This window comes from Pongo abelii, chromosome 6 (assembly GCF_028885655.2).
Source record: "Pongo abelii isolate AG06213 chromosome 6, NHGRI_mPonAbe1-v2.0_pri, whole genome shotgun sequence".
In the NCBI taxonomy this organism is placed as follows: domain Eukaryota; kingdom Metazoa; phylum Chordata; class Mammalia; order Primates; family Hominidae; genus Pongo; species Pongo abelii.
The window spans coordinates 114614469-114843399 of NC_071991.2; the positions used below are offsets into that span (position 1 = coordinate 114614469).

The 228931-nt window shown below is 36.6% G+C and overlaps 1 protein-coding gene and 1 long non-coding RNA gene across 2 annotated transcripts; one reads left to right on the forward strand and one right to left on the reverse strand.

Moving 5' to 3' along the window:
- Positions 1 to 3339: 3339 nt before the first annotated feature.
- Positions 3340 to 197800, forward strand: CFTR (CF transmembrane conductance regulator). The gene is given in 27 exon segments (NM_001168545.1): positions 3340 to 3524; positions 29346 to 29456; positions 34138 to 34246; positions 51676 to 51891; positions 55053 to 55142; positions 56027 to 56190; positions 57317 to 57442; positions 60831 to 61077; positions 62735 to 62827; positions 69315 to 69497; positions 79837 to 80028; positions 116752 to 116846; positions 119927 to 120013; positions 121517 to 122240; positions 124518 to 124646; positions 132247 to 132284; positions 132953 to 133203; positions 136097 to 136176; positions 139488 to 139638; positions 140550 to 140777; positions 143563 to 143663; positions 156477 to 156725; positions 171444 to 171599; positions 181915 to 182004; positions 193818 to 193990; positions 194596 to 194701; positions 196044 to 197800. Coding segments are annotated over 27 exon segments (4443 nt in total). The 5' UTR covers positions 3340 to 3471; the 3' UTR covers positions 196245 to 197800.
- On the reverse strand, positions 63240 to 91099 carry LOC112134324 (uncharacterized). The gene is made up of 3 exons (XR_002915765.1): positions 90940 to 91099; positions 81105 to 81164; positions 63240 to 63258 (listed from the first exon to the last, which is right to left on the reverse strand). It is a non-coding gene; the product is annotated as an uncharacterized LOC112134324 (long non-coding RNA).
- Positions 197801 to 228931: the final 31131 nt, after the last annotated feature.

Sequence of the window (228931 nt, forward strand, 5' to 3'; positions counted from 1 at the left end):
TTCAGGTTTTAGTGTACTTGTGATTGCTACCCACTTATCACTATTAAAGTCTACTCAGGAGAGAATCTGAGAAACACTCTCAAATTAAGTTGAACATGATGGATAAGTAAAGTATTGTGAAAGTTCACTCTCATGATTTCTAATGGTGAAACCTGGCAGGGTGACTAATCTTTGATGAGAAGGTTATCACTTACAATCTTTCATATATTGAGATCATCTGTAAGAAGCACCCAGCACATTGCTGAACACAAAGTAGGTATTAAATAAATGTTGGCTTCCTTTTCTCCTACTCCTCCTTGCTCTTCTTTTTAATATACCTTTAAAATGATGCCACAGAAATGGCCATCCAGTCTTCTATGTTTAAGGTCAGTTCTTGCATTAGGAAATTCTATAGGAGAAGTATGTGTAGTCATTAAATCCTTGGGCTCTGGCCACAGATTGTTTAGGTTTAAATCCCAGTTTCCTCTTTTATTATTAATTGTGCAACTTGCTTGGGAAAACATGAAACTTGTTTTTCCTCAGGTTCATTATCTGTAATATATAGTGAATGAAGAAGTTTCCTGTCCCATGGAGGTGTTGTAAAGATTAAAAAAGGCAAATTAGGCTGTGTATTTGTCATTATAATTGGCATATATGGTAAGTGCCCAACAACCATAAGGTATTATAAAATTGTTATAAAATGATATGAGCTATCATTGAGCAGCATGAAAGAAGAGCTTCACTGTTTCACCTACTCTCACCCTGGCCCATTAATCTCTTTCCTGTTCTTGACATTTCAAAGATACGTTTAGGATTTCAATCATGACCTTAAGCCACATTTGAACAGTTTTCTGGTGGATAAGTCCTCATTCCCACATTATGTATGTACCTAGATGCAAATCCTGAATATCATTTCGCAATTAGTGCATTTGGACATGCTTGCTAACTGTGTTAAAGCTCTGAATAATGGTAAAGTTTTATTTCTACCAAAACAAATTTGGGCTGTAATGTTTTATGATAAAAATCTGTGGTCTTCCTATGTACGTGTGTGTACATGCTTAAAATGGAATGTTATAGTTAAATGTAATTCATTAAAAGTATGTAACTCCAGTGGCTACTTAGTTTGGCTACTTGGTTTGTAGATTTCTGCTTCCCTGTTTCATTGTTAAACAGGTCTAGAAGTTATTATTTCATGAAACTAATGTGAGGAAAAAGACTATATTGATGTATAAGTGACATTATATAAATACATGAGGGATGATTTGATTAGAAGCAGTATTACACAGTGATGGAGTAATGGTTTAGAACTAGACTCAGGTTTGAATCTTAGCTCTATCATTATAGGCATTTACTTAACTTTTCTTGTTTGCTTACTCAACTGAAAACTGAAGATAATAACACCTATTTACATGGTTGTTGTAAGGGTTATATGAATAATGTCTGGCAAATAGTAAGAACTCAAGTAACTGTTTCACTCTTTCCAGAAGGAGATTGACTGGTAAATATTTGGAGTCTCCTCCAGCCATATTCCTTGGTCAGCTTCTATGATCCTCTTTGGAGCTTAATTCTTAATCCCTTTATTTTCACTTGCTTGTTGATAACAAAGAAGAAATAATTATTAATTTATTTCAAAATGCATGTATTATATTTGATGTACCACACTAATAGTTATAAACCAAACAACAGATTGGGAATGGGGAAGTGGATGGAGTGAGTTCAATCACATGTCTGGGAAAAGTCAATAGTGAAGACAGAGTCCCACTATTTTTTGTCATAATGGAGAGATGAAAACACAGGTAGAGGATTTCAAACAACAGAGTGGATGGTGAGTTAAAAATGCTGAAGTTCTTTCCTGGTGTCTAACTTAATGCAATGTGGTCTATCTCTTTGCTCTTTTCTCTACTATTCAAATTTAGGATAATAAAGATTAAATGTTTCTAAATCTTACTTTACAATAACAAGAAAAAACAGGTATGCTTTTGCCCACTGAAGGGCAAAGCAGAGCTATGAAAACCTGCTGAACACATTCTTTATTTTCAACACAGGTTCTTGTCTTTCCATCATGAAATGCACGTTTTATTTGTACTGTATTTGGGTGACCACAAGTCAACAACAAGATAATTCACGAGACCCTTGCCTTAGATGTTTTGGCAATAAAGTAATCAGGCCAAAATTTTTACTTTCCTTTGAATTTTTCAATTCAAATACAATGTGTGCTTGCTTTTACACAGTAGGGTTCAGGGATTAGAGGGTTGGCTCTTTAAAAACCATCAGAGACACAGGCAATCAATCCTACACCAAATTCTCAGAAGGAAAGCGCCTACACCTGGGAATGTCCAGATGCCCTCAGAGAGTTGAAGATGGCGTTTCTCTGAGTCAGGTCAAAGTTAACACATTACCTTCGCTTCAAAGACTGCTTGGATTCCTTTCGGTGGATTAGTCAAGATGTTTTGCTGACTGAGACTAGGAAATCTATAGGAGGGCGGGTTAGTTTACATTGCTCGTTGTCATTATCGCTAAAACACTCCAAAGCCTTCCTTAAAAATGCACACTGGACTAAAAAGGACAGACAAGGAACAAATCCTGGGCCGGTAATTAGGCAAAGCATTATCTCCTCTTACCTCCTTGCAGATTTTTTTTTCCCTTTAAGTACGTGTCCTAAGATTTCTGTGCCACCCTTGGAGTTCACTCACCTAAACCTGAAACTAATAAAGCTTGGTTCTTTTCTCCAACACGCAAAGGAAGCGCTAAGGTAAACGCATCAGACCCACACTGCCGCGGAACTTTTCGGCTCTCTAAGGCTGTATTTTGATTCACGAAAGGCACATTTTCCTTTCCTTTTCAAAATGCACCTTGCAAACGTAACAGGAACCCAGCTAGGATCATCAGGAAGAGGAGGAAGGCAGGGTCCGGGGAAGCTGGTGGCAGCGGGTCCTGGGTCTGGCGGACCCTGACGCGAAGGAGGGTCCAGGAGGCTGTCCGGGGAGCCGGTTCTCCTGCCGGTGGCTTCTTCTGTCCTCCAGCGTTGCCAACTGGACCTAAAGAGCGGCCGCGACTGTTGCCCACCTGCGGGATGGGCCTGGTGCTGGGCGGTAAGGACACGGACCTGGAAGGAGCGCGTGCGAGGGAGGGAGGCTGGGAGTCAGAATCGGGAAAGGGAGGTGCGGGGCGGCGAGGGAGCGAAGGAGGAGAGGAGGAAGGAGCGGGCGGGGTGCTGGCGGGGGTGCGTAGTGGGTGGAGAAAGCCGCTAGAGCAAATTTTGGGCCGGACCAGGCAGCACTCGGCTTTTAACCTGGGCAGTGAAGGCGGGGGAAAGAGCAAAAGGAAGGGGTGGTGTGTGGAGCAGGGGTGGGTGGGGGGAATTGGAAGCAAATGACATCACAGCAGGTCAGAGAAAAAGGGTTGAGCGGCAGGCACCCAGAGTAGTAGGTCTTTGGCATTAGGAGCTTGAGCCCAGACGGCCCTAGCAGGGACCCCAGCGCCCGAGAGACCATGCAGAGGTCGCCTCTGGAAAAGGCCAGCGTTGTCTCCAAACTTTTTTTCAGGTGAGAGGGTGGCCAACCGAGCTTTGGAAAGACACGTGCCCACGAAAGAGGAGGGCGTTGTGTATGGGCTGGGTTTGGGGTAAAGGAATAAGCAGTTTTAAAAAAGATGCGCTATCATTCATTGTTTGAAAGAAAATGTGGGTATTGTAGAATAAAACAGAAAGCATTAAGAAGAGATGGAAGAATGAACTGAAGCTGATTGAATAGAGAGCCACATCTACTTGCAACTGAAAAGTTAGAATCTCAAGACTCAAGTACACTACTATGCGGTTGTTTTATTTCATTTTTCTAAGAAACTAAAAAAACTTGTTAATAAATACTTAAGTGTGGTTTATTGGTTTTCCCCCTTCATGCCTTGGACACTCGATTGTCTTCTTGGCACATACAGGTGCCATGACTGCATATAGTAAGTGCTCAGAAAACATTTCTTGACTGAATTCAGCCAAAAAAAATTTGGGGGTAGGTAGAAAATATGTGCTTAAAGTATTTATTGTTATGAGACTGGATACATCTAGTATTTGTCACAAGTAAATGATTCTTTAAAAATTGAAAGCAAATTTGTTGAAATATTTATTTTGAAAAAGTTAACTTTACAAGCTATAAATTTTAAAAGCCATAGGAATAGATACCGAAGTTATATCCAACTGACGTTTAATAAATTGTATTCATAGCCTAATGTGATGAGCCATAGAAACTTGCAAACTTTATCTAATGAGATTTTTTAAAATAGCGTCTAAGTTCGGAATCTTAGGCAAAGTGTTATTAGATGTAGCACTTCATATTTGAAGTGTTCTTTGGATATTGCATCTACTTTGTTCCTGTTATTATACCGGTGTGAATGAATGAATAGGTACTGCTCTCTCTTGGGACATTACTTGACTCATAATTACCCAATGAATAAGCATACTGAGGTATCAAAAAAGTCAAATATGTTATAAATAGCTCATATATGTGTGTAGGGGGGAAGGAATTTAGCTTTCACATCTCTCTTATGTTTAGTTCTCTGCATGTGCAGTTAATCCTGGAACTCCGGTGCTAAGGAGAGACTGTTGGCCCTTGAAGGAGAGCTCCTCCCTGTGGATGAGAGAGAAGGACTTTACTCTTTGGAATTATCTTTTTGTGTTGATGTTATAGCACCTTTTGTTACTCCATTTATAAAATCGGCGTATCTATTGATCTGTTTTCCTACTCCTTATAAAGTCAAAATGTTAATTGGCATAAATTATAGATATTTTTAGCAGAGAACTTTGAGGAACCTAAATGCCAATCAGTCTAAAAATGCAGTTTTCAGAAGAATGAATATTCCATGGATAGTTCTAAATACTAATGAACTTTAAAATAGCTTACTATTGATCTGTCAAAGTGGGTTTTTATATAATTTTCTTTTTACAAATCACCTGACACATTTAATATAGGTTAAAAAGTGCTATCAGGCTGGTTTGCAAAGAAAATGTATTACAAAGGCTGCTAAATGTGTTAAGAGCATACTCATTTCTGTTCTCCAAAATATTTCATAAGTTGCTCTAAGAATAGGTATGTTTTAAAAGTTAAGTTCCTACTATTTATAGGAACTGACAATCACCTAAAATACCAATGATTACAAACTTCCTTCTGGCCTTCTGGACTGCAATTCTGAAAGTGTAAAAAACATATTTTCTGCATTAAGTTAGGCAGTATTGCTTAGTTTTCAAAAGTGGTAGGCTTTGGAGTCAGATTGTTTTGATTCAGATCCTACATCTACTGTGTAGTAGCTCTGTTGCCTGAGGCAGGTCCCTTAACATCTCTGTGTGTGACTTGACCTTTAAAATTTGGAGACTGTCATAGGGGTTAATCCCTTGAGAAAATGAATGTGAAGAGTTAGCCTAATGTTAACTGCTATTATTATGGATTACCATATTTTCACATTCATCACAGTACATGCACCTTGTTAATATAAGATGCTCAATTCATCTTTGAGTATAATTTTGTGACTCTCAATCTGGATATGCAATGAGTGGGCCTGTATGAGAATTTAATTTATGAAAAATTGTGTTTCACATGGCCTTACCAGATATACAGGAAACATGTCACATGTTTCTATTGTATGTTGTTAAATGCCTTAGAATTTAACTTTCTGAATAGGATCCCTGCAGTTTGAGAGTCATAAAAGAGTAAAATTATTATGGTATGAGTTATAGATTGTATTGAATATCTCTTTATATGTCTAGGTTTTGTCATTGGAAAACCAAAAAAGTTTGGAAAAAAATCTAAGTTATTTCTTACTTTCTTAATTTTGTGTGGATTTCACATCAAGTATAAAATTTGAAGAACATCTGAACTATCATAATCCATATATATATATAAAATAAACATAATCTAAGAGAGAATTTCACCATGAAAAATTCAGGTAGTTTATGACTATCACAGCAAACAAGTACATTAAATTGAAACTTTTATGAAAACAACATTTATGAAATAGGAAGCTATTTTTAAACTAGAAGTGATATATTAGCATATAATTTATAATTCATATACAAGTGGGATTGATTTATAAATGGTCACCAACGGAGATTGTGCTATTTAATTTGGGAAAATTTTTTAAATTTACATTTTCTCACAACTTTTAAGGTAGTTATTCAGTTTGTTTCTCTCTGTCTCTTCTCTCATGCCCTGAATTTTTCATATTTCGTTTAGTTGTAAGAGTGTATATCAAACCGTGTGTCACATGACATAACTTGAATTTTTGTCATGATATCTGTGCTATGTCTAGGTCTATACTGAGGAATTGTGGGAACCCCAAAGAATCCAAGTATACAGTGCCATTGATTTCTTACAAGGGATGTGGGGTCTCCTGTAAACTCTGCAGTTAGTCTCAAGTAAGACCAAAGAGTAAAATATTCTTAGGATCTAAGGTGGATATTCAGCAAAGAATCACATAGTCTAAGTCTCAAGTTAACAGTAAGATAATTTGAGGTACTTTTGTAATTATTAAACACAAAGTAATGAGAGATTTTAAAACAAACAAATACACCTGAATTTATATATCAGAATAGGTGTATGGTGGTTCAAAATAGCTACCTAATAAAAACCACACTCGTATTCTAAACATTTGCCTTTGATCAAAATAATTTTGGGTCTCTTATTATGAAATTGCCTTTCTAAATAATACATAAATTTCTTCTTATAATATATAATAATAATATTAGCCACATTATTTTATAGTTATTATTTTATATTCATAGCTTCCTTTAGATTAAAAATTATATTACCCAGACTGGTCTCTTGGACTTGCTTCCAAGTGACTTTTGACTGTATCACAAAATCAAATTCGCTCTGAAAATATAAAGATTTTTCATCATAATTTCCTTTGTTAACAGCCAAGTGCTACCTAATTTTAGGTGTTTTCATTAAAAAAAAAAATGCATTGCAAACTTTAAAGACAATTCTTTTGTTTGTTTGTTTTTAAAAGACAGAGTCTCACTCTGTTGCCCAGGCTAGAGTGCAGTGACACAATCATAACTCACTGCAACCTCCACTTCCTGGGCTCAAGTGAGCCTTCCATCTTGCCTCACGAGTAGCTGGGTCTTCAGGTGTACAGGTGTGTACCACCATGCCTGGTTAATTTTTTTTTTTTTTAAGTTATATAGAGACAGTATCTCACTATGCTGCCCAGGCTGTTCTTGGAGCTCCTGGCCTCAAGTTATCCTCCCACTCAGTCTCCCAAAGTGCTGGGATTACAGGCATAAGCCACCTCACCGTGTCAGCCTAAAGACAGTGCTTAATGAAGAGAAATATAAGTGCTTTGAGCAATGGAAGTATAATTAAAATTATACTATGAAAGATTTATAAAGATGTCCATTTTGAATGGGACCACACTTATTTGGTTATATAAATTATGATACACTATTAAAAATTCATCATGATGATTTTATATTTACATTTTATTTACATGTTTGCAATTTGTAAGGAAAACTAAAATTATGGCTGAGCCATAAATATTTTTGCAGTTTGTTGAGGGTGTTTGTAAAAGTGTTGCCAAGGAAGACCAGTTGGCTACCCAAACAAGGGTTTAGTCTAGTTAGTCTAGGTCTGATCAATACATACGCATTATCTCAGGTTTGTCTATCAGAGAAACCTTAGGTTATCCAAATCAAAATAAAATAGATGCATAAAACAAAGGCCAATATGTGTTGAACAATTATATTGTGATATACAACCGCCAAGAGTTCCCAATTACCATGAGTCCATTTAGTCAGTCCATGGGCAAATGCCATCAATGAGGACATCCCAGGGTTTCCATATTCTCTCTTGGCTTTACATCCTGTAGGAATTGGAGGGTCCCACCTCTGGGATAGGAGCCCTTCTGTCTTGAACAATGTTGTCTGAACACTAACAATGTTGACTTTCTACACCAGTCCCTCAGTAGTCTTTTCTATTTATCTTCCTTTTGCTGACCATGTTTTGTTATTACACAGCTGAGATTTTTCAACTGGGAATCTGTGTTAATTTTGTATTAATTTTGATTAGCTTAACTCTCAGAGTTCTAAAAATACCTCCTGTACATGATATATGACTAAAATTATAATTACATTTATTTATATATAAAATATCTGTGTATATATAATTATATAATTGTTTCTTTTAGTTAATTTTGCAAATTTTAAAAAGTTCTCCTTTGTTTTGAAGTTTATTCCTATAGTTTTTTATAAGCTAAATTATTAATCACTTGATTCAAGTAATATTCTTATATACTCATAAGGAATAGTGTAGTTTTAATATTTAATTCCTTGCTAAAGAGAGAAGTGGAATCTATTTTTCTTAGCTACTTCATCAATATTTTATGTTTGATGTGACAGTCAAAATATCCCTCAGAGCTAACTGTTACACTAGGGAAATCACGGTTTTCCAGTTTTCCATTTATGTTTTATGGGAGGGAGTGGAACTTAGTGTAATAATATTCAATACATAAATGTTAACACTTGTTTAAAGGTTCTTGAGTGAGTACAGCTGTAAAATGCATTATTATTGCTAGTGTCATTTCACAACAGCCTATAATTTCAGTGTGATAGAGCTACAATATAAGTATAGTATTGCAAAACCATCAGGAAGGGTGTTAACTATTTAGCATGCAGTTATGTGTTGGTTGTCAAAACTTTAAAAACATCTCTGACTCAGCAGCAATTTTGGCAATTTTGATCCTGATGTATCTGTGTAGGGCATCTTCCTGGAGAAAAACCTCTGAGATGCAATGAGGTCAAAAGGGGAAAATGGACTATGATAAAGGTCAGGTTGTTTGGAGATCCTGTAGAAAGATTAATTTACAAATATGTCAAGTGCATTATCATGGAGGAAAACATTGCTATTTCCATTGGTTCTCTTCAGAGCTCTAGAATCAATTTACCACATAGTTGTTTCAGTGCGAAATTAGCATTACAAAGTGGCTTTACTGTAGGGCTTTGTGTCAGCAAAGAGCTTAGGCTTCTTTTAGCAAGAAGCTTGTAAAAATTTAATTTACTCTTAGATTGCTTGATGTAGAGAATTACATTCCTACAGAGCTCTGAAAAATCTTTTTTCAGAGTTTTTCACAGCTGTATTCAAGTTGCAAGGCTTGTCAAGTTTGCTATTTTCTGTGCAGCTCTATTATTACTATCTTTTGACATAAATTATGATTTCAAATTGTAAAGCTCTGGATGTCAGGGCCTTTTCTAATTTGTTTAGTATAATATTCAGACCATTTCAAGACTCTTCTATGGAACGATTTAATAAAGATTTTTTTGTGATGTTAATGAGTTCATGGTGATCAACCCTAGAGACCTGTGTCTATTGTAGATCGATGACATTCAACAGTCCTGCAGTGCTGGCATCATTTTGATAAAAAGGGGTCAAAGCAAGTGGGACTGTGGGCAGATTTTTAATACTTAGAACAATTATTCCATCGAAGTTTTCTTGTGTCCCTTCTGCCTTAGCCTTTGTAGGATAGCATGCTTGCTAATTTCTTGCTCATGGGGTAAGGAAATGAAGATTTTTGCTAGGTCCATAGGATTATTAGGACTCTCAGGCCTGAAGCTATGCCTGGATATAGCCAGAAACTCTCCCATAGCTTGCTTCAAGGAGCTGAGATACAGCAGTACTTCCTTTGTAGGTCATGATTCTGGGTAACTTGGAAGATGACCTCATTCATATTCTGTATTCTATGTGAGACATTAAGAAGGTAGAGGTGGACAAGAAGGAAATTGTTGCTGCCTTTATGGAACAAATTATCTGAAACCCAGCTTTCTCGAGGGCTTCATAGAAGCACTCAACTGGGGCACTTAACCCAGTCTAAGGCTGGTCAAGGAAGGCTTGCTGGGGGAAGTGTCTTTTGCATTCACACCTAAAGGAGGTTATTCAATTAGAATTATCCAAAGAGGGTAGGGATGGGCTAGGAAAGATTTCAACAGGTAGTGTGGAGGACTGACAGGATAAGTAAGCATGGCACCTTCAAAGTATCCTGAGAAGTTCCCTATAACGGGAACATAAAATGTGTGACAGAGATTTGTGGGAGATGGGTCTGGAAACTCTAGCAGGGGCCAGATCGTAAGGGGGCTTTGTAGGCTTTGTAGGCTTTGTTTGGGCTTTATCATACTGGAAGTGAAAAGCCATGGCTTTTAAACAGGAGAGGGACATAATCAGTTCATATACTGTTGCAGTTTTGTAAAAGAAAAGATGAGCTGAAAGAGTGGCCATGGTGGAGGCGGGTGGGGTGGAGGGGGAGGGGGCGGGGAGAGAGAGATTTGAAAGACATTTAGGAGGTAAAATCAACTGGCTTGGTAATCAATTAGCAGTGGAAGGTGAAGGAAAGAGAAGAGTTAAGGATAACATCTATATTTGTTGATTTGGATAATAGAGGGGACAGTGGTCCTGCTTACTGAGTGAGAAAATTTAACCGGAGAAGAAGGCATGGAGTAGGAGTGCAGACCTATGTGACTCTACTTCTTTCAAAACCAGAAATGGAAATGATGTATATGGCTCAGGGTCAGGTAATATGGTTATTTGAAAATGTATTAAAGTAATTTAGAGCTTAGTCTTAGGTAAGAGATATAAGATGTCTGAGGTGACAGTTTTATAAATATGTAGAGTGCCCACTTGTTTGGCCTTATTGTGGCATAGTGTGACCTGAGAGTGTTAGGAAGAAGCAGCTGAGTTCTAGGGAGAGTACTGGTTAAATTCTACTTAGAAATTCTACTTAGAACTCTCCTATATAACCCTTCTATATTACCTGCTAACTGATGTCTGAACCTCCTGATAACTTCACTCCTTTAGGCAGTGCTTTTCACATCATGGGACACAACATATGAGAGATCATAGAAATTCAATGAGGTATGAAAATCTGCTTGGGACTTCAGATATTGTCTCCAGTGATTGAATAAAAATAGGAGCTCACCTACTATGATGAGGTTTCTGTGTGTGTTAAAAGAAGGTTTTCATTACTTTTGAAAAGGTTATGTATCCTTGTTTTATGTTAAAACTTTGAGCTTCATTAAATATGCAGAGTTCTCTTTCTTAGCATGGCCTACAGAGGTGCAACTACCTCCTACCTGACTTCACATCTACTCCCAAATGCCTAGTGAAGGCTTAATAATTTCAAAAAGGGACTCTAGAATTTCATTTGGTACCAGTCAGACAAATATGTGAAAATTAAGCATAATAGGCAGAATCCCAGGGGTACTGACAGCTGTGTTAAGAGGTGATTCAAGGGCCAAACCTTAGAGTCCAGCATTGGTTATGGGTGTGACAAGAAAATGAAGCCTATGTTGGCTGGGATTAGCAACCACAGTTCTAGAGGAAGCAAGGTGGAGAAACTATATAGGGGGCTCCCTTTGTACATTTTATTTATTTTAAACATCTCTATAAACTCTAGAAATTAAAACAACAATACCAACACAAAAGCATCGCTTTTTTGACCAAAGTCCATTGCTATACTTTTTTATGTAAAGGGCTAGATAGCAAATATTTTCAACTTTGTGGGCCACATAAGTCTCTGCTATAGACAATATGCAAACATATGAGCATGGATATGTTTCAATTAAACTTTATTATGAACGTTAAAATTTGAATTTCATATAACTTTTATATGTTGCAAAATATTCTTTATTTAAATTATATTGCTATATGCTTTAAAAGATACAGTTTTTAGTCTTTCTTAGTTTAAAATAAAAGCTAGAAAAAATTTTAAGTCTTTTATAACTTTTTTTCGGTAACTGAATAATTTTAAAAGTAAGTGAAACATTTAGACATACAAAATGTACTTTTCAGGAGAAGAAAATGGTAGCTTAACAGTTATTAGATTATTGTCCAGAATAATTGTTGACTTATAAGCCTCTGTTGAACATTTCATTGCCTCTTTTTTTGGAATATGCATCTTTTAATGTGTCCTTCAAGGCAAAGGCTCTATCTTATCTATCTTGTGTCTTGCATTTTCCCAGGGCAATGTTTTTCACAATTTTTTTAAAAAACAATACTGTAATCAATTTTCAAATAAAATTTTCCATGGGACCGCAGTATATACAAATAGCAGTGACAATAAAAGATAATAACTCTCCCATAATACAAAGAAACAGTTAACCTAGTGCTCTAAAGTAAAGGCTACAGTGATTTTGTATAACATTTATATGTAATTTTCTTGATCCTACATGCTTGTGTTTTTCACAGTGTTATGTTTCTGAAGTTGAGATGCCTTTTATAATTGATGTCAAAGGAAACTTGTCAGCCACCAGGCCCAGGAATAAGCTGTAATATGGGAACTTAGCAATACATAAAGGTATATACTCCTGTGACCTCAGCTGAATTATTTGCATTGGTTGCATCCCACAAGGTTGACTCTTAAATAAATTTAGTTTGTTGCTTGAAATTTCTTGGGATAAATTACTTTGTGATCTAGTTTTGAAAAAAAAAACAGGTAATATTTAGTCTGAAGTTTGTCTGACATACTAAGCAATGTAATTAAAGTAGAAGTTGCCTAAGCTCAGCACTTTATTATGCCTTGAAATTATACTGCCTGTCCTACAGGTGAAGGTGTTATGAATGCAGTTTGTCACTGTAACTCTATTCATAGCTCTGAAAGGCTGAGAGTGACTCAGAAGAATATTTTTGCTCTGAATATGAAGAATGCTTAGACTAAAACTTTAATTACAATGCTGAAGAAGAAAGTGGTAGGTGATTGCATGAATAAGTACATAATATTGTTAATTTCTAAAAACTGTGTATAGTTAATGTAGTGCTTCTTTTTGGAAAGGCTATTGTTAAATTGATGGTAAATTCTATAACCAATATCACCTTAAAGCAAGTATGCATGATAAAGTATTATAAAACCATGATAATATCATATGTGGCTTATTATTGTTCCCTGAGTGTTGTACAACTCTGTTATGCTGTGATGAGACCTCATGCAAACAGGTATGTCAAAGATATGATGGGCTGTTAACTAAGCTTGGCCCACATATGGTGTAGTGACATGCTCACTAATGCATTGCAGAGATAACCAATAACAGATCATAACAGGTTTAAATATGTGCAAAGAGATGTCAGCAGAAGCTTTACTACATAGTGGATACTAAACAAGTAAGCCTGACAGCCCAGGATCATGTTTGGATCAATCTAGTGTGCTAAAATTAACATATAGTCCTACATTTGAGAATGTGTGATTTTTTTGGTTCCTATCTATAAAATAATATTTTAAAATACATACATTTCAAATCAGAAGTTGGTGAATTCACTGAAATATTTCTAGAGAACACTAGGTATTGGGGCTCACAGTGTGAAAACCACTGACTTAATTCTTCCCCCATCTTGGTTGTTCCTGATCTTCCCTTGTGTCCCTCGTTTCACCTATTTGTATCCTTAGAAAATGATCTCATATTCTACTTCATCTTTATCTTCATTGTCAACTGTCAGGTAGCAATATATGATGGAAGAAGCATGTACTTTGGAATCAGACAGACCTGGCTGGAATCCTAACTCTGTTACTTATTAACAATGTGATCTTAGGCAATTTCCTTAATCTCTCTGAACCTCAGCTACTCTCATCAGTACAATGAGTTATCCTTATCTTAACATGGCACAGTATTATTATGATATCAAAAATTCATTGAGTATTTACTCTGCATATTAGTCAAGGTTCTCCAGAGAAGTAGAACCAATGATACACACACACACACACACACACACACACACAATTTATTATAAGGAATTGACTTACATGATTATGATGGCTAACAAGTCCAAAATCTGCAGTATGGGTCAGCTGGCAGGAAACCCAGGAGAGTCAATGTTCCAATTTGAGTCGGAAGGCAGTCTGTTGGGGAATTTCATCTTTCTCTGGGAGGCCAGCCTTTTTGTTCTATACAGGCCTTCAACTGACTGGATGAAGTTCACCTTTATTAGGGAGGGCAATCTGCTTTACCCAAAGTTTACTGATTTAAATGTTAATCTCATCCAAAAACACCCTCCCAGCTGACACATAAAATTAACCATCACTCTCTGTAAGCACTTTCTATGCATTAAGTGATAGCAAATAATGCCAGACATAGGGTGTCTTTAATAAATGGTAAGCACTGTTATCAGCAACAACAGGATTATTATAATTAGCACCTTTTCATCTTTCTGTCTGGGCTCTGAGAAAGTACCTCTTTTCTCTAAATTTATCCCTTCTTTCCTATGAATTAGACCCAGTGCTTTCTCTGAATTATGAAGGTCACACTCCTACAAATGCCCCTTCCCAATTCCACATCTGTCGGCTTTCTTTGCCATTGACTTTTATCTCTAGCTTTTAAATTTACAGGCATATGTCAGTTAACAATGGGAATGCGTTCTGGATAATATGTCCTTAGGCAATTTTATCGTTGTGAGAATACTATAGAGTATACCTACACAAGCCTAGATGTCGTATAGCCTACTACACACCTAGGCAATATGACATAGTCTTTTGCTTCTAGGCTACAAACCTGTACGGCTTGTTACTGTACTGAATACTGCAGGCAGTTGTAACACAGTGGTATTTGCATATCGGAACATGTCTAAACACAGAAAAGGTGCACTAAAAATACTATGTAGTGATCTCATGGGACCACCATTGTATATGCAGTCTGCTGTAGACTGAAATGTCATGCAGTGCATGACTGTATCTTAAATACTCAAAGTATCACCTTTGTTCCTTTGTTCCCTTGTGTGCATCGTCCTAACGTGGAATTTCTCTGTTGATTAGGGCCAGCGTATTAGTTTGCTAGGGCTACCATAACAAAATACCACAAATTTGGTGGCTTAAATAACAGGAATTTATTATCTTATGGTTTTGAAGGCTAGAAGTACAAGATCAAGGTGTTGGCAGGTTTTTCCTCTAAGGGTCATGAGGAAGAGTCTATTCCATGCCTTTCCCCTACCGTCTGGTGGTTTGCTAGAAATCCTTGGCATTCTTTGACTTACAGAGGCATCACCCTGATCTCTGTTTTCATCTTCACGTGGCGTTCTCCCTGTGTGCCTGTCTCTGCGTCCAGACTTCTTTACTATTAATACAAGGATACCAGTCATATTGGATTAGGGTCTACTCTAGTGACCTCATTGGAATGTTATTACCTCTGTAAAGATCCTATCTCTAAATAAGGTCACATCCTTAGGTACTGGGGGTTAGGACTCAAACATACCTTTTTTTGGGGAAACACAATTCAACCTATAACAATCAATAATAGTCTTTAGGAGCAGAATGCGATATAGAAGTAATTTGAGACCATAAAGTATATACATGTAGGGAGTTAATCTATGAAACCTTTTGAAAGCCATATGTACCTCATGTATAGTGGCCCATAAATAGCATGGAGACATTGCAGAGGAAGTTAAGTGATATGATACAGGAACTATTCAAGAGGGTCATAAGAAAAAGGACCTTTTGCTCTTGAGAGGACTGAAGAATGACTTTCCATTTATGAAATTTTGGTACATGTCCACTAAAAATAGGATGAAGGCCAAACATTAGGAAGAATATTTTGATAATGGAGAAGGTTGCATATAAAAACGTTTTATTGAGGACAATTAAATAATGTTGGCTGGAAGTTTTAGGATGATCATCTTTAGGACTCAGAAAAAGAGAAGAAACATTATTAAAGAATGGTCCCTGAACAAGTATAGACACCCTCACATTTGCATTGCATTTACTATAGAATTGAAAAATGTTTTGACCTTTTTTTTTGGCTTTTAATATATTTGACCAGGAGTAACAGCTAAGCAACACCTATTTGCAATCAGTGTCCTCATGTAGGCTCTAAACATATCATGTTTGTGTAATTAATTGATTGACGCATTAATTTGTTCAATTTCTGCTCTGTTCCAGGCACTGAACAACATGATGGAGATAAAAGATAAATATTACACCTACATTGTTCTCAAGAAGTTAGTCTTCTGAGGGAAAGAAATTAGCAAACTAATTGTAATGTCAGTTATGTGCCATGTTCCATGCAGGGCACAGGGGATACAGTAGTTTAAAAAAAACACAAGATCTATAAGGTGTTTCTTCTTGTGAACCTTACAGTCTAGGGTGCTTGGAAACATGGGGGATTGGCAGACAAGTAAATACACATTTTGTGGTAAAGGCTCAGGTAGAAGAAGTACAGCATAGAATAGAGCACACCATGGGGAATTAATCTAGACTTCAGAGAGGCTCACACGTACATAATTTATGTGTGACTATTTCAATGCATTTGAGGTTTCTTGGAAATAGAGGTTAGGTTTTATTTTAAGGAAGTTACCATTTTTTTTTTCAGTGTGATGTGGTTGAACCAAAGAATGCCATGCCCAGTGATGGTAATAGGATAATCTTTTTAAAAATTAAGAGCCACCTAAATAAATCAATAGTTTCATTCAGCGGGAGCTCCTGCAGAGTTCAAAAAGAAAAGAATCTGGCACAGCGTTTCCTTTAAAGTTCATTTTCCTAGAGTGTGAATGGAAGCAAGAGATTATAACATTTTGAGGTCAAAAAAAATTCTGAAATGCCTATAAAAATTGTTTTCTCCAAATTATCATGATTTGTGCTTTTAATGACCTGATTGCAAAGATGAACATTTTGAATTCTTAAATTGCTTACCAGGATTGGTTAATGAATCAATTATCTATTACTGTATGTTTTGCTATTGGAAAAAATAGCAACTTAAGTGTTTTGCAGACCTTTACTTAGGTATATGTTGCTTTTATGAAAAAAAAAGACGTAAATATTAAGTAAAAGGGATTTAAAGCAAGGGTTTTGCAGTAGAGTCTTATTAATTCCTTGGTAAACCTTGAGCCAATTGTTGTCTATGTTCTCTGCCTCTGTCTTGCTCCTTCCTTCTGGGATTCACTGTGGGAATGGAGGATTGTTAATCCGGGGATGCTGTCCAATCCTGCCTCTCTCAAGCTTTGCTATTGATCTCCCTCCCAGTGATAATAAAACTTCAAGAAAATGAAAGTAGCATTAGTATTGGTCCTCAAACTCAAGAACAGGATGAAACTTAAATCTTGAGTCATACAATTGTGTCTACGTAGTGCTCCCCAAAAAGAGAAGTAAAGAAGATGCTAACTTTGCATCTTAATTTGCAGTATTTAGCAATTTGTTTTCTTGAGGGTTCAGTAATAACAGTGGAAGAAAAAAGGGTTAAAATGCCACCAAGAACCCAATTCCATGTTTAGTTTGAAAGTGGGAGATCAGCTGCCACTGGGAAGTCTGAATCCAATGCCATGATGTTCTTTGAATCCTTCTGAGAAATAATCATGCGTAGCCATAACATACCTGTATAACAGAGCAGAAAACATAAACAAATGATGGTGAAGGGAAGATTAAGACAGAAGAGAAAAATTCCAGAATTGACTGATCATTTTTATCTGTTTAGATGATTTCAGGCAGAATCCTAGAGACCAACTTTATCACAATTGAATTTTAAAAATCATCAGCTTTGTCATTGTGATGCAGCATCACAATGCAGCATCAGTATTATCCTTGGAGTATTAATTCTTAATCATCTTCATCTTAGAACATTTTTGAGGTCACTTCTAGTCTCTGTTTCACCAGTGAAGAAACAAAAATCCCCAAACTATGTCAGGTGGAATTACACAGTATTTTTTTTCTTTTTTAAATTTTGGGGAAAGTCGATTCAAGGCAGTAACTTGCAAGCTAGTGTTAGAAAGGATTTAATAAATAGTGGTTTTTCTGTACACATAGTGAGAGGTCATTACATCATTTGGCTGTTGAAAGTCATAAGGAAGTCTAGCATGCGCTTTGCCTGTAGTGGTTCATGCCAGACAGATTGCTGACTCTATAACCCAGAGCTTATCAGAGGATTTATGTCCCCAAAGAGAAATGTCACCTCCACCTTTCAATAAACACTTTAGCAAAGAAAAATCAAGTACTTTAATTCCAAATCTTGAGTTAATTCCAGAATAACAACGATGGCTCGGAAAAATATGGATATTTCTCTGTCAAAGGACAGAGAAACCTAGTAGAGAGTGTTTACTTTGGGTCCTAGTGATGGTATCTGAACAAGCTAGGTGAACAAAGAGCCTCAATAAGGGATTTTGAGGTCTAGAAAAAGAGAGGAAATACCAAATAAATGGAATAATTATAAAATAAATACCAGCAAAGTTAAATCAATATATCATGTGGGAGATATCCTTATATCACTCATGTGATTTCTATTTTGTTTCTATGTTAGGCCGAAGAGAGGTGGAACTTGTTTTCCTTTTTCCCTCTCAGCTACGAATGGACATGCTTAAAACTGTTTCTCTGCTTCTGTTCTCTAAAATGTGATTGTCTAACAGTAACCGTGATGACGTTTTGACAGTTGCACAAGTTTCTTTCTTTAAGCTTTTAAAAATGCCAGCCAGTAACCCAGTGGCATTTCTACCATAAAATCTTAAGGCCAATCCATTTCCCCTCTTCCTTATTTTCTTGGTTTCAAATATATTTTTATTGCCAATGGAAACAAAAATCCTAAATTAGAGAGCAATGGCATCCCTTGTCTTGTGAATAAAGAGCTCCTAAATGTGAACTTATACAGGATGCAGCAATTTATAGGGTAGTTAATCCATTCTTCTTTCTAGCCAGTTGTTCCAGCTACAGTTTTGTGGCTCTTGTTAGTGGCTTCATTCCCAGATAGAATAAAAATCAAACCAAAATCCTGGAAAGGCACTCTGAGGATGCTTCTCTAAAGTAGATGGGCATCAACTATAAATCACAATGCTTTGTTTCTTCTGTTATCTTTCAAGATGGGTGGGATTTTTTTGTTTTGTAGCATTGCTTATTATTGCCTCTCAAGTGCTTGAGTCTTTGAAATCCAAGTCATGTGAGTGAATTAGATACAGCTGCTAGAAGTGGCCTTTCAATGCCAACGGTACACATTCCTTAGTTTCTTTATGATACTATTGCTCTTACAACTTTTATCTGAAGTCATAAATTCATAGTTGTCCCAGAAGTTAAGTTCCTTGCTTCTAGAGGACAGAAAATAAACAATTTACACAACTCATGGTGCATGTCACCAGTCCTTAGATCTCATGAAATATGCATGAAATCTTAAATCACTTGCTATAGCCACCCAGCCATTAACATATTTGAAAGACTTTAGTGTATCAAAGTCACTATAATGAAAATTTTGATTTCACCAGTTCTAGGAGTGAAAAATCAAATGTTTAGTAAAACTTTCTAAAATTAACACTGACAGTTGATTTCTGTATGCTGTTGTTCTTAATAATATCCTCATTGAGATGTAATTCGTATTCAAAACAACTTACCCATTTAAAGCATACAATCCAACGATTTTTTAGTATCTTCAAAGAGTTGTCTATCACCATAACCAATTTTAGAACACTTTCATCACTGTAAAAAGAAACTCCATTCCTATTAGCAGTCATTCCTTATTCCAAATCCCCCTGCTCACCCTAGACAACTACAAATGTACTTTCCATCTCTATAGATTTGCCTATTCTGGAAACTGTATGTAAATAGAACAAAGTGTTCTTTTGTGACTGGCTTATTTCACTTAGCATATTTTTTTTAAAGATTCATCCCTGTTGTAGCGTGTATCAGTGCATCATTCTTTTTTATTTTTTTAGAGACAGGGCCTTGCTCTGTTGCCCAGGTTGGAATGTGCAATGGCATGATCATGGGTCACTATAGCTTTGAAGTCATAGGCTAAAGCGGTCGTCCCACCTCAGTCTCCCGAGTAGCTGAGACTACAGGCTTGCACCACATGACTGGCTAATTTATAATTTTCTTTAGAGACAGGGTCTTGTTATGTTGTCTAGGCTGGTCTCAAACTCCAGGGCTCAAGTGGTCCTCCTCCCACAGCATCCTAAAGTGCTGGGATTATAGGTGTGAGCCACAGCACCTGTCTTGCATCATTCTTTTTATTGTTAATAATATTCCACTTGTAAGAATATGTATTTTATTTATCCTTTCCCCAGTTGATAGATATTTTGATTGTTCCTAATTCTTGTCTATTATAAATAATGGTGCTATGAACATTTGTGTACAAGTTTTTGTACAGACATCCATTTTCCTTTCTTTTGGGCATATACCTACGAGTGTAATGGATGGGCTATATAGTAACTTTATGTTTAATATTTTGAGGATTTTTCAAACTGTTTTCCAAAGTGGCTACATCATTTTAAATTCCTTCCACCATTGTGTGAGGGTTTCAATTTCTCCACATATTTGCAACACTTACTATTATGTACTCTTAAAAATTACAGCCATCCTACTGGGCATGAAGTGGTATTTCACTGTGAGTTTTTTTTTCTTTTTCTTTTTTTTTTTTTTTTTTTTTTGCTAATGTTTGTGGATTTTCTTTTCATTTTCTTGTTGGTGTCCTTTGAAGCACAAAAGTATTTAATTTTGATAATTTCCAATTTATTTTTTGTTATTGCTGTTTGTGCTTCTGGTGTTGTATCTAAGTGTATGCTACTTTAAAAAATTAGTTGTAATATGGCAAATTGGATACATGTGTAGGCTTTGGTGTCACAATCCTAATTTTAAAATTCTAACTCTGCCCTTGACAAATTAATTAAGGTTCCTTAGCCTCAGTTTCTCAACTGTAAGATGGAGATATTACCAAGATCTACCTCTTGAATTGTTGTGGGGATCAGATGAAATAATATATGTGAAATATTTAGAATTATGCAGGTCTGTGGTAATGAATACTAATGTTAGCTATCATTATTGTTATAATCCCAATAATAAATTCTGGTGCTTTGAAAATTAAACCAAAGCCAAGCAGTTGGTATGAAGCATGTAATAATGTACAGACATAATGCTTTATAGACAACATTGAATTTGGCTCTCATGAAAATCAGGAATAGTGGTCATGGTAGTTATTATCTCCAGCAGGAATTGTAGCTGAGAGATCTTCAGAGCTTTTTCCAAGGCAATATCGCTGGGAAATAATAGAGACAAGGTTACAAGCTAGGGCTGTGTTTTCTTCTTAAAATCTTTAGTTCAGTTTTTTTAGTAACAGATTTGTAGTAGGCATCAGGTGACTGGGGATTCATATTCTTCAGGTTGAAATATTACCTTGTTGAGAAGGAAACCACGTGTGAGACAACCATGTTGGGAAAGAAAAAGTGATTTTATAGAAAATTAATATTGATAGTGAGCATTATATGAAAATCGTGAAGATAGAACATATTTGGCCAGAAAATTTACATTAATAGTTACCCATAGCAATTAATGCATTATAATTACACGTACCTTTTCTTTAATGAAAAAGAATTATTTGCTTCCAAAGTTATGCATGCTATTGTTAAACTTAGAGAATATAGAGAAGCAAAAAAGAAAATATCTTTTTTGATATTTTCTTAATATACTTCTGTTCCTAATAATGTATATAGTTTAGAAGCATCTCATGAAATGGGTAGATCAATTTTCTATTGAATGTTTGGATTCATTCATTAGGCACGAAGTTAGAAAATTAATTTCCATTAGGGTGCCTGTATGGTTGTAAATCCTGGACCTCTAGAAGATTTTTCAGTATTTTTTTCACAAATCTTTTACAAAAAAGGTTTGTAGTCTTTTGTTTAGCAGCAAATAATTAGTTCTCCAGAGCTTCTGAAATTAATTGACCACTTTAATGGTGTTTACCTACCTAGAGAAAGAAAAAGAACTTCTACAAGTCCCTTGGTAAAATTAAGCCTCATGAACAATTAACTCAAAATTACACATGGCTTATATTTAGCGAGCATATACTCCCTAAAGTTGATTAAGCTGACCAAGTGGTTATTGCTTATAAATTCACCATTTTATGGAGAAGAAGCAAACACTGCTAAATGCCTTGTGGAATCAGAGGAGGGGAAATTAGTAACTTGACCCCAATACTGCGATTTTAAATTGAATTCTTGAAGCCTACAACTTTTACACAGGACTTTTGAGAGCTGGATAGTATCAGTTTGTCAAGTCTTACTTTTACTATGATTCTTTGAGAAAAATACATCTGACGAAATAACTCTGAATCTAAATTGGATAAAATAAATGTGACATTCAAAATGTTGTTTACGATTTTAGAAAAATATCCTTATAGACACTAGATGAGTTTTAGTCTCAAATCAATCCTCCACATCATAGTCACTTATCAAAATAACTAAAGCAAAGTGGTAGAGGTGTGCTCTAGAAGTTTGGGATTTATGATCACAGTCTTTTCCCATGAGTCCCCTCTTTCCTCTGCCTGCCTTCAACATTTGTTTTTTTTTTTTGGTTAGGACTATCCAGATTGTGTGGCCTATTTCAAAATCATGGCAAATACATTGGATGATGGGAAAATTTCTAATGTATTTGAATTTGTCTACACAAACTAGAGTAATCTCTATTAATTCCTCAAGTGTTAATTATTTCATGCAAAAAGGAAAAAGGCTATTAGTCTTTAAGTGTATTAGTATGTCAGTATTTGGGAGAAGTGTCATGCAACTAGTGGTTTGAATTTGCTATTTTATTTTATTACATTTTATTTTATTTGCCTAGTCAAATAAAAAGTAATGTTAAATACATGGAAGCATGATTGTTTTCTACACTAAAAATCATTTTGACTTGAAAAGATCTGATATCCATGACCTTCATCTGAAGTTTTGGCAGATGAAAATGTCAGATGCGTCTGTTGGATTAATAAAAGGCAAATGTGAAATTGAAAAATGAGTATAAGCTTTAATTATATGACTTTAGGAGGATATGTTATGAAAATCAAAGCTTTAATAGTGATTATAATTGGCAAGTTCTTTTTTATAAAGAATTACAAGTCACTCTATACAAAAATTGGAATTTTTGTCCTAAGAAATGAAATTTACTATAGTTTTATCTGTGTGTGTGTGTGTGTGTGTGTGTGTGTGTGTTTAAAAAATCAAGTGATAGGGCTTTTCCTCAATAAAATCTGAAATCTCTTATAGTTAAGTGAACAGAACAGTGTATCTAGGATGCTAGACTTTTTTTTCAAAGTTAGTTTAAAACTTATAAATAGTAAAATCTGTATGCCTTAGGGATCTCTGTTTGCTATCCCATAATGAATGATTAATTAGTTTCTGTTAGAAATAGCCAGAACTATTTCTAACAGATGCCATCCCCATCAAGCTACCAATGACTTTCTTCACAGAATTGGAAAAAACTACTTTAAAGTTCATATGGAACCAAAAAAGAGCCCACATCGCCAAGTCAATCCTAAGCCAAAAGAACAAAGCTGGAGGCATCATGCTACCTGACTTCAAACTATACTACAAGGCTACAGTAACCAAAACAGCATGGTACTGGTACCAAAACAGAGATATAGATCAATGGAACAGAACAGAGCCCTCAGAAATAACGCCGCATATCTACAACTATCTGATCTTTGACAAACCTGAGAAAAACAAGCAATGGGGAAAGGATTCCCTATTTAATAAATGGTGCTGGGAAAACTGGCTAGCCATATGTAGAAAGCTGAAACTGGATCCCTTCATTACACCTTATACAAAAATTAATTCAAGATGGATTAAAGACTTCAATGTTAGACCTAAAACCATAAAAACCCTAGAAGAAAACCTAGGCATTACCATTCAGGACATAGGCATGGGCAAGGACTTCATGTCTAAAACACCAAAAGCAATGGCAACAAAAACCAAAATTGACACATGGGATCTAATTAAACTAAAGAGCTTCTGCACAGCAAAGGAAACTACCATCAGAGTGAACAGGCAACCTACAGAATGGGAGAAAATGTTTGCAACCTACTCATCTGACAAAGGGCTAATATCCAGAATCTACAATGAACTCCAACAAATTTACAAGAAAAAAACAACCCCATCAAAAATTGGGCAAAGGATATGAACAGGCACTTCTCAAAAGAAGACATTTATGCAGCCAAAAGACACATGAAAAAATGCTCATCATCACTGGCCATCAGAGAAATGCAAATCAAAACCACAATGAGATACCATCTCACACCAGTTAGAATGGCGATCATTAAAAAGTCAGGAAACAACAGGTGCTGGAGAGGATGTGGAGAAATAGGAACACTTTTACACTGTTGGTGGGACTGTAAACTAGTTCAACCATTGTGGAAGTCAGTGTGGCGATTCCTCAGGGATCTAGAACTAGAAATACCATTTGACCCAGCCATCCCATTACTGGGTATATACCCAAAGGACTATAAATCATGCTGCTATAAAGACACATGCACATGTATGTTTATTGCGGCACTATTCACAATAGCAAAGACTTGGAACCAACCCAAATGTCCAACAATGATAGACTGGATTAAGAAAATGTGGCACATATACACCATGGACTACTACGCAGTCATAAAAAATGATGAGTTCATGTCCTTTGTAGGGACATGGATGAAATTGGAAATCATCATTCTCAGTAGACTATCACAAGGACAAAAAACCAAACACCGCATGTTCTCACTCATAGGTGGGAATTGAAAAATGAGAACACATGGACACAGGAAGGGGAACATCACACTCTGGGGCCTGTTGTGGGGTGGGGGAAGGGGGGAGGGATAGCATTAGGAGATATACCTAATGCTAAATGATGAGTTAATGGGTGCAGCACACCGGCATGGCACATGTATACCTTTGTAACTAACCTGCACATTATGCACATGTACCCTAAAACTTAAAGTATAATAATAAAAAAAAAACAAAAAACTTCGGGGTCATTTTCCTATGTCACTATTCCTGTAGAAGACCATTTCTGTTAACTGTATAATGTTCCATAGAAAATGTTTATAGTATAACATAATTCTACATGGTTAAAAAAAAAAAATAGCCAGAACTAGGCTGGGTGTGGTGGCTCAAGCCTGTAATTCCAGGACTTTGGGAGGCCAAGGCAGGAGGATCTCTTAAGCCCAGGAATTTGCAACCAGCTTGGGCAGGCTGGTGAGATCCTATCTCTACAAAAACAAACAAACAAAGGACAATAAGAAAGAAAGAAATAGCCAGAACTTTGAACAAAATTTCTAAGTAGACCAATGTAAAATCTGTCATCAATATGTAGTGGCTATGAATGGAGGTTATGAATGAAGGTGAAGGATGAGATGAACTAGAGGTGAGAGGAGAAGACAGCAGCGGCAAGTGAAAGGCAGAGCCGAGTTTACTGCTTTTTGGTTATTCCAGGTGTGTCTGCTTTGTCTCATGAAACACCTGGATGATCATTGATTTCTAGCGGAAGAAAAGCTGAAAAGTCCTTACTGTGCATTTAAACATTCTAGGTTTAATATACTCAGGGTTTTTCAAAAGAGAGGGTGGCTGGAGTTTTGCACTAACTAATATTTCATAAAGTATCTAAGTATAGATGTCTGGTTTTTTTTGTATTTCTAAGACTGGCTTGAGGTAGGCATGGAGAATTCTTTGTTGGGACATAATTTTCTTTCTTTCTTTTTTTTTTTTTTTTTTGAGACGGAGTTTTGCTCTTGTTGCCCAGGCTGGAGTGCAATGGCACAATCTCGGCTCACCGCAACCTCCGCCTCCCAGGTTCAAGCAATTCTCCCGCCTCAGCCTCCTGAGTAGCTGGGATTACAGGCATGTGCCACCATGCCTGGCTAATTTTTTTTGTATTTTTAGTAGAGACGGGGTTTCTCCATGTTGGTCAGGCTGGTCTCAAACTCCTTACCTCAGGTGATCCACCCACCTCGGCCTCCCAAAGTGCTGGGATTACAGGCGTGAGCCACCGCGCCCGGCCTGATGGGACATAATTTTCATTCAATTTTATTGATTTAACCTCACAAAATAAAATATTTCCTTAAGATGACTCTGTGGTCATTATTGGGCAGCGTAAGCTTAATGGATTTTAATTATCATAATTTACCTTAAACCCAATTTCTATTTCAGGATATAAATAGAGGTTTATTGTAGTGAATCTTCCAGGAAATACTAAGTGATACTAATAATTATAGATGTTGAACTTAAGTCTTTATATTACTGAATTTGTTTGGTTTGATGATGCTAGGCTATGGCATTCTTGCTAATCAAAACGATGTGTCATGGTGTAACATAACTTATTAAAATGGGCACAGATAACACAGCAAGCTTTTTATAAAAGCAGCTCACAAACTGTGTTACTTTGAACTGAACTGGCCATTTATGGGAATGGTCACTGGGTTGTAGATATGGACCAAAAGAGTTACGTTTATATTTTTTAAAAGAGATTGAGGAGATTTATTTTTAAATTTCTTGAAAATGCCTTTTTTTGGTATGGTATTGACAGTGAAATTCTGCTCATTTGTAAATATCGTGTCATATTTTAATAATTTCAAACATATTGAAAATGCAGAATTTATTAATAGTGGGAGCACATTTTCCTTTTTACTAAATGTTCTACAGGTTCTTTTCTTTCCATCCACACACAGTGCCATTACCCTCATTCTAAGCCTTTCAAACATCTGGCAGTAAGTGATCTGCTGCACTTAGCTCTTTCCAGCTGAGCTGATTTTTAAATTTTCAGAACATTTGTGAGCTAATTGTTAAACATGGCCATTATTAAAAATTAAATTATTTCAACTTATAATTAAATAAATTATATTAAAACAAAAGTATTAAAAACTCAAAAGTTGGCTGGGCGCACTGGCTCATGTCTGTAATTCCAGCACTTTGGGAGACCAAGGCGGGTGGATCACCTGAAGTCAGGGGTTCGAGACCAACCTGACCAACATGGAGAAACCCTGTCTCTACTAAAAATATAAAAAAATAGCCGGGCTTGGTGGTGCATGCCTGTAATCCCAGCTACTCGGGAGGCTGAGGCAGGAGAATTGCTTGAACCCAGGAGGTGGAGGTTGTGGTGAGCCGAGATTGCGCCATTGCACTCTGGCCTGGGCAACAAGAATGAAACTCTGTCTCAAAAAAAAAAAAAAAAAAAAAAAAACCAAAAAAACAAAAAACAAAAAGGAAACAAACAAAAAAAACCAAAAGTTATCACTTCCTAATTATTTTACATTTTACTATTATCTATGCTATTAAGGTTATTTGCCTTCATTGTATTTGAAAGGTGGACTATATTCTATTGTACTTTCATTGTACTATATTCTAATATACAACTGTGTATTCCTTCCCAACTCTGTGTTCAATGACTTTATATTTGGTTGCTTTAAAATGGTGATGATGAGAATATTTATATCATAGAAATTGGCAAATGCCGTAAGTCAGTTTTTGTTTTTGTTTTTGTTTTCCGGAGAGGGGATTGTTAAATATTTGCCTGCATGCAACACCACTACATGCAGTCTGCTATCTTTTGTTCTTCCTGCTTTCAGGCTCCTCTCCCAGCTGTCTGTCTAGCACAACCCAGCATACCAAATTTTCTTAAATAGGGAAAGCTGAACATGGTAAAGGAATGAATGAAGTCAAAAGAATGTGGAAAAATCTAGGCTTTGCCATTTAGTAAAGTTTAGCATCTCTAAGCTTCCATTTCTTTATCAATAAAATTGGGCAATGATCCCTTTCAGTTCTACCCATTTAAGAAGATTTTCAAATGAAAACCACAACCTGCTCATGTTTATGAAGGCACTTTGGAAAGTGCTAAATACACAGTTTTTTATTAGTAGTAAACACTTCACCTTTTCACTTCTTGTCTTTAGTTTACAAGGGCTCATAATCTAAATTATGTCATAAATTGCTGTCCCAGATTTTTTTACAGCCTAACTGCCACCTGTATGTTCGACTTTCCTTCTGTTCTTTATGTTAGATACTGGGATAGTATGCACCAGGTGGGTGTGCCATCACTTTCTCAGATGATGTCCACTGAAGACCTTGCATGATCATGGCATTCATTTTCCTGCTGTATTGAGACTGGCCTCAACTATTTATTGCTCTCCAGGAAAAATTACAAATGAATCAGACTGGGCAATGAAGGCTAAACCTAATTATCGCTGTTTGTTAAAGACAGCTCTTGTTAAAATGCAGATATTGCAAATTAATGGAAAAAATATGACATAGTAAACCATACTCACTTATTAATATCTTAGTAAGGAATAATTGATGAAGTTACTTAACCTTAGAGCCCTAATTCAGTTAAGTTTTAATGAAGGACAAGTTGTAGAGATATCGAGAACCCAGGGCAGGCGCCTACTGAAGAAGTTCCAGACCAAGGAGGTATAAAGAAGGACCTGGATCCTTAGGGTGGGAGCAGTGAGGTTGGATATGAGGGCCACCTGCAAAGTTTTGCCCCAGAACAGTGTCAAAATGTTTGCATTTGGCATAGCCCTTTCTCTTTTTGTTCTGAATGGCTTTGCTAGAATATCTTTTCTATTATGAATTTATCTTGCTTCTCAGATATTGCTAAAGCACTCCCTTTTGAATTTTGGTGCTTTAACATGTTTTTGATACATTACCGAATAAGGTCTGAATGACACAAATTTTAGAACTCTCCAGAGAAAAGAAAGATGCTGAGGGAAAAAGCATAGGTTTGGGGCTCACTAAATCCCAGTTCAATTCCTTTCTTTAATAAATACATTTAATTTTACCTGAGAAAGCTCTCATGCTCTCGAATTTTATTTAGAAATTTCTCTTTGTACATGATTGATTTCACAATCCTTCTTCTGCCTCCTCTTCTATTTTTTTCTTTCTAGATTTTCCTATCTTTATGAAGATTATTCTGCCTTATCCTCAACAGTTAGAAACAATATTTTTGAAAATCACTAGGGTATCCTGCATAGTGGTTTCCCATGCCAACTTTACTAATTTCCATTATAAATTACTATTTATTGATGCCTAGAGGGCAGATGAGTGTAGCTGCTGTGGAGTGAGGAGACAAAACATAAGAAAGTTATGATCCTACCCTCAGGTAATGATTCAGACATGATAATTAAGTCAACAAATTGATAGAAACTAGTCACTAACTCTCTGGCTATAGTCATTCTTTCAATGAATAGCTCATTACTGAGTATACTGTGCTACAGTAACAAAATTATATAAGGCTGTTCTTTAAGTGTTGATTAAGTGCATGTCTTATTCAGAGTTTTTTTGTATTTGAAATGGAAGAGGCTGGACTTCAGTAATTTGGTATAAACTGCTAGTATATGATTATTCGGGGGCAGTTATTTTTTAAAGAATAATTTAAATACGGAATGTTTAGCAGTTTGTTTTTTCCCTGGGAAAAACCATACTATTATTCCCAATCCCTTTGACAAAGTGACAGTCACATTAGTTCAGAGATATTGATGTTTTATACAGGTGTAGCCTGTAAGAGATGAAGCCTGGTATTTATAGAAATTGACTTATTTTATTCTCATATTTACATGTGCATAATTTTCCATATGCCAGAAAATTTGAATTGTTTCAGATTCCAAATCTGTATTGGAGACCAAATCAAGTGAATATCTGTTCCTCTTCTCTTTATTTTAGCTGGACCAGACCAATTTTGAAGAAAGGATACAGACAGCGCCTGGAATTGTCAGACATATACCAAATCCCTTCTGCTGATTCTGCTGACAATCTATCTGAAAAATTGGAAAGGTATGTTCATGTACATTGTTTAGTTGAAGAGAGAAATTCATATTATTATTTAGAGAAGAGAAAGCAAACATATTGTAAGTTTAATTCTTATATTTAAAAATAGGAGCCAAGTATGGTGGCTAATGCCTGTAATCCCAACTACTTGGGAGGCCAAGATGAGAGGATTGCTTGAGACCAGGAGTTTGATACCAGCCTGGGCAACATAACAAGATCTTATCTCTACACAAAATAAAAAAGTTAGCTGGGAATGGTAGTGCATGCTTGTATTCCTAGCTACTCAGGAGGCTGAAGCAGGAGGATTACTTGAGCCCAGGAGTTTGAGGTTGCAGTGAGCTATGATTGTGCCACTGCACTCCAGCCTGGGTGACAGAGCAAAACCCTGTCTCTCTAAAAAAAAAAAAAAAAAAAAAAAGGGAACATCTCATTTTCACACTGAAATGTTGACTGAAATCATTAAACAATAAAATCATAAAAGAAAAATAATCAGTTTCCTAAGAAATGATTTTTTTTTCCTGAAAAATACACATTTGGTTTCAGAGAATTTGTCTCATTAGAGACCATGAGATGGATTTTGTGAAAACTAAAGTAACACCATTATGAAGTAAATTGTGTATATTTGCTTTCAAAATCTTTATATTTGAATACAAATGTGCTCCCTGGGAAGTCTTAAGGTATTGGCTACTGGCTATCAAACAAATGTAAAAATTGTATATTTTTGAGTACCTATTACATGCCAGGTAGAATATCTCCTCTCAGCCACTCTGAGTGGAAAGCAGCATTATCTCTATTTTACAGAAAAGCAAACTGAGGCTCAGAGAGATGATATACTTTGCCAGTTAATGAATGATGGAACCATGATTCCAGCTGAGGTCTGTATTGCCTTGCTCTCTAGGAATGGTAGTCCCCCCATAAAGAATTTCTCAGTTTCCTTTCCAATCAAAAGGTTAGGACCCTTTTGATTGCCAGTGACAGAAACCCAATTAACTAGCTTAAGTAAATAAAAAGAAGAAATTTATTGGCTCATGAACCCTGAACTGTGTGAAGACCTAGGTGGAGAACTGGCCTTAGGAACTCAATGGGACCAAGGACTCAAATGCCACCTGGTGGCATTTGCCTTATGCTGGTTTTATTTTCTCAGACCGGACCAGCTTTCTACATAAAGTGGGTCCCTGAACTCTTTGCTCCTATCTTTAAGGACCACGAAAGAAGGAGCCCTTTGTCCTTGGCTAAATGTGAAAAATCCCAGAGACTCTTGAGTCACAATGCTTACCCCTTGGGCCACTCATAGTCTAGAATGAACTAGGCTGAGTCTCATGCCAACAGCACAGGCCTGATGCCAGATAAAAGGGAGAGTGAAGGGGGATAAAAGATAAGACATAGCTACTAAATTATTGCACCAAAGTAAAAACATTGAGTTGACTTGCAATTTGTTTCTTTTAATTAAATTCATTTCCTTTTTTTTGGCATTTTGAAGGCAAAGTAATATATTAAACTTTATTTTTATTGATTTTATTCAAAGAATTAAGCTAGTGGGAGTAGCAGATTCACACTTCTAAGATCAAGGGCCAGCTTCTATTATTGAACACTTGGTGTGTGCAAATGCCATGAGGTAGGGATACTTTGTTTTGTTTTTTATTTTTTATTGGGTTCGATCTCTTTTTTTATGATGTATCCCCAAGTGCCTAGAATAGGGCCTGGCATATGGTATATACTCAATAAATATTTGTTGAATGAATCCATGATGGAATGCGAAGTGGCTAGCATTACATAGAAACCTGTAGCATTGCTGGAGAGATAAAATATATAAACATAATCCATTGCAGGTATATTGACAAGTTCAAAATAATATAATGGATATTGAATATCTAAGTGTTTGTTGTTGTTGTTGTTGTTGCTGTTGTTTTTGAGACAGAGTCTTGCTCTGTTGCCCAGGCTGGGGTGTAATGGTGCGATTTTGGCTCATTGCAACCTCCGCCTCCCGGGTTCAAGTGATTCTCCTGCCTCAGCCTCTCAAGTAGCTGGGTTTACAGGCACCTGCCACAACGCCTGCCTAATTTTTGTATTTTAGTAGATGTGGAGTTTCGCCATGTTGGCCAGGCTGGTCTTGAACTCCTGACCTCAAGTGATCCGCCCACCTTGGCCTCCCAAAATGCTGGGATTATAGGTGTGAGCCACTGTGCCCAGCTTTGAATATCTAAGTTTTAATTGGATGCTGAGGGAATGATTAATCAGAGTAGGGCTGGGTTAATTGAAAAATGTGATGCATTTGTATTTATGGCCAGATAGAGAACATGAATCTGAATTTGCAGAATTATCTAGCTTAACATTTTTTTCTTTCCAGTTTTCACTGTATCCCCCACGTTGATTCAATTTAAAAAAATATACCTATTTTACTTCAATTCAACAATGCTATGCCAGTACAAACCCATACATTCTATTATTTTCGTTTTGTTTTGTTTTTGTATCTCTTCACCCTGTTACTTCTTTTCTTATAAAATTGGTATTTGAAATTTATTAAAATATTTTGGAAGAGTGACATACCATTTTTGGTGCGTTGTACCTCTGCACTCTTGGGAAGTGACCCTGGCTTCACATTTCATAACTGCCTTGTGACCATGGCCCTCAAGTGGTTGCCAGATGGTTGAAGAACATTAACCTATCTGGCTCAATTTTGTGACCATGGATTGAATCCTCTACATAACTGCAGTGTGCAAACCACACATCCATTCCAAGACTGTAGTCAGGATATGAACTTTTTAAGAATAAAACTTCTTCCCTTCTGATCTGGGCCTGGTATGTGGTCCTACTAGAACCACATCACCCACTCTTGGTGCTAACAATTTGTGGCACCAAGTTGTTCAAGTTTCACCCATTAAAGACATTCCCCGACCTTGCCTTCTCCTCAGGTAACTACCCCATTCTTTTTTTTCTTTCATAGCTAACATTCTCTGCTCTCCTGGTCTCTCTACTTCACTTTCATTTACATCTCAGCTCCTGAAGTATGGTTTCCACCATGTTCCTAAAACTACATTGCCCAGGGTCACTAGAGACCTCTTATGAAATATAACGACACCTTTCTACATTACTTCGGTGTGGACCACTTTTTCACATTGAACCCATTTTGTTGGTTTATGTACACACCCCTTCCTTGGCTTTCCCATCTGATCCATTTCTCCTTTGATGGAGAAGGTGAGTCTGCTCCATATTTAGCTTCTTACTCTGAGTAACCAAATGTTATGGATGGGAGGTTAGCTCTCTGTGTGAGAGAAAGGTGGAGAAGAGTGTGGGGAGGAAAATAGATGGGAAAAGGTAATTAGGCTTTATAGAAAGGCTCTCATTAGCAAGCTTCTAGGGGATGCCAAGATCCATGCTTAGAGATTGCCAGGCTTGTCTTCAAATCTCAGCTGTATATTACTCCTTTATGTTTTTTGTTTGTCTGTATTGTTTGTTTTTGAGACAGAGTCTCACTGTGTTGCCCAGGCTGGAGTGTAGTGGTGTGATCTCAGCTCACTGCAAACTCTGCCTCCTGGGTTCAAGCGAATCTCAGTCTCCTGAGTAGCTGGGATTACAGGCATGCGCCACCATGCCTGGCTAATTTTTGTAGAGACGGGGTTTTGCTATGCCGGCCAGGCTGGTCTTGAACTCCTGACCTCAAGTGATCTGCCCGCCTTGGCCTCCCAAAGTGTTGGGATGAGTGGTGTGAGCCACTGCCCCGGCCTATTACTCCTTTAGAGTGATTTGGAGCCATGTTTACTTATGGTAACTTGACAGTAATGAGAATAACCACTGATGAAACGTAAAGCCTTTGTCTAATTGTTTACCTAGTTCTTCCTTGTGGTTCATGAAATTTTTCATCTCTGTACAGTTTGAAAATTAAGATGATAATATTTAGAGATTTTTATTCCTTTGTGAAGAGAAAAAAGGCTTTCATTAACAGAAATCAGTGGCAATAACTTAATAAATACAATCAGCTGGTGTTCCTATAGTATTTAAAAGAAAACAGAAAGTTTACTAGATTTCAGCCAGTTTTCAGACTATTTACTGTCTATTCTTACTATAATAGAAAATATATAATTTGATCCTGTTCTCATTTTTCAAAGACCTTTACTCTAATAAATGATTTCAGTCGTTGAAAATGAAGTTTAATGATATTTTATGCCTCTGCTTTTAAAAACAAAGTCTAACAGATTTTTCTCATGTTAAATCACAGAAAAAGCCACCTGACATTTTAACTTGTTTTTGATTTAACAGTGAAATCTTGTAAATCTGCCACAGTTCTAAACCGATAAAGATCAAGGTATAAGGGAAAAATGTAGAATGTTTATGTGTTTATTTTTTCCACCTTGTTCTAAGCACAGCAATGAGTATTCGTAAAAGCCTTACTTTATTTGTCCACCCTTTTCATTGTTCTTTAGAAGCCCAACACTTTTCTTTAACACATACAATGTGGCCTTTTCATGAAATCAATTCCCTGCACAGTGATATATGGCAGAGCATTGAATTCTGCCAAATATCTGGCTGAGTGTTTGGTGTTGGATGGTCTCCATGAGATTTTGTCTCTATAATACTTGGGTTAATCTCCTTGGATATACTTGTGTGAATCAAACTATGTTAAGGGAAACAGGACAACTAAAATATTTGCACATGCAACTTATTGGTCCCACTTTTTATTCTTTTGCAGAGAATGGGATAGAGAGCTGGCTTCAAAGAAAAATCCCAAACTCATTAATGCCCTTCGGCGATGCTTTTTCTGGAGATTTATGTTCTATGGAATCTTCTTATATTTAGGGGTAAGGATCTCATTTGTACATTCATTATGTATCACATAACTATATTCATTTTTGTGATTATTAAAGGACTAGGAAATCTGGTGAATAGGTGTAAAAATATAAAGGATGAATCCAACTCCAAACACTAAGAAACCACCTAAAACTCCAGTAAGGATAGGTAAAAATCCTTTGGAACTAAAATGTCCTGGAACACGGGTGGCAATTTACAATCTCAGTGGGCTCAGCAAAATAAATTGCTTGCTTAAAAAATTATTTTCTGTTATGATTCCAGATCACATTATCTTACTAGTACATGAGATTACTGGTGCCTTCATTTTGCTGTATTCAACAGGAGAATGTCAGGAGACAATGTCAGCAGAATTAGGTCAAATGCAGCTAATTACACATATGAATGTTTGTAATATTTTGAAATCATATCTGCATGCTGAATTGTTTCGAAGAAAAATACTAAAAATTTAAAATATAGCAGCTTTAAATACTAAATAAATAATACTAAAAATTTAAAGTTCTCTTGCAATATATTTTCTTAATCTCCTACATCTCATCAGTGTGAAAAGTTGGACACCTGAAAATCCAGGCTTTGTGGTGTTTAAGTGCCTTGTATGTTCCCCAGCTGCTGTCCAATGTGACTCTGATTTATTATTTTCTACATCATGAAAGCATTATTTGAATCCTTGGTTGTAACCTATAAAAGGAGACAGATTCAAGACTTGTTTAATCTTCTTGTTAAAGCTGTGTACAATATTTGCTTTGGGGCGTTTACTTATCATATGGATTGACTTGTGTTTATATTTGTCTTTATGCCTCAGGGATTTAAACAGTGTCTCCCATAGAAATGCCATTTGTGTTACATTGCTTAAAAAATTTCAGTTCATACACCCCCATGAAAAATACATTTAAAACTTATCTTAACAAAGATGACTACACTTAGGTCCAGAATGTTCTCTAATTCTCTTGATAATTTCCTAGAAGAAATTTTTCTGACTTTTGGAATAATAGATCCATAATACATATTCTTATGGAAATCTGAAACCATTTGGGCATTTGGGGGTAAAAAGCATTTTATTAGTAAATTTAAATGAGGTAGCTGGATAATTAAATGTCTTTTAAGTTACCTTTGAGATGATTTTTTCTCAATCAGAGCACCACCCAGAGCTTTGAGAAACAATTTTATTCACAGCTTCTGATTCTATTTGATGTAATTTTTAGAAAATAAGTTTTGCTGGTTGCTTTGAATCAGGGTATGGAGTACAGTTTACTCTGATCCTATCATATAAATCATGTAAGTATATAACATTTTCAATAAGTAATTGTTGGATTGAAGTGAATGATATTTCAAGTAATTGTTATGTCATGGCCAAGATTTCAGTGAAACTCAAAATTTCTCCTTGTTGTGTTCTCCATTGCATGCTGCTTCTATTGATTGGTCTAATTAGAAGGCCCCTTTCTATGCTCTGCTTGGCTTGTAAAATAATTTATTTCTCTAGATCCCACCAACATAGTAGTTTCATGTATGCAAAAACACCCACCTAAATGTCAAAGTTTGTATGATACATGGACATATCTATAGAATATTTTTTGGTCTGGTGCATGCCAAAAAATAAACATGATATAGAAGAATGTAATATTTATTGAGTGCCTAATCTGTTCCAATTCAATATGAAGGTCTTTATGCAGATTATTTCACTTAATTTTCCTAGTAACTCCATGGAACAAAAATTATCTCTAATTTATATAATAGGAAGTTGAGCGCGAGGCAAATTAAGTAACTTTCCCAAAGTTACACATATGGTAAATTTGAGAGATATCCCAGTCTCTTTAGCTCCAAAGCCTTTGACCCTTTCACCATACCAGATTATGATTGCTATTAATATATAATTATAATTATAATGATTGTATTTAGGTGCTCAACAGAATGGTGACTCTAGTAACCAGCCTTGGTTCTGCTGAGCTTCTCTGCATCTTAGGAGACACAGGCTACAGAGCTTGAAGGCTGAGGATTCTTCCAGGGTCACTTCAGGGGCAAATCTGAAGAAAGTTCACAACTTTCTTCAGGACAGGAATCAATGAGATCTTCTCACTTACTTATACCCGGGGGAGGAACTGTATGAAATCCACCCAAGAACCAGTCATGCTAAGGGCCAAGCCTATAGACAAAAATAAGGGATAGGAGAATGGAATATGTATGGAGAAAGACTAAATTGTTCTTAAACTTCTCAAGCTTAAAAATATCCCAGCAAAAGAGGTCGTAAAAGCCCTTCATGGCGTATTAATTATCCATGCATGGGGGTGAGTGGAGAGGTACTCCTGAGCCCGAGGCTACAGCTTTGGAACTAGCAGCTCCTTTGAAGGGGAAAGCGTGTTTCCACCATCTCAACTCCTACTGATAACCAATGGAATATTGGTGAGTAAAGGATCCTGGGGGAAGAAGCAGCTGAAATGTGTATGGTGAGAAGGCAGAGAGAAGAATATTTATATTGAGAATGGCACAAGTGTGATGAGGCTGCAGGTTTTTCACCCTTGTCATAGAGAAAAAGCCACGCTGACACCATGCAGTTTTAAATAGTGAGAAATTTGCAAATTGTTAGGTCTTAAATAATTTAGATAACCATAGTGGCCATTCAGATTAGTGCAGTTTTTTCAGGATATCTGATCTCTTGATTTCATTCTTTTTGTCTCTTATAAGAGTAAAAGAGGGGGAGAAAATTTAGCCATTATAGTATTTCTCTACATTTTCTCCATCCTTTTACATAACTTACACCAGTGCCTTCCTATTTATAGTATTCTTTATGGATATTTCTTCTTTTCTTTCATTGAGCAAGGATAAATGAGCCAGGGATTCTTGAAACTACTGTTAACACTTCTCTTAGAAATAAATGGTCATACTTTCAGAATCTCTACACATTCTTAGTCCCTCTAAACAATGATAGTTGTGGCATAAAAATATTTGGTGGGTTTCAGGACTGATAGAGAAAAGTACTATAAAATTGCTGTTACCTGTGAAAGGTTAAAAAAAAAGGAAGTTGCATCATGAAGGAGCTAATCTTTCTGAAGTACTGCTGTAGTTTTAAATATTATTAGCTATGACTTCTCACCATTAACTATGCACTTGTTTTTTCTTCATCTGACTCAGCAGCCAGATAGATGCAACATTGTCTTTAACATTTAAGACTCCTAGCAAGCCCGGGCACGGTGGCTCACACCTGTAATCCCAGCACTTTGGGAGGCCGAGGTGGGCAAATCACAAGGTCAGGAGTTTGAGACCAGCCTGGCCAATATGGTGAAACCCTGTCTCTACTAAAAGTACAAAAATCAGCCAGGTGTGGTGGCATGGTGGCAGGCACCTGTGGTCCCAGCTACTTGGGAGGCTGAGGCAGGAGAATAGCTTGAACCTGGGAGGCGGAGGTTGCAGTGAGCCGAGATCGCACCACTATACTCCAGCCTGGGTGACAGAGCGAGACTCCATCCCAAAAAAAAAAAAAAAAAAAAGACTCCTAGCATGGAAGAGAAACTGGCTGTTGAAAACCTGAATGTGAGAGTCAGTCAAGGACAGTTTGAGGGAAGCCAAGTAGAGGGAGCTCTGTAAGCAGATTGGTGAGAGAATATGATTATACAATGCATTTATTATGATAAGAAATTCAGAAGCGTTCATTCAAAAATACTCTTGATTCCTAGGCAGCTCTGGGCATATTTCTACCAACAAATTGAGGCATATGTCAGTGCAGCCTAGGTCAGACTACCTTTTTTCATTAAACCTCACAAAATTAAAGGACATACAGGAGAAGTCCTGGTAGTCATGTTGCAGACTACAGTCTATATGGCAAAGGAGGATCTCTGTCCCTTATGTTTGGATAAAAACATTGGGTAGGCGTTTGAATACAAGTCTACTGCTAATATGGGGCTAAGGTCTTTGGCCCCCTAAAGGTTTGCTGAAAAATTACTGACAAGAGGCAGATTGATAAGAGGAAAGGCACATAAATGTATTAGACATGTATACATGGGAGCCTTCAGGATGAAGACCAACCCTCTCAGTGCAGTATGGAAGCTTGTATACCATCTTGAGGTTACAGAAAGAATGGGGGTTTGGATCTTTGTAAAACAGGTTTCAGTGGCAAGACAGGTTATGAGAGGGAGAAAGGAAGAGACTTGGGTAGCAAAGGGGGTCTTGTTTTGTAGGTAAATCCTTGGCAGCCCACAGAGAAAATAGATGGTGAATGTTTCTTTTCAGACCTTGGCAGGTGTCAGATTCTCAGTTAATCTCTCCTAGATTTGAAAAAAAAAAAAAAAAAAAAAAGGTCTAGAAAGGGAGAGCCTGGCTGCACTAACGCATTTTCTACAGATGCAAATTTCTCCCACAAAATACAGCTTTGCAGGTCCACTTCTATCTGCTGGGCCTGTGGCAACCATTTCAAAATATGTGAATGAAATATATGTGGGGGTAAACTGTTTTTATTTACTTCCCTAAAGAAGGGATGGTGTTCTCTCGGGAATTCTGTGCATAGAGAGACTGTGGCTTAGGCACTTTGATTTATGTATATCTCTTCCTGTGATTGGCTATCTAGGGACTGCTATCTCCAGCAAATCTTCTAAATGTCTGCCATGTAGAATTCCTTTCTCATCTTTCTGTCTCACCCCCTTATCTAGCTGCTTCTCTAACCCTAGAGTGACACTGCACTTCCCACAATCTCCTATGTCCTGAATATTTTACCCCATCCTAAACTCCATCTGTAACACAGCTGCACTTTCTTGTGCTGCCTACTGCATTGTACATCTTCCCCTTAGTTCCCATGATGCAACTCTGCCCTACCCCAGAAAATGTAATTTAATTGGTCTGGGATAAAACCTGGGACACTATCGTTCTTGAAATGTTCCCCAAGCAATTCTAATTATACAGCCAAGGTTGAGAACTACTTGTAGACAGGCATCAGCATGATCACTTAATGATTTGACTTTTGCTAGATCTAAGGTGAGGAAATTGGAGAGTGGTGTCCATAGGAAGAACTGTTTAATTTTTTTTATTTCTTCTTCTAAAAAAAAATCCAACAACAAGATACATGTGCAGAACATGCAGGTTTGTTACATAGGTATAATGTGCCATGGTAGTTTGTTGCACCTATTGACCCATCCTCTAAGTTCCCTCCCCTACTCCTTACTTCCCAACAGGCCCTGGTGTATGTTGTTCCCCTCTCTGGGTCCACCTGTTCTCAATGTTCAACTCCCTTTTATGAGTGAGAACACATGGTGTTTGGTTTTCTGTTCCTGTGTTAATTTGCTGAGGATGATGGTTTCCAGCTTCATCCATGTCCCTGCAAAGGACATGATCTCATTCCTTTTTATGGCTGCATAGTATTCCATGATGTATATATACCACATTTTCTTTATCCAGTCTATCATTGATGGGCATTTGGGTTGGTTCCATGTCTTTGCTATTGTAAGTAGTTCTGCAGTAAACATATATGTGCATGTGTCTTTATAGTAGAATGATTTATATTACTTTGGGTATTTACCCAGTAATGAGATTGCTGGGTCAAATGGCATTTCTGGTTCTAGATACTTGAGGAATCGACACACTGTCTTCCACAATGGTTGAACTAGTTTACACTCCCACTAACAGTGTAAAAGCGTCCCTATTTCTCCACAGCCTCACCAGCATCTATTGTTTCCTAACTTTTTAATAACTGCCATTCTGACTGGCATGAGATGGTATCTCATTGTGGTTTTGATTTGCATTTATCTGATGATCAGTGATGCTGAGATTTTTAAAATATGTTTGTTGGCCATGTAAATGTCTTTTGTGAAGTGTCTGTTCATATATTTTGCCCACCTTAATAGGGTTTTTTTTCTTGTAAATTTGTTTAAGTGCCTTGTAAATTCTGGAAATTAGACCTTTGTCAGATGGATAGATTGCAAAAATTTTCTCCCATTCTGTAGGTTGCCTGTTCACTCTGATGATAGTTTCTTTTGCTGTGCAGAAGCTCTTTAGTTTAATTAGATCCCATTTGTCAATTTTGGATTTTTTTGCAATTGCGTTTGGCATTTTCGTCATGAAGTCTTTGCCCGTGCCTGTGTCCTGAAAGGTATTGCATAGGTTTTCTTCTAGGGTTTTTATAGTTTTGGGTTTTACATTTAAGTCTTTAATACATCTTGAGTTAATTTTTGTATAAGGTATAAGGAAGGGGTCCAGTTTCAGTTTTATGCGTAATGGCTAGGCAGTTTTCCCACCACCATTTACTGAATAGGAGGTCTTTTCCTCATTGCTTGTTTTTGTCAGATTTGTCAAAGATCAGATGGTTGTAGATGTGTGGTGTTATTTCTGAGGTCTCTGTTCTGCACCATTGGTCTATATGTCTGTTATGGTACCAGTCCCATGCTGTTTTGGTTACCGTAGCCTTGTAGTATATTTTGAAATCTGGTAGCATGATGCCTCCAGCTTTGTTCTTTTTGCTTAGGATTGTCTTGGCTATATGGAGTCTTCTTTGATTCCATATGAAATTTAATTTTTTTTATTCTGTGAAGAATGTCAATGGTAGTTTGATGGGAATAGCATAGAAATTATAAATTACTTTGGGCAGTATAGCCATGTTCACGATATTATTCTTTCTGTCCATGAGGATGGCATGTTTTTCCATTTGTTTGTGTCCTCTCTTATTTCCTTGAGCAGTGGTTTGTAGTTCTCCTTAAAGAGTTCCTTCATATCATTTGTTAGCTGTGTTCCTAGGTATTTTGTTCTCTTTGTAGTGATTGTGAATGGGAGTTCATTCATGATTTGCCTCTCTGCTTCCTGTTGTTGGTGTAAACAAAATTCATTTCTTGTTCTTATTTGTGAAATTTTGGAATCAAGTCTATTTTCAAATTAGAAATTGCTTGTGATAATGGTTTTGCAACTTAGACTGGATATGAGACGATGAGATATTAGTTCTTTCATTCCTTTGTAGGAATATGGTGCATCTTGCATTCTTTTAGCTAACTAGTATCCTTTAATTACTAATGAATATGATATGGTGAAACAAAGTAAAATATATATGATGCACTAAGTATGCATTGTTTCCAAAGGTTCAGCATTTTTTTTTTTGTCGACTTTGCTGGGATCTGCTTTATGCACTGATAACATAAACTTATTTTATGATCTTAAGCAAATAAAGAAACTTGTCTGGACCTCAGTTTCCTTAACTGTACAATTGAGGGAAACTGTATAGTATAGCTATAGTACAGTATACCATCTTTACTGTCACTTCCATCTTTTAAATTATGTGTATATAAGATGGGGCCTAGAGAAATGGTATTTATCTTAAATTACAGTGATACTAGCTTATAACTTAATTTGCTAGGTCATGTTGAACTGATAACAATGTGTGAACTGATGAGCAACTGAGAAGTAACCAGGTTGTGTTATAACAGTTTGTTTTTGATTTAGGGTTATCAATAAGGGTGGCGGTGGGGAGGGGACTTTGGAGTCCAACTGTCTAGTTCAAATATTAGTTTTTGTTTATTTTTATTTTTAATTTTTGTGGGTACATAGTAGGTGTATATATTTATGGGGTACATGTGATGTTTTCATATAGGCATGCAATGTGAAATAAGCACATCATGGAGAATGGGGTGTCCATCCCCTCAAACACTTATCTTTTGAGTTACCAACAATCCAATTACACTCTTTAAGTTATCAAATCACAGTTTTGCCAGCTACTAGCCATGTGATTTTGGATAGGTTACTTAAATTCTCTTCATCTCAATTTCATTATTGTAAAGTGGAGATAATGATAGCACTTTTTTTTTCTTTTTCTTTTTTCTTTTATTTTTATTATTATACTTTAAGTTCTGGGATACATGTGCAGAATGTGTAGGTTTGTTACATAGGTATCAACAACTCTATAAAACATGTTCTATCCAGCAAAAGAAACTATCATCAGAGTGAACAGGCAACTTACAGAATGGGAGAAAATGTTTGCAATCTAGATGGCGATTGCAATAGCAGTTTGCTGCACCCATCAACCCGTCATCTACATTAGGTATTTCTCCTAATGCTATCCCTCCCTGTGCTCCCCACCCCCTCACAGGCCCCTGTGTGTGATGTTCCCCTCCCCGTGTCCATGTGTTCTCATTGTTCAACTCCCACTTATGAGTGAGAACATATGGTGTTTGGTTTTCCGTTCTTGTGTTGGTTTGCTGAGAATGATGGCTTCCAGCTTCATCCATGTTCCTGCAAGGACATGAACTCATCCTTTTTTATGGCTGTATAGTATTCCATGGTGTATATATGCCACATTTTCTTTATCCAGTCTATCATTGGCGGACATTTGAGTTGGTTCCAAGTCTTTGCTATTGTGAATGCTGCGGCAATGAACATACATGTGCATATGTCTTTCTAGTCAAATAAGTTATAATCCTTTGGGTATATACCCAGTAATGGGATTGCTGGGTCAAATGGTATTTCTGGTTCTAGATCCTTGAGGAATCACCACACTGTCTTCCACAATGGTTGAATTAATTTATGCTCCCACCAACAGTGTAAAAGCATTCCTATTTCTCCACATCCTCTCCAGCACCTGTTGTTTCCTGACTTTTTAATGATCGCCATTCTAACTGGTGTGAGATGGTATCTCATTGTGGTTTTGATTTGCATTTCTTTAATGACTAGTGATGATGAGCTTCTTTTCATATGTTTGTTGGCTGCATAAATGTCTTCTTTTGAGAAGTGTCTGTTCATATCCTTTGCCCACTTTTTGATGGGGTTGTTTGTTTTTTTCCTGTAAATTTGTTTAAGTTCCTTGTAGATTTTGGATATTAGCCCTTTGTCAGGTGGATAGATTGCAAACATTTTCTCCCATTCTGTAAGTTGCCTGTTCACTCTGATGATAGTTTCTTTTGCTGGATAGAACATGTTTTATAGAGTTGTTGTGAGAATTAAATGCATTAAGCACATAGAATAGGTTCTGGTACATAGCAAGTGCTCTCTCTATGCATATGGAACTCTATATATAGTTAGTGCAAAAGTAATTGTGGTTTTCACCATTGAAAGTAATGGCAAAGACCATAATTACCTTTTCACCAATTTAAATATATGAAAGGAATATATATATAAAACCTATATATATGTCACATATATGTCTCTAACCTATTATTATAATATATAATATAACATATATTCTAATTATAATTGTATATAACATATGTAATATAATAATATAGTAATATTTATTTTAAATAAATATATAATACTATAAATAACATAATAATTTATACATATGATTATAATATAATATATAATAGGCTATATTATATATTATAATATATACATATGTGTATACATATGTCTTTCATAGACTTAAATATATAGCAGCAATAATAGGTTAGAAAATAGCAAACATATATATATAAACATATATACATATAGAAAACATATATATAAAATATATATATATATATATGTTTTCTGCCTTTTATTTTTAGAGACAGGGTCTCATCATGTTGCCCAGGCTGGTCTCAAACTCCTGGGCTCAAGTGATCTTACTGCTTTGGCCTCCCAAAGTGCTGGGATTTCAGATGTGAGACACTGCACCCAGTCCAGTCCCTATATTTTTAAATAGACTCTCTACCTAAGTGCACAAATACTCGTTATTTAAATTTAGTTATTTCTGTATATATGCTATAAGCAAATCTTGTAGCACCAGTTTGATTTTTGTAAGGCACAAGAATATATTTTACTAATGCTTTAAAATGACAGCTAGATTCTAGTATTACTTTAGAAATTAAAATTAATATTTTAACACATCTTTCATTATTGTGTTATCTGAACCAAACCTATTATTGCTGCTATTTCAGCAAATCCAGGGGCTTTTTCTTATAAAATATGAAGAATATAGCTTAGATTTCTAGTGAAGATGTTACCAGTAATAATTAATAAAATCAGTAAGCACTAAAAGGAAAATACCAAAACCAAAACATTTTGAATTAGTCATTGAATCTAAAAGAAAGGTAGATTTTTTTTTTGAGATTCTGTTCTAGGTGTGGTATATGTGTATTTTTGCAAAAACTATAAACAATTGTTGCAAAATGAAGGAAATATTTAAAAATAAACCTCTTAATTCATCAGTGGATTAAGCATGAATATGTTTTTATTTTCTATGATGAATATGGAAAAATTCATTTCCTTAGCAATTTGTATGAAGCCAAAAACTATTGTCAGACTCTGCTGTATCAAAATCGACAAAAAATTGACACTCACTTTTACCCTGCCAAAAGCAAAATCTTAAACTTTTGCTTTAGTATATAAGCCAGCATTCACTGTATCCTATGATAGGTTCTGAGTGTAGGTGTATTTGCTTTCTTCCATTTTTTGTATGCATGTTTTCTTTTTATTTATTATTGTAAGTTATATGAAATTTTTATCCAAATTTTTATTTGTTTTCTGATTAATAATCAGAATAATCAGATAATTACTGGTAAATTTGATGTTAATCCTTCCAGCTTTTTCCCATGGGAATTTATAATTAATAAAGGGGAGAGGTCATCATTACATAATGTGCTATTAATCTGCTTCTCCCTTTAATGTGTTGTGAATGCCTTTCCATGTCATTAGATGTTTTTCTACCTAGTTACTTTCATGAATCATATGGCTGTACCATGATTTATTTAATCAGTTCTTCATCATTGAGTATGTAAATTGCCTCAATTTTTTTACTACTATAAAAGGTTCTTCAGTACACACCCCTTTAAAAGCTGACTCTTAGAAAGTGTTCTTGACTCTCTACCTAAATGTACAAATACAAATAAATTGCTTTCCAGAAAAGGTGCACTACTAATTTACTTTCCTGATACTAAACTATGAAAATTCAGTCCTAACAATAGATATTTAAAAAAAGTTTTAAAAATGCCAAGTGAAAAAGAGCATATTATTATTTTCATTTGCATTACTTTTGGTTCCTAGTGAGTTTAATCTATTTTTGTATATTAATTATGCATTTGTATTTCTTTTTGTGTGTGTGAATTGCCTTTTATGTTCTTTGTGTGTTTTTATTTTGGTGTATTCGTCTCTTTCTTGATACATGAGAGAATATTTTCCCCAGCCTGTCAATTGCCTTGTAATTTTGTTTCTAGTGAGTTTTTTTTTTTTTTTTTTACAATTAAAAGCTTTAATTTTTGAAAAATTTGCTGGCAAATCTATATCTTTTTCTTTGTTTTCTGCTTTGACATTATTCTTTTATAAAGGCCTATGCCACCCAAATATTATGTAAGCATGCATCTATGTTTTTATTACTTCATCTTTTACATTTAAATATCTACTCTATTTAGAATTCATTGTGATGCATGTATGAGGTAGAAATCTAATTTCAAAAAGATGAGTATCTAGTTTGTCCATCAGTTATTGCATGATCTCTTTCTCCACTGAATTAAAATGCTGTATTTTATAATAAAGTATTACATGTGCTTGGACATGTTCCTGGACTTTTGAGATAAATCAGTCTATTTCTTTGTCATGTCACATATTATTATGGCTTTATGATTTAATATCCAGTAATGTAAACCCTCTGACACATTATTCTTATTCCTCAAATGTTTTTGATGAATTTTCTTCCAAATGAAGTTTATAATCATTTTATTCATTGATTCAACAAATATTTGTTGAATGGATATTCTGTGCTTGGTATTGTGCATGGTATTAGGATTGTTGCAAAAACTGAGACTGACAGTCCCTACTCTTATGGTGCTAAAAATTCACTTCCAAAAAATCTTTAAATGTTGATGAAGATTGCACTAATCTTATAAAATAACTTGGAGGGGAATGTAATCTTTGCAACATTAAGTTCTTCATTTTAGAAAGTTTTAAGACTCTCCATTTATTTGAGACTTTTAAAATATGTCCCAATAATGTTTTGTGAGATGTATATTTTAAGATATATATCTTATTGCTATTACAGTGTATCTTTTGTTATATTGTTACTATGAATGGGATACTCATTTAATTAGATGTCATTTTTGGTATATAGAAATCTATTTTCTTAGCATAGTTATTTTTTAAACCTCGATCTATTAAACTCTTGATTCATTTACATTTGTTACGCAATCATATTCTATGCTGATAATGATACTTCTTGCTTCTTCTTTCCAATATTTGTACCTCAATCATTTTTCTTATTGAGTTGTATTAGCTAGAAGTTCTAGAAAACTGTTAAATGGTAGTAATAGCTAGTATTCTGTTTTTTCCTGACTCTAAATGTAATGCATCTAGACTTTTATTAATTATGGCATTGATTGTTATTTTGAGGAAGAAATCCTCTTTCAGGTTAATAATATATCTTTATATTCAAATTTATTAAGAACATTTATTGGAAACATATTGAAATTTTATCAGATTCCTTTTCAGTTGTTACTGAGATAATCATAGGTTCTTCTGTATTCTGTTAACTAATTTCTCAAAATTAAACTGTCCTAGTATTCTTGGGATAAAGACATATAAAGTACTGTATATTTAAAACAAGTTAAAATGATAATGGTGATTTTATTAAGTGACCTCATACAATAGAAAATGGTGTAGCCTTAGAAGTTTTCATTTCATTTCATTTCATCAATGAAACGGTCATTTCATTTCAAGTGACCATTCTACTTAGAAACAACTCTGCTTTGGGATCAGAACTGTAATTTTTAAAGTAAAGTTATCCGGGATTAATTCATTTAATATAATTGCAAGCATGAGTTCAGGTTTCTATTTTTTCACCTGAACTTTCCTTCATGGTTTGAATATCTAGAAAAAGCAGACTTTCCTGTCTCTAGACTAAACATTTGATCCTATCTTAGGTATGCATTACAATTTTTTAACCATAAATGGTTAAAGAATTTAGACTCATCTACAATAACTTTGAAGCTCTGGTCTTGAAGAACATGTGAGAAATGAGATATAACTCCTAGAAGATATAGGCGATATTTTTAGGCTTCCAAATTTTCCCTGGGAGGCTGATCTAAATTGAGTCACAAAATTATTCCCACCAGGAATGCAATCACTTGAGCTGTTTTCTAATCTGAGCCCCTCTACCCAGATGATCTTCTGAACTCATACTGTTCAGACTTTCATCCTTCTGAGTAGAAAACAGCCATAGTCATGGCAGGATGAGGGCTAGGACAATTAACCAAGGAATCCTTGGCCTCTGCCGTGGGACTCTGCAGACTCAGATCATGTAATCAGAGATGTTAGCACTGGAGGGGACATCACAATTAGCTTTCCCCACCTCTTAGTTTATCAGTGAGGAAAACTGTCCAGAGCATGGAAGTGACTAAAGTACCACAGCCAATGTAGGTAATGTGCTGGATAAGAATTTGGAATTCACGATTTTGAATTCAGTGTTTATTTCACCATCACGCTGGCTTACACATTGGTATCAGGCTTTTTCTATTATTGAAGTGAGCCATTAAGTGAATTCCATCTTGATTTGTGTCTGATACAGAGTAATGAACTATTTTATTAAATATCCAAATAATTATACATTCCTCCTTCTTACATGCAAGCCTAAGTTTGCTTGTACTATTTCATGTGGTAGCAAATCAGGACATTTCTTGTGTCTCTGAAAATACTCTGAATAACGGAGTACAGTCAGCTTTCTTGTACCAAGAATACAGGGACTACGTTTCTCCCAGTCACTCTGGGGATAATTTTTGTGAAGGATTGCACTTCATAGATTAAGCTAGGGATCAGTTACCAGTGTTTTTTCCAAATAAAAAAAAATCAGGTGATATCTGTAAATGGTTCCATTGTAAATATTAAAGAACATGATGCTTAAAACAGATTAGGGAAAACTATAGAAGGGGTGGGGTTTCGGAGTGCTAATTTTGTCCTTGAATGGTAACAGCTCCATGTGGTGGTGAGGTTTATGTTGGTTTGCTGTTTGCAGATGATCTTATTATTAGAATTTTTCATACCGAAAATAAACTGCATTTTAGTTTGTAAACATATGCCCTTCCAGAGTAATGCTACCAGTTCTTTGTGAAATAGCTACTGTTGTTCAAAGGATGACTATGTCCTCTTTGGTTGAGGAAAGATGACAACAAACTCAGTAATGATATGTGAAATAGGTATTACAAACCAGGTATGGTGGCATGAGCCTCTAATCCCAGCTACTTGAGAGGCTAAAGCAGGAGGATCTGTTGATCTATGGATTTGAGGCTGTAGTGTGTTGTGATGGCACCTATGAATAGCCCTTGCACTCCAGCCAGAGCAACAAAGCAAGACTGTCTCTGAATTTCCACTCACTGCAAGCTCCGCCTCCGGGGTTCACGCCATTCTCCTGCCTCAGCCTCCAGAGTAGCTAGGACTACAGGCGCTCGCCTCCACGCCCGGCTAATTTTTTTGTATTTTTAGTAGAGACGGGGTTTCACCATGTTAGCCAGGATGGTCTCGATCTCCTGACCTCGTGATCCGCCTGCCTCGGCCTCCCAAAGTGCTGGGATTACAGGCGTGAGCCACCGCGCCCGGCCCCTGTCTCTGAATTTTTAAAAAAAGGCATTCCACTCAGATTAATACACATTTTAATTGTGTTATGTTGTAAATTAGAACTGAATAAAAATTCAACAAATAAGTCTATTGTGGTAGGGAAAAGTCTGTTGTGATCTGGAAAATATAATGGAGAAATCCAGTGGAAGAGATTTTAGTTCACATTACTCAAAAGAAAAAAATATTACAAGTCTTTACACTTCTAACTTGAAAAATTCTGTGCTAAAATTTAGCTTGGTTGTTAAAATATTTCTCTTTTTTTCTCAGAAGCTTCTTTTTAGCATCCTACAGACACAAGTTACTTTTGAAAATATTTACATACTTGCTTTGCAAAGTATTGTTTTATCAGTAGTTCTATATTCTTTGAGATAGTCTATCCAGTCTCTCTGTATTTATCGTATGTCTGTATAGATACATATTAGTAGAGAAATGAGTTCTGAAAGGGGAGAAATGTGTTTATGCTAATCATGATATAAACAATTGACTTTATAAGCAGTGTTCACAGGTCATACCTTTCCCGTTATTGTCTTACAGTGAACAAGAAATGATGCTTTATCTGGTATGCATGGTAAATAATGCCCTTTGCTCTCTGCTTCGTGACCACATGTGATACTTCTAACATAGATAGCACATGTAAATCCAGTGGCCTTGACTGCAACTCAAGAGAGCATTTTGGCCAAGTACAAACCCACTACTCATGAAAAAAAAAAAAAAAAACCAAATCAAAGTAAATTGATGGTATTGACATTTGTCTATGAAAAACAACATAATATAGAACAATTCTGGGATAAAATATGATCTAAAATAATTTTAAGGATTAAATGTTGTCACTGTAAGCATACTATGAGCAATTATGTTTGTAATGCAGATATATTTATAATTTTAAATCCAAGACTTACCTTAATTGTACATTTTCCTAATTTAAAAAAGTTATTTTGAAAAAAAAATACTCGAATCTAGAGAAAGGTTGGCAAATACATATGGAACTTTGTAAAAAACATCCAGGGCAGCACTTTCACTGACTGCAGTAGCTTAGGAGTGAAAAACAACACAACTGCTCCAATGTATGGCAATGGACAAATATCCCGATTTATTCACAGGGTGGCATGTTAGGCAGTGCTTAGAATAACTGAGTTGGTTATACAAGTATCGATAGGGATAAATGTGAAAAACACAGTGTTAAGTTTTTAAAAAGTTGTAAAAAGCACAGTAGGATGTGATTTATATAAAATTTAAAAACCTCAAAAACCATTCTTCTTTGATATATATTCTAAAGATGAACATATATGTAATAGAAGTACAAAACATATGTAAAATAATATACACTATGCAGTCATTTGTGTACTTACTTTTCAAAAATATTTCAGTAGATATAGCAAACAGTTAACATGTAGTATTTGGGTAGGAGGTTGGCAATTTTCTTTTTAGCACCTGCCTGTCTGCTATCATTCAAACTCACATTTAAAATGTGGCTATGTGAGATGAGAGAACTATAATATTCCAGGTTTGTGATTAGTTTGGAAACTTTTTAAAAGTTTGAATGTTTTCTTGCATTCAGAGCCTTGGTTGACATAGTTAATTCAAAATAAAACATTGTATATAAAGCACAGAATGAGCAGCTACACAAAGCTACTCAATCAGTGACAGCTCTATATGCGTTAGGGTTTCTTGTGGGGATGACATTGATGTAGAAAGCATGGTCATCTATTGAGAATGATGGGGCTGGAGGTATTGGATACTTGAGGTTTAGAAAATACATTGTAGAAAATGGACAAAAACCACTCAAATTAAGGGATGAGGCAGAATAATGCTTGGCAATATCAGGGGTAGGGGGCAGTCTTTCTTGGAAATATATATTTTAAATGGAACCAATTATCATAGCATCATTTCCTTTCAGGGTTACCCTCTGATCCCTATTTTACTAAATCATTATAAAACAAAATGACGAATTATGTGTCCTTCCCTTTTGAAGTCAATTTAACAAGATGGGTAAGAATTAGACCTCCTGAGTTCAAAATCCCTGGATTCAGATCTATTCCTCTATATTCAGGAGAAGTGGTAATAAATTCGATGGACAATTTGGTTTAGTAGTCGATTGAGGACCCTGATGAAGTATATTTGGGAAAACATAACTTCCACTCTCTCTCATTGACTCACGGGCCTTTGAGGAGTCCAGGAGTCATTGGAATCTGGCCTGAGGTTGAGGCTTCTGGCAAAACTCCTTCCCCAAAGTCCATTCCTATTGCTGACTGAGAAGGGACTAGCATTGGAAGTGGCTGATTTTAAATACCACTAGTGCTGGTGTGCTCCTCCCTCCCGTTGCCAGCTCTGCTTTATGTAGTTGCCTTGAGAAGCTAAGTTCATTCTGAAAATAATGCCATTGCACAAAACACTTTTGAAAGTTCTAGTTTGAAATTACATCAAGTCACAAAACACTTTTGAAAGTTCTAGTTTGAAATTACATCAAGTCACTTGGTCTGTTTGGCCTCAGTTTCTTCATCTGCCATATGAAAATAATAATGCCTACTCTGTAGCAAAGAAAGTCTCTATAGTAAACAACAAAAAAGTCTATTCTGACACTGAAAGTTGTTATGAAAAATAAAAAAGGGAAATGCTTTAGAAACTGTTAAGTGCTATGTAGATGTTACTAATTAACAAACCATTTCAGAAACTATACTTTTTATTTTATGGCCACTATTCACTGTTTGACTTAAAATACCTCATATGTAAACTTGTCTCCCACTGACTTTTACTATAACAAATCCCAAATCTTATTTCAAAGTACCAAGATATTGAAAATAGTGCTAAGAGTTTCACATATGGTATGACCCTCTATATAAACTCATTTTAAGTCTCCTCTAAAGATGAAAAGTCTTGTGTTGAAATTATCAGGGTATTTTATGAGAAAGAAATGAAATTTAATTTCTCTGTTTTTCCCCTTTTGCAGGAAGTCACCAAAGCAGTACAGCCTCTCTTACTGGGAAGAATCATAGCTTCCTATGACCCGGATAACAAGGAGGAACGCTCTATCGCGATTTATCTAGGCATAGGCTTATGCCTTCTCTTTATCGTGAGGACACTGCTCCTACACCCAGCCATTTTTGGCCTTCATCACATTGGAATGCAGATGAGAATAGCTATGTTTAGTTTGATTTATAAGAAGGTAATACTTCCTTGCACAGGCCCCATGGCACATATATTCTGTATCGTACATGTTTTAATGTCATAAATTAGGTAGTGAGCTGGTACGAGCAAGGGATAAATGCTGAAATTAATTTAATATGCCTATTAAATAAATGGCAGGAATAATTAATGCTCTTAATTATCCTTGATAATTTAATTGACTTCAACTGATAATTATTGAGTATCTTCTGTAAACTGCCTCTGTTGTAGTTTTTTTTTCTCCTAATCATGTTATCATTTTTTTGCAATCCATGGTTTCCTGTTAAGATGACTCACACAGCCTACATAAAAGTAATTGACAAAACATCATCTTATAGTAAAATGCCACGTATCTTTATGTTCAGCAAGAAGAGTATAATATATGATTGTTAATGATAACCCAAACAACAAAAGTTTTCACCTTAACTGGTTGTCATAAGTAGTAGTATCCACTGCCTTATTTTGAGTTGGATTTTTATCATCCTATGAGCCCTACAAATTTAAAGTTTTTGGAACAGCACGTGCATTGAAACCATAAGAACCTACTCTGCTTTTCTGCGTGTATTGTCCAGACAAGAGACCAAGTTGCCAAGGCATCATTTAGGTGAATTCTAATTAACATTTAACTACCTTACAAACACAATTTAAGGTTGTTTCAAAGGCATGTGCTTGCATCATCCTGATTCACTACCATGTGTGACTAACTTGGATCTGCAAAGTCATTATAAAAAGCTGTTTTTGATGGACTCATTTGGATATTGCTTTACCCTTCTTCTCTCTTTTCTTTTATCAATGTAAAAACGTTATATGTTAAATACTTGGCTTTTAAGGGCATAGATCTGAAATCTGCCTCTAGCAAATAACCCATAACACTTCTAAGATATACCTACAAGGTCAATTGTGTTGTAAAACCTTGATAACCATACTTTATTGTTCAAAAAAGCCTTTTATGAAGGCAGAAGTAAAAAAAAAACAAAAAAAACACGGAGTCCACAGTTATCACCTCAGCTACAATCTCATCAGTTCACAAGTACCAGGAAAACATGTGATAAGTCAACAAATGTTTTATTTCAATCTGAACATTTTACATAAGTGAAGACATTGTTAGATATCATTTGGAATGTGGAATCTACACAGTTGGCATATCAGAGAAAGTTGAATTCAGTTTAATAAATGTTTATAGAAAGTGCTTGTTATCATAATGATAATAGCTCAGGATGTGCATGACAAGCTTTTAAGCGATTGGGTACACTATCTCATTTGATCTTCTGCACAACTATTAATGGTAGGTACTATTATCCCTATCTTATGGATAAGGAAACGAAGATTTAAAAAGTACAGAACATGGTGTGAACACTGCTTCAAAATTTCTAAAATGGGTAAATCATGATCGCTGAACTGGAGGGTTGTCCAACCACTAGGGACAATAGAGTACTGATATTTAGTGGGCAGACTGTAATGCGGGAAGAGACAGGCATGGGCTAAATGGGGTGTAGAGATCAAATAAGGGGCACGTTAGTTTGTAAACAAGTCCATATGTAACATTCAGCACAAATACAGGATATAGGTGCTTTCAGACCCAGATGCATTGATAAAAAGTTAGGTGGCATTGTATTTGTCTTCCTTTCTCAATGTTGCATATCTGTGTTCTTGCCCAGTTTGCTTCATCTCTCTAGCCACACTTACTGGCCTACGATGGCATCATCACCAAAGAAGGCAATCCCATCTCCGTGTGGCTTTGGTTTGCTCCCTAAAGTGAATCTTGTGTTTACTTTTCCCAGGTCTCATGCTTTCCCATATCTGACCTGTTTCGTCTTCATGGCCAGGACATGTGGGACCTTTCCTACAATGTTCCAAAGTTTGTAATAGAGCTCTTCTCTGCTTTGTTCTAAATTCTGCAACATTTTACTTTAAATAATGAATTTAAATACAAACAAACTTGAGCTTTGCCTATACTTTTCAAGAATGCAGAGATAACTAAATTAATAAAAATATTCACTGAGTCCTTACTGTGCACACAGCTCTATGTTAAGCCTTGTGCAGAACTCAAAGTCACTCAAGACTAAGCCTGTTACTAAGTTATGTGCAATTTAGCTCAGTGGATTTCCCGCACTTCATATTGCTCTGATAATATTTTGGAATTAACTGCCTTGATTCCTTCTTTTCTCTGCTTATCTATACACTATTTATTATTCTACACCATCTCAAATTCTAACTCCTCAAGAAAATCCTTCCAGATTTTTCTAACCAGGAGTTTTAACTTTCTTTTAACTACCCTATTACTTTCTACTTCCTTAACTCATCTATCATATTATATTTAGTTATTTATATACTAGGTCGCCTTGAAGAAGGGATTGTGTTTTAATAAATCTTAATAATCCCTGAGGCATCAAGTAGAGTGATTTGCATTTACTAAATGCTCAACAAATATGTGAGGGATTCACTTGAAACTAATATTAGATAATTCCCAGTCAAAGTGATCTAATAGCAAATCAATTCTTCAGTTTTATAGGCAAAGTATGACTCTGATCTTCCATAATCATAATTAATTTGTCAACTTTATAATTTTAATTAAGTAAATTTAATTGGTAGATAAATAAGTAGATAAAAATAATTTACCTGCTTAACTATGTTTCATATAGCATTGCATTTTTCTTTGTAAAATTTAAGGATTTTGTATTAATAAACTTTTTCACAAAAGTATTAATTATTCAGTTATTCATCGTATGTTTTATTGACTTTAAAAGTAATTTTATTCAAAAGAGTTAGTATAGGACTACATGAAAAATTCAAGGCCAAGGCTTAATTTCAATTTTCACTGCCTTTGGCTCTATCTTTTAAAACAAAACAAAAAACTCCCACACGATATAAATGGGTATTTAAGTATAATATCATTCTCATTGTGAGGAGAAAAAATAATTATTTCTCTCTAGATGCTGGGAAATAAAACAACTAGAAGCATGCCAGTATAATATTGACTGTTGAAAGAAACATTTATGAACCTGAGAAGATAGTAAGCTAGATGAATAGAATATAATTTTCATTACCTTTACTTAATAATGAATGCATAATAACTGAATTACTCAGTCATATTATAATGTTACTTATAATATATTTGTATTTTGTTTGTTGAAATTATCTAACTTCCCATTTTTCTTTTAGACTTTAAAGCTGTCAAGCCGTGTTCTAGATAAAATAAGTATTGGACAACTTGTTAGTCTCCTTTCCAACAACCTGAACAAATTTGATGAAGTATGTACCTATTGATTTAATCTTTTAGGCACTATTGTTATAAATTATACAACTGGAAAGGTGGAGTTTTCCTGGGTCAGATAATAGTAATTAGTGGTTAAGTCTTGCTCAGCTCTAGCTTCCCTATTCTGGAAACAAAGAAAGGTCAATTGTATAGCAGAGCACCATTCTGGGGTCTGGTAGAACCACCCAACTCAAAGGCACCTTAGCCTGTTGTTAATAAGATTTTTCAAAACTTAATTCTTATCAGCCCTTGCTTCTTTTTAAAACTTTAAATCTGTTATATACTTTGGCCAGATATGATACTCTGAGCAATTCTTGTTCTGTGTTGTCTTATGTGAAAAATAAATTCAAGGTCCTTGGGACAGATAATGTGTTTTATTTATCTTTGCATATCCATTACTTAAAACAGCATTGAACCCACAGCTGGTACAAAATTAATTACTGTTGAATTGAGCAAATATTTATTCTAAATGTCTCTGTCAAATGACAGAGTTGTGGTTGTGTGGATTGAGTCCCTGGAGAGAGTTCTTTGTTCTCTCATGTTCTATGCTGTGGTTCTTGCTTTATGCAAAAAGAAGTAAGTTACTTAAAACCTGGACATGATACTTAAGATGTCCAATCTCAATTCCACTGAATAAAAACATGCTTAAAAATGCACTGACTTGAAATTTGTTCTTTGGGAAAACCTATTCTATGTGTAGAATGTTTAAGCACATTGCTATGTGCTCCATGTAATGATTACCTAGATTTTAGTGTGCTCAGAACCATGAAGTATTTGATCATATAGGCTCGTTTTACTTGCTTTCTTTCATATGTGATTGTTAGTTTCTAGGGGTGGAAGATACAATGACACCTGTTTTTGCTGTGCTTTTATTTTCCAGGGACTTGCACTGGCACATTTCGTGTGGATTGCTCCTTTGCAAGTGGCACTCCTCATGGGGCTAATCTGGGAGTTGTTACAGGCCTCTGCCTTCTGTGGACTTGGTTTCCTGATAGTCCTTGCCCTTTTTCAGGCTGGGCTAGGGAGAATGATGATGAAGTACAGGTAGCAACCTATTTTCATAGCTTGAAAGTTTTAAAAATTATGTTTTCAAAAAGCCCACTTTAGTAAAACCAGGACTGCTCTATGCATAGAACTGTGATCTTCAGTGTCATTAAATTTTTTTTTTTTTTTGAGACGGAGTCTAGATCTGTCACCCAGGCTGGAGTGCAGTGGCACGATCTCGGCTCACTGCACTGCAACTTCTGCCTCCCAGGCTCAAGCAATTCTCCTGCCTCAGCCTCCAGAGTAGCTGGGATTAGAGGTGCATGCCACCACACCCAGCTAATTTTTGTATTTTAGTAGAGACAGGGTTTCACCAGGTTGCCCAGACTGGTCTCGAATGCCTGACCTCAGGTGATCCGCCCACCTCGGCCTCCCAAAGTACTGATATTACAGGCATGAGCTACTGCGCCCGGCGTAAAAAAGACTTTTTAAGATGGTGTAAATATTACTTCCTGTATCAATGGTATATTTTTTGCTTGTCAGTCTCTAGAATTTCTTTATAAATATATTGATTCAGTTCATTTTTGTAGATTATAAAACAGGTAAAAAAGGATAAAACATTTATGTGAATTAAAGGGAATACCTAATTTTTGTGTAGAGTTTATTAACTTTTACTACTCTGGTTTATGGTTCATCACACCAGAGCCTTAGTTACTTTGTGTTACAGAATAACTAATACGAGTGAATGAATGACTTACACAAGTCACTGCTTACGATAAAGGGCTTGAGTTTGTCAGCTAGAGTATGACAGAAAGTATCTAAGTTTTGGAGTCAAATAGCACTTTGTTTGAATCCCAGATTGCATGCTTACTAGTTACCTGACCTTAGTCAAGACACTTCACCTCACTGAGTCTTTGCTTTTTTCATCTCTAAAATAGAGATACCCACCACTCATAGGCTGTCATAAGGGATAGAGATAGCATATGGAATGAGTCTGTACAGCGTCTGGCACATAGGAGGCATTTACCAAACAGTAGTTATTATTTTTGTTACCATCTATTTGATAATAAAATAAATGCCCATCTGTTGAATAAAAGAAATATGACTTAAAACCTTGAGCAGTTCTTAATAGATAATTTGACTTGTTTTTACTATTAGATTGATTGATTGATTGATTGATTTACAGAGATCAGAGAGCTGGGAAGATCAATGAAAGACTTGTGATTACCTCAGAAATGATTGAAAATATCCAGTCTGTTAAGGCATACTGCTGGGAAGAAGCAATGGAAAAAATGATTGAAAACCTAAGACAGTAAGTTGTTCCAATAATTTCAATATTGTTAGTAATTCTGTCCTTAATTTTTTAAAAATATGTTTATCATGGTAGACTTCTACCTCATATTTTATGTTTCTGACAATCAAATGATTGCATTTAAGTTCTGTCAATATTCATGCATTAGTTGCATAAATTCACTTTCATGGGCTGTAGTTTTATGTAGTTGGTCCGGGGTGTTATTTTGTGCTGCAAGTATATTATACTGATACGTTATTAAAGAATTTCCTACATATGTTCACTGCTGCTCAATACATTTATTTCGTTAAAACAATTATCAAGATACTGAAGGCTGATTGGTAACTCACATGGAACTGGTAGAGTATACAATCCTGAACCAAATAAATGATTCTCTATTATTATATCTTAATTTATGTGTTATGGTATATTAAACATGAAAAAAATTGTATTTGGTTAGAATATGTTTGCTCTTCCTTAACTTGGGAATGACATAGGGTGATATTCACAGATTGGGTTCCTATAAATCCTCCACTTGAAGTGAAGTCAGTTCAAGTAATGAAAGCTACCTCCTGAGATAGAATCAGTACTTGGCACCTATCTCTAGTGTTCTTTCACCTCATATAACCTTTCACTGATTAGTAAAGATTATATCCAACAAAGAAAGTACAGCACAGACTGAGATATGATTACTGAGATAAATTTGGGCAAAATATAAACTACAGCATTTCTGTAGCAATGAGACCATTTTTCTTCAGTTGAGCTCCATGTTCTACAAACTCCAATCAAAAAAGGTTCTAGGAGACTCAGTGAAAGTTGATACACTGTTCAGGGAACAAATAATTTCAGCACATGGGAACTTCACAGGGAAAAATATACTAAAAAGAGAAGTACCCTTTTGGATGGTATCAATATGGGTTATGAGGAATTTAGGCTGCTGAGTCCAGTATACAATGGTAACTGAGCTGCAGGTGTGTGATTGGAACAACAAAAGAAATGCTGAAATATGAAGTCCTTTGCCATGTAAATAGAAAGAGTAAAAGAGTATTTATTTCCCAAACATTATTGGTCACCTGTTTTTGTTATGCCTTTCAAGATAAATCCAGGAAAGGAATTGCATATTCTTTCCATAAAACAAGTTCTTGGGAGAATTGTTCAATTGGTAGATGTTGTTTTTCTCATTAACAAGTGAGTGCTCTATCACACTTGGTCTCTGCATTACTCTTCTGCTTGCAAATACATATATAGCAAGGGTGATGACAAGGATATCAGAGGGTCTGGTTTTCTCAAACTCATGATAAACTCATGGCTGGGTCATTCTTGGTGCTGATTTTACTTTGGTTTTTGTTGTTATTGTTCCCTCTTCCTCAAAAGATGAAATCTATCCCCCTTACTTGGAATTTCTGTTTGATATATAGCGAATGTTTGGTTGTAACCTGTATAATCTGGCATGAAACTGTCACTCGAAAAGGCTAGAAGTGTTGACGTAAATATGGGACAGCAAGAGTTGCTCCTACTCAAGAGAGCAAATATAATGTTCTGGAAGAGATTGGCAGAATTCACATCAAAGGAGTGATTACTTCAGCCTGGGCCACTCTTGTACTGGTCAAAAGGCTGTGCAAAGCTCTCTGAAAATCCACTCTTTAATTGCTCTTTAGTAATAAAGTCACTTTCAATTTTAAAAATAACAAACTGATACAATATTTTTGTGACATAAAATGTTAGCAATTATATTATGGAGACTCTACTTTCTGGGTGATTCTTACAAATATTCTTGGATCCATTTTTTTTTCTTATAGTACCTATTCTTCCCATTTTTCTCAACTCTAGTTAATATATTTCAACAACAGTTCAACAAATTTAACATTTTTATAAAAAGTGTTTTCTATCATTTTATAAATACCAGCCTAGTCCATGTTATTCCTTTTCTTGTTGAGGAGAAAGGATACACATTGTAAATTCAAATATAGACCTCTACTGTGCTATTTAATCTTGGCAACAACTCCACAAAGGAGATGATATGTTTTCCTTCTATAGAGGTAGATTCTGTAAAGTTAGAGGGAAGAGTGACTTGCTTAAGATGGCATAGCTGTAACTGGCAGAACCAGGATTCAAAGCCAGGTGAGATGCCAAAATCATAATCTGTCTTCAGTGTCAAGTTACTGAAATCGGTAAACATTAGACCTAAATAGACTGAATTGCAATCCGGGTTGGGCACATTAAACTCCATTTTCTTCATCAATGTGCTCAGATTACATTTTACTTTTCAGACTAAAAATGGAAAAAAGATTCCCTCTTAGTTCTGCACTTGAGAATGAGAATAGCTTTTCTGAATAATACAAGGAAGAAGAACTAATGCCCAAATGCCAGGTACCTATATGCACTATGCCATGGCACAGCTGTTGCCCCCTTTCACCAGAGCCCTCTCTCTGTATCCTGATTGACCTTTTCTTGGGCAAGAGCTGGGTGGGGAGGATCACAAGTGACTCCAATTTATATGGCTTCTGGAAGACTGGGACCGAGTTGAAGGCAGTGTTGTCCTCTGCACTCCCTGTTTTCTGTCTGCTGGAGCACTGAAGCCTTACATATGTATTAAAAAAATAATTTCCATTTGCATTTCGACTAGAAGATTGAACGTATAGTGTAATGTGATTGCAAATAATTATATTGAAATGAGACAGAAGATGTAGTATCTACTCTCATAATTTTTCAAAACCCACCTGCAACTTGAATTAAAAGAACCATTGGGGTTTTTTTTTTTTTTTTCAAATGCAAATCCTGGAAACCTACTGAGACTCATTCAATCAGTATCTCTAAGAGGCAGGCTTGAGACTGTATTTTTAAAAAGGATCTCAGGTGATTTTTACACATGCTAAGGCTTAAGAACCACTTCTCTGTAGCTTATATGTTATTTTCAATGTTCCTCAAAGCCAAGTTAGAATTTCCAAAGTGTTAAGAATCCATTAGACAATCACAGAATTGTCTTTTTCCTTTATAAATCTTGAAACATTGTTCTCATTTCCATACTTAATTACTTAAAACACCAACCAACCAACAAGCAAAAAATGATTAGTCTAACTAATCTTACGAGTTAATAATGAAGTAAAGATTTAAAAATAATGTCATAATAATGTTAATAACAAATTATTAATTATAATTTAAAAATAATATTTACAAGTATTATGTGCAAAACACTGGTACTTTCATTGTTATCCTTTCATATAAGGTAACTGAGGCCCAGAGAGATTAAATAACATGCCCGAGGTTGCACAGGTCATACGATGTGGAGCCAGGTTAAAAATATAGGCAGAAAGACTCTTGAGACCATGCTCAGATCTTACATTCCAAGATCCCTGATATTTGAAAAATAAAATAACATCCTGAATTTTATTATTATTATTTTTTATAGAACAGAACTGAAACTGACTCGGAAGGCAGCCTATGTGAGATACTTCAATAGCTCAGCCTTCTTCTTCTCAGGGTTCTTTGTGGTGTTTTTATCTGTGCTTCCCTATGCACTAATCAAAGGAATCGTCCTCCGGAAAATATTCACCACCATCTCATTCTGCATTGTTCTGCGCATGGCGGTCACTCGGCAATTTCCCTGGGCTGTACAAACATGGTATGACTCTCTTGGAGCAATAAACAAAATACAGGTAATGTACCATAATGCTGCATTATATACTATGATTTAAATAATCAGTCAATAGATCAGTTCTAATGAACTTTGCAAATGTGCAAAAAGATAGAAAAAGAAATTTCCTTCACTAGGAAGTTAAAAAGGTGCCAGCTAATACTAGGAATGTTCACCTTAAACTTTTCCTAGCATTTCTCTGGACAGTATGATGGATGAGAGTAGCATTTTATGCCAAATTACCTTAAAATCCAATAATACTGATGTAGCTAGCAGCTTTGAGAAATTCTAAAGTTTTCAGGTGATAAGACTCAATTTATACAAAGCTAATTGGATAAACTTGTGTATGATTAAGAAGCAAATAAATACTTATTATGCTTTTTTGCTGTTTATTTAAATATTTAACCCAGAAAATAAGTCACTGTGACAGGAATAAAAATGAGAGAGAAGGGTGAGCCACTTTTAGGTAGTTCTGGCATTATTTAATCTAGGCCAGAGGTTGCAAATGGTGGCCCACAGAACTAATTTTGGCTCCTAGACCTGTTTTATTTAACCTTTCATTTAAAAAATTTGTATTGGTTGCCAGCAATTAAAAATTGGGAGATGTCTCTCAAACACACACATAAACACACACACTCATGTGTGCAGCCTCTTTTGAAGAACTGGAATAACTAGTCAACTGCGTCCTCCTTTTCCACAAGCTGTGACAGCTCCCTGCTCACAGAGCACCTGCCCTCTCCAGTTCATCATGCTCTCTTCTCAGTCCCATTCCTTAATTATATCGCCTATTTGGTCCTGAGACTAAGTGAGTTTGAGATCTGTGATTTAGACAAAGTGGTGAATCTAGCTCTGAATCATAGTTCAGTAGCTCTGGGAATCATCTTGTCTTCTGTTAACCCATTGAGAGAGAAATGGAGAGAGAGAGAGAAAGAAAGAAGAAGAAACAGATCTGGGGAGAGTCACTGAATGGGAGCACAGAGACAGAGAAACAGATCTAGAAAACCAAACTGGGAGAAAATGAGAGAAACCAAAAGAGAGGTAGAGAGGAGCAGAGAAGAAAATGAAGAAGCGAGGCAAGGACCAGGCTTTTTCATTATTTCTTATGGCCAAGACTTCAGGATGCACGGACTTAATTCTTCCTTATGCTCCTACCTTCCCTAGGGAAACTGATTTGGAGTCTCTAATAGAGCCCTTCTTTTAGAATCACAGTTTGATGCCTTAAAACTAGTTATATACCTTCACATGCTTCCTCAACCCGCAGAAGTGATGCTAATGAGGCCCTTAATAAGGAGAGTGCTATTAAGATGAAGACATTCATTTTTTTTCTCCGTCCAATGTTGGATTAAGGCACATTAGTGGGTAATTCAGGGTTGCTTTATAAATTCATCACTAAGGTTAGCATGTAATAGTACAAGGAAGAATCAGTTGTATGTTAAATCTAATGTATAAAAAGCTTTATAAAGTATCATATGTTTAGAGAGTATATTTCAAATGTGATGAATCCTAGTGCTTGGCAAATTAACTTTAGAACACTGTAATAAAATTATTAAGAAATAATTACTATTTCATTATTAAAATTCATATATAAGATGTAGCACAATGAGAGTATAAAGTAGATGTAATAATGCATTAATGCTATTCTGATTCTATAATATGTTTTTGCTCTCTTTTATAAATAGGATTTCTTACAAAAGCAAGAATATAAGACATTGGAATATAACTTAACGACTACAGAAGTAGTGATGGAGAATGTAACAGCCTTCTGGGAGGAGGTCAGAATTTTTAAAAAATTGTTTGCTCTAAACACCTAACTGTTTTCTTCTTTGTGAATATGGATTTCATCCTAATGGCGAATAAAATTAGAATGATGATATAACTGGTAGAACTGGAAGGAGGATCACTCACTTATTATCTAGATTAAGAAGTAGAGGAATGGCCAGACACTCATGCTTGTAATCCCAGCACTTTGGGAGACCAAGGCGGGTGGATCCCCTGAGGTCAGGAGTTCCAGACCAGCCTGGCCAACATGGTAAAACCCGGTCTCTACTAAAAATGCAAAAAATTAGCTGGGCATGGTGGCAGATGCTCTATTCCCAGCTGCTCGGGAGGCTGAGGCAGGAGAACCACTTGGACCTGGGAGGCGGAGGTTGCAGCGAGCCGAGATCACGCCACTGCACTCCAGCCTGGGCAACAAGGCGAGACTCTGTCTAAAAAAGAAAAAAAAAAAAAAAAGAAGTGGAGGAATATTAAATGCAATATAAAAGCTTTTTTTATTTTTAAGTCATACAATTTGTTTCACATAACAGATCAGGAAATAATACAGAGATCATAAGTTTTGGAGCTGGGTTTGAATCCTGGCTCTGCCATTTACTTTCTGTGTAATCTAAGTCAAGTTACTTAACTTTGTGGGCTCTCTGGCTCTCCATGTGTGAAATGGAGAATATTAATATTTACCTTGCAAGTTTGTTGTGAAGACTGAAGGAGAAAATTCAGGTAAAACATTCATCAGAGTACCATGCACACAGTGGTTCCTCAATAAACATTAGCTTCTCTGATTGCAAGTTCCAGTCTAAAGTGCTTTATATATACCAGCCAATAAAAGGATGCGGGAGAGATATATCAGTGTATTGTTTTCTACCATTTTAAACCTATTTTCATCCACTGTTACAAATTCTATCATACTGCTCCACATAAAAAATAGTATCAATGATTTTTAGTCTCTGAAGTGCAATATTTGATTATTGAGCACACCTGTTGAAGTTTTAGTTTCTTCTCACTTATATGGGTTGTGTAAAGAAAGGTAGGAGGTATAAAACCAAAGTCCTAGGTCTACATCTTTCTTAATGTCATACTTTGGATTCATTTATATAAGTAACTTGAGCACCAGCGCTTCATTTTACTTCATTTTTTAAAGATATAGTAAGAGTAATTCCCATCTGATTAGCAAAATTGTTTTGTAGAAAAGTTTGTGGATCGGATTTATTTTACTTAGATTTTAGGAATTTCAAGTGTCTTTGTAGGCATGAAGGAAAAATATGCAGTTTGACATTTTCTACTACTTTCAGGTCATTATTTTCCTACTCTGGTGCAAAAATCCTCAATTCCTGTCTCACTCCATCTAATCAAATAGGTAGCATGCTTGAGCCCTTACTATCTGCCAGGCACTAGGATAAGCACTTTATATGTTTTGTCCCACTTAATTCTCACAGCATTTCTATGACCTAAATAAAATTAATATTTTCATTTCACCGATAATAAAATGGAGGCTTCAAAAAGTTTAGGGACTTGGCTCAGCTCACACAACTGGCGAGGACTGAAAATGGATTTTAGTCCCAAATGTCATAGGCTAGAACCCTTTCACTAAACTGTTGTCTTCAATCTGGTGGCATCCTCCTCCTCCAGTCTTTGTCACCTAAACTCTGGGCACCCCTTGATGGCATTTACTTATGATGGTGATGCTTGTTAAACTTCCTGTTTGAGACTTCAACGTCCATATAAACGAGTCTTCCAATACTGTACTTAGAACTTATATTTTGTAGTGACTTCTTCAGAAGCTTTCTCTCTTAGTCATATCCTGAGTTTTGTTAGCACCTGGACTTACCTCACTTTGGAAATGTTGCACTCTGAAATCTCTTTCTCAACTTGGAATTTCCTAATCTTCCAACTGTTTGAGTCTTTATTCTACATTTACTGCCTTTCCATTTCATCAGGATTTCTAGTCTCTTTAATTCTTCCTTTTGAACTCCTCCTCCTGATTTAACCTCTGCTTATTCGAAGAGCAATAATTTCATTCTCTCAGCTGCACTCTCAATTCCCTTTTCCTTTTGGTGATTTTTCTTTTTCCTACAGAACACTTACTTTATCAGTTTTGGAGAAGAGAGTGATATCTGGGAAGCAATAGTGCTATCTGTTGACTCTAGTCAACTGTAAGTTTTATACATTTATTGTTTAAACCTTATACGGGTCTATAATCCTTCTTGGGAAAAATCCTTTCATTTGTCTTTAATTTCCTTTACCATTTCCTTAAAGGCTATTCCAGATTTTTATCACATTCACAAAATTCCCATCTTTTCTCAGGATCTGTCCACTCCCAGTAGATAGCATTGTCTGCCACAATACATAGAGAAAATAGAGGCCACCATCATATTTGAATGTTTCCAACTTCTCTCTTCACCCTTGGAATTATCTTTTTCTTCTTTTGTGTCTAAGAGAAAGATGTATGCTTCCTCTTACCCTTGTCTGAACTATTCTATTTTGCTTCATCTTCTCAGAACAGGGGACCAGCAATTATTCTTCCTCCAGAAGCTTCAACATCTTTTGTCAACTGACTCCTTCTCATGTTTAAATATTTTCAAGTTAAACAATTTCTTTCCTGACTTTTGCTCACGCAACCTCATGCCCAAAACCTTATCACTCTTCTTCCCTTTGCTGTCAAGGCTGTTCTCACTTCTTCACTTTTTGTGGACTCCTCCCCACTACAACATAGATTCTGTATCACCAATGTATTAAAACTGTTATACTCTTGTGGAATTTATCATTTAATTTAGCTTCAGTGAACCATTCTTTCCAGATTATTTTGGCCTCAGACCATGACTTCTAAGTCTGCCCTGCTTGCCACTTAAGTGATGATGGGCCAGTGGGTCCCCACCTAGGCTTTGTGTTAGTCCGTTTTCACGTTGCTGATAAAGACATACCCAAGAATGGGCAATTTACAAAAGAAAGGGGTTTGAGGGACTCACAGTTCCATGTGGCTGGGGAGGCCTCACAATCATGGTGGATGATGAAAGGCATGTCTCACATGGAGGCAGATAAGAGCATAGAACTTGTGCAGGGAAACTTCTCTTTATAAAACCACCAGATCTTGTGAGACTTCTTCACTATCATGAGAATAGGATGGGCAAGACCCGCCCCCATGATTCAATTATCTCACACTGGGTCCCTCCCACAACACATGGGAATTATGGGAGCTACAATTCAAGATGAGATTTGGGTGAGGACATAGCCAAACCATATCAGCCTCCTTCTGGCTTTTATGTTCTCTGTGGGTGACTGCCCTCAGGCTCAAGTGATACCAATGTGCTGATGACTCTCAAATGCGCATCTCTGGCTTCAGTTTCTTCCTTGAATTTCATACATATGTTTCCAAATTTCCTGTGTGTACCTCAAGGTTCTTATTCCTCACTCCCCAAGCTTCATAAATCCACTCATTTTAGTGTATTCTCCATCTCCTTTGATAGCATCCCTGAGAGGCAAGTCCCTGGTGAGTTATATATGACTCCTCCCTTGCTCCAAACCTGAGAGTAAGTAACATTCCTATTAACATATTAGGAAGCTGAGGCTTAGACAGTTTAAGTAACTCAAGCATGGTTACACAACTAGCTAGGGTAGAGCTAAAATATCAGGCTAGGCTTCTGTGACTCCAAAGCCCTTTCTCACGCAGCATATCATCACTTTTTTTTTTTTTTAAATCACATATATGATTTTTCTTTTCTTTAAGATATAGAATCTTGCTCTATCACGTGGGCTGGAGTGCAGTGGCACAATCATAGCTCACTGTAACCTTGAACTTGGGCTCAAGTGATCCTCCTGCCTTAGCCTGCTGAGTAGCTAGGGCTACAGACACACACCACCATGACTAGCTAATTTTTTTTTTTTTTTTGAGACAGACTCTCACTCTATCACCCAGGCTGGAGTGCAGTGGTGCAATCTCGGCTCACTGGAACCTCTGCTGCCCGGGTTCAAGCGATTCTCCTGCCTCAGCCTCCTGAGTAGCTGGGATTACAGGTGCCTGCCACTGTGCCCAGCTAATTTTTGTATTTTTAGTAGAGACGGGGTTTCACCATCTTGGCCAGGCTTGTCTTGAACTCCTGACCTCGTGATCCACTCGCCTCGGCCTCCCAAAGTGCTGGGATTACAGGTGTGAACCACCACGCCTGGCCACCTACCTAATTTTTAATTTTTTTGTAGAGACAGGGTCTCACTACATTGCCCAGGCTGGTCTTGAACTCCTGTTCTCAAACAGTCCTCCTGCCTCAGACACCCCAAGCGCAGGGATTACAGGCATGAGTCATTGCACCTGGCCTGTATATATGATTTTTAGTATATGTAAATATACATATTTATTAAATGTAAATATAAATGTGTGGAGTGATATCCATTGAAATGTTAAACATAGTTCTCAGTGGTACAACTATAGGTGATTTCTCTTTTCTTATTTCTGGTTTTCTATGTTTTCCAAATTTCTTGAAATGTGTCTTCTGTAATCAGAAATAACAGTTATTAGTAACAACAGTCTTCCATTGGTACAGGTGCTTATTGGATAAAAGTCCCACTTCTAAGCATGACACTCACAACTTTTAGGTTAATAGCCTTTGTCACCTTGCCATATACATCTGATCGAGCCACTCACACCATTCCTGAGATATATTTTGTTCCTTTGTGCCTAAATCACTGTGCATGCAGATCCATCTTCCCGGAACACTTATAACCATTTCTTAGTCCTGTGAAATCCTACTTACATCCTTCATAGCCTAGCATGTATGTCATTTACTTGGTCAAGGGTGAGTAGGTTGTTCTCTTGAATGTACTGCCATATGACGTTGTGTGATTTCAATTGTAGCACCAAGCACATTGCAATATTAATTCGTTTATTATTTTCCCATGTAGGATGTTTGAAGTAGTTTCTAATACAGAGATTATACTCAATAAATATTTATTAGATAAATAAATGAATAAGGGAATAACAAATGCCTTTGTCTCATTTTAAAATACTTTCATTGTTAGCTACCCGTATAATAAAAAACTAAAAGCAGTAGTCTTCAAGCATGATTGTTTATGTATGCCTTAAAAGAATTTTGAAAACCTATGTACCCCTGACACACTTTTAAGTTAACTTATACATTTTTCAACATAGTTTTAAGTGGTGGCAAATGATGTAGTTTCTTATGTATTTTATACTGCTTAAGTATGCTATACATGGATTTCTTCAAAACCTTGAAGCTGCAGTTTCAGTGCATTCAATTTATGGAAAAGAAATGAATTTATGAAATTGGTTCTTATTATCAAGTCAATCAGCTAAATATAACTTGCTTTCTGTCAGGAAAAGTCTGACTTTAAAATACAGATAAGTAATAACTAGTATTAATTAATTAATTAAATTATTAAAATTAAAATAATTAAATAATTTGTTAATTAAAATGTCTTATTCCCCTACTTATTTCTGCAATTTGACTCTAAGAATAGATAAGACACATAGATTGCCTTAGGTCTGAAATCTGTGAAATAAGATACTGCCTCCATCAGTATTTCTGCCTTTGCTTTTATGGGAGCCTCTTTCAAGAAAAAGTCATTCTCTCCTGGTCCCCTTGTTTGAGTCCCAGAGGTTTTCCTACACCAGAAAGCGCAACGTAGTAAGACTAGTACTCTACTCCCTTGCATGGTAAGTGAGAAGGCTGTCTGTATAAAATGAGGGAAGGACTCATGAGAGGGAAGTAGGTCAGGAGAAATGATAGATTCTCAGGCAGGTTAATTTTAGGAAAGAGTTCATAGAGTCCCTTAAAACAAGGTGCATCTGCTTCCTCCTGATCAATCTTTAGGACTGTTTACTTTGATTTGAAGACCCCTATGCTAAAGCTTCCCAAGGGGGCAATAGTGAGGCAAGGAATTTTTTAAAGGGAATTACTTCTTCCTTGCTACTTTTGTGAAATGAATTCATTTGAATTATCTGGCAATCTCTTCATATTTATATTCAACAATAATTACTTAAAGAAATGCTTTGAGCTTCTCAGAGGAGGGTGCTACCAGTGTGATGGAGTAGAATTCAGATTTGGGTAGTGACTTTAAAGCTATGTGACTTTAGTCATTTAACTGCTGAGTCACAGTCTACAGCTTCGAAAGAGGAGGATTATAAAATCTATCTCATGTTAATGCTGAAGATTAAATAATAGTGTTTATGTACCCACTTATAGGAGAAGTGTGTGTGTGTGTGTGTGTGTATATGTATACATGTATGTATTCAGTCTTTACTGAAATTAAAAAATCTTTAACTTGATAATGGGCAAATATCTTAGTTTTAGATCATGTCCTCTAGAAACCATATGCTGTATAATTGTGTACTATAAAGTAATAATGTATACAGTGTAATGGATCATGGGCCATGTGCTTTTCAAACTAATCATACATAAAACAAGCATCTATTGAAAATATCTGATAAACACATCTTTTATTTTTGATGTGTGTGTGTGTGTTTTTTTTTAACAGGGATTTGGGGAATTATTTGAGAAAGCAAAACAAAACAATAACAATAGAGAAACTTCTAATGGTGATGACAGCCTCTTCTTCAGTAATTTCTCACTTCTTGGTACTCCTGTCCTGAAAGATATTAATTTCAAGATAGAAAGAGGACAGTTGTTGGCGGTTGCTGGATCCACTGGAGCAGGCAAGGTAGTCTTTTTATTCTTCACTATTAAGAACTTAATTTGGTATCCATGTCTCTTTTTTTTTCTAGTTTGTAGTGCTGGAAGGTATTTTTGGAGAAATTCTTACATGAGCATTAGGAGAATATATGGGTGTAGTGTCTTGTATAATAGAAATTATTCCACTGATAATTTACCCTAGTTTTTTATTTCCTCATATTATTTTCAGTGGCTTTTTCTTCCACATCTTTATATTTTGCACCACATTCAACACTGTATTTTGCACATGGCGAGCATTCAATAACTTTATTGAATAAAGAAATCATCCATTTTACCCAGTCTTAACCAGAACAGACATTTTTTCAGAGCTGGTCCAGGAAAATAATGACTTACATTTTGCCTTAGTAACTACATAAGCAAAAGGTCCCCATTTTTGTTAACATTAGAATTTTCAGAATAGATTTAGATTTACGTATGATATAAGGAAAAATTATTTAGTGGGATAGTTTTTTGAGGAAATACATAGGAATGTTAATTTATTCAGTGATCAACCTCTTCTCCATATCCCACCCTAAGAACAACTTAACCTGGCGTATTTGGAGATACATCTGAAAAAACTAGTAGATTAGAAAGAAAAAACAGCAAAAGGACCAAACTTTATTGTAAGGAGAAGACTTTGTAGTGATCTTCAAGAACATAACCCATTGTGTAGATAATGGTAAACACTTGCTCTCTTTTAACTATTGAGGAAATAAATTTAAAGACATGAAAGAATCAAATTAGAGATGAGAAAGAGCTTTCTAGTATTAGAATGGGCTAAAGGGCAATAGGTATTTGCTTCAGAAGTCTATAAAATGGTTCCTTGTTCCCATTTGACTGTCATTTTATCTGTGGTACTTTGTAGAAATGTAAGAAAAAGTTTGGTGGTCTCTTGAAGCTTTTCAAAATACTTTCTAGAATTATACTGAATAATCTAAGACAAACAGAAAAAGAAAGAAAGAGAGGAAGGAAGAAAGAAGGAAATGAGGAAGAAAGGAAGTAGGAGGAAGAAAGGAAAGAAGGAAGTAAGTAAGAGGGAAGCAGTGCTGCTGCTGTAGGTGAAAATGTTAATGAAAATAGAAATTAAGAAAGACTCCTGAAAGGCAATTATTTATCAATATCTAAGATGAGGAGAACCATATTTTGAAGAATTGAATATGAGACTTGGGAAACAAAATGCCACAAAAAATTTCCACTCAATAAATTTGGTGTCAGGCTGGGTGCAGTGGCTCACACCTGTAATCCTAGCACTTTTGGAGGCAGAGGCAGGTGAATTGCCTGAGTCCAGGAGTTTGAGACCAGTGTGGGCAACATGGCAAACCCCACCTCTACAAAAAATACAAACAAAAAAAAAAGCTGGGTGTGGTGGTGTGTGCCTGTAGTCCCAGCTACTTGGGAGGCTGAGGTGGGAGGATCACCTGAGCCTGAGAGGTGGAGGCTGCAGTGAGCCATGATTGTACCACTGTACCCTAGCCTAGGTGATAGGCTCAAAAATAAAAATAAAAAAATTGGTGTTTGCAATGCTAATAATACAATTTGGTTGTTTCTCTCTCCAGTTGTTTTCCTACGTATGAAACAGGCTTTTAAAACAAAATGGCTGGAATTGTGCATTTTTTCTTACAAAAACATTTTCTTTCTTAAAATGTTATTATTTTTCTTCTATATCATGTATATTACTACTAGCAGTTTTCACTATTAAAAATTTATACCATAGGAGGTGCTGATACTAAATAAGTTAGCAGTGATCTAAACAAGGATGTTTATTTATGAAAAGGTAGTAATTGTGTTTCATAGAATTTTTAAAATTCTGCATATGTCTTCAAGATCAATTCTATGATAGATGTGCAAAAATAGCTTTGGAATTACAAATTCCAAGACTTACTGGCAATTAAATTTCAGGCAGTTTTATTAAAAATTGATGAGCAGATAATCACTGGCTGACACTGCAATTGTATCTTATGAAAAGCAGCTATGAAGGCAGAGTTAGAGGAAGGCAGTGGTCCGTTGGGAATATTTAAACACTTCTGAGAAATGGAGTTTACCAACTCAATCTAGGAGGCTGCCTTTTAGTAGTATTAGGAATGGAACACTTTATAGTTTTTTTTTGGACAAAAGATCTAGCTAAAATATAAGATTGAATAACTGAAAATATTAACATTTTAAGTTAAATCTTACCCACTCAATACAATTTGGTAATTTGTATCAGAAGCTTAAAAGATAACCTAATAATTCTTCTACTTCTATGACTTACCCAAATATGTTTGCAGAGATTTTATGTAAAGCTCTTCATTATACCACTGCTTTCAGGAGCCAAAAATTGGGTGGGGGAAGCCCCATAAATGTTGCATAATAGGGGTTTGATTAGATAAATTTTGGTGTAGTTCTATAATGGCATGTTATTCAGCCAATAAAAGGGTTGTTAAAGAATGACTGTGACGGATGTATATGATATACTCTTAAGTGAATAAAGAGTTACAAAATGTTATGTACAAGTTACAAAATGTTATGTACGTTATGATCCATTTTTCATAAAATCATATGTGTGTGTATATATGTGTGTCTGGAAGGATAAATTTATCAAGTTGTTATCTCTGAAATTTTGGGTATATTTTATGTTTCTAGATTTTCTGTTACTTTGTTACTTTACTGATAAAGTAATAACGTGGTTGACTTTTATCACTCTCCCCTATTAATAATAATCTAGGCTGCAAAAGGACCATGTCTTCTTTATTTTTATATTCCAAGGACTGTCAACAAGTGCCTAGCACTTGACAGGTATATTATAGAAATTTAACTGAATATCTTTAGGAAGTAGATTTTTGTTTGTAGTTGTTCTAGTCTACATTAAGTGTCTTGCACTTATGAAACTTCCTTGAATTATTTTAGTGAAGCAATATTAGTATAGAATTTTGCATCACTGGATGCCCTTGACTGAAAGCTGGCTTATGGCATCTCACTAGTGTGTGGGGAGTTTCAGTCCTTCTGTTGTCTGCATCACAGCTGAAGCAGTGCTGTTGCTGACAATTCCTGACACCACTTTGTCTCTATTATTGATCATTGCCTCACTATGGTACTGAGTTTTAGCTTATTCTTGTAATAACTGGGACTCATATGTATAGAATAAGCTATTAGCTCATGTTTTTGTTTGCTTTTTATACAGAATACATGCCTGCAAAGAGTTTTATCAATATTTTGGAATTTTGGGAGATATGAAGTTAAAAACATCATTGAATATATATATATATACACACACGCATACGTATATGACACTATACATGATTTATTTTATTTAATTTTTAAAATTTTGTTCTTTTTAGAGATTAGGTCTTACTCTGTCACCCAGGCTGAACTTCAGTGGTGTGATCATAGCTCACTGTAATCTTGAGCTCGTGGGCTCAATTGACCTTTCTGCTTCAGCCTCCCAAAGTGCTGGAATTATAGGCATGAGCCACTGTGTCTGGTCCAATATGTATATATATATTTTTAACCTGGATTATCAGAGCTATATTGTGTTTAGGTTTATAAAGCTGTACTATGTGAAAATATCACTTCTAGGTTTAATTGTGTACAAAAGAATTTTATATAGAAATGAGGTAATTCAGATTTTTTCCCGTATAATAAGAATTGTAAAATTTACTGAAAGAAATATCAAAAAGATATCTGTTACATGACCTTCCTTTCTTCTGAATATATTTCAGGTGATATTATTTATTAAACTTTAAAAATGAAAATTAAAATATATAAAAAGTTGAAAATTATTCCTCTCTTTGCTGTCTCTCATCTGTCCATTTTCCATTCTTCTGCATTCCCTCATCCAACCAAGGTAGCCAATCCGGGTAATTTTTTTTAGTATCTTTCCAGAGATGTTTCTCTCTCTATATATAATCAATATATATTTTTTATTGTTCCCCACCTCTCTTTTTATGTAACAATATGCAGAGTTTTGTTTCTTGCTTTTCCCACTATCTTGGACAACTTTCCATATTCAAAGCACAGAGGACTTGCACATATGTTCAGACTGCTGAATATTTGTGTCTCTCCCCTGCCATTCATATGTTGAAATCCTAACTCCCAAGGTGATGGTATTGCAGGGTGGGGCCTTTGGGAGGTGATTAGTCCATGAGGGTGGAGTCCTTAGTAAATGAGATTAGTGTCTTTATTAAAAAAAACCTTAGAGAGACCCTCACCCCTTAGAGAGACCCTCACCCCTTTCTGCCATGTGAGAACACAGCAGGAAGACAGCTGGCCATCCAGGAATCAGAAGTCTCTTAGCAGACCCAAATCTGCTGACACCTTGATCTTGGACTTCCCAGCCTCCAGAACTGTGAGAAATAAATTCCTGTTGTTTATAAGCCACACAGTTCATGGTATTTTGTTATAGCAGCCTGAACAAGGACACACACACACACACACACGCACACACATTTAAATAGATGCATAGTATTCTATCATATGGATGGATATTCTATGATATAATGAATCACTATTGATTGACATTTGGGCCGTTTCCAATATTTTGTTAACACAAAGAACAACACTATAAATAACTTTATATACATACCATTTAGCACATCTGCAATTGTATCAGTAGGCTTCCTATAAATGGTCAAGCATTTGTGTACTTGTGATTTTGGTAGATGTTGTCAAATGTCCTTCCCTGAAACTTGTACCAATTCGTACTCATGCCATACACTCTAAATAGAGTGCTGATTTCCCCACAGCATTACTAACAGATGATATTATCTAATTTAAAAAGTTTCTCATCTTATAGGGAAAATAGTATGTCAATGTATTTTTAACTTGCATTTCTTTTATTATGAGTAGTGTAAAATATCATTTCAACTTATACACAGGAGGAATTTCTCTCTGTATAAAGTGATCCTAGAATCATAATGAAAAATATCACCAACTCATTAGGAAAATGTACAAAGGATTGAATAGATATTTCATCAAAAATAAAAATATAAGTGGCCTTTAAACATTGAAAGGTAACATTTGAACAAAGACTTGCAGGAGGTGAGGGATTAGGGAATGTAGACTCTGGGAAGAGTCTTCCAAGTAGCAGGTGAAGCAAGTGCAAAGCTTTCAGATGGGACTGACTATACCTGTCTGGTTTGAAGAACAGTAAGGAGGTCAGTGAGGCTGGCATAGAGTAAGACAGGGAGGGTAGAATACTGTCAGAGAAGTAATCAGCGGTGGAGGTAGGGGGTAAACCATAAAGTGCTTCGTAAAGACTAAGGCTTTTTTCTCTGGGTGAGATTAGAGGCCACTGGAGAGTTTTAAACAGAAGTAACAGGGCCACTTTGGCTAATGTTTTTAGGCTATTCTGTAGGGAGACAAGGGAGGAAGCAAGGAGATGAGTTAGGAGTCTATTGTGCCAATTCAGGCAAGTGATGATGGTGGCTTGATCCAGGTAGTGGTGGAAGTAGTATAGTAGGAAGTGATCAGATTCAGGACATGCTTTGAAGGAAGATCCAATAGAATTAATGGATAAGTTGAACAATGGCATATGAGAAAAGTCATAGAGGAGTCAAAGATGATTCCAAGCTTTCTGGACCGAGTAACTGGAAGGATAAAGGTGCCGTTTACTAGAAAGATAATGGGAGAAACAGGTTTTGGATGGAGCTTGGTTTGGGGATATTAAGTTTGAAATGCCTATTTGACATCCAAATAGAGATGTTAGTTGGATGTATAAGTCTAGTTTCAAGGAAGAGGGGCCTGGTAGTGTGAAGATGGGGCTGGATAAGATTCCAAAGGAAAGAGGGTTGATAAGAAGAGAAAGGGGTGTAGGGGTTAGCCTAGGGGCATTCTAAGTATTAGAGGTTAAGGAGGTGGGTGAAGAAAACCCGATAAAATAAAAGTCTGAGAAGATAAATCTAGTGAATGAATGTGGTATCCCGGAACCCAACTGATGTCAAGCAGAAGGGTGTTATCAACTAGGTCAAATGGTCATTCATCAAGTAAGATGAAACTGTGATAATTAACCAGTGTCTTTTGAAATACAGAGATAACTTGTGACTTAATGAAAGCAATAGTAGAGAAGGTCAAACTTGACCAGAATGAAATTAGAAAGAATAAGAGGAAAGAAAAGACCAAATACAGACAACCATTGATGACTTATTCTTTTGATACACTCCTGGAGTCCACTTGCTAATACAACTGACCCTTAAGCAATACAGGCTTGAACTGCATGGGTCCACTTATTTGTGAATTTTTTTTCAATTAATACATTGGAAAATTTTTGGAGTTTTTTGACAATTTGAAAAAACTCACAAACTGTGTAGCCTACAAATACCGAGAAAATTAAGAAAAAGTAAGATATGCCATGAATGCATAAAATATGTGTAGACACTAGCCTATTTTATCATTTACTACTATAAAATATACACAATTTATTATAAAAAGTTAAAATTTATCAAAACTTAACACACACTAACACTTACCCTACCTGGCACCATTCACAGTCAAGAGAAATGTAAATAAACATAAAAATGTAGTATTAAATCATAATGGCATAAAACTAATTGTAGTACATATGGTACTACTGTAATAATTTGGTAGCCACTTCCTGTTGCTATTACGGTAAGCTCAAGCGTTGTGGGTAGCCATTTAAAACACCACATGATGCTAATCATCTCCATGTGAGCAGTTCTCTCTCCAGTAAATTGCGTATTGCAGTAAAAAGTGATCTCTAGTGGTTCTCGCATATTTTTCATCATGTTTAGTGCAATGCCATAAACCTTGAATAACATCAAGCAATCCATAAAAAGTACCACTAGTGATGATGGGAGTGCTTTCAGGAAGCACGGAAAAGTTGTAACAGTACAAGAAAAAAAGTTGAATTGCTTGGTATTTACCATATATTGAGGTCTGCAGCTACAGTTGCCTGCCATTTCGAGATAAATGAACCCAGTATAAAGACTGTTGTAACAAAAGAAAAGAAAATGTGAAACCATCAGTGCAGCTATGCCAGCAGGTGTGAAGTCTTGCACTTTTTGCAAAATACAAAATATGAAATATGTGTTAATTGACTGTTTATGTTATCCGTAAGGTTTCCAGTCAACAATAGGCTATTAGTAGTTAAGTTTTTGTGGAGTCAAAAATTATACGTGGATTTTTGACTATACAGTGGGTTGGCACCCCTAACCTTCATGTTGATAAAGGGTCAATGGTATATTATTTAATTTTTTTGTATTTATATTCATAAATAAGATTAAATCTGTATTTCCAAGTAATCTCCATAAGATTTTATTATTAATATTATTATTATTATTTTTGAGACAGAGTCTTACTCTGTCGCCAGGCTGGAGCACAGTCATGCGATCTCGGCTCACTGCAACCTCTGCCTCCCAGGCTCAAGCAATTCTCCTGCCTCACCCTCCCGAGTAGCTGGGACTACAGGCACGTGCAACCACACTCAGCTAATTTTTGTATTTTTAGTAGAGACGGGGTTTCACCATGTTGGCCAGGATGGTATTGATCTCTTGACCTCGTGATCTGCCTGCCTCGGCCTCCCAAAGTGCTGGGATTACAGGCGTGAGCCACTGTGCACAGCCATTAATATTATTGTTACCCAATAAAAAAAAATTTGGAAACTTGTCTTCTTTTCCCCTGATTCTGTTTAAATAGCACTGGAGTTACCTGTTTTGAATTTTTTTTCCAAGCGGTCCCTTATGAGTTTTCTCTATGTTTTATTTGTTTCATTTCTTATATTGTATTTTTGCAACTCCTTTAATGATACTTTTCTTCCTGATTAGGTTTCTACTAAAACCAAACAAGCTTTCCATGAATTAGCTTTTAGATTTACTTATTAGCTTAACTGTTCTGTTGTATTGTAACTCATTAATTTATAATTTTATCTTTATTAATTATTCTATTTTTCTTCTGCTTTTTTGTTGTTTTTCTAGTTTTTGAGTTAGATGTTTGATGCTTTTTAAAAAAGCTGTGCATTTTCCTCTGGGTAATACTTTAGCTATATATTATGGATTCTGATATATAGTGTTTCCATTACATTGTTTTCTAGAAAATCTGTAGCTTTGATTTATATTTGTTTCCTCTTTGACCTAAGATATCCTAAGGGAAAGTTTAACATTTTCCAGAAAGAAAAAAATTTTCTTTGTTTTCCAAGATTGTTGTTCAAATTATTTCTACTGCTTGGAATTTTTATCATTTTTGTGTATCCAGTAAATAGTCAATATTTGTACTTGCTCTCTGACCACATAAAAGACTGTATTTGTGTAGTTTCTATTAATGGATTAGAGTTAAATTCAGATATTAAATGTACATCATTATTCATGATATTTAGGTCTTCTACATCTTCACTTATCTTTTTTCTACTTGGTTTGTCATTAACAGATAAAGTTGAATTAAAGGCTTCTACTACATACGTTTCTCCCTGTTATTCCTTATAGGTTCTGTAATTTTTGCTTCAAGAATATTGCTTTTTAAATTTAATGTGTAGATACTTATAATTACACTCTAGCATTATAAAGAGCCTTTTCTTTTTCATTGAATGTATTTGGGCCTGCATATGTCTAACATGAAAATTATAGTCCTTTTTTTGTTTCTTTGTTTGTATTTACAGTTTTAAGTTCCATTTTCAACATTTATGCATTCTTTGCTTTAGGTGTGTCTCTTTTAGTTAGCATAAAATTAGGTTTGTCTTTAATTTCACCTGAAGTCTTTTCCTCTTAATAGATGGGTTAAGCCAATTGAAAAATAAAACTGACTTAGATACTTTTATTTCAAGTATGTCCTCCACAAATATTTTTTGAATAGATTAGCTAATATACTTTGGAATTTGTTAAAAAAAGATTTTTATAAAAATAATTATGATGAAATGTACATAACATAAAATTTATCATTTTGACCATTTTTAAGGGCATAGCGCTGTGGCATAAAGTATACTCACATAGTTGTGCAACTATCACCTCCTTTTGATTTTTATTTACTAATTTTGTAAATTTGTTTCATCTGAGCTGTCTTATGTTTTGTTTTATGTTTTTCTTTCCTTTATTATGAAGTCACTGTATTGTCTATAGGCTATGTGTATCTGTGAGTGTGTGTGTATATGTGTGTATTATGGTTTTTAAAAAAGTCTATATTTGTGTTCCAGTGGCTATACTTATACTAATAACTTTGTGTTAAATTTTTCATTCTATGTGACTCTAGTTCACTAATATGAGCTCTGATAAAATCAGTGCTTTTTCGAGGTTAGGAGATCAAGACCATCCTAGCTAACACAGTGAAACCCCGTCTCTACTAAAAATACAAAAAATTAGCCGGGCGTGGTGGCGGGTGCCTGTAGTCCCAGCTACTCGGGAGGCTGAGGCAGGAGAATGGCGTGAACCTAGGAGGTGGAACTTGCAGTGAGCCGACATCATGCCACTGCATTCCAGCCTGGGCGACAGAGTGAGACTCTGTCTCAAAATAAATAAATAAATAAATAAAATCAGTGCTTTTTCTTCCTCTGCTACCTCCTTTCCTTCTACTCAATTTTAGTCAGTAGTATTATCTTTTTTCAGATTTATCTTTGTATTGTTAAATCTGCTTATGCTTCTATTACTTTATTTATTAGCTTTAAATGATACCTTTTGACTTTCAGCTTTTCTTAATAAAGCAATCAGCAAATTTCCTTTACACTCCACACTTATACCCCATTTCCTTTGTTTGTTTATTTGGTTTTTACTTCTAACTTTTCTTATCGTCAGGACATATAACATATTTAAACTTTGTTCTTCAACTATAATTGTGCCGTTAGTTTTAATTTTTGTTCACAGTTATATAAATCTTTGTTCACTGATAGTCCTTTTGTACTATCATCTCTTAGATGACTTTATACTCCAAGAAAAGCTCATGGGAACAATATTACCTGAATATGTCTCTATTACTTAATCTGTACCTAATAATATGAAGATAATGAATCTACTTTGTAGGATTTCTGTGAAGATTAAATAAATTAATACAGTTAAAGCACATAGAACAGCACTCAACACAGAGTGAGCACTTAGGAACTGTTAGCTGTTACTAACATTTCCCATTCTTCCTCCAAACCTATTCCAACTATCTGAATCAGGTGCCCCTTCTCTGTGAACCTCTATCATAATACTTGTCACACTGTATTGTAATTATCTCTTTTACTTTCCCTTGTATCTTTTGTGCATAGCAGAGTACCTGAAACAGGAAGTATTCTAAATATTTTGAATCAAATGAGTTAATAGAATCTTTACAAATAAGAATATACACTTCTGCTTAGGATGATAATTGGGGGCAAGTGAATCCTGAGCGTGATTTGATAATGACCTAATAATGATGGATTTTATTTCCAGACTTCACTTCTAATGATGATTATGGGAGAACTGGAGCCTTCAGAGGGTAAAATTAAGCACAGTGGAAGAATTTCGTTCTGTTCTCAGTTTTCCTGGATTATGCCCGGCACCATTAAAGAAAATATCATCTTTGGTGTTTCCTATGATGAATATAGATACAGAAGTGTCATCAAAGCATGCCAACTAGAAGAGGTAAGAAACTATGTGAAAAATTTTTGATTATGTATATGAACTCTTCACATTACCCAAATTATATATTTGGCTCCATATTCAATCAGTTAGTCTACATATATTTATGTTTCCTCTATGGGTAAGCTACTGTGAATGGATCAATTAATGAAACACATGACCTATGCTTTAAGAAGCTTGCAAACACATGAAATAAATGCAATTTATTTTTTAAATAATGGGTTCATTTGATCACAATAAATGCATTTTACGAAATGGTGAGAATTTTGTTCACTCATTAGTGAGACAAACATCCTCAATGGTTATTTATATGGCATGCATATAAATGATATGTGGTATCTTTTTAAAAGATACCACAAAATATGTATCCTTAAAAATATACTCCAAAAATTATTAAGATGATTTTAATAATTTTAATAATACTATAGCCTAATGGAATGAGCATTGATCTGCCAGCAGAGAATTAGAGGGGTAAAATTGTGATGATATTGTATCCCTGGCTTTGAACAAATAACCATAAAACTTCCAGTGACTTCAATTCTTTGATGCAGAGGCAAAATAAAGATGATGTTATTACTCATTTCACAACAATGTTGGAGAATGAGCTAATTATCTGAAAATTACATGAAGTATTCCAAGAGAAACCAGTATATGGATCCTGTGCCGTTCGCTATGTAAATTGTGTGATGGTGGATTCAGTAATTATTGCTTAAATGTTAGGGCAGGGAATATGTTACTATGAAGTTTTTTGGCAGTGTACTCCAAATAGTGTTTCTGATTCAAAAGCAATATCTTTGATAGATGGCATTTACGATTCCTTTATGTAATCTTTTATAAAAAAATTGCAGAGAAAATAAAATGTAGCTTAAAATACAGTATCCAAAAAAAGTGGAAAAGGGCAAACCATGGATTAGATAGAAATGGCAATTCTTATAAAAAGGGTTGCATGCTTATATGAATGGCTTTCCATGTATATACTCAGTCATTCAACAGTTTTTTTTAGAGCCCCATTCTTATTTTTTATACGCTTTGAGAGCATAATGAAAAGAAAAGCTATCCTGCAAAAGTTTTGGACTTACCTCAAAGAGGATATACTTCATTCCTCAAAAGGCCTTCTTCCAGGAATAGTATTTCATAACCTGAAGGTTGGAAAAATCTGGATTTGTTACAAAAAAATCTGAGTGTTTCTAGCGGACATAGATATTCGTCTAGGAGGGGACTAGGTTATAGGAGTGGTAGTGCCTTGCAAGATAAATCCTGGGCTTTATTTACTTACGAGTGGAAAAGTTTCGGAAGGTGCCTTACAGACTTTTTTTTTTGCGTTAAGTATGTGTTTTCCCATAGAAATTAATTTATAAATGGTGGTTTGATTTCCTCAAGTCAACCTTTAAAAGTATATTTAGCCAAAATATAGCTTAAATATATTACTAGTAATAAATTTAGTACTGTGGGTCTCTCATTCTCAAAATGAGCATTTACTAATTTCTGAACACTGTGCTAGGTCCTGGGAATACCAAATTGAATAAGACATAGTCTATTTTCTGAAGGGTTTATAGCAGAGTCCCCTGTGTTAATAATGAAGGATTGTGGTATGTGAATAATATATCAATAAGGTTGTTAAAAATAATGAAAAAAGGAGAAGAGGAAGAACATCTTTTTTTTTCCTGATTGCATGGGCAGCCTTAACATTATTTTTGAAGTGTACAATTCAGTGTTTTTTTAGCATATTCACAGGGTTGTATGATCATCACCATATTTTCAGCCTCTTGAAAAGAAATCCTGTGCCTATTAGCATCCAATTACCATTCCTTTGTAGCTAAGTCTCCCCCACTCCAGCTTTAAAAAATCACCCATCTACTTTCTGTCTCTATAAATTTGTCTCTTTTGGACATTTCACATAAATGAAATAATATAATAGGGTTTTTTGTGTGTAAATAAGCTTCTAAAGAAGAAGGAGGTAAGGAATCATCATTCAGCAAATATTTATTAAGACTTGCTATATTTTATACAGTGTACTAGGAGCTGGAGATGAAAATACGTGTAGAACATGAATCATATACTTCAGGAATTCATGGACTAGTGGGAAAGATTAACATATCAATAACAAATCGAATTGCTGATGTAACAGAAAATGACAGAGGCATTTTTACAGGAGTAAAAGGAGGTAACATGGACTGTATCTGGGTCTGCATGATGTGAGGAGTAACCTCCTTACACAAAGAGGCACAAGGCTAATGTCCTCCGATGGAATGATTCACCAATTCTAAGGGTGACAAGAATGAAACTTAGGGCCTTGAAGGAATATTTTGATTAAGAGCTGCCAATAAAGTAGAGTGAAGATTAGATTGATGTGAAGAAGTGGGAGATTAATAAGTAAATGGTCACTGGCTTGTTGAGAAGATTAAATGAGGTGTACATATAATGTACCTAACACAACGTCTTGTACAAAGTAGCCATTCAGTAGAGACTAGCTTGTATTATCTCCCTTTGAGGTAAAGAAAACTGTTAGAAATAGTATTTCTACTACTAATAGTATTTCTTCTACTTATGCCTCCATTTGAGGTGAAGAATACTGTTAGAAAACATGACACAGGAGAAATACCCCTGAAAGCCAGTTCTTATTAGTGACTACTGTGCAGAAAAGACGGAGGTTGGTGTAATTAAGGAGAAGGAAAGCCATGAAGCCAAAGTATTATGGAAAAAGCATCGAGGGAGGAGCCAAGATGGCCGAATAGGAACAGCTCCGGTCTACAGCTCCCAGCGTGAGCGACGCAGAAGACGGGTGATTTCTGCATTTCCATCTGAGGTACCATGTGCATCTCACTAGGGAGTGCCAGACAGTGGGCGCAGGTCAGTGGGTGACTGCACCGTGCGCCAGCCAAAGCAGGGGCGAGGCATTGCCTCACTCGGGAAGCGCAAGGGGTCAGGGAGTTCCCTTTCCGGGGGTGACAGACGGCACCTGGAAAATCGGGCCACTCCCACCCGAATACTATGCTTTTCTGACGGGCTTAAGAAACGGTGCCCCAGGAGAGTATAGCCCGCACCTGGCTCAGAGGGTCCTACGCCCACGGAGTCTCACTGATTGCTAGCACAGCAGTCTGAGATCAAACAGCAAGTCTGCAGCGAGGCTGGGGGAGGGGCGCCCGCCATTGCCCATGCTCGCTTCGGTAAACAAAGCAGCCTGGAAGCTTGAACTCCCTGGAGCCCACCACAGCTCAAGGAGGCCTGCCTGCCTCTGTAGGCTCCACCTCTGGGGGCAGGGCACAGACAAACAAAAAGACAGCAGTAATCTCTGCAGACTTAAATGTCCCTGTCTGACAGCTTTGAGGAGAGCAGTGGTTCTCCCAGCACGCAGCTGGAGATCTGAGAACGGGCAGACTGCCTCCTTAAATGGGTCCCTGACCCCTGACCCCCGAGCAGCCTAACTGGGAGGCACCCCCCAGCAGGGGCAGACTGACACCTCACACGGCTGGCCGGGTACTCCAACAGACCTGCAGCTGAGGGTCCTGTCTGTTAGAAGGAAAACTAACAGAAAGGACATCCACACCAAAAACCCATCTGTACATCACCATCATCAAAGACCAAAAGTAGATAAAACCACAAAGATGGGGAAAAAACAGAGCAGAAAAACTGGAAACTCTAAAAAGCAGAGCGCCTCTCCTCCTCCAAAGGAACGCAGTTCCTCACCAGCAACGGAACAAAGCTGGACGGAGAATGACTTTGACGAGCTGAGAGAAGAAGGCTTCAGACGATCAAATTAGTCCGAGCTACGGGAGGATATTCAAACCAAAGGCAAAGAAGTTGAAAACTTTGAAAAAAATTTAGAAGAATGTATAACTAGAATAACCAATACAGAGAAGTGCTTAAAGGAGCTGATGGAGCTGAAAACCAAGGCTCGAGAACTACGTGAAGAATGCAGAAGCCTCAGGAGCCGATGCGATCAAATGGAAGAAAGGGTATCAGCCCTGGAAGATGAAATGAATGAAATGAAGCGAGAAGGGAAGTTTAGAGAAAAAAGAATAAAAAGAAACGAGCAAAGCCTCCAAGAAATGTGGGACTATGTGAAAAGACCAAATCTACGTCTGATTGGTGTACCTGAAAGTGACAGGGAGAATGGAAACAAGTTGGAAAACACTCTGCAGGATATTATCCAGGAGAACTTCCCCAATCTAGCAAGGCAGGCCAACATTCAGATTCAGGAAATACAGAGAACGCCACAAAGATACTCCTCGAGAAGAGCAACTCCAAGATACATAATTGTCAGATTCACCAAAGTTGAAATGAAGGAAAAAATGTTAAGGGCAGCCAGAGAGAAAGGTCGGGTTACCATCAAAGGGAAGCCCATCAGACTAACAGCGGATCTCTGGGCAGAAACCCTACATGCCAGAAGAGAGTGGGGGCCAATATTCAACATTCTTAAAGAAAAGAATTTTCAACCCAGAATTTTATATACAGCCAAACTAAGCTTCATAAGTGAAGGAGAAATAAAATACTTTACAGACAAGCAAATGCTGAGAGATTTTGTCACCACCAGGCCTGCCCTAAAAGAGCTCCTGAAGGAAGTGCTAAACATGGAAAGGCACAACCGGTACCAGCCACTGCAAAATCATGCCAAAATGTAAAGACCATCGAGACTAGGAAGAGACTGCATCAACTAACGAGCAAAATAACCAGCTAACATCATAATGACAGGATCAAATTCACACATAACAATATTAACTTTAAATGTAAATGGACTAAATGCTCCAATTAAAAGACACAGACTGGCAAATTGGATAAAGACTCAAGACCCATCAGTGTGCTGTATTCAGGAAACCCATCTCATGTGCAGAGACACACATAGGCTCAAAATAAAAGGCTGGAGGAAGATCTACCAAGCAAATGGAAAACAAAAAAAGGCAGGGGTTGCAATCCTAGTCTCTGATAAAACACACTTTAAACCAACAAAGATCAAAAGAGACAAAGAAGGCCATTACATAATGGTAAAGGGATCAATTCAACAAGAAGAGCTAACTATCCTAAATATATATGCACCCAATACAGGAGCACCCAGATTCATAAAGCAAGTCCTGAGTGACCTACAAAGAGACTTAGACTCCCACACATTAATAATGGGAGACTTTAACACCCCACTGTCAACATTAGACAGATCAACGACACAGAAAGTCAACAAGGATACCCAGGAATTGAACTCAGCTCTGCACCAAGCGGACCTAATAGACATCTACAGAACTCTCCGCCCCAAATCAACAGAATATACATTTTTTTCAGCACCACACCACACCTATTCCAAAATTGACCACATACTTGGAAGTAAAGCTCTCCTCAATAAATGTAAAAGAACAGAAATTTTAACAAACTATCTCTCAGATCACAGTGCAATCAAGCTAGAACTCAGGATTAAGAATCTCACTCAAAACCGCTCAACTACGTGGAAACTGAACAACCTGCTCCTGAATGACTACTGGGTACATAATGAAATGAAGGCAGAAATAAAGATGTTCTTTGAAACCAACGAGAACAAAGACACAACATACTAGAATCTCTGGGATGCATTCAAAGCAGTGTGCAGAGGGAAATTTATAGCACTAAACGCCCACAAGAGAAAGCAGGAAAGATCCAAAATTGACAACCTAACATCACAATTAAAAGAACTAGAAGAGCAAGAGCAAACACATTCAAAAGCTAGCAGAAGGCAAGAAATAACTAAAATCAGAGCAGAACTGAAGGAAATAGAGACACACAAAACCCTTCAAAAAATAAATGAATCCAGGAGCTGGTTTTTTGAAAGGATCAACAAAATTGATAGACTGCTAGCAAGATTAATAAAGAAAAAAAGAGAGAAGAATCAAATAGATGCAATAAAAAATGATAAAGGGGATATCACCACCGATCCCACAGAAATACAAACTACCATCAGAGAATATTACAAACACCTCTACGCAAATAAACTAGAAAATCTAGAAGAAATGGATAAATTCCTCGACACATACACCCTCCCAAGACTAAACCAGGAAGAAGTTGAATCTCTGAATAGACCAATAACAGGAGCTGAAATTGTGGCAATAATCAATAGCTTACCAACCAAAAAAAGTCCAGGACCAGATGGGTTCACAGCCGAATTCTACCAGAGGTACAAGGAGGAGCTGGTACCATTCCTTCTGAAACTATTCCAATCAATAGAAAAAGAGGGAATCCTTCCTAACTCATTTTATGAGGCCAGCATCATCCTGATACCAAAGCCTGGCAGAGACACAACAAAAAAGGAGAATTTTAGATCAATATACTTGATGAACATTGATGCAAAAATCCTCAATAAAATACTGGCAAACAGAATCCAGCAGCACATCAAAAAGCTTATCCACCATGATCAAGTGGGCTTCATCCCTGGGATGCAAGGCTGGTTCAATATACGCAAATCAATAAATGTAATCCAGCATATAAACAGAACCAAAGACAAAAACCACATGATTATCTCAATAGATGCAGAAAAGGCCTTTGACAAAATTCAACAACGCTTCATGCTAAAAACTCTCAATAAATTAGGTATTGATGGGACGTATCTCAAAATAATAAGAGCTATCTATGACAAACCCACAGCCAATATCATACTGAATGGGCAAAAACTGGAAGCATTCCCTTTGAAAACTGGCACAAGACAGGGATGCCCTCTCTCACCACTTCTATTCAACATAGTGTTGGAAGTTCTGGCCAGGGCAATTAGGCTGGAGAAGGAAATCAAGGGTATTCAATTAGGAAAAGAGGAAGTCAAATTGTCCCTGTTTGCAGATGACATGATTGTATATCTAGAAAACCCCATTGTCTCAGCCCAAAATCTCCTTAAGCTGATAAGCAACTTCAGCAAAGTCTCAGGATACAAAATCAATGTACAAAAATCACAAGCATTCTTATACATCAATAACAGACAAACAGAGAGCCAAATCATGAGTGAACTCCCATTCACAATTGCTTCAAAGAGAATAAAATACCTAGGAATCCAACTTACAAGGGATGTGAAGGACCTCTTCAATGAGAACTACAAACCACTGCTCAAGGAAATAAAAGAGGATACAAACAAATGGAAGAACATTCCATGCTCATGGGTAGGAAGAATCAATATCGTGAAAATGGCCATCCTTCCCAAGGTAAATTACAGATTCAATGCCATCCCCATCAAGCTACCAATGACTTTCTTCACAGAATTGGAAAAAACTACTTTAAAGTTCATATGGAACCAAAAAAGAGCCTGCATCGCCAAGTCAATCCTAAGCCAAAAGAACAAAGCTGGAGGCATCACACTACCTGACTTCAAACTATACTACAAGGCTACAGTAACCAAAACAGCATGGTACTGGTACCAAAACAGAGATATAGATCAATGGAACAGAACAGAGCCGTCAGAAATAATGCCACATATCTACAACTATCTGATCTTTGACAAACCTGACAAAAACAAGCAATGGGGAAAGGATTCCCTATTTAATAAATGGTGCTGGGAAAACTGGCTAGCCATATGTAGAAAGCTGAAACTGGATCCCTTCCTTACACCTTATACAAAAATCAATTCAAGATGGATTAAAGACTTAAATGTTAGACCTAAAACTATAAAAACCCTAGAAGAAAACCTAGGCATTACCATTCAGGACATAGGCATGGGCAAGGACTTCATGTCTAAAACACCAAAAGCAATGGCAACAAAAGCCAAAATTGACAAATGGGATCTAATTAAACTAAAGAGCTTCTGCACAGCAAAGGAAACTACCATCAGAGTGAACAGGCAACCTACAAAATGGGAGAAAATGTTTGCAACCTACTCATCTGACAAAGGGCTAATATCCAGAATCTACAATGAACTCCAAGAAATTTACAAGAAAAAACCAAACAACCCCATCAAAAAGTGGGCGAAGGACATGAACAGACAGTTCTCAAAAGAAGACGTCTATGCAGCCAAAAAACGCATGAAAAAATGCTCACCATCATTGGCCATCAGAGAAATGCAAATCAAAACCACAATGAGATACCATCTCACACCAGTTAGAATGGCAATCATTCAAAAGTCAGGAAAGAACAGGTGCTGGAGAGGATGTGGAGAAATAGGAACACTTTTACACTGTTGGTGGGACTGTAAACTAGTTCAACCCTTGTGGAAGTCAGTGTGGCGATTCCTCAGGGATCTAGAACTAGAAATTCCATTTGACCCAGCCATCCCATTACTGGGTATATACCCAAAGGACTATAAATCATGCTGCTATAAAGACACATGCACACATATGTTTATTGCGGCATTATTCACAATAGCAAAGACTTGGAACCAACCCAAATGTCCAACAATGATAGACTGGATTAAGAAAATGTGGCACATATACACCATGGAATACTATGCAGCCATAAAAAATGATGAGTTCATGTCCTTTGTAGGGACATGGATGAAATTGGAAATCATCATTCTCAGTAAACTATCGCAAGAACAAAAAACCAAACACCGCATGTCCTCACTCATAGGTGGGAATTGAACAATGAGAACACATGGACACAGGAAGGGGAACATCACACTCTGGGGACTATTGTGGGGTGGGGGGAGGGGGGAGGGATAGCATTGGGAGATATACCTAATGCTAGATGACGAGTTAGTGGGTGCAGCGCACCAGCATGGCACATGTATACTTATGTGACTTACCTGCACATTGCACACACGTACCATAAAACCTAAAGTATAATAATAATAATAATAATAATAATAATAAAAGAAAAAACATCAATATGAATTTTCATGTTGATAAAGTGGTTATAAAAGATAATTATAAGGATGGTCACTTATAAATATGGTAGTTGTGTGTGACACAATTTACAGAAGTTGGTATATTGTGTGGAAGAAAACAGCATAAGATCTTGAAGGTTTGAACTGTGGGCACGTTGGCTCCATGTTCAAGAAATGGCAATGGGGTTGGGAAGTGATTCCACTTTATGTCCCTTTCAGACACATAAATATTACGTGTGTGAGTATCTTATGCCAGACACTATTCACTGTGTAGTGAGCATGGTGGGTAGGAAACGACAACTTTATTGTCTTTTCTGTCAGAGAACTTGTAGGCTGGTTGGGGGAAAGAGACCATTTCAATATGAAGTGCTGAGCTAGAGGTACCCTTAGGGCACTACAGAAGCCTAGCTGATGGCTTTTAGCCTGGCTAGACAGTTCAGGGATCTCTAAAAGCAGATGCCTTGAAGGCTGAGTCAAAGACAAGAATGTATTTTGGACAGAGGAAATTGTATGAACAGAAACACAGGACATGAAACTACTTGGTTGGTGGAGGGTATCATCAGCATAGAACCAGACAGAACCAGAGTGTAAATAAGCCAGAAGGCCATGTCATGGAGGCCTTGTATACCAGTCTTAGGAATTTGGTTGTGGAGAGCTTTCATCAGGGGAATGATGTAATCAGCTTGGAAATGTGGATATATCACTGACTGTGATAGTGAGGAGCAGAATTAAGGTGGACATGATTAGAAGCTTTGTGAACAGCAGAAAGAACATAGATTTTGAAAGCTGACAGACCTAGGTTACTGAAGAAAGTTACTTAACTTTGCTATGTCTTGAGTTTTATCCTCTGCAATATGGGGCTAATACTGCCTATTTTATAGAGTTTTGTGGATTCTGGCATATATAATAGAAAATAAAACAGCTATTATTATTATTGTTGATGGTACTATTTGCAATATCTGACTAGAAGGAGAAAGACTAATAGGAAGCTATTTCAGGAATCCAGATATTGTCATGATGGACAGGAAGAGACAAGAGTTACATAGAGGAATTCTGGGAAGATAAGAGATGTCATGTTTATGTACTATTTGCATCCATCAGAAAAGGCATCAGGAAAAATGATCCTTCAGGAAAGAGTGATTTTTTTCCTTCAAGAAATTAGAAGAGGAGAGAAATTGGTTTAAGATTAAGGACTCCATGCATAACAGAAATTGGGAGGGAAGACAGGTAGAAATGCTATGGGGTTAGGAAGGAAGAATGCAGAGGTGGATTACTTAGAATTGAGACATCTGATCAAGACACAGGGATCACAGCTTTTGCTAACGAAGTACTAGTTGAGGATGCCTCTAGGTGAGGTTTAATAAATAATTGTTGACAATAAGCTCCATTTAAAAAATAAACAATTTATGCTTCTTCTTTCCTAAGTGTCAAATAAAACACTCAGCTTTTTATTTCAAAGTATCCCTGAATCCCTGTTCCCTTTTTTGTCCTGCTGACTTTTGGAACTGATTTAGGCTTCCTTGGTCATCTTGTGATAGAAAAAATCACCCAGGAATTTCCTACATTTCTTGTATTTTAAAAAAATGTAATGGATGTAATGAATTTTAAGCAAATGTAATGAATACAATGAGTAACTTAGTATATGCTGTTTTCTTCTCTATGCTGAATGTTTCATACATGTTCTTTTCTATACAACTACATGGTCAATTCCTTGAAAATATCAACTCCAAAGTCTTTATTTTGGTATACTCCGTGTAGCACATTGAGAGAGTTTTAAACTCTTGTTGGATGACTGTTTCAAAAGTGTTTTGAAGTAAGCATGTCAGTTGCAAAAAGTTTGCTCAGCAAATGTTGTTCTGTCTCACAGTCTCAGACACTGAGCAGATGATTACATGGCAGCAGGTGATTGCTGGGAGTAACAGACAAAAGTAACTGAAAGTGCTCGGTTATCTTGACAGTCAAAATCAAAAGTGTACCCTATTTTCAGTGACTAAAGAGTTTCTTTTTGTGTTTTTGGTATTGTTGTTAAATAAGCATTCTCACCTTTGAAAAGGCCAATAAGAATTCAATACAGTATAATGCCTGTGTGCCAAATGAAGGTGCCCCTTTTTTTTAAGTGTGGAGGAGTTTTGATCATAAGAACTTGAAATACCTACAGAATCCTTGATGGTTAAGCAGCTGGTGCCAGCACAAGAATCCCTCAATATGTTCTCTGTGAAACCCTGATCACCAAATGCAAACATTCATGATTCAGTATATTTTCATTTTGACTGCCAAAGTTGATCGTTTCTTAATATATTACATCTAGACTTGGAACTGAAGATGAGAACAGAATATTATCTTCCTCATTTTTGTGTTTTTGTTCAATTCTAATGTCTGCATAGCACTTGCGTATGTAATGATGCTTGGTGTCATAGGAGCAGGCAGGTAAGTGTAAATTTGTCTGGATAGGAGAAAGCATGCACAACATATTTCACATAGTTTTCTGATTTCAGTTTGTTTTTGCAAATTATTCACTCAGTGAGATAGCTTAAAGACGTTATCACAGGGAAAGGCATGGAGATAGTTCTGTGTTGATAGAAAACTTGTAATGTACAGCCATGAGTGAGAAGTCAGGTTCAGATTCTTCACCTTCAGTCCTCCTCTTTCATAAACAGCTCCATGTCCTGTTTTACATATCCTACTTTAAATCTAGATTATAGAAGAATGAATTTCTAGGCAAAGTGACACTTATTTTAAAATACTATTAAGTATCCCTGTGCCCATTAACTTATCCTACCATTTTTCTTCCCCTGTGTCCAAACCACATTTAGAATCTCCTAAATATTTGTAGCTATTGTAAACAGCACTGGAGACTTTGCTAGTTTAAAAGGAGAAATCAACATAATTAAGCCCTAGTTAAGTTACTTATCCCTTATGAGATTATAATTGTATTTTGTTATTAAAAGGGGACAGAGTACACTGTTCTCTTGCCTTTTTAATTTCCAGACTACCACTTCTCCTGCACTTGACAATACCATAGTCTACCACGTAGTCCCATGGCTGACAGGAGGAGAATTCTAGGCAGCCCAGTGTTTGAGTAGTGAGTAATTGGACTGTCTTCACCCAGCAACTCACTGTTTTGTGAATGTACCTGAGTTTGGAGAAGTAATTGGCTTTTATAAGGGGTGCGGGGTGGAGGGTTGGGGTGGGGGGAGTGAGAAGGAGGTCAGAACTTTAGGATATATAATTGGTCTCCACAAAGTTGTTGTGATACTTTTGGAACCACATAATGGTCTTCATTAAGTAAGTGTCATGACAGCCATTACATATACATCATAATAAAAATTTATTTACTGTGTAAGTTGAAGAAGGTAAAATCTGGATGTAGTTTCTAAACTCTGCTTGGCAGTTTTCATATTTAAGCCACTAGAAGAAAAAAAATTGGGAGGGAAGCTGACAAGAATTTACTGAAAGAAAAAAATACTTGGGAGGGAAATTGGCAAGAAGTATGAAAAAGCTTGGGAGGGAAGTAAGCAAATAAATGAGTTAATGACTATTCTGGAAAATAAACTCTATCATGCAGATATCACATGACTGATTAAATTTGAATTTGACCTCCTGCTTTCCAGATCTGGTAAAATCTAACCTGTAAGAACTTGAAACTTAGCCTTTGAATGGTCAATCCACCACTGTAGGATAATTTATGAATGTTCAGTTGGGAGAACTGAAAATAAAGATGTACCATAGGAATTAACATTTGCATTCAGTAGCCAAGACATAATGGACATCTGAAACAGGTATTTCAGGCCAGGAGTGGTGGCTCATGCCTGTAATAGTAGCACTTTGGGAGGCCGAGGTGGGTGGATCACAGGAGGCCAGGAGTTCAAGACCAGCCTACTAAAACACACACACACACACAAACACACACACTAGCCAGGTGTGGTGGTGCACATCTGTAGTCCAAGCTACCTGGGAGGTTGAGGCATGAGAATAGCTGGAACCCAGAAGGCGGAGGTTGCTGTGAGCTGAGATTGCGCCACTGCACTCTAGCCTGGGTGACAGAGTGAGACTCTGTCTCAAAAATAAAATAAAACATATATTTGAAACACATTGAACTATGTCCCTTAAACAAGAATAAACATCACTAAATGACTGTACCTTGAACTACCTGTAATTTTCTCCTGATAGGTAATTAAGCTTCAAAGCACTGACACTTATTTACTGTAATATGAAGCAATAACTTTTTTAAAAAAAATAAAACTATTGAACCAGAACCAAACAGGTATGCCACAGCATTTTGTGAACTAAACTGCTATTTCATTTCATTTGAGCCCTGAAACTTGAAAATAAACACTAGCTAACATCTGTGAACAGAACATACCCATCAGTACTGTGCTAAGCACCTTTCGTGAACTGGTCATTAAATCCTCACTTTCCATTTATTTAGTGACAACTTCACCCAGAGTTTGCAGTCAAAGTGAAAATGTGCTGAATTCCAAAAGTGTACGCTAGGTTTTAGAAGTTAATCACAATTCTGGAACAAATTATTAGCTTAACAAATGAGAGTTCTTATGTCTCCAAAACCAAAATAGCCCTAAATCTGTCCCTCCCAGTAAGATTTGGGCCAGTCAATGGAACAGTAGTATACAAATGTAATTATAGTTGACTAGGAGCAAACCATCCTATGAATAGATAATAAAATTAAGACACTTAAGCCATGTTTTCATATTAAAACACAAAGTAAAAAATCATTGTTTTCCAAAGGTAAAAGCCATACCGTATCGTGACACATATATCTATGCCTGATGTTTCAACCCTCTTGAAGAATTGAGATTCTCGACTCTACACTCTTAGCGTTTCCTATATTGAACAGATGTCTAATTTAAGGAGGTCAAGAGAAATCTTACACTTATTTTTTAATGGTACCTTAGACATAGAAGGAACTTCAGAAATCTCTGGCTGAATCTTTACATCTGCAGATGATCATGTCACTAGGCTTCTGACTCTACAGCCATAGAAAAATGTTCATGAAGACCTTTCAGGAAGAGAATGTTGGTATTTCTAAAAATTGAGTACAAGTATTCTCTAGACAAAACAGCTCTTGAAATGGCAGATTGTATTCCCATTATTATATTTCAGAATCAAGACATTAATACCTACTTTTTATTTACCAGGTTTAGTTATCTTTGAATTAGATTTTATAAATTAAAGAAATAGATTTCAATAAATATTTGTTGAGTTCCTAGTATGGACACACTGCGTTTGGTACCAGGGATGTTGCCTGCAAGTATAACAGGAGTTCGTATTTGTTTATGATTTACAGATATTTGGGGGGCAAAGATATCATTTGGTAAATATTTATGAGTGCAAACTTTGAACTAGGGACTGGGCCAAACTCTAGGAACATATTTGATGACAGAGACACAATCCCTGTCCTCAAAGAGCTTTCATTCTAGTACAGAAGATGAAAACCAGTACAGTTTGGTAAGTTAGGTGATATTGATTAATGTAGGGTTTTTATGTAAGTCTAGAGAAGTAGCATTTAATCTGGTCTTTGAAGGTCAGGAAAGATTTCCCTGGAGGAAGTGACATTTAAGCTGAAAGAGGATGGATAAACAGGAGTCATCTGAGTGAACAACAGGGAGAACATTCCAGAAAGAGAACAAAATGTATGAGGCCTGATGCCAAGAGAGAACATTCATTGCATTGGGGAATTATAGTCAGTTCTGTGTGGCTGGGATGTAGAATGAAATGAGCCTGGACCCAAGAGAGCACTTTGCCCTTTGGGGAAGCTGTAGGTGTTACAGTAAGGTTGGAGTCTGGAAAAAAAGGGGTATATTGTGAGATCTGAATTGGGAGAGGACAGTTATATCAAGACCTTTATATGCTCCAGTAGGAAGACTGAACTTTACATTGGGGGCCATGGGACTCACTGAAGGGCATTAAATTTGAGAATGGTGATATGACCAGATTTGCATTTTACAAAGATTGCCATTGACTGCAACATGAACTATGGAGTATTGGAGGAGTGGCAAGGTTGTTGGCAGGGAGATCATTTAGGAGGCTGTCGCAGGGCTTTAGGTGAGGGATGATAATGACTTGCCAGGTAGGAAGGAGTAAATTGCTTCCCAGTGGATAATTAGAAGATTGAATGGATGGACTTGGTCACTATTTGGTATAGAAGGGGGAAAAAAGGAGATGTCAAAGATGATGCCAATTTTTAAAAATAATTTAACTTATTTATTTTTAAATATTTTTTCAGCCTTATTAAGGTATAATGGACAACAATTGTAGGTATATGTCATTTACAACATGATGTTTTGATTTATGTATACATCGTGAAATGACTACCATAGTCAAGCTGATTAACATATCCATCACTCACATAATTAATATTTTGTGTGTGTGCAGTGAGAACATCAGGATCTACTCTCTTAGCAATTTTCAAGTATAGAATACATTTGTTACCAACTATAGTGGCCACATTGTACAATAGAGCTCCAGGACTTATTCATCCTGCCTAACTAAAACTTTGTACTCTTTGACCAACATCTTTCCATTCGTCTCTCCTCCCCATGCCAAGTTTCCATCTTGGTCAGTTGGGTGGATAGTAGTACTATCTGCTGAGGCAGGTTGATAGGGTGAAAATAATGTGTCCCCTTTTGGAAATGCTGAGGTGACCAGGGAACTTCCAAGGGAATCTGTCTGGATCTAGAGCTTAGAAGAGATGTTTGGGCTGGAAACAGACATCAGGTAATCTTCAGTATATGGGTTGTAAATAAAGTCACAGGAGTGGATGGTATCACCAACGGTGAGTGTAGTATAAGAAGACTGGACTGAGGACAGATTTCCAAGGAATTTCAATACTTAGGAGGTATGCAGAGAAAAGAGGGGCTGTGAAGGACACCAAGGAGGAGACTAAGAGCCAGGAGGGAAAACTTTCAAGAGAGTATTGCATCATGGAAGGGAAGAAGAGAGAACATTTTAAATGATACGCAATGCTCAATAATGGTATCCGCTTTGGAGAGGCCAAGTAAGATTCCTAAGTACCCATTGGATCAAGGTCCTTAATCTTACAAAAACTTATGCAAATCAATAATAAAGAGATGATAACCCGATAATCAAAAATAGACAAAGCATATAAGAAGAAAATGAATTAAAAATATTCAAAGCATTCAAAATATACAAATGTGCTCAATCTGATATATAATGAAAGAAAAGTAAATTAAAACAACAATGGGCATGACTAAATAACAGTATGAGGGAGCCTGAGGAAAGGGAGCATTTGAAATTTCAGTACAGAAGAGAAAAGGGGTGACTTATAGAAAAAGGAGACAGAAACCATAGAACATGTTTGGAGGATAAGACTCAAACAGGTAGTGGGGACCCTTTTCTGGAGCAGGATGAATACAGGTAATGTGCGTGGATGCAAACATGAGGTAGGATGTAATGGGAAGTTGAGTGAATTCATATTTAGTCATTCATTCAAAAATACTTAATTGAGCTACTGCTGTGTGGCAAGCATCATTCTACAAACGGAGGACACAGTGATAAGCAAGCCAGTTTGTACTGTCGTGTAACTTACATTCTACTTTGAGAAGACAGATTATAAATAGGTTAAAAAGTCAATAATATGATGTTTCAGCATTAACAATAAAAAATTAGGGTGATGTATAGAGTGCCAGGGAAAGTGCTTTCATGGACCTCTTCATTCTCTCCTCTCCTGGTGTCATAAGCCACTCCTTCATCCATGCTGCCATTTCTCTTTGTTTGTGTTTCCAGTATAGTACTCATCGTATTATTACTATAGAGCCATTTACCTTATGAAGGTGAAGGTGTCCATCTCCTCACTTCAAAAAAACAAAACAGACAAAAAAAAAAACTTGAAAAACAAAAAAAGAGGCAGAAAGACAGAAGGTCCTCCACTAACTTTCATGTGCCATGTAACCAGCGAAATCCAATTATTTTACAGCACTCCAGCTATAGAAGAGTTTGGGAAGCGTAGCGCTTAGTGTTCTAGCCTTTGTAGCACAGGAAAGGGCCTGGAAGGAAAGGAATTGTGTCTTCTGCAGTGGCTCTTCTTTATGGGGAAGTGCTATAGCCCAAACAATATTTTAGGAATTTTCATCTGTTGTCAATATGCAAACTGGAAGGGGATAATGAAAATGTTGTGGTTAGAAGTTTATGAAATATTGTTATTCACATTTTAAAGTAAAAAGGGGGAATGTTTAAGAGACTTAAGATCACATGTCTCATAATTGGTGGGACCAGCAATACAATCCAATACAATTTGGATTGTATTGCCCTATTAGTGTTCGTATTAGAAAAGAAATTCTATCTCAGACACTAATGATTTGTTCTTTGAACACCAATGACTTTAAGTTAATTTAATCATGTTAAGTTAATTTAATTAAGCTAATTTAATAACTTAATTAAATTTAATAATAAAGTTATTATTATTAAATTTAATAATAATAAAGTTATTATTATTTAATTTAATTTAATAATAAAGTTATTATTATTAAATTTAATTTAATAATAAAGTTAACATAATTTAATTATGTTAAGTTACTTTAATTAAGTTAATTTAACTTAATTATCATACTAGTTAATTTAATTATGGGGTAGCAGAATTATTAAACTATCAAGACTATAAATTTTCTATTTGTAAAGGAGATTATGATACCAAAGATTAGTGAACTAATGATATTGAGAATTCTATGACATAATTTTGAAAAATATTTGCAGGATATTTATTTTTGTGTAAATGATGCTTTCAAGCTACCATAATCCTAAGTAAGTGTATGTTTGGGAAAACCACCTATTCTAACACACTTGAAATTTAAATAAGTCAGGAAATTTTTTTCCAGATCTTCTCCCAAATTATCTTCTTTTTCCTCTCCCCTTGGGAAATAATCTCTTCATGCCTCATAATATCAAATTTAAACTATGGAAGTCCAGGTGGTGGACAGTCAGCAAAGGGGAAGATGAGAAGCTTGTGTTACAAAGCCAGCTCTTGACAGAATAAGGATCTGGTAGGAACTTCAGAAGTAATGGGTAGGTAAGTATGAAGGCCAGCTCCTAAGATCTAAATTACAAAGCAGAAGACTTATTTACTAGGGAGCTGGAAAACATGTTAGGAAATCCAGAGCAGGAACAGATTTCAAGATAGCACAATAATATAGCAATGAAGTACTGAGAAAAGAGTTTTTTTCATGGACTGGATTTATTCTAGCATTTTAGGCAGCATTTGGGCATTTCTAAGTGGTCAGACTTAGAGGAGATAGTTAAGGAATTAGCAGCTGCTAAATGCCAATTCTTACACCAGTTGAATCAAAATCATCTAAAAAGCTTTCAGAAACCAGACTTTTTCAGGGCCATTTGAGAGATTCTCAAATCTGGAATCCAGAAATCTATAGCTAGATGTGTTTAAGGTACAGCCAGAATAAGAAAAATAAAATAATTTGTTTGTTTCAGGTATCTTTTCCAATATTACTTCCGAACCTACCCCAAACACCATAAATCACTGCATTCTATAGCCATTCTTTTAAAAATGCTTGAGTTATTAGTTTTCAAAAGCAAATACAGATCTGCACACATACAGAAATAAATATTAAAGAGACATAAAGATATTAAACAGAGTTATATATACTTACAGTTTCATACATATATTATATATAATACTGAATATTAAGTGTTTGATATTAGTGACAAAATCTGTAAAATCCATTATATTAGTGCTTTTTGTACTTTTTGTTGGGTCTAGTAAAAATCGCATTCAAATTTGAGTTTTCTGCTATATATTTGGTCAGTTCCTATCAGTGAAGGAAAAACCTTTTTTATTATTTTATTATTTTTTTTTATTTTTTGAGATGGAGTCTTGCTCTGTTGTCCAGGCTGGAGTGCAGTGGCATGATCTTGGCTCACTCCAACCTCTGCCTCCCGGGTTCAAGCGATTCTCCTGCCTCAGCCTCCTGAGTAGCTGGGACTACAGGCACCTGCCACCAGGTCCGGCTAATTTTTGTATTTTTAGTAGAAATGGGGTTTCGCCATGCTGGCCAAGTTGGTCTTGAACTCCTGACCTCAGGTGATCTGCCTGGCTTGGCCTCCCAAAGTGCTGGAATTACAGGTGTAAGTCACCGCACCTGGCCCCTTTTTATTTTTTAAACTGATTGAAAATTCTTAGTTCTCATGCTTTCTAGTGGTAATTAATCTTTAGCCAATATTTCTATATACAGCTATTTGTAATCATGTTTGACTTAGGTCAACAAATGATCTTTCCTAAAAAAACAGAACCCCAATTTTAATTTCTGAATTATTTAGTATCTATTTTCTGCTGTGGAAGTTGAATTATGTTGATATATATCATACAGGGCCATGTAACACACTCAGCTACACATTCACATGTATAGTAGCTGTACACAAAAATGTTACTTCATTCTCTCTCTCTTTATAATACTCTCTTGGCTCTCTCACGTTCTCTCACACACTCTACTGTTCCCTTCCTCTGTTCTTTCTACCTGTTCCCTCTGCTCCTACCACACTTATTCCCCCCTTGTCCATTTTCCTTGTGCATAAAGCACAAGTGCTTAGTAATTATTAAATACTAATAATAATGACACTAACCACCCAATGATCTAGTGTTAATGACATGCTTTATTGAATGGCATTACCTCTAAAGTTCATGTTTCCTTTACCCAACCAAGCTTCTTACCCTCCTCCCTTACCACAAGCATCTATATTGTCAAGGTTATTATAAAGAGTAATAAGCCAGCCATTAAAAAAGAGTTTATGGTATTTTCCTATCTACAAAGTCACAGGAAGCTCAAATGTACTCAGTAAATATTGCAAAATTACACAGGACCATTAAATGTAACACTCCACCCTTTCTCTCTCTCTCTCTCTCTCTGTCAATATAGCAACACCCTATATCATTGCCCTGTTGTATGTGCAAATCAGAGTTAATAAGCTTTATATTAGCAATTACTCCTTGACAACTTCTGGTTTGTTTGGTCCAGTTGAATAATGTAAGCACTTAAAAAAATAAAATTATAAACATTTATGTGAAAAGTGCATATATCACATTGGATATGTTGTTATGCACTCCTTAATAATAAAGTAAGTTAATCTTTATTGCACACTTATTATATTACTTTGACCCTCTCTAGTACTCTTTATCTAAGTATTCTCAAGTGCTTTACAATCTCAAGCAGACCTAATGTGTTGTATGCACAGAATCCTTTGAAGCTGACATTTGCCTTTCTGACCAGCTTGTTGTAAAGGAAATCAGCCAAAAAACAAGTATCTAGATGAGTAGCTCAAACATTAGTACACATAGTAATCACAGGTCAAAATGCAGATAGATTACCCTGTCCAAATTCTCCTGAGTAAGAGTAGGTGAGGCATTTTTAAATAAGCTCCCCAGGTGATTCTGAAATTGGTCCAAGAACCACATATTAAGAACTAATGATCCAAATAATTTGACTCTTTATCTGTAGATTAAACCATGCTGAGAAAATTATTAAACATTGAAATGGCAGTGGAGGATGCTTTGAAAGAAAGGTTTTTCAGGGACCTTTCAACAAGAAAATTAATTGAACACAATATTAAAACTCTATATTTGATTTAAGACTAAGGCTTTCATTGTTTTTAAATCTCAGTAATTTTTATGTAACAGGTCAATTCATACCCAGTACCTTAATTCCAATGAATGATTTCCCACAATAATTTTTGTGGATAACTCCAAGAGAACTCAAAGGAAGTTGTAGTGTGAACAAAGAGAAGTAGAATTTGTCCCTGTGTGTAAGGCTTCTCTAAGCAGCACAGGCTCTCATACTGCTTTTTAAAAAAATTATGATAGCACCAAGTGGAATTAATTTTTTTCAGATTATACTTTCACGGAAGGGAAGATCTGCTGTGAAGGCTGGAAAACCAACACCCTTAAGATAAATATATTACCAGATTGAGCGCTCTTAGTAATCAGCAAAGATAAATGTTTAACAGTGCGTACAAAATGAAGTATTTTATGTTAAATCGAATAGAGAAAGCCAAACACTAATAACGTGGTTACAAATGAACAATAAATTAGGTAATCAGAACAGGTACGGACATTAATAGCAGGATATTGGTATTATTAATGTATTTTGTTTTAAAATAATGAACTTAATTACAATTCTCCTCATCCTACCGCCACTATTTTACTTTATTCCAGATTCAGCAGCTTCATATTATGACCTCTGAAACACTTATTATTAAAGTTATCCAAATGTACACATTTCTCTTTATATAAATGTTTCAGTTCAGAAAAGGAGGCCAAGTACATTAGCTCAGAACATCAAATCTTCTCAGATGTGGGAATCTTTTATTTTCATACTTTTAAAGGTAATCTGTATTTCTAGTGTCTATTATAGACAGAAAACTTTCATATGACAACATTCCTGTTTTCTTAACTGCCTTGATAGGGGCCAAGACAAATTCTAAGTAGGACTTTTTACCCCATTCTTCTTACCATCATTCTTTCACAAAACCCCCAGCTTTAGACAATCGCTATTATGAATTTGATATGTACTTTTCCAATCCATTTACATAAATTTACACCCATATATACATATAGTTATCTATGAACAATATTTAGTAGCTTTTTTTGTGTGTGGCTTTAAAATTTACATAAATTGTATAATTTGTTGCACATCCTTCTTTAATTTGCCTTCTTGGCTACGGTTATCTTTTTGAGATCTAGCTATGCTGCTGGTATGTAGAATTCTATTTCATTCTTTTTTCATTGTTGTTTTGTACCCATAACATGTCACATTTTATTTATACCTTCTGTTCCTGATGGACATTTAGATTCTTCCAGGATTTTACTCAATACTGCAGTGAAAATCTTTCTGAATTTTTCTCTTTTGCACATATTCAAGAGACTTTTCTGTCATATATATCTATAGGTGAATTGTGTGGTCACAGGATACATACACACACTTTAAATTTCACTAGATACTGCCAATTTGCACTTTGAAATAGCCATACAATTTATAGTACCACCAGCCACTTATGAAAGTTCCCATTTCCTCAAATCTTTGAAAGTTCTTGTTATTAACAGACATATTAATTCTTGGCCATTATGATTTGTAAATCAGAATCTCTATTGTTGTATCTCTAGTTCTAATTTGCAATTCCCCAATTACTTGTAAGATGCTATATGTTTTCATATTTGTTAATCATTCTGATTTCATATCCTTTGCCAATTATCTTTTTGGTAAGTTATTGTGGTGGCCATGAGATGTGCCTTACAGAGGCCTTGCTAGACGGAATGTGATTGAATGAGAGCCCCAGATGCTGTGTATTAAAATCCTTCACTGAGTTTGTCTCAAGATTTCTCCTTGCACGTGAATGAATGAGTACAGCTGGGATACTAAAGCAGATGTGTATTTGGGAGATATGAGACTTCTTTAGTGGCTGATTTTTGGCTCATAAATGACTTCGCCAAACCTTCCTTAGACTGCTCAGTGTTCTAACATCTTCCATCCAGCCTTCTACCCTTCTTTCCTTTACTAGGGGATTGAATTTACATTGAGGTCTCATAGCCTCCTCAGCCTCCCTCCTTATTTCCTTTTATACAAATATTTCCCCTAATAAATCCTTGCACATTTAATACCATTTTGCTATTTGCAACCTGCAGGTCTTGGACTAACACAGTTCTATACATTGCATTACTATTCTCTAGAGTGGGATCTTTTGTTGTACAGAGTTTTAAAATTTTTATGTAGTCACTTTTATCCATATTTTTCTTTATGGTTTATATTTTTGTGTCTTCTCTTTAACTTATCTTTTCTAACAGAATTCATAAATATATTATGCTATATTGCCAAAAGTTCGAAAGTTGCAATCATTAGAATTAATTTTTGTATATTGTGTAAGTTAAGAATCTAATTTTATTGTTTTCCATATGGAAAGCCATTTGTCCCAAGATAATTTTTTGAGTAGTCCCTCCTTCCCCTATTGTCATTCTGACATCTTTTTTCTAGGTTCCGATCTATGCATGTGTTTCTTTATGGAAGAGTTGGCCCTTTGTATCTGTGAGTTTCGAATCCATGGATTCAATCAACCACAGATAGAAAATATTTAGAAAAGCATCAGAATTGAACATGTACATACATTTTGCTTGTCATTATTCCCTAAACAATATAGTATAACAACTATTTATGTAGCATTTACATTGTATTAGGTATTATAAGTAATCTAGAGATGATTTAAAGTATACAGGAAGATGTGCATATGTTACATGCAAATACTACCCCATTTATATAAGGGTCTTGAGCATTCATGGATTTTGGTATTCACAGACAGTCCTGGAACCAATTCCCCATGGATGCCAAGGCACAACTGTATTTATTCTATCATCTACTTGTTTAATCTCACATCAGTATCTACTTTTGAAATAACAATAACTTTATTATTTAACTTTTTTTATTACTTAGGATTAGAGAATTTCCTCTGGTGAGGCATCATAGTGTCTCAAGCTGGCCATAAAGACAAGTGAGGGCTAGGATCAGTAAGACTGGGCAGAGGAAGATACAACAGATCTCCTATGCATGAAGCAAAAGTGCAGCTCAGAAGCCAGCTCTTTCATTAAGTTGTCCTCTATACCCTCACTAGATTGTAAGCTCTTGAAATCAGAGGCTATACCTTAATTGTCTCCGTTATCTACAGTACTTCACTCACTGCTTGGAACATATTGCCTGCAATAATTAAGCCTGCCCTGGCTCCCAAAGCATAGAGCAAATCACTCTCCTCCCCTTGCCTTTGAGAAGCTCACAGTCTTCGAAGGTAGAGATATGTGAACAGATAAGAAAATGGATGACACCGGTTGTTCCTTTCCATGTTTAGCGCTTCCTTCAGGAGCTCTTTTAGGGCTGGCCTGGTGGTGACAAAATCTCTCAGCATTTGCTTGTCTGTAAAGTGTTTTATTTCTCCTTCACTTATGAAGCTTAGTTTGGCTGGATATGAAATTCTGCGTTGAAAATTATTTTCTTTAAGAATGTTGAATATTGGCCCCCACTCTCTTCTGACTTGTAGAGTTTCTGCCCAGAGATCCGCTGTTAGTCTGATGGGCTTCCCTTTGAGGGTAACCTGACCTTTCTCTCTGGCTGCCCTTAACATTTTTTCCTTCATGTCAACTTTGGTGAATCTGCCAATTATGTGTCTTGGAGTTGCTCTTCTCGAGGAGTATCTTTGTGGTGTTCTCTGTATTTCCTGAATCTGAATGTTGGCCTGCCTTACTAGATTGGGGAAGTTCTCCTGGATAATATCCTGCAGGGTGTTTTCCAACTTGTTTCCATTCTCCCCGTCACTTTCAGGTACACCAATCAGACGTAGATTTGGTCTTTTCATATAGTCCCATATTTCTTGGAGGCTTTGCTCGTTTCTTTTTATTCTTTTTTCTCTAAACTTCCCTTCTCACTTCATTTCATCTTCCATCGCTGATACCTTTTCTTCCAGTTGATCGCATCGGCTCCTGAGGCTTCTGCATTCTTCACGTAGTTCTCAAGCCTTGGTTTTCAGTTCCATCAGCTCCTTTAAGCACTTCCCTGTATTGGTTATTCTAGTTATACATTCATCTAAAATTTTTTCAAAGTTTTCAACTTCTTTGCCTTTGGTTTGAACCATTCAGGACATAGGCATGGGCAAGGACTTCATGTCTAAAACACCAAAAGCAATGGCAACAAAAGCCAGAATTGACAAATGGGATCTAATTAAACTAAAGAGCTTCTGCACAGCAAAAGAAACTACCATCAGAGTGAACAGGCAACCTACAAAATGGGAGAAAATTTTCGCAACCTACTCATCTGACAAAGGGCTAATATCCAGAATCTACAATGAACTCCAACAAATTTACAAGAAAAGAACAAACAACCCCATCAAAAAGTGGGCGAAGGACATGAACAGACACTTCTCAAAAGAAGACGTTTATGCAGCCAAAAAACACATGAAAAAATGCTCACCATCACTGGCCATCAGAGAAATGCAAATCAAAACCACAATGAGATACCATCTCACACCAGTTAGACTGGCAATCATTCAAAAGTCAGGAAACAACAGGTGCTGGAGAGGATGTGGAGAAATAGGAACACTTTTACACTGTTGGTGGGAATGTAAACTATTTCAACCATTGTGGAAGTCAGTGTGGCGATTCCTCAGGGATCTAGAACTAGAAATTCCATTTGACCCAGCCATCCCATTACTGGGCATATACGCGAAGGACTATAAATCATGCTGCTATAAAGACACATGCACACGTATGTTTATTGCGGCATTATTCACAGTAGCAAAGACTTGGAACCAACCCAAATGTCCAACAATGATAGACTGGATTAAGAAAATGTGGCACGTATATACCATGGAATACTATGCAGCCATAAAAAATGATGAGTTCATGTCCTTTGTAGGGACATGAATGAAATTGGAAATCATCATTCTCAGTAAACTATCACAAGGACAAAAAACCAAACACTGCATATTCTCACTCATAGGTGGGAATTGAACAATGAGAACACATGGACACAGGAAGGGGAACATCACACTCTGGGGACTGTTGTGGGGTGGGGGGATGGGGGAGGGATAGCATTGGGAGATATACCTAATGCTAGATGATGAGTTAGTGGGTGCAGCGCACCAGCATGGCACATGTATACATATGTAACTAACCTGCACATTGCGCACTTGTACCCTAAAACCTAAAGTATAATAATAATAAATAAATACATAAATAAATAAATAAAAAGAAAATGGATGACACGAGAACAGAAAGGCATGACTGTCAGAGAAGTCATTGGAGACTTTACAGAGGAAATTAAATTTTTATTGATCTTGAAAGAGTTTGCAAGATGAAGTAGAGGACAGGCATTTTAGACAAAGGGAACAGGAAATGTGAAAACACAAAGTGATGGAAGGCATGGTGAGTTTGGAGAACTATAAAACTTCAATGTGGCTGAAGGGTAAGGTGGATATAGAGGATTGCTGGGAGGTGAGGCTGAAGAAATAAGCTAGGAAATGTCTTTTTATGCCATTTTTTAAAGTTTGGACTTTATTCTGAAGTTCACATGGATCCAATATTTTTTGTTTTGTGTTGTTTTAAGCAGAAGCGTGACATGATCAGCTTGAATGATGAACAACTTGAATTGTTTAAAGTGGATCACACAGTCTACTGTTTTACAGTTATTCTTTGACCAAGATATTCTTTATTAACTGAGGAAAAAAAAGGCTTTCCTGAATTTTGCAGTCATGGGATATATGATAAGCATTCTTGATTTATCATCTTCAATCCTGTTACATAACATAACCATTGTTATTACCTTTAGCAATGCTTTCCTCAGTATTATTTAATGGCCTATAAAATGTGACTTTCATTTGCAAATATAGTATATCTAACAAGAATTTACCACAGCTGCTATGCAAAATACCAATACAATTGACCCTTGGACAATGTGGGGGTTAGGGGTGCTGATTCCCCATGTAGTTGAACATGTTACATAACATAATACATAACCATTGTTATTATGTAACAGGATTGAAGATGATAAATCTTTGGAAAGTGGGGCAAATAAATTCTTATGAATTCCATATCTTCCACATGTGTTTTACTTTTTTGATAAAAAGTAGTAACCTAGTTCAGAAAGAAAATAATCATCCCCTTTTACTTATGCAGGATACCAAGTCTATCTTAGCACCATAATAGTGAATGATAGGAATCAAGCTCTATGAATATATTCACATGTACATATATATGGCTATATAGGACATATGCATGCACATATACATATATACACTTGCATATGTGTGTATATACATGTACATATATGTATGTCTATTCAAATGTATATGTGTATGTAGCCAAGTTATTGTACAGTTGACCTTTGAACAACACGGGTTTGAACTATGCAGGTGCACCTACACATATATATATTTTTTTCCATTTCTGCCACCCCTAAGGCAGCAAGGCCGACTCCTCCCCTTGCTCTTCCTCCTCAGCTGACTCAACATGAAAACTATGAGGACGAAGACCTTTATGAAAATTCACCTCCACTTAATGAATAATACATACATTTCTTTTTCCCCATGGTTTTCTTAAAAACATTTTCTCTTCTCTAGCTTGCCTTATTGTAATAATATAGTATATAATACGTATAACGTACCAAATAGGTGCTAATTGACTGTTTATGTTATCGGTAAGGCTTCTGGTCAACAGTAGACTGTTGCTAGTTAAGTTTTTGGTAGTTACAAGTTATCTGTGGATGTTCAACTGCATGGGGAGTCAGCACCCCAACCCTCACGTTGTCCAAGGGTCAGTTGTAATTGGTATTTTGGATAGCAGCTGTAGTAAATTCTGGTTAGATGTACTATATTTGTAAATGAAACTCACATTTTATAGGCCATTAAGTATTATTGAGGTGAGCATTTCTAAGGGTAAAATCTTGTCTAATGCTTGAAACATCTTCAGTTTCCTGTCAGTTTAGATCTTTTTGAAGTAATTCTGAAAATCTCTCTTTTCAGCTAAATTTAACACAACCAAATAGCCAAATATTTAAGTTCCACTAATGAAGATATCTAAATTTCTGTTAAAAATTTAAGATATATGTTAAACCCTTCTACTATAACTCTTCTCTCAGTCAAACTTTTTTTTTTTTAACAATTGCTTTGCTTCTTCTTTCAAAGTCATACTTCAACAAGGTTGCTATTGAAAATGTCTGACTAAAGATGTTAGCTATATGATAAGATGGCTGGATAAGAGACAAATACAGGAAATGTAGCTTTTTTTCTACTTGCAATAGCCCTTTAGGAATTAAAATGGAAAACTAATAACTATTTGATTCATAATAGTAGCAAACCATAAAATATTTAGACATAAATCTACTAAGAAATTTATAAGACATATGGGGAAAATTCAATTGAATAAACCGTTATTGAAGTATAGAAAATAAGACCTGGATGAATAGAAAGATCATAATTTTTAATAAAATTTTGCATCTTAAAAAGTGAGCCCTATCCAAATATCTGCACACTTAATAAAATTATAAATACATCCCAATGAAGTTGGTTTTGAAATTTTGTTAATTGGAACTTAAATTTCATATAAGAAGAAAAAATAAAGAATAGTTAAGAGTGCATGCTTTGTAGACAAATTGCCTTTGTTGGAATCCTGGCTCTATCATCTATTAGCTATGTTATCTTTGGGATGACATTCATCTTTTCTTATAGATATGCTTAAAACAGTGCCTGACATATAGTAAGCACTAAATATCCATTAGCTATTCTTCTTCTTATTTATGTTATTAGTATTGTTAATATTTGTTATTATATGAAAGACTAAATGACCAAAGAGGGTCAAGAAATTTATGAATAAGATTTATGCTTTGTTAGACATTAGAGCTATTAAAAAAAAAGGAAGTGCCAAAAAACCTGGCACAATGTTAATATAGGAATAAAAAAATGGATCAGAGGAACCAAACAGAAAAGCCAGAAATGGATCTTAGGAAATACTAGAATATGATATATGATAGATGCTAAATGAATTCAGTATAAAAAATATTAATTTAACAAATCATGCTTGCTATCCAAGTAAAAGAAAATGAGGTTAGATTCATGTCTCATACCAAATATAACCATAAATTGTATCCTGATTAAATTTTTTAATTAAAAATGAGCAATAGTATTTGAAAAGAAATATAGGATACTCAATGTGTAACCTGAAGGTTGAGTAGTACTTTTCAACAAATATAGGAATTTGTCACTTGAAATACTAGAAGAAAAAAAGATAGCAAACAAATACAGGAATTCCAATTTCAAACAGATACAATGATGTCATGAAATGTTAACTGTGCACATGATAGATGGTCTATGGATAGTGTAAAAGAAAAAGAGAAAAGAAAAAACGTTTTTTAACATATGCAGCAAAAAAGGTTTTAAATATCTATTACATACAAATAAAAATGAATGTATAACACAGACTTCAATAAAAATAGGCATTTCACAGGAGAGCAATTCAGATGGCCAGTATTTACAATTTCATAGGTATTAAGGAAAATACAAATTAAAATGGCAAATTAGCAAAAATTGAGGTGTGATTATATTAATATCTATTGGTGGTGGTGATTATGGGGAAAAGGGAACTTTCAAAACTTGCTAATATAAATATAATTCTTTTGGTTGTTTTGTAAAGGAACCTGACAATATCTTTTAAAAATCAAGAAAATGCATACTTTTGACCTAGCCATCCCATTCATGAGTGTATGTCTTAAGAAAATAACATCACAAAATCATAGAGATTTATGTGCAATGATATTATTGGTAGGTCTTTTTTTATGAGGAGGGGTGTGGATAGTAAATGCTAGGGTAAATCACATAGCATCTAATAAATGTATTTATGAACTACAAAAGCTTACACTTTCAGTCTAGTTTAGTCCAGACTGCAAATAAATGTGAGCAAGTGAATTCAAGCACAGAAGTGCTTGAAGGCAGGTTTCATCAATCTACCTTCTTACAGTATCCTGATATTGACTTATTGAGAAGGTTACTGTGGTGTTGATTATTAAAATATTTATGTATCTAGGTATTTTTCATTCAGTAGTATGTTATTCAATTAGCAACAAGTGTGGGGATTTAAAGATATTCTTGTTTGTTTTTACTGCCGAAACATATTCTAGTGGAAATTTCAAATAAACGATTAGTCATCCTAAAAGCAAGATACATTTTCTCAGAAAAGACAAGGTAAAGAACTTGTATATCCTCTCTCAATTCGTTTATAAGGTAATAAGATGAATAAAAATATCATAGTACAATTTAGCATTGTAAAATAAAATTAATTGGTCATCTCTAGTGTCGTCGTGCTTGGAAGGTGAAAGAAGGCAAGATCTTGTCTGGGAACATCATGTCTACCTTGACCTCACCCTTAAGAATCCTAGCCTTTAGTTTAAAATCACATGGCTGCATACATACCAACTTCAACAACACTACATCATGCAAACCTGGGACTTGAGCTTCTGATTCTAAGTCCAGTGCTTTTTCTGTACATCATCTCTTGTACATTCCTTATGATGACATGCTAATAAAAGCTATGTGATCAGGCCTTAAAAATCTGCTTTTTTTTTTGTAATGGTAGAATGGGGCCTATTATCACATCAGGTAAACATTCTATTCAAGGATAAATGGAAATGAATGTCATATATAGATCATTGATAAATATCTCATTACAAAATTATGAGAGTTACCAATGTTTGAGTGTATATTATGGGCCAGCCCTTTATATTAAATTACTTCAAATTTTTACAACTGTTAAAGGAAGATATTATTATACCCATTTTTATAGATGGACAAGTTAGGGCCAGAAAAGACTTCCTCAAAGCTGTTAATCCAGTAATGGAGACAGGGCTAGAAAACAGGTCATTTTGCTCTTTGCCTAATGTTGCTACTCATGTTTTGTATTTTGTTTAATTTTATTTTACTTTATTTATTTTTTGAGACAAGATCTTACTCTGTCACACAGGCCGGAGTGCAATGGAGTGACCATGGTTCATTGCAGACTTGACCTCCTGGGCTCAAGTGATCCTCCCACCTCTCAATCTCCAGAGTAGCTAGGACTACTACAGGTGTGTGCCACCATACCTGGCTAAATTTTGCATTTTTTGTGGAGACAGGGTTTCACTATGTTGCCCAGGCTGGTCTTGAACTCCTGGGCTCAAGCAATTCACCTGCCTTGACCTCCCAAAGTGCCAGTATTACAGGCTTGAGCCACCATGTCCGGCCAAGTTTTACTTTAGAATTAAAAAAAATTCCACTTGGATTGTTACATTTTATTTCATTGCTTTATATTTATAGAATTACTTTATAAATGCCACTTTCTTAATTTTCATAGTTAGCACTCTTTATGAAACATAAACTATTATTTGACTCAGGTTTTTGTTAGAGGAATTGAGTCAAAGAGCTGTTAAGTAACTGAGATTTCACAATAAGCCAGACAGACCAAGGTTCAAATTCTGGGTCTCACATTATCCAATTCAATATTCCAGCTTTGTTACTTATTGAGCAACCACTACAAGCACAGTTTACATGACATCTGATAGCTCTCAAAATGGATTTTACAAACATAATTCAGATTTCAACTCAGCAGTGACTCAGGAGCAAGGACACTTGGATGCATTTCTTTATGGCTTTTTTCCCAGGGTACACACAACCTGGAAGATCTCCCAAGTATGGGGGAAGGTTTCACCCTGAGGAATCCCATTCCCTCTAATCTGGGACAAGGGAGAGGAGAGTACTGTCTCTTATCAGCCACCTCCCCAGGGAGGCCTGGGCCCTCCTGGAATGCATACCATGGCTTACTGACTGAAAGTGTTGAAAAGACCAGGCACTGGGACACATGACACTACTCTTTTTTTTTTTTTTAATTTTTTTTCTTTTTTATTATTATTATTATTATTATTATTATACTTTAGGTTTTATGGTACATGTGCGCAATGTGCAGGTAAGTTACATATGTATACATGTGCCATGCTGGTGCGCTGCACCCACCAACTCGTCATCTAGCATTAGGTATATCTCCCAATGCTATCCCTCCCCCCTCCCCCCACCCCACAACAGTCCCCAAAGTGTGATGTTCCCCTTCCTGTGTCCATGTGTTCTCATTGTTCAATTCCCACCTATGAGTGAGAATATGCGGTGTTTGGTTTTTTGTTCTTGCGATAGTTTACTGAGAATGATGATTTCCAATTTCATCCATGTCCCTACAAAGGACATGAACTCATCATTTTTTATGGCTGCATAGGTACCATGTTACTCTGTCCATTTCAATTATAACCACAAGCTACTCTGATTCTTTTTTATTTTAAGAGTAGTGTCAGCCATAAAAAATGACACTACTCTTAAAATAAAAAAGAATCAGAGTAGCTTGTGGTTATAATTGAAATGGACAGAGTAACATGGTACCAAAAAACTATTAGCAATCCCTTCCCTAAATCCCTCATTTTCTTAAAGCATTTTCTCCTTTTCCTCAACAAGCTTTAAGTTAGGATTTGAAGAATGATGAAACTAAAAGGAGGGCTGTTTCTGGTCTTTGGAGGAATTTGATGTTCCATTCGATCTGAGCGTGCAAAGCCTGAGTTCACTTGAGCTCTTCTGATCTCTTTCTCTAATATTTTTTCACCTTATTCATATGGGAAAGAAGGAGGGGAATACTTTATTTTCATTCTCCCTCCTCCTATTTCCTTGACTTGTTTAAAATATAAATGTTACAGACACCTAAGATAGAAATTTGACTGAAACAGCCTCTTAATTATTGTCTTAAAAATTAATGTAATAAAATTGCATTTGTAGGCTTTGGACATTTAAATCCAGAAGGGATATTTTCTTTTTCTTTTTAAAAAATGTAATTCATAGTTTTTGGGCTACAGGTGGTTTTTGGTTACATGGATAAGTGCTTTAGTGGTGATTTGTGAGATTTTGATATACCCGTCACCTGAGCAGTGTACACTGTACCCAATATGTAGTCTTTTATCCCCCCCGCCCCACCCTTCCTTTATCGTCCCCAAAGCACATTATATAATTCTTATGCCTTTGCAAACTCATCGCTTAGCTCCCACTTATAAGTGAGAACATGGGATATTTGGTTTTCCATTCCTGAGTTATTTAGAATAAATTGTCTCCAGCTCCATTCAAGTTGCTGCAAAGGCCATTATTTCATTCCGTTTTTTGGCTGAATAGTATTCCATGGTGTATATATGCCACATTTTCTTTATCCACTTGTTGATTGATAGGCATTTAGGTTGGACCCATATTTTCGCAATTATGAATTGTACTGCTGTAAACGTGAGTGTGCATTTTTTTTCCCATATAATGACTTCTTTTCCTTTGGGTAGATACCCAGCAGTGGGACTGCTAGATCGAATGGTAGTTCTCCTTTTAGTTCTTTAACGAATCTTCATACTGTTTTCCACAGTGGTTGTATTAGTTTACAACCCCACCAGCAGTGTAAAACTGTTCCATTTTCAGCACATCCATGCCAACATCTATTATTTTTTGACTTTTTAATTATGGCTATTCTTGTAGGAGTAAGATAGTATCTCACTGTGGTTTTAATTTGCATTTCCCTGATAATCAGTGATGTTGAGCATTTTTTCCTGTGTTTGTTATTTGTTTGTATATCTTGAGAATTGTCTATTCTGTCCTTTGCCCACTTTTTGATGGAATTATTTGTTTTTTTTCTTGCTGATTTGTTTGAGTTCCTTGTAGATCCTGGATACTAGTCCTTTATCGGATGCATAGTTCATGAATATTCTTTCCCACTCTGTAGGTTGTCTGTTTACCATGCTAATTATTTATTTTGCTGTGCAAAAGCTTTTCAGTTTAATTATGTCCCATCTATTTATTTCTGTTTCTGTTATATTTGGTTTTGGGATCTTAGTCATGAACTTTTTGCCTAAACCAATGACTATAAGAGTTTTTCCAATGTTATCTTCTAGAATGTTTATGTTTCCTGGTTTTAGATTTAGGTCTTTGATTCATCTTGAGTTAATTTTTGTATAAGGTGAGTGTTGAGGATCTAGTTTCATTCTTCTACATGTGGCTTGCCAGTTTTCCCAGCACCATTTATTAAATAGGATATCCTGTCCCCACTTTATTTTTTTGTAAGCTTTGTCAAAGGTCAGTTGGCTTTAAGTATTTGGCTTTATTTCTGGGGTCTCTATTCTGTTCCATTGGTCTGCTTGCCTATTTGTGTACCAGTATCAGGCTGTTTTAGTAACTATAGCCTTGTAGTATAATTTGAAGTTGGGTAATGTGATGCCTCCAGATTTGTTCTTTTTGCTTAGTATTCCTTTAGCTATGTGGGCTCTTTTTTAGTTCCATATGAATTTTAGGATTTTTTTCTAGTTCTGTGAAGAATTATGATGATATTTTGATGGGAATTGTATTGAATTTGTAGATTGCTTTTGGCAGTATGGTCATTTTCACAGTATTGATTCTGCCCATCCATGAGCATGGGATGTGTTTCCATTTGTTTGTGTTATCTGTGATTTCTTTGAGCAGCATTTTGTGGTTTTCCTTGTAGAGATCTTTAACCTCCTTGGTTAAGTATATTTTCATGTATTTTAGTTTTTTTTTTTTTTTTTTTTTTTTTTTTTTTTTTTTTTTTGCAGCTGTTGTAAAAGGGATTGAGTTCTTGATTTGATTCTCAGCTTGGTTGTTGTCAGCAGGGACATTTTCTAAAGTATAGACTGTAGTTCCTTATCTTCTATCTGTTTCTTACTGTCCCCTTCAGTATTCTTGTCCTTTTTTCCCGCTATTATCTTTTTGACTTTTTAGTATATAGATATCTACTTCTCCTTCTGACAATTTTTGCCTTTCCAATTTTCTTTCTTTTTCTCCTCTGCACACATTTATTTATTTTCTTCTATGTACTTCTTTATTTTTATCTTAATATTTGATTAACTTCCCTTCCCTGTCTCTCTTCCTTCTTTCCATAAATCTTCATTAATTGACCGCACTGGGCTAGGACTCTATACCCTCTAAATCAGTAATCTATTTTCTATAGTCAACTGTGTTATAGTCGTACTGTCAAGATAACTACTTATTTTTAATACTTAAAAATATTTTGAAATTTTAACCAATTTAATTAATACAATGTTGAGTTCAAATTTGAAAAAAATGATGGAAAACTGTAATAATTCTAGCAAACTCCTGCATTTTAATAATGTATTAGAAAATTTGCCTCTTTTTCAAAAGCCTACAGTAAATCTATTCATACAAGGCAAAAGGAAACCATTCTCTTCATTCTCTTTTTTTCTCCAAAAGATTTAAGTGTTTTTTGTTTGTGTGTTTGTTTGTTTTGCTTTGTTTTTTTTAGATATTGAGTCTTGCTCTGTCATCCAGGCTGCAGTGCAGTGGTGTGATCATAGCTTGCTGTAGCCTCAAATTCCTGGGTTCAAGCAATCCTCCTGCCTCACCCACCTGGGTAGCTGGGGCTACAGGTGCATGCTACCATGCCCAGCTAATTTAAAAGAAAAAAAATTGTGCAGAGATGGGTCTTGCTATGTTGCCCAGGCTGGTCTCAAACTTCCAATCTCAAGCATTTCTCCCACCCAGCATCCTGAAGTGCTGAGATTATAAGTGAGCCACTATGCCTAACCAGATTTAGTTTTTAAAAAGAGAATACGATTTGAAAAAGGAAAAATGAGAGGCAGGAGAGAAGAAATACCACACATGAGCTGTCTTGTAATTGCTATAAAACTGAAATCTTCAGCCTCGCTAAAGGAGCACTTGCATGAACACCTCTAAATTACCTTATTACCTTCCAAATTAGGTGTGAAGTCTAACTTTTAAATTATGAGTGAAATCTACTGCAATTCTTGTTATTTGGATGGAATCCTAGGTATGTGGTCCAGTTCATGAGTTGAACAAAAGCATGCTCATTTAGGCCAGGTAGAAGGAAATAAAGAGCTATGTTTTACATGTCTCATAACCACTGAAGGTCCTTCTCATAAGCAGTGCTTATGGGTATTAATGACCTCTCTATATTTTACTTCTCCAGCGCCTAAGTAGCTGAGCCCACTGAGTCCTGCTACATCTCCTCCAACATGTCAGCATTTTTTTCACAGGGCTTTTGTTACTCTAGATCAGAAATGTTGATAGCAACAGTTCCTTGAGGGCAGCAGCTAGCATGATTCCAGCCAACAGGAACCACCAAATGGTTCTTAATATAAATGACTACTTATTAATCTATTTACTTTGTGCATTTGGAGTTTTGCATGTGAAGTCCTATTTATGTCCATATGGTAGATAAATGAAACAAATGAATAACAGAAGTAACCATTTTGACACTTTAGATATAGATAATATTGGATTATTTCTGGATTGTGAAAGAAGAAGGAAGAAGCATATGGAAGAGAGGTTTTAGTAGAGGGGAGGAAGGAAGAGGTGGAAACAAATGTACAAGGATGGGAGGAGAAAAGGGAGAGAGCCTTTTTTTTTTTTTTTTTTTTTTTTAAGGCTAATGAGAGTTTACTACCTATCTAACTCTTCATATTCTTCAAGTCTCAGACCAAATCCCATCTGTTTGAAAGCCTCTAGGGTATTCTATCTATTGCATACTTCTGTTATGTACAAAATTAATTTGCCAATTAATTGTGAACTGTTTTATAAACTATTTTAAAATGGTTAGTTAAATCTTTGGGATAGTATTTAGCTTTCTCCAGGATTATGACTTACCTTCTAAATTAGACACACAATGCCTAGGAGTCAAGGACTATTTCGCATAAATTCCAGTCTTCTTTTACAATGCCTAGAATGATTGTTGCCACAGAAATGTTCATTACCTGGGAGAAAGGATGACAGGAGGGGCAGAATGAATGGAGAGAGGTCGTGAGAATGAGGTGCTGAGGATGGATGAGGAAGGAAGCTGTTTTAGTTGGGAGGATAGGTGAAAGAAATATGGAAAGGAATTGCCTTGGACCCATAGAAGCCCAATGAAGATACTTAGATCCTGCAGGGGTGTGAATAGTGTTCTTTTAGTTTCTTTTGTTAGGAGGTTTGTTCATTTTGGGAGATTTCTTTTGAAAAGAGTGAACTTAAATTGGAGAAAAGTGCATTTTAGTATGTTGATAACATTTGAATTTGTAAAATGGACCTATGGATGATCTACACATATTTATATACCCATAAATATATACATATTTTACTTTTTGGTATTTTATAATTATTATTTAATGATCATTCATGACATTTTAAAAATTAAAGGAAAATTTACAACTAAAATTTCAGCAATGTTGTTTTTGACCAACTAAATAAATTGCATTTGAAATAATGGAGATGCAATGTTTAAAATTTCAACTATGGTTAAAGCAATAGTGTGATATATGATTACATTAGAAGGAAGATGTGCCTTTCAAATTCAGATTGAGCATACTAAAAGTGACTCTCTAATTTTCTATTTTTGGTAATAGGACATCTCCAAGTTTGCAGAGAAAGACAATATAGTTCTTGGAGAAGGCGGAATCACACTGAGTGGAGGTCAACGAGCAAGAATTTCTTTAGCAAGGTGAATAACTAATTATTGGTCTAGCAAGCATTTGCTGTAAATGTCATTCATGTAAAAAAATTACAGACATTTCTCTATTGCTTTATATTCTGTTTCTGGAATTGAAAAAATCCTGGGGTTTTATAGCTAGTGAGTTAAGAATCACATTTAAGAACTATAAATAATGGTATAGTATCCAGATTTGGTAGAGATTATGGTTATTCAGAATCCATGCCCATATTTTGGTGTCTGTATATTTGTTTGCCTCATAGTATAGTTTACTACAAATGGAAAACTCTAGGATTCTGCATAACACTGGAAAGAGAAGATGTAAATATCTGTTAGTTCCATCATAGACCCTGCCACTCCAATGTACACACCAGCTTTAGGCTTCTTGGTATAGATAAACATACATTTTCAAAATTTTTCATCATAATTTTCATAACAAAATAGGAAGGCAAATGTCGTCACTTGGCTTAAAATCTATAATATTTAAAATAAACAGGACAAATGCATTAACATTGTTGGGGGAGGAGGTCCCTTAGTAGAAACACTCTTGGTCCAAGCATTTTAAAGCTGTCAAAGAGATGGAAATATAGATAATGTAAGTCAAGGAGAGAGCTTTGTGGTTAAACTGTAACTTTCAATTTAAACAATTATTGGTGACTCTGATGTCAAATGTTTCTCAAGCTTTATCTGAACAAAATTCATCTCACTTTGTCGCCAAAGTCATTAACAAGAAATCACACTGACTCATTGATGTTTTGGCTCCTTTCCCTTACTTTCTGTTGCTTTCCAAAAGCTGAGACAGAAAACTAACCCTCACTGAGCACCTGCAGTTGCCTGGTAGTATTCTAGTCGTGTGTGTACTTTTGTGTGTATGTAATCCCCTTACAGCTCTGCAAAGTAAGAATTGTTCTCCCTGCTTTACAGAAGAGATCATAAGATAATTGAGGCTGTTAGATGTTAACTTGCCAAAAGCCACACAGGAAAATGGTAGAGTCACAATTTGAACCAAGTCCTTTTGATTCTTTACATTAAACCATGCTTTGATCTTGGAAATACACTGTAAGGTAATAAATCAATAGATATGGATAATTCACAGACAAGATAATGGCTTCTAAATAAATGGAAATTGATTATTTTTATCTGTGAGCCAAAGTAAGACTTATTCTAAGCATTCCACAAATTTAGATAAGATAGAGTATATGGCTTCTAGACATCCAACATAGAATTGAGTTTGTGTTATCAGTTTAAGATTTGGTTTTGCTGTAAGGTGCACACACTTTGAGGAACTAAAAATAATTGTCTATTCTTATTCTGATCAGAATGTGTAATGTGTTGTGTGGTTTTGGATGATGAATTTCTTATTTCTAATCTCATAAGAAACTTGTCATAGATGTGAGGGAGAGAATTAAGAACTGAGTGTGGGGAAGAAACTGTGTACATTTTGATGGGATCCATTATGTAGCTCTTGCATACTGTCTTCAAAAATAAGTTACACTATTTTAATCCAGTCTATCATTGTTGGACATTTGGGTTGGTTCCAAGTCTTTGCTATTGTGAATAATGCCGCAATAAACATACGTGTGCATGTGTCTTTATAGCAGCATGATTTATAGTCCTTAAGAAAATGTGGCACATATACACCATGGAATACTATGCAGCCATAAAAAATGATGAGTTCACGTCATTTGTAGGGACATGGATGAAATTGGAAATCATCATTCTCAGTAAACTATCGCAAGAACAAAAAACCAAACACCGCATATTCTCACTCATAGGTGGGAATTGAACAATGAGAACACATGGACACAGGAAGGGGAACATCACACTTCGGGGACTGTTGTGGGGTGGGGGGAGGGGGGAGGGATAGCATTGGGAGATATACCTAATGCTAGATGACGAGTTGGTGGGTGCAGCGCACCAGCATGGCACATGTATACATATGTAACTTACCTGCACGTTGCGCACATGTACCATAGAGCCTAAAGTATAATAATAATAATAATAATAATAATAAATAAAAAAAAAAAAAAAAAATAAGTTACACTATAAAGGTTGATTTAGACGTTTAAAGTTTTGCCATTGGTTTTTTAAAAAATGTTTAAATTGGCTTTAAAAATTTCTTAATTGTGTGCTGAATACAATTTTCTTTTTTACAGAAGTACAAACAGTTACATGTATAAACACAGAATCCTATGTACTTGAGATATAAGTAAGGTTACTAACAATCACACCTCAAAAATTTTAATGTTATGAAGAAATTATCTCATTTCTATTAATATGGGAACTGTGTCTTCATCTTTATTACTGTTCTAAGGTCAATGCAATGTAGATTTTACTTGCTTATAGTTTCATATTTTAGCTAAATAGTAAAATAATATGGATATACATTTTGTTGTGAATTACTCATACTTTCCTTATTTGGAACTTTTATGAATATGATATAGTGACTGAAACTACAAGGAACAAAATGTAGTATCAATTATACAGTTGTGGCAGCACTGCTCTCAATTTGTTGATAGTGGTTAACACTTAGAAAAACATTTTTAAAATAATTTCACATAGTAATGTAATTTATTAGCTGTCTCTGACATTTTACAATTTGAAATAGTTTATTTTCTTCTTGGTGTCCTCACCAAAACCCAACATCTTTGAGGGCAGGAACTGTATAATTTTTGCCATTGTATTTTGAGCACATAGCATGGTACTTGCCTCTAAATAGATACTATTGTTAAAAGGTTTTTTTTAAGGCAATATTTTAAAGTGTATGCTATGGTACAATTCAGCTTGTGATTTTTGCTAGTTTATGCCACTTACAGTTAGCAAAACCACTTCAGCAGTTCTTGGAATGTTGTGAAAAGTGATAAAAATCTTCTGCAACTTATTCCTTTATTCCTCATTTAAAATAATCTACCCTAGTAAAAACATGTATAAAAGTGCTACTTCTGCACCACTTTTGAGAATAGTGTTATTTCAGTGAATCGATGTGGTGACCATATTGTAATGCATGTAGTGAACTGTTTAAGGCAAATCATCTGCACTAAAAGACCAGGAAATAGTGAGGAAATGTAATTTAATTTCCATTTTCTTTTTAGAGCAGTATACAAAGATGCTGATTTGTATTTATTAGACTCTCCTTTTGGATACCTAGATGTTTTAACAGAAAAAGAAATATTTGAAAGGTATGTTCTTTGAATACTTTACTTATAATGCTCATGCTAAAATACAAGAAAGAAAGACTATCCCATCATAGATTGCATTTTACCTCTTGAGAAATATGTTCACCATTGTTGGTATGGCAGAATGTAGCATGGTATTAACTCAAATCTGATCTGCCCTACCAGGCCAAGATTCAAGATTACTTCCATTAAAACCTTTTCTGACCGCCTCATGCTAAACCAGTTTCTCCCATTCCTATACTGTTATAGCAATTGCTATCTATGTAGTTTTTGCAGTATCATTGCCTTGTGATATATATTACTTTAATTGATTATTATACTTAACAGTTTTTTTTACTTTTTGTGTTAGTATTTTATTCTGTCTTCTCCATAGATAGTACACTTCTTTAGAAAATACATATGCTAAGTGTTTTACTGGTTTAATATAGGTGAATGCTTAGACTACTCATCTACCTCAATACTTCCTTGGAGATCTCCTCCTCAGTCACACAGAGCTCAGGACTTATATTTCCTTGGAACTCCCATTAGGGTCCAGTGTACCTGAAATTCCCTAGACAGACAGACAGTCAGTTATATGGCTTGATTTCAAAGTTTCAAAATGATTTAACGGACTATCAAGTAGTTTATTAGGAGAACAGTTATTATATTCTTCTAAAAATAAAGATTTTAAGCAATAAAGACTTACATGTATATAAAATGGCTGGGTTATTCCTAGAAGTATCTTTCTTAGAATTTAGTTAAATTTAATATCCAAGATACTATCTTTTCAACCCTGAGATTTTGAAAAGTAACTTCTATCAATATAAACTTTACTACATTTGTATTGTGTTAGTGTGTTACAGTATAATCTAGAACAATGTATCTTTCTATATGATATATGACATTTTAATGCCTAAAAAAACTGATAATTCTTAGATGATTCTAGTCAGGATTTACTTCTAGAATAGATTAAAATTTTATTTGAGGAGAATCAAATTAATTATCGAATTCTCAGTTGTTATTGTTGCTGTTTTATTTTTAGTGAAACAGATTAGTCTTAATGTAAACACTTGAGAAATAAATTGGTGGTCAACCTAAAATGTAAAAAAGAAATTAATAGAAAATTTAAAGAGCAACAAAGCTCTGACATTTAAAAGAAATGAAGTACAAATCTCTAGGGACCTTAAAGATCATCTAATAATTTCCTCATTTTCTAGATAAATAAACTGAGAGACCCAGAGGATAAATGATTTGCTCAAAGTCAAATATCTACTTAATATAGGAAATTTAATTTCATTCTCGGTCTGTTAACATGCAACTTTTCAATGTAGCATGTTATTTCATGCTATCAGAATTCACAGGGTACCAATTTAATTACTACAGAGTTCTTACAGAATCATTTAAAATATAATAAAATTATATGATAGAGATTATATGCAATAAAACATTAACAAAATGCTAAAATGCAAGACATATTGCAATAAAGTATTTATAAAATTGATATTTATATCTTTTTATATCTTAAAGCTGTGTCTGTAAACTGATGGCTAACAAAACTAGGATTTTGGTCACTTCTAAAATGGAACATTTAAAGAAAGCTGACAAAATATTAATTTTACATGAAGGTAGCAGCTATTTTTATGGGACATTTTCAGAACTCCAAAATCTACGGCCAGACTTTAGCTCAAAACTCATGGGATGTGATTCTTTCGACCAATTTAGTGCAGAAAGAAGAAATTCAATCCTAACTGAGACTTTACGCCGTTTCTCATTAGAAGGAGATGCTCCTGTCTCCTGGACAGAAACAAAAAAACAACCTTTTAAACAGACTGGAGAGTTTGGGGAAAAAAGGAAGAATTCTATTCTCAATCCAATCAACTCTATACGAAAATTTTCCATTGTACAAAAGACTCCCTTACAAATGAATGGCATCGAAGAGGATTCTGATGAGCCTTTCGAGAGAAGGGTGTCCTTAGTTCCAGATTCTGAGCAGGGAGAGGCGATACTGCCTCGCATCAGCGTGATCAGCACTGGCCCCATGCTTCAGGCACGAAGGAGGCAGTCTGTTCTGAACCTGATGACACAGTCAGTTAACCAAGGTCAGAACATTCACCGAAAGACAACAGCATCCACACGAAAAGTGTCACTGGCCCCTCAGGCAAACTTGACTGAATTGGATATATATTCAAGAAGGTTATCTCAAGAAACTGGCTTGGAAATAAGTGAAGAAATTAATGAAGAAGACTTAAAGGTAGGTATACATCGCTTGGGGGTATTTCACCCCACAGAGTGCAATTGAGTAGAATGCAATATGTAGAATGTAACAAAATTTACTCAAATCATAGGATTAGGATAAGGTATATCTTAAAACTCAGAAAGTATGAAGTTCATTAATTATGCAAGCAACTTTAAAATGTAAAATAACAAATGATTTCTTTTTGCAATGGACATATCTCTTCCCATAAAATGGGAAAGGATTTAGTTTTCGGTCCTTTACTAAGTCAGTGATAACTGTAACTATAAGTTAGAAAGCATCTGCTTTATTACCATCTTGAACCCTCTGTGAGAAGAGGTGCAGTATAAATAACTGTATAAATAAATAGTAGCTTTCATTATTTATAGCTCGCAAAATAATCTGTATGGAAGTAGCATACATAAGGTATATAAACATTTAGCCTCTTGATAGGACTAACTCACATTCTGGTTTGTATATCAGTCTTGCCTGAATTTAGCTAGTGTGGGCTTTTTTTAATTTTGTGAGCTTGCTTTATACATTGGGTTTCTGAAAAGATTTCTTTAGAGAATGTATATGAAGCTTAACATGTACTAGTGCCAATCTTCAGACAGAAAGTTTGTTATATTAGGTTTTAAGAATAAAAGCATTTTATTTTTAAAACAGGAAATAATATAAAAAGGAGAGTTTTTGTTGTTTTAGTAGAAAACTTAATGCCTTGGATGAAATGAGCCATGGGCAGGGTTGTAATGAATTGATATGTTTAATAGTATAGATCATTTGTGAATAATGTGACCTTTGACAAGACACAAGCCATTAACATCTATAGGCAGAAGTTTCCTTCTTTGTAAAATGAGAGAATAAAATAGATCCCTAAAGTGTGTAATTTTAGTATTTCTATACTTTATGAAGGTTTCCTAAATGATAATTCATCTATATAGTGTTTTTTTGTGTGTGTGTTTGTTTGTTTGTTTGAGATGGAGTCTCGCTCTGTCACCCAGGCTGGAGTGAAATGGTGCAACCTTGGCTCACTGCAACCTCTGCCTCCTGGGTTCAAGCTAATCTCCTGCCTCAGCCTCCTGAGTAGCTGAGATTACAGGCTTGCGCCACCACGCCGAGCTGATTTTTGTATTTTTAGTAGAGAAGGGGTTTAATCATGTTGGCCAGGCTGGTCTTGAACTCCTGACCTTGTGATCCGCCCACCTCAGCCTCCCAAAGTTCTAGGATTACAGGCGTGAGCCACCACATCCAGCCTGAGCCACTGCGCCCAGCCCATCCATATAGTTTAATATCAATCTAAATGAGTTTCTCAATCCTGAGCCTAAAAATTTAGTTGTAAAGAATGATATCCTTGACTAATAATAGTTTCTATTTATGGATTGCATCTAGTGCTAGGTGGCATATATTTAGTCCCCACAACTACCCTGAAAGGTATTTAAAATTTTTCACATTTGCAGATAAGGAAACTAAAGTTCAGAGAAGTTCAGCAACATGCTTGAATTCAAGCGGCTCCTAGGATGTTAATGGTGGAGATTGGGTTCAAATCCAGATCTGTCTGACTCAAAAAATGCATACTCCTAACCAGTGCACTATATCCCAATTCCATAGGAGCCCTTCTTTGTGATTCATAGCGCTTTCCCATGAGTTTTGTTGATTTTGTGAGAAACAAAACTATCTTTTTCCTTTGGACTATCTGGAATCTCTCTTTTTCAAATTTTTGAAATGTATCTCTATGCCAAAAGACAAAGATGTCTAGAGGACTATGCCTAGGATGAGAATTATGTAATTTAAATCACAGCTGGAAAGAGAGAGAGTCCTAAGTTACTAAAAAATGTTCAAACACAAATGGGCTTTCAGTCTATTGGAAGACCTTTATAGCTAGAAGTATACTGAACTGTACTTGTCCATGGACCCCTGAAGAAACAGGTTAAATCAAAGAGAGTTCTGGGAAACTTCATTTAGATGGTATCATTCATTTGATAAAAGGTATGCCACTGTTAAGCCTTTAATGATAAAATTGTCCAATAATAATACAGTTATATAATCAGTGATACATTTTTAGAATTTTGAAAAATTACGGTGTTTCTCATTTTTAATAAAGCTGTGTTGCTCCAGTAGACATTATTCTGGCTATAGAATGACATGATACATGGCATTTATAATGATTTATATTTGTTAAAATACACTTAGATTCAAGTAATACTATTCTTTTATTTTCATATATTAAAAATAAAACCACAATGGTGGCATGAAACTGTACTGTCTTATTCTAATAGCCATAATTCTTTTATGCAGGAGTGCTTTTTTGATGATATGGAGAGCATACCAGCAGTGACTACATGGAACACATACCTTCGATATATTACTGTCCACAAGAGCTTAATTTTTGTGCTAATTTGGTGCTTAGTAATTTTTCTGGCAGAGGTAAGAATGTTCTATTGTAAAGTATTACTGGATTTAAAGTTAAATTAAGATAGTTTGGGGATGTATACATATATATGCACACACATATAAATATGTATATATACACATATATGTATATATGTATATATTACATATATTTGTGATTTTAAAGTATATAATGGTATAGATTCATATAATTCTTAGCTTCTGAAAAATCAACAATTAGAACCACTACTGATATTTTATTATTTCATATTACATATAAAATATATTTAAATACAAATGTAAGAAGAGTTTTTAATAGATTTTTAATAAATGTTAAGAGATTCAAAAGCTCAAAGTAGAAGGCTTTTATTTGAATTGAAATTAAACAATTAGAATCACTGTTGATATTTTATTATTTCATATTACATATAAAATATATTTAAATATAAAGATAAGAGTTTTTAATAGATTTTATAATAAATGTTAAGAGATTAAAAAACTGAAAGTAGAAGGCTTTTATTTGGATTGAAATTAAAGGCTAGGCATGGTGGTTCATGCCTGTAATCCCAGAATTTTAGGAGACTGAGGGGGGAGGATTGCTTGAGCCCAGGGGTTAAGACCAGCCTAGGCAACACAGTGAGACACCGTATCTACAAAAAAATTAAAAAATTAGCTGGGCATGGTGGTGTGTGCCTGTATGCTACCATTTACTAAGGAGGCTGAGGTGGGAGAATTGCTTGAGCCTGGGAGGTCAAGGCTGCCGTGAGCTGTGATTGTGCCACTGCATTCTAGCCTGGGTGCCAGAGAGAGACTCTATCTCTAAATAAATAAATAAGTAAATAAATAAACAACAACAGCAAAAACACTCAAAGCAAATCTGTGTAAATTTTGAATTCATTTTGAGAAGTGACAGCATGCTGGCAGCCCTCACAGCCCTCGCTCGCTCTCGGGGGCCTCCTTGGCCTTGGCACCCACTCTGGCTGCCCATGAGGAGCCCTTCAGCCCTCTACTGCACTGTGGGAGCCCCTTTCTGGGTTGGCCAAGGCCAGAACCGGCTCCCTCAGCTTGCGGGGAGCTGTGGAGCGAGAGGCGTGGGCGGGAACCGGGGCTGTGCCTGCGCTTGTGGGCCAGCGGGAGTTCCAGGTGGGCGTGGGCTTGGCAGGCCCTGCACTCGGAGCTGCCAGCCGGACCGCAAGCCCCAAGCAGTGAGGGGCTTAGCACCTGGCCCAGCAGCTGCTGTGCTCGATTTCTTGCCGGGCCTTAGCTGCCTCCCCGCAAGGCAGGGCTTGGGACTTGCAGCCTGCCATGCCTGAGCCTCCCCCGCAACCCCCCGCACAGTGGGCTGCTGCGTGGCCCAAGCCTCCCCGACGAGCACCGCCCCCTGCTCCAGGGCGCCCAGTCCCATAGACCGCCCAAGGGCTGAGGAGTGTGGGCACATGGCGCAGGACTGGCAGGCAGCTCCACCTGCAGCCCCAGTGCGGGATCCATTGGGTGAAGCCAGCTGGGCTCCTGAGTCTGGTGGGGACTTGGAGAATCTTTATGTCTAGCTAAGGGATTGTAAATACACCAATCGGCACTCTGTATCTAGCTCAAGGTTTGTAAATACACCAATCAGCACTCTGTATCTAGCTCAGGGTTTGTAAATACACCAGTGGACACTTTGTATCTAGCTAACCTAGTGGGGAGGTGGAGAACTTTTGTGTCTAGCTCAGGGATTGTAAACGCACCAATCAGCACCCTGTCAAAACGGACCAATCAGCTCTGTGTAAAACAAACCAATCGGCTCTCTGTAAAATGGACCAATCAGCAGGATGTGGGTGGGGCCAGATAAGAGAATAAAAGCAGGCTGCCTGAGCCAGCAGTGGCGACTCGCTTGGTCCGTGGACGCCTTATTCTTTTGCTCTTTGCGATAAATTTTGCTACTGCTCACTCTTTTGGTCCACATTGCCTTTTTGAGCTGTAACACTCACTGCGAAGGTCTGCAGCTTCACTCCTGAAGCCAGCGAGACCACGAACCCACCAGAAGGAAGAAACTCCGGACACATCCGAACATCAGAAGGAACAAACTCCGGACATGCGGCCTTTAAGAACTGTAACACTCACCGCCAGGGTCGGTAGCTTCATTCTTGAAGTCAGTGAGACCAAGAACCCACCAATTCCGGACACAATTTGACTCCAGAAAATGGGTGTCCAACCTTGTGGCTTCCCTGGGCCACATTGGAAGAAGAAAAGAGTTGTCTTGGGTCACACATAAAATACACTTACTATAGCAGATAAGCTAAAAAAAAAGAAAAAGGTCCATGCATAATCTTTGTGATATCTGCCAGCACTGATAAGCAAAATTGTCCTCTCATTCAAAAGGTTGGATACAGCTGCTCTAGATATATTATTATTAAATATGCAGGCAATTACTGTTTAAGTGAGGATTTCTTCACAAAATGAGTTTAAAAATATATATTAGTGGCTTAGCATTCATTTTAGACAACCATTTCAGAGATTCAAATCACACACTTCCTTACAGAAATTTTGTTGTCTTCAATGTCCCCATTGTGGTTTCTTTACCAAGCCTCTACTGTTCTTCACATCACCAAGTTAAAAAAAAAAGCGGGGGGGTTGGGGGGGGCGCAGAATGAAAATTGCATGGTAGGCCACAAGTTCAGATCCTCATCGACACAAGAGGTGCCTGAAGCAGTGGATGAGGCTTTTCTCTGAATCACGAGCAGCCACATAAATGCTTAAAAGGGCCTGGCAGGGAGCGTCAGTGGGTGATGTGGGTGATGTGGCTGGGAGGCTGAATGGAGAGCATTTGTTCTTCAGTTATCTATAGAAGGCAGCTGTCACTCAGCACCAGCTAAGGCCTTCCCATGAGGGAATTGGGGATCAGGTTTCCCAGATCTTTTTATGTATCAGGATAAGACAGAGATCCAGCTTTTTTTGGGTAATTATTTCCTATTTTAAAATACGGGTAGTTGATTAAATAAAAACAAACGAATGAACACCATATGGGCACAGCAAAACACATCTGTGGCTTGGATTCAGCTTGTGAATGATTACTGCAGATATTTATTCTAGAGGACACCCCTGGGTATGTCCTAATATAAAACCTAAATCTAAACTCAAGGCCCATGCTACCTTCAGAGAATAAATGACCCAGAAAAAGAACCACCTCTCCTAAGGAAGTATAAATGTGTAAATAACTGAGACCCAAACTAACAACTATACATTTTTCCTATTGTTGGGCTGTTGCTAACCTCAATTAAGAAGGCTTGATGATATTTGTAAAGTATCATCACTCCACCATGGTCCAGTAATATCTGATCACTCCACCATGGTCCAGTAACATCTGAATGGTCAAGAAATATTTAACATATGTACCAAAAATTTGTGTATACTACTGTACCAATAAACCATTTGTTTCCATTTGATCTCTGAGTGTGGTAACTCATGTTATTTGCCTTGCTGTTGTAAATAAACAAACCAAATGGAGGCTTGATGCAAGATGCAGTGTAGCATAGTGCCAACTCTGGACTCCGACTACTCAGGGTGTAAATTCTAACTCTGTTCTATTAATACCATGAAACTGAGCAAGTTAGTTAAAACTCGCTGGGCCCATTTCCTCATTTATACAATGGAGATTTTAATAGTACAGCTACATAGGCCATTTTGTGGTTTAAAATACATCATGATTATAAAACACTTAATGTAGGGCTTGCTACATAACGAGCAAGGTTTGTTGCTGTTATCGTTAATATCCTTAATTCTCATTATTACAAAGCTTGAGATAGTATGAGGTGAACAAGTTCATAACAGCAGCATAATGAAAATTTTAATAATTCTTTTTATACTTTAACAAAAATGCGAGATTAGGTAATTTACTATTTTTACATGAGTAATAAATATTGCATTAAAATGTATTTAAAATTTACCACATTAATGTCTGCCAGTCATGCCAAATGACCAACATGAATGTGAATAAAACTCAGCCTGTGCCCATTTAATCTTAACCAACCCTTTATAATTGTTAATGATTTGAACCTCTGCCTTGAAAGATCACATTACTTGATTGTCTTCAACTTATCTGAATGTGGTAGTGATTTCTGTAAATTTATAGGAGCTTTGTCTCATGCAGCTCCATGGAGTTGAACTTATACACCTTTAAAATGGCATATACTTAATTAATTGAGTGTTGATCTGCTTCACATGTGTATAATATTATTAGCTCACTAAACCAAGAAAACAGTGGTCCTTTAGGGAAAGAAACTAAATTACAACAGAGAATATAAATACCATATAAATATCTATTATTTATTGAACTGTCACAATTATTGCAAAAAATTACCTTTTAGTGGACAAAACAATTGATATTGCCCTTTTCTGGGAAGAAATAATGTAATATATGATGAATATTTTTGGCCAATATCCTCTAGACCTTGCCAGTTAACTGGCTCTCAAAATTTTGAATAATAAAAACTTGGTGATAGTAGAAAAATAGTAATTTTTTAAAAGTATGTGCACAATTATACAACTAAACAATTCATTCACCAGTGTTCACAATTCTGTTGCCTTCTTTGAATCAAAATTTACATAGTTTTTCTTTTAGACTAAGCTCCTTTATGATACCAGTGTGCCCGTTTCTCATTACCATTGAAATGTCTCATGAGCATGTCACATTCTGGTACAACTGCTAATCCAGGATGACAGTTTAGTTCTTTTAAATCCAATTGAGAGCCTTATACTCATGACCAGAGAACCTAAAGAAAGGTTAAGATACATTTATTCCTTGATGTAAGTGATTTGTCTATTTTTAGTTTTCCTAACGGTCATATTTCAATTTAGATTTATGGTTTTTATAGGTTAGGTAAAATATGCTTCCCTTTTGCGATATGAAATATGTAGTCTTTTAAAAAATTTCTGCAAAGCTATTAAACTGAAAAAAAATTAATTTGGCCTATTCAGTTTGTTAGCACTTACCATTTTGGAAAAAGAGTGACTCTACTTTTGTATTTTGTAACATTTTCCCTACTATAGGGCAGTATCTTCTGTAAGTTCTTAGATATTAGCACCAAATAAATAGGCAAAAAAATTCTATTATGTTAATTCTTAGAACCCCTGCTTGGCAGTGCATCATTGACTAGATGGAGAAGAAATGAAAATAATACATTAGGAAGCAGTTTCCTGGTTCTTTTGAAAACAACTAGAGAGTCTTTTTCTTGACTGGAATATCTGAAGATCCTGTTTAATGCTTTCATTCTATGATTGTTAAGAATATGTCATAGAACTGCTGTATCCTGTTTCTTTACGACTTCCCTTCTGTTTGTTGATTAGAAATCCCTGAGTGGCTTTACATTATTAGTACAGTAGATATGTAGTATATTCCCATAATACTACTGCTGCTATTGACTAATAGTAATTATTTTAGGGCAGCTTTATGACAGTTGGTTTATGTTTTAGGGTGTCATTTGACTTGTGAAGCATTGAAATCTGGGCATTAAGCACACTGTTTTCTATGTGGTATGGAATGATTCTTAAAGCCCTGAGAAAGTGGAAAATAGAAATATTTTTCCTTTTTACCATAATCACCTACGACTGTCACTCTATCATAAACTGCATAAACTTTATAACCTCAAAACATTTTGGAAATGAAATGACAGAACTTGCTTACTCAATTGCTTCTATATACACCAAATATTTTTTAAAAGTATTATATTAAGTCCTTGAAAATATTTTGTTCTAGTCAATATACGCAGTTTAGGTTGGTAGTTTTATGCGGAAACAGTGAGGAAATAATTTTATATTATGATGACTAGACCAGTCTTTGAACATCGCTTTGGTTATTGTTCCATTAGTAAATATTATAATTATTTCTGAGATTTACTCACCTTCAAAGAATGTTGGCAATGCCAGCATTATTAACACTCCTCTAGTCAGAACAAAGGGGAAATATAATAACAAAATATAATAATAGCCAAATAAAGAGTGACTTAGGATGTACACCCTTATCTGGGATCCTGAGTAATTCGATTATTCTTAGGAAATACACTTTTGTGCTAGAACAAAGACTTTTGAAATAGCTAGATTATTTCTGGGTTTCTTTTCATTTTGAATTAACTTGAATTTCAAGAAAACAAGGATAGTTTTTACTGATGCAGTGCATAGAAGCTCTGTGTACAATGAAGAAAAGTAGGAAAGTGAGAAAAATGCCGTTAGATTTTTCATCGTTATACTATCTGATATGTGAATTTAACTAAAACTTATATACCTCATTAAAGTATAGTACTTCCTAATGTAATTTCTTAATTTAAGTGTTCCCCATAAGGTTTTTTTTATATAAACTTAAGTACTGTTAAATATTTAAGGCAAATTCAGGTATAAAATAAGACTTGTTGATATCTTATTCCAAGCATGTTTGTTTCTCTCCTATTTATTTTTATTCTGTGTTCATTTCCAAAATTGTTTTACTCACAACTGTTTGTTTTTTCTGTTTCATTCTGTGATAAAGGTATTATTTGGCTAATTGTATAATTTCAGTGTCATTTCTAATATTCCAATTGTGATAGTGTCAACACAAGATTAAATTTCTCTACACGGTTTATGAGAATGGAATGCCAAATTGAAATAGAACAGAGCACAGATGATCTAAATATAAAAAGAACTACAAAAATCACAGTTGTTTAAAAAGGTTTTTTGTTTGTTTATATATGGTGCAGAACATTTGTTCCTCAGCCAAATGTTTCCACCTTGAGAAAGCTATAGAGATTCTATGTAGTCCTAGTACCAATAATATGTTTTAACCTGAATGTACCTTATCTTTATTCATAAACTGTCACTTTTTACACTGTTGAAACTTTTTTTTTTAAGACAATCTCACTCTGTCGTCCAGTCTGGAGTGCAGCAGTGGTGTGATCTTGCCTCACTGCAACCTCTAACCTTCTGGGTTCAAGCAATTCTGGTGCCTCAGCCACCTGAGTAGTTGGGATCACAGGTGTATGCCACCAGGCCCGGCTAATATTTTTTGGTATTTCTAGTAGAGATGAGTTTTGCCACATTGGCCAGGCTGGCTTGAAACTCCTGGCCTCAAGTGATCTGCCTGCCTTGGCCTCCCAAAGTGCTGGTATTACAAGTTGTGAGCCACTGTGCCTGGCCTGAAACTCGTAATTCATTTCCATTAATATTAATCTCACCTTTTCCAATAATTAATTGATTTCACAGGTATTAGGCCCTATAATCATTGAATGACTAATGAAATTATTTATAGCAAATAAACAGATTAATTATCTGCCAGCAGGCTGAGATTAGTTTCTTTAAAAAATGTTTATTATTTAAAACATTCAGCTGTGATCTTGGCTTTCTTGTGAGGTTCAATAGTTTCTATTGAATAAAGGAGAGAAATGACAGAGAATTTACTTCAGTGAAATTTGAATTCCATTAACTTAATGTGGTCTCATCACAAATAATAGTACTTAGAACACCTAGTACAGCTGCTGGACCCAGGAACACAAAGCAAAGGAAGATGAACTTGTGTGTACATTGATATTGGTATACACATCAAATGGTGTGATGTGAATTTAGATGTGGGCATGGGAGGAATAGGTGAAGATGTCAGAAAAAAAATCAACTGTGTCTTGTTCCATTCCAGGTGGCTGCTTCTTTGGTTGTGCTGTGGCTCCTTGGAAAGTGAGTATTCCATGTCCTATTGTATAGATTGTGTTTTATTTCTGTTGATTAAATATTGTAATCCACTATGTTTGTATGTATTGTAATCCACTTTGTTTCATTTCTCCCAAGCATTATGGTAGTGGAAAAATAAGGTTTTTTGTTTAAATGATGACCATTAGTTGGGTGAGGTGACACATGCCTGTAGTCCTAGCTCCTCCACAGGCTGACGCAGGAGGATCACTTGAGCCTAGGAGTTCAGGGCTGTAGTGTTGTATCATTGTGAATAGCCACCACACTCCAGCCTGGACAATATAGCACGATACTATATCTAAAATAAAATAAAATAAAATCAATAAATTGTGAGCATGTGCAGCTCCTGCAGTTTCTAAAGAATATAGTTCTGTTCAGTTTCTGTGAAACACAATAAAAATATTTGAAATAACATTACATATTTAGGGTTTTCTTCAAATATTTTAATTTAATAAAGAACAACTCAATCTCTATCAATAGTGAGAAAGCATATCTATTTTCTTGCAATAATGATACGATTTTGAGGTTAAGGGTGCATACTCTTCTAATGCAATATATTGTATTTCTTTAGACTCAAATTTAGTTCCATTTACATGTATTGGAAATTCAATAAGTAACTTTGGCTGCCAAATAACAATTTCCGTTTTGCTTTACAGCACTCCTCTTCAAGACAAAGGGAATAGTACTCATAGTAGAAATAACAGCTATGCAGTGATTATCACCAGCACCAGTTCGTATTATGTGTTTTACATTTATGTGGGAGTAGCCGACACTTTGCTTGCTATGGGATTCTTCAGAGGTCTACCACTGGTGCATACTCTAATCACAGTGTCGAAAATTTTACACAACAAAATGTTACATTCTGTTCTTCAAGCACCTATGTCAACCCTCAACACGTTGAAAGCAGGTACTTTACTAGGTCTAAGAAATGAAACTGCTGATCCACCATCAATAGGGCCTGTGGTTTTGTTGGTTTTCTAATGGCAGTGCTGGCTTTTGCACAGAGGCATCTGCCCTTTGTTGAACCTCCTTTTGACTGGCATGCACATGTCTCAGATATTATAGGTTATCATATATTGTTGCTCCTAATATTTCTGTGTTAGATAATTAGAGTAGCTTGGTTTGTAAGAACATGATGTTGGTGGGACTGTAGCAGCACAAGAAGGCCCTTATGGGTCAGTCATACCTCTCTTTTCAGATATTTGGTCTAGCTCTTTTCTGGGCATCTTGTTGCCAATATATAGTATTGCTCAAAAGGGCAGGAGATTTGAAGTGATCAAGGAAAATATATTTTTTCTATTGATTAAGTCTTTTGATGGGGTAGAATAATCTAATTTCATGTAACTGCTCAAAGTTATATGGTAGGGGGGATCCCAAATGTATTTTAAAACTATTTTTATATCATCATATTTGAAGTAATAGAAAGTCAGAGTAGTAGAATAAAGGTACTAAAAATTTTAAAAACTAATAAGGTACTTTGAAAGAAATCAATTATGTTGATTCCTCATTAGACAAATTTGCACTTAAAGACAGGTTAATAAGGATTTCCCCAAGTTTTTTCATAGCAACCTGTGAGCACTTTCTCTGTTGAGGCATTTATGGTATGAAAAGATGAGTAAGGCACAGTTCTTGCCCTGGAGGAGGTCACAGGTAAGAGGAGGAGTTGACACAGAAACATTTGATATAAAGCAAGGAATAAATTCCAAGACTAAAATTTTCAGAAATCTAAAAAACTCAAGATAAGAAAAAGCCATCATATTTTCTGGGTAACAAAATTTCAGTGTTATTAGCATGTAAGAAGATCTTGATATTTACTCTGAAGCCCATGTGTGTTGCTGAAATCTTGCCTCATTTGCATATACTCATCACCATCCTCTGTTTTGGAGCTAAGAATTTTAGACTCAAGATATCCAATTAACTTGATCCATTGATTTTATTTTTTATGGAAATCTGAGACCCATAGAAGGCAGGGGATTTGCCTACATTTCTAGAAGAGTCAGACATGAGCCATGAGGCACAGTGGAAAGAACATGAGCATTGCCTGAGCTCTGAGTTGGCGCTATAAGAGCAGTGATCATGGGCAAGTGACTATTCTGAGCCTTGGCGTCCTCACCTGTTAAGTGGGGAAAAGAATATTTCAGAAGATCTTTGTGAGAATGAAACAACGCAATTTACTTGCCTGCTACATAGCCAATGGGAAATCAATATAAGTTCCCCGTGGTTCCCTTCTGTGGGGTTTTATTCCCACAGAGGGTGCACTGGCCATTCCACCTCTTCTTTTCCAAGTTCCTCATTCCCTTTAACGCTGTTCATAGTTGGTTCCAAACCATTTGAAATACAATAAGCACCAGGATGGTTTTTTCTTTCCACCAAAGCAAATTTCATTTTCTAAATACTGTTTATAAATATCAATGGCGATTTTTTCAATCTTTGATTATCATGAAAAGATACAAATATGTTTAATTAAATATGCTAAAGAAAGTATTAATAAATACATATTAAATAATTCCTACATATAAGGCTTTTTTGCTTGGGGTATGGGTGATACAAAATAAATGTGGCATGAACCCACTGACCTCTAGCAATTTATAACCTAGAAAAAGAGTTAAGATATGTTTATAAGTTCCTGTGATATAAGACATGCATATAGTCATTATAACAGAGGTGCAAACAAGATGTATTAAGTATGTCCAGAGGAGGAAGAGATTAATCCAAGCTGGAGGAAACACTGATGCTTTCTTGCAGCAGGGGCATTTGAGTTGAGAAAGGGAGGAAACATAGATTTTGACAATGAGAGCTGAGGGGAAAGGGGTTTCAGGTGGAGGGAACCGCATGGGGAAAGCAGGTAGGTAGGAAAGTGTAGAGTGTGTTTAAAGAATAGACCAGTTTGGCTGAAACAGGTTATTTGAGCAGAGGAAGCTTGTACTAGGTAGGTGGGTTGAGGCCAAATTATGCAAGGCATTAAATATTAAACTAGGAATTTTGGACTTTATCCTGCAGTTTATGGGGGGTAAATGATAAGATTTGATATCACTTTATTTGTACAGTATTATGTTACATTTTATCTAATTGTTTGTGTAATTCCTGTCTAGACAATGAATTCCTCAAGGGCAAGGAGCATGGCTTATTCACCTCAGTTATTTCAGTGCCTAGCATTGTGCCTGGTACATAGTAGACACTTATATATAACCTTTTTTAATTGAAGCAACAAGTTATCAACCTTACAAATGTGAATCCGTGATTCAGATGACAGGTTGAAATGTAGATTGTCCGCGAATAGGGCAGAAAGAGAGTATGACAAAGGAGGACAAGACAGTGGGGCAGGCAGGGAGAGAGAGCAGCCAGGGTTTCGGTAGAGGTATGTCAAAAAGGTATGGAAGTCAGAGGAGAAGGGAACCCCTATGTTATGGAATACAAATGGAAGGGAAATGATGACAACAGTAAGTTATCATTAAATGCAAGGTTGCAAAAATAAGATTGTAATAGCAGGATGAGTACCCACCTATTCCTGACATAATTTATAGTAAAAGCTATTTCAGAGACATTGGTTGTTACTTGAATCTTACAGGAATCTGAAACTTTTTAAAAGGTTTAAAAGTACAAGACAATAACTTGAACACATAATTATTTAGAATGTTTGGAAAGAAACGAAAATTTCTAAGTCTTTATCTGATTCTATTTGTTAATTCTTATTTGGGCTCTGAATGCGTCTACTGTGATCCAAATTTAGTGTTGAATATATTGATATATCTTTAAAAAATTACCATTTTTTGAGGAATTTGTCATCTTGTATATTATAGGTGGGATTCTTAATAGATTCTCCAAAGATATAGCAATTTTGGATGATCTTCTGCCTCTTACCATATTTGACTTCATCCAGGTATGTAAAAATAAGTACTGTTAAGTATGTCTGTACTATTAAAAAAAAACAAAAGCAAATGTGATTTTGTTTTCATTTTTTATTTGATTGAGAGTTGAAGTCCTGTCTATTGCATTAATTTTGTAATTATCCAAAGCCTTCAAAATAGACATAAGTTTAGTAAATTCAGTAATAAGTCAGAACTGTTTACCTGGCCCAAACCTGAGGCAATCCCACATTTAGATGTAATAGCTGTCTACTTTGGAGTGATTTGAGAGGCCCAAAGGACCATCTTTCCCCAAATCACTGGCCACAAAGTGTGACATTTTGGCATTGGCATCACTATTTGATAGAAGCCAACCTCCCCCCAAAAGGCCTGTATTAGAATGAAGATGGAATCCCTGGGTGGGTTACACTTGAAACTAGCCTCACCCATGAACACTTTGGCACAGATTAGCTAGCTCATTCCCCCACAGTAAGGACCATAAGGAAGGGACAGAAGCAAAGATAAGTTTTTGAACAAAAGAGAAGGGAAAGAAAAATCTAGGGTTTTATGAGGGCTGTCCCTGAGTGATAGATGTGAATAGGCCTCCAGGGCAGGCTGGCTCAGAGCCTGACCCTTTGGGTTGGGGTGACTGACTGGTGGTGAGAGTGGAGAAGAAAAGGGGAGTGGAGGAGATGAAAGTGACCTTGGGACATTAGGTCTCCATAAGTGACAGGATTTAAGGAGTGTTGTAAGCTGTGGTTGTTGGACCAGGTTTAAGCACAGCTTCCTGAGCTTCCTGACTGGTTTAGGTCAAGCTCCAGAGAGCAAATGCCACAGTCTCAGTGATCTCCTTGGAGAAACAGTTGGAATAGGATGCTGCCCATGTTGGGATGAGTCATTGTCCCCTCTTGCTCTTTCCCCACCCCTGCAAAATAATAATACTGTATTTGATTGAACATATAACACAAAAGAAGGATTATCACATAAGTGTGTATATATAACCAACATTGGCAGGTGCAGAAAAACCAGACTGTCAGTTTGCCTCATCTGAAATGATTGACACAAACAAATGTATTTACTGTTCCAAGTGAACTTTGGCATTTTGGATATCCTTCAGTTGTTCTGTTTAAAGATATAACTTAGAAGCAGCTGATGGAATATTTAAATCCATGTGTTGAATTCATGCGTTCAAAGAAACATGTCCTGTGTCACTAAATGCTGACATTTGTTTTTCATGTTAAGAGTGTAAATAACTGGTCCCAAATATAATATGATTACATCAGATAAAAACTGGAATGTGAACCTCTTAACTTGATTGTGAAAGTATTTGTCAATGGTGCCTCTTGATAATTATTTGAGGCTCACTTCAGAACTCTTCTGGAAGAGTTGATTTTTAAATATTCATTTTATAAATTAACATTTTTGACATATGTGATGGCTCTCAAATTTTTTCTTTTATGCCAATTTGAATCATTTCTGCTCAAATTTTTTTTCTTTAATTGAGACGGAGTCTCACTCTGTTGCCCAGGCTAGAGTGCAGTGATGCAATCTTGGCTGACTGCAACCTCCGCCTCCTGGGTTCAAGCGATTCTCTTGCGTCAGCCTCCAGAGTAGCTGGGATTACAGGCACCCATCACCATGCTGGGATAATTTTTGTATTGTTACTAGGGATGGGGTTTCACCACATTGGCCAGGCTGGTCTTGAACTCCTGAACTCCTGACCTCAAGTGACCCTCAGCCTCTTAAAGAGCTGGAATTATAGGTGTGAGCCACTGCACCAGGCCCTGTTCAACTTTTAATGCTAAGATTCATTTGCTGTTGTTTCACAAGTGATTAAGCAGAGGTCTTTTATATTAATTTACCTATTTTATTTGTAAGAAAGTCTCATATTAAGGAAGCATAATATATGACAATCCAAATACAGTACAAATTTGGTTAATTTTGATTTTGTTAAATGATTAATCACAGGGGTCCTTTAAATTGTGAGCGCCTCTGGTATACTTGTGTTATACCTCTGGTTATACTTAATTTCAAACAAATGAAATTTCATTCTATTCATGACATTTCAGAAGCAGATCTGTTGCATAAAATAAAGCATACCTATAAATTTTATTTTTTTTAAAAAAAGTCTTTGTTCACTCTATTTTCTATTATTTTTCTCTTTTTAAAATTTGAATTTTATTGTGGCAAGTCCACTTAACATGAGATTTACCCTCTTAACAGATTTTTATGTGTAAAATACAGTATTGTCCACCATGGGTAAAATGTTGCACAGCAGATCTCTGGAACTTATTCATTTTGCGCTACTGAAATCTTATACCTGTTGATTAGTAACTCCCCATTTCCCTCTCTCCCCTGTCCTGTTACCCATGGTTCTGTTCTTTGCTTCTTTGAGTTTGAGTATTTTGATACCTCATGTAATCTTCATTCTATTTTCTAACTTTGACAATGTTCTGACAAATTTGCTTTCTGGATTGGATCACTGTATAGTGAAAATTGAAAATCTGGGTTATTTTCTGCAGATTCCCACTATTTTACCTTGAGCAGACACTTATCTTGAAGGGTCTCAGGTTTGTCACTTGTAGAATGGGGAATATAAACCTGATAATGGTCCCTTTCAGTTCTAAAGTTATATCAGTTGAAAATACATGTGTCACTTATGGAAACGGGTAGAGAACTGGCTCACTGAATAGCATATGGATATTATAAAGTGGTTTTTTTAATCCTTTCTGCTGACAGTTACTTTATTTATACTTTATTCAAATGGGTTATTGTGAAGTAAGTGTTAGCAGACTTTGTACCTTTTAAAAATGTATGTATTTGGTGTAATGTAGAAATATAGAAATTTATTAAGTATGATTTATTTCAATGTTAAGCCTGAGAAAATACGCTCCGAAAGGTTAGCTAGCTTGCCTAAATGACAAGCTTGTATTTCAAGCAGAATTTGCTGAATCAAAAGACTCCAAGACGAATGCCCAGCTTTCAAAAATTGTCTAACCAAAATAAATCCTAAGATTCACCTTCATACTAGAATTATTTAAAAATAGTTTATTTTAAATTAATATTCACTTAAAATGTATTTATCATGCAATACTTCAAAGTGTCTGGGAAATGAAAATATCTCAAGATCAAAGAACACCATGTTTTCAAAACTTCAAAAATGTTATCAGTGACTTAAACAATTTTTAAAATTTTCATAGAGCCTATGAAAAATGTACTTGCAAATGGCTACTTTCTGACTAGGAATAGAATGGGGAGAGTATTTAGAAATAAATCACTGACACACTTTTTCCACTTTGCAATGTGAAAACGTTTACTCAACAACATGTTTTCTTTGATCTTACAGTTGTTATTAATTGTGATTGGAGCTATAGCAGTTGTCGCAGTTTTACAACCCTACATCTTTGTTGCAACAGTGCCAGTGATAGTGGCTTTTATTATGTTGAGAGCATATTTCCTCCAAACCTCACAGCAACTCAAACAACTGGAATCTGAAGGTATGACAGTGAAGGTGCGATACTCATCTTGTAAAAAAGCTATAAGAGCTATTTGAGATTCTTTATTAATCTACTTTAAAAAAATTTCTGCTTTTAAACTTTTACATCATATAACAATAATTTTTTTCTACATGTATGTGTATATAAAAGGAAACCATATTACAAAGTACACATGGATTTTTTTTCTTAATTAATGACCATGTGACTTCATTTTCGTTTTAAAAATAGGTATATAGAATCTTACCACAGTTGGTGTATAGGACATTCATTTATAATAAACTTATATCAATCAAATTAAACAAGGATAGTGCTGCTATTACTAAAGATTTCTCTGGGTTCCCAAATGATACTTGACCAAATTTGTCCCTTTGGCTTGTTGTCTTCAGACACCCTTTCTTCATGTGTTGGAGCTGCCATTTTGCGTGCCCCCAAACTCTACTTGAGCTGTTAGGGAATCACATTTTGCAGTGACAGCCTTAGTGTGGGTGCATTTTCAGGCAATACTTTTTCAGTGTATTTCTGCTTTGTAGATTATTAGCTAAATCAAGTCACATAAACTTCCTTAATTTAGATACTTGAAAAAATTGTCTTAAAAGAAATTTTTTTTCAGTAATAATTAATTTAGAATTAGCCAGAAAACTCCCAGTGGTAGCCAAGAAAGAGGAATAAATATTGGTGGTGATTTTTTAAGTTCCCATCTCTGGTAGCCAAGTAAAAAAGGAGGGTAACTCATTAATAAAATAACAAATTACATCTATTCAAAGAATGGCACCAGCGTGAAAAAAACCTTTTTAACCAATGACATTTGTGATATGATTACTCTAATTTAATCTTTTTCAGGTACAAGATATTATGAAATTACATTTTGTGTTTATGTTATTTGCAATGTTTTCTATGGAAATATTTCACAGGCAGGAGTCCTATTTTCACTCATCTTGTTACAAGCTTAAAAGGACTATGGACACTTCGTGCCTTCGGACGGCAGCCTTACTTTGAAACTCTGTTCCACAAAGCTCTGAATTTACATACTGCCAACTGGTTCTTGTACCTATCAACACTGCGCTGGTTCCAAATGAGAATAGAAATGATTTTTGTCATCTTCTTCATTGCTGTTACCTTCATTTCCATTTTAACAACAGGTACTGTGAACTCATTAACTTTAGCTAAGCATTTAAGTAAAAAATTTGTCAATGAATGAAATGCAGCATTCTTATAGATTATCAATTTTTGATATCTTTAGAGTTTAATAATTAACACATTTGTTGATTTATTATTGAACAAATGATTTCTTTGAATTTCCATTGTTTTATTGTTAAACAATAATTTCCTTGAAATTGGATATATACACACACACACACACACATATATATACAGTATTATCCTTGTTTTCACAGTTTTAAAAACCGATGCACACAGATTGTCAGGTAGCAATTCTGTGATTGAAGGGGAAAAATGTCACCTCTTCATACTCATATTGGTGAAGAGTCCTAGCTTCAAAATTAATAGATCCCTAAAGAGGGGAAATGAAACATCCACATTTACACACACACACACACACACACACACACAGTTCCTCTTATTGGTAAGTTTTGTTTTTTTTTAATCTCTACTAGATAAAATTTGTTATCTGACTGTGAGTTTTGCACAAAGAAAAACTGTCACAGGAAAGAAAGAAAGTGTCATGTTTTTCAAAAGAAAAAAAAGAAAGAAAGTGCCATGTTTTTCAATTACAAATGTTCTGGATTGATTTTAGGATCTTTAGTGAAAAACAAAGTATTTCATAATAAGTGAAATAAAAATCTATGTAGGTAAATTGTTTCTCTAATTTAAGAATTTGAATTTCTGAGTATTTAGGATAAGTGTTGAAGTAACTTGTTATATGTGACAGTGAATATTGGCAGAGCAAATGCCAAATCAATGCCAAATCTGCAGGATCATTTGACTGTAGGAACAGAATTCTACTCAAACCAAAAGCAGGCATTGTTGGAGTTACAGGAAGGCCTCATGGAACACCGAGAAGGTGGTGCCATTTGACTCTTAAAGAAGCTGCAACAGGCACAAGAGAGTCAGCTGCAGCTCTTCTTGAGTCTATATCTGTCCTGGGTCCATTCCTTTTTGTGGCTGCTTCATTCCTTTTTCTCTCTCTGAAGACTGGTTTTTCTGGTCTACCAGGGCTATGCCACATTGACTTTATGTAGTGTCTCCATTCTGGCCTCCTGAATTAACAGGAGAGTTCCTCTGTACAAACGCAAAGTCCTGGAGAGAACAGAAAACAGGTTCCTTTTGGCTGAGGGGTCCAGCTGCAGTCTACTCTGCTGCTATGAGGATAGTGGGTTCGCCACCTTTGTTGTTCTCTCAGCTAGGGCAGTGGGAAATGACTCTATGAAAGGAATATACACGGGCAGGCAAATGTACTAATCCTCATCAGTACTGTAATTTTAAGCAACTTTAAAAAATTCTTTTAAGTTATTTGAAAATAGGATCAAAGAAGGCTGAATTACATAAATGAAGATATGTAAACAATTAATTCAAACCAATATAACACATGCTATAACATGGTTGAGTGTGATTGAGTCTTGATTTATTAGGGGCAATAATCAAAACATTTAACAATCATTACAGTACAGAACTTACCAGTCAAATCAGATGCTCAGCCAGAGTGGATGTTGGCCACCTAGCTATTATTATCTCTGGCTCAATTGGTCTTCAGCTGTGTTAACTTGCAAACATTAATTAACTCTCTAAGCCCCTCATTTTCCTCAAGTGTAAACAGACACAATAATATTACCTATTCCATAGGTGTGGGGTGAATAGTAAATGTAATAATTTGTCCAAAACACTTAGTATAGTGCCTGGTCCATGGTAAATACTAAATAAATGTTATCTGACTTATTATTAAAATTTTATCTTCTCAGCTTAACCTTCAGGACAGTAATATATTGGGGTCTAGATAAATCTTACCTATATGAAAATAATTTAATACTACATGCAGATATATGCTGTGTATATTATGCCTTCTGTTAGAGGAACTGCAGAAACAAAAATTTCAATTAATAATAAGATGAATTATTTCTCCCAATTGTAGAACCTTTTGACAATTTTATCATGCATTACAGATGTAAGAACTCTTGATTGGGACTTGATAGTCTAACTTTATAATAATTTAAGAACATTCCTCTTAGAGAATTTTTATGGCCATAATACTGAACACTTATAAATTTTAATTAGCGGTCCTTTTTAGCCCTAAAAAAAAATTTATTGTAATTAAACACTTAAGTATTGTTCTTCCCGGGTAAACTAATTTTTTTTTTTTTTTTTTTTTTTTTTTTTTTTTTTGCATAGAGGGTAATCTTTTCTCTTTCCAGATGGCAGACCTGTTAGTTTTCTGACTGTCCGGTGAAATTCTAAGTCCACTTACTTCCCAATAGCATGCAATTAGCAAAGGTCCTCCTTGCAAAGGCACAGAGCACATCTAAACATCTTGCAGATGCTGTTTGGACACTCTTCCCCTGCTTTTGGTTTCTTTGTAGAGGAGCTCATCTGGATACAGGATCTCTTTTCCCCATTGCCCATTCTAATATTTGTTACTGTTATTACTTATAGAATAATAGTAGAAGAGACAAATATGGTACCTACCCAATACCAACAACACCTCCAATACCAGTAACATTTTTTAAAAAGGGCAACACTTTCCTAATATTCAATCACTCTTTGATTTAAAATCCTGGTTGAATACTTACTATATGCAGAGCATTATTCTATTAGTAGATGCTGTGATGAACTGAGATTTAAAAATTGTTAAAATTAGCATAAAATTGAAATGTAAATTTAATGTGATATGTGCCCTGGGAGAAGTGTGAATAAAGTCGTTCACAGAAGACAGAAATAACATGAGGTTCATTTATGTCTTTTGTGCATCTATAGGAGAAGGAGAAGGAAGAGTTGGTATTATCCTGACTTTAGCCATGAATATCATGAGTACATTGCAGTGGGCTGTAAACTCCAGCATAGATGTGGATAGCTTGGTAAGTCATTATCATCTTTTTAACTTTTATGAAAAAAATTCAGACAAGTAAAAAAGTATGAGTAATAGCATGAGGAAGAACTATATACCCTATATTGAGCTTAAGAAATAAAACATTACAGATAAATTGAGGGTCACTGTGTATCTTTCATTAAATCCTGATCTCTTCTTTCCTTCTCATAGATAGCCACTATGAAGATCTAATACTGCAGTGAGCATTCTTTCACCTGTTTCCTTGTTCAGGATTTTCTAGGAGAAATACCTAGGAGTTGTATTGCTGGGTCATAGAATTCACCCATGCTTAACTGAGTGGTGCCAAATTGTCCTCAAGTCTGTTGTACTGATGTATATCCCCATCAAGAGAGTACAAGAGTTCTCATAGCTACGTATCTTCAACAACACTTGGTGTCTGATAGATGTGAAGTGATTACTAAAAATTTAGGGCAGCTGCATACATAATTATTGGCTTTTGCTGTTCTCTTACATTAATTTCTTATTCATGTTGATTACTCATTTGTCACCTAGATTGTTTTTTCTTCCTTAATTAATTTGTAGGAATTTATGAATTATGGATTGATCATCAGCTCTATACATTTCAAACATAATCCCTCAGTCAGTGGCTTGGCTTATAGAGTCTTTTGATGAAAAGAAGCTTTTAAGTTTAATAAAGTTCAATTTATTGTCTTTTCCTTTATGTTTTGTGCTTTTGGTATCTTGATTAAGAACTCCTTCCTTATCTTGGGTACTCAAATTTAGAAGCATAACATTTTCATACTATTTAAATTTTTTTCACATTATTTAGTGATAGCGCCTTTCTTATTCCTAAAGTGTTTATCATTGCCTTCTCTCTTTCTGCTTGATAAATATTGCCACACATTTGTATACTTTCTTAGTGTATACAAAGACCACATTTTAGTTGTGTTATTTCTCTTGTTTTGGTTTTCTAGAATGCAGAGCCATTAATATTATAGTAATGCTTCTGTGCTAAAACCATATCAGGGGCACAAATCCCATTGCAGCGGGACTGAGAAATTAAATGGAATGATGCACATTTACTCATTTTTGTTTAAAAAATCAAATGCATATTTTTCAATCAGACTATATGGTTGGTCTGGATAGCTTCATCATTGAATTTTTAAAGTATTTTTATACTACTGTATTTAAAATTATTCATTCACCACTGCTTTTGTAGATGGTTTAGAAACCCAAGTTAGGAATGACTGTGCAACACTATTATTATACTCTTTTTAAAATTATACTTTTTGCTTAAGTTTCTTTCCTTGTTCTCTGAGACAGTGTTCATGTTCCCAAACCACACACATTTATTCAGCTATAAAATTTGTATGATCAACTCCTGTCAGAACAAACATCATTATAAAAAATATCTCCAGGGAAAAGAAAACCCTTTTAATGCTCTCTTCTGGTCCATGTGTCTTCTTATTTTCTGTAAGCATTTTCATAACCCATTGAGCTGTAATTTAATTGGAACATGATTTATACTAAAGTTGGTTTCTTTACCTTTAACTTGTTTTTTTAGTTTGATCAGCTCTCTTTAGCTTCTGTAGTTCTATCTTTAATTCCATTCCAGTATGCTTTTGGAGTTGGGTCTCATAAATGTATAGAAATGTTTCTGTTGGAAAACAGCAGGAGAATATTAAATAAATACTGTGCTGACATCTATTTAATTCTTTGCCCAACTTTCTACAACTTTGACTTTACATTTAAGCTCCTCATGCACTTACATGTTTCTTTACCTAAAAACATCTTTTCACCATGGAAGTGTACAATTCCTTTCTCTTTGCTGTATTAATTTTCTTGGTTTACATAGTAGCCTCTACACATTGATGTCAAAACCTCTGTTTGGTGCATTTCTACTCTGCATGTTCAATCTCCATGAAAGTTTCTGTAAGGTATTTTCATTCCTCTAGTTTTTCACATGTGCATCCTGGCTTTGTGACCTGTGCTTTGATATCGTGCCTTTCATCTTGTGGCATTGAAGGATCTTTGCAAGCACCTATTATGTTATAATACAGTCTATGAAAAATATCAATATTTGCATTTGATCACATTTAAAAAATCACATTCCTTTGTTTGAATATCAAAGCTAATATGTGAGTGATTTCCTTGCCAAATAGCACAAGTAGCCTTTCCTGGGTGTTTATGGGCATTTATCTGGTTAATGATTCCCATCATACTGCTGTTACCCATGCCATTGCTAAACTTATACAGTAACTCTTTTGTTTTCACCTCAGCATATGTTGAGAGTAGGAAATAGATAGGACTATGCCCTCAAATTTTACGTTTATATGATGTTAATCCTAAAGGTCCTTGTGACTTCTGAAGTAAAAACTCAGTGTTGTCATTTTACTTACTGAATTGTTAGCTGAATTTAGAGTTGAGCTTACAATGGAGTAAACAAGGTGTTAAGTTTGATGTATGCTTTTAGTTCTTCAGAAAAAAATGTTTATACTTGGAAAGAATAGTTTATTTGCCCATCTGGCCTAGTTTAGACAAGAACACAGAGTCAAATGTCAACAGAATTCCGAAGTTATAAAAATGACAGTGTGGCTTTTTTTTTTTTAACCTTCCACCTGGTGCTTATGCCCAAGTGCCTAGCTTTCTTTAGCTCTCAACTAATAAAGGTAATGTTTAGATAACATTTAACCTCAAGTTGCATTGTATTTATGATCACATATCTCAAATATTGGTATACAAAACTGTACAACAACCTTTTTTATTAGATTTTTCTATGAAATTCCTTATTATATTCCCTAAGATAGCTTTTTCCCACCTTCCTCTCCCTTCTCCCTTCTCAGGTGCTCCAATAATTCCAAGCCCTATAGCCAGTGACTTTATTATATCTTTTTTTAAAAATCTAAAAAAAAAAATTTGATGCAACCAGGAAGAATTTTCTCATTTCGTGCCACCATTTGTACCAGCCTACTGTACCTCTCCTCATGCACCACCTTCTGCCTGTGTTCTTGCTCCTATATTCAGGAGCAAGTAATATGCAATACTTCCCTCTTTGTGGGATCTTTCTCGTTAGCATAAAAATACTTTCCCTTGATCTCCAGCTACTACCCCATTTCTTTGACCTATATATAGCAAAATATTTGAGAAAGGACCACTTTCCATCTTTTCCTCAACCTACTTCCATTTTTTTCTCAATCCACTTTCATTTCATTGTTTTCCTCAACCCATTCTTTCCACAACCTACTTCATTTTATTTCCATCAGCCCCATAACTCAGGATCAACATCTTGCCAGAGCCAATTTCCATGTCTCCCTTAACAGCTCCAGCAGTATTTATGCCATGGACAAATTATTCTTCTTGTGGTACTTTCTCTCTTGCTTCCATGACACTACTCCCACTTCATTTTCCTTCTGCCTCTCTGGCTCTTCCTTGGTCCCTTTTCCTGTCCCCTTCTCTCTTTCAGATCTCTAAACATCAGCTATATCTCAGCCCTGTTCTACTGACACTCTCTAGCTGTTATTTTCTAAACCCATGCTTCAGAAACCATCTCTTGATGAATCTTGGAAGGCCGAGGCAGGTGAATCACTTGAGGTCAGGAGTTTGAGACCAGCCTGGCTAACGTGGTGAAACCCCTCTCTCTTAAAAATACAAAAATTACCTGGCTGTGGTGGCATGCACCCAGCTACTTGAGAGGCTGAGGCACAAGAATCACCTGAACCTGGGAGGTGGAGGTTGCAGTGAGCCGAGATCGTGCCACTGCACTCCAGCCTGAGCAATAAAGGAGACTCCATCACACACACACACACACACACACACACAAAGAAAATAAACCATCTCTTGATGCATCATAAATTTGTGTCTCTAGTTTAGACCTCTATCCTGCTCTCTAAATGTGTATCCAACTATCATCTTGACACCATCATATGTTCATAGAACACAATTATAGAATGTCTTTCAGTAGGCTTGACATTTTAAGGCATGAGTTTCTGTTTAGTGTCTCCTTAAAATATACCCAGGGTCTCAGGAGACTATTAAAACAGGACAAAGCTTCTATTCTACTTACTAATGTGTCTGGCCTTATTTGGCAGGTTGGATAAAAAGTCATCTGAACATTGTCACTTTATGAATAATATAGTTTAATAGTTTGTGAATCACCCCTGCAATTTAAAAAATAGTAAAATTATCAGAATCTAATTTAATAATTCCTATTGGAACACCCCATGTTAGGGGATTTCCAGTTATTTCAATTGATATCTCAATGCTTTAAAAATTGTTTATTTCTATTACTAATTCACACTTTATTTTAACATAAATTGTGGCTATCTATATTCATTTCAATTGTATTTCTCATACCATTCTATAGATGGGGTGAAAAGAAAAGTGTTAATTTTTTAAAACTCTATACCTCAAATACTATATGAATTTATAGTTGTTATTGCTAAAGCAATTATCTTATATTTTTTCCTCCAAAACAAAGTTATGTGCTGGTTTATTTTCTTTGGACTTATAAGATGCCTTCCATTTTTAGTAACGTAAGTCTTCTCTTTCTCCTATTCTTAGCTACTTAAGCATTATGTAGCTTAAATAAGCACTTAAGATTCCTATCTGTATGAACGAATAAAGATTAAAATAAATAAGATCTAGAAAGGGTGACAAGGTGATGCTTCAAACTGAACCATACCAAGCCATCTAGCAATTGATAAATTACTCACACTCATAATCACATTGTTGGAAAGAAGCCATTGACAATTCAGTTTGTTTCACAACTGTCTATCACATAGTGAGCACAACTAAAAGATTACTTTTTATCTTTTACTGCTTGTTTTGTTGATCAAGAGACTGATTGTACAATGACCAACAAGAAGTCTGATGTGTAGAGAAAAGGGGAACCTGGCTTTTCTGCCTTACTCCTGATGCCTAATTCTGAGCATGTGAATATTATTCTGTTTCTTTAATTCTCCAAGTGAAGCAGCAGATAAACCATCTCTGTTTCCATTAGGTGTCTACCCTGTTCAACTGTGTGTTTCTAGTAACACAAGAAGAAGAAAGCCACCAGGGTGAGCAGGGAAGGCAATGAATCTGCAAGCGTTGTGGATAGATTTCTGCTAGTGAGGCTCTAGAAAGTTCTTCCAAGATTGATGCAATCTGAGAAGAGTTTTCTGTCAATACAAACTCCCTCGGTTTCTCCTTTGTCCTTTTATTGCCTGTGTTTGTTTTGGGTTCCAGTAAAGATCAAGTGACTGATTGTACAATGACCAACAAGAAGCCTGATGTGTGGAGAAAAGGGGAACCTGGCTTTTCTGCATTACTCCTAATGCCTAATTTTCTTGTACTGAAAGTAGTTTTTGCTGTAAGAATCTGAGGGGAGGAGTCATTTCTTCCCTTTTTTTTTTTTGGTCTCCTTTTAATGGTTTCTTGATCATGTCTATCCTTATTTTTCTGTTTTCATAAACTTTTGTGGTATATTTTCCTCTCATGACCTCTGTCTCAAGAGTTCTTTCCACCCATCTCTTCTCATTTCATCCTGTAGAGTGTCTGTGGTAAGAGCCCTGCATGCCACTCTGGCCTTGCCACGTGTGGCCTTGGGCAAGTCCTAGCCTCCCTGAGGGTCTTATTTTTCTCATTTGTAAAATGAAACAGTTTGGTGAGAAGTTTTCTAAGGTTCCTTCGAGCTTTGACAATCCCTCTCTTCTGGATCTTTTTCCCATGAAAAATTTCAACTCTTGATTAGCATGTAGGCAGGGATTATTCCACATCCTTATAGGTATCACATTTCTGCTACTGTCCCTGAATGCTAGAGTCCATTGATTAAGTTATTCACTGCTACAATTATCAGAGCTGATCAAAGAACTCTGAACCAGTGTGTTACTCGAACTAACAAAGAAAATGCCATTATGAAGTTCTAGAGTCTTGAATTAGTAGAAGAGGTTTAATGAGAACCCTAAGGGATTGCTGGAATGTTAAAAACAAACAAACAAACAAAAAAAAGGTTGAAAAGTTTAGAAAATTCACTGGTCTTTGTGCCTATCATTTTACTTCCAGGGTTTAGATAATCTCATTTTTGCAATGAAGCAATGGATTAGATCACAAGTTCTCATCCTAGTAACACATGCAGAATCTTTATAAAAACACAGAGTAGCCAGATGTGGTGGCTCATGCCTGTAATCCCAGCACCTTGAGAGGCTGGGGCAGGTTGGATCGTGAAGACCAGGCTGGTCAACATGGCAAAACCCTGTATCTACTAAAAATACAAAAATTAGCCAGGCATGATGGCACACGCCTCCCAGCTACTGGGGAGGCTGAGGCAGGAGAATCGATTGAACACGGGAGATGGAGGTTGCAGTGAGCCGAGATAGCTCCACTGCACTCCAGCCTGGCGACAGGGTGAGACTCCATCACAAACAAAATGAAACAAAACAAAAACACAGATTACTCAGGGTCCACTAAGACCAGCGAAGCCAGTTCTCTTGGTAGGGGGCAGGGTGACTGAGCATGATGTTTGTAATTTTGAAAGTGCTCTAGGTGATTCTAGTGTGTATCAAGCAAGACTTGTGAACCACTGAACTACATGCTAAGACTCATTTTAGCTCTGATTTTCTGTGAGTTATAGCAGAGGGCTCAGCAAACTTTTTCTATAAATGCTAAGATAGTAAATATTTTCAGCTTTGTGGGCTATATTGTCTTTATGACAACTCAACTCAGTCTTTGTAGGGCAAAGCAGCTGTACATAATATGTAAACCAATGGGAGTAGCTAGATGTGTCCTGTGGGCCATAGTTTTGCTGACTCCTGGTCTATGTCATAGAATTTCCTTTTGAATTGATGGACCACCAGCAAATGATTTTTGTCCTGTATCAATCAATGATACATACATAAATCTCTACAAGACATGTAAAGGATGAGGCTTAATGACAGAGTACTTTGGGGAAGACACAATATTGCAAAATTAAGATGCTTGGAGAAAAATCATACTAAAATAGTGAAAACTGTGAGAAGGTATTTAGATTTGTTGTTTTGGATTCGTCTTTTTTGCAAATTCTTTTGAAATATTTTCAGTGGAAGCTACATAGATCCAATTGCATTCACCAAGCTAGATTGTAATTAAGCTCCAGAGTAAGTAATAAATTTGATGAGTGATGTCCGACCTTTTACATGGAAGAGTAAGTTTGAGTCTTCCTTTGCCCGTTGACACACTTAGTACCATGTTTACCAAGGTTCTTAGTTATTGAAAATGGGCACCAGCGTATTTTGAAACGTTGGTGTTAACTTGGGATATGCCTTTTGTCATGTTGCAAATAGATTTTGTTTCTGTTTTGTGAAGATCACCATCTCTGTCACTTCTGATAGAAAAAGTGACACTGACTTCTCAAGTGATTTGACACAGGTTAAAATATGTAAACCATTTCTGTAGAGAGCAAGCTGTAATAATATACTAAAGGGCTAGGTTTATAGTATAATATAAATAACTCATTTATGCTGTTAATAATTTATAGCAACATGGCATTTGACTGACTTTTTATGTGCTCTAGTCATGTAAGTAATAGATGTAGAAACATAGACCAGAGTTTCAAGAACACGTTTTGGGCAGGGTCTGTTTTCTTGCTATTATCTCTTAAGTTTATGTTCATGGCCTAAAGATTATGCTAATGGATCTATCTTGGTCTTGGGTGTCAGGTCTGTGTTAGCGAGTACTGAAAAGCATAGTTTTTGCCTACTGGGAAGGATTTATGATTTAAAAGCCCTAAATCTCCCCTTTTATATACTATATACTTAGAAAATTTTTCCTGTAAAATGTGTGACTTTTTTACATTGTGCCAGTTTTCTAGATGACTCTCGTCATATTTATTTCTTGCAATCCTTCTATAACTATCAGTCATGAAGTCCCTTTATAGTGTTGCCAGCCAGGTCTCAGGTGTGTGAAGTGTATTTTCTATTATGGCTTTTGGGGTATGATGGCACATAGTTTGGGTGTTAATGCCTAATCTTGATGTGCTGGCTTCTGAACAACCAAAAGGATGAAAGGAAATAGAACAAATATTTTTGTGAGGGAGAGGAGTCTGGCTTCTTGACTTACTCTAGAAAAAGCCTGTAAGCCTCCTCTTCCCTCTTTGTCACACAAAGTGACAAGGAAAATCAAGAATTATTTTCTTCTTGGCTTAAATGCATCCCTTATAAAGTAAGGCTGAGATCAGGCTGTGAAGCTATCTTTTTGTCAAGACTGTCATAATTCCAAAACACTTTGTTCTTCTAATGCTTAGGTTAGTAACTTTAAACATTTTTATAAAGATAGTCAGGTCCAGTTTTAAGGACTGACCCCTTCTCAAGGGGCTCAGAAGAGGTTTTGGAGAATAATAAAATTAAATAATGAAACCAATAATTTAAACCAGATCATGATCCTTAAGAAAAACCCCCATCAAATTTGGGCTAAACTCTAATGTACAGAGGTCTGCACAAATTATGTCAAGTATTCTTCCCCACAAATGAAGAATGGGGTTCATTGTGTCATTGGTTGGGTCTCATTTTGGCTTCATCTTCTATTTCTCAAAGTCTAAGAAAAGTGCTCCTACCGAAGCGGGTGTTGGCTATCATGAGACTTTGCTGCTGGCAGGCCAGCTTGCTGCTCTAGACAGAGATATCCCTCGATCCTCCTTGGACAACTCTTTTCTGTGCACAGGAAGCAGCAGGCTGGGGTTAAGGCGTTTGCCAATCCAGTCATTCTGATAATTGCTGAATATGAATTTCTATCCAGCACAATCTAGGTAGCTACAATGGCACAGTAGTTTTTATGTATCAGGTGAAAATGTTTAGTAGGCACTCTAAATGAGAGGAAAGGTTAAGTGAGGTTAAAAGCTCAATGAAAACAAATAGATGAGACTAAAAATAGTTCGATAGGTTGTAACTTCCGTCTAATCCAAATAGCAATGAATATTTTGAGGCTGAGGAGCTGAGGGGTAAAATTGCAGCCTGGACTACTTGCTAATGTAGACCTGCAGCACTGTCATTCTTACAGCACAGACACTGCTTTCTGCATAGGAGGTAGAATAATGAATTCATTTATTATTAACAAAGATTTATTAAGTGACTGCATGGTACTAACCACTAGATGGGGAGGGATGTTTTGAACTGTCCATTGTTTGAATATAACAAGGAACGCTTTGAACGAGGTTACTATAATAGGCAGAATTGGTTTAACATGAATCCTATGAGACATAAGCCACAGGTCCTCTCACGTGCAGGAACTCCTTTGAAGGCCCTATACTTAATTTTATATGCATAATTTGGATTTGGATTCTTTTTTTTTTTTTAAGAGTTCCCCAAATTACTTAAGCTTCAGGCTCCACAAAACCTGGATCCACCCCTGGCAGCAGCTATGAATCTTTGACTATGAAATTAAGTGTACAAGAAATATGACTTTACTTTTTCTGTGATTGAGTTTATTTTCTATTTGAGCACGTATTCCACTGAGTGAAAGAAATAATATCATTGAATTCAGAGATTTTGCTGGGTTCTAAGTGGAGTTTACAGAATGCCATGATATTAGGGATTAAGGAGTGTGTTGCCCTACATCATCTTTTGTCCGTGCTCACTGTCTCTGAGGCACTGATGTTCCTATGTGACCTAGAGGGTCATGGTCCAGGTAGATGGAGTCTGTCCTTGTTCTCAATGTGAGCTCTCCCTTGCTGAGCCTTCTTCAGCTTCTTCCATGCCCCGAGGGGTAAAAAGATTCAAATCTGAAGCTATATCAAGTCATCTGTGCGTAGACATTCCAAGCAACCATGTTCACTCTACTGCTCCCACGTCATGCAAGGCACAGGAAGCTTCACTATGGCATGAGTATTTCCTGGGCTTTGCCTTGGAATTCAGGCATGGGCCTCCTTTGTTCTAAAATTCCCCAAATCTACTTGAGGATAGAACCAGGATTTGGTTGCAAGACAGAACTTTTCTTAGAGGACCTGGTATCTAAACCCTCTTGTTACCCGCATTTATGGACCCCATTTATGGGGTGAGGAGAGTGACTGCTTCTAATCCATCATAATTTTGTCTATGGCTACTGTTTTTGCATAAACACTATGTTTTGAGTCCTTAGGCTTTGGCTTTTGGCGCTTGACAGCCAATATTCACATGGCTCAAAATTTTCAAATGATCAATATCTGACTTGAGTTTCAAAAGCCAGTTTTTGAAACTTAAATGACCAGAATTGATTTGTTCTGCTCTGGTTCTGATGTGGCTTCTCCTTCCAGAGGTACTGGAAGTAGAAAATCCAAGGTGGAAAGCCCGCGACTACAAGGAATTGGTTAGTAATACATAATGTTATCTGTCCACATCTATTCAGTAATGGCATTTCAGTGGCTGCACAACTGACCATGGTGAAAGTGTCTGCACAAGCCACTATTTCTTTCTGTCAGAAAATGTTCTCACCCACTGAATTGAATGACTGTCTGCTCATACGCTGTGAATGAGTGCCCAGTCTTAAGATTAAATCACATGTTCTTGGCTACGCGTATTTGGCCATGCTGTGGGGAGCTATAATAGGCTGTCTTAGAGTCACATTAAGCAGCTAGACTGTAAGAAAGACAATGAGTTGGAAAGTTACATTATCTAAATTTGATTGGTGCATTCCATTTGTCACATTTGACATTAGAAGTTCTGGATTCACCCTCTATGGTGAGCTTCACTAATGGAGAATATAATTTGCAATGCTCAAACACAAGTCCTAAACAGAAAACGTTGTGTGTTACATTCCAGTGCTACCAAAATAGTGGTTTTGAAAGTCCTTATTTTCTAATAATACTATGTGTAATTTTGAGTCATTTAGATAGCAACAGTCAAATGTTTTATAGATTGTTTGGAAGTATTAAAATGTGAAGGATTTTTGTTATATAGTGTCTTTCCTATTTTGCTTAATAAAATATAAGTTTAGAATTGTGTATAGAATTAACATGCAAAAATATCAAGTCTCAACTTTATACAGTTAATCTACATTTGTGTATACCCTTCAATTATTTCAAGAGAGGGATACTATTCTTATGCAGGATAAATACAATAAGATATTTTAAATGCATTGTAACTGCATCTCTGGCATTTTCATCTCAATAGTAGTTGTAATTTTATCTCCCAGACCTTATTATAGACTAGCAGCTCTCTATGAAAATTAATGACAGTGTAAGAGTGTATTTTAATTCAAAGTTAAGAATGGCTGAGTCAAGAGTTAGCTACCCCTGAAAGTAACTCATAGTTCAGAATTTAAAATATTACATGTGGAACAATCGTGACTATATGCCTTTTACTTTCTCTATCATTATTTAGGGTGTGGGCTTTGGGTCCTTTTCACATCCATTAATAGTGGGCTTGACTTCAAAGGATTATTTTCTTGAATCTTGAATAATTGCTGAAGACAATTTGAAGATATTTTCAAGATGAAGGAAACTGAAGCACAGAATCACTAGAATGAAAAAAGAACTTCACAAACAGTGCAGGCTTGATCAATGGCATGGGAAAACAGGCAATACAGTTAGAATTGCTAAGATGGAATTTTAACGTTCAATTAAGAATCTATCTCTAAACTCCTCTGCTTTATCCACCAATCATTCCATATTAAAGATGAAGAATCGTTCCCATTTCACCTTTTGATTATGAAAAATAGAAATAACAGCAGCAAATACACTTTTGCCCACATTTTTTTCCAAAAAGAATAATTTTTGAAGTCTAAACATTTGGTGTAAATAAGATGATGTGTTAATATTGTAAAAGAAAGCTAGTTAAGTTTTTGACTGAATAAAGCCAGCATCAATAATTACTAGTAAGACTAAAAATAAGAGCAGCAAAATTGTGTCTAGTCAGCTACTAATACCTGGGAAGGATTGAGCCACAGGATCAAAGATATCTTTTAAAAATAGAAGTTGAGTGAATTCAAAGTCTTCAAATTCTTTCTTTTTATTCATTTATATTTATTTACTCATTAGTATATTCATTCCTTTATTCATTTATTGTTCAAATATTTATTGGGTACTTATTATATGCCAAGTTGTTTTTAAAATCATATTCCAAATTCCAGTAAGTCATAATTATTCAGAGATGTATGTTTTTTAAAAAAATTGAACACCTTTAAAAATTATCGAGTCCATTTATTTCTGTATGCATTAAAGATAAACTTTATTAAATGTTACATTAATAGATTTATAAAGCAGATAAATATTTAATTTCAAATATAACCCTTATATGCAATTACATTTTCCTTAGCACTAAAAATGAATATTTAAGTAATTTAGATTAAAAGTATAATTATTTAACTGCAGATATATGCCAATGACTTAAATTGTTTGAAGATTATAGCAAAGTTGTTTAAAATTGTCTAATCATCAAGAGTTCACTTAACCACCTGGTTGACACATAAAATTATAGTTAGTTACTAAGGTAGCTCGAGAGAAAGAGAAGAATCTTCAGTAGTGGTTTTGAGGTGTGGTACATTTTATTATAATATACCGGTTATACAGCATTGTGCAGTGCTGCTCATAGTAAAAATACATTTTCTCTTTGACGTCATCTATTCCCTTGAGAATAGTTTGGCTATTTATGTGTGGCTTACATAACTCAGAATTAGGTGATCACAAAAATAAACAGGCCTATACAGAGCCCATTTATATAAGTCCTGGTTATTTCCCTTCAGTTAAACTTTTAATTATATCCAATTATTTCCTGTTAGTTCATTGAAAAGCCCGACAAATAACCAAGTGACGAGTAGCAAGTGTCGCACTTTACGAGTTATTTTTTAGGAAGCATCAAACTAATTGTGAAATTGTCTGCCATTCTTAAAAACAAAAATATTGTTATTTTTATTTCAGATGCGATCTGTGAGCCGAGTCTTTAAGTTCATTGACATGCCAACAGAAGGTAAACCTACCAAGTCAACCAAACCATACAAGAATGGCCAACTCTCGAAAGTTATGATTATTGAGAATTCACACGTGAAGAAAGATGACATCTGGCCCTCAGGGGGCCAAATGACCGTCAAAGATCTCACAGCAAAATACACAGAAGGTGGAAATGCCATATTAGAGAACATTTCCTTCTCAATAAGTCCTGGCCAGAGGGTGAGATTTGAACACTGCTTGCTTTGTTAGACTGTGTTCAGTAAGTGAATCCCAGTAGCCTGAAGCAATGTGTTAGTAGAATCTATTTGTAACATTATTATTGTATAGTAGAATCAATATTGAGCACACATGTTTTATTATATGGAGTCATTATCTTTAATATGAAATTTAATTTGCAGAGTCCTGAATCTATATCATGGGTTTCTTTTAAATGTGATTGTACTTGCAGAATATCTAATTAATTGCTAGGTTAATAACTAAAGAAGCCATTAAATAAATCAAAATTGTAACATGTTTTAGATTTTCCATCTTGAAAATATCTTCCAAAAATATCTTATTGCTGACTCCATCTATTGTCTTAAATTTTATCTAAGTTCCATTCTGCCAAACAAGTGATACTTTTTTTCTAGCTTTTTTCAGTTTGTTTGTTTTGTTTTTCTTTGAAGTTTTAATTGAGATATAGATTATTTTTTCCTAGTTATTTACTATATTTATTAAGCATGAGTAATTGACATTATTTTGAAATCCTTCTTATGGATCCCAACACTGGGCTGAACACATAGAAGGAACTTAATATATACTGATTTCTGGAATTGATTCTTGGAGACAGGGATGGTCATTATCCATATACTTCAGGCTCCATAAACATAGTTCTTAATTGCCTTCAAATCCCTAATTCTGGACTGCTCTATAAATCTAGACAAGAGTATTATATATTTTGATTGTTTTTTTTAGATAAAATAAAAGGGAACTGAAAACTGAATTGAAAACTGAATTTTAAAACTTTATCTCTCTGTGGTTAATTGCAAACACAGATACAAAAATATATAGAGAGATACAGTTAGTAAAGATGTTAGGTCACCGTTACTAACACTGACATAGAAACAGTTTTGCTCATGAGTTTCAGAATATATGAGTTTGATTTTGCCCATGGATTTTAGAATATTTGATAAACATTTAATGCATTGTACAAATTCTGTGAAAACATATATATTGGATGTGCGAAAAGTCCCTGTGTATCATGTGAATTGGCTTAAAACAGAACACCACAGGTATTCATATCAGTGAATACCATAGGTAGCTGAAAATGTTTTTTCCTGGGGTCGCCAAGATGAATGCCAAAAGTGATATCATTATTATAAACAATAGCAAGAATAGGTTGGTATAAACCTGGTAGAAAGCCTTGATAAATTGACTTTCTCTCCTCCTGACATCCTGCCACCCCTTTGCTTTGCTGATGCTCATTTGTCCACTAAATTAAATTCAAGCAAGCCCTAGTAAAGTAATAGAATTTGTGGAGTCCTCAGTAGTATAGGAAGTTTCCCTGATGTGAGATTAGTAATTAGAGATGTAGCAAAATGAGAAAGAAGTAATATGCTTAGGTATTTCATTTTCTCTGAACCTGTATATACAAAATAGGCCATGTGTGTTCAGTAAACTATTCACTGCAAGGCACTCTCTAGGTACTTTGGGGGAAATGGAAATTACTCACATAAGGCTGTGGATTGTGCCATTTGTCAAAAGACAAAATGACAACAAATTTAGTTTAAAGACCTCAGTCAGCTTTATTTTCTATTCTAGATTTGGACAATCCTTCATTTCACAAATTGGAATAAGTGTTTCAATAAGTTGAGCAAAGGAGCTTGGCTTTATAGACCCAAAAAAGGGGCCAAAGGAAGCAGGAACAAAGAACAAAAAGAGAATTGGTCATTTCAAAGTTACTTTTCTTGAAAGGTGGGGACAAGGAGACAGAATAATAGAAAAGTCACTGATTGGTTAACATTGGATTAAGAATTAAAACAGAGGGAACTTTACGACTGAAGTTTGAAACTGATCTGTTTGGGAAATCAGGCTGTCTTCTTTCTTGATTTCTTGGAAGGCCGGATAACAACTCAGTTTTGCTTTGGTGAACATGGGTGATTCCATTTTTACTTTTAGTCTGGTCTTTTGAGGCATCGTGAGAGTGCTTAATCTAAAACAATGACTTCCTATAATTTTTGTCTGACACATCCAAAGAGGGACTCTAATATTTATTGAGAGCTTATCATATCCTAAGCACTGTTTAAACACTTTTATTTGCTATTACATTTGATCTTATTATAACCCTAAAGGCAGATATGATTGCTTTTATTTTCCACAATGGAGGAAACTGAGGTTCAATTAAGTGAGTAAGGAAGCAGGGATCTTAAACTCAGATACCACTGCTCCTCTTTAAAGAAGGTGGAAGAACAGAAAACATGGGGCAGGGGAAGAGAGAAAGTTTCTGTCTCAGGAGATGATAATCTAAAAGGGGAAACGTAAGATCCACTGAAACCTGAGGCAGATTTATTGTGGCAATAACAAAGCTTAAGTTTCACAGAACTTCATTTGCCTGAGCCAACTTTGAAGGCCCTGTATCTAATTTTGTATTTATAATTCTATAATCTTTATTCTTGAAAAGAGCCCTCCCTCCAAATTTACAAGCTTTGGGCCCCCAAAATCCTTGAAATGCCCTTGAATAAGAGATATCCAGGTAAATGCTATGGGAATTCAGAGGAGGAAGCAGTTAGTATCAGTTGGCGGAGAGTTAGGCTATTAAGAGAAGGTTTTATACAGGAAGTGGCATTTAGAATGAAGCTTTGAGAATTGAGCTGTGTATTTGAACAAGTAGAGGTGGTGTTGCAGAATTTTGCTCCTTAGTTTAATGAAAAACCCAGGTTCTTGTCACATGATCCGGAAAATTTAGGCACACGGGTACATTGAAGCATGAGTAGAGCAGGATTTTATTGGGCAAAAAGGAAAAAAAAAGAAAAAAACTCAGCAAATCGAGATGGAGTCTTGCTCACAGATTGAATCCCAGGCCACCACACAGGAACTGAAGAGATCAGGCTTCTCCCCTGCATAAGGTGCAAATTCCCCATGGTTCCACCCACTTCCCCTTGGTGTGCATGTGGGGCTCCAGTCCACTGTGGGCATGCCCAGACAAGCCCTGGGCAGATTCCCTCACCTGTGGAAAAGCATCTGATGTAAACACTTGAGGGGTGGTTCGGAGATTCTCTGGGATCCTTTTTTTTTTCTCTGCCTAAGCATTTGGCTGTCTCAGTGGGTGGGAAAGGGTGCTCCAGGCAAAGGGCATAACATGAGGCAAGGGGCATGCATGGAAAACAGTGACTGGTTCAGTCAGGTTGGGGGATGCCAAAGGAAGTAATGGGAGACAAGATTGGAGCAAGATAGATAAGAGATTGTGGATTTTCTTTTCTTTTTTATCTATATAAATACAGAGACAGGGTCTCACTATGTTGCCCAGGCTGGTCTCAAATTCCTGGCCTCAAGTGATCCTCCCACCTCATCCTCCCAAAGTGCTAGGATTACAGGCATGAGGCACTGTGCCCAACCTCCAATTTTGGATTTTGAGAGCTAAAGCAATATAGTTGAAAACTCAGATAATCCAGGTAGATTTTGCTATTAGGTGCTATTTGGTTACTGGTACAGAGCTAAAACCCTTGCAATTTCCTAAGTGATAAGAGCTACAGGAGCATCTTTTGTTATGTTTCCCCCCCTAGTTCCTGAAATAGCTCTAGAGAAATAAAAGTGAATAACATCCTTTGTTATTCATATCAAGCCCCTATTAACCATACCCCAGTTTCTATTTATGAGGTGGCTTTTGGGAAATCCCTAAAGACAGGAGTGGGGAAGGACTGGTTGCCAGGGGGATGGGTTGAAACTTTCAGCTTCCCCCCTTGACCTCCAGGGAGGGATGAGTGGCTGAAAATTGTGTACAATCAACAATGGCCAGTGATTTAATCAAACATGCCTATGTAATGAAGCCACCCGATAAGCCTTTACTGGAACTTTTTTGGAGAGCCTCCAGGCTGGTGAAGACATTGAGGTGCTCAGAAGGTGGTATTCCAGAGAGAGCACAGAATCTCTGTCCCCTTCCCACATACCTTTTGCTATGCATCTCTCCCATCTGGCTGTTCTTGAGTGGTATCCATTTATAATAAACTGGTAACCTAGTAAGTAAACTGTTTCCCTGAGTTCTGTGAGCCATTCTAGCAAATTATCAAACCGAAAGAGTTCATGGATATGTGCAATTTACAGATACACAGTCAGAGAAGCACAGATGACAATCTGGGCTTGCCATTGGCATTTGAAGTGTGTTGGAGGGCAGTCTTACAGGAATGAGCCCTTATCCTGTGGGGTCTATGCTAATAACAGACAGTTGTCAGCATTGCTTGGTGTCGAAAACCCGCATTGTTGGTGTCAGAAGTATTGTCAGTAGGATAGGGAAAACAGTTTAGTTTCTTTTTTTAGTGGTCTTTGGTCATCTTCAAGAGCAGGGCTTCTCAAAGTGTGGTCCTTGAACCAGCATCACCTGTACCACGTAAGAACTTATGAGAAATGTTCATTCTTGGGCCCCAACAAAGAATTAAAAATTCTGAGGGTGTGAACAGGGGTCTGAGTTTCAGCACAACTTCCAGACCGTGCTGATGCATTCTTGCCCAAGTATGAAAGCCCTCCCTTGTTTAAGAAGGCCATTAGGGCCAGGTATGGTGGCTCATGCTTCTAATCGAGCAGTTTGAGAGGACATAGTGGGAGGATCACTTGAGCCCAGGAGTTCTAGACAAGCCTGGGCAACATGGCAAAATGCTGTCTCCACAAAAATTACAAAAATTAGATGGGCGTGTGGTGTGTGCTTATAGGCCTAGCTACTTAGGAGACTGAGGCAGGACGATCACTTGAGCCCAGGAGATTAAGGCTGCAGTGAGCTGTGATGGCGCCACTACAGCCTGGATGACAGAGTGAGACGTTGTCTCAAAAAAAAAAAAAAAAAAAAAGGAAAAAGAAAAAAGAAAGGAAAATGAAAAAGAACGCCATTAGGTATAAAGAAGTGATGGTAAAAGACCAGTTGCAAAAGGTTAGGGAATGGGTGGTTACTGAAATAAGAAGCTATGTAGAACACTTGTGTTGGTGGCAGGAAGTAGAAAGCAAGAGCACTGCTCTGTGGGGGATGGTCATATCAAATGCAATATGGAGGCATTTGCCTGTGCACTGAGGAGAAAACTATCTTCTCCAAGACAGGTGGAAAGGAGATAAGTGGAGTTAAAGAGAACCTTTGAGCACAGAGTTGGGAAACTGAAGGTATTTGTGTTGTGCTGCCTCAATCTTTTAATTCAACTATAAGCTAAACCATGAAACTTGAGTAGTTTCAGTTATGTGACTTTTTTCTTCTCTTTTGGTACTGTGTTGGCTATTCTGGGTCTTTTGCCTCTCTTTATGTACTTAAGAATCAGTTTGCCAATGTATGCAAAATAACTGGCTGGGATTTTGATTGTGATTGGCTTGAATCTATAGATGGAGTTGGGAAGGACTGACATCTTGACAATGTTGAAGCTTCCTATCCGTCATCATGAAATATTTCTCCATTTATTTGATTCTTTGATTTCTTTTATCAGAATTTAGATTTCCTCATATAGTCTTTTTACATATTTTGTTATATTTTGTTCAAGTATTTCATTTTTGAGGAATGCCAATGTAAATGGAATTGTGATTTTAATTTCAAATTCTAATTTTTCATTGCTGTTATATAGGAAAATGATTGACTTTTTTGCGTATTAGCCTTATATCTTTCAACTTTGCTATAATCAATTATTGATAGTTTCAAAGTTTTTTTGTCAATTATTTTGAATCTTCTACATAGATGATCATCATCTGAACTTAGTTTTATTTCTTCCTTCCCAATCTGTATACCTTTTATCTCCTTTTCTTATTTCATTAGCTAGGACTTCCAGTATGATGTTGAAAGTAGTGGTGAGAGGGGATATCTTGGTCTTGTTCTTGATCTTAGTGGGAAAACTTCAAGTTTCTTATCATTAAGTAGGATTTTAGCTGGAGGGTTTTTGTAGAAGTTTTTTTTTTTTTTTTTTTTTAAGTTGAAGAAGTCTCCTTCTATTTTTAGTTTGCTGATTTAGAAAAAAAAAAAAGAATCAGGAATGGGTGTTAAATTTTGTGAAATGCTTTTCTACAACTATTGATTTGAGCACTTTATTTTTCTTCTTTAGCCTGTTGATGTGAAGTACATTAATTGATTTTTGAATGCTGAATCAACCTTTTATACCTAAGATTAATCCCATTTGGTTGTGGTATATAATTATTTGTATACATGTTGAATTCAATTTGCTAATACTTTTTGAGAATTTTTGCATTGGTGTTCATGAAAAAATATTGGTGTGTAGTTTTTTGTGACATCTTTATCTGCTTATGGTTTTAAGTTAATGCTGGCCTCATAGCATGAGTTAGGAAATATTTCCTCTGCTTTTACATTTGAGAAGAGATTGCAGAGAACTGGTAAAATTTCTACTTTAAATATTTTGCGGAATTCAGCAGTGAACCCATCTGGACCTGGTGCTTTCTGTTTTGGAAGGTCATTAATTATTTTAAAATAGATATAGGCCTATTCAGATTACCTATTTTTTCTCGTGCGAGTTTTAGCAGATTGTCTTTCAAGGAATTGGTCTATTTCATTTAGGTTATCAAATATGTCGACATAGAGTTATTCATAGTATTCTTTTATTATCCTTTTAATGTTCAAGGGATCTGTAGTGATGTCCCCTTTTTCGTTTTATTGATATTAGCAATTTGTGTCACATCTTTTATTTTGCTTTGTTAGCCAGGCTAGAGATATCTCTATTTTTGATGTTTTTGATGAACCAACTTTTTGTTTTATTGATTTTCTCTGTTGATTTCGTGATTTCAATTTCATGATTTTAAAATTATGCTTACATTTGATTTAATTTGATCTTCTTTTGCTAGTTACCCAAGGTGGAAGCTTATATTATTAAGATCCTTTTGCATTCTTATGCATTCAATGATGTAAATTTCCCTCTAAGCACTGCTTTTTCTGCATTTCACAAATATTCATGAGTTGTATTTTCATGTTCATTTAGTTTGAAATATTTTTAAATTTCTCTTGATATTTCTCTTTTGACCCACGTGTTACTTAGAAGTGTGTTGTTTAATCACCATTTTAAAAAATTTTCTAGCTATCTTTCTGTTATTGATTTCTAGTTTAATTCCATTGTGGTCTGAGAGCATATATTGTATAATTTTAATTTTTATAAAATTTGTTAAGGTGTGATTTATGGCCCAGAATGTAGTCTATCTTGGTGAATGTTCCATGTAAGCTTTGGAAGACTGTGTATTCTGCTATTTTTGAATGAGGTAGTCTATAGACATCAATTATGTCCAGTTGATTGATGGTACTGTTGAATTCAGCTATGTCCTTACTGATTTTCCACCTGCTGGATCTGTCCATTCTTTGTAGAGGGACACTGAAGTCTCTCTAGTAGTGAATATTCTATTTCTTCTTACAGTTTTATCAACTTCTGCTTCATGTCTTTTAATACTTTGTTGCTAGAAACATACACATGAAGAATTGGTGTGTCTTTTGGAGAGTGACCCATTTATCCTCATATAATGCTCCTCGTTATTTCCTTGCCCTGATGTCGGTTCTCTCTGAAAGAAATACAGCCTCTCCAGATCTCTTTTGGTTGGTGTTAAAATGACTTAACTTTCTTTATCCCCCTTACTTTTAGTTTATATGTGGTTTTAAATTTAAAGTGGGTTTCTTGTAGACAACAAATAGTTCAGAGTTGTTTTTCGATCCACTCTGACAATCTTTGTCTTTTAATTGGTATATTTGGACTATTGATGTTTTAAGTGATTATTGATATAGTTAGATAAACATCTACTATATTTATTACTGTTTTTTGTCTGTTACACTACTTCTTCTTTGTTCATATTTTTATTGTCTACTCTTTTTCTTTCCATTGTGGTTTTAATTGAGCATTTTATATGTTTCCATTTTCTTTTCTTAGCATAGTAATTCTTCTTTAAAAAAACATTTTTTAGTGGTTGCCCCTAGAGTTTGCAATATACATTTACAACTAATCTAAGTCCATTTTCAAATAATACTAAATAATTTCATGTGTAGTGCAAGTACCTTTTAATAATAAAACACTCCCAGTTCCACCTTCCAGTCTCTTGTATTATAGCTATAATTTAGTTCACTTACATATATGTGTATACCTAAGTATATACATTATCATATCTATGATTGAATATATTGATGAAATTATTTTGAAAAAACTGTGATCTGTTAAATCAATTAAGAGTAAGAAAAATAGAAGTTCCAATTTTATTATAAAATGAAATACCTTCATTTATTCATTCTCTAATACACTTTCTTTATGTAGATCCAAGTTTCTGACCTGTATAATTTTCCTTTTCTCTCTTCAGCTTCTTTGAACATTTCTTACCAGCCAGACCTACTGACAACAATTTTCCCCAATTTTTGTTTGTCTGATAGAGACTTTATTTCTTCTTGACTTTTGAAGAATAATTCCACAGGGCACAGAACTCTAGATTGGTGATTTTTTTCCTCTCAAACCCTTAAATATTTCATTCCACTGTCTTCTTGCTTGCATTGTTTCTGAGAAGTTAGATATAATTCTTATCTTTGCCTTTCTGTAGGTAAGATGTTTTTTCCTCTGGCTTCTATCAAGATTTTTTCTTTATGAACATGATATGCCTTTCTTTTTGAACATGATATACCTTTCTTTTTGAATGTGATATGCCTATGTATCGGATTTTTTTTTGGCATTATTCTGCTTGGTTTTCTCAGAGTTTCTTGGATATGTGGTATGGTATCTGACACTAATTTGGAAAAATTCTCAGTCATTATTGCTTCAAATATTTCTTCTGTTCTTTTTTTTCCTTTATTCTCCTTCTGGTATTCCCATTACATGTATGTTGCCCTTTTTGTAGTCATCCCGCTGTTTTGGATATTCTGTTTTTTTCGGTTTTTTTTCCCCTTGCATTTCAGTGTTGGAAGTTTCTATTGACAAATTCTCAAGCTCAGAGATTCTTTCCTCAGCTGTGTTCAGTCTACCAATGAGTCCATCAAAGGCATTTTACATTTTTATTACAGAATTTTTGACCTATAGAATTTCTTTTGATTCCGTCTTTGAATCTCCATTTCTCTTCTGCTTTTCATCTGTTCTTGCATGTTGCCTACTTTTTCCATGAAAACCTTTAGCTTTTTTTTTTTTTTTTTTTGAGATGGAGTCTCACTGTTGCCCAGGCTGGAGTGCAGTGGTGTGATCTTGGCTCGCTGCAACCTCTGCCTCTCGGGTTCAAGTGATTCTCCTGCCTCAGCCTCCCAAGTAGCTGGGATTACAGGTGCCTGCCACCATGCCTGGGTAATTTTTGTATTTTTAGTAGAGACGGGGTTTCATCATGTTGTCCAGGCTGGTCTGAAACTCCTAACCTCAAGTGATCTGCCCACCTTAGCCTCCCAAAGTGCTAGGATTATAGGTGTGAGCCACCATGCCCTGCCTTTAGCATGTTAATCATAGTTGTTTTAAATTCCTGATCTGTTAATTCCAACATCCCTGTCATATCTGACTGTGGTTCTGATGCTTGCTCTGTGTTTTCAAATGGTGTTTTTTTTTTGCGTTTTAGTAAGCCTTGTAATTTTTTATTGAAAGGTGGACATGATGTGCTGGGTAAAAGAAACTGTAGTAAATAGGACTTTAGCAATGTAGTGGTAGGTGTAGCAGAGGGTGAGGGAAGTATTCTATAGTCCTATGATTAGGTTTTAGTCTTTTAGTGAGCCTGTGCCCCTGCAGCTTAGAAGCACTTGTGAAGTGTTTTTTCACCTCTTTCGGTGGGACATAGTGACTAGTGTGAGCGGGAGTTGAGTATTTCCCTTCCCCTAGGTCAGTTAGGCTCTGAAAAAACCCTGATAGGTTAGGCATGGTAAAATAGTCTCTTTTGAGGGCAGGCCTTGTTATAAGAATAGAATGCTCTGGGGCCAGGTGCGGTGGCTCACGCCTGTAATCCCAGCACTTTGGGAGGCTGAGGCAGGTTGATCACCTGAGGTCAGGAGTTCGAGACCAGCCTGGCCAACATGGCGAAACCCCGTCTCTACTAAAAATACAAAAATCAGCCAGGTGTGGTGGCACACACCTGTAATCCCAGCTACTCAGGAGGCTGAGGCAGGAGAACTGCTTGAACCCAGTAAGTGGAGGTTGCAGTGACCCAAGTTTGTGCCACTGCAGTCTAGCCTGGGTGGCAGAGCAAGACTCCATCTCAAAAAAACAAACAAACAAAAAAAGAATGCTCTGGCATATTTCAAAATAGTTACTTTTCCCTTTTTTTTCTCTGATCTTCACTGTGAGAACCTGGTAAGCATCCTACAGGCAAAATTCATAAAAGTATAGAAGTCCCCCAGTGACTTGGACCCACTTGGAATTTTCTTGCTCTCACATCATGCACACTGAATCTCCAGCAATTTTTCACTTACAGTTTAGGTTTTCCTACCCTAGTACTGGTTCTCTCAGAGGTTTCTGCTTATTGGTTTCTGTTCTGTAAGTTGTGATTCTCTGTACCTACTTGCCTGTGTCCCATTTTGGGGGGCAGTGGTTTGCCCTGTGACCTCACTTCTCTGACAGATCTAAGAAAAGTTGTTGATTTTTCAGAGTGCTCTGCTTTTTACTTGTTGTTACGATGAAGCCAACCACTTACAGAATTTCTACAAACCAGATCAGAATCTGGAAGTCCTGTTTTTTAATTTTTTATCCCTTTGTTTAGCATGTTACCTATCTTAATACATTTCAAATAAGTGTATGCATAGCTTATATCTACTTCTAGGTTATATGCTTCCTTAGAATAGGAATTGATTCTTAAAATGTTATTCTGCTCACGCTGTGATTCCAGCACTTTGGGAGGACAAGGCAGGCGGATCACTTGTGGTCAGGAGTTCAAGACAAGCCTGGTCAACATGGTAAAACCCTGTCCCTGCTAAAAATACAAAAATTAGCTAGGCATGGTGGTGGCCGTCTGTAATCCCAGCTACTAGGGAAGCTAAGGCATGAGAATCACTTGAACCTGGGAGGTGGAGGTTGCAATGAGTTGAGATTGCGCCATTGCACTCCAGCCTGGGCAAGAAGAGCAAAACTCCATCTCAAAAATAAATAAATAAATAAATAAATAAACAAACAAATAATAAAAATAATAAAATAAAATAAAATAAAAATGTTATTCTGAGCAGTCTCTGAAGAATATAAATTCTACTGCCTTGCCTTTAGAACTTATAACAGCATCTTGCAAACTATCACAAGATACTCCAAACATAGTTCTTATGTGCTGAATTAAGAAGTCGACTCAAATTTAGTATACTAGTAATATTTTTGGATATCCCAAAACACTGCCAGCTCAGCTTTAGGCTGCTCTTCTTGGGGGGATAAAAAAGCAGTTGAAATTTAGGACTCAAGTGGGCATCTAGTTTAATTTTTAATGGATTTCTATGTTGTTGGTTATGGTGAAGAGGTGAAAAGAATAAATATTCTGTGCAGAAAAATTATTCAGTCTTCATGTGAAAACACTTTACCCATAGCAATTACTTTATGGAAAAGATGTGGTATTACTTTCTTTGCTCTTAACTGAGGCCTTTAATTTAAAGAACGTATAATTTACAAGTTTTTATTATCAATGCATGAAAAATGTAGCAGCTATTTCACAACCTTTACTTTTAAAATCTATTTTTCTTTTTAATCTCAAATAGTTTTTTCTTAAAATCTTTTGACTTTTTATCTAAACTGTAATAGCCAGAGCACCTTCCCACAACTAGAATATCTCATCCTTTTTGTCTTTTCTTTTTCCTCTCAAAATGCCTACTGGGAACTTAATTTGGAGTCGGATTCTTCATGATAAATCTGGACTTAATCAAAATTCCTCAGATGGTATATTGTATATATCACAGTACTGGACAGTCCTCTGATTAAATAGATATTTGATAGTACTTCAAGGTCTATACTTTTGGATGAACTTAACTGCTTTCTCCATTTGTAGTCTCTTCAAAATACAGAAATGCCAGAAATAATTTATAAGAATATCAAGGATTCAAATCATATCAGCACAAACACCTAAATACTTGTTTGCTTTGTTAAACACATATCCCATTTTCTACCTTGATAAAATTGGTGTAAAGTAGTTGAATCATTCAGTGGGTATAAGCAGCATATTCTCAATACTATGTTTCATTAATAATTAATAGAGATATATGAACACATAAAAGATTCAATTATAATCACCTTGTGGATCTAAATTTCAGTTGACTTGTCATCTTGATTTCTGGAGACCACAATGAAATGTGGTAATGAAAAATAATTACAAGAGTCTTCCATCTATTGCAGTATTAAAATGGCGAGTAAGACACCCTGAAAGGAATGTTCTATTCATGGTACAATGCAATTACAGCTAGCACCAAATTCAACACTGTTTAACTTTCAACATATTATTTTGATTTATCTTGATCCAACATTCTCAGGAAGGAGGTGCACTGAAGTTATTAGAAAACACTGACTTAGATTTAGGGTATGTCTTAAAAGCTTATTTGCGGGAAGTACTCTAGCCTTATTCAACAGATCACTGAGAAGCCTGGAAAAACAAATCCCGGAAACTAATTATTATGTGCCAATTATATAAACAAGAAGACTTTGTTGGGTACAAACCAGTGATTCCTTGCCTTCGAAAAATGTGTCAGATATCATGCATTACCAGCAGTTCAATGATATAAGGAAACCAGAGTAATAGCTAAAACCTTTAAAGCTAAACCAAAGATTTATAAATTGCCTCTTCATCCAGTCTTTCTCAACCTAAAAACCGAGTTCTCTAAAAATTTTAGTATTTGTTTCTGAAGAAAAGGGAACATGGACATTTATCTAATCCTCATTAGAAACCTGACTAATGATAACAAGGATTTAGACCTCAAGCACTTCTTACCAAAATTCTTGATATGACCTTATAGCAAATTACTTTCACCTATTGAACTTTCCTTTCTTTTATTCCCCTGCACATCACCTGCACGGGGCATATTCAGGTTGCTTATACAACATTTTACTATTGTGTTAGAAAAATCGTGACACATGATGAATGTATTTGTGCAACATGGGCTGATTCATAAATGAAAATGTGCATTGAAATTCTACAATATTTTAAAATTAGGAGTTTATCTAGCAATTGAACAAAATTGATTAAATCCATTATTTGTTAGATCAGCTAAATTACATAAGTTCATTCATCTGCTCATAAATCCATCCATTCTTCCATCTGGCTGTCCCTTAGTCAATTCAAATAAATATTTATGGGGCACTTTGGGTAAGCCAGGTGCTAAGAATTCAATGCAAAACAAGATAGACTCCCCTGTCCTTGTTGAACTTATATTTTTGGTACAAACAAAAGCAATAATCAAGAAAAAATTAAAAAGTACTGATTGTGATTAATACTAAGAAGAAACTCAACAGGGTATTGAACTTAACATTTGATTGATCTGGTTTTCTCAGTTGTCTGAGAACAAACATTTGTGAAAATCTAATTGTAGAGTTCTTATGATGGATAGGGGGTCAACTGTGTCATTATTGCTTATCAGCTTATCCCAAAGACCTAGTTTATTACCAGATTGCAAATAGCGTTCAATAAGGGTTGTTATGTACTCTAAATATTTATTGTGGTCCCTTCACTGGTTCTGGTTTACAAACTTACTTGTCTATGATGACATAGTATAGAAAGTGAGAGTGAATATTTAGAAGTTCGTTTTTATTATATATTTTTAAAGTATTGATATGTAGTGAATTAGAAATTTAAAAAGAAAACAAAACTGTCCTTCACTACGGATTGAAAAGCATTACACTAAAAGACCATTTGCTCAGTTATAGTGTATAAAGGCCAAATGACTTAAAAAAAAAAAAAAAGAAACTATGTAATGAGAAGGAAACAACCATTTACTCAGTGCCACTAACTGTCAGCCAGTTTTTTCAGTGGTCAGTTAATGACTGCAGTAGTGTTCTACCTTGCTCAAAGCACCCTCCTCAAGTTCTGGCATCTAAGCTGACATCAGAACACAGAGTTGGGGCTCTCCGTGGGCCACCTCTAGCACTTGATCTCCTCATGCAGTGCATGGTGCTCTCACATCTATGCTATGTTCTTATGGTCTTTAGGTAACAAGAATAATTTTCTTTCTTTTCCTTAAAATACATTTTGCTTCCTGAAATTCACTTCTCGCCAATCCAGGTGAATGTCAGAATGCGATTTGACAACTGTCCAAAGTACTCATTCACTGAGGAGTGGTAAGGCCTTCGCCTAACCTGCCTTCTCTGGGAATATACTGCTGCCTGAACATATCATTGTTTATTGCCAGGCTTGAACTTGACCAAATTAATTTATTAGGGTCAACATCTAAATATTAGAACTATTTCAGATTAATTTTTAAGTTGTGTCCACTTTGGGTACTAGACCAAATTGCAGGTCTCTGCTTCTGGCTTGAGCCTATGTTTAGAGATGATGTGCATGAAGACACCCTTTGCTTTTCCTTTATGAAAAATGGGCATTTTCAATCTTTTTGTCATTAGTAAAGGTCAGTGATAAAGGAAGTCTGCATCAGGGGTCCAATTCCTTATGGCCAGTTTTTCTATTCTGTTCCAAGGTTGTTTGTCTCCATATATCAACACTGGTCAGGACTGAAAAGTGTGCAACAAGGTTTGAATGAATAAGTGAAAATCTTCCACTGGTGACAGGATAAAATATTCCAATGGTTTTTATTGAAGTACAATACTGAATTACATTTATGGCATGGTATCTATATGTCACAGGAGTGATCCCATCAGTTTTACCTTATAGGTGGGCCTCTTGGGAAGAACTGGATCAGGGAAGAGTACTTTGTTATCAGCTTTTTTGAGACTACTGAACACTGAAGGAGAAATCCAGATCGATGGTGTGTCTTGGGATTCAATAACTTTGCAACAGTGGAGGAAAGCCTTTGGAGTGATACCGCAGGTGAGCAAAAGGACTTAGCCAGAAAAAAGGCAACTAAATTATATTTTTTTACTGCTATTTGATACTTGTACTCAAGAAATTCACATTACTCTGCAAAATATATTTGTTATGCATTGCTGTCTTTTTTCTCCAATGCAGTTTTCTCATAGGCAGAAAAGATGTTTCTGAAAGTTTGGAATTCTCAAATTCTGGTTATTGAAATGTTCATAGCTTTGACAGTGTTTTTCAGAAGACCAAATTTACAGTGGGAGCCTTGGGCTTTTGTTTTTTAACAGCTCTTTTTTGTTCCTGCTTCAGTGGCCTGACCTCCAAGTTAGCAATCGCCAGGTTGAGAAATGCTTTGCAAGACATAAAAGATGCTCCTGAAATAACAAACACTGGGAATCATGAGGTAGTGGAATTGAAAATAGAAAGTGTAATGATTGTTTTTTGTTCTTTGGATGGGACGAACCATGTCAGATTAGTCTGTAGCTATTTTTTTTTTTAATGTCACTCTGATTTGGGTCACAAAGGATCTCCTAGCCTCATTGCCTTAGTATCATTCTATGAATTAGAATGTGTTACTGTGTAAGAGCACTTCTTGTATATGAGAGAAATAGCAACAGTTCCATTTAAAGTGATATAAATGGAAACCAAGAAATGTCTTTACTGGGACCAAATCTGGACAGCATTTACTGTATTTTTGCTGGTATTTTCTCTAGTCTTTCCGGGTATATTCACGTTTAATGATCACTTTTCTCCCTTTGTGATCCATTCCACTACCATAGTACTTTCTAATACTACTCTACTTTTTACACAAAATTAAAATGCCAGGAGCATCTCCAGGTAGACTGACTATAAATCTAGACTGAAAAAAAGCTTGTACTTCTTAACGATTACCTTGTGGAACATTTGCTCCTTTCAACTAATGAGGCACTAAATATTGTAACTGCTCAACTGGTGCTTTTAATTTATTTGTCTAGACTTTGTCATGTTGCCAGAAGCTTTATCCTGGTTGGAGTTTTGAAAACAGTATTGTTTCTTCAGAAAGAAAAAAGGGATTGTCAGATGATCTAAAAATAAAGAAACACTGGAAATACAAGTATCCCAAGGTGATAGCATAGGCAAAATAAAAATGTTGAAAAGCGAAAAAGAACTGGTTGATAGAGAAGTGTTGTTATTCAGTAGAACCTAAGTCTTCTGGTCCCATTTTTAATGAAAAATAGTGAATTTTTTGGTTTTTGTTGTTCTTGTTCACACAAATCTGCCCATTAGAATAAGCCAAGCCCTAAAAATTAATTTCAGTTTCACTGGGAATCCTTCAGTTTGTCTACTATGTAGTAGGGAGGTTTTGTTTTATTGCATGTTTGACTTAGGAACGTACATATGCAAGACATGGAGGAAAACCGAGTGGGCCAGAGTTTTGAAAATTCTTTATCTTTTCTTTCTGCCAAAGTGAGTCTCCCAAGTTTGTCTTTTTTTTTTTTTTTTCATTTCCACTCTTCTATGGTTTCTAGCATTATATAAACCAAACAAAGAAAATACATTCAGAGATTCCTTCCGAAATGCTGGATGATCTTGATATAGATGCTTCTCATATATGTGTTTATGATGCTGGTTTCTGGGGCTGTCTCTCAGTATCACAAAGATGTCTGTAAACAGAATATGCTATTTCTTCTTTGTGACAAATTTTGAACATTATGTGAATGTCCAAGAAAGAGCAAAAGAGGGCAAACTTCTCATATATTTTTGATGTCAAAACCAAGAGATGCTTTTATTTTCCTAACTTTTCTTTGAAAGTTCAAATTAAGTAATTTTATCCTGTCCTAAAGTTTAAACTTTAAAAAGAAAAAAAAAAGAAGGAAGAAGGAATTAAAAATCCAAAGAAAATCATGTTTGTTTGCTTTTCCATTTTTTTCTTCCTTCCAACTCCGAGACTTTGCAAGGGCATAGTTCTGAAGATCTCTGACACTGAGACATTAGAGATCTCTGTATCAATGGGTCATTTGTTTTCAGACATATGAAACAGGAACTTTGAACAAGAAATTTCCCCTCTTTTTCTCATAGTGATCCTGAGACATCAGCTGTGGAATCACAACATGTCATTAGTTTTGGCAGGTCCTTGCAGGTGTTTTGTTTTGTTTTATTAATGTTCTTCCCTCCTGTAGCTAGACAGCAATCTTGGAGAATGTGCCAGCTTGGAAGACTATTGTGTAAATTTCAAGGTGGAGCCTCCTTTAATTTGTTCTGTGTTACCTGTGAGCTGTGAGGTCGTGAAGAGGAGACAATGAGGCTAATCATGAGAGCCCCATTGGTTTAGGCAATTAGAACAACAAGATCTAAAATGGTTTATTAACCTTGAATTGTGTTAAGCACTTAATTCATAAAAAACAGAAAAAATATTTTTAAGTGTATTTCTAAAGCTTCAGTTACAAGTTTGAAAGGTGACAAACTATTCTGAGGAAATGATTAGGCCTATTCTTGCAACGAGTCTTTATGATCTGAAAAGAATCTATGTCCACACATAACTCCCACCTCAAAGTTGGGGCATCTTTTGCTCTGGGAGATATCAAATGCAATCAAAACATGTGTTTGTAGATTTGAATGATGATTCAGCAGTATAGCAGTTCTCACTCATTTTATAATAATTAACAACTTAATAATTAATTATTAAGCTCCTACATGCTTAACATTGTAAGTATGATAGCTTCTGTGGTTACATAAAAGGTATACATAGCACTTGTCCTTGATCTGTCACAGTGAGGTCTCAATCCAACCTATGAGCTTCAAATGAAAAGTTCAAAATTACACTCATTGTCATAAGTCAGAGATCAAAGGAAGAAAGGATTTAACCAAAATGATAAATTAAATATAGGTGATTAAATATAGTCATGGGTCAAAGCATGGGCTAGTTAGGGAGTGTGATGTGGGTAATTATGAAAGGCCAGCTCCCAAGCCCTGTTGTTGCTACTCCCCCACGTCAGTGATCCTTCCTTTTTTTCTACTCCTACTGCAGTGCCTTCCTCATCTCTTCCCTTGCATCCCTCCATTATATGAGTCACACAAATTAGACTTTTCAAAGCAACATTAACATTGTGTGAATTTGGGGTTTTTGACTAATCCCAGCATTCTACCCCCACATTCCAGTCCCACATGGGATTTAGAGCCTTGTTTATAAACCTGGCACTTCTAATATATCTTATATTAGAGTAATCCTTGTATTTGTTTAATTTCCACTTAGCATTGTAAATACTTGCAGGTATCCTAGTTAAGAAAGCAAGGTTTAAACACAAAATCATCACCGATTAAAGCAGGCTAGATAAAGAATGTAATAGAAATGCTAGATAAAACATAGATTTTTTTCTTACTAATTTTTCTGTCCCTTATAGAGTGCATAACACAATAACTTGCTGATAAGAATTCAATATACGTTGTTTTGTGCTGAATCACTAAATGCTTGATTTCTTTAACAAGAGATTGTGGTTCCATCAGTATCTGGATTTTAGTCTGTGTAATCTTAGGCAAGTTATTTGATTTCTCTGTGCCTCTGTTTTCTTGTCTGTAAAATGAGTATAATGGTAGTAACTAATTCATTGTGTTTTTGTGAGGATTAAATGAGTTAATAACTAGTACTCCTCCCTGGCACATAGTAAGTACAATATGCTGTGCTGTGGTGGTTGTTATTATTTTTTATAGTTCCTTGAGCAAAAGAAATAATGTCCCCATCTTAGTATTATATTGGAGGTATATACCACAGAAGTGAACAAAAGAATATAGTTTCACAAGGAAAGTGATAATTAAGGTGGTTCATAAAGGGTCATAAACTTGTAGATTTTAGAAATGTGGGGGCATGAGGATGTGGAGAGGGTATTCCAGGATGCCAGGCAGGGATATTATGGATAAGTACTAAGATGGGAACTAGAAAAAGTTGAGGGGCAAAAGGTCAGAGGAGGCCACAAGTTAGGGAGTATTAGGAAAAAGAAGTTAATACTTGACAAGTGCCAACATGGCTTCATGAGGAATGGGTTGGGCCTTTTTGAGTGAGGAAGAGGCTGTTGAAAGGGTGGTGGAGGACCCTGCTGCTGCTGGCGGCATGAGGTGTAGGTGGCAGGAGAGGCAGGGACATGAGCTAGGAAGCTCTCCAGCTATGAAGTTATGAGTCTGGAGTAAAATAAGGACAGAGTAGGGGTGGAGTACTGAACTTAAGGGAGGAGAGAAAAATAATTGGTGTGGAAGTAGGTACAATGCAATTTTATTATTTCTGAGCCTAAAAATGTGAAATTTTTGATTATTTGCTCTGACCAGGAAAGTATTTTCTTTTATGCTATCTCTGAAAATGTATATACTAAAAAGTTGTAGTATAAAAAGGTTGTAAAGCATTAAGTAATTTTAGAGGAAACAATAATTTGGATATTTTACATGCAATCATTTATATGCAAATATATGTAAATATTACAAAATTATTCTGTATTAGTTACAAACCTTAAATATTTTTGACTGAGGAATATTTTACTCATCTATTTATAGCTACTTTGTTCTAACTAATAGATATTCTTGAAAACAAAGCAACACTTTTTTGGAGACACAGTCTTGCACTGTCACCTAGGCTTGAGTGTGTTACCTTGAACTCCAGGGCTCCAGTGATCCTCCCACCTCAGTCTCTTGGGTAGGTGGATTACAGGCCCACACTACCATGTCCAGCTGTATTAGTCCATCCTTTCATTGCTATAAAGAAATACCGGAAACTGGGTGATTTATAAAGAAAATAAATGTAACTGGCTCACAGTTCTTCAGGCTGTACAGGAAGCATAGCAGCATCTGCTTCTGAGGAGGCCTCAGGAAGTTTTCAATCATGGCGGAAGGCAAATAGGGAGCAGGCATGTTACATGACGAATCAGGAGCAAGACAAAGTGAGGGAGGAGGTGCCACACACTTTGAAATGAGCAGATCTCATGAGAACTCAATCACTATCATGAGAACAGCACCAAGAGGATGGTGCTGTACCATTCCTGAAAATCCACCCCCATGATCCAGTCACCTCCCATCAGGCCCCGCCTCCAACACTGGGAATTACAATTCAACATGAGATTTGGGCGGAGACACAGATCCAAACCATACCACCAGCTAATTTAAAAAAAAAAAAAATTTTTTTTTTTTTTGAAGACATGGTCTTACTATGTTCTACAGGCTGGTCTTTAACTCCTGGCCTCAAGTGATCCTCCCACCTTGGCCTCCCAAAGCACTGGGAATTCAGACATGAGTAACAGTGCCTGGCCCATACTTATTTTTAAACATTCTCTACCATAAACTTAGGATCTTGATTTGTTCACACTGAACAGATTTTTATTATACAGATTGAATTTTTAAGAAAATGTTGCAGACATTGTCAAAAAGGGAGATCCAAACCACTGTGATATTTATAAGCATTTGGGCCACATTTTGATAGAACTATACATGGAGCGTGTATGTGTGTGTGTGTATAAATATATACATATATATTATTTATATATGTATATATATAAATATATACATATATTATTTATGTATGTATATATATAAATATATATATACACACACATTATTTATATATGTATATATGTATATATGTATTTATATATATGTGTATATATATACACACATTACCTAGCTACTGTGTGAGTGTGTGTATATATACACGTACACACACACACACACACACATATATGTTTCCCTTCTGAGCCAAAGCCAAACAGCACTGTATGCTTAAAGAAAAACAGTCATACTTCCCACTTACGTAATTTATATTACATCCAGTCACCACACCAGCCAAACTGCTTATTGTTTTTTGTTTGACATCCAATGCTAAGGCATAATGCCTGTTGCAGTGAAATATACATGAGAAACCCTGAGAACTCCATTAGCCTCACCTGTTTCCACTGAGTTGAGTTGAGGAGTCAAGCTGTAGCAAAAAGGTTTGTCACAGGGTGGGTAATGGTGCTCTTATTTTTCACTGGGTCTCAAGAAGTGCTCTTTATGACATATATGGCATTAAATAAATATCAGATATTTGCACATCCTAACTTTCCTATTGGTGAAGTTTCTTAAAAGAGAGATAAAGGGCCATTGTGTGATTGATAGTTTCAGGTATATTTTTTGCTGCACAGTCAGTCCGAGTGTACCACGTTGGGCAAACCATTTAACTTCTCAGGGCCTTGACTGTTTCATTTGTAAACCAGAGAAAAGGACTTGGGTGACCTCCAAAGACCTTTCAAATTTAGAGATGAGTTTGTGGAAAGTTCAAACAGTTTAGAAAACAGAACTAAGACACCCATCGGCACCCCTGGAAGCAAGAGAGTGCCAGGTACTATTTGTAATACAGGAATGAAATGCCTAATTGTATGAAATTGAATTCTAACTGAACCAGTTCGTTCAGTTAAATTTTTTTTTCAATTAGAGTGCTTACTTCAGTACCTAACACTAGACAGTAAACTGTAGACAAAAGACCTACAGAATTTCTGAATGGTATCAAATTCACCACACTTAAAACTTTGGGATGTCTAATTTCAACCAACAGCTTTCTTTCTTCATAATGTTGAATATATATGTATCTATTTTAGCTAAACTTAATATATATCAATATACTTTGATAGATATTTTATATAAACTATTAGACTATAGTATTATGAGTAAAAGACCTACCATTTCCCAAGCAATTATAAAGAACGATCAAAATTTTAATGAGTTGTTAGTATTATTTCTTTAAAGATTGTGATACTAATAAATATTTGGCCACATTTTAATAGAATTATACATGGTGTGTGTGTGTGTGTGTACGTATATATATATGTGTGTGTGTATATATACATATATGGCAGCAGAGATATATATATCTACACACATCTAGATAGATATATACATGTATATCTATATATACACACATATATCTGTGTGTCTATATACATATGTGTATATATACATACATACATATATCTGCACATATATATGTAGTGTGTGTATATATATATATATATATTTTTTTTTCTTTTTCTGAGCCAAAACAAAATACTAGGTTGTAATAGCTATTCTTTCAGAAGGAAGAAAAACAACATGTGCTGAACTCTGAGTCTGATGTTTTTGTATTTTACTTTCTATTTTCATATCAGTTAATTTATTTATTCAGGCAGAATTTATTGAGCATATATTATGAACACAGCTTTTGCTAAGGACAGGGTACACAGCAGTTATGGTCTAGTAGGAGAGATGGATGTTAAAAACAAAATGCTCACAAATGCACATATAATCTTAATACTCACTGTAAGCTAGGAAAGCAGAGTGTGAGTACTATGAGACCACATGTTGGGAGATCGTATTTGGTATTGAGGATCAGGAAAGATACCCCTGAGGAAGTGATATTTAATTTGAAACCTAAAGAAAGCAGTTGGCCATGGGAAGAAGGTAGGGAATGAGATTCCCAGGCAAGGGGAATCCAAAGTATGAAGAAGCTGAGGGAGTGAAAGAAAGCCAGTGTGGTGGCAGGAAGAAAGGGAAGGTAATGGAGAAGGGCACTAAATGAGTCAGAGAAGTAGGAGCGGCTAAACCATGTAGGGTCGTGTAGGCCATCTTAAAGGCCTGAGTGTAGTGGAAAACCTTTGAAGGTTTGTTAAAAGGTCAATGAAATGTTCTAATTTCTGTTGTAGTGAATTGCTTTGATTGCTGAATGAGAATGGGTGGGTAGAGATGCAAGAGTGAAAGGGAAGAAATCAACTAGGAGGCTCTTGCCCTGCTCCAGATAGGACTGATAATTAATTTTATTTGGGAAGATCAGGGAGAAAGATTAGTCATGAATGACTCCCAAGTTTCTGGATTGAGGAAATGAAGGTACCATACACTGAGATGGGAAAGCCTAGGGGTAGAGTAGCTTTGAGAAGAAAGGTAGCATTTCCCCATTTCATAAAACATGGAAGATCAAAGAGGCTGGGTTCCTGTTTGTAGACATACCTTCCAGGCCAGAACTGCATTACTACAACATCTTTGCAAGCCACAGTGCCTTTCATAACTCTGTGTCGGTGTTGATGCCGTAACCTCTTTGGCCTTCCCCCCACCATCCTCCCACAGTCCTCCATGATAATGCCATTATTCCATTTCAATTTGTGTGCTTCCATTGGATGTGTAAGTCTCCTTGAAAGTTAATGAGGCTGTAGCCCATATGAAACCCTTCAACTCAGGTCCTGCATAGGAAGAGGAAGCTAATCTCTCCAGGAACTGAGACTGTGGCTAGAGGGATGGATAATTGTTTAAATAAAGAATATGCTGCTGAGTACTGATGGGCTCTTTGTGTACCCATCAGACTGCTGCTGCCCAACCTTTAATCTTTCCTGAGCTTTAAATTGGAAGGAAAAATGTTCCACAAAGGATTTGAGCCATTTTGCTGTGGTGATGAGGAGCACAGGTTAAGAGACAAACACTCCTGTGTTTGAATTCCAGCTCCTACTATCTCCTAGCTAAGTGACCTTGGACAAGTCACTTACCTTCTCCAACCTGCTGTTTCTTCATGTACGTAATAGGATTTACCTCATGAGGTTGACATGAATATTGAAAGAGATAACATATAGAATGAGCCTGTCCCAGGACATGGTTCATGATAAGTCTGCCATAAATGGGAGCTATGTGTCCCATCCTTTTGGAGGAGATAACTTTTCTGTAGCAGGTAATACATTGTTTGATACTTGGTTAACCCTTACAATTATCATTTCCTGTTCTTCTCAATAATGCTAGAAACCTTTTATTTAAAGAACCACAATATAAAATGAAAAATATATAAAAAACAGCAAATGGAAAAATTCTATTGGCAAGGCTTTTTAACTTTATATACTAAATAAATCCAATTGCTTAAATAATGAACTGACTCAAGTTCTCAGCACTGCTTCTTGTTTAATTCTCTTTAGTTTTTCAGAATTCTCCAATAATGACCTTTGTCTACTCTCTTCAGTTTATTCAGAAATTACTTTTATTTACATAGAAGTTTCGAGGTGGATACACAAACATATCCCTCACATATCTTATGATTCTATGAGTCATATGCTCATCTCTTATATTCCCTCTGTAAAGCAATGTAGGTACCTTTCAGGAAGGTGATTTTGATATAGGTTGAGAAATATCAGCATGGAGGTCCTAGCTGACCTCTCTAGAGAGTTTCTGAGACATTTGACAACAACTTTTTCTTTAAGTCATAAGTTATGCCCCGGGGTATGAAATTTCTAACATGACCCTCAGTAAACTTGGTTGCCTTGCTGAGGATACTGTCCATCTGCCTGAGAGACACAGACACCATTAATTGGGGATTGACTTGACTTGCGTGGTTCCTTGTGGACCAGATGGCCACTAAATATTCTCATTTCAAGGCAACTGGTAAAAACTACACTTCAAGAAATTTCATCGTTAATTCCCCTTAGTGGATGTTATTAACCAAAGGCAAAAGAAAAAAGGGTAAAAAAATTATTCTAAATGTTAATATCGAAAATATTATTTTCAATTCACCCCAGGCACAGAGAACTAAATATTATTATTGCTGTTGCACCGGCATTCCCCAATGAGACAGTGATTTTCTTTTAAGACATTTTTAAATAATATAGGCAGAATTAAGTAGACAGTGATCTGGTAAGTAGATGTTTCAGGGTGATAGCTGTGCAATGCTCCATGCAGGGAATTAGATTGTCACTTTGTTCCTTACCAGGAGCATGCATTCAGTTAAATAATTATTTGACTTCTGCTCTTCCACTGATTTCTAAGTTGAGGCTCTCTCTTGTGCCTGTCTGATCAGATAAGTAGAGTTGTGCCTTGGTTTATAGATGAGATAAACATGTGTATTTGAATAAGCATAAGTTAAAGAAATTTCAAAATCCCTCAGGAAGCTAGGCTTATCAGAGAAATCCAAGGAAATACATTAACAAACTAGGAATTTGTTCTAACAGGTTAATTATAACTCATAAACTTACTGAGTTTTTTTACTTTTTAATTTTATATTACATTTGCTTATAATAAGGAATATTGCTAGGAATAAAATTTTTTAATATTCTACAATTAACAATTATCTCAATTTCTTTATTCTAAAGACATTGGGATTAGAAAAATGTTCACAAGGGACTCCAAATATTGCTGTAGTATTTGTTTCTTAAAAGAATGATACAAAGCAGACATGATAAAATATTAAAATTTGAGAGAACTTGATGGTAAGTACGTGGGTGTTTTTTATTTTAAAATAATTTTTCTACTTGAAATATTTTACAATACAATAAGGGAAAAATAAAAAGATATTTAGGTTATTCATACTTTTTTCTTCTTTTCTTTTTTGCTATAGAAAGTATTTATCTTTTCTGGAACATTTAGAAAAAACTTGGATCCCTATGAACAGTGGAGTGATCAAGAAATATGGAAAGTTGCAGATGAGGTAAGCCTGCTAACTGAAATGATTTTGAAAGGGGTAACTCATACCAACACAAATGGTTGATATAGCCGACATCATTCTACACACTTTGTGTGCATGTATGTGTGTGCACAACTTTAAAATGGAGTACCCTAACATACCTGGAGCAACAGGTACTTTTGACTGGACCTACCCCTAACTGAAATGATTTTGAAAGAAGTAACTCATACCAATAGAAATGGTTGATATGGCTAAGATCATTCTACACACTTTCTGTGCATGTATTTCTGTGCACAACTTTAAAATGGAGTACCCTAAAATACCTGGCGCAACAGGTACTTTTGACTGAACCTACTTCTCTCCTCAGTGGTAAGACTCCAACCATCAGACCCTATCTTGGTCCACTTAGGCTGCTAAAATAAAATACCAAAGACTTAGCTGCTTATAAGCAATCTTTGGAGGCTGAGAAGTCAAAGATCAAGGTGCCAGCAGTTTTGTTGTCTGGTGAGAGCATACTTCCTGGTTTGTTGATGGTGCTTTCTTGCTGTGTCCTCACATAATGGAAGGGGCAAGACCTCTCTGGGGTCTCCTTTACAATGGCATTAATCCCATCATGATGGCTTTGTTCTCATGACCTAATCACCTCCCACATGTCCTACATTCTAATACTATCACCTTGGGGGTTAGGATTTTAACATGTGAATTTGAGGGGGGTGGGGGGACACAAATATTTAGACCATAGCATTTCCCTCCTGACCTCCAAAGTTTATGTCTTCTTCACATGCAAAATACATTCATTCCATCCCAATAGCCCCCAAAGTCTTAACTTTTTCCAGCATCAACTTACAAGGCTAAATAAAGTCCAAGGTTTCATCTAATTATCAGCTAAATCAGCACAAACAGCTAAATCAGGTAGAGTGGGACTTAAGGTGTGATTCCTCTATAGGCAGCTTGCTCTCCAACTATGAAACTGTGAAATCAAACCTATTATGTGCTTTCAAAATAAAATGGTGAAACAGGCATAGGCTAGACAGTCCCATTTCAAAAAAGAGAAATAGAAAAGAAAAAAGGAGTGACAGGTCTCTATAAGTCTAAAACTTTAAGGCTTGAGAATAATTTGCTTTGCTTTGCCTCCAGGCTCACTGGGGTGGTGTCTCGCCTCTGGACACACTGGGGTGGAGGCTTTATCCTCATGGATTTGAGTGTCTCATTCTTTGTGGCAGGTCTGTGCTCCAATCCCACACCTATGGCTCCCTGAGTGTGCAATTGCATGCCTGGTGGTTCTATTGGTCTGGGATTGCATAGGTGGCCCTGCCTTCATAGCTCCACTGGGCATTGCCCTAATGTGGCCTCTATGTGGTGACCTCACCCCTGGGCCTCTACCTGGGCCCTGTGACTCTCTGGGTTCTTGAAATCTAGGTGGAGGCAGCCATCCCCCTACAGTTTTGCTGAGTGTAGTGCATGAGTGCGGGGGTCTGCTACAGCTATACCTAGGGTGGTGGAGATGCATGGCAATGGAGTATGGGGAGCTGATATGGTTTGGGTGTGTCCCCACCCAAATCTTATCTTGAATTATAATCTCCATAATCCCCATGTGTTGAGGGAGGGACCTGGTGAGAGGTGACTAGATCATGGGCATGGTTTCTCCATGCTGTTCATGTGATAGTGAGTGAGTTCTCACGAGATCCAATGGTTTCATAAGGCAGTTTTCCCTGCTCTTGCACCCTCTTTCTTGCCTGTCACCATGTAAGACATAACTCTTTCCCTCCCGCCATGATTGTAAGTTTCCTGAGGCCTTCCCAGCCATGCAGAACTGTGAGTCAATTAAACCTTTTTTTTTTAATAAATTACCCAGTCTCTTTATAGCAGTGTGAAAATGTGCTAATACAGGAGCAAAGACTGCAGTGTGAGGTGGCAATGTGAAGTCTGCAATGTGAGGTGGCACGGGGCAGTTGTAGCCCCTCCTTTGAAATCTTTCTGCCCTACCCCAGGCTTCTGCACTCTGAACCTATGATGGGAAAGGCAGCTTGGAAGATCTCCAAATGGCTTTGGAGTCATTCTTCCATTGTCTTGGACTATAAATTCTGGCTTCTGTTTAGGTGGCTGACTAATATCCCCACTGTCTTAATGCATAGCACATAGTTTCTGTTGAGATGGCTAGTCCATAGTAATTTACTTATCAAATTTGGCCACACCCTTTGTATTCTCTCCTGAGCAGGCTTTCTCATCTTTCACAATATGGATAGGCTGAGAATTTTCCAAATTTTGAAGTTCTGCTTCCCTTTTGTTCAATAATTCCATTTTAAAGTCATTTCTCATCTTGAATTTTACTATGAGCAGTCAAGAGTAACTAAGCTGCTCCTTCAACTTTGCTTGGATATTTCCTCAGTCAAATATTCAATTTCATTGCTTTCAAGTTCTGCCTTCCACAAAACACTAGGACACAAACAGCTCAGCCAAGTTCTTTGACATTTTATAAGAAGGATAGCTTTTCCTCCATTATCCAATAACATGTTCCTCATTTCCATCTGAAAACCCGTCAGATTGGCCTTTACCGTCCATATTTCTGCAAACATTCTGCTCATGACCACTTAGGTATTCGGTAAGAAGATAGTAGCTTTCTCTACAGCTCTCCTCCTCTCTGGAGCCCTCACCAGAATTGCCTTTAACTGCCCATTCACAGCAATGTAGGCTTTTTCTAGCATGTACCTGAAAACTCTTCCAGCCTCTACTCATTACCTGGTTCCAAAGCTGCTTCCACATTGAGTATTTGTTACAGCAGTACTCAGATCCCAGTACCAATATTCAGTCTTAGTCCACTGGGGCTACTACAACAAAATACCATAGACCAGATGTCTTATAAACAACAGTAAAATTTATTTTTCACAGTTCTGGAGGCTGGGAAGTTCAAAATCTGGTGCCAGCAGATTTTGTGTCTGGTGAAGGCCTGCTTCCTCACAAATGGCTGTGTTCTCACTGTGTTGTTACATGGCAGAAGAGTGGGCAGGCTAGCTCTCTGGGATGTCTTTTATAAGGGCACTAATGCAAATCATGGGTTTAGGGTACAGCCCTCATGACCTAAATCACCTCCCAAAGGCCCCACCTCCTAATACCAGCATCTTTGAAGTTAGGATTTCAACATATGACTTTGGCAGGGGGACAGAAGCGTTTAGTTTATAGCAAACCCCATAAGTAGCACTACTTTGTCCTTCCCTAATCAATTTGCATCAATGAAACATGAGTTAGAAGAGACCTGGGCGACTCCACTACACTGGGATTATTCCCAGTATAAGGTATCACCTCTCCACACCTTCTCATCTACTCCCTATCTGAGTTCTGAAGCTCTCCACTACAAGAAGGAGGCTTTGGTTTGACTTGATATACTTCTCTGGGAAATAGGTTTAGCACAAAAGAGTGATGCTCATTCTAGAGCACCTGCAAATGACAATAGTTTTCTTTCAAAGTCGCCAGGAATCGTCTGCCTTTAGGTATGTGGCTGTGAGCACTGCCGGGCAAAATGCTATATGACCTAGATGAGGCATATGCCATCCTTCAAAGCCATTAGGACATTATATAGGAAATACATTAACTAAAATGAAATAAAGTTTTCTAAATAACACCTTATGTTTATCCAACAGGTGGTTCATTATAATTGAGGGCATTATACAGAGGAATTTGGTGGGAAGGAGAGCTGGAGAAATTCTCGAAATTCTGGGTTTCTTGAACAGAATACTCTAGGTATAAACTTATAATTTTAAAAATATAAGCATTATATTAAAGAAAAGGGAACATAAATTATTTTGTTTTATTAAACTTAAGTCCAAAGGTCTGGATTGTGGCAGAATAGGATCAGGGGACCTAAAATGTTGAGCCTCAAAGGTCTTCTTAGAGAACAACTGTATTCCACTATTAGCACTTTTGGTCCTTGTAGCCCAATTTCTGTTTATCCCAAATTTTCTTCCCTTTTCTGCCTCCCTTCACAGTGGACCCTGCCAGGAGCTTTGAAATGCCTGTGAGTGTTAAACACTTACCCGTTGAGTGCCCAACCTTAACATGCCCCTAATAAAATGTACTTAGATTAACCGTTTTCATTATCAAAGTTTCCTTATTACCCAACAAACACAGGGGCTTTAAAGAAAACATTAACTAAATTGCAAGTGACACATTTTAAGATCTTTGATGTGACTTCAGAGAATGCACTATAGGAACACAATGCAATGGGAGGGAAACTTGGGAGGGAAGACATCAGCCTTTATAAAATCTGCAAGTATTGCCAAATCAAAATAAAATTTACAGGAAAGCAGGATCATAAATATAATCTAAAATCTTAGAACCTGTGGTTATGATTTTAAATACTAATATAATGCAAAATTTTTACCTGTTTAGATTTTTATTTAATCAGTTCGTATTTAGGTATATCCTTTTACTGTTCTCCTTTTTAATAATTTACCATTCACAAAGATGATGGTGTTAGTCTAACTTTAATGTCGTGAGTGCTTTGAGTAGTAGTGCTAAGTTTTTGTTGAGTAGTAGTGTGCTTTTTTGATTAGTAGTGATAGGTTTTTGATGAGGAAGCCTGCTAGCAGCATACAAACAAACAAGCAAGTATCAGCCTAGAGAAGAAGAAAAGGCATTTGGGTTTCAAAGTCACAAGGCCTAGGCTTTAGTCTAATACAGCTGATAATATAATTTGTCCAAACAGGACATTTTTGGGTGTGTCAAACACTAAACTGGACAGGACATTATGACAAAAGTGTAAAGCAGGACTTTCCGGGGCAAACCAGGATGTATGTCATCTCACTTAGTCCTCTCTGTCCTTGCGGTGACTAGTATCTCTAGAGGTAAATGAACAGAGTAATGACAAATAGCCAAACACCTGAGTCTTATCCCAACAGCACCTCCTATATAATTCCCCATTATCCCAAATGGAAATTAAAAATATATACAGTGATAATTCCAGGCCAAGAAATGCTTTATTTCTAGCTTGGACTTGGCTTTCAACTCCAGTGCAGAATCTTATCCTTGCTGATCTGGACTGTATCTCATGAAACCATGGGGACTTGTACCTAGTTACTTGCTGGAAGGCTTAGAACCAAAGCTGGTCCAGAGAGTCTCCTTTTTCCTTATTTCCTGGGTCCAGACCTTTACCATGGTACTCTGCCCTATCATTTGATGGAGGAATTTAAAGCAAGTCCAAGGGAAGGAAAGAGAGTTTCTAAAATCTAGAACTTGGATAGTTTAATTTACCCATCCCAAAACAGCTTAGGCCCAGACAGCTTCTCTCCAAGATCGGTGCCAAACTGAAATTACCAGCTGTGTAGACCAAAGAGAATTTCAAAAGAAACTGAATCCCAAGGGAAAAAAAAAAAGACTTCTGGCATTGTGGCCCAATAAATTGGTAGGATTGTTGTGACTTTTCAAGTTTACATGTAAAATGGGCCCAGCGCAGTGCCTGGCAAATATAGGTACTAAGTAAAAGTAACTATAATCATGTTTTTTTAATCTGGACTTCACTTGGTCATCCTTTAAATGGTGTCTGACAGAATCCTAGTTCTTGTCTCACTTTACTTAGTTTCCCTGGGAAATTTCATGTGTCCTTTTGGCTTTAATTAATATCTCTATTTTGATGACCTCCATATCTGCCTATTCCCAGAGCTTTCCACGTGATATCTAAGCACATGAAAAGCACCTTATGTCAATAAGTGAGTTCCTTCCCTGCCCCACCACATACCTGTCCTGTGTTCCTAATTCCACTGAATGGCATCCCACCCTCCAGTTTCCCAAGGCCAAGACCTGGGACTCATCTTTCACTCTCAGGTTCCTCCACGGGTACCCACATGTCACATCCTGTCAATGCTGTCTCTGGGGAGTATCTGAAATATATTCACTTTTCTTTATTTCCACCTGACACCACTATTAACACTTGCATGAATTTCTGAAATAGGTTCCTGGCTCATTTCCCTCAATGACCCCCAATAGTTCATTCTGCTCTTTGCAGCTCTGGTGATCTTTCCAAACCCCACATCTGATCACTTGTTTCTTCCCTTCATATGGCTCCTTAAAGCCTTTTGGACTTAGTCCACACTGCTTAAGGTGGCTTACCAGGTCCTTCATGATTTTGTCTTTGTTTGGCTTTCTACACTCACTGCCCAACTTCCCCTTACTTCCCATGATTCAGTTATACTGAATTTCTTTGGTTTCCTAAAGCACATGTGCTTCCTGTTCTGCAGAGGCTTTTTTGTTCACATGCTCTTCTCTACCTGAGAAACTCCCCCAGCCCTTCACTGCCTCCTTCTACCATCTTTCAGGCCTCTCCTTACACATCACTTCTTTCCAAAAATCTGCCTTGACACTGCAGGTCTCAGTTTCCTAGGTGTACCCTATAACTCCACCCCTTTCATAGCATTTCTCACCCTGGCTGGAGATTTACCTTGTAATTTGTCCATGTCCCCCACTGGAGTGGAAGTTCCTGGAGGTCAGGGATTATATCCTATTAATTGTGGTATTTCCAGTGCCTAGAGTAGTCTTGCATACATGGATGGTATTCAATAAATATTGGTTGAATGAATAAGGAGTTCTTTCATTTCATATGTAATAGATCATGGAAACAGCCTTGTGATCGATACACAGCAGGTATTACCATCCTCACTTTAGAATGAGGACTCAGAGCCTTGAGATGTCTGAGGGCCTTGACTGGGACAGCTGGCAGATGCAGGAGCAGAGCTGCATTACCCCTGTGGGCTATCTCAGGGTTGTCCGTAATCTAAGTACAATGTCTGTTGATTTTGGAATGAAGGCTTTTTGGGTAATTGTTTGCTTTTTCAATTACTTATAAAATAGTTTCCATCCTTACTCATTGATAGTAAGGTTAGTTATTTTAGAAAACAAGCTAAATAGCAGAAATAGTGGCCTTTTAAGTTGAAAATTTACCCTGAAAAATCTACAGAGTAGCAAACAGAGTATCAAAAGGAGTTGACTGTATCTATTTTTATAACTGCCACTTATGGATTATTCAGTAAAACCACAATTCACTTTTATGATTTTTTTTCATGTTTCTCTGTCACAAGAGCAAACGCTCCATAATAACATTCCAAAGTACGGCAATAGCAAAAGTCAACATTTTGAATCCTTTACAAACTCTTAGACTTTTTTTTTTTTTTAGTTTAACATGTTACAAAACAAAATTTCTTCTTTTTTCACAGCAGTTTGGGAAGTACATACTATTTATTAGCTCATCAGCATGAAGCTGGCAAATTCTTTTTCCTAAAGTTCTTTATGTCTACAAACTGTTGATGTTTTTATTTATTTATTTTTAATGCTAGGTTGTAATGAAAATAATTAGAAAACCTTAGATTCTAGTAATTTTGAAGTCTTCTTAGTTTGGACAGGACTGAGCTAAAGTTTGTACTTTTTAAAAAATTTATTGAAAAATGGTTTCTAATGATAGTGTTAAAAAGATTATATTGGGGGCTGGACGCAGTGGCTCACACTTGTAATCCTAGCACTTTGGGAGGCCGAGGCGGGTGGATCACCTGAGGTCAGGAGTTCGAGACCAGCCTGGCCAACATGTAGAAATCCCCTCTCCACTAAAATACAAAAACTAGCTGGGCATGGTGGCAGGCACTGTAATCCCAGCTACTCGGGAGGCTGAGGCAGGAGAATTGCTTGAACCTGGGAGGCAGAGGTTGCAGTGAGCCCAGATCACACCACTGCACTCCAGCCTGGGCAATAGAGCAAGATTCTGTCTCAAAAAGAAAGAAAGAAAGATTATATTGGGAATATATATATGTGTGTGTGTGTGTGTGTGTATATATATATATATATATATATATATATATATATACACACACACACACACACACACATATTTAAAGGATAAAAGATTCTGCTGCCACAGATCACTAAATCAGATGATCTCTAGCAATTTCCTGTTTGTTTTTTGCCCATAGTGCTTATCTCTTTGAACAGTAATTTTCCACTATTTTTCTCCCCTTTTGGACCAAAATTTCCTTTACGGCAGAGCCTCCTGTTATTCATCTTTGAATCTTGGGTCTGTCAGAGTACCTAGAATTTAATAAACTCTCATTAAGAGTCAGTTGAAGGAATATATGACTAAGCAGCCATTTACATCCAAAAGATCCGTAGGAGAATTCTTATCAGCACATGTGATTGGTAACAATAACTTTGTACTTTTCAAAAACAATTACTAATCTATCTTGCTTTCCATTATCTCACCAAAGCCTATTACCATGTCTGGCAGAAAATAGATACTTAATAAATTTCTTAAATGTTTACTGACTTCAATTTTAAGTTTTATTAACTATGTTGACTTTTCTCTAATGAAGGTGATTCTAAAAAGCTTTTTACTATACTTTATAGTGAATAAAACAGTGAGATAGGAATATTGCAAAATATCCCGTGTTGGTCAGTCTTAGTGTCATTCATTTTAAAAATTCTGTTCTCTAAATATTGACAGTTATATAAAAATTTATGTAATTATTTACTTCTAATAAAGAATTTCATCTGGGGAAAAACATACTTTGCTCAGCTCTTTGCCACAAGTGCAAAGTCTAAGACAGTCAAATAGCTTTCCTAGTATGTCCTTAGGAACTTAGTGTATGACTGGTGTGAATCTAGAGGGAGCATACTGCATTCTGACCAAAATCTCCACCCTGTTACTATGGCCATCACTAACTTCACGGTATTGCAGTACTTCCTGCTAACTTACTTCCCAAGGCAACTTGTGAAGGAAAATTCTTACAAAGCTGTTGTCACACGAAGGTAGTGTTTCAGTTACCGAGCCCATGTCCAATAATACTAATAATTACTGTACATTAGGCTCCAATAATACTAATAATTACTGTACATTAGGTACTTACCATGTGCCATACTCTGTGGGAGCCGCTTTCCACAAATTATCTCTGGTAATCCTTGTAACAACCCTTTGACATCAATATTATTATTTTCTCCATTTTTTTGCATATGAGATAAATGAGACTTAAAATAATGCACCTGATATCATCAGCAAATGAGCTGAGGAGGGCGGATTCAAAGCTGATTGTATTTGACTCTAGAGCTGCAGTCTTTAGCCAGATCTTTTCTTGCCGGTTAATTTGACTGAAAAAAAAAAAAAAAAAAAAACAACAAAACCCTCAAATACTGCTGATTGATCTAAAGTACTAACATTTCTATCAGTGTTAGGGAACTTTTAATTTTATAATTTGATTTTGTGAGAAATTTATAGCATCTTGAATACTCACATGCAAAGTGATATGTCTTAGATAACATTTTACAATGGCAGAGCTTAAGCTAGTGCTCAGTCATTCATTCATCCTCAAGTTTTGATTCATTTATCCTTCATCAAAACTCTGTTTTGTTTGGCCACCCACATTCTAGGAGCTCCGTACATATTTGATAAATGAATGAATTGTTGAGGTTGACAGTTACCCAGGACTGGCATTAGGAACACAGGGCTGAAGAGCACCTTTTTACCCTCAAGAAACTTACAGTCTAATGAGGGAACTTGCACAAATACTACTATCACTAGGTGCCTGGTTGAATGGCTTAAGAGATGATCAGGGATATTCAGAAGGATATGTCAGGCTTAGCAATGGCATCACTTGAGAGCATCAAGGTGTTTAGGGGACTACAAGATGTTTGGTGCTGCTGTGAATAAGAGTGAAGGGGGCTCCATTTGGATGCCTCATACACCAGGCGAGAGACCTTAGATTTTATTCCACCAGGAGGAGAACTACCATAGGATTTAAAACAGAAATGATTTGGTCAAACCTACATCTTAGGAAGATCCCTGGGGTGTTTGTATGGTGGACTTGCAACTTGACTAATTGAGATTTGTAGGATGATGCTTAAGAGATGATGATGACCGAGACTGGGGTTACTGTAATAGAGTTGGTAAGGAGGAGAATGATTTAAAAAGTAATTGGAAGAATTCTAGGGATGGAGATAACATACGAAAAGTATTAGCTTATAGGTGGTCATCAATACACTGAAAATGACTGGGATCTAAGAGGAGAATCTGGAGAGTTGGAAATGACAAAGACTAATATTCAAGGGGGCAGGAAGAAGGAGAGTTGTTCACACATGACAATAGGAAGAAATGGCCATAGAGTGTGTGGTTTCTCTTAAGCCAAGGAATAGATGTTTTAAGAAAGAAAAATTCTTGCGGTGGGAAGCAGTAGAGACAACAGATGCACATTAATTTCTTGAGATTTCTAGATGACTAAATGGGTGGATGTTGAATGATAGCTAAAGGAGAACCCAGAAACAAGGGAGGGATTTTGTTTTTGTTTTTTAAAAAAGATAGACCATAGCAGCTTCATAGACTGAAACAATAAAAAAGTTGAAGGCACAGAGAAAGATGAAGGTCCTCTAACTCCCTGCCCAATGCCCTTTATTCATATTCTCAGCACCTGTATTTCTAAATTTTATGTTTGAGTCTTTGGGGTTACATCAGAGTAGTCCCCCTTGTCTAATAAATGTGTTTACGTTTCCTACCATACCAGAAACTCTTCTCAAACTTTAATGAATTTCCACAAGGTGAGATTACTTTAATGAGAAACCAACCAAGGAAAGGAGTATCATCTGCAATATACTTTCAAATGTTTTTTTGCTTGTTTGTTTGTTTCCTGTCCAGCTAAAAAAAAAAAAAAAAAAAAAACAAGCCATTGGTCCTAACACAACTTTCATTTTCTACCCCAATATCAAAGAGGCTTAAAATCTCCTGGTAATATGATGGACACACAGTTAATTTTTTATGAATAAACACAGTCTTATGGGCCATTTCTGAATTTATCTCTGAAATCATAAGATTCTTTCTAAGCCATTATCTCATTCTATATTACAGTCAGGTGGAGCCCATCTTACCTCCTCATACTAAATTCTAGACTTCTCAAGGGCAGGAGACAATCATCTGTATATCTCTTTGGCCTTCATACACTCAGGAGTACTTGCCAAAAATAAACATTTAATGCACATTTATTTGAATAACTGATAAAATCCAGTACTTCAATAACTTTGTCATATTTTGATAGAATGGGTTTCTGTATCTATTTGCATTTTCAAACTTTACTTTTACTGTCTAGCTTAAAAAAAAAGCCTTTGACCCTAATACAGCCCTCATATTCTACCCCAATATCTAAGAGGCTTTATATCTCCTAGTGTTATACCACTATTTTAACTCCAGTATGTTTTACTTGACAGTTTCATCTATTTGTTACAGTTAGTTTTTATGAATTCAAGAGATGAATACCAATTTTCCATGTGTAATTTAAAAAACCCCACAGTTGATTATTTTATGCTATCTTTTGTCCTCAATCATGACAGAGTAGAAGATGGGAGGTAGCACCAAGGATGATGTCATACCTCCATCCTTTATGCTACATTCTATCTTCTGTCTACATAAGATGTCATACTAGAGGGCATATCTGCAATGTATACATATTATCTTTTCCAGCATGCATTCAGTTGTGTTGGAATAATTCATGTACACCTTTATAAACCCTGAGCCTCACAAGAGCCATGTGCCACATATTATTTCCTTACTACCTTTTGGGATATGTGGCACATAATAGGCACTTATTGAAAGTTTCCTAATGAATGAAGTACAAAGATAAAACAAGTTATAGACTGATTCTTTCGAGCTGTCAAGGTTGTAAATAGACTTTTGCTCAATCAAATTCAAATGGTGGCAGGTAGTAGGGGTAGAGGGATTGGTTTGAAAAACATAAGCTTTCAGAACTCCTGTGTTTATTTTTAGAATGTCAACTGCTTCAGTGTTTTTAACTCTGTGGTATCTGAACTACGTTCTCTAACTGCAGGTTGGGCTCAGATCTGTGATAGAACAGTTTCCTGGGAAGCTTGACTTTGTCCTTGTGGATGGGGGCTGTGTCCTAAGCCATGGCCACAAGCAGTTGATGTGCTTGGCTAGATCTGTTCTCAGTAAGGCGAAGATCTTGCTGCTTGATGAACCCAGTGCTCATTTGGATCCAGTGTGAGTTTCAGAAGTTCTGTTACTTAATAGCACAGTGGGAACAGAATCATTATGCCTGCTTCATGGTGACACATATTTCTATTAGGTTGTCATGTCTGCGTGTGGGGGCCTCCCCCAGGATATGAAATAATTGCCCAGTGGAAATGAGCATAAATGCATATTTCCTTGCTAAGAGTCTTGTGTTTTCTTCCGAAGGTAGTTTTTAGTTTCATACAAACTCTTCCCCCTTGTCAACACATGATGAAGCTTTTAAATACATGGGCCTAATCTGAGCCTTATGATTTGCCTTTGTATCCCATTTATACCATAAGCATGTTTATAGCCCCAAATAATGATTCTACATAATGATTCTACATAATGAAAAATGTACTCATTTATTAAAGTTTCTTTGAAATATTTGTCCTGTTTATTTATGGATACTTAGAATCTACCCCATGGTTGAAAAGCTGATTGTGGCTAACGCTATATCAACATTATGTGAAAAGAACTTAAAGAAAGAAGTAATTTAAAGAGATAAATTAATAGAACAATAGACATATTATCAAGGTAAATACAGATCATTACTGTTCTGTGATATTATGTGTGGTATTTTCTTTCTTTTCTAGAACATACCAAATAATTAGAAGAACTCTAAAACAAGCATTTGCTGATTGCACAGTAATCCTATGTGAACACAGGATAGAAGCAATGCTGGAATGCCAACAATTTTTGGTGAGTCTTTATAACTTTACTTAAGATCTCATTTCCCTTGTAATTCTTGATAACAATCTCACATGTGATAGTTCCTGCAAAATGCAACAATGTAAAAGTTCTTTTCAAAAATATGTGTCATACAGCCATCCAGCTTTCCTCAAAATAGCTGCACAAGTTTTTCACTTTGATCTGAACCATGTGGTGAGGTTGAAATACAGTAAATCTAAAATGGCAGCATATTACTAAGTTACATTTATAAATAGGATATATATACTTTTTGAGCCCTTTATTTGGGGACCAAGTCATACAAAATACTCTGCTGTTTAAGATTTTTAAAAAGGTCCTTATGATTCTTTCAATAACTAAATCTCCCATGGATGTGGTCTGGGACAGGCCTAGTTGTTTTACAGTCTGATTTATAGTATTAATGACAAAGTTGAGAGGCACATTTCATTTTTCTAGCCATGATTTCGGTTCAGGTAGTACCTTTCTCAACCACCTTCTCACTGTTCTTAAAAAACTGTCACATGGCCAGGCACAGTGGCTTACGTCTGTAATCCCAATACTTTGGGAGGCTGAGGTGGGAGGATTACTTGAGGCCAGGCATTCAAGACCAGCCCAGGCAACATAGTGAGGCCCCATCTGTCTTTATTAAAACAAAACAAAACTGTCACAGCTTCTTTCAAGTGATGTTTACAAATTCCCTATGGTTTAGTCACAAGGAAGTTCTGAGGATGATGTATCACGTCATTTCTGTTCAGGCTTTTGAGCCTCCTGGAGGTAAATGGCTTCCTTGTTGAAGGCTTGTTATTACCATGATTATCACTAAGCTTAAAGTAACAAATTAGGGGGGCAGACTCACAACCTCTTGCCCTGCCATGGACAAGTTCAAGAATCTAAGTAAAGTCCTCTATTGTCTGATCTTGGATTTGCTCAACCTGAACAAGCCAAGGAGGTGTATTAAACTTAGGCACATCCTGACCAATTTGGAATTTTTAAGCTTCAGATCACTGTGGAAGAGGCTGAACTCTTTATGGTGCTGTAGACTTACACTCATTTTCTAGGTAATTTATAAGGGACCTAATATTTTGTTTTCAAAGCACCTTCAGTTCTACTAAACCTCCCTGAAGAATCTTCCAGCTGCTGAGTAGGAAATCACAGCTAATTTCACAGATGGTAGAACCTCCTTAGAGCAAAAGGACACAGCAGTTAAATGTGATATACCTGATTGTTCAAAATGCAAGGCTCTGGACATTGCATTCTTTGACTTTTATTTTCCTTTGAGCCTGTGCCAGTTTCTGTCCCTGCTCTGGTCTGACCTGCCCTCTGTCCCAGATCTCACTAACAGCCATTTCCCTAGGTCATAGAAGAGAACAAAGTGCGGCAGTACGATTCCATCCAGAAACTGCTGAACGAGAGGAGCCTCTTCCAGCAAGCCATCAGCCCCTCCGACAGGGTGAAGCTCTTTCCCCACCGGAACTCAAGCAAGTGCAAGTCTAAGCCCCAAATTGCTGCTCTGAAAGAGGAGACAGAAGAAGACGTGCAAGATACAAGGCTTTAGAGAGCAGCGTAAATGTTGACATGGGACATTTGCTCATGGAATTGGAGCTTGTGGGACAGTCACCTCATGGAATTGGAGCTCGTGGAACAGTTACCTCTGCCTCAGAAAACAAGGATGAATTAAGTTTTTTTTTTAAACAAGAAACATTTGGTAAGGGGAATTGAGGACACTGATATGGGTCTGGATAAATGGCTTCCTGGCAATAGTCAAATTGTGTGAAAGGTACTTCAAATCCTTGAAGATTTACCACTTGTGTTTTGCAAGCCAGATTTTCCTGAAAACCCTTGCCATGTGCTAGTAATTGGAAAGGCAGCTCTAAATGTCAATCAGCCTAGTTGATCAGTTTATTGTCTAGTGAAACTCGTTAATTTGTAGTGTTGGAGAAGAACTGAAATCATACTTCTTAGGGTTATGATTAAGTAATGATAACTGGAAACTTCAGCGGTTTATATAAGCTTGTATTCCTTTTTCTCTCCTCTCCCCATGATGTTTAGAAACACAACTATATTGTTTGCTAAGCATTCCAACTATCTCATTTCCAAGCAAGTATTAGAATACCACAGGAACCACAAGACTGCGCATCAAAATATGCCCCATTCAACATCTAGTGAGCAGTCAGGAAAGAGAACTTCCAGATCGTGGAAATCAGGGTTAGTATTGTCCAGGTCTACCAAAAATCTCAATATTTCAGATAATCACAATACATCCTTACCTGGGAAAAGGGCCGTTATAGTCTTTCACAGGGGACAGGATGGTTCCCTTGATGAAGAAGTTGATATGCCTTTTCCCAGACTCCAGAAAGTGACAAGCTCACAGACCTCTGAACTAGAGGTTGGCTGGAAAAGTATGTTAGTGCAAATTGTCACAGGACAGCCCTTCTTTCCACAGAAGCTCCAGGTAGAGGGTGTGTAAGTAGATAGGCCATGGGCACTGTGGGTAGACACACATGAAGTCCAAGCATTTAGATGTATAGGGTGATGGTGGTATGTTTTCAGGCTAGATGTATGTACTTCATGCTGTCTACACTAAGAGAGAATGAGAGACACACTGAAGAAGCACCAATCATGAATTAGTTTTATATGCTTCTGTTTTATAATTTTGTGAAGCAAAATTTTTTCTCTAGGAAATATTTATTTTAATAATGTTTCAAACATATATAACAATGCTGTATTTTAAAAGAATGATTATGAATTACATTTGTATAAAATAATTTTTATATTTGAAATGTTGACTTTTTATGGCACTAGCTATTTTTATGAAATATTATGTTAAAACTGGGACAGGGGAGAACCTAGGGTGATATTAACCAGGGGCCATGAATCACCTTTACGTCTGGAGGGAAGCCTTGCGGCTGATGCAGTTGTTGCCCACAGCTGTATGATTCCCAGCCAGCACAGCCTCTTAGATGCAGTTCTGAAGAAGATGGTACCATCAGTCTGACTGTTTCCATCAAGGGTACACTGCCTTCTCAACTCCAAACTGATTCTTAAGAAGACTGCATTATATTTATTACTGTAAGAAAATATCACTTGTCAATAAAATCCATACATTTGTGTGAAACGTCGTTGTTTTCAGATGCGTTCACTTGTCATGTTTCATCAGTCTCTTACTCCAATTTCTAAGCTTCATGGAACATGAAACATGAATCTGTCTTTTAGATATAGCCTCTTTTGAGAATTCACATGAATTAGAACACACATTTTTAGTTATCTGTTTAAACTATGGTAAAATATACATAAGATAAAATTTTCCATTTTAACCATTTTAAAGTTCAGTTCAGTGTCATTATGTACATTCACATAGTTGTGCAAATATCGCCATCATCCTTCCACAGAACTACTTTTTTCTTGCAAAACTGAAACTCTTTACCCGTTAGTCAATAATCCCCCATTTATCTTTCCTCTAATGCCTGGCAACCACCATTTTACTTTCTGTCTCTGATTTTGACTACTAGAAGGACCTCATAGGAGTGGGATCATACAGTATTTGTATTTTTGTGCTTATTTCATCTAGCGTAATGTCTTCAAGCCTCATCCATGTTGCAACATGGGTCAATTTTCTTCCTTCTTAAGGCTGAATAATATTCATTATAGAGTAGTCCCCCCTTATCCTTGGGGAATATGTTCCAAGACCTCCAATGGATGCCTGAAATCACTGATAGCACTGAACCTGATTACTATGTTTATTCCTATACATACGTACATACATATGATAACATTTAATTTATAAATTAAGCACAGTAATAGATTAACAACAATAATCATAAAATAGAACAATTATAACAATATATTATGACACGAGCGATACAAATGTGGTCTCTCACTTTCTCAAAATATCTTATTATACTGTGCCATAGGTAACTGAAACCACAGAAAGCAAAACCCTGGATAGGGGGACCACTCTATAAATATGTACCACATTTTTCCTCACCCGTTCATCCATCACTGGCTACTTGGTTTGCTTCCACCTTTTGGATATAGCGAATAATGCTTCTATAAATGTGGGTGTACAAATGTTTCTTCATGTCCCTGCTTTCATTACTTAGGATATGTTTGAAGTTATTTTTATTTTTAAATGGAGGCTTATAGAACACAAAAGATTTATATTCTGCAAGTGTCCATCTATTTCTTTTAAAGCTTATTCAAAAAGTGGTATCTATCTCATAGGTCTTGATAAGTTAAAAATCTTCATCAACGAAAATACTATTTCTGCATTGGCACCTGCATGGATTTTCCTTGTCCAAATCCCTCTTTTTAATTGATGAGGCTTCTTTAGTTCCTTTTTTTCTTCCTTGTTGGCTTCTTCATGAAATGTGCAGTTACTAGCATGTGGTGGATGGACTGCAGATCCCTACTGAATGCCAGGCCCTCCAGCCCTGTGTTCTCTTTCTTGGAGAGGTTTGTTTTCACACGTAACCCCAAGAGGGCAGTCTCAGAGTCTAGTTCGTTTTTTTAAAATTACTAAACTTTATTTTTTTTAGGGCAGTTTTAGGTTCTCATCAAAATTGAACAAAAAGTATGGAGAGTTCACATATAACTCCTCCATACATGATAGCCTCCCCCACTCAACATCCCACACTAAAGTAGTATATTTGTTACAACTGTGAAAGAAAATAGAATTTCAAGACCCCAAGCTCACTATGCCAAAGGGCAAGTTAAGCTTCAGAGCTGAATTACTCAATATTGCCTTCCTTTTTTTCCCTAACAGCTGTAACTTCACAATCCTGTGTGATAGCCTCATCCATAAACCAGGTTCCCACAACGATAGAAGGCCACATATCTCCCCAAATGGCCTCCCTCACAATTGTTTCCAAGGAAAATCATCGTGAGACCCTGTCTTTTAGGATACATATCCCTCCTATAAAATAGCCCTAAAACTGAGTTCTGTTGAATTTCACCCTGATGATGTCAATTACCAGCTTGTCTTCATAGGCACAGGACAAGGGCAAGACCAGAAATCATCATGCTGTCTACCCTGCAATGAACACATAATTGACTTTTCCTCTATTCCCTCTTTTTACCTATAAAATTTGGATTTACTGAACACTAACCAAAGCCTCACCTGAACAGAACAATTTGCCTCACTGCCTACCCTCTCTCCTCTTTTCCTTCTCCATGTTTGCACTTTACTCTTTAAATATTAAAGTTCCCAAACCCTCTTTGGAAAAGCACAGGCCACAGATGCTCCTCTGGCTTGTGTTCTTCCTGGGTGCATCTGCAAACTTTGGCTAAACAAATCTCTATCGATTGAGACACCTGCCTCAGTCACTTTTTCCTTAACACAACCAATGACCCTACAATGACACATTATTATTGCCCAAACACAATAATTTATATTAGGGTTCATTATTGGTATTTTACATTTCATGGGTTTGGACAAATGTGTAATGACATGTTAACTGCCATTACAGTATCTTACAGGGTAGTTTCACTGCCCAAAAAATACTTCGTGCTCTGTGTAAATTCATTCCCCTTTCTCCCCTAACTTTTGGCAACCACTGACCTTTTTATTGTCTCCATAGTTTTGCCTTTACCAGAATGTTGTCTACTTAGAATTATGCAGTATGTGGCCTTTTCAGATTGGCTTCTTTCACTTAGTAATATGCATTTAAGTTTCCTCCATATCTTTTCATGGCTTGACAGCTGATTTCTTTTTAGTGCTGAATTATATTCTATTGTCAGATGTACCACAGTTTATTCATTGACCTACTAAAGGACATCTTGGTTGCTTCAGTGTTTTGGCAATTTTCAGTAAAGCTGCTAAAACATCTGTGTGTGGGTTTTTGTGTAAATATAAGTTTTAATTTCTTTGGGTAAGTACCAAGGAGTTCAATTGTTGGATCATATAGTAAAAGATGTTTAGTTTTGTAAGAAACTGCCAAACTGTCTTCAAAGTGGCTGTACCATTTTGCAGTCCCACCAGTAATGAATGGGAGTTCTGGTTGCTCCTTATCATTGCCAGCATTTCGTGTTGTCAGTGTTTTAGAATTTGGCCATTCTAATAGTTTTGTGGTGGTATCTCATTGTTATTTCAATTTGCATTTCCCTGATGACATGATGTGGAGTATGTTGGCATATGCTTATTTGCCAGCTGTGTATCTTCTTTGGCAAGGCATCTGTTAAGGTCTTTGGCCCATATTTTGATCAGGTTGTGTCTTGTTGAGTTCCTTTATTGGATTTCTTTTGTTAGCATGGTATAACTTTATCCATCCCTTTATTAATCTACCTGGGGCTTTAAATTTAACTAGGTTTCTTATAGACATCATATAAGTCTTGCTTTTTGATTCACTCTTACAATCTTTGTTTCTTAGCCCTTGACATTTAAAATGATTATTGATATAATTGGATTAATATCTACCATATTTATTCCTGTTTTCTGTTTGTTTCCTTTGTTCTTTATTCCTATTTTTACTTTCCCCATTTTTTTGCCTTTTTAACTTTTATTGAGCTTTTTACAGGATTCTATTTTCTCACCTTCTTAACATAGCAATTCTTTTTTTAACCTTTTTTAGTGGTTGCTCTACAGTTTGCAATAAACATTTACAAGTGATCCACGTGCCTTTAAATAACAATATTCCATTTCATATTAGTGCAAGTACCTTAAATTACAAATTTCTAGCTTCTGTCCCTTTTACCATTTCTGGTATTCATTTCATTTATATATTAGCTTATATATATCCTGACACTTGACTTTTCCTCATATCAGATTTTCTTTCCTCTTTCCCATTTAAAAAAATAAAATAAACTATTTTAGCCACACACTTTCTATTTTTATTTGTTTTCTGTATTGAAGTCTTGATTTTGGGGCTTTACTTGTCCCTGTCTATGCCCACTCCTATCTGACACACACTTTCTTAATTTATTTCCTAGTTGTTTCACTTTGTTTATCTTCATTATGAGGAAAAAAAGCCAAAACCTGAAATGAATACGCTTCCTTCCAGTAACCAGGGACCTTCCATGGTTGGGAAATTGTTACCTATTCGAGTGAAAGGCTAATAAAACCCCCAAAGTAAATATTTTAGTACTTCACTAAAGAAAGAACCTCAAATACTATGTGGAAGACAATTTAAAATGAGGTTTAAAGAGCTCAATATAAAAACCTGTTTGACCTGTTAAAACAGGTGTGGACAATCACAATTCCCTATTTAAAAATACAGTGAAAAAACCTACAAATGCAAGACAAATACATTGGAGCATGAGAACTCCAAATTGTTAGGTTAGGAATTAGAAGCTGTTCCCAGTGTGTAGAGCTAAGAGACCCAAGTCAATGTCAGTTGACAGGAGACCCAAGTCATTGTCAGTTGACAGGGAGCACGGACTCAATATCTGTGTACTTTCTCAGAGAAGGGAGAGGTCTTGGCAAAATTTTGAGTTTATCCTTAATTCCATACAGTGGGAATACTCAATTGCTCTTTAATAACTCAGTATTGATAGGGACAGGGGGCAGAGAAATTCTAGGCAGAAAAGGGTGGGTCCCTGGCGAAACCCCACCCTCAATCTGAAAAACCTGGAACTGCAGCCGAAAGTGAGAACTTCTATCCCTGTTTTCCCACTTGAATGTTGCCTTTTTCTAAACTACCCGTGGCCTGCCCCACCCCATCCTTTGCCTATAAAAACCCCACTCTCAGTTGGTAGATGGTACTATAACTGGACATTGGAGAGAAGTGGCTTGACTTCAGAGCGACAGCTTGACAGCATACTTTGGAGAAGAATCTGACAGGAGAAGGCAAGACTTCAGGGGAAGATTACCTATCTGCCCTGTCCCCTGTTCAGCTCTATTTCCCACTGAAAGCCACTTTCATCAGCAATAAAATCCCTCATTTACCATCCTTCAATTCGTTCATGTGACCTCATTTTTTCTGGACGCCAGACAAGAGCTTGGAGGCCACGAGTATGGGTACAAAAGGCTGTCACACTGGCTCTTTGCCCTTGATGGTGGAGGGCAGCCGCCTCACATGAAAAAGCAAAGAGCTCACTAAGCTGTTAACACTTAAGCCATCCGCAGATGGCAGAGCTAAAAGAGCACTGCAACACACCCTCTGGGCCTTCAGGCTCTCAGGCACTCCTACCTGGATGCTGCCGCGGAGCCCGCACAGAGTTTGCTACTGCCGGCACCTGAAAAAGGTTGGCTGGTTCCTGCACTCTCTTTCATTCGCACGCTCCCTTCCACAAGGGGTAGACGGGGCGGGATGGGTAAATGAGGCACCCCTGTCTCAAGTCCCATGAAGGCGTCAGGGAAATATCCTGCTTCAGTTTCTCTAGTTGTAAAATGGTTAAGTACATTATGAAAGGTGGTCAACAACTTTTAAGTGAATATGCTAATGCTGGCCTTAATTCTAAAAAGTTACTTGGATCAAAAGTTATGATTCAGTTCCAATACATCTTCTATTCATTGAAATACAGAATCTGTACACAAAGTAAAATTGTATCTTCAAAAACTGCCACCTTGTGGAGATTTGGTTCTATTGTTAAGACAGCCAGTTTCCCGAAAGAACATATGCCAACAACAGAAATCAGTACAGAGCCTCACATACTAATGTAAGTGAATCTCAAAGACATTTTAAGCCATTTTGAAAAGTAGAAATTAAGCCTGAATAGTTTTGGGGTACGAATTGCTCTTTAACTATGTTCTTTCCCATTCACCTTTGTCACTGATGGAATAATAGAAGGAGCAATCTTTATCAGCAATGGCAGATGTGCTGATAAATGAAACCAAAACTGAATTGACAAATATTGACACAAATACTTATAAAAGAAATTTAAAAATCTACCTTGCAATTAATCCTTATGAAATTTAAGTCACAATTTACTAAAAATTATAATATAAAGAAATAAACTTTCTCTGTTTTATTAAAAGAAAAGATCAATGCATTTGGCCACAATTGATTGGCCGTAATTTTTGTCAATGTTCTATAAGCTAATTAAAAATAAGACTGTTTTAAATATAATTATCTCTCTTCTCCTTTGCCTTTTCATTGGCAGCATGTACCATGGGCTTATTCATATTCTAAAAGAGAAGTTGTGTGAGCAAATTTGTCATCATAGGCAATCCTCTTGTAAGGAAAAAATTGTTATTTGATTTTTATTTTCTCTTATCTCCCAGTTGGGTCAGATATGCCGGTGTCCTTGGGGAGCCAAACCAGGAGCCAGTGTGTCTTTACACAAACATAGCTTCCTTCCTGCTTGGCGCTCACACCAAGCACTTGCATTTGAACCAAGCAATGTTGACAGGCTATTGAGCCACAGAAGTTAAACATTCCAAGTGAGCCTGAGACAACCATTACATTCTTCTACATTTTCTGGTCGATTAAAATTTTAATTGTTTAAAATTTCAAATAGATACAAAAATAGACATAGAGTATAATAAACTTCACACCCCTGTCACTGAACTTCAATAGTTATCAGCTCACAGTCAATCTTATTTCATCTATGCTCCCTCATACTTCCCTCCTATGTTATTTTGTGCAAATCCAAACAGCATATAACTTTAGCTCCATGTGTCTCTAAAAGACACAGCTTTCTCTATCATTCTTTTTCTTTTGAAACTGATCCATATTACCTTTACCATAACTAGAAAAACAGTCATCTTTAATATCCTCAAATATTCACTCCATGTATAAATATCATTGTCAGTTTTTTCCCAAATATAGGTAGTCCTCATGTTGCACATTAATATGGCACTATGAAAATCACCATGCAAGATAATTTAAATAATTAATGGGGGAAAAATTGTTCCATGACCTTTAAAAATATTAAAAATTAAAAACTCTCTTACTGTTGGTTATAAACAATAGGGACACAAAAATAGTTAAACATTTAGTAAGTAATTTAAAACATTAGAAACACTGAGAATTAAAATGTTTCTTTTAAAGTACTTATCAAGAGTAGTTTGAGCAATACTTGGTTTCTTTTGGTTATGTAACCTGCAATATGAAGAAAGCATCTTTTCTATGCCTGGGCAAGTTGTCATACTGCTTTCTAATTTAGGACCAGCTTCCAACATTGTATCCTTCGTGACTTCAATGTTGTAAAATATCTCCAAGAGTTTGTTTAAGGTAATGATTTTTGCTGATGTCACCTCCTCTGGGGCATCTGGCATTCCTAGCAGGCATTCCTGCTAGGTCACCCTATAGCAGAGGGTGGAAGGGTCCAGAGATGGCAAGAGGGAAAGGGGGGGGAACCTTTTAGAGGTGATTAGGCTATGAGGGCTCTGCTTTCATGAATGGATTAATGCCATTATGGCAGTGAGTTCATTATAAAAGGACAAGTTTGACCCCCTTCTCTCTCTTTCTTGCTCTCTTTTGGCCCTTTTGCCTTCTGCCATGGGATGACACAACACGAAAACACTCACCAGATGCTGGCCCCTTGATATTGGACTCCCCAGCCTCCAGAACTGTAAGCCAACAAATGTGTGTTCTTTATAAATTACCCCAGCTGTGGCATTCTGTTATAGCAGTACAAAATAGATCAAGACAAAGGGGGATTGCAGGCAGGAAGGGAGCCCCTGACCTCTTAGTTTCACTCATCTGGAATTTAGCCGCTACAACACAGAGCTGGGGCTTGAGGGGATAAGAAATGCTATTGACCTGCACTTCCCAGGGTGATAGTACGGTTCCAGGCTGTAAACTCAAAGGAGAGGGAATGCCATCATCTTGGCCACATCAGCCTGGAGTAGAGCTTCTATCCCACCAAGTTGGGGGAAGGAAGAGGGAGCAGCTTTTGACTGAAGTGCCATAAACTTTTGTTGTTACTGAGATTAGTATATTTCCTGGAATAAATGCTGCTGCTTTTGCTGTATGTGCTTAGGGCCATTTTCAGAGACTTTAAATGATTGATAATTGTTACCAGTAATGGTTATTTTGATGGGTAGTTGGTCCACAGAGCTCCTCACCTCGCTGTTCTAGAAATTGTTTTTTAGCTTAGTATTAATTCCTGAATTTTTCAGTTTTTCTGATCTTTTACCTCCAGGATGACTCTTTGAAACAACTCTTATTTAAATTATTGACTGAAACTTTTATGTATAATTCTCATTTTGTTCTTCACACAATCTCTGTGAAGGAGGTTCTAAGAACTAAGAGGCTTAGAAAGGGTAAGGATCTTCCCAGAAATTACACAGCACTCCGAGATTTGGAACCTTTAGAAAGTTTATATACTTATTGGAAAACTTAGCTCATTTTTAATCAGAGGGAAGTCATTTTACAGTGCTCCACACAGGGAGTCAGATAACTACTTCCTAGTTACATTTTCCTCTCTATAGACAGTCAACCAGCCCTGCTGTACTTTCCCATGGGATCTGAAACTGCAGAAATCTACTGAGAAAAACAGAATGCACACAGCAGGATAAAGCTCTTGTTTTCTAGCACTACTAAGATTCAGGCTTATGCCTCTGTGTTTGATTTTTTAATAGTCTTGCTAATGTCAAAGTGATTCTATCTCACACACCCCAAAGTCTGTAAAGGTGTGATAACAAGGGGTGAGATTGTCTTAAATCTGCAGTTTCTTGACCTGCTTAGTGGGCTACTATAGGTTACTGCAGGACCTCTCAAGGTTTCTAGTATGCAAAGGTGCATTTTGACTCTGTAAGAGTGGAATATCATATATAATGTTTCTCAATTGATTTGTCTACATAACCCTATTTTCTTGTGCCATTTATATCCTGTGTTTTGGGGAAGGTTGGCCTAGAACATTTATTCTAAAAGGAAAGGGCATGGGAAATTCTTACCATTGGCAGTGTCGGGGAGGAAAAATAGCATACTTCTTACCCATTTAGTTTATTTTGCTAGTTTACAAATTAAATTGAAATAAGACAGATTAATAGGAGAAAATCAACTTTAATTATGTGTGTACACATGGGAGTCCCACAAAAATGTAAGACTCAAGGAAGCAGCCAGATGATTGAGAGCTATATATTATCCTGAGCTACAGAAAGGGATAAGGGTTTGGGGCTTTTGGGGGGTTGTGGAGGCAAATTTTGGGAAGGCGAGGAGAGGAAATGTATGATCAATAAAAGTTGCCTTGTTGTGCAGATAAAAGTATCTCAGGTGATAAAGATGTTTCCAAAGAGTAGCTCTCTTCATGGTACATATATTTTACTCATGATCATTTCCTTTATAGATATAAATTTCCTTTACAAAAGGGGGAATTTATATTTTATTTTATGTAGTGGAGTAGTCAGTAAAGAGCTTTTCCTGTTTTGGCTGATTCTCAGTTTCTTTTAGCTCAAAATGATCAATATGCCGATCAATATGCCGAAGTGGCATGTTCTGAAATGACAGATTCTGAATCCTTTCAGCTGGAATATATTTGTATATCAACAGTGTTTCCATCTGTCAGCCCTTAGGGTCTGCTTATGGAAGATATAAGCACCTGGATGACCATGATGAAAATCTGGAGATTTTGAGAAAACACTGGTGCAAGGCTCCATCCAAAATCAATTAGAGAGGAATCCTGGAAGATGGGGTTAGGTCACTGATAGCTCGAAAGGCATTCCAGGTGATTCTAATATGCAGCCAGTTGAGAAGCACGGATTTTTTTATTGGGCTTTTCAGGCTGGCTGAAAGAACTGCGATGCTCAGGAAACCAGGGGGGCCTGGCAGGAGTTTGACTGGGGATACTGAAGCCTGTCAACAGGGACAAGAACGGTAGGCTGGTGCCTGGCACCTGAGGGTACTTCAGAGGTGCTCATTAAAAAAGAGGAGGAAGCATCAAGCGAGAATTCTTAATCAGACATTCAACAAATTGAGGGTCGTCTATGTGTTCTAGGTGCTAAGAACTCGGCAGCAAACAAGGCAAAGTTCTCAGTGTCATGGAGCTTACATTCTAGTGGATGAGGACAAAAGTAAGTAAATGTTAAAAATATATAGCAGATGGTAACTAAAGAGAAAAAGCAGAGAATTAGGTTATTTGCTGTAACATCGTCAAAAAGTCATTATTATGGTGGCAATTGAGCAGAAACATGAAGGAAGTGAGGAAGTCAGCTGTGTGGGTGTCTTGAACAGTGTTTGAAGCAAAGGGAAGAGCAAATGTAAAGGCAGAATCATGGTTGGGATGTAGGAGGAGCAGCAAGGAAGTGCTGTGAATCTTGGGGAAAAAGAGGGTTAGATGATATGGGCCTCTGTAAGAGCCCTGGCTTTTACTTTAAGTCATAAGGGAAAACTTTGGAGTTTTGAGTGAAGAGTGATGTGATTGGAGGCACATTATAGCAGGGTGACTCTGATGCTGTACTGACACCAGACTGAAAAGTGTGGAGCATGGAAGCAGGGAGACCAGTTAGGAGTCTATTGTAATAGTCCTGGTGAGAGACAACAGCGGCTTGGACTAAGATGGCAACTAAGGTATATCTGAGAGGTGGTCAGATTCTGCATTTGTCTTGGGAACAGAAGCATTCAGATTTGCTGATGAATTATATATAGTGTAGGAGAAGGAGAGGACTCAAGGATGATGTGAAAAATTTCAGTCTGAGGAGTTTTAAGGACGAGACTGGGAAGAATGAAGGAGAAGTTGGTGGGATGGGAAGGATTTAGGGCACTTTAGACATTGTTAAGTTTGAGACATCTTGGTGGAATGACAAGCAAGCAGTTGAATCTGAGTCTGAAGTTCAGGAAAAAGATTCAGAGTGGAGACAGAATTATAAAAGTCATCAAAATGGAGAGTGTATTTAACACAATGAGTGTGAACTAGATTCTTGTTACTTGCACCATCAACATCACTTGGGAGCTTGTTAGAACTGAAGACTCTCAGACCCTACCTCGGAACTGCTGAGTCAGTATCAGGATATTGTCATGATCCCAGGTGATCTGTAGGTACTTTAGAGTTTGAGGATTCCTAGATTAGATTATCTAGGGTATGAATGAATGTAGAAGAGAAAGACTGAGAACCTAAGACAATCTATCTTTGGAGGCCTTGGAAAAGAGATGGAGACTGAGATGATATAGGGAAGGGGAATTTAGAGAGAATAGTGTTCAAATCCAAGTTAAGAATGTGTTTCAAGAAAGAGGGAGTTAAATGCATAGGTCAATTAAGATGAGGAATGCTAATTTACCACTGGATATAGCAATATGAATGTCATTAGTTGCTTCTATAAGAGCATTTTAATAGGATTAAAGATATTGGGAAGAGAAACGTTAGAGACTGAGGATAGACCTTCATGAGTTTTTTCTAAAGGAAAGGAGAGAAAGGGGAGGTAAGTGGATGGGAAACTCAAGGCAGGTAAAAGTTCTGGGCACGGTGGCTCATGTCTATAATCCTAGCACTTTGGGAGGTTTGGGAGAATTGCTAGAACCCAGGAGTTTGAGACCCCATTTCTACAAACTTAAAAAAAATATTAGCCAGGCATGATGGCATGTGCCTGTGGTCCCAGCTACTCAGGAGGCTGAGGTGGGAGGATTGCTTAAGCTCAGGTGGTTGAGGTTGCAGCAAGCTCTGATCACGACACTGCACTCCAACCTGGGCAATGGAGTGAGACCCCATCTCAAAACACAAAAAAGATGAGAGAAATAACATCCTACTGGTATAGTGGATATATAGATAACAAATTAAGGGGTGGGGCATTTGGTGGAGCTGGGGGTATGTGGAAGCCAAAGCAACTCTGTCTTGGAGGCTAATTCACCATTTTGACTTCTGATTAATCCCTTTTCTGGGAATGCCTCTAAGGTTTCTATTTTATCTACTGTTCCTTGTGTAAGAGCATGTACTTACCATAAATCCTGCCCTTAATCAATTGTTCTATACATCCCTTCTGAAGCACATATATATCCTTTCCCTATGGTGTATAAGCCCGGGGTATGGAAAGTAAGAGTGTGGAGATCCACCATCTTGTCTCACTGCCACTGAGATACAGACATGGCTTCTGTTTTTAAGTCTCTATTAAATGTTTCTTTCCAAGAAACTGGATACATCAGCCTCTTCCTTCAGCTTCAGCTTCTAAGTTTGGGTATATCCGCCCACAGCAGAACAGGGGAGAATTGAGAGTCATTCCAGGATACCCTGAATAGTAGAAAGGGAAGGAACCCTTGGAACAAGAGAAGGGATCACCTTTAATGAGGAGGATGGAAAGTCACTCCTAGAAGTAGGAGAAAAGGTAGCTTGGTAGATGTTGGGATAGAAAATTTTAAGTTTTCTTTCAATTGACTCAGTTGTTATCAATGTAAAGGGAAGAATATCATTAATTAAGAATGAGGATGGGAAAGAAGGTACTGGGGATTTAAGGGGAATAACATATGAACTGTCACTTAAGACAGTTTCCCCCAACATTTTAAAGCCATGGCACACATAAAAAAATGAGAATATTTGAGTGGCAACTAGGAGGGGATTTGGATCCCTGGCCAAGTTTACTGGGGCAGGAGGCAAATGGCTTAGGGGTTCTGGTTGCCATTTGCCCAGATGGCTAAAGAAAGTAATATCTTCTGGCATCCTGATTCTGTTTGACACATGAATTGGGGAGCTCTGATAGAAGAGATGGGAATGAATAAAGCAGAGACAGGCGGAAAGGTAGTCAGATAGCAGGAAATACCTTATGTGAAGTGAAATTCATGAATTTGAAGAGTAGCTGGTGAGGATGGTCATATTTTTTAACCACTTCAGCTACACAGATATAGTAATGCAATAGGGGGAGAACTGGATTTAACTAAGTTTGGGGTTATGCCTAGCAAGTATGACAGAGAGGGGATGAGGGAGTTGAGGAGAGATGCCAAGTGTAGACTAACTATGATCATGTAATATAAACTAGGTGAGAAGAGATATTAGGACACGGAATAGGAGGGGAATATTGGAAAGGTAGTTTTGATTCTGAATTTAGTGGGGTTTCACTGTTTTTGGAGATACGAGAGGGAAGGAGATGACTGGAGAATAGAATGCTTGCAATTGATCATGGATGAGATGCAGGTGATGGTAATGACAAAGTCAGGGTGTTATATGGGAGTGGGAAGTGGAGGCACTGTGGAGGATAAGTGGCTGTTGGACTGAGGTCATGGTATTGGAGGAATTATTTACATTGATATTAAAATCTCTAAGAGTGATGGCAGGAGGGTGACAGTGAACCTGGAGGTAAAATTCAACAATTCATTTGCTTCATTGAACAAATGAAGCAAATTTAGTAGCAAATTTTGTAGCATAACCCCAACAAATTGACATGACTATGCAAAGAAGGGCCAGTGTAGTCTGGTGGTAGAGTCCGAGGTCAGAACTTCAGAAAGGGGCATTTGTCGGGGAGGGAGATACAATGTGTGGAAGTGACAATAAGGAGCAAGGAGGCCGTCATCCTCTACCTCCATGTCTGGTTATCAAAGATGTTGGGGGAGGAAAGCAGCCTGCTTGAGAAGGCCTCTGGAAAAACTGTGTCCCCCAAACGGAGCCAGGTTTTCATTAGGACCATGTGGTGAAAGAACTGTTTAAAGATGCAGGAAGTTTTGCTGAGAAGGTTGTGACTCTGGAGGGCACAAGGAGATAGTTTGGGGAAATTGAGAAGGTTTGAGAGATGAGAGCCCATTGTGGGATGTGTGAGGTACTAAGGAGATGAGAGCTCAAGTGCCAAGGTCTGGCTTGAAAAGGCAGGATTCTTATTACGAAAACTGCTGCTTTATGGATACTGGAGAGCAAACAACTCCAGATAGCTTCAGTGTTTTCTACCCAAGCAACTACAGGTTATCTAACATCACTTTTCAGAGATCATGTTTCTTCTGAAGACAGAAAATAATTTCCCCATAATCCAGCTGAGAAATTTGCTTGGCCTTACCTTAACGCTTCCTTGAAACTTTCCATAAAATTATCGATTCCAGAAATGAGAAATGAAAGAGAATCTTGTTTTTGTTTTGTTTTGTTTTGAGATGGAGTCTAGCTCTGTTGTCCAGGCTGGAGTGCAGTGGTATGATCTCGGCTCACTGCAACCTCCGCCTCCTGTGTTCAAGCAATTCTCCTGCCTCAGCCTCCCGAGTAGCTGGTATTACAGGTGTACACCACCACGCCCAGCTAATTTTGTGTTTTTAGTAGAGACAGGGTTTCGCCATGTTGGCCAGGCTGGTCTTGAACTCCTGACCTCGTGATCCACCTGCCTCAGCCTCCCAAAGTGCTGGGTTTACAAGCGTGAGCCACAGTGCCTGGCCAAGAATCTTGTCTTGATCCTCTGTCTTAAGACAATTTATCCTGGAAAAATGATTATCCATTTTCTTCAAGGCTGTCTCCATAAAATCTCTTTATGGAATCTCCTTTTGATTTGAACATTGATCCAAATCATAAACAATCCTCATTCCCTCTTAATGTTATGTATCACGGATGTGAGACTGGGTGTATACTGGTGTATATGTGGGGGAACGGTGGTGTCCTGAATGCCCGTTAGACCTGATCTTTATGAATCACCATGATATTTCTATTTCCTATGACCAGTGTGATTTTTGGTTGTTACTTATCTTGACAAAGATTCTTTTCAAAAACATTGTGCACTGAAGGACATCTAGAAAATTCCAGGAGTCTGTCTAGGTTCTAACTGAGATGCAATTTCCTACCTTCATAGCCTTTTATTGGGCAATGTTTGTTGACACTTGTTTTCCAAGTTACTGGATTACTCATTTCAGAGTTCAGTTACCCAGAAACCACCTACTTCTATGCCTACAATAAGAAGCAAACAAGAGGTTTTTGAAATAAAGACAATCAGTATCTAGGATAAGGGCTGGCATGTGGGCTGGTCCCATCTTTGCTGTGAAGCTACAGGGAGGAGGTAGGGAGGGGAGAGTCTGGCTTACTCACAGTTTGTTGAGTAACCCCAGCGGGACATCCTGCCTCACATCCTGGCAGTTGAATTAGCTGGGCTCTTCAAGGTCACAAGAAGGAATCCTATACCCATCACCTGCAATGATAGGAGTTTATTGTTCAAATAGTAGGTAGGAGGGGAAGGATGGGAAACTTCCTCATCACTGTTCAATTCCGCCTGGTCCCAGGGCTTCAGAGCTGGAATAACACACAACAGACTTCTTACCTCCAATCAAAGGGCAGGCAGGTAATTTGTCTTCTTTTTGTTCCCCTCACACAATGGAGAGTGCACAATTGGGTTGGCTTTTGATCTCTCACTGTAATGCTCTACAACTGGACATGGTTACCAAGTCACCTCTGTGATGGTCAGCTTTTCCAGCATTAGGAGTTTTAACTGAGGCTTCAGGGATTCATACCACCCCCCGCCCCTCTGGAATTTTGTGCCAGAATGAGGGTCTGAACATGTGTGCATTTTTTTTCGAAAGGATATGATCCTGTTTATAAAGGGGCCTCAATCTTTGCTTCAATTCACTGTGGCTAGCGTAACAGATTTATGTTTTACTCATGGCTCGTGACAATGCAGGCAGGGATGAGCCCATTTGAATCACCATCCTCAAAAAGAATCCATATGCTGGCAGCGAGTGACTCCTCCTGCAGCTGGTCATGTATCAGAGTGTTGTGTGAGGTAATCCCCTCACTTCCTCTCACTGATTTCTGATACCTCCTCTGGTCCTTCCACAAGTCACAGAAATGCCCCCATCTTCTGGCTGTGTACACGTGCTCATACACCACCCCCGCCTCCATGACAGAATGTAGAAAAGTTTTCTTGTGTGTTTCTATAGCCAAATAAGTCCCTTTCATGCTGTTCAAATAGGGTTTCATAGTGCTGCACTCAGTTCTATTTTTCTTTTAAAATGATCGAGGTTGACTAAATGAAAGGCATTTCAGGATTTTTAGTTCCTAGAAAGCAGATGGTTTATATATCAATCTCCTACTCTTTAGTAGCAAAGATTCTACAACTTCATGTACAAACTTCAAGAATTCCAGGCAATCCTAAAGGTTTTCCTGGGTTAAGCCTCTGTGCAGAGGTATGTTTTTAACCATCTCCAGTGGGATTTTCAGTATTTTCAGCATTGACTCAACTCCAGTCAACAGCGATATCAAAACAAATGAACATCAAGTCTGAAAAGAAAGTCTGAATACTGTTCTCCAATCACAAAAAAGACGGGTGATGTGAATGTGTGTTGCTCTTTAAAGTTGGTTATTTTAAGTCAAATCCACTCACCTCTCAATATAATCAGTAACCTTCATAGTCTGGGGCTGCCTTCATTGTTCAGACAGCAGAGTTAGAGAAAACAGAAAGGTGATTTGTGTGTTTGGCTTTGGAGCAATGCAATATGCAGTTCAAATTCAACCTCATTTCATTAACTCTGTAACTGAAGTACCTGATAGCAACTACCAAAACTAACATGTAGAAAATAAACCTTATTTCACCCAAGAGTTCAGTTCACTGACATTGAAAGGCTTCAGAGATTTGGATCACATGAATATAACATGAGAGCTTTACAATTTTTAAAAACAAGTATGTTTAGAATAGGGATGATCACTATTCTATCAGCATCAAGAATCATTTCTAATTCTTGTAGACTCTTTTCCATGATAAGATCAATGTAATTTGTAACAAATTACCCTTGGGTTGAGTCCTTGGAGAAAGCTGGACTCATTTTTAAAAACAGAATGAAAATTAATTTCAATCAAAGGCCCTTGAGGCTTTTATTTATACTTTTGCATTTGTTTTAGGGAATTTTTGCATGTTTATCAATAGTCTTTTATTACAATATTTTATCCTTTGAGGTTAAAAACAAAAAAAAAAAAAAAAAAAAACCTGGCTGGGCATGGTGGCTCATGCCTGTAATCCCAGCACTTTGGGAGGTCGAGGCGGGCAGATCTCTTGGGGCCAGGAGTTCAAGACCAGCCTGGCCAACATGGTAAAACCCCATCTCTACTAAAAATACAAAAAATTAGCTAGGTGTGGTGGTGTTTGCCTATAATCCCAGCTACTCGGAGGCTGAGGCAGGAGAATTGCTTGAACCTAGGAAGCAGAGGTTGCAGTGAGCTGAGATCATGCCACTGCACTCCAGCCTGGGCAACAGAGCCAGACTCTGTCTTAAAAAAGGCAAAAAAAGCTAATATTCAGTAATACGTGCTTAATACAAACCTTAAAGTTCCCATATAAACCTGGAATCAATTCTAGGAAAGACACATAAAGCATGGTGATTATATTTTATTTCACTCTGCTGTGGGAAGAGGCTGGGATAATGTTTACATTAAAACAAAAGTGACAATACCCCTATGAAGGAGACCAGGTCAACAGAACCAGCTGGCATCATGTTTATCTTCTCAGCATTTAAAATGCACACACACACACACACACACACATACACACACACACACACACAAACTTTTTGGCTCTACTTCTAAACTTGGCTTTTATATTGGTGTTCATTTGGTTTTCAGAGAGGCTTGGTTCTTTTATTTGAAGATATATCCTATTTGTTGGAAGAACTTCCATTAAATTATCTTGTCAGTTCTCATTAAATTTTCTTTTCACAGCTCTTGCTGTCTGGGTTATAAAAACCCATTGCAAACATGGTAGGCCCCAAAGGAATGTGTGCTGGGATCCTCTTGAAATATTATTGCCCTGGATCCTTTGAGCTCTTTGCGTCCAGAAAGCAGCATGGAGAAGGAGGGCGAACCTGCACAGTTTCTCAGAATGGATGAGTTTTTCTTCAGAGTAGCCATGTAGAGCAGCTCAGGAAATGACTGCTCTTAAGCTGACAGGCTTGCAGAATATTATTAATAAATGCAAAATAAGCAACTGTCCTGCAAGTATTTCTTGGATGCTGTTTATCCTTGATTTCTATCCAATGCTCTTTAGCACATCTTCTCAGAGTCTAGAAAGTGACTGCTTTCAAACTATTTTTGCTATGAAGACAACAATAACAAAACAGCTATGCCAAACTACTTCCTATTTTCAAAACCAGTTTGATTTCCTCTGACAAACCATCAGACCAGTGTGACTTTGCATCACTGGATTAGGTTAGTGTAGGTGCTGTGGTTTGAATGTGTCCCTAAAGCTTGTTGGAAACTTAATCCCCACTGCAACAGCATTGAGAAGTGGGAGCTTCAACAGCTGAGCTGATTAGGTCTTGAGGGCTCCATTCCTCATTACTCGGTTAATGTCATTATAATGGGAGTAGGTTAATCAGCCAGGGAGTGAGTTCCTGATAAAAAGATGAGTTCCCCAATTCCCCTCTTCTCTTCTGCAACAGACATGCTCTCTTGCCCTTCTGCCTTCTCCCATGGGATGACTCAGCAAGAAGACCCTTGTTAGATGTATGCCCCTCAGCCTTGGACTTACCCTGCAGAACTGTAAGAAATAAATTTCTGTTCTTTACAAATTACCCACTCTTAGGTATTTTGCTTATTTATAGCAGCACAAAATGGACTAAGACAGAGTGTAACTAGATGTATGAGGAAATGACCTCTCTCTACACAGGCTATCTATCTTTGGAGTACAGCTCCAGGTGGACAGTGGCATTTTTTAGGCTTGCTAGGAGGACAGCTAGGAGTGAATAAAAAAAATCCATTTTGCTTCTAAAACTAAAAGGGTCATTTTAATTAAAATAATACTATAAACATAATTTATATTAAAAACAAAGTCATATACAAATTAGAGAAAAATACAAAGAAATGCCATTTCCTAGGTTTGATTCGGGCATCTTCATTTCTAAAATTAACTATTCCTGAGTTTTGCTAATGTGTCCTGCCACAAGTGTAGGTATAAAAAGGTGAAGGAATTAAACTACCAGGCTCTGAATCAAGGGACTTGTTTAATAGAATTATGTATAATGAAGAATCCTACTCACTTTGAATTCAACATGGAAGTTATTCCTCCCACCAAAAGAAGCAGAGAGGGAAGGAACCTCCCAGAAAAGTCTAGGCAGAACTTATAAGTTTGAGCTGTATGAAACAGGTAATATTTGACCATTTTTGCTGAAGAAACACATCAATTCCATATTGATTGACACAATAGAATCAGCAACTTCTATAATGGGAGCTGTGGCCTTTTCCACTTTTTCCTTTCTCCTATATTTGAGCAGAAATTCCCAGAAGGGAGTAAAACTTGCTCTGCCTCTAGAATAGGCAAGAAATTGTTTTTTCTTCCTCCATCCTTCTGCAATATCAAAAAAATACCTTTAAGTATTCAAGAGACATGAACATTATTCCTATTCTCTCCTGGGATTCAGCCATCCAGCCTTCTTTACCCCAGTGGGCCTCAAAGTTCTCTCTTTTTTTTTTTTTTTTTGAGACAGGGTCTCCATCATCCAGGCTGGAATGCAGTGGTACAATCACTGCAGCCTCAACTTCCCGGGCTTAGGTTATTCTCCCACCTCAGCCTCCTGAGTAGCTAGGACCACAGGTGTGTGCTGCCACACTAGGCTTTTTTTTTTTTTTTTTTTTTTTTTTTGTATTTTTAGTAGAGATGGGGTTTTGCCATGTTGTCCAGGCTGGTCTCAAACTCCTGGACTCAAGGGATCTACCTGCCTTAGCCACCCAAAGTTCTGGGATTACAGGTGTGAGCCACCACGCTCAGCCCTCAAAGTTCTCTCTCAATTAATCCTCCTAAGTTTGCTGGGGCAGAGGGAGGGTGGAGCGGATATGGGAGTACTTTATATGTATAAAATTTTGCCATAGGGTAGGTTTTAATTCTCAATTCTTATGTTTTCATAATTTCTTGGAGTAAAGAACTCCTTCAGGTATTGTTCATGATATATATCTATAACCTCAACTGACTATCTCAATTAAGATTTTGGTACCCAATGAGTGTAGGCCACATAATCCTCATCCCTTACGGAATGCTGTTTAGTGAGTGTTACACCTGTCTAGGCATGTTTCTTGTTACACTTATGTAAGTTTTAACTTTCTTGAAGGCTGTCTCAGAATATATTCCTATGGCTCAATGCCTTTTATGTTCTTGGCTTCCTGTCAGTAGAGGCCATAGCAACATGTGCTTGCTCACCTCATCTGCTGTTCAACTGAGCACACATTACCTGGCATGGGGAAATAACTTCAAATTTCTTCAGACAAAGGTCCAACAGGCCAGACAAGCTCATGGCTAGTTCCTTGCCCTGAACAATCTTGTTATTTACAGAATTTCCAGCGTTCAAAATGGAGGAACTTCTAGCTCATGATTAAACTCTTTAGCATCCTTTCAACATTGGCACCATTATATATTTGGATTAACAGCATTTTAAAAAGAGATAGTGTATTATCTTCCTGGGCTGCTGTGACAAGGGACCACAATCTAGACGGATTAAAAAGCAGTTATTCTCTCACAGTTTTGAAAGTTCTGGAAGTCTGAAATCAAGATATTAGCAAGGCCATGCTCTCTCTGAAGGCTCTAGTTGGGGATTCTTTCCTGCTTCTTAGCTTCTGGTGGTTGCTGGCAATCTTTGGTGTTCCTTGGCTTGTAAATGTATCCTTTGAATCTCTGCCGCCATCACATGGCACTCTCCTTCTGTGTGGCTGAATTTCTCTCTTCTTATCCTTAAGGATACCCTCATCCAGTGTGGCCTCATGCTGATACGATTAAATTTGCAAAGACCCTATTTCCAAGTAAGGCCATATTCACAAGTTTGGGTAGACATGAATTTTGGGGCATGCTATTCACCTCAGTGCAAGTAGTCTTGAAGGTTTGCTTCTAAATATACTAAATCCATTTAAATAAACCTAAATGTGATTCAAATAAATACTTATACATAAATAATCACCACTGTGTCCTAAGCTCCATCAGCTCCATGTTTATATTTATTCATTTTTTAAATTAACAAATAGAGATTAAAAGTCTATCATGTGTCCTGAGCAGTACTGGGGCCAAAATAATGAACCAGAGGGACAAGGTCCCTGTTTACAGGATGTTTATGTTCTAGCTGGGAGAGTGATAAATAAGTACAATTTCATTCAATAATTTCAAAGCAATATTGAGAACTGACCAAGTGACAGTCACTGAGAATGAAAAGGTGAAAAGAGTAAAGTCCATGTCTTCATAGAACTTACATTCTATTGGTAGGGAGATAATGCATAAATGAGTAGATAAGTACACAAACAAATAACATTAGCTAGTGGTAAGTGCTATCAGGAAATAAGAGGCAGGGCAAATGGTTGCAGGGTCAGAGAGCTTTGTGTCTTTTTATCTGAGCTCTGAAGGGAGCCAGGGAATGAGTCTTGTGAATGTTTGGGTTTAGTGTTCTGGTAGGAGGAACTGCAGATACAAAGACCTTGAAGAGAGCAAGTTCCTGGTGTATTTGGGAAGAACAGGAGGCCAGTGAGGCCTCTTGATGTGAACCAGGACAGAGAAAGGGATTGAGTGGTAGCCTGGGGCTCAAACATCCTGGTAAACCATGACAAGAGCTGTTACTCCAAGTACTATGGGAAAGCAAGCAGAGGGTTTTGAGCAGGAGAGCAACATGAACGTACTTGAATTTTAAAGGGAGACTCTCTGGTGATGGTGTGAGTACTGGACTGTAGGGGACAATGGGTGGAGAAGGGGTCATGTTTGGGTGGGATTTTGACTCCAGAGCCTGTGGAATTCAGAGAGTGGAAAGTGCTATGAAGTAGACATGGCATGATGGAGAGGGGGTAGGAAGGAAGGTCATTCATTGGGTAGCTAGCATGTAGAGAGGCTTCACCGAGAAGGCGATGTTTTCACTCATATGTGAATGACTAGAGGTCGCCAGCCTTGTAAAGATCTTGGAAGATATTTTCAAGTAGAAGCAAAAATTGGAAAAAGAAAATTGGAAAGCTCTAGCTGTGGTGTGTTGGAGAAAAGAAAGGAGGACAGTTGGAACCTAGTAAGCCAGAAGATGCCCTGTAGGAGACAAAGGAAAACAGGGAGGCAGGGCAGTGTCAGGAAGGCCCCTGTGGTCCTTCCTGGTACTGTGAACTTCCTGAGAGTACTAGAAGGAAGAGTCTCTGTCCATAGCTTGTTGGCGCCTGCTATTTTGTATGGTATAACATTACCCAGTGTGAGAGGAGGAAGTGATGATGTTCTGAGGTGCATAGAGTTAGAGGATGTCTCTCTACAAGTATTACAGGTCACAATTTAAAAATGTTGATGGCCTTACACATAGCAAAATAATTTCTAGGAATTTATCCTACGGAAATAAAATTACAGATACTTAAATTTGGAGCATAAATATTTTACTGTGGCCTTGACTACAATAGCAAAAGTAACCAAAAATAACCAGAAACACCTGGAAATAGATAGTCCATTGTTAAGAAAACAGATGAATAAGTTATGGTGTATGTATAAATGGACATGTATTTAGCTATTAAAATAATGTGTGGGAGCTATATTTGTTGTTGACTTAGAAAAATGTCCACAATTTATATTTCGAATGGTAAATTGACCTACATAAATAATATGTAAATAAAGTATAATACATAAAATATAAAATTATTTTTAAAAACTCACCGTGGTGGCCGGGTGCAGTGGCTCTCGCCTATAATCCCAGCACACTGGGAGGCACGCAGATCATTTGAGGTCAGGAGTTCAAGAGCAGTCTGGCCAACATGGTGAAACCCTGTCTCTACTAAAAATGCAAAAATTATCCGGGCGTGGTGGCGCAGGCCTGTAGTCCCACCTACTTGGGAAGCTGAGGCAGGAGAATCCTTTGAACCCGGGGGGGCGGAGCTTGCAGCGAGCTGAGATCTTGCCACTGCACTCCAGCCTGGGAGACAGAGCAAGACTCCGTCTCCAAAAAAACAAAACAAAACAAAAAAACAACAAAAACACCCACCGTGAGGTGATGGAAGTGTTTTAAATCTTAATTTTGCTGGTGGTTTCACAGGTATACACAACTGTCAAAACACATGGAATTATACTTTAAGGAAAGGCAGTTCCTTGAACATAAATAGTTTCTCAAAGTTGAACAAATGTTCTGTATCTTAAAAAGTTTCTGTCTTCTATCATTTTGGTGTGTACCTACATTTGAGTAGGTTTCTATGAGCAAAGGAAGAAAATATAGGAAGATACAGTGGTTACATAGAGATGGGTTTGGAGAGAATGGTACCTAATTTTATAACCCTAGAGTGTCCTTAGCCCCAAATTCCTGTCCAACCAAAATATCTCAATGTGAAGATACACCTTTGTTGTCTACTGAGCAGAGGTAGCTAAACATTTGGACTGCCTAAGGAAAATACTTCCCATGTCACTTCTGAACTTTTTGTACATGTGTGAGTTGGGGAGAGGTGGCAAGGACATTCTCCAGCATGGTGGTAGTCGGCTAAAATTAAACTTAAGCCAGTGATTGGAGCATCAACAAAAGGATAATTATCGTTTTACAGTCTATCATGGAACATAGTGGAAGAACAAGATCTTTGAGGTCAGAAATACCTGAATTTTAACTCCAGCCTTGTCCCTTCCTGGTAGAACAAGTTTTGTGTGGCTTTGGAAAATTAGTCTACATGGTCTTTATTTTCCTCAAATGCAAACAATAACTCCCATAGTGTTGTAGTAAAGATTAAATCAGATGAAATGGTCACAGGGCCTTCTACATTGTAGAATGTCAGTACTTGATATCATTATCCACTGTGGAAGAAAAGATTGTAAAGTTCTTATTCTGAGGGTTAGTGAGTTTAAAGTGCTTATTTGCATGGTTGGCCTAGGCGTTGTTCTTCAAAAAGGACTAATTCTAGACTCTGCTACAAGCCCACTATACAATATTGTTGTGATCTGATAAGCTTTTAAAAATTGAATTTGTAGGCCGGGCGCAGTGGCTCACGCTTGTAATCCCAGCACTTTGGGAGGCCGAGGTGGGCGGATCACGAGGTCAGGAGATTGAGACCATCCTGGCTAACACGGTGAAACCCCATCTCTACTAAAAAAGAATACAAAAAAATTAGCTGGGCATGGTGGCGGGCGCCTGTAGTCCCAGCTACTTGGGAGGCTGAGGCAGAGAATTGCTTGAACCCGGGAGGTGGAGCTTGCAGTGAGCCGAGATCGCGCCACTGCACTCCAGCCTGGGCGACAGAGCGAAACTCCGTCTGGAAAAAAAAAAAAAAAATTGAATCTGTAATGACTTCAGCATACTCTCCGATATCCCAATGAAATCATTATGTTTAGTCAGATTGCTCAAAATTTTCTGAGCTCTGTTGTGCCAAGTTTAAGGTAGCCGGAACTCTCTTCCCTTGCAGACAGTGGAATTTCTCTGGTTTGAAATGATGCTCATATGATGCTCATATTGGGAGGATGACTTGCCCCAAGTGGCCTGTCACCCCAATGGTTGGTGGTCTTGTGGTCTATTATCCAGGGAGACACCATTGCTCCCTGTCACATTGGTTACAAGCAGAAGAGATTAGGTTGTCCTTTGATTTGTTGATACACATGCCACCCTGTCAGATGGTATTTGAGATTATGCCCTGAGCTCAGAGATGCATGGCATGAGGATGACATGTGACGGATATCTCTGTGCCCCATTACTGTGGAGCAGCCTCTGCTGCAAGACCTGACCTCTCTTGCATTTACAGAAGATCCTCCTTATCCATGGTTTCGCTTTCCATGATTTCAGTAATGTGAGATCAACTGGGGTCTGAAAGTAGGTGAGTATAATACAATGAGAGAGAGAGAGAGAACATTAACATACTTGTTACTAAAGTATATTGCTATACACTTTCTATTTTATTATTAGTGTTGTTAACTCTTACTGTGCCTGACTTACAAACTAAATTTATCATAGGTATGTATGTACAGAAAAAACATATCTAGGGTTCAGTACTATATTCTGTTTGAGGCATCCATTGAGGGTCTTGGAACATATCCTCCACAGCTAAACCGTGACTTCTGTACCTTCTGTCAGTGCAGAATGAGGTGCACTGCATTAGCATCCTAGGCCTCGGTTTGTCTTTACAACAGACTTGGTAGGTAGCTTTACGTTAATCACTCTGGGTCCAAGCTATGCATCTGGAAACTGGGGATAAGAATACTATTTCCGTATCTGTCAAAAGGCAGAGGAGTGACCACATGGTCCTTCCAACTTTAAGTGTTATTACACCCAATTTTTTATTTTTCTGCTTTTCTCTTGCCAACTTCTTTCTGGTTGTCCTATCCTTTATAGATAGGACATCATCACCTGAAATTGAGATATGGAGAACCAAGCTCAGAATTTTATGTTAGAAACTACTATCCACGCACTTCCTAATTTTTAGAGGGACAGAATAAGGGTGATTTGCATGTTTGTCTTTACTCTCCTGACAACTGAGACAGGAAACCAAGGATAGGAGCTCATGCAGGTAAAGAAGAAACAGGTTCAGATGTGGACATGACAACTTTGAAGTCACTGTCTGACATCTACTTCAGAGCCAATTAGATCAAATTTACAAGCCACCACCCACATATATAATGCTAGTAAATATCAGCATATAAGTTGTTAAACCATGGGAGTGGATGAGATCCCTCAGGAAAATTGCATTGAGTTGAAGAGGAGGTGTCAAGCGTAAATTGTGCTTGGATGTTTGGGGTGAACAGAAGAAGACATTCCAGTGAAGGAGGCTGAGAAGCACCATCAGAGCAGAAAGAAGACCAAAAGCACTTGGTGTCATGGGGGCCATGGAAGGAGAAAGCCTTTGTGGGGGCAGGAGGAGCCTGATCAGTAAAGTCAAATAGAACAGACACTATATAATCGAAGGCTTTAACAACAAACATGAAAAAAGGTTCAACATCACTGATCATTACAGAAATGGGAATGAAAACCACAATGACATACCATCTCATGCCAGTCAGAATGGCGATTATTAAAAAGTCAAGAAACAGCAGATGCTGGTGAGGCTGTGGAGAAATAGGAACGCTTTTACACTGTTGGTAGGAATGTAAATTGGTTCAACCATTGTGGAAGACAATGTGGCAATTTCTCGGAGACCTAGAACCAGAAATACCATTTGACCCAGCAATCACATTACTGGATGTGTACCCAAAGGAATAGAAATCATTCTATTATAGAGATACATGCACGTGTATGTTCATTGCAGCACTATTCACAATAGCAAAGACATAGAATCAACCCAAATGCCCATCAACGATAGACTGGATAAAATGTGGTACACATACACCATGGAATACTACGCAGCTATAAAAAGGAATGGGATAATGCCCTTTGCAGGGGCATGGATGGAGCTGAAAGCCATTATCCTCAGCAAACTAATGCAGGAACAGAAAACCAAACGCTGCATGTTCTCACTTATAAGTGGGAGCCGAACAATGTGAACTCATAGACTCAGGAAGGGATACAACACACACTGGGGCCTGTTGTAGGGAGGGGGATAAAGAGAGGGAGAGCAGGCCTGTTGTGGGGAGGGGGATAAAGAGAGGGAGAGTATCAGGAAAAACAGCTAATGTGTGCTGGGCTTAATACCTAGGTGATGGGTTGATAGGTGGAGCAAACCACCATGGCACACTCGTACCTATGTAACAAGCCTGCACATCCTGCACATGTATTACAGAACTTAAATTAAAAAAAAAAATTGAAGGCTTTAAAAATTACCTTTTGCTTCTGAAGACCAGAAGGTCATTGGTGATTTTAGGAAGAGCATTTTCACTAATAGAGTGGGCATAGAGCACATTTTAGTTGATTAAAGAATAAAGGAGAGGAAGACAAGCCTGGATTAGACAATCTGGAAAGAGACGTCAGTTGTTAGAAGGTGATCCTTTTTGTCCCTTCATTGGGGCTTTTTGAGTGACATGCCGGCTCAAGGGAGAGATCCACAGCAAGGGAAGATGAAGGCAGCCAAGTAGATCATTGAGGGAGCAAAGTCCTGGAGTAATTGTATAGGTGAAAGGGAAAAGTATCATCTTATTATCTTTTGTAATAAGTAGTTGAGTTCATTTTCTCTAAGAAGCAGCTATCAAGATGTGATTAGATGTGCAAGAGATTTGTTGAGATAACACTTGTGAAGGATAAAGAAGAGAGCAAGAGAAAGTGGGGAGACTCTGCAGATCTCAGGAGAGGTCTGACACCTGTGAAGGAGAGGGGAAGAAAGGACCAGGTAGGAAGTGTGTCTAGCTGTAACACAGTTCCAAGAAAGGCCTATGGAGTGAAAAAACCTTCAGTTAAAGAAGATACATGTCCCACAGAAATGGGCATGGAAGTGTCCCCTCCATTGTCAGTCACCAGTTGGGAGCAGCATGCTGGAAGCCTGGTCCCAAAGCAGATGCAGAGGGGGACCCAGAGTGTAGCAGCTGAAGTCAGCAGCAATTACGCATGCTCGGGACATTGAGCAGTGCGCTTTCATGGTAAAACGCTGATATAACTGGCTGATCTGGATGTGAAGAAATGAGAACAGGAAGGTAAGTGAGTTCCCAGGTGGTGGCCTCATTTATTTTTGAAGTATGAAGTATTAGGATTATTCTAGCTAGAATGGTAATAGAGAATGGAATTGGGGGAGAAACTTGAGTGATGGTTTAGAAGAGCAGAAACTGAAAGAAGGTAAGACTTTGATCTGCACAAGGTCTCATTGAGAATGGGTCCCGTAAGGGACTGTGATGTGTTGTGGCATTAACACGGCATGACTATGATTTTCCTCTAGAAGGATGTAGTAAGAATAGAGAAGGTAGATTTTGTGACTTATCTCTTTACTCTTAATGCCACTCCTGGTTCCAAGGCTGCCCCAGTTTTATAATTCTTAAATTATTAGTAACTTGTCCTTTATTTAATTAAACACACACAAAACATTGATTGAGCCTTATGTATGAAGCACAGGAGGAGATATAAGAATGGGTTTCCGCCATCCAGGAATGTGTAACTTAACAGCAATACCTATGATGCAAGGCAGACTGTGACAGGTAATATAAGAGAGGTAGAAATAAAGCCTATGGAACTTCAGAAGAGGAATAGAGTACCTGAGTAGGTAAAAGAGAGGACAGACTCAAAGACTTTATGGAGGTGGCTTGGTTTGAGATTCATAAAGTGGGTATAATTGTGACAGATTTGTTATCTATGTCTATTATTGTACGGTAGAAACCTTTCTTCTTTTTAATCTGCCTTTCAAGGCCTTCATCTAGGCTGGATGGCGACCACTTCATGCCCAGATTACTAATGAATTGCTCAGTCCCTCTTTAAATCTACTGTCTCATATGTTTGATTACAAATACAACTGGGTAAATTATGTTGTTCATATAACCTAGAAGTTTTGGGGCCCTCTCCCCTGTTTCTCAAGCATAACTGATGCTACAGCACTTTGTACTTTTTTGCACATTTCCATGATGTCTTATTGTGCTAATAAGTGCTCTCTAGACTGTGATGAACTAGTTGAGTTATAACCTTGGGTAGGAAATTACATACGCTTGGTACATGGTAGTGTTAGAGCAAGATCTTAGTTATTTGCTTAGTTTTTTCACCTGCCAATGAGCTTGTAAATCATAGTCAAGGTCTTGGTTTGGAGAGGAAGGGAGGTAGCTCTGCTGTATTATCTAATCTGATTTTACCAGTAAAGAAGCTAATGTTGAATGTTGATTCTTCACTTGGATAAGACTCCAGTTGTTTATAATATGGAATTTTAATATGGAATAATATTTTCATACATCAGTAATAAATCTGTAATGAGTTCCTCTTCCACCTTTCCAGTTACTTGGGATAAAAACTACCTGAAATTACAAGATGTGCAAAATGTTGTATAATCAGGGCCTCTGTCTTAAAAACTGATTTGCTACTATTTCTGGGAAATGTGCCTATTATACACTTTGGAGCTTATTCACTGTTGTTGTTAAATTTTTCAGATAAAGCTCAACACAGCCCAGCAACTAGCTATGCTTAGCCTCCTTATCTTAATTTTTAATGCGACACTGTGAACTCCAGTCAAGAAAACACATTTAAGACCCTTTACACTTGACTGATGCACCTGAGGCTTTGCAGTGTTATGCAGAGGTATCAGTAAATATTTAATAGTTGTGAATGAAATTAAAGTCATGGAACCCTTGTCCAACTAAATAGGCCCCTCCAAGAGACTTCTCTGATGCCATTTACTCACATAGCCAGTGCTTAGATGCTTCATGATTAGTAATTTTTATATCCTTTCTGGAGGTTTTTTGTTCCCCATTTGGTGGTAAACTCGTAATGAATTTTTCACTCCAATTTTTGCCTAGGTTGCTACTATTGGTCTATTAGGGTGCCTTTTTTTCAGATGAAAAGACAACATCTTTTAGGAAACCTTGTCAAGGTCAACAAAACATGAACTTATTTTAATAATCCTTTTGTATTAACAGTATTTACTTTTAGGATTATGAAGATGTGTTTATCCTTCCAGGCAGCAGTCTGGGTTGTTGCCACTTGAAAAAAAAAATGTGGTCTATTGGAGTTGGAGAATAGGCAGGAACCTTGATGTCATAAAGGAAAGGAGGTAAATGGACAGTACCTTAGTGTGGTTAAGGAAAGGGCTGAGGGAGGTTTAGTCTCTCTCAGATGTGGTAGAAACTTCCATGTGAGAACATTTTCCAACTCAGATGAGAAGACTTTTTCCATTCTTGTAAGTCTAACTCTAAGCTTTTTTTTTTTTTTTTTTTTTTGTACTTTATTTTATTCTTTGAGAGGTGCAGAGGTGAGCTGCCCTTTCTTTGACTTAAGATTCTTACTTTTTTAGCTTACAATTCTCAGAGACTCTGGCTGTCTGCATACAGAGGCCATTCAGAGCTCCATTTCAACAAGCAATTGCATCTTTGATCCAATAATCCTCTAGCACCAGGATTTGGCAATCCTTTCCAAAACATTTTCCAAATAGTTCTTGAAACCATCCCTTTTCATTAGGCAAGTGCCAGGTGAATAAACATGGCTAAACACTGTCCACCCTGCCTTGGCAAGGGAACATCTAAGGCTTGGGTAATTGATTTCCCCATGGTTGTAAGAAGTTCACATAACATTATTCAATCATCTCTCAAGTTTGCTTGTGATTGCTAAATCACTTGTGACATTGGCCTGACCTCTTACATTTGGACTTCCTTATTCTTACCTATAAAACAAGATAAAAGGATTACTTGATTGGTGTCTTCAAATGGCCAGTCTGTGGACCACTGAAGAACACTGGCTGCCTCATGTCCAAGTTCAACTGTGAAATTCCTGTAACACAAGCCTTAATAACTCGATCCTCTTCCTCCAACTCCTCTCTTAGAGACCCTTGTAATTCATTTAGGTAAACGGCCAGCGCTCAGGCCTAAAATTAGGATCTGCCAAAGGAATTTACCATGAAGTTACACTTGTAATGACCCTCCCTAAACCTCCAAATGTTCTCCTCAGAGGTTGCAGGATAATGAAGTAGTCACAGCCATGTGCTGCAGTCCTAGACCAGCTGTACCCTCATACTTTAACTATTTGACCCTGGTAGATCTCATCCAGAATCAAAGTCTACCTTTTGCTCCAAGTAGAAAAATATGAATGAGTCAGATTGTGCTTTCTGGTCCAGATGATCATGACTCAAACTACACGGCCATCTGGCCCCTCCATCTACACTTAGAAGCACCACCTTAGCAATAATTGAAATAAGCTTTCAACAAATCTGCTAGAGTCAAGACTGAATTATGTATTGTTTTATAATATCATTGCCACATGAAGAGGGAAACAATTGTGTGTGGCCTATGAAAAAGGCATTACCATCCCTGGATTGCAATTTTTTTGTTAGTTTTTTTTGAGACAGAGTCTCACTCTGAGCCAGGCTGGAGTGCAGTGGCGTGATCTCGGTTCATCGCAACCTCCGCCTCCCAAGATTAAGCGATTCTCCTACCTCAGCTTCCTGAGCAGCTGGGACTGCAGGCGTGCACCATCACATTTAGCTAATTTTTGTATTTTTAGTAGAGACGGGCTTTCACCATGTTGGACAGGATGGTCTCGATCTCTTGACCTTGTGATCCGCCCACCTCGGCCTCCCAAAGTGCCGGGATTCCAGGCATAAGCCACTGTGCCTGGCCTGTTAGGGTTTTGTTTGTTTGTTTGTTTTTTTGGCATGACAACTTTATTGAGATATAATTCACGTACACATAGGATATCATACAATTTGCCCATTTAAAGTATACAGTTCAGTGGCTTTTAGTATATTCAGTTGTGCAACTATCACCACTATCAATTTTAGAATCACCTCAAGAAGAAAACCCATTCCCTTTAACTATCAGCCCCTGTCCTTTCTATCTCCCCCAGTCCTAAGCAACACTTAGTCTACTTTCTATCTCTGTATATTTGTAAAATTTTAAAAAAGATTGTTCAATTGGAAGAATTTTTTAAAAGTTAATATATTCACAATAATATAGTTTATATGTGTTATATATCATTTTCTTAACATGTGTTCTCTAGCTTGGATTTCTCCCTTTTCTAGATCATTGATGTGGAGAAATAGACACTGGGTCCTGTT